Raw genomic sequence first — 288358 nt, forward strand, 5'->3', positions numbered from 1 at the left:
TTTAATTAACGCATTATTTTTTTAATGAGCATCATCCGCATGGAAGCATGTCCTCTGGAATGGTGGCCAAAGTATGAAGGGGCATATTAATGTTTAGCATATCTGGCAGGTAAATACCTTGCAATGCCGGCTACAAAAGTGCTATTCGAATGCCTGTTCTCAATTTCTGGTGAATTGTAAATAAGAAGCATCAGTATAAAGCAGCAGCATCTCCCATAAATGTAAGCAAACTTGTTCAACTTAGTGATTGGCTGAACAAGAAGTAGGACTGAGTGGACTTGTAGGCTCTAAAGTTTTACATTGTTTTGTTTCTGAATGCAGTTATATAACAAAAAATCTACATTTGTAAATTGCATTTTCATGATAAAGAGATTGCATTATGGTACTTGTATGAGATGAACTGAAAAATACAATTCTTTTGTTTATCATTTTTACAGTGCAAATATTTGTAATAAAAAATAGTAACATAAAGAGAGCTCCACTTGTGAGAAATAGTAGCAGACAGAGTCAGTACCCAGGAAATGTGCCAGAAAGGCTGAGGCAGAAACCAGCTCTGCAGGCTGCTGAGGCTCCGGAAGCTTAACACGCCCCAGGAGATCCAGAGCATCAGAAGCTTGGATTCCCCTCACAGCTGTCTAGTGGGTGGACAGCAGGGATAACTAGGACCTGTGATATCTGAGTCTTTTTATATTTTTAATTTTAGAAGCCAATAATACATTATCTGTCTGTATAATTTAGTCAGGTTCTGTCAAATCATACTTTGAATATACCTGGAGATTAAAAATATACTAACACACACAGCATAATGAGTAGCTCTGTACTAATGAGGAAGTGCAGTTACTCAGTTGAATTCACACAGGCAATATGAATCGTTCAGAGAACTATTTTTTATATTTTTGGCATCTGTGTTTGCACAATTATATATAATGATAAGGATAAGGGAAAAAAGGCAGAACTAGCATAGTGTCCAATCCTGCAGAAATATTTTGCTCATGAAGATTTGTCACTTCAGAATAGCCAAAATGGAATTCACAGTTTGTCTTTCCCATTCGTGAATTTCATTGGCTGTGATTTCACAGCACTGTTCACAAACTAGACTGTTCATTGGCAACCTTCACACTCCAGGCAGGGTGGATTAGAGACATCTGGCCAGGTTATTTTTCTTCCCCTAAAATGTCAGTGACTGGAAGATTTTAGTGCCTATTCCAAATCGTAGTTCTCAGTTGAAAAGGTCATTTTCTTATTGGAAGACCTTGATTTCCATCTCTCATGTCACTCCTCCAACTGTATTGATTCCTTTCTTCAAGCCACATATCTTCTCACTCCTAACACTTTGAGAATCACTTAAATTCACTTCAGGAAGCAAATTTTCTCAAGGGAAAGTAAGCATAAATATAGATTCTGAGTTAATACCAAATAACCTTACTCTCCTACAAGAGTTGTTAGGATTGAAAAGGAGAGGAAGCAACCTGACAAACAGAGAAAGATGGATAGATCAGGAGTGGGCTATTGTGGAATGTTATAAAGCTTAATTGTCAGCCTGTACTTGACTCTCTGACAATGGGGGAAGATACAAAACAGCTGGGAAGGAGGATACAGGATTGACGAAACTAGATGTGTCCTTTATGTAGAGAAAGCACACCAACTATAGCGCAACATTTGTTTTATCCTGTGCCTAAAGAAAATCTTCAAATTGTTTTGAAACATCTGTGAAGCATGGCTTGAAAGAGTTAAACATCCTGCAAAATAAATAACCCTCAAAAGACATGTGGGAAGACAATGTTTGTGTTTTTGTATATTTACATATGTCTGAATAGGGTCCACAATGTAATCACCAGTCCCTGTCTATGCTGTATTCTGATAATTCAGTGGTCAAAAGAAGATCCTAGCATTTAAATGAATTGTAAACATGGGATATTTCAGTATTCATCTCTCTTTGAATGTACTGTGAATAGTGGAAGAATAAACAAATGGCCTTATGGTAATTCGTATAGCTAAGTACCAGTGATGGACCTCCTTCAAAGTCATCTTAATTACCTTTTGTTCCCTGAGGAAATTCCAACCTGTCAAAAGACATGAAATTGTATAAAAGATCCTTGGATCCTGATTCTTTCATCTCAGATCTGCTCAGACTTCATCAGGGGAAGTTTGAGTTACAAGACTGAGGTCCCAGTTATGCTGGTGCGCCATGAATATGAGATTTGGACATTGGACTATGAAATATGAACTATTTCTGAAAGAACTCCTTGCAACTACAAAGCTCACTATCTCTGCTGCAAATCTGAACCTCAAGAATTGAACTCATGTCTGTATGTATATTGATCTTTTACCCATACTCCCTCTCTTTTGTTTTGTAATAAATTCTGGTTTAGTTAATAAGAATTGGATGTAGCATATATTTGAGTAAGATCTGAACCATTCATTAACCTGGGAGATAATGTGTCTGATCCTTTGGGATTGGTAGAACCTGTTATTTTATATGATGAAATAAGGTTTACAGAAATTTTCATCATATTTGACGTGGGTGCTGGATGGAGGCCTGAGGCTGGATCACTTTAAGGGAACTGTGTTGTTTGGACTTGTGAGTAACCAGTAAGGTAATAAAAAAGCTATTTTATGCTGGCTTGGTAAATCTAAGTATTGGAATATCCACCAGCTTTTTGGGATTGTCTGCCCCATTCTTTCAGTTCACCCTAACTGAGTGACTACAGTTGGCTCCCCACTAGGATGCCGGTCACAACATCTATGTAGGAGAACTTTGAAAACATTTAAAGTGGGACTGTGCTCTGAAAAGTTACTATGAAAATGGCAATTTGGGCCTCAGTCCACTTTACTTTGAGCTGAAATGTCTGATTTCCAAGTGCTCAGATACTGTGTGGAGGTGGTTCCCATACTGTAGTCCACAGACTACCAATGGTTCATGGCACACATGTAGACTATATGAGGCAGTCTCTTCCCTGTTTTCAGTTGCTAAATTGAATTAAAACAAACATGAAATACTTCCCTCCCTCTTATTCGCTTGCCATGTAAGCAAATGCTAGAGCTGCCACAAGGACGTTATTTGGTCTACAGTGAGAGCAGACATGGTTCATGTAATCACGAAGGGGAGGTTCATGTCTGTAGGGGAATTTCTTCATTAGCATGTGACACAGATAGTGAAAAATTAGATACAAATATTGTATAATCCCAGTGAATTTCACGTAAGGGCCCATTCACCTCTGAAACAATGCATGTGTTTCCCCAATCTATCCTACGTACATTCAGCACATTTACTAAAGCATTAACCTTGGTACAGTTCCAATGAGAGTTTAATCCTTATAACTAACAATAAGCAACCTCTTCTGCCAAACAATTAAGAGCTTTAAGTACATTGTGAGCAGGCTGGCATTTTTTTTTTTCATCAAAATATTTTGTATTTACATTCTTCATCCATTTTTAGACAATTCTTATTTTGAAACCACATGGACTGTTTTCTGATGTGCGAAATCAAAACCTATTCATGCTTCTGTTTTTATAGTCTGAGCTGAAGACGTTATTAATCCTTTGATAAGTACACTTCAAACCAAATTACAACTCCAGTTGAAGCAAATAGGTCTTTTGAGTGACTAAGGTGCGCTGGATTTGTCCAGTAGTGTTTTTATATTGTCAGTTTAAAGATATACTGAAACTTCAAGAGAGAAAATAGTTTTCAGTGTATTCACAATTGCAGAACTGGCACTATCTCAGCTAATCCTTTGGTAGATTTATATGACATCAGCAATTGACCTACCTATGCCCAGTAATGTGAGCATTAATAATAAACCTTATGATTTTTATCTTCATAGATCATAGACTTTAAGGTCAGAAGGGACCATTATGATCGTCTAGTCTGACCTCCTGCACAATGCAGACCACAGAATCTCACTCACCCACTCCTGTATCAACCCCCTATCCTATGTCTGAGCTATTGAAGTCCTCAAATCATGGTGCAAAATTCCTTCCTGACCCCAAATATGGTGATCAGCTAAACCCTGAGCATGTGGGCAAGACTGACCAGTCAGACACTCAGGAAATAATTCTCTATAGTAACTCAGATCGCATACCATCTAATTTCCCATCATAGGCCATTGGGCATATTTACCACTAACAATCAACAATCAATTAATTGCCAAAATTAGGCCATCCCATTATACCACCCCCTCCATAAACTTATCAAGCTTAGTCTTGAAGCCAGATATGTCTTTTGCCCCCACTGCTCCCCTTGGAACGCTGTTCCAGAACTTCACTCCTGTGATGGTTAGAAACCTTTGTCCAATCTCAAGTCTAAACTTCCTGATGGCCAGTTTATATCCATTTGTTCTTGTGTCCACACTGGTACTGATCTTAAATAATTCCTCTCCCTCCCTAGTATTTATCCTTCTGATATATTTTGTAAAGAGCAATCATATCTCCCCTCAGCCTTCTTTTGGTTAGGCTAAACAAGCCAATCTCTTTGAGTCTCCTTTCATAAGACGGGTTTTCCATTCCTCGGATCATCCTAGCAGTCCTTCTCTGTACCTGTCCCAGTTTGAATTCATCCTTCTTAAACATGGGACACCAGAGCTGCACATAGTATTCCAGATGAGGTCTCACCAGTGTCTTGTAAAAACAAGGAGTCCAGTAGCACTTTAAAGACTAACAGATTTATTTGGGCATAAGCTTTCGTGAGTAAAAAAACCTCACTTCATCAGATGCATGGAGTGAAAGTTACCGATGCAGGCATTATATAATGACACATGAAGAGAAGGGAGTACCTCACAATACAGTGTCTTGTATAATGGTACTAACACTTCCTTATCTCTACTGGAAATACCTCGCCTAATGCATTCCAAGATCACATTAGCTTTTTTCACGGTCATATCACATTGGTGGCTCATAGTCATGCTGTGATCAACCAATACTCCAAGGTCCTTCTCCTCCTCTGTTACTTCCAACTGATGCGTCCCTAACTTATAATAAAAATTCTTGTTATTAATCCCTAAATGCATGACCTTGCACTTTTCACTATTAAATTTCATCCTATTACTATTATTCCAGTTTACAAGGTCATTCAGATCTTCCTGTATGATATCCTGGTCCTTGTCTGTATTGGCAATACCTCCCAGCTTTGTGTCATTCGCTAACTTTATTAGCACATTCTCACTTTTTGTGCCAAAGTCAGTAATAAAAAGATTAAATAAGATTGGTCCCAAAACCGAATCCTGAGAAACTCCACTAATAACCTACCTCCAGCTTGACAGTTCACCTTTCACTATGACCCATTGTAGTCTCTCCTTTAACCAGTTCCTTACCCACCTTTCAATTTTCACATTGATCTCCATCTTTTCCAATTTAACTAATAATTCCCCATGTCGAATCGTGTCAAATGCCTTACTGAAATCGAGGTAAATTAGATCCACTGCATTTCCTTTGTCTAAAAAATCTGTTACCTTCTCAAAAAAAGGAGATCAGGTTGGTTTGGCACGATCTACTTTTTGTAAAACCATGTTGTATTTTGTCCCATTTACCATTGACCTCAATGTCATTAACTACTTTCTCCTTCAAAATTTTTCCCAAGACCTTGCATACTACAGATGTCAAACCAACAGGCCTGTAGTTATCCAGACCACATTTTTTCCCTTTCTTAAACATAGGGACTATGTTAGCAATTCTCCAGTCATATGGTACAACCCCTGAGTTTGCAGATTCATTAAAAATTCTTGCTAATGGGCTTGCAATTTCATGTGCCAGTTCCTTTAATATTCTTGGATGAAGATTATCTGGCCCCCCGCTTTAGTCCCATTAAGTTGTTCAAGTTTGGCTTATACCTTGGTGTGGTAATATCTACCTCCATATCCTCATTCCTATTAGTCATCCTGCCACTATCTCTGAGCTCCTCATTAGCCTCATTAAAGGCTGAGGCAAAGTACTTGTTTAGATACTGGGCCATGCTTAGATTATCCTTAACCTCCACTCCATCCTCAGTGTTTAGCAATCCAACTTCTTCTTTCTTGTCTATCAATCAGTCTTGCAGATAATAAGTGTATTCAAATAAATGTCTAACATTTAAAGAAAAATCTTACTATGTTTTCCCCCTAAGTTATTGTCTGCAGCAGTAAGTAGTCTAGATGAAATTAATGTAATGCAGGTGCACAACTGGTTGAAAGACATACTCAAAGAACGGTTATAAATGGTTATCTGTCAGACAGGAAGGATGGCTGTAGTGGATTCCCATAGGGGTCAGTCCTGGGTCCAGTATGATTCAATATTTTCATTAATCCATTGGATAATGGAGTGGAAATTCTGTTTATAAAATTTTCAGATTCAGAAAAAGGAAAAATCAATGAGGAATAACTGTCTAGCTGTAATACTGCTGAAAAGGATCTGGGGGTTATAGTGGATCACAAATTGCATGAGAGTCAATAATGTGATGCATCTGTGAAAAAGGCTAATATCATTTTGGGAGTGTTGTAGCTAAGATATGGGAGGTAATTGTTCCACTCCACTAGGCCTTGGTGAGGTCTCACTTGGAGTATTGTGTCCAGTTCTGGGTGCCACACTTTAGGAAAGATGTGGACAAATCGAAGAGAATCCAGAGGAGAGCAACATACATGATAAAAGGTTTAGAAATGTATCCAATGAGGAAAGGTTTAAAAACTGGGCATGGCTGGTCTTGAGAAAAGAAGACTGAGAAGAGATCTGATAAGTCTTCCAATATATAAAGGACTATTATAAAGAAGGTGGTGATCAACTGTTCCCCAAATGCACTGAAGGTAGGACAAGAAGTAGTGGGCTGAAACTGCAGCAAGGGAGATTTAGGTTAGATATTAGAGAAATTTTTCAACAATTAAGATAATTAAATACTGGACTAGGCTTTGAAAAGAGGTTGTGGAATCCCTATCATTGGAGGTTTTAAAGAAAAAGTTAGACAAACACCTGTCAGAGATGGTGTAGGCATACTTGATCCTGCCTCAATGCTGGGGGCTGGACTAGACAACTATCTGAGATCCCTGCCAGCTTGACATTTCCATGATTCCAAGTACCACAGATTTACAAAACTTGAAAACATAGGCATGGCCCAATAGCTAGATGAATACTTTTCATCTATTTTTTCTATTTTACTGCTTTTCACACCCTTCTCTGACAGAATCAACTCAATTCACAGTTCTTCATCAGTCACTCCAAATACTCTGGGTCTCCGCTCCTCAGGGGAACCTCAAGCCCCCCCCCTCCCCTCATACCCACCTTGCCTCAGTGGCTACTGCCAGGCATCATTTTGCCCCCTTTCCCTGGGGCAGACTGCAGTCTGTAATGGTCACTCATCACTGGCAAGGGGGTTGGACCAGCAGCCTCTGCCTACCCAGGCTGCACCTCTGCAGCCCCAGTACATTCTTAGGCCTTTACCAAGGCCTCAGCATGGGGAGTTGCCAGGCTGGAGCTCCCCAGCTCCTTTTCCCTTCCCCAGAACTGCTCTGCTTCAGGTACCCTTGTGTTACAGGCAGCTAGACCCTTCTCTCTCCAAAGCTAGAGAAAAACTGACCGAGCACCTCCCTGAGCCCTTACAACAGGGCCAGGTCTGGCCTGATTGGGTGTGGCCACAGCTGTGGCTTCTTCCCCAATCAACCTATCTCTCCCCCACCCCCCTGGGAGCAGGGTAACTGCCCCGCTACATACACATAATAATATATATTGTGGTATAGATGAAGGATATCTGAGTCTGTGAAGGCTTAAGATCCCTCCTTCTTTCTCAAGATTATTAGGGTCAATCAGTTATCTCCTGGATCTCATGGTTATCTCTGGGAGCTGCTCTCTTTGCAGCTGAGAGAGGGAGAGAATTCTCCTGTCATCCATCAACACACTCGATCTCATATATGTTCCGGATAAGGAGAGCAATGAATGTCCCAGAGCAACCAAGCCCTGCCTCTTCCTGTCTTCTCTCTTTTCAGAATCCCAGGGTGTGTTTTTCCCCTTCTGGTCAATCAAATATCTCCCCCTGTTGAGATGGGGAAGCTGCCAGTCTACTTATCCTCCTCCTCATGTGAAGTGGTGGGGCCTTATCATCTCCAGCCCCCTTATGCCCCCATCATCAGCGCTGAGCCAATGCACCTAAAGAGGAAGTAAGCCATACCAGGAAAAGGGCTAGCATGGCTTACATCCGTTTGAGAGAAAGGGAGAAGCATGACTCATAGACTCATAGACTCTAGGACTGGAAGGGACCTCGAGAGGTCATCGAGTCCAGTCTCCTGCCCTCATGGCAGGACCAAATACTGTCTAGACCATCCCTAATAGATATTTATCTAACCTACTCTTAAATATCTCCAGAGATGGAGATTCCACAACCTCCCTAGGCAATTTATTCCAGTGTTTAACTACCCTGACAGTTAGGAACTTTTTCCTAATGTCCAACCTAAATCTCCCTTGCTGCAGTTTAAGCCCATTGCTTCTTGTTCTGTCATTGGAGGCTAAGGTGAACAAGTTTTCTCCCTCCTCCTGATGACACCCTTTTAGATACCTGAAAACTGCTATCAGGTCCCCTCTCAGTCTTCTGTTTTCCAGACTAAACAAACCCAATTCCTTCAGCCTTCCTTCATAGGTCATGTTCTCAAGACCTTTAATCATTCTTGTTGCTCTTCTCTGGACCCTCTCCAATTTCTCCACATCTTTCTTGAAATGCGGTGCCCAGAACTGGACACAATACTCCAGTTGAGGCCTAACCAGCGCAGAGTAAAGCGGAAGAATGACTTCTCGTGTCTTGTTTACAACACACCTGTTAATGCATCCCAGAATCACGTTTGCTTTTTTTGCAACAGTATCACACTGTTGACTCATATTAAGCTTGTGGTCTACTATGACCCCTAGATCTCTTTCTGCCATACTCCTTCCTAGAAAGTCTCTTCCCATTCTGTATGTGTGAAACTGATTGTTCCTTCCTAGGTGGAGCACTTTGCATTTATCTTTATTGAACTTCATCCTGTTTACCTCAGACCATTTCTCCATTTTGTCCAGATCATTTTGAATTTTGACCCTGTCCTCCAAAGCAGTTGCAATCTCTCCCAGTTTGGTATCGTCCGCAAACTTAATAAGCGTACTTTCTATGCCAACATCTAAATCATTGATGAAGATATTGAACAGAGCTGGTCCCAAAACAGACCCCTGCGGAACCCCACTTGTTATACCTTTCCAGCAGGACTGGGAGCCATTAACAACTACTCTCTGAGTATGGTTATCCAGCCAGTTATGCACCCACCTTATAGTAGCCCCATCTAAATTGTACTTTCCTAGTTTATCTATAAGAATATCATGCGAGACTGTATCAAATGCCTTACTAAAGTCTAGGTATATCACATCCACCGCTTCTCCCTTATCCACAAGGCTCGTTATCCTATCAAAAAACGCTATCAGATTAGTTTGACACGATTTGTTCTTTACAAATCCATGCTGGCTATTCCCTATCACCTTACCACCTTCCAAGTGTTTGCAGATGATTTCTTTGATTACCTGCTCCATTATCTTCACTGGCACAGAAGTTAAACTAACTGGTCTGTAGTTTCCTGGGTTGTTTTTATTTCCCTTTTTATAGATGGGCACTATATTTGCCCCCTTCCAGTCTTCTGGAATCTCCCCCGTCTCCCATGATTTCCCAAAGATATGAACTGAATTGTAATGCTGGGTCACAGTTTGTTCCCTCACCTGCTCATTCTTTCTCTTATTTTAAGGAAGATTGCAAGGGGCCAGTCTAGCTACAGCATTTTACATCTACAAAGTGCTATGTAAGTATTAACCATGAGTACAGTGACTGTCTTCTATCAGAAGAATGATTAGGTAGCTGTGTCTATATCTCTTCAGCGTTCAGATGATTGCCCATATAACTCTTTTACTATGATTTTGGAACTCTCTTAGCCTTTGAGCTGGCCTACATTGAAAAAATTACATCAGTATAGCTACATCTCTCGGGTGTGAATTTTTCACACCTGACAGGGACGTAATTAAACTGACCTAAACCCTCACCCCACCAGATGTAGACCTAGCTACTGCCTTTTGGGGAGATGGTGTGTCTACACTTAAAACACTAAAGCAGTGTAGTGCAGCAGACATAGCCCCTTCATTTTTCGGTTTTCTTTCACTCTTACAGAGTTTAATCCTGCACTCACTGAAGTGAACTGGACAGTGGCAGTGTCTTTAAAGTGTGCAGGTTCCAGGACTAGGACTGTTTAATTTGATCGATTTAAATCCAATTTTGTGTCACTAATACAATATGCTACAAGGCTTACTTGAGGGTGTAATTCTGATCTGTTTTATTCATATGGAGTCGTGTCATTAAAGGGGACCCGAAAATGGGGAAAAAATTGCAAAAAAATTTTTGATCCTCTCCCAATCTCATTTTTTTTCAAAATGTTTTTTCAATGGAATTTTTTCAGCCAGTTCTTATTATTAGACATGTACATCATAGAAGTCTTGGTAAACATTTTCTCAACATGGGACAGGATGTTATTAATACTGAGTCACAGTTGAAGCAGGTTTCTATCTGATAAGGTCACTTAGATTAAAAAAATGCAGGAGCGTAGTTGATTTACATTTTACAAAAACATTGTGTTGTGAAACAAAACTTGCTACCTTTGTCTTCCAGAAAATTCTATGTGAAGTATTTCAATAGGCTGTGGAGGAGGTGATGAGTCATTTTAGATTAGACAAGACAGCTCAGTATTCAAGAACAAACTGCAGGGAACAATTGTGGGTTGGCCAGAGGGACCGATAACATGAGACAATATGCTTTCATTTTTAATGTCCATGGTGATGTGAAACTTTGTCAGTGTTAGGAGTTTAGACATACTGTGTAGATGTATGAACGTTTTGTGTATACTTAAAAGAGAACTGGATAAATTCATGGAGGTTAAGTCCATTAATGACTATTACCCAGGATGGGTAAGGAATGGTATCTCTAGCCTCTGTTTGTCACAGGGTGGAGAGGGATGGCAGGAGAGAGATCAGCTGATCATTATCTATTAGGTTCACTCCCTCTGGGGCACCTGGCATTGGCCACTGTCGGTAGATAGGATATTGGACTGGATGAACCTTTGGTCTGACCCAATATGGCTGTTCTTATGTTCTTGGTATTTTAAAAGTTTCCAAAATGGTGTTTGCACACAAAATGTGTGTACACAAAATGTGTACAGCTTCAGGGGCTCTTTTGAAAATTTGGCTCTGGATGTCAGATATTATATTGTTATTTTAGCTGCAGTAATTTCATACTTAATAATGGCCGAAATTTCCTTGCTCTCATAGTTTTGCCCCAATGCATACTTCTACAATACTTTTTCTATCCACATGACAAACACCTTTGCTCTCATATTATGATTTGTTCATATTGCCGAGGGAGCAACATTATATCAAACAAACAAAATAGTAAATCAGGCTGGAAACATTGTTAATATTTATTGATAAAATATATGGAACAATTTTACAGAAGAAAAGCAAACATGCAGAATTTAACAGGCTTTTTTTACGATTCCCTCTCTTAAAAGGTGTGCAAAATTTCCACAGTTACTGTTAAGTGGTATAATAAACAGTGGTGCTCTCTTCTTTGGTTTCCTCCCCTGCCACTACCGATGGCCATGTTTTGTTCATATGCCCTGCTTGTACTATTTTCCAAGATACATCTTTTTTAAAGTCTATAGTAAGGCTCTAGTAGAGGTGTGGTAGCTGAGTGGTTGAGGCAGTTGATAACCATCCTGAAGGTGGTGGGTTTGTGTTTCGCTTACTCTCACATTGAAAGGCAGCCTCTAGTTCACCCACCTGCAAAACAGGTATGTGATTCCCAGGGTTAGACAAGTTAAAGATGGTTGGATGTGATATTAGCCACGTCACTCTCTGGTGTACCACTGATGTGCCTTAAACCATGTCAACCTAATGATCCATCTGTGACTTTGACTGAGGTTCTAACTCCTCCCTAAATATATGGTGTTTGGGAAAGAGGGCTTTTGCCATCATCATAAGCACAGTATGGTACCTTTCATCAGCATGTAGTGTTCTTTAGCTGCCTCACACAAAAATTCTGTGGGATAAGATCCCCATCAATAGTAAAATAATAAGTCAAAAAGCTGGAAAATCTCAACTAGTAGTGGAGGAATTTAATGCTATGTGACAGCAACGAAATTTCAGGGCAGATTAAAAGAAATGTATGAGGTCAGTTTTTCAAACACTGATGCTTAAGTTGCATCCATAAAAGAACTGCATGCACTCTCTGTATGTGCAAAGTATGCATTTGCATGTTCAAAATGTCTTGTCTGCATATTTTATGGTGTGCATTAGGAATCAATGTCTAAAATGTTGCCTTTAATTACAAACAAATATTCATGTTCCAAATACTTACTTAGGCAGGGGTAAATACCCCGTTGATGGAATGGAACTATGACAATTTACACCAGCTGATGAACTGTTCACAAGTTTATGAATAAATGAGGACATAATTAAAAATTCTACATAATGCATTATTTTTCTTTGGGTTTACTAAAAACATTATTATTAATCATTTACATTGAGCTGAAAGAGTACATAGTGCTTTAACCTGTGTGATGGACTCATGGCATAAATCCAGCCAATTCTTCACATTTTCAAGTAATGAGAAAATGCACAAGTTGGATAAAATTGGGCCTGGGAGAAATTTTCACGTAAAGTTTCTGATACGGTACATGCATTTGCAAGAGCTGTGTTCTGTTCATATGTGCATCTTTTTGCCTTCGCTTTTAGTTAAAAATAACAAGCAATATAAATACAAAATAGGTTTTGTAGCTAGGATGATCCTGTATGCAGTATTTGATAGAAGATTTGAAAAATTAGGTTGTGCAGAAGCATAAAACTTAAAACATATAGCTCACCTTGGTGCAATTCTTATCCCTGCTCCGGCCTCTGTATGCCAGGCAAAAACACTGGACCAGTGAAACCAGGCCTCCAAAGCCCTGGGTCCATCTGGAAGACCCCCGTTAGTGCAGGCACTGCAGAAGATAGTCATAAGGCTGCCACTGAAGACCTCTTTGTGAGCATTGGTATAGGGTTTGGGATGAGGGCAGGGCCAGCCAGGAGTGCAAGTAGGGTCGTACACTCCAGTACACAGTACTGGCAAGAGATTTTTAGTGAGTATGGGGTATGGGGTACTGGAAAGACTTGGGGAGGCTAACCCCCACCCACTGAAGCAGAACACAGCTAGCCCCCACCTTAAAGGAGCAGAACACAGCTAGGGAGGACGTTCATTCTTTAACATGGGTTTAACAGCACAATACATATGCTAACAAATTTAAACAAAGACTTTGTGCTGTGTATTGTGCTGTTAAGTTGGCCAGGAGTCCTGGGGGGTGCTGGGACAGAAATTGTTTAAACAGTGTTTTTGATTCCTGCTCCAGACTCTGGACTATGGATATCTGCTGTTGGGAGCATTCTAACTAAGGGACTGAGGACTTCAAGGTAATCTGGAGCCTTCATATTTCCTTTGCAGATGCAGTTATGCATTGTATATGGTACAAAGACTATTCTAGCCTCATTGATTGTGATTTCTCCCTTGCAATGGACAAAGATCAGACGTCTGCTGACTTTCTCACATGAGTCAGCAGCCTTTGGTACCTGTGATATAAGCAACGTAGCCCTTGCTTGAGTGGTTTTGTTCTTTCCTCTCCAAATGTCAAAGCCTGTTCCCATTTAACTCAATAGCAAAACTTCTTTTGATTTCAATGGGAACAGGATTTGGCCCCAGGAGATCAGAGAATGTGATTTTGATGAATTGCTTGTCTGTCCAGAGACAGTTCTCATTCATGTTCTGCCAGGCTGATTTTGATTGCCCTGCCTGTATGTCATGCTGAGGAAAATAATAAAACAATTTGGGCTGTAGTTCTATCAAGATGCACATGGCACACACAGTTCTATGCCTCTTTCCCATCAAACCCTGATGGTGCAGCATCTTTGCTTTCCTAGTGCCTGGCGGAGAGCAATACTTGGGCCTTGTCTACACAGCCATTTTACAGCACTGAAACCTTCTCACTTAGGGGGGTGAAAAAAACACCCCTTCAGTGCTATGAAGTGGCAGTGTAGACCGTGCACCAGATGCAGTTGTAAAATTTTAAGTAGGGATGGGGGATGTCGGTGGGACGAGGACAGCGTGGGCGCCCCAGGCTGGGGAGGAATCACATGGAGGGTCATGTGGGGAGGTCACGTGCCCCCACCCTTGTGTCCCTCCCATGAATGCAGTACCAATAAGAAATGATTTCTACTTTGCACCACTGGGGCCAGCAGTAGGTGGAGTGTGTTTAGGGTCAGACCAGAGTGTGCTGCACTCCTGTAATGTTGGGCAGCACTGCAGGCTATGAAGACTTCTAAAACATCCTGGAACAACCCAGTACTACAAAAGGGAAAAGGTGGTTTAAAGCAACCTTAGCATTTCTTCCCTTGGGCTATGAGTTCTGTGCTATATCTCAGAGGTACAACACAGAATTTCACCCTTTAAATCAGCCTATAGAACACGAGAATAAATCATCTCTCACTTATCATAGGTCCCTATCCTGAAAGATGCTCTGTATGGATGCCAATAACTTCAAAGGGACTCTGAAGATGAAGGATTCCTTGTGCACAGGACTGGGGCCCTTAGTCTTCTAAAATTGTATTGACCAAAAGCTTGGTATATACACCAGCCCTGATGTTAAACTTTTGTTTTAACAAAAAAGTCCCAACCCACCAACTGTTAATTATTAGAATCATCTTGCAACTTGCTGCTCCTTAATATGTGAAGCAGAGTATTTTTTTGTAACCTTTTTAGTAGATGCAGAATGTTAGTGAAATGTTTCTGATATTTGCACCACTGGTTTCAATGGGGTTTTCTATGGTTTGTGTAATCAGAGTAATAGTGTTTGTGTGATGGTGTGCGCAAAGGTTCTATGGAGTAGAAATGGTGCATTGCTAATGCAGGTTATGTGATAAGGAAGAATTCCATGGCAGTACTTACTTTACATATTATTATGTTTAAATCATTTCTTTTTTTAAATTGAAAATCTAAGCGAGTGAGAATGAGCAGGAAGAAAGCGCCATGGTACAAACAGAGAAGAAAGGCAACTATATAAAGCCTATTATTGCAAGTATGATGCAAAGTGTGACTAAAATGCGTGGAAATGTTCTGTACCTAGGAAGAGTACTTTTGTACTCTTTCTCTAGGGAAATATACTATATACAGAAACTAACATGGTTGCTGATGCGTATTAGTCAATAACAGCATTGCTCAGAAATTAAATGTTACATTTCATTAAAAATGCTGCTTAACAGATCACCGCAGTTGCAACATGAAGCGCTTAAAAGTCAAGACATGCTATAGTTAAAATTACGTATCTTAGCACTGCCCCATTATATTATAACATATGAATTTTTATACAGCAGTTAATCACAGGTGGGGAAGAAGAATAGCCTTGGGGTTAAAGCACTAGACAGACATTCAAGAGACTGGGGGTTCAGTTCCTGCTCTGCCACAGACTTCCTGTGTGACCATAGGGTAGTCACTCAATCTCTCTGCAAAAATAGGGATAATAGCACTTTCCCCATCTCCCAGGGATGGTATGAGGATAAATACATTAATAATTGGAGGCAGACAGATATATGGCCCTCATCACCATACTAAGTACCTCAGACAGATAACATCATTGCTGTGTGGCCATGTCTATCTACAAAACCTGTATTCCTATAGCATGCAAACTGGACTGTAGACAATGAAGCAGCTGTTTAATATTTATCTTCACTGTGCAATGAGTGGACCATTTCATCATTCAGCTGCTGACCAGTTTCACACTGAATGAAGCAAGAGTTTTTTACATGCCACTTTTTGAATTCTAGTTGCATTTCCATTCAGGTTCTTATATGGTGTCCATCACCACGACAACAGAGCACCTCTGCATCTGAGGGACTTCTGCTCTCAGTTATACCTGTGTACCTTTGGAGTAAATCCATTGACTTTGGTGGAATTACTCTGAATTTCATAAACTCCATGGGACAGCAAAGACACAGTTATTTATAAAGTCTATGTTGAGACTCTGCCACACTTTCTAATGAATTATATCCATTAAAATACTAGACATGGGCAATTCCAGTCAGGCTATGATTGTGCAATCATAATTTTTCTTGCATATGAAAGAAAGTTTACAAACACTTTCAAACTAACTCATACTTGCTATATTAATGAGTCTCAACCCATCCCAGTGACTATCTTATAAACCAAAAAGTAGATACAAGGGACTCCATGATTTATTCCCTGATATCCTCTTTCAAATATGAAGCACCTCCTCAATTTCCAGAGCTCTATTTGCCAACATATATAATTCAACCTATGGTCACTTTTTTAGAAAAATAGACACTCATGTTAAGAAGTAACAGTATACATGACAAAACTATTGTCAAAGAATAGAACAAATATGCCTGACGTTATGTTCTTTGGAAAAACTGCAGTGGTTTTTGCATTTCAGTGAAATTTGTACCAAGGAGATGAAAAAACTTCATTGTCTAAATGCTGGGCTACTTTTGGAAGATGAAGGCATATCCACATATGCTCATTCTGTAGAAGGAAGGTGACCCAGGTGAAAGAAAGAGGCAGCTTTATATTAAAAATGATTAGCATTCTAAATGGGTTTAGAGAAATATAATTTTAGTATCTATGTTTCAGTGTACTATATAACATTTTAAATCTTTGATACAAATAAACATCATTTGTTAAGTGCTTGGTCAGTGAACAAATTTTGCATCAGTTCTTAAACTTGTAAGTAACAAATGAAGTGTGGTTTGTAATACAAAAAGCTTCTCAGTGCTTTTCTAACTGCTCTTTTGATAAATTCTTTGGTTGGGCACTTTTAACCTACTGAATTAAGTAGCTACACAGTAACTGTTCATGGATAGCTCAAGAAGCAACCCCACTGGCTTCTCTAACATACACAGTGAGGGGCAAATTTTCAGGGTGCCTCTAGAAAACACAACACTTACAATATTGCTGGGCACATCAGTTCGTGAGTCCAAATGTACATGTGCTTATCTGAAACAATGTGCAATCAGCTGTGTTAGTAATTATTGTGGGCATAATTTTACAGGCCTGCTAAAAGTCAGATTCTGGTTCAGACACTTGTATGACTTAAGGGATCAATCCTGAATAGTTTTGTTAATAGAAATGTATTTCATGGAATGGCCTCTGTACATCTGTATGAACTACATTAAGAGGGAAGAAAAGCCCTTGGAATTGCAAGTTTCATGCAAACTCTGCAGTTGCCACTTTCCTCTGGATTATCCCTTTGTCAAATATACTTGACTGTATTTGGTGCATGCTCAAGATTTGAAAGCCTGGCTTAGCCAATTGCCAGTCCATTATGAGAAATGACTTTTGAATACTTTGTTCTTTTGAAAATAAGGAACGTGTGGTAAAGAGATTATGACTGCTACTTATAACTTGGTTTCTTGCATAATTTGGGCTGAAGAATTACTTCATTTGATAAAAAATATCAATAGACTATTTTCCCTATGCAAAAGAACCCAGAATTTTAAAAAGGAATTACTCTCCAAAAATGAGTAACAGCTTAAAATACAGTATTTCCTAATATATTACAAAATACTATAGGGTTGTTGTTTTCCCTTTTTAACATCCACCTATATACTTGATTTGTTTGTTATTGTTTTTTCTCTTTTTAAAAAACAACACCTTGATTAGTCCATGATGGAGTTTAGAAAATGTTGTGACTATCACATTTATAACTATATTTATAGCTTTACAGTCATATATTTGAGGCAGACCTGAGAACAGATCATTGTTTAATTGCAACATATTCTCCTTTGGTAGAATTCTTCATTTCTCCATTTTCTTCTTTAGTGGTCTTTTGAAAAATCCAACCTGTATATGGCAGAAAAAAGAGGAAGCAATTCAAATCTGGAATTTTAGAAACATATGAGACAATTTGGCAAAGCTTAAATGTTGTTATTTACTGTTTTAATGCTTACAGATGATACAAATTCACTTATCACTGAAGTACAATGTTGCTTTAATGGATTGGAACAATAATGACATATCTCACACTAACAGACAAACTGAGAGTAAAGTTAATGTACAATGATTGCTGAATCATTGTTATGCTGATGGAAAGTGTCAAAGATTTGTCAAGTCTTCAAAAAAAAAACCTAGAAGACTGTTGAATAAATATTAGTTTACTGTTTAAATTCCAGATTTTCCAGTGGCTATACATACTAATTACTAACATACTGAGTTTTGGCTTTGATAAGACTGCCCACTTGTGGCAAAATATTTAAGTACAGCAGTAAAACAGAGTGTATCTGTCTTTAAATTATAATATGAAATTTGAATTGCTGAAGAATATCAAACCTGAAGTCAATAAAAAAATATTTTTATAATGCTACACTCCTCATTTAATTTTTCAGCTAATAAAAAATATAATGTTATATTTTTCAGTGTTGATGAGGGCAACAGACAGCTAGTTATACAGCGTATTTATTCCACTCAGAATCACCACTTAACAGGCCAGTTTTTGTTAACCTGCAACATGGCACAGACAAAACCTGCTTTTGTGCATGAAAATCTGGTAATTTCATGTCTAAAATTATCTGTGAATTTTAGATGTGTAATTTTGAAGATGCAAAGGTAGTGGAGGCCACTTTTGAAAATTGGCCCCAACATGTCAAGGTATTTGTTAGTTTTCTATTAGTTCTGCTGATTTTGTAAATATGTAAGCGCTGGAGGTATTTTTATCGTTACTTAATTTTAATTCTGCAATGATTAAGAATCAATTAATAGGCACTAATGACACATAATATCTACATTTTGAAATTCACTAGTGATTTTGGTTGCTAAACTCGACACCTTAAAGGGGCCTGGTTTTCAGATAGTGAATGCATAGCACTTTCTGACAATCAGGCCTCTTTAATGGTCTCAAGTCAGGCACCCAAAAATCACTATTCATTTTTGAGTTTATTGCCTAATTCATATTTTTATACATAAATCATAAAAATAAAAGGTTGAGCTCAAAAGAAATATAAGCAAAATGTTGTGCCTACCAAGACTGTATATGCAAATCAAGTGACAGTGTGTGTGCAAATGGCTAGCTAAGAATGTAATCAGTTTACTTATATGTTCAAATGACTGTACATGTGCAGTAGTATATCTGCATGGATGAATGTGTGAAATTATATGCGGATTCTTGGATATGGACCTCAAGACTCCCACTTTAAAAAAAAATGTAATCTAAGGTATACAGTTTTATTGTTAAAAGAGAAACCGGTTATGAATCAGTACCAATACTAAAAAATTACCTGCACCATCTCTCTAAGATACAGCTGTAAAGTACAAAATGGACTGGCAATAGCAAGTGGACTTTATGGAGTTGGACTCTTCTCCCTTTTCATGGCATAGAAATTTTGCTTGGGAAAGTTAGTAACTCTAATCTTAGTTTACTATTTATGGTTACAACAACGGTCTATTTCAAGAGGTATTAGAAATGGCTTTGGATCATTAAAGGTCTTGCAAGGTTTTAAATGCTTATTGTGGGATGCTGAGAAACCTTAATTCCTACTGAGTTGACTTAGAGTGGAGGGCATCCAGCACCTTCAAGAAGTAGACTCATAACTTTTCAGGATCAAACCATACATACCTGGAGTTAATGCATGATATCTGTGAGTAGGTATTTAGGGCCTGACCCTCAGAGATGCTTTGACTTTCCAAATGTTTAAGAAATGTTGAGACTGTATTTCAGCTTAAGCAACCCAAAATTCAAGGAACTCAGGAGAAACCTGGCATGGTTAGCTAAAATTATTTACCATTCTGTATTGTATGCCTTAACTACTTCACTGTGGTGAATCAGTGTTAGTATTCCACAGAGTGGCTCTAAGGTATTTCAGCAAAGCTTTCATTATTTTGATTCTTTGAAGCATGACCAGACTGAACTGGCTTAGAAATGATTTCACAAGATGGAAGAATTTCTTGTTAGCAGGACAAAAGAGCAAATCAGCACTTTTTCTAAGCATAACTGTGTCGGAACCCACTTTTTTTCTGACAAGAACTCTAACTGAATCTAATTTTAATGAAACCTCACTGCTAGAAAACTGGCACATTTTGATTGTACCCAAGTGGTTATAATGGTCTATTTTACTTAGGGAAAAATGAAATTTAATGAAGTATTTATCATGATATTTTACTAATTTAGTGATTTATTATGTTTGTCAAGTTCTAATGGCAAGAACATAGGACTGAGCCCTTAAACATCTATGTAAAAATCTAAACACAAAAACAAATAAATGTGTAGCTTACCTTCCACAGTGCAAATATAAGAAGTGCAAGAATCAAGAGTCCAGCAAAGGCACTCAGTAAAATGACCCATAAAGGGATGATGCCAGGGTGAAGTTCTTTTGAAACTATAACCATGATCTGTGAAAATTATTCAAAAGGTAAATGGTAAAAAAAATATTTTCTCTTGGTAACAAAGTAGCATAACGTGAATCACCTACTGTAGATACTGTAGTATCACTTTCAAAAGAACCCTATAGTTTCATTTTGTGGTAGAATTTAAAGAAAGAGAGAATTTAACTCTCAGTGTGAAAATTGATATTTATGTAAAGTCTCTCAAGATGTGTAAAATTCACACAACGGGCCAGTTTCCTCAAAGACATTACAAGCTTCCTCCAGAAACTCTTCAACATCAACAACCTCCTTCATAATACCATCCCAACCACCCTGGATATCATCTCCCTATATACCAACATCCCTCACCATGATGGCATCACTGTTTGCCTGAAATACCTATAAAATAATGAACACTCAGAAATCCACCCCAAATGCATAGCCAAACTCATTATCACCAACAACTACTTTATATTTAACACCAAACACTTTGTCCAAACTATGGGAACAGCAATGACTAGTAAGATGGCAACCTCTTTATGGGACACCTCATGGAGGAATTTCTGAAAAAATGAACCACAAAAATCAGTGATATACCTGAGATACATCAATGATATTTTGATCCTCTGGACAGATGACCTAAACTTCCTCATAGATTTCGACAAAAACTTCAACCACCACCACCGATCCATCAAACTCTCTCTACAACATTGTCACACCAGCATCAACTTCCTGAAGACCATGATTGGATTCAACAATGGAAGCCTACAGACAACTATATACAAGAAACCCACGGATCACTACATTTACCATCACAGATCCAACAACCACCTCAGACATGACAAGGAATCTGTTATCTACAGCCAGGCACTCAGATACCACAGAATTTGCTCCAAATAGGAAGTCTGGGATACACATTAAACACATTTAAATCTGCCTTCACTAAACAAGGACACGCCACCAAAGAAGTAGATTGTATCAAGGAATGGGCCACCCAAATATCCAGAAGAACCTGCTTCAATATAGGGGAAAAAAACCTCACTGACCGCACTTCTCCAGTTGTTACCTATCACCCCACATCATCTAACAATTATAACCCATACTTGATGGGGACCACATCCTGAAAGAAATCTTTCCCAAACCCTGCCTTCTAGCCTTCAGACAACACACAACCTCCCCACGGACCAGGACATACTAACTGAAAGTGTGACCAGATCCTGCCAGAACAACAGATGGAAAACCTGTGGACATATCTCCACTGCTACAATGATTGGTAGCTCCAGAATAAACCTTTCAAGATCCATGGGTCCCACACATGCCTATCACAACATGTAGTATACCTCAGAGTGCATCAAATGCCCCAGCAACAATTATGTAGGTGAAACCAGATAACTGCTACTCTCTCGAATGAACTCACACAGAAAAATGATAAAAGGCAGAAATATCCTATCATCTCTGGGTGAACACTTTTCTCAGAATGATCACTGTGTATCTGACCTTTCGGTCCTCGTCCTCAAAGAAACTTGGCCAAAACCATCAAAAAATGAGCCTTGGAACTTAAATTTGTAACTTTGCTGGACACTAAAAAATAGACTTAATAGAGACACTGTTTTTATGGCCCTTACAACAATTTGTAACACACCCTACTACTTGCTAACTCTTAATTGCTCACTTCATTTTAAGTGGTCTCCTACAGCATGTGTGAATCCCTTATGCTTAGGGTGACCAGATGTCCTGATTTTATAGGGACAGTCCCAATTTTGGGGGCTTTTTTTTTATATAGGTACCTATTAGCCCCCACCTCCGTCCTGATTTTTCACACTTGCTGTCTCGTCACTCTACTTATGCTTACCAATCTGTCCCACCTTGTATTTAGCTCAGACAGTCTTGTTTTTTCCTCCAAATCTGAGGAAATTCTGAGAAGCTTGAAAGCTTGTCCCTTCCACAAACAGAAATTGGTCCTATTAAAGACATTACCTCACCTACCTGGTCTCTTTCACATCCTGGGACCAATATGGCTACAAAAAACTGCAAAGTACCTTCTAATTAGCAATCGCTGTTTTATTTATCACAATTCTGCTATTAAGTGACTGTAGTATTCTAATGAACTATATTTCCTGAAGTGTGATGGGGTGCACAAACCCCAGACTGAGCAACCAGGGGTTAAGGAATTACTTTGGGCTCAGCCAGCTTCACTCTGCCACACCTGTAGCAAATGTACCAACTGGAGAAGGAACTAAAAGGTAGGAGAGCTGCTAATTTGGGGGCAGACTAGGGAGAAGAGCAGACCTGCTACCAGCAGCTCCGGGGAGATGAGCTGAGGGAAAGGCAGAGTCTCTCCCAAAACAACTGCTCAAAGGCCCCTCCCTGAGGGAAGGGAGAGCCTGCTGCAGAGACATACTGAGAGAGAAACATTGTTCTCTCATATGGACTCTGGACTAGACTGATCCCCTTAATTTTTGTTTGAACTATCCCAACAGGGGAAAGCCTTGGACTGAGCTGGCCCAGGAGGCTGGGCCATACCTAAGGAAGAGGCAGTTGCTCTCACGCTGCCTTACTCCAGATGGCGACCTTGGGACAATTGCAGGGAAATGGCCCAGGGAGGGCTGCCTTAAGCCTCCCCAGCTGTCAGAACACGGATAGCCCTCAAAGGGCCCCGGGTTGGAGCCCAGTGGAGTGGGAGGGACAGGTAATGTGACCAGACAGCAAATGTGAAAAATTGGGACAGGGAGTGGGAGGTAATAGGAGCCTATGTAAGAAAAAAACCCCAAAATTGGGACTGTCCCTATAAAATTGGAACATCTGGTCACCCTAGGGCCAGGGCTCGCCTACCAACAACCTCTCTGCATGTCACTAACCTAACTACTAGGCAGCGCTCCCGTACCAACCAACCCTGAGTGAGGGCTGTCACAAAAAGTTTATAATTCTGGCATAAAATTTCCCTGGATATCAATGGTTGTGATTCTCAGAAAGGATTTTTAGTAATACAGGGAAATATTTATTTTATTTAAGTTTGTGTTAAGCTCCTAAAAAAGAGATGTATTCATTCGTGAGTACTGAAAATGCATGTGGAAAAGCTTCACACTATGGAGTGTCTACAGTACTTGCTCCATGATTCAAAAGAGCATGTTAAGGGCTTAGCTTCATGAAAAAGTTGCAGTGGTTTAACTAAATTTGTGATTTTTAAACCAATTTAGTTAAATCAATATAAAAGTCTGTGTAGAAAATCTTCTCATTCTAAACCAGACTTATTTTGTTTTTCCAGTTTTCTTTGTAATTGGTTTAAGCTGAACTGAAATAATTGTCCACACAGGACCTTTCACCATTTTAAACTTAAATTGGTTTAAAAAACTAATTTAAGTTAAAACAGTGTAACTCTCTTGTGCAGCAAGGCCTTAAAATTTGTAAACTAAATATTTAATTTCAATAACTTCTTATAATTAAAACAAGGTATTTCTGATTCATATGACACTGTAGAGGTAGCTCCGTTTATCTTCAAGAGAAGCCAAACTGCATTTTAGATTATGGTTTAAATTTTAATCTGTGTTTTAAAAGGAATGTATATAGTAAAAGAAAGAAAAAGCTCATGGCTCATCACTGGCATGTAATCAGTTTGTAGTTCTCAAAGCAATATGTACAAGAACTAAATCATTCTGAAGGTCATTCTTTCAGAAATTCTTGAGGGCACTGCACAGTAACATATAGTAAGCTTTTTACCCAGGGTTACCAGTGTAGTTATCTAATACATTATTACACAAACCAGAAATTACCCTAGAAAACAATACAATCAATTTATTTTGTATAGTTTTATGTAATCTATTCTAAGATGTTTTAAAGAGTTAAATAAAAGTTACAAACTTAAAAAGATAGGATAGCAGAGCTGATTATACCAGCTCCCATTAACACGCAATGTACTTTAATAGAAGGTAATCAGGCCATAGGAGCTATTGCAAATGGGGATTGCACAGCCAGGATAGATGTAGCTTTAGGAAATAAAATCTTATTTTCATATAAATATTCTTAGTAATGAAGAGGAGGAAACAGACTTAGAGGAAAATATTGCATATAAGCAGAATTGTTTCTAAAGGACATTTGTTTTTCCAAGACTACCTAGGACAGCTGCTTTTTAAATTATTAATGTTTTTAAAAGATTCATTTTATGTGTCTCATATCCACATGGATAGGGGAAGCACTAATTTACTGCAATGGTTAGCTCCAGATTAGGTACACTTCATATGTAAATTGATAAATAGCATAGTTTTTCCTATCATTCAATATTATTTTAAGCTAGTTCTGACCTTTTTTTTACCCTGAATAGATAGAAAATTATAGACCTCTTCCTCAGAGAAGTGTGGTTCGCTGTGGCAGGTAACATATCAAACATGTCATTAACAGGGTAAATTCTACAATGGGTGTCAGAGAATAGGGTCGCACATACCTCTTGCTTTTGATTGGTTCCTCTCAAAATCAGTGATGAGTTTTCACTCTGAAGTAATGCTCTTACAGTGAAATTTAAACTGTGAATATTTGCCTGGAAGAAAACAGACTCCGCTGTTTATGTTAAATATTTTTAAGACTGAAATTCCAGAGATGAATAACAGCATAGAACTAGGTTCAGTTTGTGAGGTGGTAGGAGAGCAAAATGGATTGATAAATAGAAAAATCGCAGAGAGGAATAGTGGGATGCTACTAAAATAATTAAGTCAAATCTTATTGAACAATTTTATTAATGAATCTAGATAAGTGGGTAAACAGCACATTAATTCTCCACATGATGCTAAAGTTTCAAACAACAGTGAAGACAGAGAAATAATGCACATGGACCTATGGTCTGATCCTGCAACATGCCAGGCACTCTCAGTACTTGTAGGATTGAACCCCAAGTATAGTTAAAATTATGGGAAAGAAACAAAAAAATATGAAATGAAGACTCACATATTTAAAGCCCTGATTCTGCAAAAATTGCACATGTGAATACCTTAAGCATGTAGGTATAACAAATGAGCATCAAGTTCAGTGCATACATAGCATTTGCAGGAGTGGAGCCTAATTCATCTCCAAAAAACAAGGCAAAGCTTAGATATTTAAAGGGAAATGGAGTCTTGAAAAACTGAATTGCTGAAATATGAGTATGCAATGTGAAATGTTAGCTAAAATCTGAATGCTATTTTGGGTCATATACACAGAGGCAGCACATCACATGTAGGTAATAGTTCTTTTCTATATAGCTCTGGTGAAAATGCATTTTTAATTCTAATGTTCTGAGTACCTCAGTAACAGAATATATGTAGGTTAATTTCAAGGGAATTCTTAAAATAGTAAGGAAACAATTTCAAGTACTAGAAGACTGAAGATTAAAAAATATAACTGTCTAAGCATTATATTTGGCTTAATATTGTTTCAAACCCATAGTTATATTGAATGTGGAGAAGCCTTACTTACTTTTATAAAGGTAGGTTTCCATAATCTTAATGAAATGTTCACTTGAGTTATATCAGATGGGGCCAGAGTACAATTAATGGATGCATAGTTGTATGTAGCAGAGTCCTGTTTAAATGTTTATGGACAGGAATTAGTAATTAAACATTTTAATATGACTCTCTAGAATAAAACATCCTATGTATAGACTAGTGATTTGTAATTTGCTATAGTTTAGTTATATGTGCTATTAACACTAAAAGAATATTGATTACTGGAGCTTGGCTAGACAAAAAAAGTTACACAGAAATAACCAAACTTACTTTTTAATTCACAGTTTTTGGCAGATTGATTTTGCAGAAACTTGCAACAATCTTAAAATGGAGGGCCTAATCACTTTCCACCTTACATAGCCATTTACATCCGGGTAAACTGCCTGGCAAATGTAACAGATCAGAATGCCTCATAGACTTTGCATTTATCAACACTGAATTTCATCTGCCAATTTTTTCATCTAGTTTTGCAAGATCCCATTTTAACTCATCGCGGTCTGCCTAGGATTTAACTATCTTGAATAGTTTTGTATCATCTGCAAATTTTGCCGCCTCAATGTTTACCCATTTTTCCTGATCATTTATGAGTATGTTCAACAGTAATGGTCCCAGTACCAACCCCTCAGGGATACCACTACTTATCTCTCTCCATTTTGAAAACCGATAATTTATTCCTACCCTTTGTTTCCCATCTTTTAACCACTTACTGATCCATGAGAGGACTTCCCTCTTATCCCATGATGGCTTACTTTTCAAAAGTCAATTTATATTAAATACATTTTTTTAAAAAAATTATATTTTTTTAGAAATCTAGACCTGTTATGTGGTTTGGCGTAACTTGCATTATCCTTATGTTAAATTTGCATTATCCTAACAAAACATTTACTTTATTTATATCTCTTTTATATAACTCATTGGTCCTGACACACACCACCTGTAAATTCAAACACCCCCCAAATTTCAATTCCTGGGGAAACCACTGGAAGACACTATCATCATCAACTAGTCCGACCTCCTGCACAACGCAGGCCACAGAATCTCACCCACCCCTCCTGTAACAAACCCCTAACCTATGTCTGAGTTATTGAAGTCCTCAAATCATGGTTTAAAGACCTCAAGGTGCAGAGAATCCTCCAGCAAGTGACCCGTGCCTCATGCTGCAGAGGAAGGCAAAAAACCTCCAGGGCCTCTGCCAGTCTGCCCTGGAGGAAATTCCTTCCTGACCCCAAATATGGTGATCAGCTAAACCCTGAGCATGAGGGCAAGGCTCACCAGCCAGCACCCAGGAAAGAATTCTCTGTAGTGACTCAGATTCCACCCCAGCAAACTACTTTGCATAGTTGGAAATGACTAAACAAAGTGGCCAGGAAGTGGAAGTTCAGGCCTTTAAAATATTACTCAATATTTATTTCATTAGACTAGAAGGACAAGGATAAAAGATTTACACTGATGTAAATAGGCATAGTTCCACTGAAATCAACGGAGCTATAATGATTTACACAAGTCGAAGATCTGGTCCAAGGATGTGTAGTTCAGCTTCATGTGCAGCTTTTGCAGCAAGAGCTAATAAAAATTATAGCATGTTACCTTTAAAGGTAACATCTTTAGCTATTAAAATATACTAGATGAAATTATATGGAGCAATGTCTTAACTGTATTTATTAGAAATATTCTACTCAAAACATTCTAGGTAAATACTGCAATGAATGCACAGATTTTAGACAGGCTTACCATAACTGTATCTTTTGTAGGTTCTTTTTTTTTTGCCAGCTCAAACTGCATCCCAGAGTTGAATGGATTTATAGGGTGACTGGTTTGGCAGATGGCATTCTGTTAGAAAAAATATCATCTCTCTTACTGCCCAAAGGTCTAAAACAATAATATTCAAAAGCTCCAGAAATAGGACAGTATTCCTAAGATTTGGCAACTGTAATAACAAGATCATTTTATAGTATACCCATTTCTATACATTTGTTAATAACCAGAGTGTAGAAGAGCAAAATGAAGGTAACAGCATATTATTTATATTACCTTTCTCATTACAAATATGACACAGTCTTTTAATGAGGTAATTTAGGCTACATCTAAACTGCACACCATTGGCGGTGGTAGGTATTGTGCATGTAGCTACATGCTTCAGTAAAAAGCAGGATGCTGCTGAAGCCTTTCAGTGCCCTAACCACTACGCCACACTCTTAACAATAAATGAAATTAATCTTGATATCTTCAAATTATTGTTGAAACACCATTAAATAAAGCTAGGCAGGCATTATTCTGTGAATGGCTACATTTCTAGAAATTCTTTAAGAAGGTTTACATCTTATTCCAAATCCAGGTTATCATTTAGATTGCAAGCAAAGCTAAATTTAAGCACCCATATGTAATCAAATTGAGTCTTTCATTTTCTGACACCAAGCACAAAAAAGGAAGAAAAACATTTAAATTTTAAAATAAAATGAAGGTGAATTCATGTTTATAGTCATAACTTACATCCGAAGATGACAATCCAGTTAGGTAGAGAATGGGGTTTTTGGATGAAGTCAAGATGGGGAATGAAATCTGCAGAGTAAGTTGTGGCACTGGAAAGTGTTCACCTTTTTCAATCTACAAGAAACGAGAACAACTCTGTATTTCCTGCTTTCTAGTTAGCACCTTCCTTATCTTATTGGTGTTTGACTGTGGGTTGTTCCCTCCCCCCACCCAGAATCATAGAATATTAGAGTTGGAAGAGACCTCAGGAGGTCATGTAGTCCAATCCCCTGCTCAAAGCAGGACCAACACCAACTAAATCATCCCAGCTAGGGCTTTGTCAAGCCGGGTCTTAGAAACCTCTAAGGATGGAGATTCCACCACCTCCCTAGGTAACCCATTGCAGTGCTTCACCACCCTCCTAGTGAAAAAGTGTTTCCTAATATCCACCCTAAACCTCCCCCACTGCAACTTGAGACCATTGATCCTTGTTCTGTCATCTGCCACCACTGAGAACAGCTTAGCTACATTCTGTTTGGAATCCCCCTTCAGGTAGTTGAAGGCTGCTATCAAATCCCCCTTCACTCTTCTCTTCTGCAGACTAAATAACCCCAGTTCTCTCAGCCTTTCCTCTTAAGTCATGTGCCTCAGCTCCCTAATCATTTTCATTGCCCTCTGCTGGACTCTCTCCAATTTGTCCACATCCTTTCTGTAGTGGGGAGACCAAAACTGGACACAATACTCCAGGTGTGGCTTCGCCAATAGCGAATAGGGAGGAATAATCACTTCTCTTGATCTGCTGGCAGTGCTCCTACTAATACAGCCCAATATGCCAATGGCCTTCTTGATAACAAGGGCACACTGATGACTCATATCCAGCTTCACATCCACTGTAATCCCCAGGCCTTTTCTGCAGAACTGCTGCTTAGCCAGTTGGTCCTCAGCCTGTAGCTGTGCATGGGATTCTTCCTTCCTAAGTGCAGGACTCTGCACTTGTCCTTGTTGAACCTCATCAGATTTATTTTGGCCCAATCCTCCAATTTGTCTAGGTCACACTGGACTCTATCCCTACCCTCCAGTGTATCTACCTCTCCCCACAGCTTAGTGTCATCTGCGAACTTGCTGAGGGTGCAATTCACAGGGGTGGCTCCAGGCCTCAGCATGCCAAGCGTGTGCTTGGGGCCACAAGCAGCAGGGGGCACTCTGCCGGCACTGCGAGGGCAGCAGGCAGGTTGCCTTCAGAAGCTTGCCTGCGGAGGGTCTGCTGGTCCCGCAGCTTCGGCGGACCTCTCGCAGGCATGCCTGTGGAGGGTCCGCTGGTCCCGTGGCTTTGGAGGACCTCCCTCAGGCATGCCTGTGAAGGGTCCACTGGTCCCGTGGCTTCGAAGGACCTCCCGTAGGCATGCCTGCGGGAGGTCTGCCGAAGCCGCAGGACCAGTGGACCCTCCACAGGCAAGCCACCGAAGGCAGCCTGCCTGCCGTGCTTGGGGCAGCAAAATACCTAGAGCCACCCCTGGCAATTCATCCCATCATCCAGATCATTAATAAAGATGTTGATCAAAACTGGGCCCAGGGCCGACCCCCGGGGCACTCCGCTTGATACCAACTGCCAATTAGACACTGAGCCATTGATCACTACTCATGGAGCCCGACAATCTAGCCAGCTTTCTATCCACCTTATAGTCCATTCATCCAATCCATACTTCTTTAACTTGCTGGCAAGACTACTGTGGGAGACTGTATCAAAAGTTTTGCTAAAGTCAAGATATCTCACATCCACTGCTTTCCCCATATCCACAGAGCCAGTTATCTCATCACAGAAGGCAATCAGGTTGGTGAGGCATGACTTGTCCTTGGTGAATCCATGTTGACTGTTCCTGATCACCTTCCTCTCCTCCACGTGCTTCAAAATGAATTCCTTGAGGACCTGCTCCATGATTTTGCCGGGGACTGAAGTGAGGCTGACCAGTCTGACGTTCCCCAGGTTCTCTTTCTTCCCTTTTTTTAACATGGGCACTATATTAGCCTTTTTCCAATTGTCTGGGACCTCCCTCGATCGTCACGAATTTTCAAAGATAATGATCAATGGCTCCGCAATCACATCAGCCAACTTTCTCAGCACCCTTGGATGCATTAGATCTGAACCCAGGGACTTTTACAGGTCCAGCTTTTCTAAATAATCCTTAGTCTATTCCTTCACCACTGAGGTCTGCTCACCTTCTCCCCATACTGCTGCACTGGGCAACACAGTCTGGGAGCTGACCTTGTCTGTGAAGACTGAGGCAAAAAGAAGCATTGAGTACTTCAGCTTTTTCCACATCATCTGTCACTATGATGCCTCCCTCATTTAGTAAGGGTCCCAAACTTTCCCTGACCATCTTCTTGTTGCTAACGTACTTGTAGAAACCCTTCTTGTTACCCTTCACATCCCTTGCTAGCTGCAACTCCAGTTGTGCCTTGGTCTTCCTGATTACACCCCTGCACGCTCTAGCAATATTTTTATACTACTCCTTAGTCATCTGTCCAAATTTCCACTTCTTGTAAGCTTCCTTTCTGAGTTTTGTCTGTTACAGCTGTCCCCCTGCTGCATTCCTTTTTCCCCTCTCCTTTCTGTTTGTCCTGTGTGGCCGCCCCTCCCGGCCATTGTGATAACTAAAGTCACAGCCCTATTCATAGGAATGGCTTGTACAGACTAACTGGAGCCATTGCTCTGCCTAGGGAGGGGGCTTCTTGCTTCTTTGTTTGGCTCCTTTGTTCAGACCCGGGCTCGGTGTGGGGGGCGCTGCCCAGAAATGCAAGACCTGAAGTGGCAAACTAATTAAGCATCTGAGTCATACCTGTGGTTCAGAACATGCCCAGGCATGCCTATGCTTATCTGCAGCCTTTCCCTGCCTTCTCTCCTCCCCTGTATCAAGAGGAGCCAATCAAAAGTACTGGTGGGAAACTGCCTAAGTTTGCCTTTAAAGCCAGACATTTTCTGATCAGACTTCGGAGAAGGTCCTTGCTTTGCCACCTGGTCTGATCAGCTAGGGGTCTTTGGGGGGCCCTCTCCCCACTCTCATTTGTTTTTGAGCATACCCCCGTTTTTAAACTCCCCTCCCACGAACAACGAATTTGTGCCTGGAGATCTCCTGATTATTGTAAGCGAATCGAGTCCTCTCTCCATCCTCCGATGCTACTGCTGTTCCTGCCTCTGTGCTTGCTGCTGTCCTGGGGATTGGTAAGAACTCCCTCTTGCAGACTCCCCCTGTCCTGGCTGCTGGCCTTGTTTCCCCAGCAGACGACCCAAGCTAACTCCTTGGTCTGTATCTGTAATCTGTTTCTTGCTCCGCAGCACCTTTGCTGCTAAAAATAAGCCTGTGCCGCTGCTAAGCTGTGCCTTCCTGGACTGTATCCTGGGCCGCCGGCTTGCAGCCACCCCACTGCTGCAGCCACCTGCCCTTCCCCCCCGGGGGCTGTACCCTGGGCACACACCACTCTGCCCTCTGGAACTGCTCCCCCTCCCAATCAAAGAATCGGCATAGTGTAAGGTGCACCTGTTAGAATCAGGTTCGTAGTCTAGATAAGTTGTAATTTCATTTTGCATAGCTGTGGTTAAGTTAGGTTTAAAGAATTGTTTGTATTGTGCTCTGTAAGTTAGGTTTAAAAAAGAATTGTTGCATTGTGTTCTGTTACTTGCTAATTTGTGTAGTCTTGGTTAAGTTAGATCATAAATAAGATTTTGCTGTGTTCTGTATAATTGTGGTTAAGTTTGTCTTCCCGCTGCCCTAACCCCGCCTCCCCAAGCTTGCCCGTGTCTCCCCCCGAGCTCCCCAGTCATGCTTTGCAATCTCTCTGCTGTTTAAACTTGCAGCCTGTCTGCTCTCTGTGTCTCCCTGAGTTTAAATCTCCCTCCGCAGCGCCTCTGCCTTTGGTCTCTGCTCCACCACATGCTCCTCTTCCCCCATCCCCCAACCTCATTCCTGTACCACTGCCTTTCTCTCTCCCTCTCTCTTTTAATCCCTTCCCCCACGTGTTCACCCCGCTCCTACTGCTTCCAAACCTCAATTGTATTACTGAAGTCTAGCATAAAACCCCATTGGTTACCCTTTTTCTCTCTGACACACCTCACATTTTACATTTACACCACTGTGACACATTTTTACCTAGAGTTGTTGGTTATTTAACACATTTTACCCATAACTGTTAGTTGGTTATATGCTGCTGTGACACACCCTTTACATAGAAATTGTTAGCTACCTGTTACATTTATACTTCAGTGTTAATTGGTTACCAACTGTATTGTACTCCACTGTATTGTACCCCACTATTGAAACCCCCTATATTATTTACTAAAAGAAACTCCTCCCCAATTGACTACCTTAACAAACCCCATACCCCTCACTATTGATTTTTCCCTGTTTTTGCATTTTCTTAATAAAGTTTATTTTGTACCCCACCAGTGTAGTAGTTGTCCCCCAAGATCCCCTACCTGCTGGCAGGGTCAAGTTTAAGTTCACTGAAGATTTCTTTGTTAAGCCAAGCTGGTCGCTTGCCATATTTGCTATTCTTTCTGCACATTTGGGATGGTTTGTTCCTGTGCCCTCGATAAGGCTTCTTTAAAATACAGCCAGATCTCCTGGACTCATTTCCCCTTCATATTAGCCTCCCAGGGGATCCTGCCCATCAGTTCCCTAAGGGAGTCAGTCTGCTTTTCTGAAATCCAGGGTCCATATTTTGCTACTTTCCTTTCTTCCTTTTGTCAGGATCTTGAACTCAGCCATCTCATGGTCACTACTGCCTAGGTTGCCACCCACTTTTACTTCCCCTAGCAATTCTTCCCTGTTTGTAAGCAGCAGGTCAAGAGGAGCATGGCCCCTAGTTGGTTCCTCCAGCATTTGTACCAGGAAGTTGTTCCCAACACTCTCCAAAAACTTCCTGGATTGTCTGTGCATTGCTGTATTGCTCTCCCAGCAGATGTCAGGGTGATTGAAGTCCCCCATTAGAACCAGGGCCAGTGATCTGGAAACTTCAGTTAGTTGTCCAAAGAAAGCCTCATCTACCTCATCCTTCTGATCCCGTAGTCTATGGCACACACCCACCATGCATCACTCTTGTTGCTTTCATCTCTAACCTTAACCCTTCATAATTATTTAGTCAGCCAATGGTGAAAGGGAGCATGATGTGAGCTCCATTACTTTTATTCCAGCAGCAGACAGGTATTAATTCTTCTCCTGAATTAGTAAATACAGTTTACTGTGTGTCTGATGAATAAATAGGCGGATGCAGAAAGAAAGAAAGAAAGAAAGAAAGAAAGAAAGAAAGAAAGAAAGAAAGAAAGAAAGAAAGAAAGGATTCAGTCCGAGTTTCTATTTTGACATGTTCTACATTTCTTGTCACTCCTTTGTATGGCTCATCTGCTTTCCTTTAGGACTTGTATTACATGAGTTCCTAGTGGGTTTTCTTTCTCTTTTGAACTCCGTGTTCAAGTCCAAAACAATGCTTTAACTAGGGAAGCAGCGGAGGAGCCATTGTTGGGAAAAGGAAATGGCTTCTGGCAGCAGTACTGGCTGGCTCAAAGGAACATTCTTCCCCAAAGACTCTTAGTGCAGCTCTAAAGCAATAACCTTCTTGCAGCTCCACTCCTTCCCTATCTCAGCTCAGTCTGACTTGTTTCTGATATCCCCATGGCTTCTCTTTTTCTCAGTCTCTCTCTCTCTCTCACACACACACGCACACAAATTTCTGCTCCTTCTGAATTGGCACTCTGCAGGAGTGGGTGGGGAGGAGGACTAACACTTACAAGCAGGGTCCCAAGCTAGTAGTAGGGACACTCTAGCAGATCTCTGACTACCCGCTCTGCAGCCCCTCAGCTCCTGCCTTTATTCAGTCAGGTAGTGTTTAGAAATCAGACAATCCCACTTAAAACATTCTCTTAATTTTAACATTAAGACAAAGATTGGAGAATACTGTATCTAAATGTTAATGTTTAAATAGTATGAGTGGGTAACAATGACATAGGTAGGATATAATATAACAGAGGGATAACAATTTCACCTTTATAATTACTGTATAGAAAGTGTTAATCCTTTCCCAAGGCCCATCTATTACAGACAGAAAGTTGCTGATTCAGACTTTTCAAATGGATAGGACTAATATTCAATGCTAGATTTAAAACTGGGAAACAGGGATGTTTTAAGGATAATTAAAATCAGTCCTGCTACAATGTGAGGGATTTATAACCCACTAAATGTCTTTTCCAGCCCAACTATTCTACTTTGCCATCTTCATTTAATTAGAAATGCAAAGTCCTTAGAGCATTGTACTTCCTTTCTTCAAAGCTGGCTGGGGTTTCTGGAAATATCAATTCTCAACAATAAATGCAAACTGTAATGAATTAAGGGCAGCTTCTAGTTTCAATGGCACATGTTTTCCCATTGACCATCTGGAATGGCTCCATGGCCCACAGATCACATTTGAATACTGCTGATATAAAATATTTTGAAAGCAAAAAGCACAAAATGCTGCTGTAGGAGATTTAATATGTTGCATATGTTAATATGTTGCATACTTAGGTAATAGGTTAGCAAAGAACATAAATGCATTCAACCAAGTTCAAAAACATAGAACTAGTCCCTTTAAAATGCCACTGTAGCTCCTGTTACTTACCGTATAGTTTATGTTAACTTCATCCCCAGTGTTCTGAGTTGTATTAATATAAGCAGAAACTGTATCATTTGCTGCAATTATAATATGGCATTCTTTGGGATCTTTGAAATTACTGTGGGTTAAAAAAAATAACAAAACCTTTGTAATCATGCACTCAAAGTTAATTATAAAGATCTTTTTGTTACTTTAAGTTAATCCTCCAGGGCTACTTTTGTTACAGAAGTGTGCTACTATTTCCATTAATGCAGAAGTCATTGGTTTTCTATGAAGTGCTTGTCTTTTTAAATATTATGTACATTACAAATCCCTTGTTTAGTTAAAACTATATCAGAACAATTCATTCATAAAAGAAAGATGGATTCAAGGCCTGATTCTACACTGCCTTGCTCAAGTTGAGTAGTACTTCATGCCAACCCTAGTGCCATGCAAAATGGGCAGAATCCTAGTTAAAAAAATAAGAAAAGAGCAAGGAGGATAAAAACAGATGGGCCAAATTTAGCTCTATTCCATATGGGTAGGACTTATATTCAAAGATAGATTTGACATCCATTTATTAGGAATGATTTAAGTCAATAAAGTAACACAAAGAGCGGGAAATGCTCAGAAGCACAAAAGGGAATTAGGCACTTAACTGCCTTAAATCCCAGTTGGAATGAATTTAGCCTAATCATTTACATATACAAATATACACACAGCACATTGCATATTGATATATGTAGACATACTCTGTACACATATTTCTAAGGATAGAACTCAACTGAATTTCAACTGCTCCTGAGAGCAAAGAATATATCTTTGAGTTAAAAATATATATGTGAACTGATAAAAGGCTTCTGAGAATCTGGAAATTAAGGCTAATTTATGAAATTTTAAAAATAAAATACAATAGCAGGCCAATACAAAATGCTAGTTTTCACTGGGAGGGGAAAACTGTGCTTTTTAATACACCTGACACACCTCTGAATGAACAGCAAAACCTGTTATTGCACTAGTCATCTTATAAATCACATGAAAATAAATAAAAAGTGGCTGCAGTCTGCTACGGACAGTGACTGGTCCATTTCAATAAACCGTTTGCCTTTTATTCACGAGGCCAATGTTTGTCTTTTGTGTACATTATCAAGTACAAGCTAACATAGTCTCTTTAAATGGTTCGCTGTATCCCATACTAGAAAATTATGTGCAGAAAAACATTAATACCTGAAAAATTTTAATCCTATTTCATATTTTACTGGGATTGTAATGTCTCCTCCATTGTCAGTCAGGGTCTCAAGTGGTTCTTCACTATCACTAGAACAGAACAACACACACCACTCTGGTCAGATTATGATATTCCTCAGTATACAATACGTATAGTTGGTGGGGAGGACTCTGAGACTGAAATACCTGCATCTGTGGATATAAAAAACCCCACTGGCCACTTCAAGTTAATTATGGTCTTTTAAAAATAAATTGAAATGGCTCTTTCCAGTAAGTAAAAAGTACATACTGCATTAGGCCAAAGTCAGAATTACACCCTTGTAGAAATGAGAATACAAACTGCTGTAGATTGAAAATAGCTACATTATATTAAGTAGGGGCCATCTTTATCACACAATCCCTGTAATTTCCAATGACAGCATATATTACAGGCAGGTGCAGAACAATTTACCCATGCAGCTATAGCAAGGCACCTCAATTTTGACTGGCTGCAACACCATTGCTATTTGAGGCCTAGGCCTCTCTCCTGGGCAGAGACTGCAAATTGTATTACAATGTACGGTAATTTTGTGATCAGAACAGATGTCTTCTGTGGTTGAGGCTAGCAAATCTAAGTCACTTGTGTCTCACTGGCCTCTATGAATGAATGTCCATTTATTTAATCCACCTCAACTGATAGCCTCAAACCAACCAATAGTTCTGTACATCTCTAAAGCGGGCCATTCTAGACATTCAATATTCTCTTTTGAACAAAAATAAATAAATAAATGAAATCTCTGTCATACCAGCTGGAGTGCAAGCTATACAGTGACTAAAAGGAAAGCTTGAGATATAAAAGCAGTAATTTTGGTAACTAACCTTGTTACATACACCTGAACAGTAGCATTTTCCAGAAGATAAGAAGCATTGAATTGGAATACTATTCTGAAAGAAATCTGGGGGAGAAAACACATTTTAAAAAGATGCTAAGAAAAGGAGAGTAAAACTCAGCTAAATATTAAAAGGTATTCAGATGAAAACTGGCTAAATTCCTAAGTCAAAAATCTTGGAGTCCATACTCAGTTTTTAGTCTCTGTAACTGAATGAGTAGGACTTCAGGTTTTTGCCCAAAATGAAAAGGAAATCCAATAGCAATCAGATTATTACACTGCAGGGCCAATTTTTCAAAACTGGTGACCCAGAATGAAATTGAATATATAATGTGTGTAAAAAAGGTTGTTAAAATAAAATTCCATATTTAAATTCCATTTTGTACATTTAATTTCCTTGATTTAAGAATCCTACATCTGTTGATCCTGAGAGCCTGATACAGCAGCTATCAGGCCTTTGCGGAGGGATCTGTACACAAAGCTTGGTCGTAAAGCTGGAGTGGGCTGTTTCCCTTCCTCATTTAGAAGAGGCTGCTGGGTTTTCATTTGTTCATACTAATGTGATGGCACTTTTAATATATGGCAAAGGTGCCGAGAGTGTTGAAAAAGCATTTTTTAAATCTATTGAATAAATCTAAACAAATAAATAATCCTGAATTTTACAACAATTTACTGATGAGTATAATTAAGGCCAATATAGCCTAACAAGGTTACATGGAAGGTTTTGGAAGCTCTGTTCAAAATGCATCTTTCAGCATCACTAGACAGATTACACTGTAGCAGTTTTGCTTTGGTTTAATGGAAATATAGCATTAGGTAATTATGTGATATAACAAGCTTACAGTTTGTTAATCTTAAGGAGTTTGAATTCAAGCTCTTTATTTCTCATTGGTTTAATTGTGTGCACAACTTTGGTATAAATGATCCAGAGAACATTGTCTGGGCAATTTGAGCATATAAGGAAGTCAGGAAGCGGCCTAGAACAGGAATTTGCTGGGACTGTTTACCAGCCAATTAGATGAATTAATATCTGAATGCAAATGAGAGTACGAAACATCTAGGTTTTCAGATTGAGTGGGAATTGAATGACTCTAGCCACAGACAAACTGGCAATTTCAGTTGGAAAGTAAAATGAGAAGACTCTTAAGCTGTGAATGCGAACACTAAGTAGTGGGTTTTGTCCTGATTTGTCTACATGGTAAGAACAGCTTATCTAGTTGCTACCAGTCAGAGACTGGAATTGGAAAAGTGTGTATGTTGGTGTGTGAGAGAGACTCTAAAGTAATTTATTATATCTGCACAAGATTTGATGTACCCCAAACAAATAAGATATTTTATCCTAGAGCAACTTAAATGCAATTTATTGTCCTTATTTTAAGCTATTTTACAAACATTGAAGTCTCAATTTAAAATGCTGCATTTGGACATTTGATTTAATCATCAAAGAATACATCTGGGCTACCAGAAATTTATTGCTAAAATAAAAATAAATTGGTTACAATTGTTTAATCATTTTTCTTCCAGGTCTCTAGGCACATTTCTTGTGCAAAATGTTGTGGTTATAGAAAATTTTCTTTCATCTAGCTAATTTATATTTTATAAACTCAGCCAGGTCATTCATGGAATATATGAATATAGTTTTCCACACCACAAACAGAGCAATGGGCTACATCATTAATATAGAGGTTATAAGCTGCTCTGTGCTGGAGAACTGCCTTGAACACCATCTCTAGAATTGATGCTTCACTTCTAAGGAGCCAGGACAGAGTTAGTAGGGACCTGGAGCCAGTGTAGCAGTACAAGGAGTGGGATTCACAAGGTACTAGGGGATTAAATTTCAGATTTAGGTACCTAAATCTCTAGTTCAGGCTCCACTGTGATCCACAAAATTCCTGCTGAACTCTTAGTATGTAAAATTAGTGCCTGCATTTCCAGAGTAAAACCTCTCTCTGGGCATGTGCACTACTGCCTCACTAGAAGAATCCAGACACCTATCTCTTGAGTAAGCCCCAGAGCGATCTGTGAACTGGGGAAAGTTTGACGTTTGCCTATCTCGCATGTGAGGTCTGATTCAGTAGGTGTGCTCAAAGGCTGATTATCAGGTTGGATCCCATTTAAAATGGAGAAGACGGTGGTGGTGGTGACAATGTTATAACTTTAAGCTCAGTGGTTAGCAGACTCACCGGGGATGTGGGGGACCCAGATTCAACTCCCCCTCCTGCCTGATGGGGATATTTCAATGTGGAGCGCCTTCAGTCTCTCCCATTGGAGTTTTTTCATTGTGGATAAATTCTTAAAGAAGCATAGGGCCAGAAACAGAGAGAGAATGACTCTGTAGCTTGCTAGCTAAGGCATACACCTGGAAGGTGGGACACCCAAAGCACAGTGCCCTGCTCTTTAATTGAGTGCCATAACCACTGAGCTAAACGTTATAAGGTGGGTGTCACTTTAACCTCCTGTTTTGTGTGGAGTGACGCCCACACCTAACTCATTCTCACAGAAAACAACTTAAGTGGCTACGCTGCCTGATTGCAAGAGAGGGATTTCTGTTTCTGGTTGACTACCAAAGCCAGGTATGTCGCTGCATCCTGAATGAGACAACTATCTCTGTGAGAAGGGCAGGGTTTAGGACACATCTCTCTCACATGGCTTTTGTGAATCACATTCTAAGATACCTATCTATCCCCATTCATTATAGAGAAACCTAGGCTAGGCTTCTTCTGTGAAGAATTGAGGTAAGTATGCAGGGGTGGGGGTGGGGGCACACAAATCATGGCATTTCCTGGATCCTACATGACCATTTCCATAGAGAGACAAGATCTAGACCTTTATTAGAAAGGGGACCTTTTGAGTATTATTTTAGGGAAGCACACTGAAGCTGGGGGCAGGGAGGGAGAGTTCTTTTTTCATTGACATGAGTTGTTTGAGATTTAGATTTTAGATTTATTTACATCTAGAAACCTTAATTGGTGCATAAATACATAACTGATCAGGATGGGCAGATACCATACAGGGCTGCTGACCTCTCCAAAAATATTCCATTAACAGTTTCCTACCTCTTCTCCAGACTTTAGGAAAGGGTATCCCACTTTACAGGTAATATTGTGATTGGATTCACAACTATCTTTCTGTATACCCTAGACAGAAAGAGTCACAGCATTACAAGAGTGATTTCACTTTTATCTGCAACATTTTTTAAAAAGTTTTAATTAAAAATTAAACAGTCCAGAAGTACATCACATATTTTTTGTAATAATTGTCACTTTCCATCATCATCATAATTTAAAATTCAAATTATTAATGGATATGACTTTCTACATTTTTGTTTCATAACATGTCATATATTTTTATCATAATATTGTTATATAAAGTTATATCAGAGTTACTATTATTGTTTATCAGTGAAAATGTACAGAGAACTTCACAAAATGCATAGGGCTCGCGTTTAAAATCTGTGTACATGCAAAAGAATTCTTTTCTCATCCCAAAGCATCTTTACAAATATGGAGAGCAGCACAGTGTCACCATATAGTGATGGGGGACTTCAACTACTCAGGCATCTGTTGGGAAAATAACACAGCAGGGCACAGGGTATCTAACAAGTTCTTGGAATGTATTGGAGACAATTTTTTATTTCAGAAGGTGGAGAAAGCTACTAGGGGACAGGCTGTTCTAGATTTGATTTTGACAAATAGATTTGATTTTCAGCTTGAGTGAAAGTGATCATGAAATGGTGAGTTCACGATTCTAAGGAATGGTAAGAGGGAGAACAGCAAAATAAAGACAATGGATTTCAAGAAGGCAGACTTTAGCAAACTCAGGGATTTGGTAGATAAGATCCTATGGGAAGCTAGTCTAAGGGGAAAAACAACTGAAGACAGTTGGCAGTTTTTCAAAGAGACATTATTAAGGGCACAAGAGCAAACTATCCCACTGCGTAAGAAAGACAGGAAGTATGGAAAGAGACCACTCAAGCTTAACCAGGAGATCTTCAATTATCTAAAAATCAAGAGTCTTACAAAAAGTGGAAGCTAGGTCAAATTACAAAGGATGAATGTAAACAACTAACACAAGTATGTAGGGACAAAATTAGAAAGGTCAAGGCACAAAACAAGATCAAACTAGCTAGTGACATACAGGGTAACAAGAAAACATTCTACAAATACAGTAGAAGCAAGAGAAAGAAAAAGAACTGGGTAGGCCCATTACCCAATGAAGGGGAAAAATAATAACAGAAAATGTGGAAATGGCAGAGGTGCTTAATGACTTCTTTGTTAAGGTTTTCACCAAGAAGGTTGGTGGTGATTGGAAGTCTAACATAGTTACTACTAGTGAAAATGAGGTAGGATCAGAAGAGGCTAAAATAGAGAAAGAACAAGTTAAAAATTGCATAGACAAATTAGATATCTTCAAGTCACCAGGGCCTGATGAAATGCATCCTAGAGTACTCAAGGAGATGACTGAGAAGATATCTGAGCCATTAGTGATTATCTTTGAAAAGTCATGGAAGACTGGAGAGATTCCAGAAGACTGGCACTATATTTACCCTTTTCCTATCTATAAAAAGGGAAATAAGGACAACCTGGGGAATTATAGACCAGTCAGCTAAACTTCTGTACTCGGAAAGATAATGGAGCAAATAGTTAAGCAATCAATTTGAAAACATCTAGAAGATAATAAGGTGACAAGTGACAGTCAGCATGGATTTGTCAAAAACAAATCATGTCAAACCAACGTGATAGCTTTCTTTGACAGGGTAACAAACCTTGACAGGGTAACAAGCCTTGTGGCTAGGGAGGAAGCAGTAGACAAGGTGTATCTTGACTTTAGTAAAGCTTTTGATACTGTCTCACATGACCTTCTCATAAACTAACTAGGGAAATGCAACCTAGATGGAGCTACTATAAAGTGAGTGCAAAACTGGTTGGAAAACCATTCCCAGAGAGTAGTTATCAGTGGTTCACAGTAATGCTGGAAGGATATAATGAGTGAGGTCCCACAGGGATCAGTTTTGGATTCAGTTCTGTTCAATATCTTTATCAATGATTTGGATAATGGCATAGAGATTACACTTATAAAGTTTTCGAATGATACCAAGCTGGGAGGGGTTGCAAGAGCTTTGGAGGATAGGATTAAAATTCAAAATGATCTGGACAAACTGGAGAAATGGTCTGAAGTAAATAAGATGAAATTCAATAAGGACAAATGCAAAGTACTCAACTTAGAAAGGAACAATCAGTTGCATACATACAAAATGGGAAATGACTGCCTAGGAAGGAGTACCGGGGAAAGGGGTCTGGGGGTCATAGTGGACCACAAGCTAAACATGAATCAATGGTGTAATGCTGTTGCAAAAAAACCCCAACCAACCAACCAAAAAAACAAAACCAACCACTTCATTTTGGGATGTATTAGCAGGAGTGTTGTAAGCAAGACACACGAAGTAATTCTTCTACTCTACTCTGTGCTGATTAGGCTTCAAGAGGAATTTTGTGTCCAGTTCTGGGCACCACATATCAGGAAGAATATGGAAAAATTTGAGAGAATCCAGAGAAGAGTGACAAAAATGATTAAAGATATAGAAAACATGACTTATGAGGGAAGATTGAAAAACACTGGGTTTGTTTAGTCTGGAAAAGAGAAGATTGAGAGGGAACATGATAACAGTTTTCAAGTATGTAAAAGGTTGTTACAAGGAAGAGGAATAAAAATTGTTCTTCTTAACCTCTGTAGATAAGACAAGAAGCAATGGACTTAAATTGCAGCAAGGGAGGTTTAGGTTGGACTTTAGGAGAAAACTTCATAACTGTCAAGGTGGTTAAGCATTGGACTAAATTGCCTAGGGAGTTTGTGGAGATTTTTGAGAGCAGGTTAGACAAACACCTGTCAGGAATGGTTTAGACAATACTTAGCCCTGCCATGAGTGCATGGGACTGGACTAGATGACCTCTTGAGGTCCCTTACAGTCCTATGATTCATTCCTGACCATGAGTTGTACCTCCGCGAAGCCCAGCTTGGTCATGTCCCTGCATATGATGTTCCATCACCAAGTCTCTGGTCATCCTCCAGGTCTCACTGACCCGGTTATGTTTTGCATTATTTTCTTTGGCTTTCTATCTACCATTTATCTTGTCCAATGTCCCCACCATCAGAATATTTTTTATTGCAGCCAATCTCATAACAATCTCCAATTTCACATTCTACTCTCCTCCTAACTTCATTTCTTTTATCATCATCCCACTTTATACCTGCCATCTTTCAAAGAACTCTGATCTCTCCTGCCTAAAGCCTTCTGATATTCATTTCATTTAATGCAGCTTCTTCCAGAGTTCTACTATTAATAAACTGGCTTGATAAATTTTCACTTTGGTAGCCAAAGTACATGTTTTAACCTCAGCCTTGATGGAATCATCGACAATGATCAAGCTTCCTAGGTACACACAAGATTTCACTTGTTCTGTGGCTTCACCACTGCTGCATTTCAACACTTCATTTATAGTCCGCTTCATCTTCTTGGCATTTATTGTAAGTCCAAATTGACTACACCAATTTTCCATGGTAATGAAGAGTATCATATTTAAATCAAAGGAGTCTGGCAGTTGTACAATGTCATCTGCATAAGCTAAAGAACTTAATTCTAGATCACACAACGTCACACCCTCCCTCTTATCTACCATTCTTAACATCTAATTTAGGAACATGATAAAAAGTGATAATTATTCCATGCCCTCTTGTCTTACACCTCTCTAACTTGAATCAGATGCTTAATCTTCCACCAGAAGTACAGGAGACTTCATATATAACCTTTTTCACTGCAGTTATCCTAGTTGGAACTCCATATAGATTTTACTGCTTTCCACAGTGCTTCACTCCAAACCAAATTAAATGCCTTTGTGAAGTTGATGAAAACAGCAGACATCTTCAATTCACATTTCCACTTTTTTTTTTCCTATCAACTGTCGGATTGTAAATATCTGACGAATGCAACTTCATCCTAGTCTGAAGCCACAGTTCCTCCTTCCTTACCTACTTCCTCTAAAACTTGTCTTAATCTGCTAACTATTATTTTCCACATTATTTTTCCCTAGTACTGATAATTAGCGTAGACCTTTATAATTATTTAGACTGGCAAGTTCTCCTTTCTTCAGGATTGGCACAACTATTGCCTTTAACAAGTCACCTGGTTCTTCCTAATGCTCTGATAGCACTTGCCCCACTGGTTTTAGCAGATCAGCTGTTATTCTGCTCATTTCTGCAGGTTGCCTGTGTTTAAACTGCTTCACTGCTCTTTCTATTTCTTCTTCTGATGGTAGTTGTGATATTCATTCTGCCTTGCTAGCTGCCCTGTTCAGCTAGCATATCTGTCCAGACTTTCATCTCCTCTTTGGCATTTGTTAGTTCACTGAAGCCTTTCTTACAACTTGCATTGTTGGCTTGATTGTGTTTTTATACAACTTAACTTTTTTGTATATCGTTTTCATATCTTGCTTTGTTGCTGCTTCTGCCAGTTGTTGAGCCTCTTCATTCCAAGACTTTTCTTGTTCAACATTTGTGATTTCCTCACTGCTTTGTGCAATGCTTTTACTTCTTCTTTCCCAGCTGTCTTGGCTTGTTTACACTTCTCCTGTAATGTTCTTGTTTCGTACTCAGAATGCACAAAAATGCATGCACAATGACACCTACTTGCAGACACAATTACCATGACTCCATATAAATCTAGCATTTACTTAGTACACACCAGGAATTGTGCAATCAAGCACTGGATCCAACTGGCCATTTGTATTCACAAATACTTCATTTGTACACATAATGGTGGAAACTGTACACCACTTAGGCATATAATTACATGCACATTTTTAAAAAGCAAGCCCATGATAAAGAGATGAAAAACATTTTAAATTCTTGACATCTAATCAAACAGGTCATCTTGGTAACTTCAGAATTGTTTATCATTAACTTTCTATAGCCCTGAGGTCATCATGTTTATTATTAATATTTGTTTTAACTCATAAGGTGCTCTCTCATACCCCTGACATCAGAATGTCAGCAAAGCACATATTGTTATTCTCTTCTTCCCGTGCATTCCATAAACTCCCTCTTCCCAACTGTTGCTGACGTAGGTGCCCCTTCTTGCTCTTTGACTATGATGACTTGATGCAGAGCCTCCTCCAAGACTGCATTCATGGAAATGATTTCTCCTCTCACTGATATCAATTAATATGGTCCCTTTAAGTCAAAAGAGTTACACTGTCTTCCTGATTTAAGTGAATTTGCTTTGCTGCTGTTGCTGTGTTGATCCCAGGATGTAAGAGAGACAAGGTGGGTGAGGTAATATCTTTTATTGGACCCACTTTGGTTTATGGAAAGGATGAGCTTCCAAACTTCACAGAGCTCTTCCTCAGGTCTGGAGAAGATAACCAGGGTGTCGAGGCTAAAGTTGAGGAACATGAGGAGAAGCTCTGTGAAGCTTGAAAGCTTGCCCCTTTCACCAACAGAAGTTGGTCCAATAAAAGATACTACCTCACCCACCCATCTCTCTGGTGTAAGTGAAGGCAGATTTAGGCCTTATGTATCTTCACTGCTCTGACATCATCTTCAATTGACCAGTACCATTTCTCACCCTTTCCTTAAAGACCATAATGGTGCTTGGTTTGCACTGGCCTAAGAAATTTTAGTCCCATGATAATTCTCAAACCGATGTCCCTAGTTTAGCAGATTAATACAGCAACCGCCTCAAATCTCTCCACCAACCCAGATTGTGATAAATTGAAAAAATCTATACCTCAATTCCAGCAAAAATGATGTTTGGAGAGTACTGTACTAAGACTCTGGTATTATAGGCACTGTCTTTTTTATTCCTGACAGACAGTAACACGTTGAACTTATCATTGCTTGACTTTATGATGAATGGAGAGGAACTGTAAAATAAAATAAAAGAGTTGTGTTAATTATCTTTACTTTCCAAACTGATAAAAAAAAAATTAAAAAATGGAACTTTTTCCATGTTCATACTGTTTTGTCTTTGATTGACAAAACACTAATCACCGGTATTCTATTAGAGCACAGAATCTTTATTGTATTAGTATAGCAGCTATATTAAGTTTCAGTATAGTTACCTGTCTCCAGCTGTTATACTCAGAACCAGATCTGTAATACATTTATTTTTGATTCCACAGTCTTTTGTGAAAGGAATCTGCAACAATAATATTGATAGTTATAGTCACATTTGGTTATAAGTATAATCAAAATCTAAGTATCAGCATTTCAAGTCATTATCATATTTTACATTATAAAACACCTTTTGTATGACTGTCATAGAGACTTTTGTTGGTATTAGTTAATGAAGCCTCCCTCCGCCCTGTGAAATAGTTGGGTGTTATTACCCAGCTGCAGAAGAGGGATATCTATAAATAGTATCAGAGGGTAGCCGTGTTAGTCTGGATCTGTAAAAGCAGCAAAGAATCCTGTGGCACCTTATAGACTAACAGACGTTTTGGAGCATGAGCTTTCGTGGGTGAATATGCATCTGAGGAAGTGGGTATTCACCCACGAAAGCTCATGCTCCAAAACGTCTGTTAGTCTATAAGGTGCCACAGGATTCTTTGCTGCATCTATAAATAGGTGAACAGAAAGGTTAAGTGATTTACCCAAGATCACAGAGTGAGTCAGTGGCAAAACTGTGAATAGTACAAATGAGTCCTGACACATTCCCCTGCTTTAGTTTGTAGATTAGATATAGCTGCCTCCTTTCATTGAGTGTCCTATGTGGACAGGTCACTCACCTTTAAAATTCAGTTAGAGCTTCACAACCTGATTCAAATCCCACTGAATTCAAAGTCCCCACCAATGGAGGTTCATGGAGAATGCATCTCCCAGCCTAGCCCCTCCACCCTCACTGACCAGCCCTAGCCAATTTAAGGACTAAGCCGTCCAGCTCTGGGCCTTGCAGGAGCTGTCTGGAGAGGGATGAATCTCATCTTAAATACTCTAGATATTAGCAATGAACCTTAATGTCTTACATATTCATACACTGCATTCGAGATCTGAACCTTAGAGTTCAGAACATGAGAAGCTAGCATGAAACCTCCAAACTTAATTACCAGCTTGGATCTGATATCACTGCCACCAGCCAGAATTCCAGTGTCTGGCTCACTCTGGTCTCCCCAAAACCTTCCCTGGGGAACCCCCAAGACTCAAATGCCCTGAATCTCACCATAAAGGGAAATAACCCACTTCCCTTCTCCCTCTTCCCCTCCAGGTGTTCCTTCCTTGGGTTCCTGGAGAAATATACAGATTCAAGCTCCGTGAATCTAAACAAAGGGATTCCACCCTCCCTGCTTCAAGTCTTTGAAACACAAGTACCAAGAGATCAAATCTCTCTCCCCCCTCACCCAGAGGGTATGCAAAGTCAGGCTTAGTAAATCTAACACAAAGAGATTTTCCCCCTCCCTTCGTTTCTTAGCCTTAACCAGTGAAAAACACTCAAACAGGTCTTAAAAAGAAAGCTTTATATAAAAAGAAAGAAAAAGACATAAAATGGTCTCTGTATCAAGGTGCCAATATACAGGGTCAATTGCTTAAAGGAAAAAATGAATAAACAGCCTTATCCAAAAAGAATACAATTTAACACATTCCAGCAACTACACACATGTAAATACAAAAAAATATATATAAACCTATTGTCTTACTATCCTTGTACTTACAACTTGGAAACGGAAGATTAGAAAGCCTGGAGATAGAAAGATCACTCTCAGAGCCGAGAGGGTCACTGAACCAAGACAAAGAACAAAGAACTCACACCCAAAACTTCCCTTCACCCAGATTTGAAAAAGTCTTGTTTCCTGATTGGTCCTCTGGTCAGGTGTTTGGTTCCCTGTGTTAACCCTTTACAGGTAAAAGAACATTAACCCTTAGCTATCTGTTTATGACAGGGCAGGTCACTCACCTTTAAAATTCAGTTAGAGCTTCACAACCTGATTCAAATCCCACTGAATTCAAGTCCCCACCAATAGAGGTTTCATGGAGAATGCATCTCCCAGCCTAGCCCCTCCACCCTCACTGACCAGCCCTAGCCAATTTATGGACTAAGCCATCCAGCTCTGGGCCTTGCAGGAGCTGTCTGGAGAGGGGTGAATCTCATCTTAAATACTCTAGATATTAGCAATGAACCTTAATGTCTTACATATTCATACACTGCATTCGGCTGGTCGCTGTCGAGAACGGGACCATTCTCTGGGTCGGAAAAATTGAACTCCAACAAAAACTTTACAGAGTCCTGAAAATCAGGCTTGTCCTAGAAATAAAAGAAATGAAACTGTTATGAAATTTTCCCTTAAAACCATTATTGGTATGGAAGCCGCTAAAAGAGAATAAATATGGAGAACCCCCCAGGTGCAATATTTTTCAGTCATATTCTCACCTGAACCACAGTGTAGGAAAAATATCTGAAAAAGGAACAACTTGGTGTAGTTAGCTAATGAGGACAAACCAGCATGTTTCCAAACAAAAACCTCCAAAATACATGTCCCATGGGAATCTAATAGGTCATCTAGTCCATCCCTTTACCAATGCATGATCATTCAAGATCATCTTAAAAGCATCAACATTTATAGTTACTTTTATTCTTCTCAATGAACCAAAGGCAGCCCTGGAATAGGCAGATATGAGGCCCACTGACATGAATGGAGTGGTCTTTTGTGCCAGGGATGAATTTGTGCCCATTATTCTTACACATATTGCACATTCAAGCAAATCTATGTGTTATGCATCAGATACCAGTAGGGTAATTTTTTCAGCAAGCAGCTGTGGAGTTGCTAGGATCTGGGTGTGCAAAAGGAGTTAGGTACCTAAGTCCCTATGTTAGGTGACTAGGTCCTAGTTCTGGGATCACTGTGATAACACAAAACTCCCAATGACATTGTAGGCATTTAAACTCACCCACCACCTGAGTTTTTGCTGTAAAAGCTCCCAAGACACCTGTGTTTCTACGCATGTGCACTGCTGCCTCCCTGTGAACGTCCAGATGCCTATCTCCCACCTAAGACCTTGCATGATTCACAGACCAGGAGAAGAAAGGTGTTTGGCCCCCTAACTTGCCCAAGAGACTTGATGCAGTAGACGTGCTCACAGGCTGCCTAATGGATTGGGCTCCCATAGGTGAGCTTACACAAAGCAGCTTGAGGGGTGGAGAGGAGGAGGAGCTGCCACCTCTCAAAAGAGTGCTCTAACCATTAGGCTTTGGGATATTCTGGTATAGGGAGCTTTGCTGTCTCTTCTGTTGAATATGTTGCACTGTGGATAAATAATGAAAGTATCATTGAAGCAAGGGGACTGGATGCTGTGTCTCCCACACCCTGGGTGAGCACTCCAAGCATCAGGCTACAGAGACATTTTCATGCTTGTGCTCTCATTCTTTCCCGAGTAAAGAGTCAGTTGGGCCAGTCACTGGACTCAGTGTCACAATGCCTAAATCCTTTTGAGCAGTGAGCGCTAAATGTTTTAAGAATAGGTATCAAATAGTGTAAATCCCTAATGATTCTATAAAACCAATGATCAGAATGGACCTTTCATACTAACTGCTTTACATTTCTTTTTTTATAGTCAAGAGGTCTAGCTCTGGTCATCTCACACATACTCTGTCCCAACCCTAATTATGGAGATTTAGAGTTACATGTGCAAATTACACTTTCATCGCACATTTTCCAGATGACTCTTTTGCCCACATCTAAGTCATCCACCATCCTTTACGTGGCTGATGAATTCAGCCCAATTGTGTTATTCAGCTTTTAAATATAAATAGCAAAGAAATAAAAATTGAGCTAGGAAAATTTAATATATAGTCAAAGAAATATTAATACACCTCTACCCCAATATAACGCGACCCGATATAACATGAATTTGGATATAACGCAGTAAAGCAGTGCTCCGGAGGGTTGGGGAAAGGGCTGCGCACTCCGGCGGATCAAAGCAAGTTCGATATAACATGGTTTCACGTGGTAAGGCTTTTTGGCTCCCGATGACAGCATTATATCGGGGTAGAAGTGTACTATGAAAATGGATTAATAATATGTATACTGGCTATTGACAATGATTGTGACTGTAAGGAGCCTTTTTAATCTATCTTAGCATTAATGCACTAAAAATGCACTTAGAGATAACTGTAGCGTAACAATGAGAAAATATAGCCACTTTATATGATTTACTTGCCAACACGTAGAAGTTATGTTTAATACATTCTGACCCTTTGACAGTGATATTTTTTTGTATCTTCCTTTCTTGACTTTCCATGAACAAGCTTCGAGGTATCTGTCTTTGTGAATCAAGTGTAGCCCAATACTGTATACCTGCAAAGATAATTGAAATAATATGTGGATAGGATTATAAGCAATAGACATCTCCCTACTCTTCTCTCCCAGTTTGTTTTTGTTTTTTGTTTTTTTAAAACTGTAACAACATTTTAACCATTTTAATTTTGTTATAAATTTTGAATACCAAACTTAAAAAATAATCATTTCATAGTTGCACGCTGTTTTTTTTTGGGGGGGAGGAGGGAACCCAAACCAACCTACCAAAACCAAAAAACAAACCAAAACAATAAACAACCCAAAACCAACCCATCAAACCCAAATGCAAATAGAGCAGGTTTTCATGCAAAGATTTGATGACTTGGTGCTGTCTACTTACTGGTTTCATATATTATATCTTCTTTAGACTTTAGTCTGACTTCAAAACAAATTGTGGCATTTATGCATACTGTTTCTTTTTTATCCATATTACAATTTTTCTTTTGGATATTGATTTTGTTGGGTATGAAATTCATGGAAACATTTACTTCAGCTACATCACGAGACCTTAAGAAAACACCAATGGGAAAGAAGACCCTTAAATAATAATGTAAATCTTTTAGCATTTTAAAAACAAAATTGTCAAACTATGCAATACTGTACATTACTGAACATACATGTAATGATATAGGCAGATAATGACATATGCTTTACATACTATTAAGGTATACTATATAATGAGAAAGGAGCAATTACTGGAAAACTATTCAGACCTTCCATAGACATGCACAAAGGATAAGATTTTCAGAAGCAGCTAAGTGACTTAGAAGTCTAAGTCCCATTTTCTAAAGAGATTGTTAGGTACTTAGGAGCCTAAATCTCATTGTAAATCAAAGGCAAACTTTTCTGATGTTTGCAAAATATGTAAAAGCCAGCAAATTAAAATCACACTGAGGCAACATAGAATATATTAGCAGCAAAAAATAAAAGTAGTTCTAAGTCCAACATTCTGGTTGGTAAAGTCTTGGGAGAAGGATTATTTGTTATGATGATTTCTGTCCTTTGTTTTTACAAGATGACACTGATTTGTCTATGGAAACTTTCATTGACTTCAAGGGTTAAATCCAGCCAAGTATAAACAGGCACAACATTCATTGGCTTCAGAAGTTGTATCTGCTTTCACTATTATGACTTAACATATCTAATGTTATAGTACCTAGATGCCTCAGCCAGGTCAGGCCTCCGTTGTACCAGGCATATATAGTAAATGACTGTCCCCATGCTGCCAAGTCTTAAGATTTTGTCATGAGTCTTGTGATATTTGGTGTTTTGCTTAAAGCTCCACTCCTGGAGATCACTGATTAGGTAAGAATCTTAGCTGTCATTTAAAAGAAAAAGTAAGTTTCTAGTCCTTTTCTAGTCCTAGAAAAGCTTGAAAATGTAACCCAAGGGACCTTAATGGTTAAAAACCCAAAATGTAAATAAGATGACCCCATACTTACCATTTTAAAATTTTCTTATGATTGTTAAGAAAATCTGATGATTTTTGGAGCCTGACTCATGCTTTTGAACATTTGGGGTTAACATTGAGTCCCTGCCCCAAAGAGAGACAGTCTAAGGCCCCTGATCCTGCAAAGACTTATATACATGTTTAACTTTACCCAGTGAGAGTTGCTTCATTGTGAAACTGGGGCCTAAAAGACAAGACAATTGAATGAGACAAAGAAGTAGGTTGGAAGGGGGAAGAAGAAGAAAAATGAGGAAACAAAACATAGGATCTGCTTAGAAGAGACTAGCTGTCATTCAGATAGTAATCACAACTCATCACCAATACTGAATTTAGTCTCAGGTGTTCATTTAAATTAGAATCGGATTTTATATGTTTAATTACTATTATTACAGGAAGTGTGGGATTTGTTATTTATTATTTGACCTTGGATGTAATGTATGCTTAAGTTTGCCATTACATATTAAGCCACAGTTAGTTCAGTGAAAATGTAGGTTCTATTTTGTCTACATTCTAAAATAATAGGGTCCTTTTGTTTAGATAAAAAATATTTAAAATTATGTTTACTTTTATAATATAGCAAGTTTCATTTTTTCATTATTCCTCCTCTCAGGGAAACATTAAAAATATTAAGATCCATAGATAATACTAAAATATGAGATGAAACAAGTCCAAACACAGGTGAGATATATTGTTTTCCTGCAATAGTCCACCCTTCAATCTGGAGTGTGCATATTAATTAATTAGCAAAAGTTAAGCACCTATTATTATTTTAATGGACACACACACACACACACACACACACACACACACACACACACACACACACAACTATAATAATTGGGCCAACAAATTTACTCTAATTGTAAGGTCAAATGTAAAAAGTAAGCGTAAGTTTAAAAGATATCACAGTAACCTATAACAAATGTTGAACGGAAAAGGTGCAAAAAGGTGACAGAAAAAATAAATTAGTCTGAGCAAAAAGACCTATCAATATAACTCAAGGAACATGTTAAGATCCTGTCTGGTAAACAAGAAAAGTGTAGAACTGAAAATCAGTAAACCAAAATTGGTGTGCTAGAAACTAGGCCTAATAAATGAACAATACTGAGAGAAGAGGCTAGTCTGCTCATCATTCCCCTTTTGGGGTCTTCAAAAAGCGACTGTGAGGGGAAAAGCTAGCTATTGTGATGCTGGTTGACTGGGAAAGGAGCAAGCTTCACTATCATGGCTGCTACCTGTACTGTCTCCTGGGACCCCAACCTTCTTCATACTAATCCTGACAGCTGTCCTGGCTAGACTAGACTTGAGAGAGGGAACCAGATTACATCATCACCTCCACTGGCTTTGGATTAATCCCAAATACTACCTGGGATGTGAGACTTGTATGTTCTTTCCTTTCCCCACCTTATTTCTTCTCTTTCCTATCCCTCTCCTTTTTTCCATCTGTCTAACAAGAGTCTGGCTTAGTTGGTCAACACTATATACTTTGCAACACTGGTCTAAATCTCTGACATGAAACAGGAAGATAAATGCAATGCCCTAAACTGCCCAATGTTGGTACAAGTTTGCCAGGCCTTGCAGTGACTGACAAGACAATGAGCAGTGCTTATGTCTCTCCACCAGTGAGGCTGCAGGTGAGAGAAGCTGTATTTTCTCTTTGCTATTTTTTTCTCTCTCACTTTTGTGTGTGTGTCCAACTTGTTGTGTCTTCTAGGAAATGGGAAAGGATGGAAAACAACAGCTCCAGTTCCAGCCCATCTCTTTTCCCAAAGAGAACAGTTATTACTATCTATAAAAATTTCAAACACGGTGTGGAAAGGGGTGGGGTACAGGTGGTAATTCCTTCTAAAGACTCTATCCAGGGAACAAGGAATGTTGTTAAAATGAAAACCTTATTTAATGCTTTGCATTTCAAATGCTTTAACTGCTTTTCCTTATTTTTCTGTAACTTTAATAAGTGGTTTGTTTGCCATTGCACGCACTAAGTAGGCTGAGGTCTCTGTATACCAAACCCTGAACCTTGTTTAACTCTGTTTAATGTTGCAAAGTTTCAGGTGAGATTCATGCCTATGACTCTTTAGATCCTTTTATTCTATCTAAATTAATGAAACGCTACAGGGAATAAGGAAAATAGTCAACATGAAAACTTTAGTCTATCAGCAGAGAACAGCCAACAATCTACAGGTGATTTAGGCTTTTCCCCTTTAAACAAATGCTTTTAATATACATACCAGAAGAGGGCAGCACCACCAAGTCCTCCAATGGTGACATCCGTTAGACCATCACCATTTAAATCCATTTCTCCATGTATAGACTGACCAAAAAATTTCACTTTTTCCCCATCTCCACCTGATGGAATACGCTGTGAAAAAGAATTAATCGCTGTATTTAGTATAAAACATCTCATATAAATAAATTAAGGATGCATGAGCTGGGTGTGAATAGGCTTTTTAGAATTTTAACATTGGATTTTCATTATAGACCAGGGGTGGCCAAACTGTGGCTTGTGAGTCACATGCGGCTCTTTTTCCATTAAAGTGCAGCTCACAGAGCCCCCCGTGCACCTTCCCATTGTTCACCTACTAGACTGGGGGGAACGAGGGGTAGAGCTCAGGACCTCTGTCTTACAGTGGGATGGTGGGGTTGGGGCTTCTGGCCAGTGGGGAGCGGAGTCTCAAGGCTTCAGCTCTACAGGGTACACCTGCCAGGGCTCAGGGCTTCAACAAGAGCAGGGCTGAAGCCCCGGCAGGCACCTCCCGCGGAGCTGAAATCCTGAGCCCAGGCAGCTGCACCCTGGCTCTCGAACTTCTGAAGATTGTCTTATGTGACTCAGAGGGTCAGTAAGTTTGGCTGCCCTGTTATAGACCTTCTAAAAGAGTTACCATGGTGATGTGCACTACATACAATATCCAGCTACATCACTGGATCCTTTAGGAATCGTTAAGTGTCTCCTTTATTTAAGTGTCTCTGTATCCATACAGAGCATATTTAGAAGGTTTCTAATGAAAACACAATAGAAGACATGATAAAAATAAGAAAAAGTGTTTTATAACAATAGCTCATAATAGTCATATTTAGTAACATCAGAATGAGTTTAACTGTACTTAGCATTCTCAAAAGGAAACCATCGAGGTTGCTGAGGTCACAATTTGACCCTACTGAAGTTGGTGAAAAAACTCCCATTGACTTCATTGGGGCCTATCAAACTCTGACGGAAGTCAATAGTTACAGTTACAGTTGGACTGAGTGCTATAGTAAAGAAAGTAAGGATTTAATCCAAAGTAAATTGAAAGACTTCCACTCATTTCAATAGGAGTTGGATCAAGCTCTAAAGGAGCAGGGCCACCCGGGGGGGGAGGAAATGGGGCAATTTGCCCCAGGCCCCACAGGGGCCCCTATAAGAATATTGTTATTCTATAGTATTGCAACTTTTTTTTCTGGAACGGGCCCCCAAAATTGCTTTGCCCCAGTCCCCCTCAATCCTCTGGGCAGCCCTGTAAAGGAATAATGACTCCACTCTAATGAAAGGATGTCTGTTAAGACACACTGTTCTTATAACTGTGCTAATCTATATGTTTGACTCTGTAACAGTCCTCACTTGGGGAGTGTAGCCTAGTGGCTGCAACTCCTGACTGCCAAGGGGATTGCAGGGAGGAGAGCCAAGGCTCTCCCACTCTACCAGGCTCCAACCCAGCACCATTTGGTCTACCAGTAATCTGAAATCCCAGGCTGCTTAAAGCTGTCCTCCCTGGGCTTCTTCCTCTCATCCACCCCCCTGGGATCAGCTTAGTCCAAGGCTTTCCCCTGGTGGGGAAACCCAAATCACAATAAGTAAGAGGGGGTTACCAATGTTCAAAGTCCACAGAATACTTCCCTCACTGGTTGTCTCCGGGGTGGGTCCTCCCTTCGCTCAGAGAGGACCCCTTTGAGCAGCTGTGTCAGAGTCTTAGACTTCCCTCTGCTCTACTGGAGCTGTGGGCTGCAGATCTGCCACCCAGCTCACCTCCAGATCTGTCACCTAAATGAGTTAATTCTCTGCCTTTTAATTCCTCCAGCAGATGGAGCATTTGCTGCAGGGGTGGCAGAGCGGGGCTGGCTGAGCCCCAAATAATCCCTTAACCCTTGTAGCCCAGTGTGGGGTTTCTACACTCTATCACAGACTCCTACCTGGGCATATTCTTTCCTTATACTACTGCCAGTGCCATGATATATGTACACAGCTCCTCGGTGATCATCTTCTAAAGGAGCTCCTATTACAATGTCATTAAACCCATCAAGGTTGAGGTCCTTTACTGGAGCAATTGCAGTCCCAAAGCGTGCACCACAAGGTTCATTCTTGTGATTTTTGCAGGAGCTGTGCTTTAACAACGAACAGCAAGTTTGCTTCATAGGTTCAAGGCTCATCTGATATTCAAATGTTGTCTGTGAAAAGGATAAATGTAATGTTTAGGACTGCCATTGACTTTACAGCAAAGCAGGCTTTTAAAAGCAGGTGGACTCAAGACAGATACATTACACAAAGTTAAATTGCTTAACAGAAACCATGTGGTGTTAAAATATTATTCTATATATGATGAAAAGCTGTGGTTCTTAAACTCTGGCTCCCATGCTGACTTTAAGCAGGAAAGGAGAGACGTGCAGTGTAATTGTCTGTCTGTGACAGCTGTCTGAAGTAATGGACCACAGAAAGGCACAGCATCCTAATAGTGTCTGTATGGTACTTTAACTAAACCACTTAACCCCTTATGGTGCTGCAAGTATTCTCTCCAAAAGAAGTTCCCTGAACCGGAAAGATACAGCAAGGTTTATTCTGGATCACAAATTCAGTTGTCCTGAATATTGTAATTCCAGTCTTGGTAAGTATGGGTTGTTTACTAGCCCTGAAATAGTCGCCCCATGCATGTAAGATTGGATTCTTTTGGTCATCAGGGTCCATTGGGGCTGTTCCAGGTTCTAGATGTCCTCAAGCCTCCCTCCCCCGCACCACACACACACCTGAGGGCATAAAGGGCAGAGCATGCCCAACCATCCCTCAGTTCGTTTGTCAATACAGAATGCCAGAAGAGTAGGTCTCTACAGCAGCAGGGAATGAGGGAAGGTTGTGGAATCCATGTGGACAACATATCTCAAAAAGTCACAATTACTGTAAGGGATGTAACCATGCTTTCTTCTTCAAAGGATTGTTCATATGGATTCCACTTGTGATGGCCATCAAGCAGTTTTCTGTTTGTGTAGAAGTAGACACTAGGAATCCTGCAGGACAGTCCTACCAAAGTAGGTATCTGATTTGGAAGCCTGTCTCAAAGAATACCTGTTAATGTGTGGACTGAACTCCATGTTGCCAGCCTTATAAATTTCACAAATAGGGAAATTCTTCAGTCAGATAGCAGAGGCTGCGTGACCTCTAATGGAATAAGCTGTAATGTGGCCAGGTGCAGCTAACCTGGATAACTGTAACATACTCTTATACACTTAGAGACCCATACTGATACTTTCTATGATGATATTGTGAGATCCTTAACCCTAAAAGCAAAGGTCACAAACAGCCTACGCGTGTTCCTGAATGATTTTGTCTTGACAATGCCCTTATTACATCAAGTATAACTTCCCCTAGGGTGAGTTAACCTCATGGAAGAAAACTCGGAGATTAATAAATTGGTTCATATGGAATTCTGAAACAACTCCAGGCAGGAAGCTGTGCCTGAGAATAAAGCGGTCCTTATGAAGCACTGTATAGAAGAACCAACCTATGGACCTGAGTCGCCCCTATCCTTCAAACTGATGTAATGACTACTAAAAAAACAGTCTTCATAGATAGGTGGTAAAGAGAACAGGTTGCTAAGGGCTCAAAGGGAGGAAGCCATCAACCTTATTAATACTATGCTGACGTCCCAAGTGGGATGGAGCTTCTGAACTGTAGAAAAAACATGAAAGAGGCCTGTAAGGAATCTGGTCACTGCAGAGTAAGAAAACACAGCGTGGCCCTAGATAGGAGGGTGATGCAGAGACACTGTTGTTGGATGGATCCCTCTGAAACTAATAGAAAGTCAATTGTTTCAGGGCCAGGAAATAGTCCAGTATTGCTGACATGCGCATTGTTGGGGACCTGGTGATGAGAAGCCCAAATAAAAGACTTCTTCCACTTAGCTTGATAAAAGTCAGTCTAGTTCAGACTTTCCTGCTTTGGAGCAGAATGTTCTGAACTTCCACCGAACACTTTCTTTCAGTGGATGTCGGATAGCCAGTTTCCAGGCTGTCAGGTGTAACAATACCGGATCTGGATGTAGGATCTGATTGTTGTGCTGTGTGACTATGTCCAGCAAAGCAGGCAACATAATCAGTAAGAAAAGAGATGAATTTAAAGTGGATTAGCTAAACCGGATTAAACCCCTGTGTGGACACTTTGATTCAGAATTAAAGCAGCCTGAATTTGATTTAGCTTAAGCTAAAGGCCATTTAACTTCTGATTCAGAGTGTTCACAAAGGGGCTTAATGTGGTTTAACTAATAATCTCCTTCAACCATTAATTTAGATTAATTTCCGTGAGTGTCCCCATGTGGACAAGCCCAGAGTCAAGCAGGAAGTATGTGGCAGAGCAAGGAACTGAACCCATTCTCCCCCGACCCAGGCTAGCACTCTAATCATCCTTCCTCTTTAAGCAGGAAGACCCAACCAGTTCCATCCACACTGCAGTTGTAACTACCTCAGGAAACCCAGGTACAGCAAGGTTTTTTCCTAATATGTTGACAACCTGGTTGAAAATTGAAGTATGAATGAAGGCTGAACTCAGTTTTCACCAAGCTCTACTCACGATGCCTTTCTTAGCCATATAAAATACTACGTTAGATTCCCTGGAACCACTCTGTATTGTGTGCTGGTAATTTAACTAGATTTGTCATTAAAAAAATATTTTTCTTCCTCCTCTTTTTGTAGGCCACTTCCCTCACCTCCTGTCATTTGAGTATCCCCAAGTCAAGGTTTTAGTCAAATTATTTGTTCAAACAAGGCAGGGGTAGGAAACCTATGGCAAGTGTGCCAAAGGTGGCATGCGAGCTGCTTTCCAGCGGCACTCACACTGCCCAGGTCCTGGCCACCGGTCCGGGGGGCTCTGCATTTTATTTTAATTTTAAATGAAGCTTCTTAAACATTTTGAAACCTTATTTACTTTACATACAACAATAGTTTAGTTTAATATTATAGACTTATAGAAAGAAACCTTCTAAAAATGTTAAAATGTATTACTGGCATGCAAAACCTCAAATTAGAGTGAATAAATGAAGACTCGGCACACCATTTCTGAAAGGTTGCTGACTCCTGAAATAAGGGATCCAAAGAAACTAATGAGCATATCCCTTTTCCCCAGCAAATAACTGAATCACTGTTACCTTGTTCAAAGAATACAAATACACTTTTCCTTGTTCCTCTTTTTCAGTTCCCATGTACATAGGAGCTCCAACTAGCAGAATATCTGTAAATGAGTCTTTATTGATGTCAATTGTAGTAATAACACTCCCAAAGTATGACCCAATCTGGAATAAAAACATATGATATATTTATTATAGGCGAGACTGATAGCACTGCCTAATATTATGGAGGCTCAACATTTCCTATTATAAGACCCCGTTTTCAGTTGCATACATCTTTGTGGGACCATTTGGGCTGAAATTTTACAAGTGAGGTTTCTGTCTTAAGCTGAATTTTATGGAAAATTTCAGCTAAAATGGTTCACCAATTTCTGAGAATCCAACTAGAGAAAAATGGTTTTTTGCCCTTTAGAAAAAATGTGGGGACCTTTTCTTTGAACTGCACTAGCACCCCCCTTGCTTTAGGACAGGGAATTGAAATTTGATAGAGGGTGGCCTTTCTGTCAGGGATGTGCCTTTGGCTCTTCCTGTGAAAATCTACCCAAATGTGGACAAGTTATAAGCCTTTGAAAAATATCTGTTTTTAGTTTTAATAGAGAATTAGTTTAGTGCTCCACCCTCCATAACTTCTATGTGTGACCAGACTATTCATACTCCATCCCCACAAATAAAATGAGCATGCTGAAGCCCAGGGATAGGGAGCAAAGCTAGACATTCCCTATAATTGCTGCTTCTGTCGCTGTGGAATGGGTTGTTCTGGAAGTGACAGTGAGGAGCCTCTCTCTCTGGTGCTCTCAGTGACCCTCTCTGCTGGTACCCAGACAACATGGAAGAGGAAGTTTTCTGACACAAATCCAAAGGGCACAAAAGTCAGACTAGGGGGAAAGGAAAGGAGCAGCTTAGAACAAGGAGCATCATGAGGCAGAAGAGAAAAAACTATGACTGGGAGCTGGGGGGAGAGTCTGGTATTTGTTGGGTAAGGAGAGTAGGCCTGGAGGCTGGTGTTGGGGGAGCTGGAAGGGAGGCTGGCACTTCTTGGACAAGGAGACAGGGAGACAGTGAGGAAAACTCTGTATGTGTGTGGGGGGATGGGGAGTGGCACTGGGATCCAGTTGGGACAGGTCAGATGTGGAGATGGGAAGAGAGGGGAGCATGGTGCTGGCTTGACAAAGAGACTGGGAATAGCACGAGAAGCCTGAGGAGTGGAGACTGGGAAGGCAAGGAGAATGAGATGGGATGAGGAACTAGGGGTGGGGGAAGAGTAAAGACTGGGACAGGTGCAGATGGATGGTGAGTCACATCCCTCTTCTGTCATCAAGTATCTATGACACCCATTGGCAGTGTATGTTCTCATCCCCCTCTGGGGCTGCTCTGCATAGAGGATGACAACCTGCTATTGCTATCCTTTACTCCATTAGTCAAGAGGCTGAAATCTGTACAGTGGATCTAAAGGTCCCAACTCAGCTGATGAACAATGTGGATGTCAATATGATGCCATATGATGGAATTTCTGATTTTTTTTTTAAAACCTAGGAAATCCTCTCTCTCCCCCCCTCAAAAAAACATGATTAAAGGCTGTTAATAAGATTGCAATGCCAAGCACTTAGAAGTTAGGAAATGCCAGAATTAGGGTTGCCTGTGCACCCTTAATTTGGCCCCCTTGTGCATTTGTATTTTAATATAGTCTTTAATTACATGACCACATACTAGTTTTTCCAGAGGACTCCTGCCCCATTCAGTGCACCAGATGGATCTGCTCTAAGGAAGGATCAGAGTTGAGTAGTGACCCCTCTCTTATTTGCGGCAGAAGTTGGAAGATGTATAGTGAATGAGGCCGGGGATTACAGGATGAGAAAGGAGTGTCTCATGGTTAAGTGTAAGCGGTATTTTTAGTAAAAGTCATGGACAGTTCACGGGCAATAAACAACAATTCTCGGCCCATGACTTGTACTATAAATACCCCTGACAAAATCCTAGGTGTTCTGGGGGGGCTCCAGGGCGTTGCTGCTGCTCTGGGGGGAGGAGGTGCTCTGGGGTGTCACTGTTGCTCTGGAGCAGCACGGGTGTGTGCTCAGGGCACTGCTGGTGCTCTAGGGCAGGGGTGGGTGACCTGGGCAAAGCTGGTGCTTGGGGGTGGGGTGGCCTGGGAACCGCAGCTGCTCCGAGGAGGCCTGGGCACTGCAGACTACTCAAGCAGCGGCCAGAGTGGCTGGCCCCAAGGCTGCCCAAGCAGTGGCCGGTGTGGCTGGCTCTGGGGCCACCTGAGCAGCTGGCCCTGGGGCTGCTCCAGCAGCAACCAGGGTGGCTGGCCTGAGGCTGCCCGAGCACTGTCTGGTGTGGCTAGCCCTGGGACTGCCTCAGTTGCTCGGGTGGCCCTGGGGTCAGCAGCACCGGCTGCTGCAGAAGTCATGGAGGTCACAGGAAGTCACGGAATCCGTGACTTCCATGACCTTGGTGACAGACTTGCAGCCTTACACTTGGTTAAAGCAGTTGAATGAGGTCCTGGAAAATTGGGGTTTGAGTAACGTACAATAAATAAGATATGGGGCCACACACTGAATGAGAAGAAAACAAAATATTGAATAGCTGTTCATAAAATGAGCGACATCCATCTTGTGCACTGAATGAGGCAGTGTTTCTGTGGAGAAAAAAATGTATGCAATCATGTAATTAAAGACTGTATCACAATGCATATGCACGTAGAGCCTGAATTAAGATTGCACAGATAACCTTAATTTGGATAAGCAGCAAAGAGTCCTGTGGCACCTTATAGACTAACAGACATATTAGAGCATGAGCTTTTGTGGCTGAATACCCACTTCATTGGATGCAACCCACGAAAGCTCATGCTCCAATATGTCTGTTAGTCTATAAGGTACCACAGGACTCTTTGCTGCTTTTACAGATCCAGACTAACACGGCTACCCCTCTGATACTTAATTTGGATAGCTCTTAAATTTTGAGTGTGTAACTTTGCAACTTAAATGTTCTTTTAATGTAGGGTGTTTCTGTGTTTATCTTTCTGTGTGTGTGTGCACATCTAAAAGAAGATTGCACGACAGACCTGAAATTGTGTATCAAAAATACACTTAGACTCTAGCTTTCTACTAAACTAATGTATTACAAGTTTAATCATAATAGAAGTTCATAGTGATGACATGGTATGAAATTTGGATGAGTGTTAAAAAGGTCTCTCTTGCCTTCAATATACAAATATCACAATTCTCAACCACATCCAAGCTGTTCTCAGGCATACTTGACAATGGCAGCAGTGAAGCTGGTTGTGATTCCCTGGTCCCTGGCTGCCCAGTCCTGGTGGCAGTTAAAGCAGCAGGGGGCCTACTTTAACTTTCACCAGTAGTACAGGGTGCTGCAGAATTTGTAGTAGTGGGGAGAATTTAGCTCAATCATACCCCTGTTCTGCCCTGTCATACCTACTCCTCCCCAGGGATAGGAGTAGCAGCTGGTGTAGGAGGTGGCTATGCCACCTCCACTAGCTATACACTGGCTGAGATTCCCTGTACACAGGGAAATCTCCTGGGGAAATATCTGGTTGGTTTAAGTCTATTTTGCATTCCTTAGCAGATAGGAGAATCTTGTGAGCATGTTAACATCTTATACTTCATCAATTTCCCTAAGATGCTTTTCTGATCCATAGTTTTCATTCAAATTACATTGTGAACAGATTTTTTTTACTACATTCCACCTACATTTGAACTGTGAAATATATACTTACTTGGTCTCCATTTAACCGCTGTAGTATTTTTACATCTCCTCCTACTATTTTGTAAATGATAACTTGGCCTGTGTGATTATAACGAGGTTGCCCAGCAATGTATAGCACATCTCCAGGTGTCGACGCTGAATTTACAGTGTATCCTAGGAGAAGTAAAATAATTCAAGGTGTAACATTTACAGACTGCATCAGTGACAATTTCTGTGATTCAAAATCAAAATCTTAAAGCCAATACTGCAAAAACACATACAAGTGTAACTTTGTTTCTTCCGGGGTGTGCTGTTCTGTCCCATCTAGTGGCACCAAGACCACTTAGAGAGAGATATAAAATGAGACTGTTCTACAGCCTTAGCTAACAGCCAGTTGGCTTTTAGCTCACGCTGTAGAGGCTCATGCACTATGCCCTAGAGGTCCCTGGTTCAGTCCTGCCTGCCGATGATTGGAGTCTGTCAGCATTATATCTACACTGCAGCTGAAAGTGAGCCTTCTAGTCCAGGTAGATGGACTCGTGTTACTTTGGCTCAGCTCCCCTGCGTCTGAGCTCAAGTGGTTAGCCTGAGCCTCTGCTGGCACTGCAATGTCCACACTGCTGTTTTTAGCATGTTGGCTTGAGTCAAACTAGCACGAGTCAATCTGCTCAGGCTGGGAACCTTGCTCTTAACTGCAGTCTAGACTGACTCAAAGGGTTTGGATGTTTCCTGGTCTAACACTGACTGCAGAGTTATGGTCATATTGTGTTCTCTAACTCGAGTGGTCATACTCAGATTCTAATATGATAAAATATTATATCTTCCTGGCCACTTGGAAGCCAGGACTGTATTTTGTAGGGAATATCTTTTTGAAAGAGTTTTAGGGGGAACACACAAAATTCATAGGTCAAAGGTTTCAGCAGGATCATGTATCTTACCTAGATAAGCTGCAAGAGGTTCATTTCTTTCTGAAGACTTGTCACGAAATGTATCATTTCTTGGCATTAAAACCATGCTGTTTTTTTGCATGACTACTGTTCCATTCCAGTCATATGCTCCAACTGCTCCAAGCATGATCCAGTCCTTACATACAGAAAAAAAAACATTGCTCTTCACAGGAATCATAATCATCATCTCTGGATTTTCTTTGATAGTCTTTGATTTTTGTTTCACATATACTTGCAATATTTAGCCTTGCATTTCATACATTAGTAGTTCCTCACAATCATAAAGTGAAGTCACTTTTCTTCCCATTTTTATTAACAACTTTGGGCCAAAGGAGTAAAAGCAAAGTAGAACTTATTCCACTGAGGGATGCAGAGCCAGATAGCATAAGCAAGACAGCAAAAGTAGCCAGGGCAAAGCCAGCTGGGAAATGTACTCATTTCATGCCATTCCTGGGTAGCCTCTTAGTACAGTGCTTCTATTGATCTCTAGATGGATTTTAACCCCCTAGGAGTGGGTCTGCTTATCTTTTGTGCCTGCAGGAGTCAATCTGGCCTTCCAGAAAAAGTAAAGGTGTCCCATTTCCAGTCCGCTGAAATAGCAACAAATCCATTCCTGCAATGAGGTTCTGATCTTGGCAGTTCAACCCTTTGGCTACTGAAACCATATACAGTACCAAATGGATCTTAAGTCTTTCTTTGGCTGGTTGTCTGGATAATATCTGTGTGCAAGGGCTAATGATCTCTCTGAATCATAATTACTGTGTTATATTTTATATCCCTCAATGTAAAAGTGGAGAGATCATATTTCTGAAACAGTATTTGTGCAAGGTCAAATTAAACAAAGGCTGTTGCTCAGGTTTTCACCAATGCTAAACTCTAACTGCATTCAAACCTGCAGGGGAGGGAAAGCCTTTTCACATGGGCCAGTTTATCTGATGAACTGGCCAGTTCATTCCCTCTCTCTTTGTATTGTTTTCCTTTGCCTCTTTTTTTTTCTTAGGGTAGAAGTCTTTCCATCCGTTGGGTCTAGTATTTCACTGACATTTTAATTTTGTACATTGTCTAGATCATCACAATGGGCAAATTATTATTTTCTAAAATAAATAAAGAGTTAATGATGTCTGGTTACTATCAGTTTTCAGTATCCTGCACTGATGTTCCATTAATATTTACCACTGAGAATTTATGTATTTGAAATAGTCAATGTATTAAAAATACTATACCTTTAGTAATACAGAACTTATATATTTCAGTATTTTATGGTTAAAACTGTTATTTAATAATATGAAATCCTTCCAAGAGATGGCATAACATCTCTTACTTTTAAAATACAATAACAATTTGCATTTATAGAAAACCATTTGCTGATTTCTTGGTGCTATGTGAGCATTAATTAATTTAGATTCACAAAACACTGTGCAGGAAATATTCATTCTTATAAATATTTTTACATCCATTTTACAAATGACTTGAGTTATTGAGAGCTCCAAAATGTGATACAGCAAACCAGTAACAAAACTGTGCACACAATTCAGGAATTCTAATTCCAGATCCATGCATTAAGCAATAAACAGCTGTTTCCCTTCTAAAAATATTTTTTACATCTAAACAGTCCATTTACCTGGGAATAATGAGCACTGAAGCCAGCTTGAGACATTTCCATTTCAAACGAAGCTGCCAGCTGGTCTGTTGTAGCTATCAAACAGGACATTTTAAGTTTTAAACATGTTATGGATTTCAGTATAAAATAATATAATGAAAATTCTGACCTGATGGGATGAGATGATGCAATTAACTAGACCGTTCACTAAGCACAGTTTACGGTGCATCATTATTTAATGAACATTACAGACTTAACGCCCTGGGTAATTAGTGCTTCTGTTAAGAACAAGAAGCTGTTTCCATTCTAGTGCATTATATCCATTCTAACATATTGTATTATAATTTGTTTTAAAATAATGTTTGGACTGACCTCAGCCCAATGGTAAATATGTTTGGTATATCTGATCAAAACTGGTCCAGCTATTTTTCACTTGAGCTAAGTAAACCGTAAAACCCTCATTTGTGCAACCTTTGTTTTGCTCTCAAATACTCAAAAATAGTAGGAAGCTTTAATGAAAATGTAGCAAAGTTGCCACTCCAGGGCACAACTTATGGCCAGATATAGTAATGCAGCTACATTGCCTCGTTTTCCCCAGTGCCTTCTTTGGCTTACTCTGGCCAGAGGAGTGTTCTGGCCCTCTGGTCAAATCACTTTATAAATCCAACACCTTCCAGGGCCTCTGAGCCTGTTACCAAAATCCAACAAAAAGATTAAAAGTATGGCTGTCAAGTGATTAAAAAAAAATAATTGTGATTAATTGCACTATTAAAAACATTAAGCTTGATTAATCATGCAATTAAATCACTAATTGTGATTAATTGCATGATTAATCATGCTGTTAATAACAGAAAACCATTAATTTTTTTCTGGATGTTTTCTACATTTTCTAATATTTTCATTACAACACAGAATAGGATGTGTACAGTGCTCACTTTATATTTATTTTTATTACAAATATTTGCATTGTAAAAAACAAAAAATAGTATTTTCCAATTCACCTTATACAAATACTGTACTGCAGAATCTCTTTATCATAAAAGTTGAACTTACAAATGGAGAATTATGTACAAAAAATAACTGCATTTAAAAATAAAATAATATAAAACTTTAGAGCCTAGAAGGTCCACTCAGTCCTATTTCTTATACAGCCAATTGCTCAGACAAACAAGTTTGTTTACATTTGCTGGAAATAATGCTTCCTGCTTCTTGTTTACAATGTCATCTGAAAGTGAGAATGGGTGTTTGTAAAGCACTGTTATAGCTAGTGTCACAAGATATTTACATGCCAGATATGCTAAAGATTTATATGTCCCTTCATGTTTCAACCACCACTCCAGAGGACATGCGTCCATGCTGATGACGGGTTCTGCTAGATAACGATCCAAAGCAGAGCGAACCGACACATATTCATTTTCATCATCTGTGTCAGATACCACCATCAGAAGGTTGATTTTCCTTTTTGGTGGTTCAGGTTCTGTAGTTTCCCCATCAGAGCGCTGTGCTTTTAAAACTTCTGAAAGCATGCTTCACACTTCATCTCTCGCAGATTTTGGAAGGCACTTCAGAATCTTAAACCTTGGGTCGAGTGCTATAGCTATCTTTTTAGAAATCTCAGATTGGTACCTTCTTTGCATTTTGTCAAAACTGCAGTGAAAGTGTTCTTAAAATGAACAGTATGTGCTGGGTCATTATCTCAGACTGCTATAACATGAAATATATGGCAGAGAGCGGATAAAACAACAGGAAACATACAATTCTCCCCAAGGAGTTCAGACATAAATTTAATTAATGCATTATTTTTTTAACGAGTGTTGTCAGCATGGAAGCACATCCTCTGGAATGTGGGCTGAAGTATGAAGAGGCATACAAATGTTTAGCATACCTGGCATGTAACTACCTTGCAATGCCAGCAACAAAAGCGCCATGCAAATGCCTGTTCTTACTTTGTAAATAAGAAGTGGGCAGCATTATTTCTTATAAATATAAACAAATTTATTTCTCTTAGCAATTGGCTGAACAAGAAGTAGGTCTGAATGGACTTGTAGGCTCTAAAGTTTAACACTGTTTTGTTTTTGAATGCAATTATGTAACAAAAAATCTACATTTTTAAGTTGCACTTTCACAATACAGAGATTGCACTACAGTACTTGCATGAGGTGAATTGAAAAATGCTATTTCTTTTGTTTATCATTTTTACAGTGCAAATATTTGTAATACAAATAATAATATAAAGTGAGCACTGTACACTTGAATTCTGTGTTGCAACAGAAATCAATATATTTGAAAATACAGAAAAACATCCAAAAATATTTAACACATTTCAATTGGTATCCTATTTAACAATGTGATTAAAACTGCAATTAATCGCAATTAATTTTTTGAGTTTTAACTTTTTGCGATTAATTGACAGCCCTAATGAAAAGCAACCATTTCCTCAGGCCAGCCAGGCTCAGCCACCTGTTCCTCAGTTTCTACCTTTTTCATTACACCTTTTTGCAGGTTCTTGTGTCTCAAACACCACCACTGTCCAGGGTTAGTACACTCCTCCTCATGCTAGCAGTCCTGGTAGGCTGCAGCTCATCAGGGTTGCTGTCTCCAGGCAGGCTCCTTGCCTTCCACAGGACAGACTGTCTGTACCACTTTCCCCATCAGCCTCTAACTGTTGGGCTTCCCCTTTTTAAACTCGCCTTTCAAGCTTAGTGGCCAACTAAGATGTGATAAGGTATGGCTAGTTAAGCCTCAGATTGCCAGTTAACCCCTTCCAGCCAGGGACAGGGTTTAAATGCCCTATCAGAAAGGAATAATTAATGTTAGAGCTATGTGAACCTTCCACACCAAAACCCTAAACTGGGATAAACACAATGGATTTTGAATCCCAATCCCCCTAAAAGATTCACTGAGCTTCAGGTAAGACTTGGCTGACCTGGCTTCAGACAAGGGCTGGGAGCCTTATTCTTTTCCAACAAGCTAGAAGAACACCCCACTCTTTCCTTTAAATGGCTTTGGATAAGAAGCTAATCTGGTGGCCTGGTATGGTGCTGCATCTTTTCAAAAGACTTCAGGAGGCAGTCAACTGGCCTCATCTTAATTTTTGAAGGATTGCTGTCAGTCTAGCTCCTGTTACCTGCAATGTTAGGGGACTGGCAAATGCCTTTGCTTCCTCACTCTGAGCAGCACAGCAAATATCCTCAGTGGAATAGTCTGTCCGGTCCCCCTTTCATCAATGGCAGGATTAGAAAGGCTTCCTGACCCAATGCTATATTCAACTAATATCTTTACCTCATTCCAAGGGTTGATACATCCCAGAGAACAACCCATGGTAACAGAGAAAAAGGGGTTGTAAAACATGAGGTTTGCTTGGCAAGAACCCTCTTTTTGCCTGTAGTCTGAGAACCTTAACTCCAGGCAAACCCCAAAGAATGGGAAACAATCTCCTTTGTAAGAAACCATCACCACATGCATATTAGTCACCAAAGGCATCAGAGTAAGTTCAGCTTGTGAAGTTCAATGCATAAAACACAGGTGTCCATCACTTGAGCAAAAGGAGTAATTTTTTTTTGTCAACAATAAGCTATTAATTGCTGAGGTCAGCCACTAGAGGGAGACAGGATCATGGGCACTAAGTTGATGTATTAAGCTTGCAGACACAGCCCTGTAGATTGCACAAGATCTAAATATTGTACTAAGTCTGAAGAAAATGGGTAATTTTTAAAAGCAGAAAATTCTAATGTTACATATTAGCTGATATTTAATATTTACCATGGGCAGCCTTAAACTCCCCATGCTGGCCCCTCTGCAGCCAGTGGGGCAAAGTGGGATCCTCCTGTTCTAGTGTAGATGACTATATTACAGTTACCACTGTGAATATAGATTAGAGAATGGTGCCCACTCTAATTTTCCATTTGTTTTTTTAAACTGCAAAACAGTCTATAAAAGATGTTTTGTGCAAAAACACTTTGCCAACCTAAAGATTGGGTAAAACAGAAAACTGCTGTTAAAACCACAGTCCAGGCCATGAGACTTAGAGTCATACGAAAAAGATTATGTACAAAAATGCATTTTCTGGAACAGAATTGAATTGTGCAGTGTTTCTTGGCTTTGTTTTTTGCATTCTCTGTTTTTTTTCTTTGTCATATTTTTATAAACAAACAAAACCCGCAAGGAAATACAATGTAAGATTTATGTTAATGGCATGCTGGTTAGACTTAGAATTTAAACACATTAAAGTCAGGCGCTTCAAACATTAAGTTTCATGCTGTGCTGCAGAAGATAACTCAACCATGCTGAGCACATTTAGCAAACCTTTTCTAGCCAGCACCAAAACCAAGAAGCGGTGTTTGACACAGGGAAGCTACCTTCCCCTTCCCTAGCAATATTGAGGCCATGGTTGATGCTACAGCTCTGAGACTGGAATAACTCCAGCTGTATCTTCGGCTCTGTGTGAGGCAATGACTACAGAATTCACAATCCACCTTGTCCAGCCCCCCCACAGACTACACTGCACATTAGTGCACAGGAATTCCCAGTGAACTGGGGTTAGTGCATATTCTGCTGTCTCTGAGCAACTGCACTGCACTGCTTCTGCTGAGTTTGGGGAATTCCCATGCCATGAAAGAGGGGGCAGGATTTTGCCCTTAGTATTTTCAAATTCTGGTTTTATTATTAAACATACTTCCTCCAACCCCACAAGTGTCTCAGTCAATGTTACTGTAGAACCTTGGTCCATACCCTCAGCCCCAAGCAGGGCTGGCTCCAGGCACCAGCTTATCAAGCAGGTGCTTGGGGTGGCAACTCTAGAGCGGGGCGGCACTTTCAGGTATTCAGCAGCAATTTGGCAAAGGGTCCTCACTCCTGCTCAGAGAGAAGGACCTCCCGCTGAATTGCCACAGATAGTGATCGCGGCTTTTTTTTTTTTTTTTGTGCCGCTTGTGGTGGCAAAACCCCTGGAGCCGGCCCTGGCCCCAAGCCCAGCTTCCCTAAAGGAGCAGCGAAAGCTTCTCCGTGTTGCAGATGGCATAGAGCATAGCCAGCTCCACTCCGCCATTATCCACCCATCCCACAGATAGGAAAATGCAGCACAACCAGTGCTCTGTCTTACCCTTAGAGGGTATGATGAAGTCCTTAGGGGACTTCAGCAGGTGATGTAACTCAGAACAGGCCTTGGGTTTCAGCCTCTGGCCAGCGCAGAATCAGTGGGTTGAAAAGAATTTTCAGAGCCACCTTCCTCCCCATCTCTCTAGCTGCACAAAATATAAACCCAGCTCAGATGAGGATTGATTCAATTTTTCAGTTCCTGACTCCTTTAAGTTTAAATTATTAACCTTAATTTTGCCTGAACATCATTTTTGCATACAAGAGAAAGTTTACTTTTCCTGTGTCAAACAGGAGCTTATTTTAAAAGTCTTTTTGTATCACTTTGAAAACATTCAATATCTTGATCCAATGTACATGAAATTAGAAGGTGGGGGTGGGGAGGGAGTGTTGATGGCCCAAGACTGCCCCAGCAGCAGCCAGTGCAGCTGGTCGGGGGCAGCCTGAATGGCACCAGCTGCTGCAGAAGTCCTGGAGGTCCTGGAAAGTCATGAAATCTGTGACTTCCGTGACCTCCGTGACAAACTCACAGCCTTAATTATAATCAATAACTAACCAACATTTAGGAAGTAGTCAGATACTACTGCGTGGAGAGGCACTACAGAAAAATGTTGGTTAGACATTGGTAAAATATTGGTAAAAAATTGGTAAAATATTTCACCCTTTAAATCAAAATGCACTCCTTTCCCAATAGTTTCCAAAACTCATCTTGTACCAGCAAACACCAGTGAAATGTAAAATGAGACCTGGAGAAATTTAGAGATCTATTGAGTCTTATATTGTATTTAATACTTCAAACTACAGGTAAAGTTTCAGAGAAAGAAATCTAGGAGGAAGAGATTTGGTACTATTGGTGTGTTATCACAATGGTGCTTAATATAGTGACCTTCTTTACTTATTCCAACTACTGTCTCCATCTACTCAATCTCAGAGCATAGCATTTCACATCATCTACCCTTACTGGTATGTACTGCAAGACAGTTGTATGACCAGCATGCTAAAAAATGAACATATGTATTGTACTTTACCCAATAAAATACATCCCCAAGAGTAGGGATTCATTTTACTGGGATTATTTACTTCAGTCATAATGCAAGGGTACATTAAAATTTAAAGAAATTTCATACCTTCTAGGGCAAATATTCTCTCTCCAAGTGCTTCAACAATACTAAGAAGAGCTAATTCATCTGAGACATTGAAGAAATGCTTTTCAGTAGGTTCACTTGCAATTGATTTTATTTCCTCCACAAATTTCTCTGTGCTTAAATTTCCTCTGCTGTAGCTACCAAGAATCTAAGGCAATAAAAAAATGTCAAGAATATATTTCACACATATTTTAAAGACACATTTTAGGCAGATTGTCAGTACATACCAGGAAATAGTACCTTAGCTTAATTCAATCCACTTAACACTAGCCCTAGAGTGCCAGAAAAGCACTTTTGGTAATGTGAGATCATGAATATTAACTTTAAAGTTTGTCTAGAAGTTGACACAAACTCTCGTGTTCCCTTCAAAACAAACAAACAAACAAACAAACAAACAAACAAAAAACAAATTCGCACAAACGTCAAATTTAAGGGAATATATATATATATATTTTTTTCCCTTAAATTTGACGTTTGTATATATATATGTGTGTGTGTGTGTGTATCCAGAAACCTCCATAGAAGTGTGAATTTAGAGTGGGGGTTTCAAAAGGCTCAACTGTGTTCCCACTGCTATCTTCAAGGAGTACACATTTAGTTAGGGTGACCAGACATCTCATTTTTAAAGGGACAGTCCCATATTTAAGACCTCCTGGCAGGGGCGGCTCTAGGCATTTTGTCACCCCAAGCACGGCAGGCAGGCTGCCTTCGGTGGCTTGCCTGCGGAGGGTCTGCTGAAGCCCGCCTGAGGGAGGTCCACCGAAGCCGCAGGACCAGTGGACCCTCCACAGGCAAGCCGCCGAAGGCAGCCTGCCTACCGCCCTCGCGGCGACCGGCAGAGTGCCCCCCGTGGCATGCCGCCCCAAGCACACGCTTGCTGTGCTGATGCCTGGAGCTGCCCCTGCCTCCTGCAGGTGTTCTGACTTTTTCTTAAAAACAGGCAAATTGTTCCATATTTTATGTCTCCCCCCATCAGTACTTGTGGGTCCTGCTGCTGGCTGGAGAGTGTAGGCAGGTGCCACGTGGCGGCTAGTTACATGCTGCCTCTGCTGCCCACCCATCAGCCCTTTATGTGCTCCTCCTCAAACTGTCCTCTCTCTGCTTTGCCTCTTCATCCCTTCAAGCCCCACTACTCCTCCATATCCCCCCCCCCCCCCACATCTCAGCTGTGCAGAGAACCAGCCCTTGGTCGGAGTGCTCAGCTCACCAACAGCCTGGCAGGCAGGCTTCTTCCTTCCCCCACTGCCTCTGGCTGGGCCGGCACCCCAGAAAAGCCCCAAATCCTCTGGCCTGGGGCGCTGGCCTGGAGGAGCCAAGCCCTGCATGTGCCAAAGCCCTGCCCAGCGGTGGCACAGGGAAGCCTCTCCGCCCGACAGCTAAGTGCTGGAGTGGGGGGGGGGAGAGGGAGTGATTTCCAGCCTGTTTGTGCCCCAACCCTGCAGGCTCCACAGCAGCTCCCCCACCACCCCTGGGCAGGGGCTTAGCACCCTCTTCACCTGCCCTCCCCCTGCCCTGGGTCCTGTCCTGTGCCTAGGGAGCATGAGGCTGCTTCCTGCCCTAGGCACCGGGTTCGCTGAAGCCCCTGCAGTCGCAGGGCCCTGGTGCACAAGGCATTCTTAGGTTTAACCCCTTCCTGCCTGCACTGGGTTATGTCAGTGGCCAGCGGCAGCCTGGAGGTGTTAGACACTGTGCAGGAAGGAAAGGACAAGCTGTTTCCAGCCACGGGGGAGTGTGTGTGTGGGGAGGAGAGATGAGCTCTGCAAAGACAGAGGCCAGTTCATCTCTTCCTCTCGCCCCTCCCCTGTGGCTGGAAGCAGCTCCCGTTCCTTCCCTTCCCTCCTGCACGGTGCCAGAAAACTGCTGTTGGCCACATTCTGGTGTGAACCCTGGCAGAAATCTGGGTATGGGGGGCATGAGATCCTGTGCCCCTCCCTCCCACACGTTACCTCGGGAAGACACAGAGCCAGGTAGCAGGAGAGACGGGTCTGCCCTGGGGGCGCAGCCAGACATTATAACTGCTGTTACCCTCATCCTTCCCTATATCCTACAACATTTCTAAATCACCCATCGAGTTACATCGTAATTTAGGCCACAACCCTACATGGGATGCACAATTTTAGTGAGGTCCTGTACGGGTGTAAGGGTCCACCAGCTCATATCACATTGTGGTATCAGGGCCATAGATTGTATGCCCTTTGGGGCAGGAGTACTCTCTTCTATTTAAGTGTCATGAAAAGTTACGGAATTATAAAAATAAACAACAATAAGGGGCACCTCTATGTAGTGCTAATGACTAGACTCTACAGAATGGTACTGTTCCCTGCTCTGTTGCCAGCTTTGTGAGGTCATTGTTAATTATGTAACCTCTCCAGGGGCGGCTTCAGGTACCAGCACGCCAAGCACGTGCCTGGGGCGGCAAGCCATGGGGGGTGCTCTGCTGGTCGCTGCAAGGGTGGCAGGCAGGTTGCCTTCAATGGCATGCCTGAAGAGGGTCTGCTGGTTCCGCAGCTTCGGCAGACTTCCCGCAGGCGGGCAGCTGAATCCGTGGGACCAGGGACCTCCTGCGGGCAAGCTGCAGAGGGGAGCCTGCCTGCTATGCTTGGGGAGGCAAAATACCTAGAGCCGCCCCTGAACCTCTCCCTGCCTCAGTTTACTCAACTGCAAAATGGAGACTTCCTTAATTCACAGGGATGTTGAGAAGGTTAATAAACTGAACTTTGTAAAGCACTCTTAAATTCTTGGATAAAATTTTCCTCGTGGATTACAGTATTATTTACTACTAGCGATGGGTCAGAAACTTATCTCCAGGTCCTAATTCCTCTGGCTTTTGGGGAAGTACGGATCCAGAGACCTGAATTTTGCTAGAGCCCATCAATAACTATTTCAGCTCCACATGGGATTTTTAATTTGATGAACTCTTGCTAAATGAAGGAAACCACCACCAAAACTTCATGTGTTACCATCTGCCACTATTAAAACACTGGCAGCCTAAAATCAAATATTGTTTTCTTCTTAAAAACCTGTGATTTGTGCCTTTTAGTCACACTGATGTTTAATATTTGAACAATTAGCAGTGAGCTGCTTGGCCTTGCAGGAAGGGTATTTCCTGATAGCATTGTTCATGAGTGGGGGTAGCAGGGAAATGGATTCTTGGATCTGGCAGTTATCTGCTCTGTCTACAAAACCTGGAAGCAATACAACTGTGGTGTTCCTGTTAGGAGCAGTAAAGAGAAATGTGATCCTGAAGAGGGATTAAAAATAAACCAAGTACTTTTAAACAATCAACTAGTTAAATATAATTAAACTAATTCTAGTGTATAGTTATAGTAGATAATTCACACACAAAAATATTTAAGGACGACATGTTTCTTTGCATAGGTTATTTTCACATAGGAAATAAAATCTCAGATTTCATCTGCATTCCCCCCTCTATGAGACAGCAGCTTCGGTATCCTAACTGCATAGATCAATGAGGAATAAAATGATTACAAACCTGATAGAGTCTCTTAAGAAGTTGCTGGATGATTCAGACTAACCCACTCAATTCGCTTTTGCTCTTAACAAATAGATTTTACATGCTTCCTCTCCTACACACACACACACACACACACACACACACACACACACACACACACACACACACACACACACACACACGGATTGATTGGCGTTTTCTGATGTGTTATAAAATTGGAAAGATATATTTTATGTTCTTTAAGTTTCTTTTATTTCCCCCTCTCTCTCGAGCAATTATAGCTCCATAAAGATGCTGTGAAATAAACTTTTTAACAGGCATTACAATTTAAAAGATGAAATATTTCCCTGTATTATTTCACTTACGGCAATAGAAAATCTCTGAATGTTTTCATGTTCACAGTCCTCAATCACGTTTGCTAATTTGTAGTTGTCATGCGATTCCCCATCAGTCACAATAACCATTACTTTCTTTACTCCTCTTCGTGCACCACGAGCCTCAGTGAATGCCTCTTGCCTTTAGGCAACATGCATAGAATATAGAAAAGCAAATCACCACTCTGATTTCACAGAATTTTTAAAAAATGGATCAGAAACTAAACTACTTGTTAGCAACGAATAAGCAGAGGGGAGGCATAAATGCTTAATCTGATCAAATGTTAATATAAACGCCAATTATTATTATAACATTCTTTAGCCAAAGATTTTTACAAATTAATTAATTATTCATTAATTAATGTTTCATGGTGTAATAAAACCATAGGGACAGCACAGTCATCAACTAAACTCATCTATAGGGGTGCTTGGAAAATGGAGTTCAGGACTTCCTGTTCCAAAACCACAGGTTTCTCCGGCTAGTATCAAAGGAGGATATCTAATAAATGCACTGTCCCTTGTTTGCAGCCACAGATTCTTGAAATAGGCGAGAAGGTCACCCAACTATCTAGTAATTACTTGCCAATACTTGGGTCAGGTAATCAGAATGAGATTAATAGTCACACCAGTAGCACAACATGGCTGTCTGAAGATGGGCAATGAATTGTTTGATAAGAATATAGCAATTTTGCTATGACAGAAAAACAAATATCAGACAGAAAGGAGAAGAGAAGAAAGAAGAACATAATGGATGGAATTTTCAAAAGTTCTCAGCACTGGCCTAATTCTGATCCTATTGTATATAATGTATTTTGTTATGGCAGCATTGCTGTATTCTTCTGAGAAACTGCATAATCCATCTCCAGCCAGCTATGTTGTGCCTCTATTGTTATTGTAAATCTGTTTCTAATTACCTGACCCAGACCTGTTGGGCGACCTTCCTACCCACTGTAAGGTATTTGTATCTGAAAATAATATATAACATGTTCACCAGCTATTCTTCTTTGAAGTATGTAGCAGTATACATTGTCTTCAATGAGAACAAAGCTAGATCAATGTTGAACACTTTTGAAAATCTCACCCCTACATTATTTTCTCCTTCTTTTAGATGTACTCTGAACTCTGTCTCTTTCAGTTACCTCACAGCCTAGCCTGATGGATTCACAGTGCTGTTCAAACAGCTGTCCACATCAGTTGTATGAGAGTCTGATTTTGCATTTATTGTCTATCCAGCAGAAGCCAGAATTCATGTATTGCAGGTAAGGGAGGATTCCTAAAGTAGCAGTATTCATAAAAAAGGACTTTAATTCTCCCTGCGTGCTCAGTGCTTGAGAGCCAGTACTTTCAGAAGCTTCTGATGCTCAGCATCCAATGGAATCACAGGCCTTGGCTACACTGGCACTTTACAGCACTGCAACTTTCACACTCAGGGGTGTGAAAAAAACTCACCCCGAGCGCTGCAAGATACAGCGCTGTAAAGCCTCAGTGTAAACAATGCTGCAGCGCTGGGAGCGCGGCTCCCAGCGCTGCAAGCTACACCTGTAAGGGATGTGGTTTACGTGCAGCACTGGGAGAGCTCTCTCCCAGCGCTGGCGCTCCGACCACACTCACACTTCAAAGCGCTGCCGCGGCAGCACTTTGAAATTTCAAGTGTAGCCATACCCACAGATTCTTCTAAGTTTGGCTCTGAGGGTATGGCTACACATACAGTTGTACAGCGCTGGGAGTTACAGCTGTCTTCGTACAGCTGTGTAGGGAAAGCACTGCAGTGTGGCCACACTGACAGCTACCAGTGCTTCAGTGTGGCCACATTTGCAGCATTTGCAGCGCTGTTGGGAGTGGTGCATTGTGGGCAGCTATCCCAGCTTTCAAGTGGCTGCAACGTGCTTTTCAAAACAGGGGGGGTGAGGGGGAACGTGGGGGAGAGAGAGAGAGAGTGGATTTTTGGATCTGTCAGCTCCCTGCCTTGCAAGTTCTAAGAACTGGAACATACACATCACCAACCTGCAATCAATTTAAAAGTTTCGAGCCCTTCCCCCACCCCTTTCTTATTCACTAAATGCAAATTATGCACTCCTAAATAGCCTTCAGACCACATAAGCAGCTGCTCAACACGGACTCCCCCCTCCCCCTCTGCTGTGTGACTTCTCTTCAAGCAAACAGCTGTGAACCTTCCAAAGCAATTCCCCTGCCTGCTTCCGCTCGATCGAGCAAACAGGAGCTGTGTTTGTTTTTTAGATAAGTAGCTCGGGGGAGCTTGGAGTTCAGCCATTCTTCCGGTTTGTTGTGAGCAGGCATTCTGGGATACCTCCTAATACCCTGGAGGCCAATACCAGCGCTTTTGGTGGCCACACTTGATGAGCAGCGCTGCATCACCAGCACTGCAATCGTTACACCCCAAGCAGGCCAGGTGTACAGCCAGCGCTGCAGCCAGGGAGTTGCAGCACTGGATGTGCCTTGCAGGTGTGGACAGTTACTAAGTTGCAGCGCTGTAAACCCACCACCAATGCTGCAACTCTCCAGTGTAGCCAAGCCCTGAGAGAATGGCTCTTACAGCTTTCTACTACAGGATTTGTTTTACTGAAGAGTACCACAGTACTGAGCAGAGCAACAGAAGCAGAAACATCAGTAACAAATCCCTCTACCACTCAGCTTTAGAAGTACCCTTGACTGTTGCTATGATCATTAAACCTTCCCTTCAGTGAGGTTGCTTCCTCCTTCCCCCTCTCCCATTTGAACACTTTGATCCTGACTGAAATAGGATGTTAAGGTCTGAGGAGAAGATGAGGTCTGAATAAACTACAGAAGAGAACAAAATAATATAATAAATTGCATTGCCAAGGGGCTTTTTGGTAGATTGTGATGTTAAATACAAGAATAGAAAAATTAAAGCAGATAGCGTCGCTCTGGGAGCAATATAAACAGACTAGTTAGATAGGTAGATCTGTGCCATGTCTGCAAGTAGAGAGGGAGATAAAAAGATAGACAGACAATGAATACTAAGTATCAGTCTTCAACTCCCATTTTTTCACCCAAATTCCCTCCACACTTAACAAAAATAATATATAAAAAACAAAGTTTATATAGGAAAAAATAAAAAGAACATTTACCACAGCATGGGAAAAAATAAAAATATAAATCTTTCATATACACAAAGTTGCATAGGTTAAACAAGCATAAGGATAGCAAAGAATCCTGTGGCACTTTATAGACTAACAGACGTTTTGGAGCATGAGCTTCCATGGGTGAATACCCACTTCTTCAGATGCATGTCAGATGCAGCGCTGCTCATGCTGCCCACTTCTACAGATCCAGACTAACACGGCTACCCCTCTGATACTTGACAAGCATAAGGATGTGTTAAATAGAGCAGAATAAAATTTTTAGCTAAAACAATTTTTCAATAAATAATGCAGCTCTGGCGACATCACACTATTTTGTGAATTCATGTGAACTTTGCTGACTTGTTCATTTGGAAAAAACAAAATTCTGGAAAAATCAAAATGTTTCGTTTTGACATTTTTGAAATGAAATGTTTTAATTTTTCAGTTTCAAATGCATTTTTGTTTCTAAATTACTTTTAATTTTATTTTAAAAATTCAAAAACCTTTAAAAATGGTCAGCATCAAAACAAAATATTTTCATTTTGTCAAAATTATTTTTTTAAAATTTCCTATTTACTGAACAAAAATTGTTTTTGGTTCTACTCTAAATTTACTCATTTAAATTAAATCTACTACTAAAAAACTCCATTATTCATATAGCTTTAGTATTAAGCCTAAATAGAGAAAAAGCTAGAAATGATCATCATACCAGAAGTAAACAGAACAAACGCATTCTAATAAATATGAAATTTCTCCATCTTTCCGTCCTTCCAAAATTAGGCAAAACCCAAAGCAGCCAGCTAATGAGCAGATGAATGGAAAAAGGGGAGATGCATAAAAGGAACTTTGAACACTTATTTTACTATAGATACAAAGGTAAATTTTCAGCACTATAAAGTATATACTTCAGATGTGAAACTTCTAGACTCCTTGGAAATTGCAGGTTCAAATCCTGGTAGATTCAATTCATCCCTATGTCCTTTTGAGAAAGTTAAATTAACACTACAATTAACCCTGTAATTTACTGTATGGAGGTATTTTAGACAAGACTTTAAAAAACAAATTAACCCGTTCTGCATGGTTATGAAAGATCCCTCCGCACTTTGCTTAAGATTAGGGGGTTGTTCAGTGGATCTTCTCTGTGCTGGTTCACTGCTCCCCTCTACCCAAGAGATGGCTGCAGTTGTGAGGGACTGCAGGAGAACTGTTGTAAAGGCAGGACAAAATCAGGACTTTTTGTCCATCCCTCCTTCTAAAACTTTGCTAGTTCAAATACAATGGAACCCAGATGCAAACTACCCTGGATTTTGAAAATTTTGCAAAATTTTGCAAAATCAAATTCTGTACAAACCAAATCTACAAACACATCTGATTGTATTCATCTCCACCATAACTTATCCTTACTTTATCAAATGGTATGCACTTACCTTGCTGTATCTATTCCAAGGGCTGTCATAGTTTGTGCTCCACCTCTTTGCTTTATCGCCTTGGCTGCAATCAGTACATCATCTGTTGTCATGTAAGTATTGAGATTAAATTCATGGACTACTTCTTGCCCATATTGAACAATTCCAACCTGAAACAAACAAATTTGGTTAAAAAAAATCCCTCAATAATGAACATGTTTGTGATCATCAGTCTCTCTCAATGGGTTAAATACATGTCTGTGCTGAAGGCCAGGGCAATGGGTATGCACAACACAAGCCCTGGGTAGATCTGTGTGAGTAACTGTTTGGCAGACAAAAAAAATCAGGAAAAAAATTCATTTCAGGTCAACTCAAAATGAAAAATTTTCAAAATTTCCAATAAAACAAAAAAGGAAAAATAATTATTCAGGCCTAATGAAATGTTTCATCCAACTCCAAATTAAACATTTGATTTACATTTTTGATGTTTTAAAACCTTTTTTTACAAATAAAATTGAATCTTTTTTAGAGAATAATTTTGAATAAAAAATTTGAAACATTTCATTTAGAAAATGTCAAAACAAAACATTTAGACTTTTTCAGATTTTTTTTTGTTTCAGCCAAAACAATTCAGTGAATTTAATGCATATTCATGAGATGTTTAGGTTGATCTGAAGATCCTTTTTTCTGCAAAAAAAAATTCATCCAAAAAATTTCATTCAGCTTTAGTCCTGGCATGAATTTCTCCTAAGATAAATACATAGTTTGCGTGTGAGTAGATCTGGTTGGAAAACAACTATTGTGTTTCATAAAACATACTGAGGTTTCAAAATTTGGTTTTAGAATCTTTCACAAAAGGGGAGGAGGGGGTAGTAGGAGCAAGACCCACCCCAGTATAGCTAATAGCCTGGTGGTTAGGCCATTTGCCCAGGTGTTCAGAGACCCAGATTCAAGTCTGAAGTGAAATAGAAAAACTTTGGTTTGAATCCAGAGCCAGGCCAGTGTCTTAATTACCACATTACAGAGAGTCTCCCTCTCACCAGTTTTGTTTAAAAAACAATTGTCTAGCTTCAGGTGCACTTTCACAACTGCCTATGGAGTAAGAGGACATATTTCACATCCAATACATTTTAAAATACATTTCAGTTATATCCAATATAATATCTATACTAAAATTAGAAGTATCACTGATGTTTCCAGGCCCCAGTAGGAGATGAAAATCACAGTGATCTTTGCTTTCTGATTTAAGGGACAGCAGGGAGGGTAGTCCAGGCTCAGGCCATTCTCCCAGCAGGAGGTAAACCAAACCAATAGTTTCTTTATGATTGACATGTGCCAGAGGGGGTTGCTACTCTGAAACCTTGAATAAAATGGTGGCTACTGGAAAGAAGGGAAACCCAGGAAGACCTCAGCTGGACAAGTCTGTGTGACTTGACACACTGAATTACAGCCAATCTGCAAATGCCTGAGGGAACACACTGCAAAAACAGAATGTAGAATAAAAAAAAGATAAGCAGTATTCCTAAATATTAATTAATTTCCCTCATTCATCTCAGTCTCTTTTAATGTTTTGGTAGGTTCTTGACTGTTTTTCTGGGAAAAATCCACACAATATTCCATTAGCATATTTCAATTTTATGTTAAGCTTTACGATTTATTGGTGTTATTTAGGGTAATGCACTATTATGTGACATTTATATTTCATCCATCTATTATTAAAAGCGCTGTAACATTTAGGTATTGAGGATCAATAAGACCTCTATAATGTTTATACAGTCATATTACTTTATAGGTGGCTTGGTGTGTGTTTTAGACTTGCTTTATAGATGTGTTTCTGAGACAATTTTATAACATTTTCCTCAGCTTCTGAAAAGTTTTTGTTTACTAGCATTCAGACTGATGATGCTAGTATGGGATAAATATCCTATACTGTGATAAAATAAACACTGACACTGTAATAGTCTCATTAACCCCATGGTCCTGCTAGGGGTATGATTATAAAGGGGTATGATTATAAAGGGATATGACAAAAACAGAAAATCCTAACATCATCTTTAACTACTGCATCTCAGATTTGCTTGCTTTTTCTAAAGGAAGAATATACATAAGTTCACCCCATTAAGATAAGTTGCACCCTTTTAAAATTGCCTCTAAAAATGTGCCCTTCTAATCCCATAATGAGGAATATCCTGGGGCTGTGTGTCCCTGTGGATTCACAAGAGACTGAGGCACACATGGCATTTACTGAGGCACACATGGCATTTAGGAGACGTGAGGCTAAAACTGTATCCCTTGTCAAAGATTAAATTCTGAACCCCTTGTCTCCAGTGCACCGAATTTTGTGGCATGTGTTTTAACCGCAGTTGAAGAAGAAATGTGCCCAGTCAAAGGAAGTTGGCTTTCAGTGATTTCTTTTTCCTAGGGTATGTCTACACTACGAAATTAGGTCGATTTTTTAGAATTTGATTTTATACATTCTATTGCGTATGTCCACACTAAGTGCATTAAGTCAGTGGAGTGCGTCCTCATTACCGTGGCTAGCATTGACTTACAGAGTGGTGCACTGTGGGTAGCTATCCCACGGTTCCCGCAATCTCTGCTGCCCATTGGAATTATGGGTTAACCTCCCAATGCCTGATGGGACATTGTCGTGGGTGGTTTTGGGTACATGTCGTCAGGCCTCCTTCCCTCCCTCCTTCCATTAAAGCAACAGCAGACAATTGTTTCATGCTTTTTTCCAGGGTTCCGTCCTCTGGACCTGCTCAGCCTGCTGCCTGCCTGGATGATCGGAACCCCCAGCAGGAGTGGGCTGAGTGGGGCTGGTCTAGGGCTCTGTCCACTAGCTCCTGCCTGCCGGGGTCCCACTCAGCCATGCTCAGCTGGCAGACCTCAGCAAGGTCTGTCATAAACAGATAGTTAAGGGTTAATGTCTCTTTTACCTGTAAAGGGTTAACAAACAGGGAACCAAAAACACCTGACCAGAGGACCAATCAGAAAACAAGATACTTTCAAATTTCGGTGGAGGGAAGCCTTTGTTTGTGTTTTTTGAGTTTTGATTTGTTCTCTCTGGGTCCTGAAAGGGACTAGACGTGCAACCAGGTTTCTTGCCAATCTCCCTGCTATAGTCTCTTATATATTCAGAATAGTGAGTATTAAGTAGGAAAGGCAGTTATAGTCTTTTGATTGTTTTCTGTATTTGCAAATGTGTAGTTTTCTGGAAGTATTTTAAATTGTATTTTGCTGGGGGGAGGCTTCTCTCTAGTGTCTATAAGCTGAAAGACCCTGTAACTTTTACCATCTAAATTACAGAGACAACTTTTACTTTTTTTCTTTCTTTTTATTAAAAGTTTTGCTTTTTAAGACCTGTTTGATTTTTTCCCCGTGTTGAGGCTCAAGAGAATTGAGTCTGTACTTACTGGGAAAGTGGTGGGAGACAGGGAGAAAGAAGGGAGGGGGAAAAGGGGGAATCCCTTTGTTTAGATTCCCGGAGCTTGAATCTGTCTATCTTTCCAGGGTAACCCAGGGAGGGGAAGCCTGGGAGAGGCAACGGTGAGGGAAAGGGTTTACTTTCCTTGTGTTAAGATCCAGAGGGTCTGGGTCTTGGGGGTCCCCGGGCAAGGTTTTGGGGTGACCAGAGTGTACCAGGCACTGGAATTCCTGGTTGGTGGCAGCGTATCAGATCTAAGCAGGTAATTAAGCTTAGAGGAATTCATGCTGGTACCCAATTTTTTGGACTCTAAGGTTCAGACTGGGGAAATATACCATGACAAGGTTGATCGGGGTGCCTGGACAGACATGGTTATCCTCCTCTTAGAGGACCCAATGGGATTGAATCCAGGTCACTCTCTTCTTTAAGTTTCATCTAATGGCGATTCAGTCCTACCTGAAATATCATGCCAGCTGGAGGCTTCTGTCTCAGGCTGCTCTCCCAGCCGGCATTACCATGCAGTTGCACCTACCCCAGCCTGCCCCTTGCTCCCATGGCTCATGAAGCTGGACAGTAGTAGGGAGCAGTTCAACTTGTGGAATGACAAATCCAGAATGAAGGTTGCAGTCTATGGGCCACATTAAGATTATTTCAGAGTCCTAAATAGCATTTAGTCCCTATAAAAAACTTCATGAAAAATTTCCCCTGCCCCTAACAAAAATGTTAATTTATCAGAGCAGCTGAAAGGGTAAGGAATCCAGGACTATAATTTAGAGAAAGCTTCCATATTATTTAACTCATAATTGATATAATTCAAAGTAAAATTTCACAGTGCGGTCTGTTCTAAGACTAAAAATACAGGAGGGGAGTCAGAAAAAGGAACAGTGACCTGTTTCCACCTGGTTTTGAACCAGGGACGTTTTCCATGTTAGGTGAACGTGGTTATATACGGAGCTTTTGTGTGTTAGGTGAACATGATAAGTTATAACCACTACGCTGCGGGCTTCTCTTTTTTTGCCACAGACTTTCCAAATGCACTGGAATGTATTCTCTAGCTACAGAAGCTACCTAATGCAATGTCTATATCTACGGTCTTTCTGCTCACAAAGCGGTCATGCCCCCGCCCAAGGCTGACACAGTGTGGAGTGCATGTGACACAGTGTCCTGGCTCAGTCAGGATCACTAGCGAGGCATGGTGCTTTTGGCATTAAGCAAACACAGCAATTCTTTCCTGGCCTCTGCCACTGAATGCCTCCATGCATTACGCTGTGTCCTATCAGCGCATGAGCTTGGAAAACATGTCATTGCGAGTGTGTTTTTTTCAACTTCTAATCTGCAATAACCTCAGGGATGGAGATGATACAAGGAGCGTAGAAATATTCTGGGGGGACTGCATGGTCACCTGTGCTGCTGAGTTCGCTATGCTGGCTTTGTCGTGTGGATGAGTGCAGGGTTAAATCAATCTAACACTGCTAAATTTGACCTGAACTCATAGTGTAGATTTAAAACCATTAAACCCATGATGGAGCTTCATCCCTCTTATCTTTGATTTCATGTAGTAGCAGCCAATAAATTGGTACATGGAAATTAGTGCTATTCAATCATGATCTGGCTCTTGCACATAAAATAATTTCAGGTACTGTGAATATTTTAACAAGAGGCTCTCAAAACTTTACCTGTCTCACCTGTGATAAACTCAAAAAGTCACATCCCTGTTCCCTGCTTGGTTGTATTTTCATTGCTTTAGCAGCACAAAGGGGACAGAGGCTTGTTTCAGCAATCAGCTGTGGATTCCCTTGTGTTTTAAGGAATCCCTGAGTGGCAAAAAGCTGGTCTAGTCAGCTCCATGCCATCTGCTCTTGGTCCTTCTAGTGCAGGGGATAGGCCAAGAGCATGCTGGGGCCATGAATTAGTATAGGCAGAGCAAGCTGCACTCCAGCAAACCTAGACTGATGGAATGATTCCCAGGAGACCATTACTACCTGCACAAATAAGATCACAGCATTCAAGCATATTGGCCCCTGGCTGCTCTCGGGATCAGGGAAGCTGAAAGGAAGCTGGCTGCCACATATATCACCCCACCCCAGGAATGTCCCATGTATGTGTATGTGCTTGCTTTTGCAGAGAAGAGGGGCAACAGACTAAGGAATTTATTCATTTGTTTTCCCTTTTTAAAGAAAATCATGCCCATAACTATGGAATGAAACAACACCTCTTGAGAAATGTATACTAAGAGCATTTGCTGAAACTGTTTATACTTTGTTTCTGAAAATCACACTGTGTGTGTTGATAGTATAGCACAGCATTCAGCTTGTAAAAATATGAAGGAGGAAGATGTGATGACCTTTTGGGAGTTCAGAGGAATCCTGTCCTGGGAGAATTTTTGAAAAAAACGGTCATCTGGTACAATCTAGTCCAAGGTGTCAAGGATACATCATCTCTGGCAGGGATAATTTACTGTTTTTCAATAAAATTGTTACAGTCTTTGGCAAAGTGACAGAATCAGTTTCACCTTTTAAAATGAGACATACATCTCTATTGTAATAGGAATGGAAGGTTGGGCTTTTGGGGGCCTTTATATTGGGCACACAGCTGACTGATGTAACCTTGCCTTAGTGGGATCATGATCCTGTCCAAACTCCCATACCTCATCAGACTACTAATCCCGATCTCACTTGTAATATGAGTCTTGATTTGCTTGGTTTACATATGTGAACTAGGATCCTATTAGTTAGGGGCCAGTATTTCTGTGTTGCCAGAGAAAAACTAACATTTTTCTTTCTAGCTTTACTGACCACAGCTTATTGAACATGTTTTTTGACTCATGACTTATTGAATATGTCTTTGCCCTCTTCCCTTACATTCCACACTTTTATTTTCCATGAGGGAATGGTTCTGTAATTGTCCCAAGTTCCTGTGCAAAAGTGCTGTGAGACTATTCAAGGAAAAGTTCTATGTTCTGACCATTCTATTTTAAGATAAAACTTTTTTGAGGCAATATATATTATTGTTCCTTCTATTAATAAATACATTCCCTTGTTGGAAGTATGTAAGTTAGCTGTCCTAATAAATATACATGGAAACAATTGTATTCCTAAAAAAACAAACAGTAAAATTTAAAGCAATGAAATGCCAGGACATTCCTCACTGGGATGTGGAGGAGGGAGAGAAAGAAAATAATTGGTTTTAGCCAACTTATTTGAGATGAGATTAAAAACTGAAAAAGCGTGAAAAGCAAAACCAGATGGTCCATTTTTAAGTATATAGAACCAGCTGAACTTTCCTCAGAAATGACAAAGTCTGATTTATTCTATGCCATTTTATTTGGTCTATCTTGCCCCTAACGAGTCAAACACAATGATCTTTAAGCATCACTAAATCTTCCCTTCTTACAAAAGCTTCTTAATGCCACAATAATTTTTATAAATATAATGCCCTTTCTGTCCTTTGGAAATAAATGTGATCATTAAGATACCATGGGGCATGTTTTATTAGTCCATTGATTCAGCCTGGGGGGGGGGCATCATGAGGCACAAATCACTTGCCTATATTCCCCAAACTGTGAATTAACGCAGTAATAAAATAGGCCTGAAAGTCTTTTAAAATCATTGTAATATGGCTCCAAAGTTTTAATGAAACTTTTTTTTTCTGTTCGGCATAGGCTTGTGCCATAGGAAATAGTTCAGACAGGAGAGAAAAAAAGAACTTGTATGAAAAAGGCAGTAATGCTTTTTTCCTTCATTCATGATCCCCATTTTAACTATCTCTTTGCTTTGCAGCTTCTCATCCCATTCCACATTTTAATTGTTTCTTTCTTCCTGTTTCTCTTTCTCATCCTATTTTCTCCATGACCCTTTCCCCCCTTCTCTCCTCCCCCTATTCCTTCAGTTCTCTCCCCACCATTCAGAAAAAGCAACCATACTTGGCCCAGCCACTTGAGCAGCTCTGCTGATCGCATGACCAGCAATAGCAATGTCACCTTTCAATTTGAGTTTTGGGCACCGCCTCTCATGATTGCTTCTCAAGTGGCCAAACTTCAAAGGAGAATGCCACATTTCTCCTTCATTTCAGCTTCTGTTCTCATCAGCCATGACCAAGACAATTGGGCTGCTTTGAACTGAGGCAGCTGGGCTACTTTTGAGCTGAACTCTTACATCTGATGCTGAAGAGGGAAACATACATTACATGTCTGATGTACAAGTACAACTTAAAAGCAGGCCAGTTGCCTGAGAAACTGTGCTGAGCACTCTACTCAGTTAGGGAAAAAGAGGGGAAGGAGGAAGTTCTTGTGGGAAAAACATATATAGCAAACTTTGGCTCTTTGTACCTGAATGTTTTAGCTATTGCTTTAAAATATCATTCTAAAATAGAGAATGGAGGACTTTTTCTTTCCTTCCCCTTTTACTCAATTTCTTTCTTAGTTATAATGAGAAGATGAAACACATCTAGCCATAACTGTGATGACCATTTTTTCATGGAGGAGATAAACCAAAAAGCCCCAAGCAGACAATCAGAACATGGTTTTGTAAAATGAATAGCCAAAGCCATATTATAAATTCGTTCTAAACCACAGTGTACAGCAGGGACCCAATTCTCCTTTCACTTGTGGAACACTGGCTTGAAATCATTGTAACTCCATGGATTTCAAAGTGCTCAGAAATTATAGTGATGGAGACAGTTGTACAAATCCAATCAAATAGAATTTAAAGCAGTGTGAGTGAGACTAAAATAAGGCCTACCCTGTTTAAAATAGAGATAAGAGGGGCAGGGGGGCCCCAGCTACACTCCTTGGCCACAGGCAGCGAGAGAAAAGGAGGAGAGATCCTGGCCACTCTAGGGAGAGGTGGAGGAGAAGTCCTGACCAGTCAGAGTCTCTCCAGTGGGAAGTGAGGGGAGAGGTCCCAGCTGGTCCCAGTCTCTTCAGTGGGAGGGGAGAGGAAGCAGGGAGAAATCCTGGTGGTACTGGTCTCTCTAGGAGAGTGGAGAGGCTGGGAGGGGGTGGGGGGAAGTCCCAGACTATCAGGGTCTCCCCAGTGAGAGGGGAGGGGTGGGATCTCAACTGGTCATGGCCTCTCTGATGGGCAATTTAGTAATCTGGAATTAAAATTTCCCATGCTCTCACAGCCTTCCTTGTAGCTCAGTAGTGGGGATGTTGATCTGATGGCAGAGGAAAGACAACTTCTGGTATCCTGAGAAGAGGAAGGAAGAGCAGGACAGGCTTGGCTCTCCCTGTACCCAGAATACACATGGAGATGGTGCCTTGATGGGAAAGAGGGCAGAGGCTGTTTTCCTGCTGCCATTGGCTAAGATTGGGGAATAGAGGGGAGGAGAGAGTTGATTGTCTCTCATACCCTTATTCTACCTGTATGTGAAGGCCGGAGGGCATGAGGCAGTAGCCATTCTCCTGTGGTTGCTGCTCGCCTGCCTCACCCTGTAATAGAGGTATTGTTTGAACAGTATTTCCAAGAAGCTGTGGGTCTGAGCAGGAAGTAACTTTTTCTTCGTGGCAAATCTGACAAAGTGAGGATAAAATAATTATTTGAATTTGACTCCTCATTGTAATAAACTCACTTTATTCTGCATGGACTCTCCTCTAACTTTATTTTCTGTAAACCATATTTTTCTGCAAACAAGAATAATACTTCAGCATCACTTTACCTGTGTTTGCTGAGGACCTATGTCCATTTGTTTCAGAAGACGGTTTAAAAATTCTGTGACACTCTCCCATGGGTAAATACTGTTAGAACCATCAAGAACTATGACAATATCCAGTTGGGTCTTACATTCTGCAACATAAATTGCCAGATGAGAATTGTCACAAACAAGTGTCAAATACATAATCATTGCACCAATAACTGTAGACATCACATTTAAGCCTGACTTTTAAAAATACAGGTCTAAAACAAACTGGTGTTCAGCAATATTTGCCTTGTCATTTTAGCCCCAGAATTTTACATGTGTGAATAGTCCCATTAACATTAGTAGAACATTGCATACAAAAAGTTAAGCATGTGTTTGTTTACAGGATTGGGATCCTTATTAAGGTAAACCCTTAATTTTCCAATTTCCTACTTTCCTACTCTAGTTCTTCCATTTAAACATATTCTAAGGCCATGTCTACATCTAAAATTTTGCAGCGCTGGTTGTTACAGCTGTATTAGTACAGCTGTATAGGGCCAGCGCTGCAGAGTGGCCACACTTACAGCAACCAGCGCTGCAAGTGGTGTTAGATGTGGCCACACTGCAGCGCTGTTGGGCGGCTTCAAGGGGGGTTCGGGGAACGCGAGAGCAAACCGGGAAAGGAGACCAGCTTCGCCGCGGTTTGCTCTCGCGTTCCCCGAACCCCCCTGCAAACCGCAGGGAAGGAGACCTGCTTGCTCGGGGGTTCGGGGAACGAGAGAGCAAACCGGGAAAGGAGACCAGCTTTGCCGCGGTTTGCTCTCACGTTCCCCGAACCACCCTGCAAACCGCAGGGAAGGAGACCTGCTTGCTCGGGGGTTCGGGGAACGAGAGAGCAAACCGGGAAAGGAGACCAGCTTCGCCGCGGTTTGCTCTCACGTTCCCCGAACCCCCCTGCAAACCGCAGGGAAGGAGACCTGCTTGCTCGGGGGTTCGGGGAACGCGAGAGCAAACCGGGAAAGGAGACCAGCTTCGCCGCGGTTTGCTCTCGCGTTCCCCGAACCGCCCTGCAAACCGCAGGGAAGGAGACCTGCTTGCTCGGGGGTTCGGGGAACGAGAGAGCAAACCGGGAAAGGAGACCAGCTTCGCCCCTGTTTGCTCTCGCGTTCCCCGAACCACCCTGCAAACCGCAGGGAAGGAGACCTGCTTGCTCGGGGGTTCGGGGAACGAGAGAGCAAACCGGGAAAGGAGACCAGCTTCGCCGCGGTTTGCTCTCGCGTTCCCGGAACCACCCAGCAAACCTCAGGGAAGGAGACCTGCTTGCTCGGGGTTCAGGGAACGCGAGAGCAAGCCGGGGAAGGAGACCTGCTTGATTACCAGAGGCTTCCTCAGGTATGCTGGGATACCTGCTTATTCCACGGAGGTCAAGAAAAGCGCTGGTAAGTGTCTATACTTGATTACCAGCGCTGGATCACCAGCGCTGGATCCTCTACACCCGAGACAAAACGGGAGTACGGCCAGCGCTGCAAACAGGGAGTTGCAGCGCTGGTGGTGCCCTGCAGATGTGTACACCTCCTAAGTTGCAGCGCTGTAACTCCCTCACCAGCGCTGCAACTTTCTGATGTAGACAAGCCCTTAATATACATCTTACCAGACTGGGCTTGTTAGATGTCTCAGTAACTTGCTTTCATTATTTAAATAAACTCTTCTGATCATAAGGAAAAGCATCAGGACTATTTTTAGCAATTATGTTTGGACATTACATAGCATTCTAGAGATTGTTTACACTGCATATTTATTCCAAAAGTAGCAAGAAGTTAGCTTATATACTGACAATGAAAACATTTACTTAACTTGGTAATGCTGGTAGCTTGGAAAAATATTTTATGCTTTTTGGTATGCCTGTGTGTAGACATTTGTCTTGTTCAGTGCTTCATGCTTTCAAACACATGAGAACATTACTGTGGTATGCATACCTTGTACAGATGGTGCAATGGCATTTACAACTTCAAATGTGGAACTGACGTTAGAACAGATGCCAGTTGTGTAATGCAAATGTCCACATTGGTAAGCGTAGAGTGGCCCACAAGCCTTTAAGAAATAGAAAGCGTTAAAAGTTAGATAATGAAGCTTTTGGGATATGTATAATTCCCTGTCAAACTTAGGAATGTATTTATTTTCTTACCAGAAAGCCTCCTTTTGGGTTAGTCACTAAAGTTGTTCCAAGAGTCATGTTCTCTTTTACTTCCACAACATTAGGAACTGAAGTGTCAGCTATAAATAGATCAAAATGTTAAGTATTTTGAAATGGAAAAGATGTTAAATTATATGTCCGCTAGTATAAAGCTTCTAAACATAAAACACAGCTTGTTTTTGGTTCTATCAAGTATTTTAGCACTCCTCCTCCCTCTGGAACAGTGATTTGGAGTATAATGAACAAGTAAAAATGCAAATACTGGCTTTCATCCCAGAATTTTGTCTGGGTCACTGTCTCAAGTAGTTTTCCTGAACCACAAAAGAACGTAGAAATAGCAGAGCGATGAAAGCAGGAGATTACTGTTCACACAATTCTGCCAGTTATAACAAATAAACATTACATCTTGTATTGAAGTCTGCTGTTATATAAGTTATAGATTTTTACATCGAAATAAATCACTGATATGCAAGTGGTTTCAGTGAAGATTAAAACTAAATAATAAATCTGGTAAAACTCAGCTTTACAGTAACTCTTTTCCTGTCTATATCAAGGATCTCCCAATGCCAGCCACAGTTATGGCGGCAATCCAGGTTTACTCTACTTGACATATTAATTGTTTCATCCCTATTCTGGTGAGACCGCTTCTAGCCAGTGATAATCTCATCTAAAGTTCATTGAAGTAATTGGAAAGACTCTCATTGGCTTCAGTGGGGTTTGGATCAGATACTGAAAAGCTAATCCATGACAATTTGGCCCTTGGTCTCTCTGTAGGGACTGCCAGACAGAGTCAATTAGTGCCAGTTGCACTGGTATTTATGTAACATAGCCATGGTTCACCATCAAATGGACTGAAATCACCAAGATATTTCATGCAGACATAGTGCACTAAAGAGACTTCAGAATACTATTGTTATTAATATTCAAATATGCAACTTGATCTGAAAGACTTCCTATTTCATTATCATGAGTTATTTTATCCCCCAGAATGTAAGCATTTAGCTACACAAATTTAGCTATCTTTTTTTGTAAACAATTGTAATACAAAAATTTAGCCATCAACTTGCTAAGATGTCACCTCTATGGGAGCTCCACATACAGGATAAGGATAGTCCTCTGCCACCCCTATTTTATTTCATACCTGGTAGGTTCAGTTTTGTGCAAGGTGATTTGCCTTTCCCTACAGGGCATTTGTAGACATCTCCTGTTCTCTTCTTGGGTTGGCCAACTAATGGAGAACCAATAAGTACCCTGAAAATGAAATAAGTTACATGCATTTTCTCCTCAAAGCATACATTTCTTCCTTTTGTTCCATTAGTGGACATGAAAGTCAGTATTGAGTATAATGCACCTTTATAAAACTTATTGGGAAGCCCATCTGCAGCAAGCTCTGCACAAGTGAGCAGGGTGGAGAGACAGCTGGAAAAAATGGTATCATATTTTTAGTTCAGAGACAAAGAAACATAACCATGTTATCTTCTGCTCCTTTAGAGAAACACAGAAAAGGAAAGAGGTGTGTGAGTGTATGTGTTCATGGATGTGTGGAGGAAAATATAACGCCAAAGGAAAACAAGGACATTTTGGGGGACAAAAGATTTGAACAAGTATCTCCATTTGTCTTTTTTAAAACATCTTCTCTCTCCTCCTCTTTTTTTTTTTTTTTTTTTTTTTTACATTTTAGCTTAAATTACAATTTATGAATGGTCTACAGCAAGGATCGGCAACCTTTGGCACATGGCTTGTCAGGGAAATGCGCTGGTGGGCTGGGATGGTTTGTTTACCTGCAGTGTCCACAGATTTGGCCAACTGCAGCTCCCACTGGCCGCGGTTCACCGTTCTAGGCCAATGGGGGCTGCAGGAAGTGGCGGGGACTGCGATCAGCCGAACCTGCGGAAGTTGCAGGTAAACAAACCGTTCTGGCCTGTCAGCCCATTTCCCTGATGGCCCTCATGCTAAAGGTTGCTGATCCCTGGTCTATGGAATGATAGATATTTACAGGCTTCCAAGGGAAGAATTTGGCCTTAAGTAATTTAAAGAAATAGCGTAAAAGATATGGGTCTTCCCTTTCAGTATTCATATCAAATAATGGCTATGTAGAGATTGTGGGTTAAATCTAACATTTTTAGGATTCTTACAAACTGTTGGGCTTTTTCAGAGTTTGATATAATCATAAACTCTGGATTTATAGTTTTGTAACCTTTCACATCCTATATCTTATAAGCATTTGGAATTAAATATTCACCCTTAGATCCACAATAGGAGTCTTTAGTGAAAATGAGAGCTTCTGATCTCCAGAGATGAAGAGACTGCTTAAATAGTTTTATCAGCAGTTTTATCTTCATAAACTTCATACACTGACTAGGGACCTCAAACAAAATTAGAGGTGCATATTTCTGGACAATAAAATTACTGTGGTATAGTTTTCAGAAATCACTTTTCTGATCTTGAGACATCTACCTTTAACCATAAGAAAGAGCTCAGCAGCTTGGGATAAGCTATATGAACTATAATAGGTAAAAGCTAGTGTATGGATTAAAAAAGCCTCCCCCCCAAATAAACAAACAAAACAAAAAAAACCAACAGAAAATTTGGCACAGAGGATATGTTCACAGCAATTTACAAGTGCAGTTCCAGTACATTATCCCTAAAGCAAACAAAAGTTGGCATGACTCAATGGGATCTGCGCAGATTGTTTTAACTAATAACTTTTCTTGCAAAATAAATGCTCTGAGTACATATTGGATGAGGGTGATATTTTCCTTCACGCTATTTCTTCATATGCCACATTACATGTATTTTCTACAACCAATCTTCTTCAGAAGCAGAAACTATGAGGTGATAAAGTTGAGGATGCTTGACATCTCACAGGTGGTGATCACAACCCAGCAGGATCCTGCCCAGAATTCTTCTTTTCTCATTAATTTTTGTTTAATATACCCTGAAATAGGAACTATAAGCACTTCAATAAATGGTTTGAAGAAAGGCTGTCTTGTTGAATTAGGGTTTCTGCAGGTGATTCTTTGGTTTCCTGACACAAAGATAGATTTACAGGAGACTCAGAGTGCTAAACATCTTTAACTCTGCAGTAACTCTGCAGTTTCCACACTTTTATATTATCATAAAACCTTGTGAATCTAGTTTTAAGCAGTGTATGGATCTCCTGTTCTGTATAACATGCTGATGCCATACCACGGACTATTTAAATGCTTAAAGACATACAGCCTCTCAACACACCTACTTTGAACTAGCAATGAATTGAACATCTGTCTCCAGTGGTGCTGCAACAATTTGTATAGTGGAGGTGCTGAGAGGCATTGAACCAAACTGTAAACCCTGAATATGATGGAAACCACGTCAAGCCAGTGCATGTGGCAGCACCTATGTCTAGTTCCAGCACCTATGTCTGTCTCTGAATTTGAACTTTGGGGATGTTTGAATCCAGGGGGTTGTTTTGGGCTTATGTCTTCTTTTAGCCACTGGAAGTTTATCATCTGTGGTTTGTATTTTCTAATTTTGAAAGAGCCTGTTACATCTCCAAGGAGTTGACTTAGCAAAATCCCTATTTCTGGGATGTGTAGGGTATCCTAAAGTCCAGGTCAAGGAAGGACTGCATAGGCCTGGCATTTACCTTAATGTATATTTAAAGAACCCACAAGCCAGAAAATCATGAAGTAGTATTTTAAAAGTGGCATCTGCAATTTCATTATTTTCAGTACTTTCTAGTGATTCTGTAATAGCGAGTGTGAGACAGTAATATTGTACATGGCGTCATCAACAACCTGTGGCTATGTTGTTACATTTGCACGTAAGATTAGTGAAAGCACTACATACTGATGGCCTGATCTAGCAAAATATATATATAGCCAGATGGGCCTCAAACCTGTAGATTGTCCTCGGCTGTTTTCCTCTCTTGTTCAGCAGAAATATTAGACTGCTGCAGAAACCCATTTCAAAAATAGGGAAACCTACACAGAATGGTGAATGCTACAGAGCTATGCTTCAGTATTCCCAATTCTTGGGTCATTCGACCCCCAATTCAATCCTCTACCCAACCAGTGACCAGTGTGGGAACAGGAATAATTCTCAAACGTGCAGCTGCTGAGAGGATTAACTCCCTCTCCACTGGACAAGTAATGGGACAGGGATACTCTTATTCTGAATTCCACTCTCAGTGCAGAGGAGATGGTCCCCTCTCAGATTTGAGCTTTCTCATAGCATTGCCATCTCAGTGGAACATCTAGCATGGCATCATTCTGAAGAAGCAAAGACAGCAACAAATCTGGCTGAATAAACCTTTTATTTCAGAATGTAGCAGCAATGAGCAGAGGGTCCAAAACACCAAACAGCAATATAATATCAAAGAAGACATTTTTAGCCCAAATAAAAGGGTATTGTATTATTTGATATTTTGATCCAAAAGTTTTCCTGCAGGTTGGCATAACCAATGGAGACAATCACTGACAGAACTCATTAAGGACAACTGTACAAAGCAAGGAAATATTTACCATGACTAAAGAAGCCCTTACTTACTGAAATTATGGAACAGAATACAGTTCCAATGTGTGCTATTCCTGTTATTAAATAGTTTACAATTAGGATATTATGCTATTTAGAAAAACAAACTCACCATTTTCCTTCCTCATTTTCATACTGTTGAACTGTGTACCCAAACATGTCCTCCACAGAGCCATTGAACGTCATTGCATTTTTGACATCAACATTGAAAGATGCACAGAGGTGAAGCAGAGCTGTTAAAAAAAAATTCAGTGTAACATGCAATATTATGTAACTATGTATACAATCAAGACCATGAGTAAAGTGACCATTGTGATTTTGATTAAAAGTGATTTTACTGAGGTTGCTGTTGGAGGCAGCCATTCTGCTCAAAATGGCATTTTTTACAGCAGAAATAAATATTAAGCAACTAAATTAAGTTTTAATCTTGGTTAATATTAATTTCATAATTTTCCTTTGTAAAAATTAATCATTAATTTTTAAACAAAAATATATGAGGATTCTGTTTCAGCAATAGCTGAATTGAATGGCTTATTGCAATTAGAGTCTGGCTTGTTCCTTGTGATAGAGTGCTGGGCAATAGTGGCTGTACCTGCACTCTGATCACTGGATTATCAGTTAAACTGCCCCAGAGTAAACTTGAGGGGCAAAGCTGTGTATAACTGATAGACTGAGGATGGGCTGGAGGATGGGCTAATTAACCCAGTAAGTAGAAAGGCACAAGAAGAAAGTGGTTAGGTGGGAAGAGACATTGGTAGAGTTTTTGGAGTCAGAAGAGGTCTCTTGTAGGGAAGATGCCTTCTCCCCTCCTTGGCTGAGTGAGCTAAGGATAGGGTGACAATATGTCCAGTTTTAGCTGGGACAGTCTTTTTTAAGACCTGTCCCAGCTGTCTCAATTTTTTTGGCAAAATTGGGCATTTGTCCCATTTGCTCTTGCCAAATGATCATCAGGTGTGTGGGATTGACACACTTAGAAACTACTATCAACAAGAGGAGGTTGTGATGGCTCAGTCATATCAGGGAGGATGGGAAGAGGCCATATCCCCAAGAATATTTTGTACAGGGAGATTCAAGACTACACTAGAAAGTGTGGTCACCCTTTATGGCGGTACCATTATGTGTACAAAAATGACGTGAAGTCATTCAACATCAATGTAGACAGCTGGAAGGAGTTCACAGAAGCCCATTCAATCTGGAGGGAACATCTGGCACTCGGTGCAGCTTAAGATGAAGTGGTTTTGATCCAGAGGATGGAAGAAAAACAAAAAAGAAGAAAGCAGCATACTGTAATCTTGGATTCCAGCTCGGACAACACATAGATCTGTGAAACTTGTAACAAGCAGTGTCACTCTTCAATTGGGCTTCTCGGCCATAAGTGGATTCATTAGCCATCTCACTAGACCTTTTACATGTACACTCTGATCCAGTGAATTGGTGGTTGCCAATATATATCCTTGCTCTAGGAAAATTCATTTCTTCTAAAGGAGATAAAGAAAGCACTAGGATATAAATGCCTATTTTCAACTATTTTATACTATTTATTTTTAAAAAATCCCTAAACTGTTTGGACCCATTTCTTCTCTCATCTCCTATCTCACAAGACATTTCTGGCCCAGCAGATAATTTCAATTCATTCCCCTTTCATTTCAATTAATTTTGGAATATAGAACAACTCCCAAGCTTTTACACAGGAAAATAATGTACAAGTGACTGAAAGGGACACAAACTGCTGCTGAAATGATCTCAGTTATCACAACAGATTATGAGGAGATGGTTCCTCACATACGCAGGTGAAATATTATTATAGATTTTACTTATTGTTAGGGTATGGGTGAGGATGCTGATTCTCCAAAGTGTCATTCCAATTGGCCAGTTTGGGCATTTTAATGATATCACACCTGTCCACCAACTTCCAACGGGGTACACCAATGAAACACTCAGAGAAAGTCCCTACATACCTATTATGTTAAATGGATGGGAAAATATTGTGTGGAGACATAATGATAATAAAGGACTTTGGAGGGACAGGGAAAAGTATTGTGAGGATAACAGAAACCAAGCTAGCATTAAGGTTGGAGTGACTGCCTAGGCATAAGATTGAAAGGTTGGATGCAAAGCCTTCTCTGCCAAGGGCTTGAAACAGAAATGTTTCCCCCCGATTCACCAGAGAAGATCTATGGTATTCCTCAGGCAGGGCTGGCTCCAGGGTTTTTGCCGCCCCAAGCAGCCAAAAAAAAAATTAAAAAGCAGCGATCGTGATCTGCGACACTACCGCTGCCGCTTCAGTCTTCGGTGGCAATTCGGTGGCCGCTCCTTCCCGCCAAGAGGGACTGAGGGACCCACCACAGAATTGCCGCCGAAGAGCTGGACCTGCCGCCCCCTTCCATGTGCTTCCCCAAGCACTAGCTTGCTACGCTGGTGCCTGGAGCCAGTGCTGTCCTCAGGGGAAAGCTCAAAACCTTTCTTCCTTTATAGTTTGTGTTGTTTGTTGATTGATTGCTTATTTACTGTATGTTGGAGTGGATTCCTTCCCCATTCCCTTTCACATTCACACACAGTTATACATTACTGTACCATTTGTCTGTTGTGGGACCATTGTGTCTAAAAATTAGACTTCATTATGTAAAGTTCTTCATCTGCATGTAAATTAGTATCAAAGAGGATCTTAGCTTACAGTCATTTTCATGGGTCTCACCTATCTGCAGTTCTAATGTAAAATATGAAGTCACAAAAGTCACAAAAATTGCCCTCATTAAGCTCAGGAATTGCCAATTTGAATGAAACCTGTTTTCAATATATGTCATAATGTATGCATGAAGGATGATGTGAAGAGTTTTCAGCCAAGTTAAATTTCAGAATGCTGGACTGAAGAAAATGGTTTTCTTGTAATAGTACAATTGTGTTGTCTGGAGTGACTGCAAATATAAACATGCTTTTTTATTTGGAATATTTCATTTATGGGATGAAAAAGTAATTTCTCATACAAGTACTTGTTCTTATCATGAAAGTATTTGTCTGCATTTTTGTGAGCACTGCCAGAATGCTAACCATTAGCCTCTTATGGATTGTCTCTTTGCCACACACACAACTTCATCCTGTTTTGTTATGTCAATGCCACCCAATGATGGAGAATGACTATTCAGATTGACTTCTCCTAGTTTAATTATAAAAGTTTATCAATTCTTAAACATGTGGCATGTTTTCAAACATGAGTGTGTAAAAAAATTTAAGCAGACAGAGCTGGTGGTCCACATAATGCTAGTGTGAAATACTGCAATCAGGACCATAAATGAGAAATTATATGTTATCTAGCTCCCTTTTGTGTTTTGGCATTTTGACCTTACTGATGAATATGTATATGAAAAATGGCCAGGTTGTCAAGATATTAGGTTTACAGATCAAAGCCAATACCTTATTGCAAAACTAGGAGAAGTGACCTATCTAATGACCAAACAAGGATGACCATTCATTCATACTTTCAGAATCCCCACACTGTATACAAGGCAGAATTTAGAGGTCAGATTCTGTTCTTGTTGACAACGGTGTAAATCTAGAGTAACAGTGAAAGTTGCTCTAAATTTCAATACTGTAAATGTTGCCCTAGGACTAAAAGGCTCTCTTCCTGCTCCTGTCAATGCCAAAACTCCCACTGACCTCTGTGGTGTGAGATCAGATATTAAGTGTGTAAGAGTAACCTAATGTGAAGGAATCAAGAAAAAGGTAAACGATCAAGAACTATTTACGTGCTAGTACAACTATTTTAGTAAACAATTATGCACTTCAACTTAGTTTCATTGCAAAAAGTATTTGATGATTTTAAATATTTATTGAAGTTAAACAACTATGTATAAAAACACATATCTATATGTAACAGTTGTTATAAATCAGTAAATTGTCTAAATAACCAATGGTCATTTAGATACAACTAACTTACCAAGCCTAAAATGAAGTGATGTGTGAACTTTATCATATTTACCCTTGAATATTCAATACTTATTTGCCTTTCCGAAATTCTTAACTTTTGTGGTGTTGAACAAGAAATACAAACAAACTCACAAATATCCTTTTTTGTGGTATTTTTGGCTCTAGCTGGGCAGAAAATAGCCTAAGAATTGCTTTTCTTGTGGCATTTTAACTCTGCAACTTCCAGACAGTATGAAACAGTGCAGAAGTGTGCCCGCCCCCTCCAAAAAAAAGTCAACTTTTAAACCTCAGAGAAGACTCATTATGGCTTTGAGTTGAGGGCTGAGCATAGTTTTATGGTAGGATATTCTGAAGAGAAAAGGACAGGGATTACTGGAAAAAAAAAAGACTACTTAGCACATGTCCCTCTCATTAAAATATTAAGGACCAGACTGTGTTACACATATTGATGCTAAGTAGTTCCTGTGACGTTGCACTTTATATGATTTTATAAAAATATGCTAATAAGTATAAATATAATGTAATTGAAATATGCTTTATGCATATTTCATGCATAAGACAAAAGGTCTTTTGTAAGATATTATTTCAAAGCTTATAATCTACCGAGTGTGGTTATTCTATTTAATTAAAGGTATTACTCTTGTATCCAGAAACTAGAAATATAAAATATAACTTTGAGGGCCTATTGTAATTATGCAAAGTGTGGGCCATTAATGGTGGTTTGGAATCTTGATGGCTTCCATTAACCAGAACAATTAACTGTAAATGGCTCTGTTTTACTTGTAAGTCTTTCTGTATACCTGTGTGCTCGCAAGTGGGTAACAAATTCTTACAGTGACATACAATTATGTCACCTGAACCGAAATTCATCTTTAACCTGGTGCTTTTTCATTGAGAAGGAAGGGGTGGGAACCCAGAGAGGGACAAAGAATTTCTACCTTATGCAAAAAATATATAAGTGGGTGGAACAGAACAAAAGGGGCAGCCATTATAAAAAATTCCCTAGCTACCACCTAAGCTAAAACAAGGGCTGTACCAGGGGAAAGGATTGTGCCCAGACTAGAAAGGCATTCAGTCTGTAAAAAAAACAATGATTAAAACATTTTTGAGGGTGAGATTTTATCTGTATTTAGTTTTATTACTGTATTAGGCTTAGATTTGCATGTTATGTTTTATTTTATTTTACTTGGTAATTCACTTTGTTTTGTTTGTCACTATTTGGAACCACTTAAATTCTACTTTTCGTATTTAATAAAATCACTTTTTATTTATTAATTTACCCAAAGTCTGTATTAATACCGGGGGGGGGGGGGGACACAAACAGCTGTGCATATCTCTCTATCAGTGTTGTAGAGGGTGAACAATAAGCTTTATACAGGGTAAAATAGATTTATTTGGGGTTTAAACCCCATTGGAAGTTGGGTATCTGAGTGTTAAAAACAGAAACACTTCTGTAAACTGTTTTCAGTTTAAGTCTAAAACTGTTAGGGGATGTGTTTCAAAACTAGGTCTGGGTTTGCAGCAGACTAGCGGGTCTGGCTCAAACCAGACAGAGTGCTAAAGTCCCAAGCTGAAAGGGCAGGGAAAGCAGAGGCATAAGTAGTCTTGGCACATCAGCTGGCAGCCCCAAGGAGATTTCTCTGATCCAACCCGTCACAATTCCTTACACAAGAAGTTCCATAGAATGGTTGTGGAATCTGCTTCTTAAAGTTCAAGAGCTTTGTGATAGATATAAATATGTTACTTGTTATAAAAATGACTTGTTAAATCTCAAATATTTTAAAATAATCAACTGATACAATGAATTTTTGACATTATCTTACTATAAGATGAAAGGGGAATCCGGTATACTGCTAAGAATAAGACTGGGATTCAGACTGCCCACTTTTCAACTTTGTTTAACTAGTTTGCTGCTGACTCAGTCTATGGCCTTGCATAAATGACCTAACATCTCATGCCTCAGTTAACCCACATGTAAAATGTGGACACCTCACAGGAGTGTTGTAAAGTTTAATTCATGGATGCTTGTATAGTGCTCCTTGGAAGAAAGATGCTTCTATATAAATTAAAGCACAACTATAATAATTCCTTTCCCACAGATAATAATAATAGAAATAATAATAGTAATTATTATTTATTTTACTGGAATTAGTAATGTAGGAGACATAGGCCCTCTTTATTCCCTGTGTAACATTTAATTTCAACAGTTTACAACAGAGATGAGAGTTGCTCTCCTGTATAAGACTGAGAAATTTAGTGCCCCGCTAATATAGAATTGTTCCTGATAGCATCTTTTGCCATGCTTTGTTTCAATTATCTTCATGGATTAGGCTTCCACCATTATCCTTGAAAGATTATTACAGAGTTTTATAATCGTTAACCACGTGGGGTTAGGGTCCAATTCATTTCAATTAACAAAACAAAGAGGAAAATAAAAGTTGTCTAGCTTCACAATACTGTAGACAATGTTCCTTGTTAAAACAGAATTTTTTGTGATGAATTGGGTCTTTAGAAACTTACTAGAAGAAATCTGAATAGAGTTTTGATACCAGATTGTCCAAATGGAGAATACATTCACATCAGCTATATTTTTATTGTACAGAAAATTAAAGGAAATACATACCTGAGCCTTCTTACAAGTTCAAACTGTGTTCTAATGCAGTTCAGAAAGCTGTAATACTAAACTTCAGCATACAGTCAGTGAAGGGAACCTAGACACCCTAACACTCTCCGTAATTAGTAAAAGTAAGATTATTAAAGATGGTTGGGAATTTTTCAACAAAGCATTTTTTTCGTCAGAAAATACAGATTTATCAAAACTGAAACTATTCATGGGAAAGGAGTGGTTTTAATGAATTTCTCATTTTGAAAAAAATTGGGATAGTTTCAAAATTGACAAGATCTGTTCATTCTCCTTTTCTCACTCAGCTTTTTTCCTCCTCATTTCCTATTACTTCAGTGACCAGGACATGGGCAGTCATGCCTAGTAGTCAGAGCAGGAGCCATGCCTAGTGGTCAGAGACAACAGTTAAAACCAAAGACAGCGTCAGATGCCCATCCAAGGGCCACAGCCAGAGACAAAGTCAGGGCTAAGGTGGAGAAGTAGGGACCTGGAGTAGGACAGGACAGTAGGAACTGGGAATACATGGAAGTCTGGGTTAGGATGGAGGACAGGAACCAGGAGTCAGGTAAGCAGGAGGGCTCCATAGTAATAGCCAGCAGGGGATTCCTTTACCTGCTCAGACAACTTTCGGGTTTATATAGCACTCCTCAGCCAATCAGGGGGCTGGATATTTGCCTCAATCAGTAGTGGGGCCCCCTGCAAGCTGACCCTTCCCAGTTTACTCAGGTGAGCTGTTGGATAACAATTGTGGCCTGAGCACTGCCTGGGACTCCATGGACCTGGGCATAAAGCCAGTGATCCCTCAGAATTACCCTCTGTGCTTGCCTCCTAGTCATTAATGAAAATATTGACGAGTACTGAAGCGAGGAGAAACTCCGGAGAGACCCCATTAGTTATGTCTCCCAACTTTGACAGCAAACCATTGGTAATTACTCTGAGTATGGTCTTTCAGCCAGTTTTGCACCTACTTTTTAGTAATTTCATCTAGACAACATTTCCATGGTTTGCTTATGAGAATGTCATGTAAGACTGTGTCAAAAGCCTTACTAAAAATCAAGATGTCCCTCCCATCCCAGTAACCCTGTCAAAGAAGAAAATTAGATTGGCTTGGCACCATTTGTTTTTCCAAATCCATGTTGGTTATAACTACAATTATGTCACAGAATCCATGACTGCTATTGACCTCCATGACATTTTCTGCCCTGGGGTTGAAACTCCCCGCCAGCCCCACTCCCGCAGCTCTCAGCTCCTTCCCTGGTAGGGGGACCCCAGGGACCTGGCAGGGTGCTGGTGGACCCTGCAGCTACTCAGCCACGGGGCAGGAGGGTCTGGAAGACCCCTCAGCTGCCTAGCCATGGCAGCAGGATTCCCCGCAGCTGCACAGCCATGGTGGGCAGTGGAAGGACCCCGGCAGCTCCCCAGCCCTGACCATGGCTGGAGGACCCTGCAGCTCTCAGCTGCCCTGAGGGTGAGGGGACCCTGCAGCAGCCCATGGGTTCTCAAATACTGCAGTGGTGGGGGACCAGGGAGCCCCAGCAGCAGCAGGTGCTGAACCCACCTTCTCCTTTTGCCAGGGATATTTTTAGTGACAGGTCATGGGCTTCCATGAATTTTTGTTTATTAGCCATGACCTGTTCCATGACTTTTACTAAAAATACCCATGATAAAAACTTAGCCTTACTTATAACTCTATTATTCTCTAGGTGCTTACTGGAACAAATTATTAAAGAATTGTCTTGTATCTTTGAAGATATCAAAGTTAGGCCAACTGGTATATAATTCTTCAGGTCCTCTTTGATCTCCTTTTTAAAGATAGGTATTATGTCTCCCGTCTTCAATCCTCTGGGACCTCACCCGTCCTCCAGGAGTTCTCTAACACAATTACTAATGGTTACAAGATTGCTCCAATTAGTTTCATAAGTACCCTCGGATGAATTTCATCAGAGTCAGCCAATTTGAATACATCTAACTTATTCAAACATCGCTTAACCCGTTCTTTCCCAATTTGACTTGTGTTCCTTCCCACTTATTGTTAATATTAATTGAATTAAGTATCTGGTCAGTCTTGTTCTTTCTTGCCACTTCCCTATTTGGGGTAGGTGACTTTTATAGCCTTCTTCTGAAACATGAATGTATGCCAGATTATCATACAGATTGGACTTTCTGAGATCTGCTGATATCCAATCCATGAACCAAGTCTTTGATCTGCCTATTCGTTGTCTTCCATCTACAATCGCTGCAAGAGCCATCCCACCAAGATAGCTCTCAGGTCACCGCTGAATATGCCCATACCAGTTTAGCATAGCCTCCCTCAATTTTCTCCAATTGAGGCAACCCGCATTAGACTGCTTACAACTTCATTTTGTTTCCTATCACAGAGTATTCAATCATTTGACCATCTCAACGTCTTTGCTTCCACGTTGAAGAGTGTACTGATTTCCTTTCCTGTGGCTGATCAAGTCTGTTTATTAGGATGGGTTGAATTACATTTTTATACACGCTAGTTTTTAACTTTATTGGCATCTTTTTGTCCCAGAGAACTGGCTCTCACCATTTGCACCAGGCAACTTTAGTTTGATGCTAGGCACCAATCCTGAGGGCACAGTGATCAGCAACCATTAATCTAGGTATTTAAAGTATTTCATTCTTTTAAGCTCTCTGTCTTTGATAGTGTTTATGGAGAGTCCTCCTCCCTCAGTTATCTTAGCCTTGTTCTTACCTACATTTCACTCTAAGTCCATTGTTAACTGTCTCATCACAATTTACCCTTTTAGTGAAGTCTGATACAAAATAGGCAGTAAACATGTCAGCTTTTTTGATGTCATCTATTATTAGCTCTTCTTCCATGCTAAGTAGAGGACCTGCACTTTCCTTCATCTTTCTCTTGCTCCCAATGCATTTATAGTACCTCTTTGTATTACCCTTCATGTCCCTTAGTAGATATAACTCATTTTATGCCTTTCCCTCTCTGATTTTGTCCCTGTATGCTTATTCTATTCTTTTATAATTATCCTAAGCAATTTGTCCATGTCTCGCTTTTGTAGGATTTCTTTTTGCTTTTCAAGTCATTAAACAGCATCTGATGGAATCATATTGGCCTCCTCCTCTTCTTCCTGTCTCTCCTTTGTATCAGGATAATTTGCAGTTGTGCCTTTAATATTTTCTTTTTGAAAAACTGCCAGCTTTCCTGAACAACCTTTTTTCCTTAAATTTTCTTCCCAAGGGACCTTACCTACCAGTTCTCTGAGTCTGTTAAAGTCTACATTTTGAAGTCCATTGTCCTTATTCTGCTGCTTTCAATCCTTCTTTTCCTTATAATTATGAAAACCATCATAATAATTTAATGTTAGTGCCACTCTGTGTGCATGTCCTCTGGGCACATTATCGTCTGCTGAAGTACGGTTGAAAAATGCCCAGATTTTCCCAGAATAGGCTGATGCAAACACAGGCAGAATGATAGTATACAATTGGACACATAGCTGTGCTGTGGAAGGAAAAAGAAATCACCACAAATCACCCAGAAGAGATGCCCTTGGTTACTGATTTAAGCAGCAAAAGGCAGGAAAAAAATTAAAGGTCAGATCTGAAATCTGTCCTATAGGGTACATCTACCTTGCAATTAAACACCCATGACTGGCCCATGTCAGCTGACTCAGGCTTGCAGAACTCGGGCAGTGGGGCTGTTTATGATGAGATTGCCTATAATGGGATGTGGCCCATCTTGTGACTGCTAGGAGCAAATATTTCCAATAGCTGGAGATGGGACACTAGATGGAGAAGGCTCTGAGTCACTAGAGTGAATTTTTTCCAGGTGTCTGGCTGGTGGTTGCCACTGACATGGTCAGGTTCTAACTGATCACCATAGTTGGGGTAGGGAAGGAATTTTCCCCTGGGTCAGATTGGCAGAGAAACTGGGACTTTTTGCCTTCCTCTGCTGCATGGAGCACAGGTCACTTGTTGGTTTGAGCTAGAGTAAATGGTATAACATGAAGTCTTTAACTCAGTAACTCAGCCAGAAGTTATGGGTCTATTACAGGAGTGGCTGGGTGAGGTTCTGTGGCCTGTAATATGCTGGAGGTCAGACTAGATGATCATGATAATCCCTTCTGGCCTTAAAGTCTATAAAGCTATGGTTCTAACTGTGCTGTAGGTGTTCAGGGTCAGGCCAGAACCCACCTCTGGAACCCTGCGAGTGGGGAGGATACCAGAGCCTGGGCGCCAGCCTGAGCCTGAATGTCCACACCACAATTAAACAGCCCCGCAGCCCAAACCCTGCAACCCCAAGTCAGCCGTGGAGCACAAGAGGGATTGTCCCTTACATCTAACAGGCTGCATATTGGCTTCATGTTCATCTTCCTCCCCAACAGCTTGTGGAAAGATCAAATTCATACTTATTTGTATTCAATTCTGGCCCCCAAACACCAAACCTATATGCATATTAGTCTTTGCGCACAATGCTACAAAGGTGCTTAAGGTTTGACACTTTGTAAAAAGAAGCTGAAAACTAAAAGGGTTGAATGCAATGAAAAAGAACAAAACAGACTGAAACACCTCTTAGCCCACGTCCAGACTAAACCGCGGCATCGGCGGGTTAAAATCGATTGCTCGGGGATCGATATATCGCGTCTAGTCTGGACGCGATGTATCGATCCCCGAGCGCGCTTACATCGATTCCAGAACTCCATCAACCCGAACGGAGTTCCGGAATCGACACGGAGAGCCGTGGACATCGATGCCGCGCCATCCAGACTGGTGAGTACCTCGATTTTAGAAATTCGACTTCAGCTACGTTATTCCCATAGCTGAAGTTGCGCATCTAAAATCGATTTTAATACCTAGTCTGGACGTGGCCTTAGAAAGCTAAATATATACAACTGAAAAACCTTAGGAAGCTACAAAAAAGCAGCTAGGAAAATCCAACATCTATCTAACCATGATTCTGGGGAATTTAAGATGAAGATTAACATGTTGTACAGAGGATACAAGTTCAATCAGGAACCTTATGCAGGAAAAAAATACTGCTATAACATTTTGTGCAACACATAACGCATCAAATACCATTATAAGGATATTTGAATACCTGAGAACTTATCAACATATTTTATAAGATGCACTCTTTTATAATTAAGTGATACTAGGATGGGTGTCCCATTTTGTGAGGCAATAATCGAGTTCTTGAATGCCTTGTGCATTAGTTTATCCTGATAGGGAACCAAATTATTGCCTTGCAAAAGTCTGCCTATTCCATTAGTGCTTTTATGGTCCATATGAAAATAGGAAATAAATAGGATAAAAAAGAAATTTCCAAGGTATTGACAAATTACTGAAGAGAGTTATTTAGAAATGGCAATAATGGACAGTTGACTGAGAGTGTTTATTTGGGCTTCACTGCTATGATTGAAGTAAAAAAGAAGTCAAAGAAAACCACCAATTTGAACTTACAAAGCACCTTTCATTTGAGGACATGAAGCAACTCTGAAACTGAGGTCCAAAGCTCTTCACAAAAGTAGATGTTGTTATCCTCACTTTATAGACGTAGAAAATGAGTCACAGTCAGAAGTTGCTTAACCAAGTGAGTTGGTGAAAAGCAGAGCTAAGCATAGAAACAAGAAGGGCCTCTCAGTACTTGGATCCTATCACTAGACCTCACTCACAGACAGGGGCGGCTCCAGACCCCAGCATGCCAAGCATGAGCTTGGGGTGGCATGCCGCAGGGGTTGCTCTGCCAGTTGCCAGGAGGGCGGCAGGCAGGCCACCTCCTGTGGCATGCCTGCGGGAGGTCCACCGGAGCCACGGGACCGGCGACCGGCAGAGTGCCTCCTGCGGCATGCCGCTCTGCTTGGGGTGGCGAAATGTCTAGAGCCACCCCTGCTCACAGAAATGCTAATAATTAGCTGGTGTCTCAAGAACACGGAAGTAGACTCCTCCATTGTGTAAGATAAGTGTGAGAAGCTTCACACTTTAACTTTTGCCTGGGTTGTGATAGTGTCACCACTGAATTGTACGATCTTGGTCTATTATTTATCAGACTAGTATTCTTCTTAGTGAAAAATATGACTAGTCACAAATATTCCACATGGAAGAAAATATCCATCTGTAGTACGATGATCTTCTGTGAACTTAGGCGACACAGTGCTGTAGCCTACCAGCAGAAGTCTGAGACAGTTATGCTGGGAGTTCACATTATATTTAATTCCAGCTGGCAAAATATCAGTGTCTGTATTTCTGATAAAGCTTTATAAAAAGTTTTCAACTTTTTAAACCTTTCAGTACAGTTTAAATCAGGCTTTTTATTCCTCTGGACTACAAAAGAACCTTTGTATAATATTGCCTCCAACTAGTATTCCTTAATCTTTAACCTTTGAGGAGCAAAAGACTGACTTTCTGGATAGACTCCAGTCCACTGAAAAATGACTTTCCATTATTAAAAGTAGACAATTGTCCAATAAAATAAGGTAAAGAAATATATATCTTGCAAGTTGCTCCAAATTCAGTAGTCATGACTTATTCAACCCCAATAAAATGCTTTGTACAAACCAGAAAATAAAAGCTTCCTTTACTGGCTTGCACAAAATGATTTGTATTGGAACATAGTTTTGTAATGTGGTATCAAGCCTGGAAATGTATTGAATCAAAGCTTTGTAATCTGTCCATGAATGAATAAGACTGTATAATAGGGAAAACTTTTCTAAGTACAACAGAGTTTTAGAAAATGTCACCTACTAAATTGTACGACCATCTGAATAAGCCCATTGAATTCAGAAATCTGGAAACCGGCATTTGTATGTATGCAGCTCTTAACAATTTGCACATTTCCCCTTATGCAAGAGGTTCCCAGAGTGCTTTACCAATGTGAGGTTGTTAAGCGTTATTATACTCTTTTAAATATATGTAAACTGAGGCATAGAGAGGCTGAGTGATATGCTGAAGGCCACACAGCAAATTCTAGAAAACTCTTCAACTCATCCATTCAATGATCTCCCATCCATCTCCTCATATATCCCACCCCCACTGAGTACCATTGGCTCTACTCCACTCTCTAGAAACAGCTCTCACTCCAGTTTGGACTCTCAGGTCCACTCCCTTCTGAACCTCTCACTTTCTCCCTTAGTTACTGGCATATCATTTTCTATCTTATCCCTAAACCAGGCTCCAACTTCTGTCCCCTGACCTTTTAGTTGGACAAATGATGACACATATTTATTTTATATAGGCCTACAAAGCATTTCATTAGAATATCTTTAAAAATTATTAGGCTATAATTTGTTATGAAGAAATATTGAAACCTTTAAAAAAACCAGTAGTGTGATGGTACAGAAAATTATTTCATGCAAAAGGTTAAGTTTAAGTGAACACTATATGCTTTGCATTTTGCAGCATTTTCTAATCTAGCACTTTCTGTCAGCTATGTTGTCTCTAGAAATAAACACATACACTACCCTTTTATCAAGCCCTAGGCATTTATTACTTCTTCCATGGTACTTTTTCACCAAATGCTCCTACTTGTAAGATGGCTTCTTATCTCAAATTAAAAACACATACCTTTACACATCTCTACACAATATCCTAATATTACCCTAAATACAAAGACAGATGTAGACCACAAGCTTAATATGAGTCAACAGTGTGATACTGTTGCAAAAAAAGCAAACATGATTCTGGGATGCATTAACAGGTGTGTTGTAAACAAGACACGAGAAGTCATTCTTTCCGCTTTACTCTGCGCTGGTTAGGCCTCAACTGGAGTATTGTGTCCAGTTCTGGGCACCGCATTTCAAGAAAGATGTGGAGAAATTGGAGAGGGTCCAGAGAAGAGCAACAAGAATGATTAAAGGTCTTGAGAACATGACCTATGAAGGAAGGCTGAAGGAATTGGGTTTGTTTAGTCTGGAAAAGAGAAGACTGAGAGGGGATCTGATAGCAGTTTTCAGGTATCTAAAAGGGTGTCATCAGGAGGAGGGAGAAAACTTGTTCACCTTAGCCTCCAATGATAGAACAAGAAGCAATGGGCTTAAACTGCAGCAAGGAAGATTTAGGTTGGACATTAGGGTAGTTAAACACTGGAATAAATTGCCTAGGGAGGTTGTGGAATCTCCATCTCTGGAGATATTTAAGAGTAGGTTAGATAAATGTCTGTTAGGGATGGTCTAGACAGTATTTGGTCCTGCCATGAGGGCAGGGGACTGGACTCGATGACCTCTCGAGGTCCCTTCCAGTCCTAGAGTCTATGAGTCTATGAGTCTGATAAGAGCCTGAGAATTTCTTTGAAGTACTACAAGTAGCATTTGAGTAGCCAGTCTTATTTTTTCCTACCATGCTTCAATGTTTGTATGTATTATTAATCACATACAGTGATTTCATTTTAAATAATATTCTTTTAAGAATAGATTTCTAAAATATGAACTAGAACAGGAGGAAGCAAAGAAATATTTTTAGCTCTTACATTAGCATTGCAGTTTTTTGTTATCACACTGAGCTCCCAGAAATATTGTAGTTCATTTTCTGTTATCCATCCGCTCACATCAGTCCTCTCTAAACAAAGGTTTTTTCAACATTGTTCTACTGCTTAATGCTGAAGAGTTTAGCTGGTATCTTGCTATACCTGGCAGATGTAAGTTAGTGAGGCAAAATCATTCATTACCTTCTTAAATTTACCACCAGGGTTAAATCTGCTATAACAGCAGTTCTCAAACTTTAGCAACCTGAGGCCCCCCATCTTGATTTAATTTTTTTTCACAGACTCCCAAGCCGCCTGCTCAGCCCCTCCACACTCTACTCCTTCCCCCAAGGCCCCACCTTTTCCTACCTTCGCTCCATCCCTGCCCCTCCTCTTCCCTGCCTCTTGCCACTCCCTCCCCCAAGCACGCCCCATCCCCACTCCTTCCCCTCCCTCCATAGCAGCAGGAGGCGCTGGGAGGGAGGGGGAGGAGTTGAGGGAGGGAGGTGGGTGAGTTGATCAGTGGGGCCACGGACTCCCTGGAGTACCCTTGTGGACCCCCAAGGGTTACCCCAGTTTGAGAAATGCTGTGCTATAATATCCTTGATTAGAATCACTCTGCTGCTTTCTGTTGTCAGTAATCAACCAGTTAAGAAGATATGTCTTAGTATTGGAGAAGTTCTACAATATTGAAGTCAAAGATCATAACACAAATATGTGCAATCTTTTAGGAATACATCAGCAGGTCTACTCCTGTGCATATATGTTGGCAGAAGTGGGGCCTTAAACAATGTATGCGGTGCCTATTCTTCACCCAGTGAAGGATTTGTTTCTGTAATTAAATCACAAGCATATAAGTGACTGATAATCTCTCTCCCCACCCAACTCCATGATGCATGGCTTAATTCCCAACATACAGTAAAAAATCCCTATTTTACTTGTAAGTACAGGATCAAGCCCTAGAAGAATCTAAATTGTAACCTCGCTGAAGCTATGATTATCAAGATGGTCACTCTTTCAGGTGAGACAGAGCAGTTTTCCATCCATCAGTATTCAGACACACATTGAAAAGCTCATAATCCCTATATCTGTGCATTTTAGGTTTCTTGTTGAAAATGTTATTTTGCATACATGTTATTTTTCTTTGTCAGCTGTTTTGCTTAGCATATTATCTTCTAAAAATGCAATAAAAATACTCTAACAATATTGCAGGAAAAATTGCTAGAGACAGCAGTCAACTTAATGTAGTGATGAGGCTGGATGCATTGGGACTGTGCTGTGAGCTATCAAAAAATTCCATCCCATTTTAATTTACCAGGAATATGAAGCTATGGCACTAACTGCTCTATATCAGTCAGTGCTATTGCACTCTACAATTATTCATAGTGACAAAGTGACACCCTGGAACCCTCATATTCACTACTGTCATATAATTATGATATGTTTTGTACAAAGTATGCTTTGTGAGGTATCATTTTAAAAGTCTTGACCTGTTGAACATTAAGATCCTGATGGATTTTACGTATTGTCATTGTATGTGAAGTTATGAAGTACTGCTATATGTGCTATTAAAATATGTTGCAAGGTGGGGAGACACCTACAGCCAGACTTTCTGTAAGGACAAAGGAGCACTGGCCAGATTGGCATTAATGGCCCATCCACTATCCCAGAGGCTCCTTAGAGAAAGCACATATGCAGTGGAGACTGTCTGACCAATGGGGACTGCCTGACCCATCACAGCAAGAATCTTTCTAGCTTCTGGAAGAAGGTAACTCAGGTATGTCCCTGCCTGTGGATGGCTGTGTAAGTGGAGCATCACAGTGTGAGGCATAGCCCAGGCTGGTGGGTTTGGAGAGCTCAGTGGTCCCATGGTCCAGGATGCACCCTGGGGACCCCGTTACACTCATTTCTAGAGTGGAAAATGAAAATATAACAACTCTCTTCCTGCATTCTATGAAATATAAGCATTGGAGCCCAGTTAAAACTGAGGGCTACCTAAAAAATATTGTTGGCATCTCACTAGAAATGCCCAAGAACCATTTTTGCCCTCTTGACTTGTTCATATCCAGTCTAGGCTACACCATTATTTATCTTCCCAAACAGCTTTCCAGTGGATTTCTCCCTCTCTGAGAAGATCTCCACAAAGCTTGGCTGGCTAGAGGCAGATAAAGTAGAAGTAATTTGAGGAATGGAACTTCAGCATAAACCTTTTCTGAAAATAGCTATTTTTCTCACTTCTTTGATCCTCAATAGCCACAAACCCTTGTGTCTGCCATGCCATGTGCTGAATACATAGACATTCAGGCCTCATTCTGACTCAGTACAGGCTGAAGGAAAAGACAAAATCCTCCAAAAGGAATAGCAACCATCCTTATGTGATCCTTCCAAGCCCAGCTAGCCCAGGGAGCAAAGGAATGAATTAGTCTCAACTCCAGGTCAGTTGCACATCCTACTGCAACTAGCTTTTAGAACTGACCTTGAAACAGAATGTTTAAGGACAGACTTGTAATTTGCTATGATACAGCAAAAATATATGCAGTCATGCAGGTATCCTGAACGCCTCAGTAGTCTTATGTAGGATATGTATTGTGCATCTTAAGGCTCTACAGGGGTTAAATATTAATATCTCAGTGATATGAAAAACTTATCAATATAAGGCTCAATATTGTGCCATGGAATCATTAAGAACAGGGATCGGGACTTCAGGCATCTAACTTCTGTTACAACGTGACATTAATTTCGCTTATGGCATATATGCTGTATAATTAGGTAATAGACAACCCAATTGTAATGCAAACATGAAAGTGGGCAAAGAAAAAGTTTCAGAGTCAAATGGGAAAGTAGCCTCCACTCTTGGAATTTCTTAGCACAAAAGCCCTATTCATGTTTTTTGCAGGAAAAATAAATGGGTAACTCTAATAATACATTAAGTTTTTCATTTGGAAGATAGTACAATTTTCAGTCACTGTTTATATTCCTGATCCAAAGTCCATTAAAGTCAAAGAGAACCTTTGTGTTGACTTTAATGGCCATTGCAGTGGGTCCCATGTAAAAATATTAAAATGATCTTCAATTCTTTTTTATTCATAATATTTAGTTCATCAGGACTTGAGAAACCTCTATAATTTTAGCAAAATAAACAAACAAATAAAAAAAGCCAACTAACGCTCAAAAGTGCTAAAATGGAAGTTGAGCATAGGTTTTTGGGCTAAATTTGGGCTTGATAAAAAGAAGGCCCAGTAAAATATGAGTGAAGTGAGATGATTTAGAGGCAAATTAGAGATGTTAGGACATAACACCAGCTCATATTGTAAGATGTTATAAATATGTTTTGGTGTTAACAAATGTTTTTAGGGAAATCAGGCCTCATCAACCTATTAGAATTCTTTGAGGGGGTCAACAAAACATCTGGATAATGGTGATCCAGTGGAGATGTGTACTTGGTCTTTCAGAAAACCTTTGAAAAGTTTCCTTACCAAAGGCTCTTAAGCAAGTAAGCAATCATAGGATAAGATGGAAGGTCCTCTCATGGATCAGTAACTGGCTAAAAGATAGGAAATAAAGTGTAGGAATAAATGGTCAGTTTTCACAGTGGAAAGAGTAAATAGCAGGTTCCCCCAAGGATCTGTACTGGGACCTGTGCTGTTCAACATATTCATAAATTATCTGGAAAAAGGGGTAAACAGTGAGATGGCAAAGTTTTCAATCAAAACAAAATTACTCAAGATAGTTAAATCCAAAGCAAATTCCAAAGAATTACAAAGAGATCTCACAAAATGTTGCAGGTGACTGCAACAAAATAAGAGATGATATTCAGTGTTGATATATGCAAAAAAATGCACGTTGGAAAACATAATCCCAACCATGCATACAAAACCATGGGGTCTAAATTAGCTGTTATCATTCAAGAAAGAGATCTGGGAGTCATTGTGGATAGTTCTCTGAAAACACCTGCTTGATGTGCAGTGGCAGTCAAAAAGGCTAACAATGTCATTAGGAAAGGGTTGGATCAATGGTTCTCATACTTTTATACTGGTGACCCCTTTCACATACCAAGCCTCTGAGTGTGATCCTCCTTATAAGTGAAAAACACTTTTTAATATATTTAACACCATTATAAATGCTGAAGGCAAACTGGGGTTTGGGGTGAAGGCTGACAGCTCACAACCCCCCCATGTAATAACCTTGTGACCCCCTGAGGGGTCCCGACCCCCAATTTGAGAACCCCTGGTTAGATAACAAGACAGAAAATATCATAATGCCAGAACTGGAAAAAGTACAGAGAAGGGCAACAAAAATGATTAGGCTTATGGAACAGTTTTTATATGAGGAGAGATTAAAAGACTGGGACTGTTCAGTTTAGAAAAGGGATGACTAAGGGGAGATGTGATAGAGGTCTACAAAATTATGAATGGTGTGGGGAAAGTGAATAAGGAAGTATTATTTACCCCTTCACATAACACAAGAACCGGGGTGGCCCAATTAAATTAACAGGCAGCAGGTTTTAAAAAAAACAATGGATGTGGGCGGTGGGTGAACCCCTGGCTTGGGGAGGCTAGCCCTCCAACTCCACCCCTTCCGCCCGAGTCTGTGCCCAGCAGAACCCAGCCCCCACTGTGGCCACTCTCCCAGGTTAGCGCCACCAGTGCCCCCGGCCCCGCAGCACAGGGCAGTGCGGCCGCAGCCTCCCCAGGCTGCACTCCTGGGCCTGACCCCCGTCTGGCCAGCCCCTTCCAGCCCCAAACAGGCGGCATGGCCAGTGTGCCGCCAGCCCCAGTGCTGGGCAGGTGGCACAGCTGGAAAGGTCCCAGCAGTGGGCAGGCAGCGTGGCCCCAGCGCCAGCAGGACGGGTGGCGTGGCATGGCCCCAGGGATGCACTGCAGCTCCCAGCCTGCCTGCCCAAGCCTCTGGCACAAATGGAACAGCAGGCAGGATGGGGTCTGGGGTGAGGCATGGGAAGAGACACATCAGGCTGTTTGGGAAGGCAAAGCCTTTCCGTGCCTACGATACCTGCCGCTCATGCCAGTGGAAGTACTTCACACAATGAACTATTAGCCTGTGTAACTCTTTGCCAGGGCATCTTGTGAAGCCCAAATGTATAACTGTATTAAAAAAAATAATTAGACAAGTTCATGGAGAATAGGTCCATCAATTGCTATTATCCAAGATGATCAGGGATGCAACCCCATGCTCTGGGTGTCTCTAAGCCTTGGACGGCCAGATGCTGGAACTGGACGACAAGGGAGGAATCACTGGATAATTGTCCTGTTCTGTTTTTCCCTCTGAAGCATCTGATATTGGCCACTGTCAGAAGACTAGATGGACTATTGGTTTGATCCTATATGTTATGTTTTTAGACACAATGTGAATGTCTTGGACGTATCTTGCTATTAGTAGTAGTTATTGGAAAGATACTTACCTAGATGTTCATTAGATGATGTTATATGTTAAATAGCCAATGAGACAGAAGAAAATATGTAATTATGGTAGTGGAAATCAAATCTAGATTAACATGAAAGCATCACTGTAAGTGTTGCTATCTTCCATTGCTTTTAATGTGCTAATTCTTCACAGAAATCAACTTGCTAAGTAATATTGTTTGAGACGTTATTTTTTTTTAAATCTTAACATATAACTAGCAGTCACAGCTGCAAGAAGCATAGAGATTTTTAGTGATTACTATAAGCAGTATAGGAAAAGAAAGCAATATTCAATTAGTTCCATTGTTGTAATTTTGCCAGGGAGGAGCCCCAGCTCTTTAAGAAATAGAGCCTGTACTTCTTGTAAATGGAAGTCAAATGGAAGCGTCTCCGCATCCCCAATTATCCAGATGCTAAATTCCAACATCGAATAGTCTGTTCTGCTCTGTCAAAACACTGCATGTCTTTAGAAGGAACATGTTTAAATGTGTCATCTTTTGGTAGTAATTAGGTTGATATGTTGAGTTAGTCATAGACAGATATAGAAGTGTATTAGTGACAGATGTTTTCATATATCAGGTTCTGTATGAAGAATGATTTACACTATAATGTTTCTGAATTATATTATTTCATTCATTGAGACATATCTGTTTTGAGATATATATTTTTAAATTGACGGACAACTGTCAAATCAATTGAGGCACGCCAAACTTGCTACTACCCTCTCTCACATTTTGTATAAGCACATTCAATTCTATTATGGTCTGCAACAGATAAAATAAAGACTGTAACAAACTCACTGTACTGTATATTAGTACCTGTTAGTTAGTTATCTTCATTTTGCTTATAAGAGGAATATTATCCATGTTATATATAGGTGTCAGGTGAAAGATAACCTCCTGTGAATGGATTCACTAATTGGGCTAGGATTTAAGTCCCCCATGGAGCCCCCGAGAACTTAATTTATCAGTTGGACCTCTTAGTTAGCTGAAGTAAGTGCAAAAAAATTATATATATATATAAATAAAATGATGCAGTGGCTATATCTGAAAATTCTCTTTTGTGTGCTTTATTTGGAGTGCATTATACTCAATAGACATGTACCTGCTATTGCCATTGCAGACTGCAGTTCATCAGCTGAACTAGTTCAAAAAATATCTTAGGTGAAAAAAATCATTAACACTTTAGGAAGGTGTTCAGACTAAAAATACCATTCATTTTAGAATTAAAATGATGAGGTTTTTAGATTTTTATGTAAAAATGAATTATTTCTCCAAAGAGCTAAAATAATTTCAAGAGATTTTCAATTTGAAGCAGTGAATGTGCATCTTCAGTTGTATGTATAATATATGGCTTCCATAACGTCTATGCCCACAGACTGCATGGAAGTGGAGGATCTGGCCAGCAGCAGAAGCTTTAAGCACCTTTTGTGTTGTAGCAGGGAAGTTTGATGCTCTGTAGTTATTTAAGGACCTTTTATCTGCAAGCTAGCTGACAGTCTTGAAAATTTAATTTAATTTAAACTCTGGCTTTTTTACTATAAAAGTTGCTTCACTGTCTAATAAAAAACAAAGGGTAGACTGGCACCAGCCATGCAGAGGATTTATTTAAGCTGATTTTTTTTTCCAAGTTTAAAACCTTAATTTTGATGTTTTGATTATGAGGACAAGAGAAATCTAGTTTTCACAATTAGTTCTAAAAAGCAGAGCTTTTATACATGGATAATTGCTGCTGTTACTTTACGTTTCCCACTCATGGTACACTTAAGACTTCAGCGAGTACAAGAAAGTTAGTATCTTAGCAGAACATCTAGGTCAGCCTTGCAAAGGTAACTTGAATATTTTCTAGTTAGGAAAAAACTTGCATTTTATTCACTATTTTAGACACTGCTTGTCCTGAGTGAGCAGAATGTTGCCAGGCTCATGCAGATTACTCCATTTTTGGCAATGCTCATCAATGGTCTCGTCTTCAGAAGCCAATAGGAGCTATAAGTGCTCGACACCTTTTTTTTAAAAAGCTATAATTGTCTGAGAGAAGAATTGAGTGCTACCAACATGTACAGGGAAATGAACTCTTGTAAATAAACACTTTCACTTTATAGTTTTATCATATTCTCTTACATCAATAGGCTCTCAACTTTATAGCTCCAGCAGTACAAAGGGGCTGGAAACTGGCCAGTTACCCTTTCCTTCCAGGCTCAGCTTACAGGGTATGCCAGAAGCTATATTGTATTTCAGCTAGTCTTAGCTAGCTGACAGCTCCTTGGAGGATGTTAACAGCTGCCATTGTTTAAGGCAGACCCCAGGCTGTTCTAAACTATGCTGCGGTGAATGGAGAAGAAATACAAAAATCAGGAAGTTGTGTTTGCTCCTTTGTGACCCTACCCTTGCTGCACTGCACAGAGACTAGGTGTAGAAGAGAATGTGGATCTTAGTTTTGTCAAGTTTAGGAAAGTATAGTTAAGAACCTATTTATCTGGTGTATTTAAGGTATTTTCTTACATATTGCAACATTTCCAATTTAATTTAACATTCTAGAACTCCTACTTGGTAGGGGGAAGGGAAGGATAGCACAAGCTATGAGCTTCCACATCCAGCACTTATAATTCCTGGGAAAGCAGAGCAACCAAGTTCAAGTTCCCTCACAAATGTTTCTATGTTTGTAAAACACTTAAAAATCTTCTGGTGAAAAGTCCTGTAAAAGGGCCAATAATTACATAATGATCATTGAGTTACTTTAAACAAGATGGCTTGATCTGTAATAGTGGTTGGCTAATTAATAAGAACGGAAATAATTGTTTACTTTACCGTACTGATTATCATAACCAGTAGAACTGGATTCAGAGGGCCCATGTTCCATAGAGCAGAAACTATTTATTGTAATTCAAAACAATCCATTTAAACCCACACATTCCTGGAATATGCATCATTCTTTAGAAATCACAGTGGCTACACAGTTTAATTTTAACAAAGCAATTCCATAGTGCCCAAGGTATTAAATTATTAGGTCAACTAGGTATATGTCAACTGTTGCTTTTAACCTTAACACTAAATACTGACCCTGGTCTACACTAGGAATTTACAGTTACCTCTCTCAGGGGTGTGAAAAATCCACACCCTGGAGAGATATAGCTATAGCAGACTAACACCCTGGTGAAGAGAGTGGTAGGTCCATGGAATTCTGTGTGGGGGCTTCAGCTGGCCTCTGGAGGATTGGGGGTGTGAGTGTCTGGGCTGGGGAGGGCCCCATGGCTTGACTATTGGGGGGGGGGAGAATGTGAGTGTCTGGCCTTGGGGGGGAGGGGGCAGAAAAACAAGAACTGGGCTGTCGTAGGGTTTCTTTAACTCCCTACTCCTAGGGGAATTTTTGTCTCTCTGTATTGTTGCTGAATATTTGCTGACAAGTATTTTGAAATTATTACCAAAATAATTGAAACTGGAGGGATTATACTGTGTTATGAGAAATAACATATGCAGAATTTTGTAGCATTTTAAAATATTGTGCACAGATATTTTTTTTTTGTGCAGAATTTTTAATTTTTTGGCACAGAATTCCCTCAGAAGTACTCTCAAGGAGGTGGATTACCTACACCAATGCATTTTAAGTGCAGACATACCTTTGGTGGCATAAGTTCAATCACTTCAGTGCCTGTAGGGAATCTAAAACAGGAGACTGCAGGTACTAGAGATGGAAATATTAATTCTCACAACAGATGCAGAATAAGTAGCAGAAGTATAAGCATCTTCACACAACTCTCCTAGTGTGCCTCATTCCTAGTCCAGAAGACCAGCTATAGGGGTAAAAAATGGTCCCTGTCCATTCAATGCCCTTATTGGGGTCCTAGTGTGATGTAAACAAATGCCCACTAAGAACTAAATTGAGATGACAAATTTATTTCATATAAGGCAACTCAACCTCCAAAATAATCATGGCTAGGGCCCTACCAAATTCACAGCCATGAAAAACATGTCACAGACCATGAAATCTGGTCTTTTGTGTGCTTTTACCCTATACTATACATATTTCATGGGAGAGACCAGAGTTTCTTAATTTGGGGGTCCTGACTCAAAAAGGAGATACAGGAGGGTCACAGTATTGTCACCTTTACTTCTGCGCTGCCTTCAGAGCTGGGTGGCCAGAGAGTGGCAGCTGTTGGCTGGTTGCCCAGCTCTGAAGGCAACGCTCCACCAGCAGCAGTGCAGAAGTAAAGGTGGCAATACCATACCAGACCATCCTTACTTCTGTGCTGCTGCAGGTGGTGGCTCTGCCATCAGAGCTGGGTTCCTGGCCAGTAGCCGCTGCTCTCCAGCTGCCCAGCTCTGAACGCAGCACCTCTGCTAGCAGCAGCGCAGAAGTAAGGGTAGCTGTCTGTGCTGCAGTGTTGAAGGTTCATGTTTCAAACCCGGTTGAACATGCATTATGGGGAGGTTGTAACAATTATACCTAAATGGATTTTTACTTTTGCATACAAAAGGAAATTACATATAAAAATCTGTGTTAAAAGATCTTCCCCATAATAACCTTGTGACACCCCTCATGCAACTCCTTTTTGGATCAGGACCCCTACAATTACACCACCATGAAATTTCAGATTTAAATAGATGAAATCATGAAATTTACAATTTTATGGTATGCTATGACCTGAAATTGACCAAAATGGACTGTCTATTTGGTAGAGCCCCAGTTATGGCTGTCAGTCACTATGCTCCTGAACTGAATTTTTCCTTATGTTCTAGAAGTGAAAGACTCCATATGTTCTAAATTATATATTCTAACTGTTAAAGGTTATCTATCTAGGTTGCAAAGTCAAACACTCTAAAGTTAGGAAATGCCAGATTTACAGTTGTCTGTGCAATATTCAACCTGTGCACTGAATGAAATAGGTATTCTGTGACAAAAAATAGTATGTGATGTAGTTAAAGACTATCATAATAAATACGCAGAAGGGAGATGGATGCTTCAGAATGCTTGAAAAAATAATATTCTTTTAATACAGATTTTGTATGTAATTTCCTAGTTTTGGTATGCAAAACTTAAAACAATTTATGTACAACTGTAACAACCTCCCCATAATGAATAATCATCAGGGTTTGAAACATGAACCTTCAACCTACAGCACAGACATCTACCAGTTAAACTACAGGACTAACCACGTTAGCTGGCAGCAGCCTGTTATCCAAGACAGAGGATGGGAACTATGTGCTATGTCCAAAAGGTAGCTGACTTGCTCTTCCCCCCTGCCCTCCCCACACCTTAGTTCCACATGGGACGGAAAGTCCCACTTCCTATCTCACAAGAGGTAAAGGGCTGCTGGCTCCATATAATACGGGAGCCCAGCTTGGATTTCGCTATCTTGGGAGTTTGAGGAACTCCTGCTCCATATGATACTCCTTCCTATGCCCTTCTCCTCCTGCCAAAAGCGGCTGTGGCAGCTCACAGGTGTTTTCAGCAGTATTGCCCACTAATATGATAGTGTTAGCCTGGTCTGGAGCTAACACTATCATATTTTGATTTTGGCAGGCTGCCAAATTTTTCCTCAGGCACACAAAAAAGTAAAAGGAAATAGTGTTTAATACCTTACAAATCAAGTCTTTTCTACATACAAAAGTTGAACATTTGGGGTCTGCAGAAATACATATTAAAAAAAGACAAACTTCCCCCTAAACATTTTTTTGGCTGGCAAAATAGAAGTGCCAGCTTTCTGAAGGTTAATGCTCACTGAAAGACTTAATTAAATTTGTCTTTCATGTGAAGACATTACATATTCTTGCAGCAATATATATTTTGTTTGCTTTGAAGTTCTTCCAGTAAAAAGTCAGTTGAACATTTTTCCAGCACACAAACTTTAAGTATTTCTATATTGTATGAGTAATTATTCGAGCTTTATGGCAACAGCTATATTTTGTGTAGAATTTCCAAAATGAATGACAAAAAATCAGGGGCCAATACTTGTTCAGAACTAAATTTGACAGTTGGGATCAGCCAGAAACTGGCAGTTCTAAGGAGATCAACTCAGGCAGTACTAGGGAGATCAACCACCTTCTACAGTCCTCAGCTGCAATGAGGAAGGGCAATAATTTTTGAACAATGGCACAATGAGGAAAGAATTTAATATTTTTCTCAACATTATGTTTAACATTCGGAGACTACAAAACAACTTGACTTCATGATATTTCTAATTCAGCCAGTTGAAAGAGTGCACACTCCTGGTTACCTTTGTGTTTATAAAAGGAATGAAAATCTCTTAGTTCATGTAATACAAGTGGCCATTATCTTAAAATCAAAGCCATTGCACACCAAATAAGTCAAAAACAAAAAATCTGGCAGCATTAAACATTATTCACTGAGCAATTCTTTATGCAAGTGTCAGACTAGGAGCTCTCCAGCCTGTGTTTATTCCTTCCATTGCTCGGAAAACAAAAGTCTCAACATGGAGCTTGAATTTAGAACCTAATATAGTACTTGGAAGACCTAACATGATTGGAATTTTCTTTACTTCAGTCCTCACTGAATAAAGATTTCCTTAAGCAGGATTTCCATGTTAACAGTTCTATAGGTTTTAATAAAGTTACTTTTCTACACAAAATTTGAATGTGACAATTTTCTTCAACAAGCTGCGGAAGTAGTCAGAGAATTACAGGTGCTGTGGAACCAATTATACTGAAGTTATTCCCTCTCAGAGAAACCTAAATTGCACACCTCAAAATATTCACTTTATTACACAATAAAATGTTTCACTGTCTTTAGAGATCTTTATATAAAAATGATCTTCCAAATTCATGTTTGTTTGAATCTACCTTAAAAGTATGAAAGCTGTGTATTTCTAAAAATTTGGTTGTTTTGAAAATTACTTTCAGAGATCTTGTGTATAAGGAATAGTCCACACTTTGCAGAGGACAGACTGGGGATAAGATGAACAGTAGTCTAAACCTTTTTGCTATTTGATATATTTTTCCTTCTCAAAATGAGGTAACTTGTGCCATTTCTGTTTAAGAAAGCATAATTAGAAATATTAAAACTTTAGTTATGTAAACAGTGGTCTAGCTGAGCTAATTCAAAAGTGAATATTAAAAGCCTACATGCATTTGCTCACTTTTTATAAGTAGGTTACATTTTCATTATGTATAGTTCAAAGTAACAGAACAAAATGTCAAATATATGCTAAATAACAAATTATGAAGAAAAAAATCATATGTCCATCTATATTTTCAACAGTTAAAAATAAGTGGAGTTGGTACTATTCTGTTTGCTCCAAACCTAGGACTTAAGTTTTTTTTGGAGGGTGTCAGACCCAAGAATACAACAATAAAATATAATCCTTAATATCATTACATGGTCTCTAATTAATCAGTGTTGCTGTAACAAAAGGAACTGACAAAACAAGTTTTACATTTCAAGGCTCACTATCATGAATCCCTGAGTCCACTACCACTGTGTCTAGATTTAGTGTCTACCTTTTAAATGGATGTTTCAGATTAGAGGGTTCAGACTGAGGCTCAAGAGTTGCAAGTGGCTCTTTAATATGTGTTGCAAAGAGCTGCAGGAGATGCATTAAAACACAGTGTGATTTAATTATTAACCATTCTTAGTTATTAACCAATCAGGATGCTTTTACTATGTTATTAACCAATTGTAGTTGATAAAATACTTACTCATTTTGCTGTAAGTGTGTGTGTGGTATGTGTATTTTTTATATATATATGAAAATATAAATTATATAATTAATTTATATGGCTCTTTTGGGTAATGTTGATTGCTAATTTGGCTCCTGAACCACTGAGGTCTGAGTAATACTGCTCTATAAATGTGTTTTAAGTTTAGTATAATAACCTTTATATGCCTATAATTAATAGCATTTTATTTGAATGGCCTAAATGAGGGAAAAAAACTGCTCAAAGCTAAATAAAAAGATAAATGATTGTCTGTGTTAATCATGTTCTTCTCTAAAACAAAGCAAATAAAATAAGATATATAATCAAGTGGATTTATTTTTTAGTTGCTGATCATATTATATTTTTATGATAAATTTCATAATGAAAATCCCGGAACACTTACATGTTGAGATCAGCAGTGGTTCTTCCCAAGTGAATTAATCAGTCCAGGAACAGGGGTTGCTGGATCAAAACAAACAGGACTACTGACAGGCTTAATGTTAAGCATAGGCCAGGTCATAACATGCCAATCCTACAAGCAGGCATGCTAGAGCCAACTCCTCTATGTTAAGTCCTATATACTTCAGAAGTGTCACAGCTGATCCGGGGAAATGAGTGATCAATAAAGTAACCACAGCATAAACCGTATTATACAGAGTTAATATAAGTCTATACTTCTCATTCTTCTTTCAGAAAGGCAATACTGAGGTCCTCTTTGTGACTGCTGAAAACCCAAAGGCATATATTTAAGGGTGAGGGCCTCCATGTTGGGCCAATCCTAGCACAGGGATCTCTACTTCCATTGCAGTTTTGGCTAGAAAAGGTACTCATGTCCTGTCCTAAGTTGTAGTGTAATACTGCTGTGTTGTTTAACACTTGCTGACTTCTAGTGGTGGATGAAGTATCTCTGTATATGGTTTATATAAGTTTAAAGCCTTAACTTTGCAAGTACATGTGCCAATATGGAAAGAACTCTTCATCAAATACCTCTAACTACAAAAGGAATCAGCTTCAATGGAACTCTATCAAGTGTAGGGGGTCTGCATTACTGTGTCTGCTTGGAGGATGATTCCATACACTTCTTCCTGAAACCTGATGCATTTTTCTACATGTTCCTTTGTATCGTTAATGGGTTTGATTACACTGCAAAAGTGTTTATGACCAAATTTACAGGTGTCTTGTTTTCTGGAAGTATGCATTTCTTCCAGTAAACTAGTGGCACTGCAATAACAGTTAAAAGAAAAATCTATATTTTTATAAATTTCATTCATTGCAGAACTCCAATTTTAAACTTAAACAGAAATATTGTAGAGAAACAAAACCACTATAAAGTGTTACTGAACTGCAAAAATAAGTTCTCACACTTCTGAGAATTATATCCTTCCAAAAAACTGATATATTGGTTATTTATTTGTACTGTATTTGACAATACAGTACGTCACACTTAGAGGCACATAGTATAGAAGTGTAGAATTGCAGTATTTTTACTTTGTACCTTTCATGTACTACAAAAGGCTAAAAAAATTTAGTACCCCTTAATTTTTTTTTTTAAATGAACTCATTTTTTCATGCATGACACAAAGAACCAGCAAGCCCTTCTGTCCCACAATCTAGGATACCATAATTCAACCAATTATACCAATGCAAAGATATTTTAAGCTATCCATGCCAAATACAAGCTCAGTGCTGCAGTCTGGTCTTAATTATAAATAGTGTTATCCTGAAAATTATTGCAATATTTAATAACAACCACTGATGTTTGCTTACCAACATACAGGTCTAATACAGCAAACTCAAGAGAGAAAATACTTATGCAGTATTTAGACACAGTGAAACCATTCAGTGCTATAAAACTAACGTGTCAGATGTAAGACTATTTATTGCAGCTTGGTTCTGCCATGTGCTGAGTATCTGTCAAATCACATTGACTTTAATGTAAGCTGAGGACATTCCAACCCTTGCTAGCGGCTCAGGATCTTGCCAGATAAACTACAGCCTTTCAACAAGAATGCCCCCCCCTCCTTTTTTTTTTTTTTTTTTTTTTAAGTGAAACCGTGCTTAATAGTTAGAGAAAATTTCAGTGATTACTTGTAATTCCTCAAACAGATAAACATTCAATAGGAGTTGAAGGCCTTGCATGATTGGGCTCTAAGGCCAGGATCTCTATAATCAGATTTCCAAAGTGGACCACTGCAACTCACTGCAAAGTTAATTCAAGTTATAACTCAAGGGCTGCCCCAACTTGAGTTTTAACAGTATTTAAAGAACAAAAACAAAAAAACCTAAATTTGCGGCCATGCCTTGCCTGACATGCCTGATTTATATGTAAAAATTACACTATTACTCTTGACACTACCATCACCGCCCTACCCCGCCCCAAACACCACCTTAATTGTGTTTCAGATTCTGAAGATTCCCCCTCCTCATCCCCCCTACTCTCCCCCAGCTAAATTTTTTTTCAAAACTATAAACTCCAGGAAATATTGGATTACCATTTGATCACCTCAGTTCTGAGCACCTTTAATAAATATGGATAAATAGATTAAATAAAATTGGGAAATAACTAAGTTAACTTTTTCTAAACATCATTACCTTCAAAAAGGCCAAAATCCTGCCTCTAATTAGATCTTCTATTGCCAAGAGAAACTGTACTGTACATACCTGTTTTTAAAAACATCTACATGAGAATACCAGATTATGAGACTGTAATGCAAGCCATTCATCTATTGCCAAAAGGATTTCTAGGGAAACTATGGACTTAATTCTGCAAACCTTACTCATGCAAGTAAGGGCTTGCAGCATCAGGCCCAAATTATCCTAATGCTGATTCATTAGAAAACAGTTAATTAAAGCTGGAACATCTGAATTATAGTATATAGATCAGCATGTAGTACAACTTTCTGAAGCTCACATGACAGGGATCTGAGGTACTGCATTTAAAGAAACGTTAAAAGCATGGCACATACAGCTTCACACCTTGGCCTCCAGTTGCCATCATGTCTAAAGGGGTACTGTCAATTCAGGGTCTTTTTTTAAAGATAGAACATTTTTTTAAAGATAGAACATTATTAAATATTGCTAAATTCAGCCAAATTGCTGGACTCATGACGAAGACAGATCCACATCTGGTATTCTTCCTATTACAATCTACTCCTTTTTACATCAGTAAGGTATAACCTCTGGGTTCCTGACCAAGTTGTCAACATAGCCATTCAGATGGGCAAGCCTTGGACAGCTCATTGAAAAGTATCAGTATACTTTATAATATGATACCTAACATGTTGCTTTCCATACTTTGCAGTACAGTTTGCAAGCACATAATTTAAAGCAGAAAAATGTGACATTTTAGTGTTTTTTCCCCCTTAATTTATTATCCTTTTTTGTATATTCACCAAAAAGGCAAAGAAACTCATCTTCTTTAAAATACCTAATCAGCAGCTTTCAGGAACCAAATCAGAGACTTTTATATGTTTGTTATGCTCTTGGAGATCCAGAGTGTAGTTTGTACAAACAATGGTCAACCCCAACCTATAGTATACCCATCATCATCATTACCACAGCAAGTGCAAATACATATGGCTATCCAGTAGAGCATGTTGAACAAAACCAAACACCTTCAAAAATATTGTTCTCAAAAAGTTAAATTGCATGCCATGGCACATCTGCTTGCAGTATTTGGAAAGAAGTGCCGTGACTATCATTTTAGTCTTACTATGCTATGAGGGAAGGGTGGAGTGAGCCATTGTCATCAATCCTCTTCAGAACTGGATTCCTCCTCTTGGTCAGAGAGCTCAGCAACAGGGAAACGCAGGATAGCTGCTACCCCTGTCAGCTGGCCGAGCTGCTCCCCAGACACATGAAGGCTGGAGAATATGCGCACTGTGCCCATGTTCTCCCGCACACTATCTACCAGCCGCACATATCGGCTGCGATAAGCCACATCCTGGTGCCTGAAGAGCTCATCACTGATCAACAGGGTATCAATGGCCATGGCCTCATTGGCTTTTTCCACATGTTTGAGGCCATAAAAAGCCCGGTCAGGCTCATGTTGCAGCATCTTGTAGAAGTCATCCAAGGCTTTGACCTCACCAGCTGCTTTTGTGTCAGAGAGACGGCTGGCCACAGCTGGGTCACAAAGAGCTTCCTTCAGCGCATACTTATGTCCGGAGGAGGAGTGGACCTACAATAATAAATGTTATAGATAGAAGAAAAAATGGATCATTTAGTCCATGCTGATTATTTAGTCTTATATGTTTCACTTGTGAACTGAAATTTTCCATCATCAGTCTTTTTCTCAAGGTGATTTTTTTTTCATAAATATTGAACAAAATCCCTTCAGCTATCTTTAAATTTAGCAAGGACAGAAAAAAATGTTTCTATCATTCAAGATTTGCTTTAAATATGCTGGGATTTAGAGCACTGGCCTAGAGCAAAATACATCTGAAACTAGATATCAGAGTAATCCTCAATAGGAACTAGTGCTTTTGCTACATTTAAAATCTGTTTTTTCTTATTTTTTTTCCATTCGCCTTTAAAAAATACCCAGATGAAAAATAATCAGTAAATGAAACCTTAAGGTCATGCAGACAACCAAACCAAGAGAAACAAATATTAAAGTTTTCAACAGCAATGTTAACTCAGTCCTGCCAGTTACAGGTATGTTTTTGCTTGCTTTTTTTACAGCAGCATTAAATCTGTCATTAAACACTCATGATTAGGGCCCTACCAAATTCACAGCCTTGAAAAATGCGTCATGGACTGTGAAATCTGGACTCCCACCGTGAATACTGGTATTTTGTGTGCTTTTACCTTACACTACACAGATTTCACAGGGGAGACCAGCGTTTCTCAAATTGGGGGTCCTGGCCCAAAAGAGAGTTGCAAGGCTATTGCGGGGGGGGGGGGCATAGTATTGCCACCCTTACTTCTGTGCTACCTTCAGAGTTGGGTGGCTGGAGAGTGGGAGCTGGTGGCTGGGCACCCAGCTCTGAAGGCAGCGCAGAAATAAGGATGGCATACCAAAACCATACCATGCTACCCTTACTTCTGTGCTGCTGCCTTCAGAGCTGGATGGCCAGAGAGTGGCAGCTGCTGACTGAGGTCCCAGCTCTGCAGGCAGCAGTGCAGAAATAAGGGTGGCAATATCATACCGTGCCATCCTTACTTCTGCTCTGCTGCTGGCGGCAGCTCTGACTTCAGAGCTGAGCTCCCGGACAGCAGCTGCTGCTCTCCAGCTGCCAAGCTCTGAAGGCAGTACCACCACCAGCGGCACTGCAGAAGTTAAGTAGTAGTACTGCAACCTCCCCTACAATAACTTTGCAACACTCCCCCAACTCCTTTTTGGTTCAGGACCCCTACAATTAGAATGCTGTGAAATATCAGATTTAAATACCTGAAATAATGAAACTTATTATTTTTAAAATCCTATGACCGTGAAATTGACCAAAATGGACCATGACTTTGGTAGGGCCTGACACAACAGAACTGAGTTGACATTCATGTAATTTCCCAACTGTTGTTGTTTCTGCCATCTTAATGAGCCACTATCAAGTTTTTGGTTTTTTGTTTGTTTGTTATATTTTTCCGGGGGGAGGGGGGGATGCATTTAATTACCTACTGCTTTACCTAGTCTAGATTTAAATGTCCCAAATGAAAGGACACCTACATTCCTTACTAGCCAATCATTTAAGACCCCATCAAAAATACATTTCTCTTGATGTTCAGCCTAAGTTTTCTGTGTGTTAATGTCACTTTACTTATAACACCTTTTTGTCACATTGTATAACTCTTCACTCTTTTTGGATTTCCTGATTTAAGGACTTATCTACTTTACCTGAAGGAATTTTGACCGATTCTCTAGCAGCAGCTTGTTGTCAGTCTTGACTGCCTGCTGGAACATGTAGTCACAGAACTGTTCTCTTACGAACCCCGGGCTGGCCACCAGAACACATTTCACAATCTCAAAGTTGATATGACGCTGGATTGCCTGCACCACCTGCTCATAGAATCTCTCCAGCGCTCGGTCATGTTGACTGCAATTACCCTTTCGTTTTCTGGGGATGTTCACTTCAATCTTGGCCCGGGTCAGTGTCATGCTGGGAGTAACAAGACAGATATGAGCCAGACCCTCCTGCATGACCACTGCTGCCACATCAGCGCTCCAGCTTGGGTCGCATGCCTGCTCAATGCGCTCCAACACCACACTGTCCCACTGCTTCTTGGCTAGCGTGAACTGGCGATTGGGCTCCAGCTCAATGGTGTGGTAGGCTCCCATCTTGACGTACTCATTCTCCTGGATGTTGGTCCCCTTGACCCGCAGCTGGCAGGCCTGCGAGTCGAAGTCGATGGTCTCCACGCAGAGGGTGAGGGTGGTGCGGATGCGGTTGCTGCCCACGCTGCCCGTGGAGGACTCGGTCTGCACCTTGCGGATGGTGGATGCCCGCAGGCTGTCGCCCACCTGCAGCAGATTGTAGGTGTGCCATATGTCCTCGGCATCCTCGGGGATCAGGGTCACCTGCCCCGCGTTATCCTTCTCGATGTCCTTCCTCACCAGCTTCATCCTGCCGCTGCCCGGAAAACGGGATAGCACGGCACCCCGCACGCGGGGCAGGCGCTGGCTCCTCAGCCCACACCCGGGGACTCACACGGCCTGGGGACCCTGCGTCCTCTCGGCGAGAAGGGGACGGGGGCAGAAGCCTCTCGGAGGGGACACGTGGGACGGGGCCGGCCGGCTCTAGGCCCTGGCAGAGGTGCTGCCTGGTGCCGGACCCCCTCACGCTAACGGGCTGATCGCTCCACTGAACCTCGCTGATCCGAGCGGCGCTTGACGACACTCCACAGTCAGTCAGCAGCGACGGCGACACTGAGACGCGCCTGCGCACTGGCTGAGGACAGGATAAGGCACAGTAGAGAGCCGCCCGGCGACAGCATCGGCCCCCTCGCGTACGCGCCAGCTAGGCAGCTCCTTCCCACAGCGCATGCGTACACGGCCGACCCGGAGGGGAGACGTTGAGATTACTTCCGGCGCACTTACATAAACTGGCTCAGGGAGCCGGCGGCGAACCCTACACGCATGCGCGCAGAAATGCTGGCGTCGCCGACGCTGTTTGCACTCTTCCCCCGCCTTTTTAGCGCATGCGCGGAATGTTCCCGGGCCACTGGGAGATTGCTCGGGGCCAGGGCTGGGGTAGACGTTCGGGGCTGGGTTTGGCTGCCAGCGAGGCAGGGGCGGTGGTCGCGGCACAGACAGGAGTGTGGTCAGGGTGGTGCACGTGGCCCTAGCACCGCTGTTCTGAGGGGGTTGCGCTTGGCCGCTACGGGGCGCCTGACCCAGCACCTTCCCCCTGCCTGTGCTCCCAGCCCACTGTGCCCCCAGCGTAGCCGCCGCCCTGCAGCCTCCTACCCCTGAGCAGTGCTGGCCCCGCGGGCCGTGTGAGGGCTGCGATACCTGATGGAGGGAGCATCTCTCGCCCTGCTAGAGAGCTGGCCTGCCCGGGTGCACCGCCTTGCTCTGTTCCACTTCCCTTTGGCACAAAGCTAGAGTAACGGCTTGGTCAGTCGGGACCACAAGCGTGGCCACTGGCTGGCACTTCCATTTGATAGTGATTAGTAATAATAGCTACGTTTTATACAGCGCTTACCATCAATAGCTCTGAAAGCACTTTACAAAGGAGGTTAGTCTCAATACCCCTATTTCACAGATGGGGAAACAGGTGCAGAGAAGTGATTTGCCCAAAGTTATTCAGTAGTTCAGCAGCAGAGAACCCAAGGCTCCTGAGTGCAGTTCTTGGGCTCCCACAAGCTGCCAATATTACAGTCCCCACAACAAGCCAAATTTGAAGACTAAGGTAAATATGAAGCTAGATTTATGGCTTGTGTTATACAGGCAGTCAGATGACATGATCACACTGGTCCCTTGTGGCCTCGAAATCTATGAGAGAAAGATTAAACTATGTCTTGGGAAATGTTAAAAAGCAACATTGTGCCTGCTAGAGCAGTAGTTTTCAATCTTTTTGCATATGTGAACCCCATAAACTTTTCAAATGGAGATGGGATCCCTTTGGGAATCTTAAACATAGTCTGCAGACTTCCGCAGCAGTTGAAAGCTGTTTTGCTGGAGGAAGCAAGATAAACTATATTAAGTGCAGATCATTCACATAAGAACTCTGTGAATAAAATATCAGGGTTGGCAGAAGTTAGTTTTTATTTTCTAGCTGTCTTGGTTCTCCTGCCATGTATACAGTGCTGCATTATGCATATATATATATACTGAACAAGTTGCAGAATTGGGGTGTTTTTTAAACAGTAGTAGTGGAAAAAATAGCCAACAGGGTTTCTGCTATGGAAAATAATGTCTCAGTCTCTTAGAATGCATCATTAAAGTAGTAGATAAAGAAAAACCACTTGACAATTTATTTAGATGTATCAAAAGACTTTTAACAAGATCCCTCAGAAATGGCTATTAGAGAAGCTAAGTTGTGGTGAAGTAATGTCATCTATAAAAAACTGGCTAGAAGACAAAAAGGATTAAAAGGTCAATTTTCATCATAGCAAAAAGTGAATAGTCGGGTGCCTCAAGGTTCTGTACTAGGTCCAGTGTTGTTTACTATATTGAGAGCCTAGAAAAGGTAGGGTGACTAGTGAGGTGGCAATATTTGCAAATGACGCAAAATTATTTAGGATAGATCAGGACCAGAGGGGACTATGAGGAACTTCATAGAGACCTCAACACGGTAGATGAATGGGCAACATGATGGCAAATGGGAGTTTTAATGTTGACAAATCAAAGTCATACAAGTGCAGGAGACAATGTAACCTGCTGCAGCCTTAGAAGGTTCAAACTTAAATGTATCAACTCAGAAAAGGATGCTGTGTATCACTGTAGACATCTGCTCAATGTGTAGCTGCAGTCAAAAATGCAAATGATGTTAAGTTGCATAAGAAATGGGGAGGGAGAGGGAGAACAATAGAGAAAGTATTTAAATCCCTTTATATACATCAATGGTGCAGAGAAGAGTGATGAGAATGACTAAGAGGCATGGAAAAACTCGTGAAGAGAATTTGAAATGAATGGAATTATTGAATTTAGAACTGAGATAAATCAGAGGAGACATGCTAGAAGTATATAAAATAATGAACAGTGCTTCATTTCTCCCTATCTCCTAACACGAAAGCAAGGGAACATCTAATGAAATAAAAAAGTGGCAAATTCAGAACTGATAAGAAGAAATATTTTTTCACACAACACATAATTAGACTGAAACTCTCTGCTCTTGAAAGTCATTGAGGTCAAGTATCAGAGGGGTAGCTGTGTTAGTCTAGATCACTGAGGCCAAGAATTTAGCAGGATTCAAAAAGGGATTGGATGTTTATACAGATCAGAATCTCCAGAGTTATCATAAGGAATAGCAAAAATTCTGAGAGGTTTGTTAAACCTCATGCTTCAAGGTTTAAGCCAATCTCTATTAGAGCTCAGGATGAGACCGAATGGGAGGCAAATTATCCCAGATCTGCTGCTGTGAAGCATCTAGTGCTGGCTGTTATTGGAGAAAAATACTGGACTAGATAGACCTCATTTCTGATTTGGTATTACAATTCCTAAGTTCCTAAGACTGAGTCCTAAGTATCACACAAAGGCAAAGGATACAATTTAATGGGGTTTATGAATAAGAGGCCTAACGTTCCATTCTGTAAACACTTACATACGTGCTTAACTGTTAGCATGTTTAATCCCATGGAAATTAATGGCACTACTCACAGGTGTAAAGTTAAGCACAGAATAATGGTTAGGATTGGGTCTTATATTTGTTCATTCTTTTCAATTACAAAACTGTACAATCTAGATGGGGGTTGTGTTCAGTTTTTCTTTAGGAGTTTCCTCCCACCTTTTTTAATATTTATGAGATATCCATTTTCTTGAACCTGGAGGAGAGTTTCTCATTTCCCTTGCATTGCAGGTTGGATATTGCTTCTCTTTTTCACTTTTAAAAATCCTTCTATATTTTAGCATAAGACCTTGTGGGGGCTCTAAATACTTCAGCTAGTCAATTATTTATCCAACATATTGGAATAGGGAATATTTTCAGAGATTCATTATGCTTATTTTTGTGACACATTTTTCAGACATTGCTTTTGGCAGCTTGTGACAAATCAGGTTCCCGCCTCTGAAGCTGCAGAGGCTCCTGTGCCGTTGGCTTGGTGTGGTTCCACTGTGGCAGAGAAAGGGGGTGTGCACCCTTTGCATGGTTCTGAGCCCTGCTTGACATGAGGCCTCTGAGCAGCATTCCACAGAGTATATGATGGGGCAAGGCATCTGTGTCCTTCCACCGCTCACCTCCAGAACTAGGTGAAAGCCCTGCAGAGGTCACCTCAATCACTGGGAGTTGAGGACCATGCAAAAAAGTGCTTTTTAAAAATCAAGTTAGGCAACTTGAGTTAATTAACACAATTTGAAACACCCCTAAGCACTTAGTTTAACATCTTTTCAATTGTAATAGCTGGTTGTTTTGAAACCTAAAGAGGCTCCACAACTGTGCTGTGGTTGGCGGAAGAAAATTTCTTCCTTCTCTAACACTGTGCATCTTCTCAGCACATGGCCAGTTACACAGGCTGAGTGCTGGATTTTCCTCTTTGTGCTGCTTAAGATATACACAATTTCAAATGCAAGACTCATGCTGTTCTCAAGTGAAAATTAGCTATAAGTAGCGCTTAACTAACAAGTGTAAAAGGATTTTATACTTTCTTCTTGCTGCATAAATGTAAGTCTTCCCTTTTATTTGACAGCTCAACTATATGCATTATTATACATTTTTAAATTAGAGATCTTTTCTTTACTCTTTGAGCCCAGTCCTGTAATCTTTACTCAGACCAGCAGTTCCACTGATGTCAATGGAACTGCTGCATCTTAAAGGACAGGAGAAGGCCGAATATCTCTAAATAATAGATGAATACTCAGTTCATGCAAGTTTTGACCTGTTCTGTGTCTCAAAACTAAACATTGCTAAACTAAAGATTGCCATGTTTCATAGTGACTACAAGAGAGATTGCAACTCAACACATATACAGTAATCCACTTCTGTTGTGCAGTGGAGAGAAGCAGACATTTCTAGGGATACTTGATTCTTTTTTCAAGCAAAAAACTGAAAACTTTATACAAATTAGGAACAATGATCCATAACTACATTTATAGCGACCTTAAACTATAATGCCATCTACAATTAAAGAGACATTGTCAACAAATGTCACATTTCTATCTGAAAATTTTGTGCCTATTCTTAAAATAATCATCTCAGGTTACTATAACTGAAAGAAATATTTTGCTATGTATTTCCAATGTATTTATTTTTTGTATTTGACAACTGTTATCAAATTCACTGTTGTCCCATAGAGATCCCAATCCTGCAGATAGTTAAGCATTTGAGTAACTTTTTTATTTGAGTAATCCCATTAAAGTCTATAGGCCAGATCCTCACCTGGTTTAAATTTTGAAGACCTATGACAGTTTACATAACCGAGGATCTGGTCTCTTGCAACTACTTGCTTGTGTAAAATTAAGCACAAGCATAATGCCTGTAGAATTGAACTCAGTCATTTAAACAGTTTCCCTGTTATTTGTGTAGGTCTTTTTTGTGGCTGACATGGGAGAGAACGATATATATATATTTTAAAATAGGAAATTGTGATTGTAAAACCACATAAACTGGCAGGAAGACTAACACACACCTCCTACTGTATTTTCTACTGCATGCATCTGATGAAATGGGCTTTAGCCCACGGAAGCTTTGCTCAAATAAATTTGTTAGTCTCTAAGGTGCCACAAGTACTCCTCATTCTTTTTGTTGATACAGACTAACACAGCTATCACTCTGAGAGTTGAGAGTGTCTCTTTTAGCAGAATTTCAATTTTAAATAAAGCAATTGTCAACTTTCTGACTTCCCAACATATCAAATTATTTTGCCTGTTGTAGTAAGAGGAGGTCCTGAGATATAAACCTTGGTATCAGAGGCCTGGTATGAGGCCTAAGACCTGAACTAAAGTAATGGTCAAGACTTTGCTAACATAAAGTAAAGTTAAGCTGTGAGCCAGAGGCAGGCCCTGCTCACAGAAGCTGACAAGGAAAGGGCTGATGCTGCGAAAAGAGACATACCTAAAAGGTATTGAACACCAGATATCAGAACATTCGCATACTTGTACACTCCACACAGATAGCAAGGAACAGGCTGACCCATCTCAATGACATAGCCAAAAGGGGAATATGATGGATAGAGTTGTTCTGTTCAAACCAACACATACAAGGTGAGAGGCGGCACCTAGCTATGTAGAGGGGTTGTACCTTGCTACGTAGAGGGGTTGCACCTCAATACGTCAGGAGTGATATGTAACTTGTTTGTACCTGTATATAAGAATGCATCCTTGGGGCAGTGTCTTTGTCCAGCCTAGGGGGCAGTGGAAAGTCCCGCCACTGACTGAGCTGAGTCCATTGCCAGGGAGCACATATTCGTAGTATGTCCTGTAGAGTAAAATCTAGAGGGAACTATCATTGTGCTTCGTTTGACAATAAACCTGGCCGAAATGCCTTTGTACCTTACTAGAATATGTGGTCACTGGGGGTTCTCTCGGGGTCTGCTGTGTCAGCTATCTGCGCAGAGCTGGGGCAGCACACAGAGAACACACGTACACAGCTGATTGATATCAACATTGAACGTAGCAGAGCACCACACCGGTAGCATCTGACAACACCTGTTTCTGCAGCATAGGGTGGCAATTTAAAACAGAAGTTGCAGTATTAAGATAAAAAAAGTTAACGAGAGGTGCAAAAGTCAGGAGTTCTGCTTAAACTCTGAAGTTACAATGTGACAATTGAACTTCATGTCAATCATAGAATAGAATATCAGGGTTAAAAAGGGACCTGAGGAGGTTGTCTAGTCCAACTTGCTGCTCAAAGACGGATTTTTGCCCCAGATCACTAAATGGCCCCCTCAAGGACTGGGCTCACAACCCTGGGTTTAGTAGGCTAATGCTCAAACCACTGAGCTATATGTGATAAGCAAGTGCTTGAACACACAGATCAATACAGCCTAGTTAATTAAGAGCTTCTGTAAGCAATAAATTGCTTCTTATAATAGTTTTGTATAAAAATATACTACAAGTAGGGTATTGCACCCATGGTCTGATCCTGCACCCATTGAGCTTAAGAATGTGTTGTTCATTTTAATGGGCAAGAGTTAGAACCGCTGGAGAGAGAAATATTATCTCAGTAAGTTTGAGGAATACCTAGCTGAGTTGCATCGCACTAGAAACCTGGTCCTGGTCCCAATGAGACATTGAGACTTCAGTAAGGCAGGACCTATGAGCAAGAAGACTTCAGCTAAGTACCCATTACTATGCATCAGATTTTTTCATGAATCAATTTTATTTTCAAAAATTTCAGAAAATTCAAAAGTACCAAGAGCTCAATCAAAAATGTGTAGGATTATATGTTGTCTTCCATTCATTCTCAGAGAAAGAAAGAGAGATTTGTAGGTGTAGGACCTATGAGATCTTGTTACGCTCACTCCCCCACCCCTACCTTATCTAGCTTTCTGTTTTGTTTTCCTAGATAATTTAAAGAGTTCTATTTTCTTTTTAAATGGAGCAGTTCAGTACTTGATTTTCAAGCTCGCTGAGCAGTACAAAAAAATAAAATAAAAAAAGATAAAGGTGCATATACTTTGTGTTAACATGATTTTCTAAAGTTTCCTCTTTATGATTAGATAATATCTTGTTTGCAGTTGGGTCACCCAAATTTCCTTTTAGTCAAAGCAAAGTTGCACCATCAACTTGTTTTTCATTGCTTATCTTAAATCAGAACTTGTATGAAGAGTAGCTGGCTAAAGCAGACTCCAGGCAAAACTGAGGTGACACTGGTAGGAAGAAGGGTTGTGACCAGTATATCTTGGTCTTGTGAACTTGCAACAGTCTAGAACAAGACAGAAGGGCCTGAATGGGAAAGAGGTCTCTGAATGCAAAAAGCTATGAGGAGAGCAGCTGAGAAATGATAGCGAAATTGTTATGGACAAGAGGAAAAGAACAGAGAAGAGGTAGTGAAAGGGTAAGAAAAGAAGGGATGGGATAGTTTTGTTATATAACCTTCTCTCAAACTGTGTTTTTAGCATGTCTAGTTAGATTGTAAACTCTCCTGGGTAGGAACTGTCTGCTACTCTGTGTTTTCACTTCTGCTCTGTGTAGCCCATTCTTGGTTGGTCCTTAGGAACTACCATAATAAACATGGTTAATAAATAATAATAATACATTAATGTTCCCGTGAACAGAGAGAGCTCCAGTAGAGAGAAGGCTCAGGGGCTATGTAGAAGCAGATTGAGAGTGAGTGAGGATGAAATTTGAGGAAGCCTCGTTTTGATATTAAAATAATCTCTGTGTATGTGATGTTGTTATAATTGTCAGATAAAAGTTAGGCAATTAAAGTTAAGATAATCGCACTATTAATTTGTCCATGTTGCACATATACGGAAGAACCTTAACTTTTGCAGTTCTTGACTTAATTTAAATTTGCACTTTTCTTGCTGAATCATCTGTAGCCAATACAAGTTTTATCTGTTCAATTCCAGATGGAAAAGGAGTCCAGAAATAAGTGTTTAAAACTGCTGCAGCTGCGTATCCCCCCTCCACAAAGAAACACCACCATCACTTGCACAAAACCAAGTACAGTATAAGGATTTTGGAAAGGATCATGTAATAATAGTTTAGGAGATAATTATAATAATGTGATATACATTTGCAAAGCGCTACCTGTCAACTGCCTGATAAACCTAGATTACTACTCTTGTTCAGGTTTCTACATGAATCTCGCTTCAGAACAATCCCAAAGTGAAGAAAAGAGTTACAAAATACTTTCAACAATATAAATGATCTTTTCGTTTCCCCCACTCCCTGTCACTCTCCATTTGGATGATTTATATAAAGCTTATTTCTTCGTGCATATTGGTTAATTTCAGACTTTATCAGCTCAATTGTTTTGCCTTGCTCACACTGTAAGAAAACTGTATCCCAGAGAGACAAATCCCACAGTTGTGTGAATGTTTGCACTTCCTCAACTCATTTCCATTTCCTTGAATTTTCTCTCCCTAAATACAAACGCTTTAGCCACAACTCCCCCAACATATCAGAAATTGTTGTCCACACAGTACTTGAATTGCCCCCCCCCCCACTTTTGTGCAAAACAAAAGAAATCCCCAACAACATTAAGTCCTTAAATGGAAATACTACATGCTTAATGGGCTGAGCTATCGTCCCTGAAACATTTTTTTGCCTTCCTCAGTGTGACCAGTTAACATTGCCCTTTGCAGTCAACCATATCAGAAACCAAGAAAAAAGTTCACACTCATCAATGTTGTTCCTGCATAACCCACCCTTCGCCTAGCAGCTTCTACTTGTATTGTTGTCTCCCATCCCTCCTGCTTTTTGAGTATTTTCCTGAGATATTAGGGGGTAAAGGAGACTGACGCCCAGCGAGATAAAGTTTCTTAAAAACCCAGCTCTCTTAAACCGGGGCACTCTGAGCGGAGTGAGGTTTCTAGGGATGATGGATGCAGAGATTTGAAGCGACTCTGGTGCCCTATCCTGAGAGATTCATCCTCCCGAAGAAGGGAGCCGCCCTGCAGAGGAGCGAGACTTGGCAGATCTGGGTCTTCAGAGAAGAGGGAAAGAGAGGGAGTTCTCTCACCTGTCAGAATCCCGCATTGGACAGCGACACCTGGGCTTCTGCTACGGAGGGGCTGGGAGCCCATGGCTGCAGTGGCAAGGATAGCTCGTGAAGGAGGACAGGGCCGGGGGGCAGCAGAGCAGATCCCCTGGGCTAGCTCGGTCGTTCACACGGTGCCTGTTAGGGGGAAGAGCTCAATGCGCTGCAACTGCCTCTGGTCCTCTCTGCATCTGCAAGAGCAGCAGCCGGGCTAGGCATTTCCTGTTTGTTGTTTCAGTCCCTTCAAGTTTTCTCTTCACATCAAGATGAGTTTGCCCCCCACCCACCCACACACACACCCGCCCCCCTAACCCCAGACGGTCTCTGGGTCTTTGAAACCCCTGCGTGCCAGGATCCCAGAGCTGAGAGACATGTACAAATAAAGTCAGATCTCAGTGTTTAGGCTAAAGTCTGCAGGGAGCAAAGCAAACCTTAAAGGGACAAATGCACGTTTATAATTCCTGGGTGTCTCCTACCGGCCAACCCCCACCCAGGATGGGAGTGGGAGGGCAGTAGGAGAGAGCTGGATGTCCGGCTCCGGATTACAACTGGCCTGTCATTGTTCTCGTGCCCCTTCCTCCCCTCAGCATATGAAACAAATCAAGAGATGAAGAGAAGTGCGTTAAATCCAGATTACAAGACACTTCCAGTCTGAGGGTGGCTTTTGTTGGGCTAGTTTTATTTCACTTACATCACTCTTTAAAAATGTGTATGTGTTGTACCACAGTCCTAAAGCCAATCACTTGCTTGTAGGAGAAAATTGGGGAATTTTTCCCCTCCTCCACCAAACTAAATTTTCAACGGCTTCCCAGACAGAGGATGCATGTATTTCCTCCATGCTCTCTTCTGTATTTGCATGTGCTTTGCATTATCATTAAAGCTCAAGACAAAAATTACCTCTGCCCACAACTTCCAAACTCTTTTTGTGGTCCCTTCCCTTCTTCCTCAGGAATTTCACAAATTAATCACTGAATAAACCCTATGAATAATGCTAAACTAAGTTCAGGGTGAGCAGTGACTATGTTCAGAATATTTTAAACTCACTGCAAATGTGCCTGGCAATATTTATTCTTTTCTAATGTTCCAGAGATGTGTCCAGTTTGTGTTATATTCCTTTCAGAACAATTGATCTGAGATTCATCTTTGAACATACTACCAAGTTATTGTATTACTCTGCAAAACAAAGGAAACTGAGATGGTGCATTGCTGCACTATGGAAAGAAAATAGAGTTCAAAACACAATCTGAAGTACTTAGACATTGTGGGCCATTACTGAATTCTCCTCCCCTTTTTGAGCTGGAGCCAGGAGTTCAGTGAATTTTTTTCAGTTCCTCAGACGCTAATAAAATAAGGCAACTAATGACCATTAGCCATAGTTAAAATGTGTTTTCTATTTCTGCCTTAAGTGTTATGAGAACACCTGAACATACTTCCTCTTTGTTAAGTCTGTGGAAATACAGATTTTCAGACGATTGAATAGATTTAGAGCTTAATTTATCAATGTGGGTCTGATCCTGTGAAAATGTGTGCACGTGCTTAGCTTTGCACATTGAGTAGTCCTGTTTACTTCAATGCGACTACTCTCAGTTCATAAAGTTTAGCAAGTATATAAATCTTTGCAGGATCTGGACCTTAGATACTGTTGGTGCCCATTTAAGATGCCAAATATAACTTTCTCCAGATATAAAAGTTATGCATAAAATTAAACCAAACCAATGCTAATCTCGAGCAATAAAAAGACAGAGTTTATGCAAAAGTTATGATAAGTTAGTATTTTTTCTTTTCCGCAAGACAAATATTTACCTTTTAAAGATTTTTTTTTATTGCCTTCTTATCTTTACACATAAACAAAGTAACTGTGGGGAGTATCTCTCGTTTTTATAGTATATCAAAATATTTATTTCCATTGTATAACTAACAGTTCGAGGCACAATTTGAAAGAAAGAAAGAAAGAAAGAAAGAAAGAAAGAAAGAAAGAAAGAAGCCATTTCAAATATTTCTGTACTACATCTGTGGTCTTCTGTACACATGTGGAAAATATACATACTGGCTGGGAGTAAGATTAATTCTTTGGGATTAGAAATAACCCTGATGATAAGGTTATTCATAATTGCCTATGAATTATTATCATCAGTATTTATTTGTATTGTGGTAGCATCTAAAGTATCTCATAAGGGCTACTGTCAGTGATAGCAAAAAGAACGAGGAGTACTTGTGGCACCTTAGAGACTTAACACATTTATTTAAGCATAAACTTCCATGGGCTAAAACCCACTTCATCGGATGCATGTAGTGGAAAATACAGTAGGAAAATTATATATATACACACAGAGAATGTGAAAAAATGTGTGTTGCCATACCAACTATAACGAGTGTAATCAATTAAGGTGGACCATTGTTAGCAGGAGGAAAAAAAAACTTGTAGTGATAATCAGATCTGAGTAACAGTAGGGGGAATAGCTCTACTTTTTGTAATGACCCATCCACTCCCAGTGTTTATTCAAGCCCAATTTAATGATGTCTAGTTTGCAAATTAATTCCAATTCAGCAGTTTCTCATTGGAGACTGTTTTTTTAATTTTTTTGTTGTATTATTGCCACTTTTATGTTTGTAATTGAGCGTCCAGGGAGGTTGAAGTGTTCGCCAACTGGTTTTTTAATGTTATAATTCTTGACGTTAGATTTGTGTCCATTTATTCTTTTGCCTAGAGACTGTCCTGTTTGGCCAATGTACATGGCAGAGGGGCATTGCTGGCACATGATGGCATATATCACATTGGTAGATGTACAGGTGAACAAGCCTCTGATACTGTCGCTGATGTGAATAGCTCCTATGATAGTGTCCCCTGAATAGATATGTGGACAGAGTTGGCAACGGGCTTGTTGCAGAGATAGGTTCTGGGTTAGTGTTTTTGTTGTGTGGTGTGTGGTTGCTGATGAGTATTTGCTTCAGGTTGGGAAGCTGTCTGTCAGCGAGGACTGGCCTATCTCCCAAGATCTGTGACAGTGAGGGATCATCCTTCATGATAGGTTGCAGATCCTTGATGATACGCTGGAGAGGTTTTAGTTGAGGGCTGAAATGAAGAAACAAATTGACACAGCCAGAAGAGTACCCAGAAGTCATCTACTACAGGACAGGCCCAACAAAGATAGTAACAGAACGCCACTAGCTGTCACCTCCAGCCCCTATGAGGACAACAAAAGGATCCAACACCCAGAAGCACCTTAAGGCTGCCCTTCCTGGGCCACTTCCTACCATCCCTCTATTGTCCCTATTCACAGTCTGTACAGGAAAGTGTGAAGGGGTTCAGTTCACCACATAGGGGCTCTTCATGGCCAGACAGGGAAGGGTAATTTTCTTCCTTTGGAAGGGGCAGCTGCCTTCTCTCATGCCCTGGCCCTCCAGCCAGGTTAGTTCCAAATCTCTCCTCTTCAGGGATAGCCTATAAACAAAAGAAGGAGAATTAATACAAATAAACTGAGTCCACATGACAGAGAGGAGGGAAATGCCTCCCTCAGTCTCAGGGTATTCCTGAAGCAGGTCCTCCCTTCCCTCAGAGAAGGATCTTTAGGCAGTTGTTGTAGGGAGAGATCCTGCCTTCCCTCAGTTCTTCTCTCAGGTGCTGCAAGTTGCAGGTCTGGTCTTTTCCCTGTTGTGTCCCCAAGTGAGCTGTTCTGCTCCCTTTTGACTCTGCCTTCAGCCTGTGCATCTCTTGCAGGTGTCGTGGGGCTGAACAGGCTGAGCCCAGAGCAGCTCCCTAACCCCTTGTTGCTCAATGTGGGGTTTGTGTACTCATGACAGCTAGGTAATTTTTTATATCAGAACACCACCCTATTGAATACTGACAGGTTCAGTAGATCAGAGTAGCACAGAAAAAAACTCTTATATATTGTGTTGGCTGGAAAAGAAAAGTAAAAACTAATTTAAAAATAAATGTCAAGATCTTGGAAATTCTTTGACCCTCTTGTAAAATGTCACAAAAATATGCTTAGCTAGGTCAGCCCTACAGGTCACGTAGCACTTGCATATTACAGCAATTTCAATCACCTATTGGAGCCCAAGATTGTAACTCATTTGTGTGTATATGTTTACCTACTTCAACCTTGTAAATAACTCATTTCTTTTTCCTAGTTAATAAATATTTAGATAGTTTATTATAGGATTGGTTCCAAGTATTGTCTTTGGTGTGAGATCTGAGGTACAATTGATTAGGGGTAAGTGAATATTGTTGTGAGTTTTGTTGTAAGGGACCATCTATCATAAAGGCAAGCTTGCCTGGGTGGCAAGACAGACCTGATTTCCCAAGGGTACTGTCTGTGATTCCATGTTAAGTGCTTGAGGAGTTCACACTTGATACTTGGTTGGTGAAATCTAATTATAGAACACATATCAAATTTAGTGTTTGTGCCCTGGTTTGTAACAATCTTCTCTGAGGCTGGCACTCACAGTTGTGAGCCACTCCAGACAGCCTGACACATGGATCTTAATAGTATTATTTTGTTTTCTAGCTTGTGATAGTTTAATTAGTTAATGTTTGTAAAACATCTTAAAAGTGGAAAATACTATACAAGTGCTTCATATTCAAATTTCTTCTTATTATTTTTGATATCACAAAAACTGAACAGCCAGGATTTATTGTTCTCTTCAGTTTATCTTCCTGGCTTGGAATATGAGTTTATATATCAATTGACCTAGAATACTCTTGAGCCAAATTCATCCGTAGTCTGTATCTCTATTGAAATCAAAGGAATAGATCCATACTCCTTATCAGATTCAAAATACTTTCCAACCACTACTATATGATTTTTCTCTCCCACATTTTCCCAAGACACAGTTTTGTTTTCTTCAGCTTTCAACCTGAGTGTGTAGTCTTTACTGTAATTATTACTTCAGCTCTTTCTGGAAAGATAACATGATCTGAAAAATCTAATCAAGCCTTCATTTCTATTGCTGACTTTTTTGTATTCATGGTTATCTTAAAGCAGAAAGGGATGAATGTATGACATAGTTTCTTTTTATATAATGCCTAGTAGGATTTTCACATAAAATAGGATGAAAGGATTCTTACATATGCTGCTTCTATTTATTTGTGCATTGAGTCCCCTTTTTTCATTGTTTTCTGTACTATTCTATTTCTACTAAGTCAACTACTTTTTTAGAGTCAACAGCCGACACTGAAAACCTGATTCACTGTTTCATGTTGCTCATGAGACACTGTTTTAATTCTCTGAAGTACTATAGCATTGCTTTTAACTCAGGCTATGTTTTTTTTGAACTCCATGACATTATACTGGACCCAAGCACGAGTAAAATGTCTCTTTTTGCAATGTAACATATTGAGTGATGTAACAATAGAGCGCGAGCTTGTTTGCAGTGTTGTTGTAGCTGTGTTGGTCCTAGGATATGAGAGAGACAAGGTAAGTGAGGTGATATCTTTTATTGGATCAATTTGTGTTGGTGGAGGGTACAAGCTTTTGAAACCCTTTATGCACAACAATCTAACTCCCAATTGGTCATTTCATTTCAAGTGATCACCTCCAACTGGTGTTACCCTTTCTGCTTAACAGTTAGTCGCAACTTGTGTTTAGCTTAGGCCTGGTCTACACTATGCGTTTCAACCGATTTTAGCAGCGTTAAACCGATTTAACGCTGTACCTGTCCACACAACGAGGTCCTTTATATCGATATAAAGGGGTCTTTAAATCGGTTTCTGGAGGAGTAGCGCTAAAATCGGTATTACCATATCGGATTAGGGTTAGTGTGTCCGCAAATCAACGGTATTGGCCTCCGGGCGGTATCCCACAGTGCACCATTGTGACCACTCTGGACAGCAATCTCAACTCTGATTCACTGGCCAGGTAGACAGGAAAAGCCCCGCGAACTTTTGAATTTCGTTTCCTGTTTGGCCAGCTTGGAGCTCTGATCAGCACAGGTGACCACGCAGAGCTCATCAGCACAGGTAACAATGTAGTCTCCTGAGAATCGAAAAAGAGCTCCAGCATGGACCACACGGGAGGTACTGGATCTGATCGCTATATGGGGAGAGGATTCTGTGCTAACAGAACTCCGTTCCAAAAGATGAAATGAAAAAGTATTTGAAAAAATTTCCAAGGCCATGATGGAGAAAGGCCACACCAGGGACTCAGTGCAGTACAGAGTGAAAGTTAAGGAGCTCAGACAAGCCTACCAGAAAACCAAAGAAGCAAACGGAAGGTCCGGGTCAGGGCCAAAAACATGCCGCTTCTATGCTGAGCTGCATGCAATTCTAAGGGGGTCCGCCACCAGTTCCTCACCCCTGTCCATGGATTCCGAGGTGGGGTTGGTAATCTCAGCCAAGCCTGAGGATTCTGTGGATGGGGAAGATGAGGAGGAGGAAGAGGAGGACGAGCTTGCAGAGAGCACAGAGCACTCCATTAGCCCCAACAGCCAGGAGCTATTTCTCACCCAGACGGAATTACCCTCCCAGCCCTCCCAAGCCACTAGCCCAGACAGTGAAGCCATGGAAGCGACTTCAGGTGAGTGTACCTTTGTAAATATAAAACATGGTTTAAAAGCAAATGTTTTTTAATGATTGATTTGCCCTGAGGCCTTGGGATGCATTCGCGGCCAGTACATCTGAGGAAGTGGGTATTCACCCACGAAAGCTCATGCTCCAAAACGTCTGTTAGTCTATAAGGTGCCACAGGATTCTTTGCGACCAGTACAGTTATTGGAAAAGTTTGTTAACATGTCTGGGATGGAGCACTTCTGGAGGTACTCCAAAAGCCTTTGCAGAAGATTTCTGGGCAAGGCAGCCTTATTCCGTCCACCATGGTAGGACACTTTACCACGCCATGCATGTAGCAAGTAATCGGGTATCATTGCATGACAAAGCATAGCTGCGTATGGTCCCAGTAATTGCTGGCAATCAAGAAACATCCGTTCTTTATCTTGCTGTGTTATCCTCAGGAGACTGATATAGTTCATGGTAACCTGGTTGAAATTCAGGAATTTAAGTAAGGGGACAGAGATGGCCATTCTTACTGGGTTGTTTGCCTGTTGCTTAAAAGAAATCTTTCCTTGCAGGTAGCCAAGCGGGGGGTGGGGGGATAGCGCTGAGCTTTTTCGTGTTTGGCTATCAGGGATCTTCCCTGCTACCAGCCACAAGGTGTGGGGGGGCAAAGGGAGTTGATTAGCAGTGATCTTCCATGATACCAGCCATGGGGTGGGGGAAGGGGTAAAGCAATCATCCCACAGAATTGGAGGTGGGGGGTGGCTTCTGCTGCTACATGTTAACAGGAAAGAAGCATCACTGAATGGGATTTGCTTGGTATTTGGGAAAGGAGGGCACTGTGTATATGAAGGCTGCAGAAGCCGAAAGACAATGGCTTACCATGGCCGCATGCAAGCTGAATTCTGATGCCCAGGCCTGCGTCTGTGAGATCTGTAACACCAGAGCCGCAGGCACTCAATATTAAGATGCAAAATGCGACCTTGTAGTGAAATCACATGTGCTATGTAAGGTGAATAGTGTTGTTCACTGTGAAAGAGTATAAGCATTGTTCTGTAAAATGTATCTTTTAAAATACTTCTCTCCCTTTTTTCCCTCCCTCATGCAGCTGCACATTCTTCAAGTCTCCCTACTCCATCCCAAAGGCTATCTCAGATAAGGCGGAGGAAAAAGAAGACGCGAGATGAAGTGTTCTCGGAAATCATGGAAGTGACCCACAATGAAAGAGCTCATCTGATGAGTGGAAGGACGTGGTATCAAGTTACAGGAAAGATGCCAGTGAACGTGAGGACAGGAGGGACCAACGTGAGGATAGAAGGGACTCTCGAGATGAGAGGTGGCGGCAGGAAGATCAGAAGTGTAGGCAGGAAGATCAGTGGTGGCAGGATGCAACGCTGGGGCTGCTGCATGATCAAACTGATATCCTCTGACGTCTGGTGGAGCTTCAGGAAGAGCAGCGGGGTCACAGAGTGCCGCTGCAGCCCCTGTGTAACCACCCTCACCACTCACCATGTTCCATGTCTTCCTCACCCAGAAGTGTAAGAACGTGTGGGGGAAGGCTTCGTGCACCCACCCATTCCACCCCCGTGGACAGCCCAACCAAAAGGCTGTCATTACTTTGAAATATTTTTAGTGGCCTTTTCCTTCCCTCCTATCCTCCTCCCAAACCACACCCGGGGTACCTTGTCATTTCTCTCCCTCTTTTTATAGTGACTTTTTAATAAAGAATACATGACTTTCAAAATGATAGTGACTTTATTTCCTTAAGCAAGCTGTTATTGAAGGGGGAGGGTGGGTTGCTTACAAGGAATGAATCAATCAAGGGGGGGGGGGTTCATCAAGGGGAAACAAACAAGAGTTTTTTACCCTGGCCCGTGATGAAACTCATTTTCAAAACTTCTCTGATGCGCACCGCTTCCTAGTGTGCTCTTTTAATTGCTGTGGTGTCTGGCTGCGCGTAATCAGCGGCCAGGTGATTTGCCTCAGCCTCCCACCCCGCCATAAAGGTCTTCTCCTTACTCTCACAGAGATTGTGGAGCACGCAGCAAGCAGAAACAACAGTGGGGACATTGGATTGGCTGAGGTCTGATCGAGTCAGTAATGTGCGCCAGAATGCCTTTAAATGGCCAAATGCACATTCTACCACCATTCTGCACTTGCTCAGCCTGTAGTTGAACAGCTCCTGACCACTGTCCAGGTTGCCTGTGTATGGCTTCATGAGCCATGGCATCAAGGGGTAGGCTGGGTCCCCCAGGATAACTACAGGCATTTCAACATCCCCAACTGTTATTTTGTGGTCTGGGAAGTAATTCCCTTGCTGCAGCTGTTTAAACAGAGTAGTGTTCCTGAAGACGCGAGCGTCATGAACCCTTCCTGGCCATCCCTCGTGGATGTTGATGAAACGTCCCTTGTGATCCACCAGTGCTTGCAGCACCATTGAAAAGTACCCCTTGCGGATTACGTACTGGGTGCACTGGTGCTCCGGTGCCAAGATAGGGATATGGGTTCCATCTATCGCCCCCCCACAGTTAGGGAATCCCATTGCAGCAAAGCCATCCACTATGACCTGCACGTTTGCCAGAGTCACAACCTTTTGTAGCAACAGCTTAATGATTGCTTTGGCTACTTGCATCACAGCAGCCCCCACAGTAGATTTTCCCACTCCAAATTGACTCCCAACTGACCGGTAGCTGTCTGTCGTTGCAAGCTTCCAGAGCACTATGGCCACGCACTTCTCAACTGTGAGGGCTGCTCTCATCTTGGTATTCTGGCGTTTCAGAGCAGGTGAAAACAAGTCACAAAGTTCCATGAAAGTGCTCTTACGCATGCGAAAGTTTCGCAGCCACTGGGAATCGTCCCACACCTGCAAAACTATGTGGTCCCACCAGTCTGTGCTTGTTTCCCAGGTCCAAAATCGGCGTTCAGTGGCTAGAACCTGCCCCATTACCAGCAGGATCTCCAAAGCGCAGGGGCCCGCCATTTGAGAGAATTCTGTGTCTATGTCCTCATCACTCTCGTCGCCGCGCTGCTGTAGCCGCCTCCTCCTCCTCGCCTAGCTTTGCAGGTCCCGGTTCAGCATAGACTGCACGAGAATGCGTGAGGTGTTTACAATGTCCACGACTGCGGTATTGATCTGAGCAGGGTCCATGCTTGCCATGCTATGGCGTCTGCACAGTTCACCCAGGAAATAAGGGCGCGAAACGGTTGTCTGCTGCTTTCAGGGAGGGAGGGGTGAGGCTGTACCCAGAACCACCCGCGACAATGATTTTTGCCCCATCAGGCACTGGGATCTCAACCCAGAATTCCAAGGGGCAGGGGAGACTGCGGGAACTATGGGATAGCTACGGGATAGCTTCCCACAGTGCAACACTCCGATAATCGATGCTAGCCTCAGTACATGGACGCACACTGCCAAATTATTGTGTTTTGTGTGGCCGCGTGCACTCGACTTTATACAATCTGTTTTACAAAACCGGTTTATGTAAAATCGGAATAATCCCGCGGTGTAGACGTACCCTTAGACACACTGCTTCCTTCCTCAGAGTTGAAGAAGAGCTTTGTCTAGCTCAAAAGCTTATGCCTTCCACCAGTAGAAGTTGGTCCGATAAAAGATATCACTACACCTACCTAGTCTATCTAAAGATAAGATCAGAAACCCTCAGTTTTATTTGGCTACTCATTCATAACATGAGATTAAAATGTTGATCTTTGACACAAGTGGTGCTGCTTCTGTACTCTGTGAAGCCTAATCCTGCACCAGTAAAATCAATGCAGTTTTGCCATTGACGTCAATGGAAGACTTTATGACTAAGAAGTTGGAAAAAAAAAAGAAAGTGGGGGGATACATACAACATACAGCCTAAAGCAAGCCTCCTGGGTGCATTTCTGGGACCATTGTATACAATCTAGAAAAATAAATTTATATAAATTGAGACCAGAAATCTGAGACAATGAATTAATTTTTTATTACTTGTAGGTTTAAAAGCGTCATTCTAGCTGTATATCCCTTTGCAACATTTTAGCCATTATAGTCTCTCTTGTAAATAGCTACTTAAGCATGTTTTAAAACAAAGATTAGTTATTACTCAGACACTTTCCAATCTTTCATAAAAGTATTTAGAAAACTAATACTTAGCACTGAGAGAGCACTGCGGATTTTAAGAGCTTAAAGAAGCATTATCTAATTCATGACAATAATTCATGACACCCTTTAATGGTGTCTTCAGGGTTGTTACATTCTGATGTGGTTTCTTTGCATTCACAATAGCACACTATAGTTACTTATAGCTATTTGTATGTGGGAAATGGTGACCGTGAGGGTACAATAATCCTGTTTCTGAAGAGAACTTTTTCTCACTCCTTCTCTCCCAAAACATTCAAAAGCATTAACCCACACTGTAGTGCTGGCAGATCAGGTGCCAGCGCATGCCAAGGCCCCTAAGCCTCAATGAACATTGACCAATGCACAACCAGAGGACACTCTGGCTAAACTGTGTGTTAGTATCGTTAAAATAGATATTTGAGTTATAAAAATGTTTAGTTTTTAGATTTTATGGGAAGCTTGTAGAATGGGTATATATTAATCTTACAGTAAATCCTTGCTTAACAGTGTAGTTATGTTCCTGAAAAATTCTATTTTAAGCAAAATGATGTTAAGCAAATCCAATTTCCCCATAAGAATTAATGTAAATTGGGGGGTTAGGTTCCAGGGAATTTTTTTTCATCAGACAAAAGACTAATACACACACACACACACACACACACACACACACACACACACACACACACACACACACAATTTAATACTGTATGCAGCAATGATGATTGTGAAGCTTGGTTGAGGGACGAGGGTGGAATATTTCCAAGGGAATGCCTTACTGCTAAATGATGAACTAGCACTCGGTTGAGCCCTCAAGGGTTAACACATTGTTGTTAATGTAGCCTCACACTCTACAAGGCAGCAGGAAGGAAGAGAGAAGACACAGCATGGCAGAGAGTGTGGGGTGTGTGTGTGTGTGAGAGATAGAGACACACACTGTGTGAGAGAGATGTGCATTGCCCCTTTAAGTACACTGGCCCCACACTAAGTACACCGACTATTTAAGTAGATCAGCAAGTTAAGACAGCAGCTGCTGCCAGCAAGCTCCCTCTGTCCTGAGTCTTGTTGTGTCCCCCTCCCACCTTCTGTTGATATGAGGTACAGGGGCAGGGGGCAGGAGCAGAGGGAAGGGGCACCCTGACATTAGCACCCCTCTCCCCTTCTCCACCCCACACAGCAAGCAGGAAGCTCCTAGGAGCAGCTCCAAGGCAGAGGGCAGGAGCAGAACATAGCAGTAGAGGGAGGGAGCGCTGAATTGCCCGGTAATTGATATCTGCTGCGAGGCTGTCGCACAGGGAACTTAGGGGAGCTTATAGCGGGGCTGCTGGTCCACCCGGTTCCAAGTCCCCACCAGCTAGCTCCAACAGGCTGCTCTTTCTGCAAACAGTGGACAAAGCAGGCAGCTGACAAACAATGTTATAAAGGAGCATTGCACAACTTTAAATGAGCATGTTCTCTAATTGGTCAGTAACGAAACAACATTAACCAGGATAATGTTAAGTGAGGAGTTACAGTACTGTACTGTACTTAACATCTTTACTCCATGTTATAAGATAATATTTAAGTGTTTGCTCTAAAATTGTAAATCCCCACAGTCAGGAGAAAAGCATTACCAAGTGTGAAATGCTATTTTTCCACAAGAGGTTACGTCGTCTCCAACAAAAGAAGGTTCATAGTGCAATGTTGTATTTTTTGTTTTTTAGGTGCACCATCAGGAGAGATTGCAGCAATGTGAACTGTTCCATATTGCACATATATAATATTTTATGGCATCAATTTAAAAAGAAAAACCTTACTTCACTGTAGAAGCCTTAGCTTTTGAATTTATTAATTTATATGAAGTGTTCCTTCCTAGGACTAAATTATGGCTTTGCCACAAACCTTCAGTGAGGGGGAATGCCTTGTTACTCCTTACTGGGGATTTGAGGGAAATCCTCTCCATTGACTTCAATGGAGCTATGACAATTTACACCAGCTGCAGATCTTCTCCACAGAGTCACAATCTATCTCCAATTCCCTTCCTTATCTGGGGGAGAGGAAGGATGAATCTTCTCTGACCCTACGTCTTGTGCAGATTAATTCTCCCAATGTATCACTTTGTAGTTTTGTTGGCCACAACATTTAGGGGAAGAGGCCATGACTCTGCTCATTCCCCACCCGTCTGATAACCCTTCACTGGATGGTATCTGCAGTCAGACCTTAGTTAACAATGCTGTCAATGATGTAGGACCCAGACTAGGATCTAGTTGAATCTTCCATAGTTGTGTTGATTCTGAAGAGCTAACAGAAGTAAACTTGGAACTTACATATGTGAAGTATGTAGCTATGACAGAATGCACAGGGAAGGAGAGATAGATTGATGATTTCGATAGTGCCAGTTATTTCATATATCAGAGGGGTAGCCGTGTTAGTCTGGATCTGTAAAAGCAGCAAAGAGTCCTGTGGCACCTTATATACTAACAGACGTATTGGAGCATGAGCTTTCATGGGTGAATACTCACTTTGTCAGATGCATTTTAGAGTCAATTTTATGGTGGCACATTCTTAAACACAGCAGTCGTGCTATCTGGAGTGGCTCATGATTGTGAGTGCCAATCTCAGGGCAGACTGTTAAAAAGCAGGGCAGAAACTCTAAACTGGTTGCATGTTCTATAATTAGATTTCACTAACCCAGTAACAAATGTGAACTCCTAAAGCCTTATAACAGTATTAACACGGTGTCACAGACAGCCTCTTGAGTATTCCAGTCTATCTTACCACCCAGGTAAGTTGGACTATGATAGATGGTCACTTTACACCCCCCCAAAAAAAATCACAATAATATTCAGGTTTCAGAGTGGTAACCATGTTATTCTGTATCAGCAAAAACAACAAGGAGTCCTTGGGGCACCTTAGAGACTGACAAATTTATTTCTTGGGCTAGAACCCACTTCATCTGATGCATGGAGTGGAAAATACAGTAGCAGGTGTATATATATATATACATACACACCTAGTACATGAAAAGATGGGAATTGCCTTACCAAGTAAGAGGTCAATCTAACGAGACAATTCAATTAACAGTAGAATACCAAGGGATGAAAAAATCACTTTTGTAGTGGTAATGAGGGTGGCCCATTTCAGACAAGCTGACAAGAAGGTGTGAGTAACAGCAGGGGAAAATTAGTATGGTAAAATTAGGTTTTGTAATGACCCATCCATTCCCAGTCTTTATTCAGACCTAATTTGATGGTGTCCAGTTTGCAAATTAATTCTAGTTCTGCAGTTTCACCTTGGAGTCTTTTTTTTGAAGTTTTTGTTGTTGAATAATTACCACTTTTAAGTCTGTTATTGAGTGACCAGGGAGGTTGAAGTGTTCTCCTACTGGTTTTTGAATGTTGTAATTCCTGATGTCAGATTTGTGTCCATTTATTCTTTTGAGTAGAGACTGTCCAGTTTGGCAAATGTACATGGCAAAGGGGCATTGCTGGCACATGATGACATATATAACACTGGTAGATGTGCAGGTGAATGAACCCCTGATGGTGTGACTGATATGGTTAGGTCCTATGGTGCTGTCCGTTGAATAGATATGCAGACAGAGTTGGCAACAGGGTTTGTTGCAGGGTTTGGTTCCTGGGTTAGTGTTTTTGTTGTGTGGTGTGTACTTGCTGGTGAGTATTTACTTCAGGTTGGGAGTCTGTAAGCGAGGACTGGCCTGTCTCCCAAGGTCTGTGAGAGTAAGGGATCATCCTTCAGGATAGGTTGTAGATCCTTGCTCATATGCTGGAGAGGTTTTAGTTAGTCGTCACCTACAGCCCTCAACTAAATAAAGACTGGGAGTGGATGGGTCATTCCAAAACCTAATTTCCCCATAATAATCTCCCCCTACTGTTATTTACACCTTCTTGTCAACTGTCTGAAATGGGCCACCCTCATTACCACTACAAAAGTGGTTTTTCCTCCCTTGGTATTCTACTGTTAATTGAATTGTCTCATTAGACTGACCTCTTACTTGGTAAGGCAATGTACCCCCCCCCCCACACACACGCTACTGTATTTTCCACTCCATGCATCTGGTGAAGTGGGTTCTAGCCCATGAAAGCTTATGCCAAAATTAATTTATTAGTCTCTAAGGTAAAGGACCAATGACTTACCCATGGTCACTTGTGTGCAGATCTCAAACTGAAGACAATGCCTGTAGCCAATCCTGTAATAAACTATTTAAAGGTTTATTAACTAAGAAAACAAGAAAGTTATTTACAAAGTTAAAACAGGAAATGTACCCATGCAAATGAGTTACAGCCTTAGATTTAAAGTAGTAACATAAGCTTCTATAATAAGCAGCTTTATGTAGTAAGAGGAGGCCCTGAGATATAAACCTTGGTATCAGAGGCCTGGTATGAGGCCTAAGACCTGAACTAAAGTAATGGTCAAGACTTTGCTAACATAAAGCAAAGTTAATCTGTGAACCAGAGGCAGGCCCTGCTCACAGAAGCTGGCAAGGAAAGGGCTGATGCTGCAAGAAGAGACATACCTAAAAGGTACTGAACACCAGATATCAGAACATTTGCATACTTGTACACTCCACACATATAACAAAGAACAGGCTGACCCATCCCAATGACATGGCCCAAAGGGGAATATGATGGATAGAGTTGTTTTGTTCATACCAACATGTTCAAGGTGAGAGGCGGCACCTTACTACGTAGAGGGGTTGTACCTTGCTACGTAGAAGGGTTGCACCTCAATACGTCAGGAGTGATGTGTAACTTGTTTGTACCTGTGTATAAGAATGCATCCCTGGGGCAGTGTCTTTGTCCAGCCTAGGGGGCAGTGGAAAGTCCTGCCACTGACTGAGCTGAATCTATTGCCAGGGAGCACATATGTACTGGCTAGATGCACCATAGCAGCACCTTGGACTTCGTTTGCCAGGGAGCTGGAGACTGTGCTTCTCTTCGACAATAAACCTGGCCGACGTGCCTTCATACCTTACTAGAGTCTGTGGTCATTGGGGGTTCTCTTGGGGTCTGCTGTGTCAGTTATCTGCGCAGAGCTGGGGCAGCACACAGAGGGAACACACGCTCGCAGCCGATTGATATCAACATTGAACAAAGCAGAGCACCACACTGGTAGCATCTGACAACACTCTATACATCTTTAGGGCTGACCCATGCTAAGCAGTGTGACAAAGTTGCATTTTATCACCCCTTTGTTTCTGCATTTTGATAGACTATAAGAGCAACAACAAAGGGAGACACAGGAATTATGTGCAGTAGAGAAGAACTTGACCTTGTAGATGATATTGTTTTGTTAGACACAAATGATGATGCCATAAAAAAGACCACTATCAATATCAAACGTGAGGTCACCAAAGTAGAATTAGAAATCAGACTAAGGAAAACAAGTCAAGATCATCAAAAGAGGAGTCAGCAGTGGTGGTGCATATGTGATTGATAAAGAAAAGTATAGCAAGATTAATTAATCTTTATATCTTGAAAGCACAATCAGTATTGAGGGCCAACTCCATAAGGAGATGAAAGCAAGAATTGGAAAGGCAAGTGGACCTTTTTCAAGATTATCAAATATATGAAAAAATAGGGAAATACATACAAGAATGAAGATAAAGTTATGCAGTGTTCTTCTGATATCCACATTGTTATAAGCTTCGGAAACTTGGCAAATGCTAGAAGCTCACAACTGGAAACTCGACACATTCCATCAGAGATGCTTGTGGAGACCACCTGCCTTTTGCTGATGAGTAACAAAGAACTATCCAACAGACTGTAGAGGCAATGATCTGCAAGAAAAGGCTGGTTTGGGCATGTTGAGCAGTTGTTAAAAAATTATATTCATAAACAAGTCCTTGACTGGATGCAACTTGGTGGAAGATGGAACGGATGGTGGGACAACAGATAACATAAGAAAACCATTGAAAAATATGTTGCTGTGATGGATACAATCTACAATGGAACAAGATATGTGGCATTACACAGATGGAGGTGAAAAAACTGGGTTGTCCCATGTGTCACAAGGCACGAGAGCAGCTAATACTCTAAAAGTATAATAGAAAACTTTTATTTCCTTAATTTGAATTGTGTCCAACACATTATTGAGTTCCAGTAGAGCAGAGAATTGCTAGGTGATGCCTCAACTTCCCTAGAGCCTGCTGCTACAAAGAAGAGTTGGGGAACAAAAGAAAGGGGATGGTTAGAGTTGGAGAGATCATGGAATCACAGAAATTTAGGGTTGGAAGTGACTTTGAGAGATCATCAAGTCCAGCCCCCTCCACTACAGCAGGACCAAGTCACCCTAGACAATCCTTGACAGGTGTTTGTCCAATCTGTTCTTTAAAATCTCTAATGATGGGGATTCCACAGAGTCCCTTGGAAGATTGTTCCAGATCTTAACTATCCTTCTAATTAGAAATTTTTTTCCTAATATCTAACCTAAATTTGCTTGCTGAAAATTAAGCCCATTACTTCTTGCCCTATCTTCAGAGGACATGGACAATTGATCATTGTCCTTTTTATAAGAACCCTATCATATCTGAAGACTTATCAGTTTTCTTTTTCTCAAGACTCAACATACCTACTTTTGTATCCTTTCCTGGTAGGTCAAGTTTTCAAACCATTTATCCTGTTTGTTGTTCTCCTCTGGATTCTCTCCAATTTATCCACCTCTTTGCTAAAGTGTGACACCCAGAACTGTATACAGTTCTCCAGCTCATGCCCCACCAGCGCCAAACAGAACAAAACAATTACCTCACATGTCTTACAATCCAGAATATTAGCCTTTTTCACAACTCCCGCACATTTTTGACTCATATTCAGTTTGTGATCCACTATAACCTTCAGGTCTTTTCAGCAGTACGACCACCTTGCCAGTTATTCCCTACTTTGTAGTTGTGCATTTGACTTTTCTTTCCTAAGTGTAGTACTTTGGAGGACATCAGAATTTAAAATTACCTTGACAAATTGGAGATTTAGTCTGAAATCAACAAGACAAAATTCAATAAAGACAAGTGCAAAGTGCTTGCAATTCCTCCCACAGTGGAGCCATCTGCAAATTTGATAAACATATTTTCAACTTCATTTTCCAAGTCAATGAAAATATTGACTTGTACCAGTCCTGGAACTGACTCCTGAAGGACCCTACTAGATATATTCCCCAAGTGAACCATCGATAACAATTCTTTGGCTATGTCTATATTTATGGCAGTATATACAATACAGACACTGCATGCCCAGCTAGCATGGGAATAAACCAGAGGTGGGAAAACTACAGCCAGCAGGACTTTCCTGCCTGGCTTCTGAGCTTCTGGCCCAGAAGGCTAGCCCCCTAGCCCATCCCCTGCTATTCCCCTGCCCACGAAGCCTCAGTTCATCCCACTTCCAGTGCAATGCTCTGGGCTGTGAGCTCCTGGGGCGGCGCAGCTGCAGAGCTGGGGCCTGACCTGGTGCTCTGTGCTGTGCAATGTGTGGCTGTCTCCAGTCGGTGTGGCTGTCTCCAGGCAGCGCGTTAAGGGAGCAGGGAGCTGGGGGGTTGGGTAGAGGGCAGGGGAGTTCAGGGTGGTGGTCAGGGGGCAGGGGTGTGGATAGGGGTCAGGTCGGTCAGAGGGCGGGCAACAGAGGGGTTGAATGGGGTGGGGGTCTGGGGGGCAGTCAGGAAGGAGGGGGGGTTGAATGGGGCAGTGGGGGGCATTCAGGGGCAGAGGTTTCAAGGGCAGTCAGGGGACAGGGAGATGGGGTGGTTGGATGGGGCAGAGGTCTCTAGGGGGCAGGCAAGAATGAGAGGAGGGGTTGGATGGGGTGGCAGGTGGAAGTCGAGGGTGGGGGTTCCAGGGTGGTCAGGGGACAGGAAGCGGGTGGGGGTGGATGGCACAGGGGTTTCGGGGGGGGGCCATCAGGGGGCAAGAAGCGATGGTAGGGGCATGGATAGGGGGCAGGGGCCAGGCCATGCCTGGCTGTTTGGGGAAGCACAGCCTCCCCTAACCGGCTCTCCATACAATTTCTGAAACCCGATGCAGCCCTGAGAGGCCAAAAAGTTTGCCAACCCTTGGTATAAACAGCAGTGTAGATTGTAAGGCACTGTTTAGATTAGTAGAGTACAGACACACCAGGACCTTTATGGTATATATCCTATTGGCTTTCTACTCAAGTAGTGCCTCCTATGTCTACATTGCTATTTTTATTTTTAGCAGTGTAGTGTCCTGTTGCCTCCCCGCTGCTGGAACCTCTTTTGCTGCAGTGAAAAGTGTCTGGCAATGGGGAGGCAGCAGGGAAACTGAAGTGCAAGCTTCCAACAGCCAACTTGAATACACATAACTTATCTAAATATTCTTTAACCTGTTCTGTATGTATTTTGGCTTGCATTACTTTCTCAGTATTAATAATTTGTCCCAGTACATTTCCAGGTATTGAAGTTATGTTGATTGGTCTATAGTTCCCCAGGTCATCTTTGTTTCCCTTTTAAAAGAAAAGTACTATGTGTGTCCTTCTTCAGGCCTCTGGGACTTCACCCATCCTTCATGAGTTCTTAAAGATGTCAAGATATGATGTACTCAAGCCCATTTTTAAAACCCTGCTCTGTCCTCTGCCCACAATATTTGTGTGCCAAGACCTTCAGTGCTCTCAGTCAGGCCTATTTTTCAACCTGTACCCATAGAGCTTTGGAAACCAGGCACCATCCCATTGGTACAGGCAAGTATGTGTCTCTAAGCACCAGAATGCAGAAAACTGGTTGCTTTGAAAATGTGACTACACATATAAAACTACCAACCCGCAAACTATCTAAAAAGACATGTTTGATACTATTATCAGAGCTATGGCAGTCAAAACTATTTTCTTTGTTGAATGATTAAATATCAGTTGTTATGGTCTATAATGAAGCTCCTAAGACTTACTATACATGATAAAGAGATAGAAATTATATTATTGTTTGATTGGAATTGAATTAGACAATTTCCTTGTAGGTATTACAGTGGGAGTGGATCGTGGGAAGAATTTCAAGGAGGAAAGGGTAGTGGTTTTATGGAACAATTTGGCAATGATCTTCCATACATAAGGGGCGGTATGGAGGAAAACATGACATAGTATAATATGGCAGGAGAGACAGGGTTAAAATACAATCCTGAATACATTCCAGAAGATTACCAGTGTGTTTATAATGAATGCAACCTAATTTCCTGTTAGCAAACAGTATTCTCTCCATTCCCCAATATAAACAGTACTGCTGGGTACCCATTAAACAAGCCAAGACCAAAAACATCAACTTAACCCACATTAATGTTAGGTTCTATTTTTTTTCAGAATTCTGAATATAAAAAATCTTAAAGGTATTGCTGAAATAGAGTACCAGAAGTGTACATCCCTGATAAAGATTTTGGCCCCGGTTCTCTGGTTCAACTCAAAGCAGAATTTAACCCATTGGAGCTGACCACTTGGGGATTCCCCTTATGTAAAGTGGCATAGACCCACCACAGCTGCTCTAATTTATGCCAGGGGACTGGTCCAGCACCAGCTTTGCAGTCTCCCTCCTGATCTGCACTGAGGATTGCATCTGGACATAGCATGTTGTACTTAGCTGGGGGTAAGGAGCACAGAGACTCCCCCTACCCTTCCCCGTGCACAGCACCCCATGGAAGCGCCAGGCACAAAAGCTACCCTAGTGCTTAGGAAAACACAGGGTCTACTCCCTCCTGAAATCTTGCAGGGATGCAAGTTGCCTCAAAGTAGAAGGGAGGGCCATGGTGGAGTCAGGGCCATGCTTTATACCCCTGTTGGTACTGGCCCACAGAACTGGTCATCCTGGGGAAGGAAGCTGCACCATCCAAAGTGATGGGGAAAGGATGAAGCTCATGAGGCATTAAAAGCATGTTGCCTTTTTATATAATAGGCCACAATGTTCAAAAGGGAATAGTAATTTTTGAGTGCCTAATTTTTTTGGTTTTCATCTTGAGATACCTTTAAGGGGCCTGATTTTCAGAGGGTGGATGAATGCTCAGCATTTTCTGAAAAGCAATACCCTTCATAGTGTCTCTGATGGGGCATTTAACAATTGAGTTACTGAACACTTTTAAAAACCTTGGCCTAAATATCACTAACAGGGATCCTTCTTACTCACTACCCATTTACTAGTATGACGTCAAAGAGTGCAGTTTTAATTTTGCCAGAAATTTTGAATGAGAATACTGATCAATGATGATGCTGCTGCAAGGAAAGAATGAATATTCTTATATAAAGGAGAGAAATAGATATTCTATAAGTTGGTGGTTCCCAAGTGGTTATTAGTGGACTACTGGTGGTCCATGCAGAGCTGGCTGGTACCATGGCATTGACTTTCCTTCTTGGTTGCAGTTGAGGGAAGCAGAACAGATGAGAGTGGGAAATGAAATGTAGAGCAAAGTAGACAGTGGGGTTAAACCCTTACCCTACTGAAGACAAAACTCCCAATAACTTCAAGAGGGCCAGAATTTCAACATGTGTTCCATAAAGAACTAAATATGTTGTACTAAAGACAGCTAAGAATACTTAGTTTTCTTATGATTGCTTTTCTGTGTGAGCAGTTGCTTAGTTGTCACAAGGATATTATGTAATTTTGAGTAGGAGGGGAAGTGGTGTACAAGAAAATCTTCTACACTGGATAAGTGTGAGAATCCTTGCTCAGAGCACTGTTGACAGGGGAGGGGCTGGTGGTGGTGGTAAGGAATGAAGTATTTCCAAGAAAGAATAAGCATTTAGCTTTCAGAATTAGAGATGAGTCAGAACTGAAATGTCCATTATGGGAAGGCTTGGAATGATTCAATTTTTATCGGTAACTGTTGGCAAACAATATCATATACACACAAACTGACAAAAAATATTTCCATTGATAATAAAAAAAATTTACAGTTAGGCAAAGGAAAAAAATGCTGCTTGAGAACTAGAGTTTGATTTAAGCATATTTACTTTGTATATTTTGACATATGATTCTCACATTTTGTGTTTGAAGATTAAATGTTTAATTTTTGAATATCAATGTCTACTGTCATTAAATAATTGTTGTTTGACCTGCCCTTATTTCCCAAAACTGAAAATTTAAATGGATAAAAACAGAAAAAAAATATTAAAACCAAACATTGATGTAATCCATAAACATTATTTTAAAAAATATTGAATTAGCCAAACCTAATTATGTGTAAGTATTTATGGTTCTTTCCCCAAATTCTTGCACATAGGTAGATAGGTTGATCCAGCAATTACTATACTCATAATTCTTTGTGCCAACATTTAATACACATCCTTGTTCTTGTCTATGTCCACAGTAACTAGGATCCAATAGATTCAGTTTGTTGGTTGCAGTTTTGGTTCTCCTGTGATTACCCTCCAGGGGAATGTGACAATACTGTATAGTACAGGACTCACTCTCTGCTGCTCAGTTGAAGAATATTGTGCCCCCGTTAGATTAAGCTCTGTCTGCACTAGAGTGGTAGAAGCACAGCTTAATCATACCAACAGAATTCTCATAGGCGCCCTGAAGCCAACAAAACGTGTATGTTTACAGTCCTAGCCAACATCCCTCCACCTAACATCCGGCATCAGAATGCAGCCAACAAACTAATCAAAGTACAGAAAATACCACACTGGAGCGTTCAGGGATATATGCCACTGACTGTATAGCAGAAATCCTGTCGGGACAGTACTGCATGCTTTCTATGCAGTTGATAACATCTTCAGCTCACTTTGGTGGACAGAATGGGAAAGAGAGCCTCTGCCACTAACAGGAACTCCCACATCACCACCAGGCCAGATGAGCAACTACCTGGCTTTGGGCTCCCATGTCGCCTCTAGGTTCAGGTGTGGCATGGTTCACTGTGCCATGACCGACTGGGCATCCAGGACAGTCCACTGTGCAACTGTGGTGTTGTGGAGAGTGCGGCGCACATGCTGGATAGTTACTTCTTGTATTGGGCTCCACAGAGGCCTTCCCAAGCTGAACACTGTCTCAGAGACCATTGACTGACTTCAGATTATTTAGTTGGGTTTTTTTAGCCTTATCTTGCTTGTCTTGCTCAAATGAGATCACTAGATATAGGGTTCAAAACTGTCAACTTTGAATTTTACAACTCATCAATAGCTGCCTGTTCCACTTACCACAGGGATGGCACCTTCTCCTGGCTGCTCTGGGAATTAGCTTGTGAAGTAGGTGCCCCTTCTGCAGTAGCACACCATCTCTCTGTCTTGTCTGCAGTCCCTCTCACACTCCAGGAACTGCTGCTGCCTCTTTGTGATTTGGCCCACAGCCAGGTCACATAATGGTTTCTCCTTCTTGGCTTGGGAAGTCTCTTCCAACAAATAGACTCAGGCAGTCTTCCTAGTCACTGTCTCATAGTGCCACTCCCTCAGTTGCTGACAGGGGAAGTTGGGCCCACTCTCTACTTTGGGTTCTGGCTCAGGGACCCTCTAGCCAGCAGTCAAGGTCTGTTCCCTCTTAGACATTACTGCCTTTCCTTGATTCCTATCCTACCTTCCTGGTTTCCCCTACTCTGGGATTGCCAGTCCAAACACACCTCCCTGCAACTGCAGACTTTCCCAACAGCCCTCTCTGCTTCCAATTTCCTGTATTTATAAATCCAGCCCAGCTCGTTCCTCCCCAACTGGGCTTTCTCCCTTAGTAAGGGGATTGCTTAGCCACCTGATTCCTTTCAGCTGTGGCCTGTTGGGTTAATTAGCCCTTTCTTAATCAGCCTTAACCCTTTCAGGGCAATTGTGGGGTGGACACCTCATCACACAGTCACAACTTTTGGAGGGTCTCTATATGCCCTCACACACAAAGAAAGGCAGTGTTATCCAATCCTAAAGAAAAATGTGGAAGGTTGGGTTCAGTGATGCTGCAGCTCGTTGGTAGTGGTTACTGCTTCAAGTATGGCAGCCCTTTCTCTGAGTATCTTTCTAAGATATCTATGCCTCATTTGCTCATAACAAAAGAGGCTGACAAGTGGAGTCTGCACATTAATAAACTACCCCTTCTGACTACCTCAGACAAAGCAGCCTCAGATGAAAAGGCAGTGTAAGAAGCACTCTCTGTAGGCTTTCCTGTTATGATTCACACAGCTTCCAAGAGTCTCAGAAGTCTTCAAGGAAGAGTAAGGGCCCCCTCTGTTTTCCAGACTCCAGTTCTAGAAGTCTGAAACACAGTAAGTTACCAGGGTGGAAGTTGGGGGAAAACTCATCAACTAGGATTCTGCCTGCGGCGGCGAAGACAAAAACCATTGGCTGAGGGAAGTATTTCTGGCTATGCTGACGTTAAGATTGCATATAGCCAAATGTCATATTTCATCAGGTCACAACAACTTGACTATGCACAGAAGCAACAAGATCATGAGTCTCCACAGGGAGCAAGAGCTGCTACTCCTAAGAGCTGTACTTACTAAAGGATGTCTCAACAAGATTGGCTCAGCAGTACAATAATCATTCATGAGAGTGAAGCCTAAAAACATTGATCGAGTAGTATCTTATCCAGTGATGAGCTTTCTGGAAGTGGACTTTTGTGTCAGTGGATAATGCCAGTTGCCAGTGTTCTTCTAATGGAAAGATGTGAGTAGTAGCCATAAAGCCATCTCTTCACTCCTGCTCTCTACAACGGCCCTAGCGAAAAAAGAGAATATGTTTGAATGATAGTGGTAGCCCTATTTGGCCAAGATTCTGGTTTACAATGATAGAGCTATTCCTTTTCTTTTTTTTTTTTTAAGCTTTGAATTTTCTATTTAACTTTTTTTCTTTTAGGGTTCAAAACATGTAAAAAAATTTTGCTTAAAGTTACAGATCTGTATTTTCAACTTTAACTCAACTGTAACAAAGTTTTTATCTTGGAGTTAACTTTTAACCTTTTGTTGAGTTACAGATGCAAAGAAAAACTCTTTCATTCACAACATCCAATTGTATCTCCTGTATCAGTTTACTGAAATTGTGTGGGGAAATTTAGAAACCAACCAACAGCAACCAATCTATATATTTTAGGTTACTAAACAGATTGGCTTACTAGTAGTAAGTGGGCAGAGTCATAGCTGTGTTGTATCTCAGGATACTAGAGAGACAAGATAGGTAAGATAAAAATTGGTCCAATAAAAGATACTGTCTCACCCACCTTATCTCTCTAATGGTAAGTAGGTATTTTGATTCAAGTTCACATTTTAGTAAATAGATGTAAATATGTTTAAAAATCTCCAGAAGACATCTGTTTCCTGTTCATTATACACATTTCATAGCAAGCTTTTCTGAAGGCAAAAATGACACGCTGTAAACCTAAATCTATCTAATTTTATTTCTAAGGTGTAGTGCTGAAATGAAACTCACTACATGATATAACAATATCCTGTTTTTGTTTTTAATCTTCTTTTCATAAAAGTTTCTCTTTGATACCAGGACAATAAATTATACGAGGAACAATTTAATATTGAAATATATAGTACATAAACTTGAATCAAGATAATATATTTTTCGATATATATAGGGGCATTTTTTATTCTAACATCATTTCACCATTCTCTTTATTGATTTGACAGAGCTGTAACACTTATAGATGTATGGTATGCAGTACCTCTTGTTACAAACACAAATAAAATGTGTTTCTCTTTCATTAGCTACTTGAAGAGTCCACCTACTAGTTTTTGGTGATGATATTTATATCATGCTTGCAAAGAAACTATAATATATGCTTAGAGATAAGATCAAAAATAAGTTCATAATCTCATGTTTTCGTTTGCATAAAATATTCCTCAGTTCCAGCCCCCTTACCTAACTATTTCTGCAGCACCCACATCAACTTGGTCTCTGTGCAGTGGAACTGTACTTGTTCTACTGTCTCTGGGATCCTCCAAAGCTCCAGAGATGACATCATGAGATCAAGAAAGCAGGGACATTTTTCATATTATTTATCATATTCATTATCAGGTTTATATCCTATCAAACAGGTCAGTGTTGGAACAGGTGGTACAATAAATAGTTGATGAGATTATATAACCAGCTTGATGAAAAAATATTTTACATCTTCGGCTATGATATCTTTCATGTGATCTCAAATTCTAATATGTGTCCACAACAGACACACTTGCCCTAGGGAAAGAAAATATAGACAGATAGCCATATGCCCCAATGATGTCAGCATTTTTCTAAGGAGAATCACAACAGACATAGAAATGTTGCAACAAAGCAAACTCCTTGTAAACATAGGTTTCCGGAAGTTATGTGCACAAAAGGCAACCACTCCTTTTCCTGAAGTCTGGGACATGCTGGCTTTTGATGAAACTGATCATGCTGTTTGAGACTACAATGTAGGATATAACTGAAACTGGAGCTCTTTATCCTACTGCTGGCAATTACTAGGATTTTAGTTATCTTTAATAAATGGAATACCAGTATTTAACATTTTTTAAAGAAAAAAGTGCTGAGAATTTTTATTAACAAGATGAGGTGGTTTTGCAGGAAGCACAGTGCAGGTTAATGCTTCATACAGGATGTCATGTATTCCAGTTTAAGGTAATTTGTTTTCTCAAATGAACCATAGATAAAACTATCTTTGTTGCACATGTTCTTCATTTCCATTGTATAGAGCCTTTCAAAAAAGTTGAAATATAACAGCTGGTTTCCAAAATTATATTCATGCAGTGTTTCCCTCAAGAGATAAAATCAATCAAGTGAAAATGTTCTCGTTATGGCTTATACTGCGATTAGATAACATTCATCTTCTATCTTATTCCCCCAAAATGACAATTTAACTAAAAAAATCCATATTTTATTGAATGGCTACATAATTCCTTACACTGTAAGGGATAATTATCTGTTAAAAAGCATTATTTGACTGCTATAAAATCTCATGAATCTTACCTGAGATTTTATCTGACACAGTAGTATTTAATGACAAAAAATAAATTCCTTTAGACAACCAAATGGAACAAAAATGTTAGAATGACTTAAGGAACTCTAAATGGACACAAAATCCTAAACCAGACCACACATAAATTAGATTAAGCCATTGGTGAAATTCAAAGCCAGTACAAAGTGCATCTCTGGGACTTCCATGACATCTTGCACGGGATTTAAGAGGCAAAGAGGGTCTCACAAGGTCTCTTCTTCCTTACTGCAATATTTCTATCTCCATAGTTAATTCTGCTTTGTAGTGATTCCAGAAATTGAATTATGGGCAATCTTATGCCCACTGAAATCAATAGGAGTTTTGCCATCAACATCAGTAGGATAAGAATTAATCTTACATGATTTTTGTTTATTGCTGGCTTATCCCTCTTCCCCCACACCCCCATACACACTTTGTAGCTCTTCACACTATTTACGTCTCAGGGCTTGTTTCAAGATTACTTGGAAATTGTTCAAGGTTCTTTCTCTGTGATAGCATTGGGTATTTTTCTTTTTGTTCAAGTCAACTAATTTGTAAGTGAAAGTAACTAAACAATAGATGACCTCAAATAGAGTTAACACAAAATGAACCGCACAGTGAACCACCCATCCCAAATAAATAATGTAGCCAGTGCCTGAAAGGAAACCGCACTTGCTGCAAGTAGTTGAAAAATGGGTTGTGTGTGCAATGGCAATATTTAGCATAAACATTCTGGGTAAAAGTGGTTTTCACCTTTTCCTTGGAGCTTGAACTCACAGCCAGGCGAAAAGTGAGACATTCCATTGCCTGTCTTTCAACAGGGCGCTGCAGTTATTTATTGAATGAAGAGAAGGAGCTTTTAGTTACTGTGAAGTATCAGAATGATGTTATATTTCTTGAAATTTTTCCAATAACTGTGGCTTTGGTCATACGGGCTGAGGAGGACATTCTGCTGCCGGGACAGTCTGAGAGCTGTTTAAGCAGATAACCAGCCAATCCCAATTCCTGGCTAGAATCACAGTGTAGTTTGTTTGTTTCTTAACACATCTTTTAGAGCCCTTTGCATCTCAGGAATTTTTAATACTATTTTTTATTTTCTTTCAGATTCTCACTAGCTTTGGCTTCATTTTTTTCTGATATTGACATAATCAAATCTCAGCCTTGTCCAGTCTCAGACTGACTGATGGATAATATGGCACTAAGGATATATATCCTGTTTTGTAATTGGTGTGTCTCTAACATATGGCAGGCTTATCCTTACAGCTGCTCTAGTTTTTGGTCTTGGAAGGAAATAAAGCTAGAGCCATGCAATCCTTGTCTGCATAGAAGGGGGTTGAGTGCTACCTCTAACCACTGTTCTTCCCAACTTACTGTACAACTCTGTGGAAAGCCCTCCATGGAAAGGAGATCTGTGGGAGGGCAGAGACTTGGACAATAGGTGTGCCATGTGCATTGTTTCACCAGAAAACTACTGAGAGCTCCACTATGAATTTGTTACCGTTGGATTGTGTGGAATCCCCTGACACCTCTTAGAGTTGCTTCTTAAAGCAAAAGCCCTGCCAATATAGCTCCATCACCATTGTGCTGACAGAGGGATGGGGAAAGCCATAGAGTATCAGGAGTCACTGGGGAGACATAGGGCTGCCACATGGAATACTCTGGTCTCTGATGGATTCTCAGAAATCAGGATGGATGAAAGGGGAAGTGCAAGTTCCATGGAGGTGAGTGGGTACTGTGACTGGAACCTGGTGGAGTTTCCTGTCCTCTTTCTGTGTGGCTTGTTTTTCCTCTGCAGAAGGAAAGAATCTGGACCCTATAATCCTTACTCAGGCAAAACTATTGACTTCAAACTGAGTAAGGACTTTGGGATTGGTTCCATTTACAATAAGTAACCTCTTTCAGTAAATTATGGTTTTATATTCACTATAACAGTCTCAGCCTATTTTTTATCAAATTTTAAGAGGTTGCATAACCCACTGGTTGATATGTCCCTCTCTGGGCCTAAACCATAGAGGATGCAGTCATGTCACAGCTGTTAGCTTGAGATAGCCTGGTGTTTTAGTTCAAGCTGTAGACACTCATGCTGTTAGGTCTGGAGGTCCCAAATATTAGCCATCAGTCACACTTGCAGTTGGTATTCCTTGCAAGTCTGATGGCAAGAGCGGGTAGATTTGATACAACTATAGCTTCTGATTACCTGCAGTGGTCTTTGGAACACAACAGGGAGTTCAAATGACTTGTCAGAGCTATTGCAAAACAAAACTTAAAGATCCCATTTCAAACATACTTTTCAGCCCTTGGATATTTTGGGGATGAGAGAGAGAAGCTTAGAGACAAAAAAATGTCTACTTCATGTTTAATACTCACTCAGTTTTTTTGTGAGAAAAGAATGAAGAAGTTATTTCTCAGGTAGTAGGAGCTTCTTCACATTGCACCAGCAATGTCACAACGTCCTTATCTGGAGGTCCAACAGTTATCAGTTTCCTTGTTCATGTATGTGCATGGCCAATCTTCTGACACTCAGGTGATCAGTAAGCAGCAATAACTGATTGTTTTGCTTTTCAGTTGCAAATGGAGAGACTGTGCAAAGCAGATTTATGGTGAAGCATTTTAGTAATCATCATCAGTCTTTCCGAATATAGTTGAAAACATGGGACACATGCACAAAAACACCTGAAACAGCACATAAACTTTGGACATGAAAAGAGCTTTTTAGTTGGAGAGTTGCAATATGCAATTCTCAGGTCTACCATTCCAAGTTGATAACACTATGTCTAGTTTTTTTTTTTTATGGAAATTTAATTTTAGATGTCAATAGGAAACAAGGTAGTACAGTTCAGGGTAATAATTGCAGTTCTGGAGTGGTTAAAGTCTTTTGACTTTTAGCTTTGCACTATCTATGTATTGCCTCATAATGTCACATTGCACAATTAACAATTACCTTAGGTTTGCAACTGAAATCACCAGTGTTCATCATACAACATAAGCAATACTTTTAAGGCAAACAAGAACAGGGTGATACAATGTATCTGTTAGTGTTAAGAGAAGTGAGCAAATTACAGATCTTGATGAGAAGCAAAACAGTGTCGCTTGTCCTAATTTTCATTCATAATAGCAAGAATATCTCTCCCACATATTGTGATAATCTTACAAAAACTATGACTAAGGTCAAAATGCCTAACAACCTGCTCAGAAAACTGGCCTTAATAACATGGGGTGCCAATGACCTAATGTTACGATTTTTACCCTTGGCACTCTGTTATTCAGCAGGAGAGTATTGCGCTCTAGTATGGGCTCGCTCGTCTCAAACAAAGATGATTGATGTACAGCTTAATTCCAACATGCATATTATTTCAAGCACACTTAAATCTACTCCTCTACCATGGTTACCAGTTCTCTGCAATATTGCTCCACCCAGTGTTCGCATAGAGGAAAGTGTAGCAAAGGTCATGATGAAACTGCATGATATGCCACATCTACTATTAATTAAAGAGTTGTTTAATCCATCATCTGGTTGTCTGCTCTCACATTGCCCATTGTGGATAAGTTTACTGTGAAGGATTTACAGAACATGTGACGAGCTTCTTGGTCCGCAGAGGAAGTGACAAATAATTATCTCTTCTTGGACCTCACTCAGTGTCAACCCGGATTTGATTTACTGCAAAGGCAATGGAGCTTTCTGAAATGCTTTCATACCGGACATGGAATTTGTGTTGCAGTGGAATTTTGGTGGCATTTTAGAGACAGTCCACTATGTTAATGTGAGCAGTCACAAAACATGACACATATTGTTGAGGATGGTAAAATTACTCAATTTCCGGAGGTCTTTGTGCCTTGAACATTGTTGATAACAATGCTGTGGTTTGGCTTGACTGGTTTGCATCTGCCAAGCAAGAGTTTTAATGTCAAATCCAGTTTGTTTTGTAATAAACAGAATTTTGTACTGCTATAGTGACCTTTTAAAATATTTTCTGTTTTGGCTGGATGGTTGTTCTACCACTCTCTGACTGCTCAGAGAGGAAAGTGAGGGGAATAGGAAAGGCCAATCAAATTATGGAACCTTTAAAAGACCAGTGTAGTAGGCTACCCCAGAGTCTTTCAATGAACAAGGAGGGATTAAAAATCTCATTTTTATGATAATCCATGTAACTAAAATAGAAAAGAACATAAGAGGAACGCATTATCATAATGTTACAAAGTTAATCCTTCCTGATTCTAATCCCACAACCCAATGTTTTTTCTAAGAGTATTTTTCAAAAGTTTGTGCCACTTGTGGAAAGGGAGTAGGTCAGAGAACCCCTGAGACAGCACTCAGATAATATGATAACTGGTACTCCACAAATATGATAAAATTAGATAGGAGTTTCCCACCGCTATGTGGGTTTTTCTGCACTTTTAAAGACGCTAGATCCTAGAGTCCAATCCTGTAGTACTTACGTGGGTGAAATGCCATTGGAAGGTTCTGTAAAAATATGATAGACAGCCCTTCAGAGCTGGACTCCTGTTGGTATGTGATTATTATAAAGAATTCTTATGGCATCTGTTTAAGTTAAAATTCCATTAAATCCCTGTGTTTTTGTGTTCTCATAACTCTCCAAAAATATTCAAAATTTAGGGTATACATTTACATGATTTTTCTCTGGCTAAAGGCAATTTGTATTTGGAAAATTTGAGCAAAATCCCAGCAGCCATTTTTAATTTTTTTCTTTTTTTTGAATTTGGGTGAGAAAAATCCTTTTCCTGTTTTTCAAAAGTTGTAACCATAGCCTTTTAGACAGAATCTTAGCTAAAAGAGCTGAGTTTTGAAACAAAACTTGACATGAAAACAGGCCTTTTTCAGGGTGTGAAGAGGTTCATGTACCAGAGCATGCTCTTTCTGGCCACACATTGCATAGCAGCTGCCTGGGGCCCTCTGTCAATGGTCACTCTGTTGATGCGGTGGTCTCTCTTCCCATAACTTGGCCCTCCGGCCAAGTGACAATTTAATCCACCTCCTCCAGGGTTCTCTCTCTCCATGGCAGTCCAAATCCCAGAGCCTGATGCACTTCAGTGGGTGCTTCATGTCTTCCTGGTTTGCCTTCTTCGAGTAAGGCTAGGATCTCAGGACTTATTCTACCCCCTGGGCTTCCTCCTTATGCCCTCTCTATTCCTAGAGAGTGACTGCAGACTCTCTTCCCCAGCTGTCCATTCTGCTCTCAACTTCTTGGCTTCCTAATCACCGCCCAGCCCCTCCTCAACTGGGCTTCATCTTCAAGGAAGCCCCACCTTTTTTCTCACAAGTGCTTCCAGGTATGTTAATTGGCCACTTAGGCCCACCTTAACCCATTCAAGACCTGTGTGGGGTACATGATCCATCACAGAGAAATAACACTTTTGTTTGATTTTGGGGGCGGGGGAGCGCAAAAACCAAAAACCTTGTATTTGATTTAACAAATACCCAAGCATTGTGTGGATATTCACAGATTAAAATGACCATTAAAATGTCAGGCTTCCTGAAATTTGGCTGAAACATACATGACTGCACAGATAGATATGTTTGCACGTATTTATTCACAGAACAAAAATTCCACTGGCTCCAGATTTTCTTTCTTTTACAGGTTTCCCCTTAAAAAACGTATGACATTAAAAAATTCTAAACCAAATCAAACCAAAAACACATTATTGCAATGCTAAGGTTATGAGATCAAGTATTCAAGAGTCAGGATATTCAAAGTTAGAATTACTCCAGCAATGTTAATTTAACCACACAGCACATATAGTATGTAATAGTTTCTCTTTCTCTTGTTAAGGATTCAGTTCTGCAACCTTTCCTCATGTAATCCTTGCTTGAGCAAACAGTCCCATTACAGTCAGAGTTTAAGGCCAGAAAGGATCACCAAATCACCTTTCTGAGTAGTATATCACCGGCCACCAAAACCACCCACACATTAAACCCAATAACTGTAATTAGACCAAAGTATTACAGCCCATGAGAAACTAGAATGTTTTACACTGCAGGCAGAGAATAGAAGGGACTGAGGTGCACCAGTGCCCAAGGCCCCCACAGTGACAAGGAAATCATTAAACAAGAAATATACCCAGATAATCCTGGCAAGTGAGCTGTACCCACACACTGCAGAAGAAGGCAAAAATCCCTCAGAACCACTGCCAGTCTGACCTGAGGGAGAACTTCCTTCCTGACCCCACATATGGAGATCAGTTAGGTCCTGAACATGTGAGCAATAACCAGCCAGCCAAGCATCTGAGAGAGAAAATGTTTGGGGAAACCTCAGAGCCCTGGTCCACCCTGTCCAATCTCCCTTCTCCAGCTCCAGCTATCCTTAATGCTTCAAAGGAAGGAGAGAAAAAAAACCCCATACAAGAGAATACATTGTGGGGGGAAAAGGAAATCCCTTCCTCACCACTGCAGCTGACCAACTGAAACCATGAAGCATGAGCTTTTAGGAACATAAAATGTAAACCGGAATTGAGCCCCAAGGTTGTTAAGCCCTGCCCACATCATCACAATCGCACTCGTAAATTTGTCCAGCTCTCTCTTGAAACTAATTAAGTTGTTTGTCCCCACAACTCCTGCTGGGAAGCTTGTTCCAGAATCTCACCCCTTTAATGTATCAGAGGGGTAGCCGTGTTAGTCTGGATCTGTAAAAACAGCAAAGAATCCTGTGGCACCTTATAGACTAACAGACGTTTTGGAGCATGAGCTTTCGTGGGTGAATGCTATGCTCCAAAACGTCTGTTAGTCTATAAGGTGCCACAGGATTCTTTGCTGCTTTTACCCCTCTAATGGCTAGACCTTTTCTTCTAATTTCCAGCCTGAATTTGTTCATGATGCATTTATATCCATTTGTTCCTGTCGCAATATTATCTTCAATGCTTAAATAGCTCTTCACCATCTCTGGTATTTGCTCCCTAATGACAGAGAGAATCATATTCGCCCTCAGACTTCTTTTTGCTAAACTAAAGCCAAGCTCTTCCAGTCTACTCACAAAAGACAGGCCCTCCATTCTCCTGATCATTCTAGTAGCTCTTCTCTGTAACTGTTGTAGTCTGAATCCATCTTCTTGAACATGGGTGACTGGAATTGTACACAGTATTTCAGAAACTGTCTTACCAGTGCCTTGTACAATAGCATTAATATGTCTCTCTCTCTACTGGAAATGTCTCGCCTGATACAATCTAAGATTGTATTTTCCTTTTTCACAGCCATATCACATTGAAGCCACTAGTAGGCTCAAATGAGTACAAATTACTCACATGAGTAAGGATCAGGAGTGGCGCCAGGGTTTTTGAAACCCTGGGCGCAGAGCTGGCTCTAGCCATTTCCTCGCCCCAAGCACAGCAGCACACCGCGGGGGGGGCGCTCTGCCGCTCGCTGGTCCCGTAGCTCCGGTGGACCTGCCGCAGGCATGCCTGCGGATGCTCCACTGGAGCCGCGGGACCAGCGGTCTCTCTGCAGGCATGCCTGTGGGAGGTCCACCGGAGCAGCCTGCTGCCCTCCCAAATCCTGGGGCCTTGGCGATCGCCTAGGTCACCTAAATTGAAGCGCCGGCCCTGGTAAGGATTTCAGGACTGAACACCAGTTGTAAACCTTAATACATTATTTTGTTCTGAATCTATTCCACAAAGTATATAGGATATACAGCGATGGCTGTGTTAAGGTTCTTGGAACAACCTTATCTTCTAGAATTTCCTGACTTCTGACTGTGCTTTCTCACTTCCTTAGGGCTGTATTGACACTACTTTTTTGTATTTATTATAACAGTTTTTATTTATTGCCTCTTTCATTCCAAAGAAACAGTTGTTTACAAATGATGTGCAGGTAGGAATCAGTTTGCCATTGACATGCAGCCACATATGGGGTTAAGGACTGCAGCCAGACCAGGAAGTTTTTGGCTGAGGATGCCAGGACAAGCCTTAACAACACGCTCCACACAGAGCAGGCACGACAATGGATATGAAGACGTTAGCCAAAAGATTCTCACACTGGGTGTGTCATGGAACAATTACCCACTCTGAATCTTAGCGTCCAAAGATGGGGTACCAGCATGAATTCCTCTAAGCTCAATTACCAGCTTAGAACCTGTAGCGTTGCCACCAACCAGGAATTCCAGTGCCTGGTACACTCTGGTCCCCACAAAACCTTGCCCGGGGACCCCCAAGACCCAGACCGTCTGGATCTTAACACAAGGAAAGTAAACCCTTTCCCTCATTGTTGCCTCTCCCAGGCTTCCCCTCCCTGGGTTATCCTGGAAGATCACTGTGTGATTCAAACTCCTTGAATCACAAAACAGAGAGGACAATTCACCTTCCTCCCTCCTTCTCTTTCCCCCTCCCAGACTCTTCCTGAGAGAAAGTAATCCTGGCACAGAGAGAAATCAGCCTCTCTCTCCCTCTTCCCTCCTTTCTCCCCACCAATTCCCTGGTGAATCCAGACCCAGTCCCCTGGGGTCTCACCAGAATAAAAAAAAATTAGGTTATTATACAAGAAAAGCTTTTAATTAAAGAAAGAAAAAATAGTAAAAATTATCTTTGTAAATTTAAAAAAAAATGGAATAGGTACAGGGTCTTTCAGCTATAGACACTGGGAACACCCTCCCAGCCTAAGTATACAAGTACAAATTAAAATCTTTTCAGCAAAATACCAATTTGAACTCCTTTCAGCCAAATACACATTTGAACTTCTTCCAACCAAATACACATTTGCAAATAAAGAAAACAACCATAAGCCTAACTCGCTTTATCTACCTATTACTCACTAGTCTGAACTTTTAAGAGCCTGTATTGGAGAGATTGGAGAGAAACCTGGTTGCACGTCTGATCCCTCTGAGCCCCCAGAGTGAACAACAACCAAAACTAACAGCACAGCACAGCACAAAAACTTCCCTCCCTCAAGATTTGAAAGTATCCTGTCCTCTGATTGGTCCTCTGGTCAGGTGACAGCCAGGCTTACTGAACTTGTTAACCCTTTACAGTCAAAGAGATATAAAGTACTTCTGTGCTATTAACTTTTCTTATCTGTTTATGACAGGGTGAATTTAATTCATATGTATATGGTGCATAGGTGCTGTATTGGTCCTTTCCACAGAAATGAATTTCAGCTACGGAAAATGTGCATGGAACTGCTTCTGAAGGATGAAGGGCTCACACAGTCTTACCAGAGCCGAAATGCTGGATATGTGGCAGAGATCTGTGAAAAACACTCACCTTTCTTTGCTAATCAGAAAAGAATCAGCTTGCTGGAGCTCTCAGTATGCAGTAAACTTACCATGCAGGATGCCTGACTATTTCTCTTTGTTTATTCTAAGTGCAATTCACTTGTTAGTTATTATGAGTGGTTTACATCATTGGTAATGGCATTTGCTGCTTTAAACACTCAGTTTTGTTTTTGGCAGACTAGTTGTGGAAAAACCATAGCATCAGCAGCTGGAGTGATGAAAGCTCTAGTTGAGTGTTATGAAGTGAGCTGCAAGGGCAAGCAGTATCTTGTTTGGTGAAGAGCACATACATTTAAACTAGAAAATATGGAAAATTTGTATTTGCTGCCTAGCACTGGGGAGTAACTGAAAAAGTTTTGGGAACAAAATTCAGAGTTTCCCCCCGTATCCCATAGGATTCCAAAACTTTTCAGAATCAAATACGCAGCTCTAGATATCTCTGGTATAAACCAAAGGGTGATTGAAATCAGAGGCAACCTGTAGGATTTTGGTATCAGGATAAAGCTCCCGGAGTTCAGAAACAGATGGAGCTGAGAGCTAGGAAGAGTCTGATCCACTGGTTTGGCCAATCTCTAATAGAAAATACATATCAAATGTTACTAGAACTGTACTTTTAACTAAACATTGACCCGGAATGTCACGGAGACACAGCTCTGAGCAGAGGATGGTGTGTAGATGCCCCATGGGGAACTCTAGGAGGCACTGTGCCTCAGTAGGGCATATTGCTCCCTATAAGTCCCCTGCTGAGCATGGCTGATGTTCCATGTGTTAGGAAATGCAGCACAGGGTGCTGGGCTGCCTTGTGGCCAGACCTACAGAGAGAGGCGTAGTAAGAAAGAGACTTGTGCTCTCTCTGCACCCTTCTCCACTACATCAGAGCCAACTGCACTCTGGTCCTTTGTTTTTAAAACTAAAGTAACTAAAGGACAAAATCATTGAGCTCTTACTCACTTGCATAGTGACATTAATGCCAGAGGCAATAAGGAAGGAAGGAAGGAAAGGAAGAAGGAAGGACTGCAGCATCAGAAAATGTTGCACTTTTGTGAAACTATATAACATTTAAAGGTGTTTTAAAATGTAGTATGACATTTGTATACAATGATATAACAACTTAAAATATAGCTACTAAAATGTCACCTATGAAGGAGCTCAAGCATTAAATGGAGACAATTATTTGGCTATTTATTATTGTGAGGGTTGGAGTACTGCCTATTAATGTTCCCAGTGCTTTTTAAACATATTTGAAGACTTGGGACCAGATGTTCAGATGCTGTCAATCAACATAGCCCTATTGACATCAATGGAGTTATATTGATTGACATTAGCTGAGGATCTGCCCCTCTGGCTCTGCCTCAAAGAGGTCATGATTCATCTAACGACAAACTTCTATCCATTTCTATTATGTATTTCAGTATAATTTCCAATAAGAACAAACATTATGGGCTGATCCAAAGTTCATGAAAGTCAAAGGAGTCTGCCCATTGAACTCAGTGAGATCAAACCTTGGGAGATTATTGTTTTAGGAGAGGAGTAACATTGTAAGTATGGGCACATGCTGAGTTGTTCTCACTCTTATTTTAGTTGCTAGCTGGAGAGCTACCTTTTATGTACAAAGATATTACATTAGTCAGTTCCCATCAGTTTAACACAAGCCTGCTTTGTTTTACCCTTTTAATCTCAATTTTAAAAACTAGAACATTCTAATCCTACTCTCTGGGTAGCTTGAGTTAGCAAAGTAAGAACAAATAAGAAGCTGAAATATTTCTTAAAACTGCAACATTTTTATTTCAGTCTGTTACCACTAATAATTTATTGGTAATATTATCCAGTTTGTCACTTTATAAGAAGAGTGCCTTTTTCAGAACCTCTCACACATCAAGAAAAATTCTTATGAATACATTTTTTCCAACAACCCCCAATCTCAATTACTAATCCTATAGAATAATACTTAGCATGTATATAGCATGTTTAATCTACAAATTTTTACAAATAGAGCTGGTTGAAATCTTTTGTCTGGAACTTTTTTTCACTGAAAAATGGAGATTCAGGTTGACAAAAATGTTTTGTGAATTTGTATCCGTGTCACTGAATTGTTTTGGTCGAAAAAACATTCTGAAAAAATTGAAATGTTTTGTTTAAAAATATTGAAATGAAACATTTCAATTTTTCTATTTGAAACCACTTTTCATTTAAAAATTTACTTCAATTTTATTTAAAAATTGTTAAAGAGCTCAAAAGACAAACACAATTTTTTTTAAGGCCAGAGAACCAAAAAAGAAAAAAGCCCTACTTACAAATATTGAGAGCCTATTCCTATAACTTGAGCCTCATCTGAGTAAGGCCTATAAGATCAGTGCATAGGCAGGTCATTCATTTGGTTTTAACCAGGAAGTCCTGTTTTTGTATGGTTTGTACTCTGTCCAGTTTTGATATTAAACTGGACGTGGTTTTCTCTGATATCATGCATGGAGGATGCCATTTTGAAGAGTGCACCATGTGTGCAAAGTCACAGTGGCAAAGCAGAGCAACATGCTCTTCAAAATGTGTGCTGTCTCTGTGCTGTCAGACCTCGTATGCAGCATCCCCGTGGTGGGAACATGCAGGCAGAGGCAGACCCTTGCCATTGCTGGAAGTACAAGAATGTCCAGTATTCTAGGAATGTGTCAGACCCTAGTTAATCATATAATAATAATACCATCTGTCATCATGCCTTACTGGGTCACAGCTGAGAATGCCAGGTTCAGGACAAATTGCTGAAAAATAGGGCAGACTCACCCCAGACTGAAGGTTATTTTATCATTAGATATACTATGCCATGAACAAAAGTAAACTTCTGTCTCACCACATTGGTTAACAAGAAGTCATTCCAGCCCTAGTTTCACCACTCAGACACTAGACTTTATGATGAGTAGTTACTGAAAACCAGTTTAATCAAACAAAGGGTTCTTCTGATCTCAAGAGATCAGTCACATAGCCAGGACCGGCGCTAGAGGTTTGAGCACCCTAGGCAGACGGCAATTTCGCCGCCCCGCACGCTGGTCCCGCAGCTCCAGTAGTACTGCTGCAGTGGTGCCTGCGGAGGGTCTGGTGCTCCACGGCTCCAGTGGAGCTGCCGCAGTCGTGCCTGCGGGATGTCCACCGGAGCTGTGCGAGGAGCCGACCGTCCACAGGCACCACTACGGCAGCTCCACCGGAGCCGCGGAGCACCGGTCCCTCTGCAGGCACCACTGCGGCAGCTCCACCGGAGCCGCCTGCCGCCCCCTCAGGCAAAACGGTGCCCACCATTTATTCTGGCGGCCTAGGCGATTGCCTAGGCTGCCTAAATGGTAGCGCTGGCCCTGCATGTAGCCAGGTGAATAAGTAACTCAAATCTTACCCAATAATCATGCTGCTGCCAGTCCCTTAGCAACTAAAATCTAAAGGTTTATTAATAAAAGAAGAGAGTTATAAATGATTACTAGATCATTTACATACAATAATGGTAAGGTTCTTATATCAGATTTGTAGCCTTTTAAAGTCTCTGGTAACTTCTAAAAGATTAGAAGGTCCTTAGTCCACAGCCAATATTCTCCTTTTAGTTGTAAGTCCACAGTCCAGAGAATCAGAGCAGGAAAGAGGCAAAATGGAGTCATTCCATGAGTCTTTTATGCCCTTTGCCATGTGCCTGGAAATTTTCTGTTTCAAACAAAGCTCACAGCCCAGTCTGTGGAAAGTTACTGTCACGAGATGGATTCCAGGGTTACATGAGCATGTCCTTGCATGGCTTGAGGACTCACAGGTCATTGTCCCCTCGGAGACTGAGGGATCTTCAGGAAGAGCCATCTGGGCAGAATGAGTTTCTTCTATGGTCCATTGTGACAGCTAAGTATCTTTGATAGGCCATCAACACAAAGCTGTTTAGCCTGGGTGCAAATCTTATCTGATGGGCGTTGCCTAGGAATACAGCACATATATAAGATACCAGTGCATAGCCAATATTCTTAAGTTCAGATAATGATACATGCATATAAACAGGATAATCATATTTAGCAAATCATGACTTTTCCATTGACATCTTACATGATATATTTCTTGTAAGATTTGTTGCAATTGTATAACAGTGGCAATATCATGGATATAATATTTCATATTTCAATAATACAGCATCACACTACCAACACTTATTGAACACTTTGAATTGGTAAATCTCAAAGTGCTTTACAAAGGAGGGCAGTATCATTATGCCCATAGTCAATTTTTCATGCCTGCTTATTAAGGACCATGGGAGCAATACTGCTCTTATTACTCAGGCAAGACTCTCATGGGCTACAATGGGAATCATCCTTAAGGAAGAACTGAAGGACAGGCCCCACTTAACCTGAGGGTACATCTACACTACAGGATAAATTCGAATTAGCTTAAACCGATTTTATAAAACAGATATTATAAAGTCGATTGTGCGTGTCCGCACTAGGCACATTAATTCGGTGGTGTGCGTCCATGGTCCGAGGCTAGCATCGATTTCTGGAGCGGTGCACTGTGGGTAGCTACTGTAAAAGAATGAGGCCAATAAAGTCGATTTGCGTCCACACTAACCCTAAAGCAATATAGTAATATCGATTTTAGCGTTACTCCTCTCGTTTTGTAGGATTACAGAAATCGATTTAAAGAGCCCTTTAAATCGATATAAAGAGCAGTGTAGTGTGGACGGGTGTAGCGTTAAATCGATTTAACGCTGTTAAAATCAGTTTAACAGCGTAGTGTGGACCAGGCCTGATTCTGCCCCCTTTAGTGTCCAGTCTTGCAGTGGGAGATTTAACTGATTTCAATGGCAGCCAGAATGGGCCCCTGTACCAATGGAAATTAGGAGTAACTGCACTGATGTCAGTGGAATTAAAACAGCATCAAAGGAACCAGCGTGAAAAGAGACTACGGGTGAAATTCTAGCTAAGATTTATTTAGAACACTACTGTTCTTTAAACAAGAAATAGGATGGGAGCTGAGGTTTGTATTCAATAACAGTTCGTGAACTGCTGGAAATGTTACACTTTTCATAAATGTTTGCCTGGCTTTTGTCAGATGGAAAGTTCAGGGCAAGGAGTTCATATTAGGAATGGCAAATATTACTACCATGCTCCAGGGTTGAAAATTATATCTATATACACTAACAGTTATATATACATGGAGATATTTACCCAGATTCGCTGAAGCTGGTTCCGCAAGATGTGAATTACACTGCTCTGCAACAGCCTGCCCACATGAATCAAGAGGGAATTCACTCCGAGGGGAAATAGACTGCACAGCCTCCTACCAGATTTCTTGTTGAAGGAGAGGAGCTTAGGACCAGATCTTTGGTTTCTGACCTGACAGCACAAAGGGCAGCTTAGGATTCCCCACAAGGCAGGGGAATCTTGGGTGGTGTACAGCCAGTGAACCTATCCCTATGCCACCGGAGTGCTCCCCTCCATGTCAGGGTAATGCCAGATTGCACAGTCATGGCCTTCATCTGAGTCCCTGTGAGACTGATGCTGTTGGTGTAACTTTGATGACATATTTGAAATAAACAATAATCCTGAATATATAGAAAGTTAACATGCTGAAGATAATGGGAAGAGAAAACGTATAAGGTGGTCTTAGGCTTGTCATCAATCTATGTAATAAGACTCTGTGTCTCTGTGTCTCTCTGAAGTCTAGAATGTCTGTTGAGTCAGAGTGAAGCAAAAGAAACAGCCATAAGCATGGTTCAGGGCTCTTTTTGTTCAGAATATCACTAGGTTCAATCATCATTGGGTTTTGTGATCTGTTACCATGCAATCTTTAAGTTCTCTGCCATTTTAACTTTACAAATTATACCCGTGTGGTATATAGTTAGAGTAAGGCTTCTATCTATGCCATACCAAGACTCCCATGACCATTGTGATAGAAGAGGTAACTAAACCAATCACTAACCTTACTTTACAGCTAATTTCATACAACAATATAATTGGTGTATGAGGGAGACAGCACACATGAAGGATTACTTGGCCCAGCTGCCACCCCCAGGTGCTCAATGGCCTTACAAATCCACACAAATCTTCCAGCACAACCCTCCTACAAACAAATTAACACAACCAGCATATGCATTAACCCCAAGTATATAATCCCCTTGCAACAGCACACACCCTCATTTGCTACCTGCATCAGTCCACACAACTCTTTCAGCACAACACAAGCCACATCCACAATAACCAAACATTGCTTGGAAGCCTAGAACACCTGTTAAGTCAGTGTGCAGTGATGGAAACAACTACAAATATGGCTGAGATGTCTTTTTGTTTGGACTATCACCAGGTTCAGTCATCACTGGGATTCCCCATCTCTTACTATCCAATATTTAAGTTCTCAGCCATTTTTGGCTTTTTTACACACAAGACTTTACGAACTATACCCATGCTACAGCAAGGACTTTCAGTTACTAGTGGGATAGTAATGCCCACTTTTAGTGCATAAGAGTATTTTGGAAATGCAACTCCATCACTGTCTTCAAGAAATATTTGATTCCATCTATTAATGATAAAATCAGACATTTTTTACTTAAGAGGACAAAGCCATTCAAGTATAAAACTTTATTAATCTGCATCTAAAAAGAGGAGAAGATGAATAGCAAGGCCTTTTTAAACTAGTATGGGAACAAGATAAAAGGAGAAGAAATCAGATAATGAACTGTTAAAATATAACTAGAACAGGGCTTTAAAGCTATAAGGCTACACTAAATGTTGTATAAATTAACCAGATCCAGAATTAGACCAGCCAGTCAGCGGCTGGAGATGTGAAACGGTGAGAGTTAAGATGCAAATGTATAATGTGGGACTGCCTGGTTATCAAATAGATTGAAATTATACTGCTTTAAAATCTATAATAAACTGCAGTATCTTAGTCCCATTTTGACTCCTGCTAAATGTCTTCACAAATCTCCAAAGTTGAACAAATTAATATTTCAAAATAGATCTTACTAGTACTGATCAGAGCAGGGATTAACAACAATACCATCACCCACAATGCACACAACAGAAAACTGAAACCACAGTGCAATGCACTTAATTCTAACCTGCCAGTGCTACATTATTTAATGAGTTATTGACAGCTATTATTCTACAATTAAAGAGCTGGATCTTCAGCTGGCCTAAATCCTTGAAGTGCCATTGAGGCCAATGGAAATACTGTGATCTACACTAGCTGAGGGTCTGAGCCATTGATAGCATCACCACATACCATACACAAGACAAAAAAAGAAAGCAAAGTTGAATATGACTTTCAAAAAGTCAGATCCATTATGTAGTACACACTGCTAAAAACAAAATAAACACACACACAAAAACCTAACCAGAAACAAATGTTATTGAAATGTAGATAGATACACAAGACACATGTACATTCACAGGCTATAACGATAGAATAAAAACATATGTTCATTGTTTGCAAACAGCAAAGTGGATTGGGCTGGGAGAAGTAAAAGTGAGGGGAGGAAGGCAATAATGAGGGAGGGGACTAGACTGAAGAAGGTCTCAGGGGTTGTCATTAAAAGATTTATATGGGGGCCCAATACTGAAGTGCCAAGGAGTAAAAAGCTCTCTGCTGCCATCTGTTGGTGAATGGGGGAAGAATGGCCATAGAGCTGTTTCATTTGCATGACTATGTACTCAGAACTCCAGAAGGACAGATGCTCCAAAGGGAAAGGAGCTCTGTGCCCCCACCCTGTGGTGAACAGGATAAGTATGGTTACAGAGAGCGCTTCAATTGCATGACCTTTCTTCCAAGAATTCCTCCAGGGACACTCTGGACACCACCATAGTACGCAAACTCAGAACTGGCTGGTTATTGAAACTGAATGAGGGGGAAAAGGACTCCTCTCTCACGGTATGAAGTGTCTCTCCAGAAGCAAGGACTCTGCTCAAAAGTAGGATGACCAGACAGCAAGTATGAAAAATTGGTACAGGGGTGGGTGGCAATAGGTGTCTATATAAGAAAAAGCCCCCAAAATCGGGACATCTGGTCACCCTACTCAAGAGTCCTACGTGTCACCGTTTCACTTCTTCTGAGGATCCTGTGCTGTTGAGAGGCCTTGGTGAAGAGCTGACGCAGACTAAGCATTTCAGGATAAGAGACATGACGCAGAAGTGGCTTCTCAACAGGTGCAGCGCAGAGATGCCTGTTTGCTGAAGCCACAGAGGACAGCAGCAGAGCTGTGTGGCCTTTGGTGAGGCCTCTCTTACAGCCACTAAATAAAGCTGAAATCTCTCGGTGGTGGAGTAGATCCTCAGGACAGGATCAGGCAGCACTTCCTAAGGCACTGGATACAGGCCTGCCTGAGTGCACCTCAGGACTCTGGGACTATACTACCTACTGATACCAAACCATGAGTGAGGGATTGAGAACGTGATGTGGTAAAGGGAGATATTTGCCAATTGGACATTCACACTCGTGTGTGGAGAGCCAAGCTAGTGAGTTACTGTCAAAATTGGCATAGGGGGTGTATTTCACTTTTCATTTATTTACATATATTTTTGCTGTATTCCCTTTGCCCCGTTGCCTTCTCCCTATTTCATGCACAGACTCCCTGCTTGTGAGTAGAGACATATCACCTATTAAGAGCACCCAGGATAGGTAGTTCATGATCCCAGAAATTCTGGGTGGGGCTCGAGTCAATGAGGTTTGTTAGTTTTAAGAGCGGACCCTAACTATTTGAACCTGGCCCTTGTTGCTGCCAACAATACCTGACACAGGTACATTTGCCAACAGGCACTACACAGTGGTATCTGTGATTATACTGATTATACTCCAAATTCAGTTCAGTATAAAATGAGACTCAAATTGAAAAAAGGGTTACTGGGGGATCAGGAAATAAGTCAGGCTGAGAGATCCTGCTGGTGGATACAGAAGAATGTTGGGGGAGGAATGATCTATTCATTTCCTCTTAAGATTATTCCCTCTCTTGTTCCTCTCTGCTTCTAAAACATTTGGAAAGAGAGACACTGGTGGTCACTGTGAGATAACCATTGGCAAATGTTATTGTTTTAATGGCTTTTACTGTGACTTGGTACTGCAAACTGATATCCTGTTCTTGACAATGTTCTGTAATATTAGAGGTGAATGATCTTCAGGATGGATTATTTTAACATTGAAGTATGCATCTACAGTTAGCGAAAGACAGCTGGAATCAGCTGGGTTCTTTGTTCACTCGTCAGCTTGGAATTTGTCCTTCTAAGAAGGACTCTTTATTTTTGTCTCTCCAGATTCTCGCCTTGAAATGCAGTCAAGAAATCTAATGAATTGCTGCTAAGGTCAAAGTTTATCTCTATTTAATTACAGCACATTCCCTTAATGGAGAAGTGCAAGCAAAAAACAAAATAAAAGTGTGAAATACTTTGTGTTCCATTCAAGTCTTCTGAGTACTTTATCCACCCTTAAGTATATACAATTTTCACTGGAAATTTCAGAGCAGTGTGAAGGAATGAAGCCTCAATGGGATTCATGCAGATAAAATTTTACACGACACTTAAAGAACAGAAGAGACAAAACAAAACATTTATGTATTTAAGTGCAATATGCAGAAATACTCTATATTCCATTTAAAACAATGTATATGTTTTGCTGATCAGTAATGGTGGTGGGTTAATAGGACTCATTAGACAAATATAGAAGTGTGTCATATTTATATATTTCTCCCTTGTGAAAAATTGAATTAAGAATAGTTATCCTTGCCAGTTTACATACTTCTGGTTTTCTTTTTGAGACTACAGGCTCTACTGTGCAATAGCAACCCTTGCCTTTGTTGTGCCAACAGCAGAGCTATTTATATTTTATGACAGCTTCCTGTGTTAGGAGAAAAATTCAGCCTCTTGTCTGTGCTTGCACAAAGCCCAGCCTGTAGCAGAACCAGTATGGCTGGGCTGTACTTAAGAGGCAGGAGCTGGAGATCCCTATGTATTGTGGTTGTAAAGTACACAGTCAACATGTTTTTGTCCTAAAAAATGCTTATTTGAAACAAACATCTTGTGTGAAAGAGTTGGATTCAATGAACTTTATTTTACTAGAAATTCTTTTAAAAGTTTTAAATTATTGAAATGTATATTTCAACATTTTTTAAACGAAAAACTTCAGTTTTTCATGTTCAAATGACTTTTTGTTTAGAAATTTAAGGACAGTATAAAAATTAAATCTAAAGAAAATATTTAAAAGTTATTGAAATGAAATGTTTCAATTGACCTGAACAGATTTTTTTTTTTTAATTTTCAATTCACAAATATTTTTGAGATTTTGATTTTTCTTCTCAATTTGGGATGGGAAGATTTTTCAGAATCTTACAAATTTTCATGGGATAGGAAAACTGGTTCCCACTCTTATTATGGAATCCAATTCTATGGAGGTTACCTCTGCATTTCCATACTGATGTGTTTTGGGGAAGGCTGAAAGAGGAGCAAGGGGAGGCAGGCTGATCCATTGCTATACTGAGTTCAAACAGGAGCTGCTGCACATTTGGATCTGCAAGAATAGTCACCTTGTATGTGGGAAGGGTTGCCTTATGCAATCCATCTGCCAACTTCTCTTTCAGATTTGCACACAAGAGGTTCTGGAGAACTCCCCCCACCACAAGGCATATTTCTTCCTACCTGCGATAAGACAGATAAAAGCAATACAGGATCATTTGTACAATTATATAGGAAAGTAGGCCTAAATTATTCTTTCCCCACTGTACTGGCTCTGTGTGGTTCCTCACTGTCAGCGCAGAGGGAGATCACTCCGCCAAGCTACGCCACCTAGTGGCTGATAGCCAACCAGCAGGGGATGGTATGTGTCAGTAAAGAGTCTAGGTCTCTGGCCCCTAGGGGCATGGCAATTAGCAGTCTAGAGACCAATCCCCTGGCTGGGCCAGACAGAAAACATAGTCAGGCTCAAGCACTCTTGGCAGGGCTGAGCAGTAGCAGTCTTGAGCCCAGCTCTCTGGCTCAGTCAGACAGCAAACAAACACAGGACATCCGGTCTCAGGTGGCTAGGCTCTCACCCCAGTGATGGGGTTGGCAGCAGTGGATAGGAGGACCCAGGCCCACCCTACTCCACCAGGTTTCAGCCCAGATCCCTATCTGTGGTGAGTGGTCCCACAACTGGGTCAGTGGGGATCCTCCCCATGCTGACTGTGGTTTCAGCAACACAACCAGACTAATGTCTGGTTTCCCTGGGCTACTTCCTACCCCTACTTGTTTGTAAGGCTCTGTTGCTTACAAGTCCTCAGGCTCCTCAGAAACCAGTAGTCCCAGAAGTTTCTTGGGGTACTTGGCTGATGGCAGCCTCAGAAGCTCTCTTCTCTTGGGGTCCTCCTCCAGGAGCAGAGGTTGGCACAGATTGGTCCCTGATGGAGGGGCAAGCAGCATGACAGAGGTGTCTGACTCCTTCCCTGGTGATGGCCCAACTGAGCTGGAGGCCCCACCTCTTATACTTCCTGTTCCACCCCTCCGCTTATAGCATGAGGAGCAGGTCCGGCCTGGCTCCACCCACCAGAGGGAGGGGAGTGGTTCCTCCCTGTCAACTCAGGAGGCAACTTCGCCTTACGGCACACACCAACGGTGATCCTTCCAGGCTAAGGTGTAGGCATAATGGAAACAAAGCTTGGAGAAGTTTACATAGATGCTATCTGTACTCTACCTGTTCTTCTGGGGACAGAGGACTCAGGCCTTGATCTGGTACTTTTCACAAGCACTAAACTCATTGTAAATTCCACATGTCTTTTGATATTGTCTTTGTACACTGCCCAAATACCTAGCAACAGTTGCTGTGGACCATTGCAATTAACTGTGCAATTTCACTGTACTTGAGCACTCCTGTGACCACTCACAGTGCTAACAGGTGATTATTCTCTCACACATCCTTTGCTTCTGAACACAGTTTAGTTCTTGGAGCAGCCTTCAGGAAAAAAAACCTCATGTGTAGGGTGACCATATTTCCCAAAGGGAAAACAGGACATTGTGTGGGGCTAGCCCAAATCTCCCCCCGCTCTCAACACTTCTCCCCTGCCCACCGTGTGAGGCTGGTTTGAGCCACTTGAGTCCCCATTCCTACTCAGGGCTGGCCTGAGCCCCCCTCCCTGCATGTTGCTGGTCTAAGCCACTCAAAAGTGGGCATTTGGACCAACTTCTGTTGGCGAAAGAGATAAGCTTTCGAGCTTAATTCTATGACAAACTAAAGCCCCTTATCCAAAATCTCAAATCTGTGCATACACACACAGCACTTAGACTTTGCTCACTCACTATTCAGGCCTAATTTTCAGATTACCCTAGGCATCCACATATGTCTTTGAAAACAGATCCCATTTCCTACATACAGAAGAGTGCTCAGATACAGCATAACACTACATGTGTGTATGCAAAGATTATTTGAAAATGTAGGCCTAAATCATGTACATTTAAAGTAAGTTTTAATATAGTATGAGAAAACTACCCATAAAATAGTCAGACTGATTCTCCTCTCCTCTACAATGGCTTTATATCAGTGAATTTTCATTGACATCAAAAGGTTACTCCTCATTTGCGCCAAGGGACATAAGGGGAACATAATAATGTAAGAATGGCCATACTGGGTCAGACCAATGGTCCATCTAGTCCAGTACCATGTCTTCTGACAGTGACCATGCCAGATGCTTCAGAGAGAATGAGCAGAACCGGTAATCATCAAGTGATCCATCTCCTGTTGCTCATTCCCAGTTTCTGGCAATCAGAGGTTAGGGACACTTCAGAGCATGGTTTTTCATCCCTGCCCATCCTGGCTAATAGCCATTGATGGACCTATGCCCCATGAATTTATCTATGATAGTTTATTTTTGAAATCTGTTATAGTCTTGGTCTTCACAACCTCCTCTGGCAAAGAGTTCCACAGGTTGACTGTGCATTAGATGAAGAAATACTTCCTTTTGTTTGTTTTAAACCTGCTGCCTATTAATTTCATTTGGTGACCCCTAGTTCTTGGGTTATGAGAACGACTAAATAACACTTCCTTATTTACTTGCTGCACATCAGTCATGATTTTATAGACCTCTATTATATTCCCCCCCCTCACCTTAGGTGTCTCTTTTCCAACCTGAAAAGTCCCAATCTTATTAATAGCTCCTAATATGGAAGCTGCTCCATACCTCTAATCATTTTTGTTGCCCTTTTCTGAACCTTATAAAATTACAATTTATCTTTTTTGAAATGAAGTGACCAGATCTGCACTCCGTATTCAAGATGTGGGCATACCATGAATTTATATAGAGGCAATATGATAGTTTCTGTCTTATTATATATCCTTTTCCTAATGATTCCCAAAATTCTTTTAGCCATAGGGGAGAATCAGATCCTGTATATCTCCTTTTGTTTCTATCTTTCACACTGTACTTATAAACCCCACATCTTTACACATGTAGCTGCTAGTTTAGGTCATAGGCAGTGTCTAGCTATTCAAATCTGAAAGGCCTGGGAGTGATAGCTAGCAGTCAGATTTTCAGGCAGCGTAAGAGAGTCTTATTTTAACTCCTTTTCATTTATATTCTGTGCACAGAAATAATATATTCAGTAATCAAGTGCACCAGTTCTTTTCGGAAATGTCAACCTAGTAAATGACAGATCTGGCTCAATTGTTTATTGGTCTTTCAACTTTAAATGGCTGTCTAATTGACTTCCAGTTGGCAACTTGCACTGGAACAGGGAACAAAATAAAGGACATTCTAACCCTAGCAGGGCTGTGGGCATTTGTATTAACCACTCTCCATTTCAATATGTAGTATATATACATGACTTAGCACAGTGAACTTACTGTTAAAGTTCTTAAAGCAGGCCTTGCTCAAGCAAATGCCCCACTGATTTCAAAAAGATATTTTTCTTAAGTAAAGTCTGTAGGATCTAGCTCTAAATGAAAGAGCTGGGGCCGTTCACATGGAACTTTAGTATTAAGGGTGAGTTATGGTGTCATATATTTGTGAATCTCAGCCCAGGTTTCCTAATGGTTCACAAACCTCAGCAGTCGATGATATTCTCCTACCCTCTATAAAGAAATCCTCTCAGGGAATAAATATTACATTAGTCCAAGGTCAGGGACTTATACTGAATCCTGGGCCAGCTCAGAAGAATTACCACTAGTTAGAGAACAGCGATCGGTTTAAGGTTCAATGTCTTGTAAATTCTATGTAGTAGAAACAAAACATACACTACACATCAGGGGATTCTCAGACTTCTGGGGTTGCATAGCATTCATTTGCAGCCCTTGAATATTCCAAGACAGCAGACATAGGAAGACAAACCAGTGCTCCACATGGTCCGGTATCCTCCTTCCAACAGTAGCCAGTACCAATTGTTTCAGAGGAAGGCATAAGAACTTTGAACTAGGCAGCTACTAAATAATCTTCTCATCCTCCACCATCTTGACTACCACTTTAGCATTTTCCACTTCAGTTCTGATAGTGTCTGTTATCTCATTAAGAGCTGGAGTTAGTCAGTTATGCTTTACATTTGAAAGCCAGAATGTCAAGCATTCAATATATATGAAGCACTGGTTTTTAACTCTAGTTTTTCTTGAGATAGTAGTGACTAAATCATGTTAGAATTTAAATGGTGGGGAAAACAGGATGAGAATCAGATTCTTGTCTTTTTAAAAGGTTCACAATCATGGGATCTACCCCTAGGAATTCTTTAGTTAAAAAGTATAAATATTTTCAGAACCAGAAAAACTTTCTAGACACTGCTGTTGGACCAATGATCAGAAAGGAAAATAATGAATATTTTTGGAGAGTAGAGGACATTTCCCCTCAGGTAAAATGCTGAGGTCTAGCTAAAATGCATTAGCTGGGCCATATGGAGGCAGATACTGTAACTGGATTTAAATGGTTTTACTGGGTTAATGTCAGATGCAAACGTCAAAGAAAATGTATGAGGTTTGGTTTGCTGCCAGCACTTGATTAGAACCTGCAGGATTCAGTTTGTGTGGCCCACATAAACTGCAGTGTTTGTACAGTCCTAACACTCATGTACAGGCCATGCCTTCATACATCACACAATGCAAATTAACTTGTCCAGTAACATGACAGGTAACATTTCTGCTTACGACAAGCTGGCATGCCAGTTCATGATAGCTCAGAAAATAATTTGATATCTTCACTGTAAATGCATTGGAAAAGAAATATGGATTGGATTTTTCCACAGGTGTTAAGGTGATTTTCTTTTTTAAGAATAGAATGACAGTTTGGAAAAAAACCCTCCCATATCTTGCCATTTCTTGGTTCTAGTTTCACTGTCCACCATTTTACCCTGAACAAAAACATGTTAACTATATATGTATATATATTTGCTTTTCTGTACACTTCTCCTATATATATGTTCAATGGGGAAGTATACAGAAAAGAAAATAATTAAAACATGTAACAAGAATAAAGGTGTCTGTTCCTTTAAAGACATTTTAGCCTCAGTGCCTCTGTGAAATATTTAATGTTTGATTACCATTTCTCTCTCAAAAAACAAACAACCCTCAACACAGTCATTGTTTCCTTGTATTGGCTATAAAATTTTGTTACATTTAATTTTTTAGATAAACTCTGTTATTAGTAACTGCAATGTTACCATGCTGGCCAATCAAATATTTGATTGTTCTTCTTACTTACATTATAGATTGCCAATGGTCCCTAGAAAGGACACAGTTTTGTATAGTTTGCAGAGGATTTTTGAAACAGATTAGTCTACGTTTCCATAAAGTTAAATAATCAAAGAGGAACCCTGCTTCCCAAGCTGGGTGAAATAATAATTTATGCAGTTTTTGACTGTATCAGTAATGTTAAAAAAAAGAGCAAGAGAGAAAAAAAACTATTCCAAACATCAAACACTAATTACAGTAGAAGACAAGCACCTGAATTTCTGCAACAAAGGGAGAATAGTATTGCCAATAGCGTTACAGATGGCCATTCAGAATTCCAGCTGTCGGCCTTCCAGAATATAATCACAGGGTATATTTAAGTTCTTCAGCAATTGCAACTCTACAAAAAAGCTAGTATTCTGACAGCCATCAAGATGAAGGAATGACAGGTAAAAAACACATATGAATATAAATTGCATTCTTCCTGAGGGTGCTTTTTGTATAAGAAATGACTGAATTCATTTTCAAATGAGCTTTTTATTATTTCCTTGTACAATCCTAGAATGCACTTGGTAACAAAAAGTAATTGTTTCACAAGCTATTATGAACATTTTGCCTCAGAACTACCTATAGGGTAAGAAGAGGGGAACTTCTCATTCAGATCGTCATGTAACAGTTGGGCATTATGAAAATATGACGCCAGTTTATGGCATTTAGTCACCAGCACATATTGGGTGCAATGCAGAACTGCTCCGCCTCAGCACAGTGGGAGTGATTGTGCCTTTGGTTGGTACAGTCTGTTCCCTGCACCATACCCAAGTAGTTCCAAGGACTGATCATGAGGAGTAGAGAAGCTATGAATCTGCTTCCATCCTTCCCCTTTTGGGGTACTTCGTGCCCTGAGAGTGCCAGGAGAGCACCATTGTACTAGGTACTGTACAAATGAGAGTGTCCCAAAGAGCTTAGTTAGGAAAGAGTGCTCAAAAGCAGTCAGAACTATCCCCAAATTTGGACAGAGCTGGCCAAGTTTATGGCTTTGTTAGAGCAGGGGGATGCTCTAATGCCATATATCACTCTACCAGTAGGGCTGCAATGGAGACTGAAGTTGACCTCCCTGATAAATACCCTGAGGGAGGGCAGACAACACTACATTGCAGAGTGGGAGGCCACATACCATCTCTTGGGGGCACAACAGGCCGCGTCCACATAGGAAGGTGTATTTTACCCCTCCCTGCACCAGGAAAGATGCAATTAATCCCTGGGCTCAAATTCTGTCACTCAATTATTTGAGCAAGTTCATTTCTCATATCCAGCTGTTAGTTACCAGATCTCAAATGGGCCTGTTTGGTATTTATACTTTCTCCTGGGAGAGAAGGGAAAAAATAGCCTGCAAACTTCCCACCCTTTGAAAGCCCAAAATATTAGCAGTTACAGGGCATATTGGCTGACCTCCCCAGATGAGGATGTGCTTCTGACTGGCTTGGCTATTTTCTCACTAGAGATGTCACTATGTGTGCACATGCAATATCAGTGCAGAAAACTTTAGGTGCTTCCTGCTAATGAGCCTAAACAAAAGTACATACCGCATTACAGCAAGTTTCCTTCCAAACTCCAACTGGCAAATAAAGATTTCACATCAGTCTATACCGTTCTGATTGTGTGTCACTGCTGTACTTCACAAGTGCTTTTAGTTCATAAACTAAAACACATGTTTTATTGCAGCAATGGATCAAAGATGATCCCCCTGTGACAGCAACATGGATAACCATTGCAAGCACAATAAAATGATTACTTCAAAATATGAGTGCACAAGAAAAACTGCTCTTTGTAACCCATCCTATATACTATGTGACTGAGCTGTTAGCTGCATGAAGTGCAGCCATTCTCCATGAAGTGTAGGCACTCCGGTACCATGGCAATGAATGTGGTTTAAAAACATAGATAGATTTTGTTCTGATATTAGAACTAATGGAACTCTGCCTTCCCTGAGAACACAACTCTCTTTGGAGACAAATGAGCTAATGATAAGGGTTGGGATCTAGCTGAATGAGACTGTACCATGAAAAGAGAAATAAAAGCATGACAATAAAACTGAAATTAATATGAAAGAAAAATGTGTCTCTCAGCCATATATACTGTATGACTTGGGCATTACAAAGTTATTGAGGAAAAGGGGGAGGGATGAAAGAAATAGAAGTGTTTCCCTTCTTTGTCTTTTGCCAGAACAGAAGAACTTTGTTTTACTTAGTAAAGTAACAAGAAAAGAAAGCTCTAAAAGCTGAGTGGAGTAGCTGAACTTATTTATTGGCTACACATGGGGAAACTGACTCATCTAGTACTAACTTTGGGCTAGGAATGGTTAGGACAGCATACCTGTGCAGAAACATAAGGGAGGGATGATAAGGACGTCCCTTACACCTGTGTGTGACATATCCAGATCTTGAATCCAGGTACACAGGAGAAAGGGGGCACATATCATGCAGCAGGTGGGCCAGGAATGAATGGGGATGGGACTGAGTGAAACTTTGGTTTCATTTCCCCTACTTGCTGATCAGCACAGCTGAGCTAGCACATTGGGTGCTATAATTTGTAGCTAATATAGGCCAGTTGTAAGTTACCATTTCCCAGGCACAAGAGGAAGAGGAATTGTGACTTGGAGGTGTGAGGATGTTCAGCTTACACACTAGCCTTTGATGGAGGCTGTCCTTAATGTCACAAGCTAGCCCTTAGAACCAAAATCTGTGGGTGCTGAGTGTCTCCCAAAGGGACAAGCACCCTCAGCTGTAACTGAAACTAACAAGAATTGACAGGTTTCAGAGTGGTAGCCACGTTAGTCTGTATCAGCAAAAACAACGAGGAGTCCTTGTAGTACCTTAGAGACTAACAAATTTATCTGGGCATAAGCTTTTGTGGGCTAAAACCCACTTCATTAGATTCATGAAGTGGAAAATACAGTAGCAGGTATGTATACATAGTACATGAAAAGATGGGAATTGCCTAATTTCCCCCTATTGCTACTCACACCTTCTTGTCAACTGTTTGAAATAGGCCACCCTCATTACCACTATAAAAGTGATTTTTCGTCCCTTGGTATCCTACTGTTAATTGAATTGTCTTATTAGACTGACTCTCCACTTGGTAAGGCAACTCCCATCTTTTCATGTACTATGTATATATACCTGCTACTGTGTTTTCCACTCCATGCATCTGATGAAGTGGGTTCTAGCCCATGAAAGCTTACAACAAGAATTGAGAGTGTTCAGCACCTCAGTGAATCAAACCATTAAAGGCACCAGTGGGGTCTGAACATCTTATTGGAGCGCTGTTTTCTATAAATGGGCAATCTGCACCTTGTATTACACACACAGAAAAGATAAGAGTACTATTGTGCGCGAAATGTTCTAACAGGCCAAAATGAACAAACAGCAAACAAGTCCCACTCACAGATCCATTTGATTAACTTTGTGCTGTTTTTACAGATGGTTTAATTAAAAAAAAAAAAGACATAGGCCTGGGCACCCTTCCTGTGGAATAACCTGTGGTGGGGGCTAGAGGGGAAGGAAAACTCTGCAAAGATCTATCTCCTCCTGGAGATTTCTTCTCAATCATTCAACACAGGGTGGGATTTGTCCTCTTGTGAACTGGCCACAGGATCAGTCTGAAGTAATGTAGATACTGGCTTCAGGGCTGACTTCAAATCCTGGGGGAAACAGCTGGAGACCAGAAACATCTGCTCAAAGGATCTTTGCCTCCAGGCCATGGAAATGTCTGAGCCACCTCTGCACATGAGAGAGGGAGATCCACAGACAGAGGATGGGTGAATGATCAGGTGCAGAATCTTTAATACTATAAATAAATGTATTGCTAGAGAGTCTCCTTATATTCATTAACAGATTACATTACGTCAAAGCACACACACACACACACACAAAAGAAAGGAAAATAAAAATTGTTTCTTCTGGTTAGAAGATCTATGGAAACTGTAAGAATGTTGCCAGTTCAAACACTTCTTAAGGAGATTTTTCTGAGGAACTGTGTGATTCAATTCAAACAAAGCTGCTTGCAGAAACAGATCTGGCTGCTAATACTGAAAAACCAGAAAAACCAGCACTTAAGCCTCCTAGGCTTTAGTGGGACTTCAATAACTTTATATTACTGGCCTTCTGTACGGGTAGAATTTTAAAGCTAAATTGAGTGTCAAGCATCCAGAATCAAGTATCAGAGGGGTAGCCGTGTTAGTCTGGATCTGTAAAAGTAGCAAAGAGTCCTGTGGCATCTTATAGACTAACAGACGTATTGGAGCATGAGCTTTCATGGCGGAAATTTCCACTACATGCATCTGACAAAGTGGGTATTCACCCACGAAAGCTCATGCTCCAATACGTCTGTTAGTCTATAAAATGCCACAGGATTCTTCGCTGCTTTTAAGCGTCCAGAATGTTTACTTTGTGGCTAACAGAATTATTTGGTTGGGAAACACTATAGTAATTTGAGAGTGTCCCAACCACAATGAGTTGGGCACCTCAATCTGCAAGAAAAAATAGACTGTGAGAGATCAAAAGAAAAGAATAAAAAGATTCCTAAAAACAGATAGTAGATAATCCCTTCCTTTTAGTAGAACTTTCTTCCCTTTCACTAGTGATCTATACTGTTTTGTTGCTCTGTGGCTGTCTGCTGAATAGTCTATTCATAACATCAAGACTACATGAAGAAAGAACATCCAGCAATTATGAGTGAGCTAGAGACTGGAAGCCTGCAATTAGTTATGGTGAGCTGCCCATAACACCAATGACAAACCCAGTCATGCTTGCAGTGGATGCTTCTGTCTTTTTGATATGTACTGTAAACTCAGATTCCTCCAAGATGCTGCGTAGCCTTTGCATCTGTTGATTTAAAATGACTGCAACTCCAGGAATGCTCAGCACTTTGCAGAAGGCATGTGGCTTAGGAGGAAGAACACATGAAGTGACAATGGAGTATCTAAATCATTACCTACTCTCTGACTTCTTTAACAAATGGTTGCCTCTGAGGAAAGGAAACAAGAGGCTTTGGAGTTTGATAAGAGGAGAATATCAGGCCTCCTGAGTTCTCATCTGCTGCTAGAATGGCACAGTGGTCAATATGTAACTCGTTCATAGCATCTTAGGAGCAGTGAGTTGTGCTAATTATAAGTCATTACGCATGTACAAGTATGATGTCTGGCTAAAGTGGTGGGCATATATAAAATATACAATACAAAAATTTCATGAAATTCAGGAGCTTCCAATATAGGTGGGGCAGTGTGTGTTGTATGTGTGTGTGTGTGTGTGTGTGTGTGTGTGAATAGCTTAAGTAATAATAAAACCTAGATCTTATATAGTGCTTTTCATCAGTAGATCTCAAAGTGCCTTACAAAATGTTTAATGCATGTATGCTCACAACACCCCTGTGAGGTAGGGAAGTGCTATTACTCCCATTTTATAGATGGGAACTGAGGCACAGATTGGCTAAATGATTTGTTCAGTTCACACAGGAAGCCTGTGGTGGAACAGGGAATTGAACGTAGGTTGCCTATGGCCTTGCTAAGGTCCCTAACCCCTGGACCAGCCTTCTTCCCTTTCTTGAGAGGGTTTTGTATTATTTTCATGTACTTTTCATGAAATTCAGGTGGTCATCAGTTTAATTTTGGGGGATAGCTGAATTAAATGGGAGGACATTGTAACAAATAAGAGACGGATGAGAGCTGCACAGGTAGAGTTTATACTAGTGAATGGGAGAGGAAAAGACAGACATATGGGGGTAATTTGTACAAAACCCCAACACAGTAAGGATAAAGTGACAAAAGTAAGCAAATGGTTGACAGAAAGAAAACAATATTAAGTAGTCAAGCTGACAGATAGGCCTAGAAAGAAAAAGGGAATGTTGAGGGGGAAACAATCAGAAAATTGGGAGAGACCTTGACATGTATTAAGAGAATCAATCATGGGCAATGTTTAAGGTGTCTGTCTTAACAAATAGAATATTGAATATATAGGAACTGAAATTACATGAACTGAATACAGAAGGTATTCCAGCATCTAGGCTTTGGCTAGCAAAAAAGACACCACTGGTGCACAGATAAAATAGCAAGGGAAAGAAATGGTTTTAAATAGAAAAGTGAGGAAGAAAGTTTGGAATGAACTGAGATAAGGAACATTAAAGAAGATACAAGCAAGATCACATCAATATGACTAAAAATAAAAACAACAATAAGAAGGGGATTAAATTGACATTGGTGTTCATTGTAGTTTGGAATAAAACGGAAATGAGATAACTCAGATCAAAGAGATGTGTAGATGATGAATTACTAGCAGTGTTTGATATCTGCTGCCAGGATATAAACTATTACACTCAAATGTGCTAAATCACATCCCATTTTGGGATGGGCATAGGTGAAGAGGGAATTATTCCAAACAACTAATGCATTTAGTGCCTGATCATGCATTTCTGAGAATGGACCTACCATATAGAGTAGCATGGAGTGGTGGCCAGAGCTTCCTTTGTTTCCCCAGATTCAACAGAGATTAGACAATCACCTGTCAGGAATGATCTTGTGGTCTTTCTAACCCTACATTTCTATGATTGTATGTCTGGCTTCCTCACCCAGAAATGATCATATTTAATGGTGGGGTTTTCAAGGGCTATGTTTATACTATGTTTTCAATCCCATGACAGAGAGTCTCAGAACACAGGTCTAGAGACTCGGACTTGAGGAGCTCATGCTGCGGCAGCATTGCAGACATTGTGGCTGGGGTTGGAGCTCGGACTCTGAAGCTCTCTCTCTTCCCCAGGCTTCAAAGTCTGAGCCACAATGTCTATCCTGAAGTTTTTAGTATTGTAGTGTGAGTCTGTAGTGGGGTGGTCACCTGCTCCTGCCCTGAAGGGCTTGAAATCAGCCCTGGGAGAGGGCTGAGACTGTGAGAGGGCTGCTGCTAGGAAAGCAGCAATCCTAGGCTGATTGGGGAAAGCACCCTCAGCTGGGGGTCATGCTCCAATTAGGCCAAAGCTGGCTTAATAAGGGCCCAGCTGACCCTTATAAGAGGGTAGTGGGCCAGAAGCACACATAGAGTCTCTCTCTACCTTCAGAGAAAGGGGGACCTGACTGATGGGAAGCTCAGGGTACCCAGAGTGAGGCAGGGCTGGGGAAAGGCCAGAGGGGCTGGGAAGCTCCAGACTGGCAACTCCCCAGGCTGAAGGGCCTTGTCCAAGGCCGCATAGAGGCACTGGGTTGCAGAGAGAGTCAGCAGGTCCAGACCCAACCTTGCCTATGATGAGTGGCTGACACTGCAGTCTGATTCAGGGTGTGGGGGCTAGTTGGTGACTGGCAGTAGGCTGTGACTGAGGTGAGGTGGGAATAGGGAGTGGGGGTTCCCTGGGGAGGGGAGACCCTGAGACTGAAGGATGTATGGTCAAGGGGCAGCATCTCAGATAAAGGGGCCCCAGAGTCCAGGGACAGACATGGGGGCCAAGTGGCAGCGGGATACCAGCCTGCAGAGGGCACTCCAAGGCTGGGAGAGCTAATTCCCGAGATGACCAGCAGGAGGCACCACAGGGGTGAGGCCTGCATGGCTACAGAGCCCCACAAGCCCCAGGTTTTAAAATGCAGTGCAGATGTACCTAACGAGGCCTAAGAGAGCTAGGCACCCAGTTCCCACTAATGCTGTGTCCCTTAATTCCTCCTTCAGGAATCCCAGCTTAATTTACTAAAAGGTTTGTACTTCAGATGGAAGGGTCTTTAAAAGTACACAACCAGTATTAATATTCAAAACGCATTTCTTAAGAAGTTAAGGAAGACTCAAGTGCAACTGCTTTAAAACACACTTCTGTAGTGTCTATCATCATCTGTTCAATGAAGCCCTGTTCTTTTCCACTGATTTAATAAGGACAAAGAGCTCTCTTCTCCCACTCTCTGTTGTCTAATGTTATAACCAAGCAGGAAACACAGAATCATTAGGTCTTATCTCAGAAGTCTATCCAGTTCTATTTTGGGACGGACTAGCTGTTTCTGGGTCCAAGTGGGAAACCAGCTGTGGTCACTCAGTTAGGGTGAACAGCAAAGAATGGGGCAGACAATCCCTGAAAAGCTGGTGGATATTCCAGTACTTAGAGTCACCAAACTGGCACAAACAGCTTCTTTATTACCTCACTGATTACTCACAAGTCCAAACAACACAGTTCCTTTAAAGTGATCCAGCCTCGCGCTCCCATCCAGGTATCCACGTCAAATATGATGAAAATTTCTGTAAATCTTATTTCATCATATAAAAGAGCATGTTCTACCAATCCCAAAGGATCGGACACATTACCTCCCAGGTTAATGAATGTTTCAAATCTTATCCAAATATATGCTACAGCCAATTCTTATTAACTAAAATAAAATCTATTAAAAAACAAGAGAGAGAGAGTATGGCTAAAAGATGATATACATACAGACATGAGTTCAATTCACTGAGGTTCAGATTCACAGCAGAGATGGTGAGTTTTGTAATTGCAAAGAGTTCCTTTAGAATTCAGTTCATAGGTTATAGTCCAATGTCCAAATATCATATTCAGGGTATACCAGCATAACTGGAAACTTAGTCTTTTGACTCAAACTTCCTTTGATGAAGTCTAAGCAGATCTGAGATGACAGAATCAGGACCCAAGGATCTTTTATACAATTTCAGGTCTTTTGACAAGTTGGAATTCCTCAGGGAACAAAAGGTAATTAGGATAACATTGAAGGAGTCCATCACTGATACTTAATTATACAAAGTAACCTAAGGCCATTTGCTTGTTCCTCCACCATTCACAGTGAATTTCAAAGAGAGATGAATACTGAGGTATCCAATGTTTACAATTCATTTACATGATAGGATGCTCTTTTGACCTTTTAATTATCAGAATAAGCATAGACAGGGACTGTTGCTTTCATCATCAGCCCTACTCATACATATGTAAATACGCAAAACCACAAACATTATTTCCCCATATGTTTTTTGAGGGTTATTTATTTTGCAGGATGTTTACCTCTTTCTAGCCATGTGTCACACTCCCAACATGAAACTGATGTGGAAGGGGGAAATTAGAACTCCTGGATATACCTTAAGTATCTTCCAATATTGATACGAGCTATGTTGATGCTGAATTCTTTGTAACACCAAATTATTGACCCATGCTTTGGCCCCAGCCAAAAACTTAGTCCATACTTTGTGAAACACTTTAGTGATTCCAGGGTTTGGTCTACGTGTTAACTTAACATAGCCATTAATGTTCTTCAGAGAATACTTACTCTGGCATTCAGCCATGAAAGCTGTGAGGTGCTGTACCTCAGTTCCCTTTTATGCAAAGCAGTTCAAGCTTATAGTGGTTTTTCTGCTGTGTACAGTTTCAAGATTAGATTGAGGGCTTGTCTACATCAGAAAGTTGCAGCGCTGGTGAGGGAGTTACAGCGCTGCAACTTTGAAGGTGTACACATCTGCAGGGCACCACCAGCGCTGCAACTCCCTGTTTGCAGCGCTGGCCGTACTCCCGTTTTGTCTCGGGTGTAGAGGATCCAGCGCTGGTGATCCAGCGCTGGTAATCCAATGTAGACAGTTACCAGCGCTTTTCTTGACCTCCGTGGAAGGAGGAAGCCTCTGGTAATCAAGCTGGTTTCCTTTCCCGGTTTGCTCTCTCGGTCCCGGAGCCACCCAGCAAACCGCAGGGAAGGAGACCTGCTTGCTCGGGGTTCCGGGACCGAGAGAGCAAACCGGGAAAGGAGACCAGCTTCGCCGCGGTTTGCTCTCTCGGTCCCGGAGCCACCCAGCAAACCGCAGGGAAGGAGACCTGGTTGCTCGGGGTTCCGGGACCGAGAGAGCAAACCGGGAAAGGAAACCAGCTTCGCCGCGGTTTGCTCTCTCGGTCCCGGAACCCCGAGCAAGCAGGTCTCCTTCCCTGCGGTTTGCTGGGTGGCTCCGGGACCGAGAGAGCAAACCGCGGCGTTCCCGGTTTGCTCTCTCGGTCCCGGAACCCCGAGCAAGCAGGTCTCCTTCCCTGCGGTTTGCTGGCTGGCTCCGGGACCGAGAGAGCAAACCGCGGCGTTCCCGGTTTGCTCTCTAGGTCCCGGAACCCCGAGCAAGCAGGTCTCCTTCCCTGCGGTTTGCTGGCTGGCTCCGGGACCGAGAGAGCAAACCGCGGCGTTCCCGGTTTGCTCTCTCGGTCCCGGAACCCCGAGCAAGCAGTTCTCCTTCCCTGCGGTTTGCTGGCTGGCTCCGGGACCGAGAGAGCAAACCGCGGGGAAGCTGGTTTCCTTTCCCGGTTTGCTCTCTCGTCCCGGAACCCCCCTTGAAGCCGCCCAACAGCGCTGCAGTGTGGCCACATCTAACACCACTTGCAGCGCTGGTTGCTGTAAGTGTGGCCACTCTGCAGCGCTGGCCCTATACAGCTGTACTAATACAGCTGTAACAACCAACGCTGCAAAAACTCTGAAATATCAGTAGCACCAGGCCTTTTAACATAGTGTGTGTTGTCATGTAATGAAAAAGTATAATCATGAAGGCTTTTACAACATAATGAGTTCTTATGTATTACTCCCAACATGTTCAAGGGTTTTTCCAAAAAACAAAACAAAACAAAACCAAAAAAACCCCCACACAACCCTGCACATTGTACATTTTTACAGTTTTTGGTATCAGCAACAAGTTAGTTACAATCATTAGCAATAGTATCAGTTTTATCTCAACTGTACATTTACAGTTATTTTTGTCATGCCAAGCCTTTGGTTTAGACAAATCATTCTTTAGGTCAGCTTGTTCAATATCCCTTTTGAATCTTGGTAGCTTTTCCTTGACCTCAGGGTCTTCCTTAACATAGACTTTCAGTTTAACCACTTCCTTGGGGTTTTGGTACTTTAGGGTTAACCTGTGGATTTTATTTGCAAGGATTAATCCTTCCCTTCCTCCCTGTCCAGTAGGGTCAAAATCTGAACTCTTTTCTGTAACGGAATCCATTGGCTGGCTGGTTGTGCCCTCCTTGCTAATGGCTATGGGCAAGTCTTTCTCCCCCACAGTCAGTCAGGTAATTTGCATCAACACTAGCTTGTTTACTAGTTTTCAAATCCTCAAGCTTTACCAGTTCCAAGGCTGGACTCTGTCTTAAAGAGAACATCAATTTTCATTAGCATGTTGGTCTCAAGGTTTGTTTGTCCTTTCATTACCAACCTCTGCTTCCACATGGAATCAAATGTCAAGTCCACTAAGAGACTACAAGTCATATTCAAAATATCTAGAGATGAGAGTTTACCTTCCATCCCTTGTATTCTTGAGAGATTAACTGCACACCTGTTGTCCTGTTCTGCAAATTCAGTTGTCCTGTCTTGTCTCTGAACCAGAGATACAGACTGTTTACTCAAAGAATCAACATGGAGACAGTCCTGTTCCAATACCTTTGTCTCCCCAACAAGCTGGTTAAGCTTATACGGCTGTTTAAACTCCCTAATATTTTTTATTCCATCTGAAATCTCCTCAAAGCTATCCACATTGGGTCTTTCTGAAGCAAAGCCAGTGAATTTATACATATTTGAAAGACTAACACACTTTCCTCAGAAGAGAGACTGTTTACTATCAACAATGGCCTATTAAGAGTCAATGGAAACAATTCCTTCTTGCAGACTTCAAAGACTTTACCCAGAAATTCCTTTCCTTCTGCAACATCATGCACTGCAACAGGTTCTTTCTGAGCTTTATTTATGTCCAGAACCAAATTTGGCACAACAAACAAACCATCAAACTCCTGAGTTTCACATACATCCAGAATCACCTCTGGCCCATCAGAAGAATTTTCACAACCCCCCCTTTCAGGTAAACTGCTAGACTTCATAGTCACAAGATTAGAAGCATTTTCTTTCTTGTTACAAGTTTCCATACTGTCAGTAGTAACATAGTCAAATTACTTTCATGCTTTTCTTGTGCCCTGGCTATGATATCACCCTGATCAGACCAGGTTGTCATATCTTTACCCAGCAACACACCAGCAATAGGCAAAATAGAAGCACCAGAACCTTTTGGTCTTTGGGAGCTATTTATGACATCAGCTGGATGCAACATAGTTGCAATCTCATCACCCTATCAGACACAAATTTAGAACCACTTCTTTCCTGGGCTTTATTTGTATCCAGAACCAACTTTGGGTCAACTGATTAATTTTCAACCGTCATAGGCTGATAGGCTTCTTCTGACTGCTTTACAGACAGAGAACTAGAGACAAACTTTTTCTCAGCAGGCATGCTGCTATTTAAAACAGACAAACAATTTTTCTTTGTCCCAGCACCCCTGGCTCATTTCAGACACATACCTGGACATGAGACAGCTTCCTTACCAGGCAAGTTGCCATGCTCAACAGATAAACTGCTATTCTCCACAAATAGTGTCTCATCACACCGAGCTACTTTAAGCACATCACTTTTACCTGGTTCAGGCTAACTTTTCCAACTTTTACTAGCTAACATTCCATCACCCAAAAAATGTACCCTTTTCTTCCTCAATTAGGGCTTTAACCTGATCACCAACTTTATTTTGCTCTAGAGAAACTTATCAAATGCCAGATTCACTTCTGAGATACCAGACCGACAATTAGGAATTTTTTCCACATATGCACTGCTTCTTTGCACAAATAAGCAGCTATCTTCCTCATACAAACATTTGGAGAAACCCTCCGTAGGCAAATCCTTGCCCCTAGTAGACACAGGTTCAGGATTATTTCTTTCCCATGACTAGTTTATGTCATCAGCTTCACAGAACAAAGTTTTAATATCATCCCCAATCAAGATCCTTAGGCAATGACTTCCTTACACCAGCTAAAACTTCATGTTTAACACCATTCCATTCAAGATGGATTTTGGCTAAAGGCACACTTACAGTAAACTCACAGTACTTACACTCTGATTTGGTAAATAACCTTCCTGTTTGACAAAATCTGTTTTAACAAGAGTGATGTTAGATGCTGTAATTTGCCCTAAACAGCGTTTACTGTTGACTTTTACATTCTGTGCACAAGTTATGGGGTTACCTTCACCCGAGCTCACAGTAAAAGTATTTACATAAAAGGTGGCAGTGTTGGGGTAAATTTGGTTACACACAGACAACTACTTAGACCTGGTCTACATTACGCGTTTAAACCAAATTTAGCAGCGTTAAACCGATTTAACTGTGCACCTGTCCACACAAGGAGGCCCTTAATATCGATATAAAGGGCTCTTTAAACCAGTTTCTGTACTCCTCCCTGACTAGAGGAGTAGCGCTGAAATCGGTATTGTCATGTTAGATTAGGGTTAGCGTGGCCGCAAATTGACGGTATTGGCCTCCTGGCGGTTTCCCACAGTGGACCATTGCTTTCCAGAGCGGTCACAATCTGAACTCGGATGCACTGGCCAGGTAGACAGGAAAAGCTCCGTGAACTTTTGAATTTCATTTCCTGTTTGGCCAGTGTGGAGAGCTCACTAGCACAGGTGACCACGCAGAGCTCATCAGCACAGGTAGCAATGCAGTCTCCTGAGAATCGAAAAAGAGCTCCAGCATGGACCGCACGGGAGATACTGGATCTGATCGCTATATGGGGAGAGGATTCCGTGCTAACAGAACTCCATTCCAAAAGACAAAATGAAAAAATATTTGAAAAAATTTCCAAGGCCATGATGGAGAAAGACCACACCAGGGACTCAGTGCAGTGCTGTGTGAAAGTTAAGGAGCCCAGACAAGCCTACCAGAAAACCAAAGCAGCAAACAGAAGGTCCGGGGCAGGCCTGAAAACATGCTGCTTCTACGCTGAGCTGCATGCAATTCTAGGGGGGTCCGCCACCAGTCCCCCACCCCTGTCCGTGGATTGGTGGGGGTGGTAATCTCAGCTATGCCTGAGGATTCTGCAGACAGGGAAGATGAGGAGGAGGAAGAGGAGGACAAGCTTGCAGAGAGCATACAGCACTCCATTCTCCCCAACAGCCAGGAGCTTTTTCTCACCCAGATGGAATTACCCTCCCAGCCCTCCCAAGCCACTAGCTCAGACAATGAAGCCATTGAAGCGACCTCTGGTGAGTGTACCTTTGTAAATATAAAACATGGTTTAAAAGCAAACGTTTTTTAATGATTAATTTGCTCTGAGGCCTTGGGATGCATTCGCGGCCAGTACAGTTATTGGAAAAGTTTGTTAACATGTCTGGGGATGGAACAGAAATCCTCCAGGGACATCTCCATGAAGCTCTCCTGGAGGTACTCCAAAAGCCTTTGTGGAAGATTTCTGAGCAGGGCATCCTTATTCCGTTCTCCATGGTAGGACACTTGACCACACCATGCATGTAGCAAGTAATCTGGTATCATTGCATGACAAAGCCTAGCTGCGTATGGTCCAGGTGATTGCTGGCATTCAAGTAACATCCGTTCTTTATCTTGCTGTATTATCCTCAGGAGAGTGATATCGTTCATGGTAATCTGGCTGAAATTCAGGAATTTAATTAAGGGGACAGAGATGGCCATTCTTACTGGGCTGTTTGTCTGTTGCTTAAAAGAAATCCTTCCTTGCAGGTAGCCAAGCAGGGGGAGATAAAGGTGGGGAATGGCGCTGAGCTTTTTCGCATTTGGCTAGCAGGGATCTTCCCTGCTACCAGCCAAGCGGTGAGGGGGGTAGGGGGTGTTTAGCAGTGATCTTCCATGATACCAGCCACGCAGTGGGGGGAGGGGTAAAGCGATTATCCCAGAGAATTGGAATGGGGGGGTGGTTTCTGCTGCTGCATGTTAACAGGAAAGAAGCAGCACTGAACGGGATTTGCTTGGTATTTGGGAAAGGAGGGCACTGTGTATATGAAGACTGCAGAAGCTGAAAGACAATGGCTTATCATGGACGCATGCAAGCTGAAATTTGATGCCCGGACCTGCGTCTGTGAGATCTCTAACACCAGAGCCGCAGGCACTTAATATTAAGATGCAAAATGCGACCTTGTAGTGAAATCACATGTGCTATGTAAGGTGAATAGTGTTGTTCACCGTGAAAGAGTATAAGCATTGTTCTGTAAAATGTATCTTTTTAAATACTTCTCCACCTTTTTTCCCTCTCTCATGCAGCTGCAAATTTTTCAAGCCTCCCTACTCCATCCTGAAGGCTATCTTAGATAAGGCGGTGGAAAAAAAAGACGCGAGACGAAATGTTCTCGGAAATCATGGAAGTGACCCACAATGAAAGAGCTCATTTGAATGAGTGGAAGGATGTGGTATCAAATTACAGGAAAGATGCCAGTGAACGTGAGGAGAGGAGGGACCAATGTGAGGATAGGAGGGACGCTTGAGAGAAGAGGTGGCGGAAGGAAGATCAGAAGTGTAGGCAGGAAGATCAGCAGTGGCGGGATGCAACTCTGGGGCTGCTGCATGATCAAACTGATATGCTCCAGCATCTGGTGGAGCTTCAGGAACAGCGGCAGGGTCACAGAGTGCCACTGCAGCCCCTGTGTAACCACCCTCACCCCTCACCATGTTCCATATCCTCCTCACCCAGACGTGTAAGAATGCGTGAGGGAAGGCTTCGTGCACCCGCCCACTCCACCGCCGTGGACAGCCCAACCAAAAGGCTGTCATTACTTTGAAAATTTTTAGGGGCCTTTTCCTTCCCTCCTATCCTCCTCCCAAATCACATCCAGGCTATTTTGTCAGTTCTCTCCCTCTTTTTATAATGAATTAATAAAGAATACATGATTTTTAAACAATAGTGATTTTATTTCCTTAAGCAAGCTGTAATCTAAGTGGGAGTGTGGGTTGCTTACAGACAATGAGTCAATCAAGGTGAGGGGTTCATCAAGGGGAAACAAACACAGCAGTCAGACTTTACCCTGGCCCGTGATAAAATTCGTTTTCAAAGCTTCTCTGATGCGCATTGCTTCCCGGTGTGCTCTTCTAATCGCCCTGGTGTCTGACTGCGCGTAATCAGCAGCCAGGTGATTTGCCTCAGCCTCCCACCCTGCCATAAAGGTCTCCCCCTTAGTCTCACAGAGATTGCGGAGCACACAGCAAGCAGCAATAACAATGGGAACATTGGTTTGGCTGAGGTCTGATCGAGTCAGTAATGTGCGCCAGCGCGCCTTTAAATGGCCAAATGCACATTCTACCACCATTCTGCACTTGCTCAGCCTGTCGTTGAATAACTCCTGACTACTGTCCAGGCTACCTGTGTATGGCTTCATGAGCCATGGCATCAAGGGGTAGGCTGGGTCCCCCAGGATAACTACAGGCATTTCAATATCCCTAACTGTTATTTTCTGGTCTGGGAAGTAATTCCCTTGCTGCAGCCGTTTAAACAGAGTAGTGTTCCTGAAGACATGAGCATCATGAACCCTTCCTGGCCATCCCACGTGGATGTTGGTGAAATGTCCCTTGTGATCCACCAGCGCTTGCAGCACTATTGAAAGGTACCCCTTCCGGTTTATGTACTGGGTGCCCTGGTGCTCCGGTGCCAAGATAGGGATATGGGTTCCATCTATCGCCCCACCATAGTTAGAAAATCCCATTGCAGCAAAGCCATCCACTATGACCTGCATGTTTCCCAGAGTCATAACCTTTTGTAGCAGCAGCTTAATGATTGCTTCGGCTACTTGCAGGGCGGGGGAGACTGCGGGAACTATGGGATAGCTACGGGATAGCTACCCACAGTGCAACACTCCGGAAATCGATGCTAGCCTCGGTACATGGACGCACATCGCCAAATTATTGTGCTTTGTGTGGCCGCGTGCACTCGACTTTATACAATCTGTTTTACAAAACCAGTTTATGTAAAATCAGAATAATCCTGTAGTGTAGACACCCTTAGAGTCAAACAACATATCAGCATTGTCACAAACTGGATAGATTGTCTCCCTATCTTTGTTGAGAGGAACTGTTTTTTCAGGACGATACAGTTCCTGTTGTTCCTTTATTCTCTTGAGTTGGAGCTTAAGTCTGTCCACTTTTGCCTTACCTTCTAATTCCTGCAATCGAATATACGCTATTTTTTTATTCATGTTCAAAACACAGACATTATCTTTCAGCAGCTTCTTCTTCAACTATTTTTTGCTTTTGTTCAAGTTCTAGCTGCTGGTTTCTCATGGCAAGCATTTTCGCTGGGTCTAGTTCCTTATCACTGGCATTTAACAGATTTTTCAGTTCCTGCTCTGGGGCCTTTTGCTTAAAATACAACCTCTCTGTATGCACAATTCTTCCAGGCTTTTTATCTCAGGATCTTGATCATGGGTCACTCACTGTAACTGATTTTTAACCCTTAAACTCTCCAATGTCAAAATTAAATTTTGACAAGCATGTGGTTCTGATCCAAAAACCCAATTAACTTGTGGTAATGTGTATCCAAGCACAAATACGCCACTGTTACTGGGGTCCTAGTGGGAAGCCAGCTGTGGTCATTCAATTAGGGTGAACTGCAAAGAATGGGGCAGACAATCCCTGAAAAGCTGGTGGATATTCCAGTACAGAAGGTATAGCTACACTTGCAGCTATACAGTGCTGGGATTAAACCTTTCTTCGTACAGCTGAGTAGGGAAAGCGCTGCAGTCTGTCCACACTGACAGCTACCAGCGCACTGTTGTGGCCACATTTGCAGCATCTGCACCGGCACTGGGAGCGGTGCATTATGGGCAGCTATCCCAGTGTTCAAGTGGCTGCAACATGCTTTTCAAAAGGGGTGGGATGGAGTGGAGTGTGACAGGAAGCGTGGAGGAGAGAGAGAGAGTTGATTTTTGGAGCTGACACTGTCAGCAGCTGCCTTGCAAGTTCCAACCCCTTTCCCCACCCCTCTCTCATTCACTGAAAGCAAATAGCCCTCTTTGTTTTTTTCCTCACAGACCAGGTAAGCAGCCGCTCCAAAATGGACCCCTCCCCCCGCCTGCTGCACTGCTTCTCTCTTCAAGCCCCTTCCTTCCCCAAGCAAACACTAGCTGTGGGCGTTCCAAAGGGAGCTCCCTGCTTCTGCTCGAGCAAACAGGAGCTGTGTTTGTTTTTTTGATAAGCAGCTTCGGGAGCCCCGACTTTACAAAAAAAGAAACAGAGGAATCACAACAAAACAAAGAGTGTAATCTTTACTTAAAAGCATTATGGGAAACTTCCGGAGGTCAGTTATAGCGTAGTAAGATTATTCACTGTTTACACTGGCACCCCAGTGCTGCAGCAGCAGCGCTATACTCTTTATTCCTCTTGTAGAGGTGGAGCACAAACAGCGCTGTAGCCAGGGAGATACAGAGCTGTATGTGCCTTGCCAATGTGGACGGGGAGTGAGTTACAGCACTGTAAAGCCACCACGAGCGCTGCAACTATCAAGTGTAGCCAAGGTCTTAGTCACCGAACCGATACAAACGCTTCTTTATTACCTCACTGGTTACTTGCTAGTCCAAACAACACAGTTCCTTTAAAGTTATCCAGCCTCACGCTCCCATCCAGGTACCCACATCAAATATGAAGAAAATTTCTGTAAATCTTATTTCATCATATAAAAGAGCAGGTTCTACCAATCCCAAAGCATCGGACACATTACCTCGCAGGTTAATGAATGTTTCAGATCTTACCCAAATATATGCTACAGCCAATTCTTATTAACTAAACTAAAATCTACTCAGAATCAAAAGAGAGAGAGTATGGTTAAAATATTATATACATACAGACATGAGTTAAATTCACTGTTGCAAACAGTTCCTTTAGAATTCAGTTAATAGGTTATAGTCCAATGTCCAAATCTCATATTCAGGGTGTACCAGCATAACTGGAACCTCAGTCTTTTGACTCAAACTTCCTTTAATGAAGTCTAAGCAGATCTGAGATGACAGAATCAGGATCCAAGGATCTTTTATACAATTTCATGTCTTTTGACAAGTTGGAATTTTCTCAGGGAACAAAAGGTAGTTAGGATGACTTTGAAGGAGTCCATCACTAGTATTTAGTTATATATATATATATATATATATATATATATATATATATATATATATATAGATAGATAGATAGTAAGGCCATTTGCTTGTTCCTCCACCATTCACAGTGAATTTCAAAAAGAGAAGAATACTGAGATATCCAATGTTTACAATTCATTTATATGATAGGATGTTCTTCTGATCTCTCAATTTTCAGAATACAGCATAGACAGGGACTGTTGATTACATTGTCTACTCTACTCATACATATGTAAATTCACAAAACCACAAACATTATCTCTCCTCATGACTTTTGAGAATTTATTTTCCATGATGTTTACCACTTTCTAGCCATGCCTGACACTAGTGAAACTGGTGGATTTAATTTAATCAGTCTAGACTTCCATTATTAGAATCATGTATGATTATGATAAGGCATTTTTGTGTTATCTGCATTTTAACTAATATGCTGAGGGTTTCTTCAATTTGGAACTGAAAAAAGTTACTTCTTAAGAATAAGATGGCTATCACTGGAACATCTGGTTTTATATTAAATTACATGACAGGAACAGTTTTTTTAAATTACATGACAATGAATAGCATAGTATAAAACAAAAGTACTATCATATAGTATTGCACATGATCCTGAAGAATTCAGGGTAAGGTGATAGGTTTTAATGCAACAATATTATAACTCTGAAAACTAGGCTGAAAACTTTGTTTGGAATTCAGAAGATGTATAAGCAACTCCAATAGGTTTGGGAGACAGCAGCACAAAAATCTGATAATCACAATAAACCTATACTAATAAACAAAAAGCAATATGCAAATATATATAAAAGTGAAAAAATCATGAGAGAAATTCCATCCTCAGATATAGGAGCTTGCCTCTGAGGTAATGAGAAATTCTGTGCATATGTCCATCAGAAGAATTTTGGCTAGAACATCTGAAGCAGGATATTCTGCACTATCCTGAAGTCCTTATTCATGCAAAACTCCCAATAAAGGGAATTTTACCTGAGTGAAGATTAATGGTTCAATCTAACTCCAGTAGAAATCAATTTAAAGTTTCCCATTGACTTTAATGAAAGTTAGATAAGGGTGTGAAAAAGGATTTCTGGAGGTAGATCCCTAATATCTTTATCAATTTAAAACAATCTTTGCTGCTATAACTTACCTTTTCCAGCACTGCCAGAAGTGACAGTTTCAGTAGATAACATGATATAGCAGCATTATAGAAGAATTCCAGGCTCAACTAAAGAAACAAGACAACCTGAATTAACAAATCAAACCAGGACAAAGCAAACAAAACAATCTGAAAGAAACTCTAAAACAAAGTGGAAGCAAATCATGAAATGCTTAACAACCACCAAAATTAGCCTCAGATCATGTCTTAGTAGAGACCAAGGGAAGTAAATTCCTATCTATCTAGGTAAGACATTTGTGGGCCTGATCCTGTGAAGTGCTAAACACCACAGTAGTATCTGTTGATCTCACCATTACCAATCCCCTGAATTATGCTTTACTTTTTGTTTTACCACTTTATGGGTAAGGAAGTCTGTCCCGTATTTGGAAGTTTTCAAAACAGTTGAGCCCATTTCTATAGACCGCACCAAATAAATGAGATACTAGATTTCATAGTTGAAACACATTAGAAACAATCATAAATCTTGCAACAATACTTTATATACAGTGACTTGTCTCACTAAACGTGGGCATGCCAACCACTGCTTTTAAGTTGAACCACAATTGACAGAGGATGGGAAACCATTTTAACCTAAGTGCACAGTGCTTTATATCGGTCCTTACTTTTACACAACACAGTGGTCACTACTGAAATCATTACAATTTTACAGGTATTCCTTACATGAAGTTGTGACCCTAAAAGCACCCCAGTACCAGATGGCAAAAGGCTCCTGGGTATGTAACAGTAAATCTCAGCTGGCCTGACTGGCTCAATACACCTGACACCCTGTTGTCATGATCATCATTAGAAGACATCTTGTAATATATCACTTGAAAACTAATAACACACTGGTCATAAATATCACTGGGAAATGTATGTAACAATGCTGCATGTGAAATTATGGAAACTCTGATATTATGTTTTTGAGTCTTTTAACAGACTTGGGGGTAAAACAGTTGACTGTATCATAATCTGTATCTAAAAGGTATTGTGTAAAGTATCATATGCAAACTGGTAACAAGCTGGTTCCAAAAATCTTTGTGTGATGTATGTACAGTGTGTGTACAAAGAGTTATAAATTCATGCTGGAAATATTTTCTTAAAAGGTGTTTGGCAGGTACTTAATAAACCCCAGTCAGCCTTAGACAAAAGAACTTGTATTTTATTTGCCTGACCAGCTTGATTGCAGAGGACAATGAAAATTGTTGTTTACATGTTAAGTAAACAAAGTCACCAAGTTAATAAGTGGGGGAGATGACTGCTTAATGATCACTACAGGAGATGGAGTCTGTACCCCCAGGAAGCCTTCTGGGCTCTTGAAACACAGATAATGAAGTTTGCAGTAATATAAGCGGGGGAGCAGCAAAGAGACATCTGAGTCATCCACCATCTGGGAGAACAAAGAAGCCAGTGCTTTGTATCTATGAAAGAGAGTCCCCCTGCTAAATTACTTGGGCAATGCTGATAACCTGGTGTGAGTAAGAAACTGTGTTAGGCAAAGCTTTACCTTGCTAGAATTAAATTGTAGACATCAGAAAACATGTTGTTTTTGTTTTGTTTGTAACCCTTTCATATCTCTTTCACTCTTGTTTGAAATCACTTGAAATCATAGACTATTAGGGTTGGAAGGGACCTCAGGAGGTCATCTAGTCCAACCCCCTGCTCCAAGCGGGACCAATCCCCAGATTTTTACCCCAGTTCCCTTAATGGCCCCCTCAGGAATTGAACTCACAACCCTGGGTTTAGTAGGCCAATGCTCAAACCCCTGAGCTATCCCTCCCCCCCAAATCTGTGTTCTTTGTTAATAAACTTAGTTTGCAGCAAAGCCAAGAATATCTCAGGGCTGTGCATTAAGGTGGAGTGACCATCGCAGTTGAGCTAACAAGCTGTTGTGTGTACTGGCTCTTTGGAGGCAGTGAACTTAGTGGTACCTCTAAGAGGGACTGAACACTTTCGGGGAAAAGTTTCGGAGAGACTCAGGACCAAAGTGTTGTTGGGGATCATAAATAGCTAGAGAATATATATATGTATATATATATATACACACACACACACACACACACACACACACACATATAGACTGTAGTTATCCCTAAAGATGGTTGTTTTCAAACCTGAAACATGAAAGAAATCAACAGCACATACAGGAAAATGCTGCAGAGTCTGCCATCTACATCAATTAGTTCAATTGTAGATAATAATTATAGGACACAGAGGCAAGAGCTGATTTAAAAAACAATGTAAAGTTTAATAGTTTGTAGTTGTTCAATAACATATTGTGTGTATCATTGATATAAAGTTCCTCCTTTACCTTGGTGGGTCCTGTGCTTATTGGCGGATTTGCTCACCTCAGTGATCTTCCCCTCTGGCGGAACCCACAGTCTGGGTCAACTCCTTCTGTGTCTGATCAGGAGTTGTGAGGTTTGTGGGGAACCCAGGCCCGCCCTCTACTCCATGTTCCAGCCCAGGGCCCCATGGATTGCAGCTGTCTATAGTGCCTCCTGTAACAGCTGCATGACAGCTACAACTCCCTGGGCTACTTCCCCATGGCCTCCTCCAAACACCTTCTTTATCCTCACCACAGGACCTTCCTCCTCGTGTCTGATAGTGCTTGTTTGTCTGATAATTCCTCAATCCTCCAGTAGCACACCCTCTCAGTCTCAGCTCCTTGTGCCTCTTGCTCCCAGCTCCTCACACGCGCTTTCTCTCCTCTGGCTCCTCCCCGGCTGACTGGAGTGAGCTCCTTTTTAAACCCAGGTGCCCTGATTAGCCTGCCTTGATTGGCTGCAGGTGTTCTAATCAATGTAGCTATCTCCACTGCCTTCTAGAAAGATCTTAATTGGCCCCAGGTGTCTTGATTAACCTGGAGCAACTGCCATTTGGTTACCATGGTCCTAGGGATTTGTTTAGCCTGGGCTAACATATCTGTTCCTCAGTACTTTACTGTAGCCATCTGGCCTTGCCCCATCACTATAAATATATATATTCCTCTTTCCTTTCTATCATACTCCTCTATCCCGCTATAATGCGTCTTGATATAACATGGGTTTGTGTATAGCACAGTAGCAGCGGGGCTCCGGCGGTGCTTTAAATGTTCCAGGGCTCTGGCTGCTGCGGGGAGCCTTGGGCCCTTTAAATCACCACTGGAGCCCTGCCACCACTACCCCGGGGCTGCAGCAGCAGGGCTTGCTGGCGATTTAAAGGGCCTGGGGCTCCGGCTGCTGTGGGGAGCCCTGAGCCCTTCAAATCACCACTGGATCCCTGCCGCCCCTACCCCGGGGCTGTGGCAGCTGGGCTCCACCGGCGATTTAAAGGGCCTGGGGCTCCCCACAGCAGCTGAAGCCCGGAGCTTTTTAAATCACCGCTGGAGCCCTGCCGCCCCTACCCAGATATAACGGGGTTTCAGCTATAACGCGGTAGGGATTTTTGGCTCCCCACGACTGTTATAGTTGGGTAGAGATGTACATGTGAGATCTCAGCTATCTAGTCATCATAGTGTTGCCTGGAGAGAAGAGTGTTCTCAAAAATCTAAATTTGATGAGACTTCCTTTTTCTCTATGAACCATTGTGAGTGCTACAGCAACAGAAATGCTTTTGTTGACAAAGCCAATATTTTCAAAAGCAACTAGTGAGTTTGAGTGCCTAACGGAGACTCTGTAAAGATGCCTGATTTGCAGTAGACAGCTGTTCAGTTCTTTCTGAGCACCAGATCCCTCAAAGTTATCGCAATTTGATCAACTAAAATTAAAGCAGTCTGGATTTTTTTTAATGCAGAATATACCATTTCTAAAGAAAACCTTTACGTAAGGCCCCAATCCTGAAATAAAATCCACATGGATTTGCATAAACTTCTAGTGTACTTGTAGCAGGAATCTGCACAGGTAAAAGATCCACACACATAGATTTCATTGCAGGATTGGAGTCTAAACATGGAAAAATCCAAAATCTTATAAAAGATATACAAAAGAATTCAGTATGGTGTAAATTTTCCCACATGTGGCCAGTGATACATCATTATAGCTGTCTGCCTAATAGCATCACACAACCTAGTTAGCAATTCTTCTCCCTTGATATAATAAATAGCGCAAAAATTATGGAGTGAGATCGCTTTGATTTATGAAAGTCTTAAAGCAGCAATATGTACCTGTTCATTTGGTATAGGCAACAACAACAGATGCTAGAAAGACTTGGGTAGACTTTACTTCAGTTTGTTTTTTTACTGGAACATTACAAAAACAGAAAAAATATTTTATTATTTGAAACTTAGAACTAGGATAAATACAGTATGAAATTCTCTTTTGGGGCTGAATTCAAAGCTCTCTGAAGTTAATGGGAGTCTTCCTATTTGACTTCTATAGGCACTGGGTTGGGTCTTTAATAATCTCAAAACATTTTGGATAGATTCTTTCAAAATCAAATCAGTTTGATTATGTTGACTCACTTGGTGCATTAACATAACGTTGCTCCCCTTCTAAACATACATTATTTGCAATGCCTGTTCTGAGCTATGCATGTATAAATTACGTCTTTTTATCCTCTTTTCAGTTATTCATCTCCAAGGCCTAACAAAGCTCTCTTGCTTCAGGACCCTAACTCCTTAGTCTGTAATTTTTTCTTGACTTAATAATAGTTTCTTTCTACTTATCCTTGTAATACCACATTCGTGTGTGTAAACATTTGTAGAAGACGGAAGTAATTTTATTTTAATATTTTGCATGGAGAATTATGTAGTATTGGCATAAATGGTGAGGGGAAGGAGGTTATGTTTTTACTCTTCTCTTCTTTAAAGTAGGGTGCAATGTAGCAGTGTGTGATTAGCAGTAATTTTTTGTGCTTAGCATGTGAATTGAATCATAAGTCATTTCCCCATTTCCTAGACTGGTTTGTATAACACTTCAACACTTTTCCTCTCTTCCCCCACCCTTGCAATAAAATAAATCTTCCAAACTTTTTCTGTTTCATGGCCCTCCTACTGAATGTTGACACTTGAAAATATTTAATTTTGGTTAGAAGAACTGATGAACTTCATAAGTACAATAAGTGGGAAGACAAAGCTTTTCAAATGCTGAATGTGAAGTGTTTAAAAACACAGTAGGGTTTGCACAGCACTCCAATCAGTATAAAAATGGTTCAGCTACTAAACGGGATAAAAGACTTGAGTGTAATCCAGATTTTACCTAGCTCCCATATTTCACTTCAAATGTTAATGTCAGTTTTTTTGTATACTTATAGTTGCAAAGAAGCCATGCTGTTCTGATATATATATATATATTTGTGTGCGTTTGTATTTGTGACATTGTTATGTATCAAAAGTCTCTAATTTCCATTAGCAATTCCTAAACTCAATCTCTCCAAAGCTTTTGGTCCCTCTAAATGCCTAATTTGTGCCTCCATATATATTTGATCAAAAGCAATTCATATGTACAAAATGAGCCACACTGGATAACCGTAATTTAACCATGTGAAAACGAAGGGGGAAATTTTCAGATGATTAGCTTCCCTTTTCCTTTATGTGAGTTGTAGTCAAAGCATGTAAATTCACATTTAAATATGCTTAAATCTCTATTTGGTTGACCTGTTATTTTCTATATGTAACTTTTTGATCAGATGTGTAGGATTCCTTACACAGGAAGAAAAACATAAGTTTTGAAAACTATATTTTAAGCTACTTCTTTGTTAGTAAATTTGTATACAGTGAACAATGTTTTAATTAGAATTACTGTGGTAAAAAATGTCTGTTGATGTTCTTTTAGCTAATTTCACTTGTGGTTTGCAATTACCGTCCCTGGACCTTGTTCTACTTCTCTGTCTCTTGTATCGTATCAAGACACAATGCAGAGTTATTCTGTTTTGCTTTTATTAAATGGAAGTTAACACCTCCACAAGGATCACACGAGACAGCTGGTTGAGCCCCAAAAGGATAGATAATATGTAATTAGGAATAACTGCCATTCCCATTTCCTACAGCTTATAGACAAGTTATCCAACACAGATTGGTACCAGATTGCCCGCTGGCAACTCGGGCAGGTTCCAAATGTTGGAACAATTATTAAAGCCGATTTGTGAGTCAAATTTATTTCTTCTGTAGAATCAAATTATACGATTTCAACAGAGCTGCAAAAAAAACCCTGTGCTTTAGACACAAGGATGGGAATTCCAGAAGTGCTCTGCTTGGCCTACCCCTGCTTCTACTGAAGTCAGTGGGAGTTCCACCCTTAGCTTCAAAGGGAACAAACACCAAGTCCACAAAGGTATTCAGGATTCTAACTTCCAGTGATTTCAAAGGAAGACCTCAACCCCAAAAGGTAAAAGGAAGTTCGATATAAAGAGAAAATTAAAATGGAAAAAGATACTGAAGTTTAATGAAAAAACAAAAATTACACCCTTTTTATTGTGGAATTAGGAATATCTGCACATGTAATCACCAATAAAACTAGTACTTCACTCCATGACAGAACAAAATTGAATTCACATTGTAATCAGCTCCCATACTTTAAACTATTAAAAAAAAATCTAATGAGAGAAATGTTATTATATTTCATGGGTTATAAAATATAACTTTTAAGCATTCCATATGATGTGACTGTATTACATATTATGCAGTTTTTCCCGCCAGTGTACTTTCAAACACAGCTAAATGTTAGCATTTATGTCATGAAAGAATGTCTGGAGGGTTGTTTTTTTAAAATGAGTTTGTTTTATCTGTCCAGACTTTTGTTACAGTACTAGATGCAGCTCAAGTTAAAGTTCTTCTGCTACCTTGTGGTTGTAATTTTAAAATACCATATATTCTGCAGAATGTACAGAATTATTGGATGTGTATTTTTATTTGTGGCAATTTCAAGTCAGTTAAACAAAGGTTTTATGCCATCCTGCCCAAACCTACATCAGAAGATAAATCCAATAGGCTCCTTTGGTTCAGATTCATTTTCATTCATCTGCCCACTATTTTAAGTCCTAATCTTCTTTTCCTCTACGTTGTTCAGAAGATTGGTTATGTGCTTTCTAAACTTTCACTTCTAAGCTGGGGTTTCATTCCACTTCAGGCTGCAGTGATCAAAAGCTATTCCAATTTGATGACTGTTGGGTTGTCCTAGTATTTAGTGATTTTAGTCCCATTCCTAATGGATGAGTGTTCACATCACAGAATCTACCATGACAAGTACCCTTGTTAGAGATTCCAGCAGGGAAAGTAGGGACTGAATAGATACAGCTACTGAACTATCTTCTCATCCTTAGAGGCGGTGCCCCAGCTCAGCTTTGAGGCATATTGACAGAGAACATATGAAAAGCTTGCATTGTTGCCCTCTGTGTTGTACCTGTTCTGGTGGTGACAGACTCTGAACAGAACATTAGAGTTCTGAGGCTGCCAGTCAGGGCTCATTTCACAAACATGAAATTTACTTAACACCTTTCAAAAAGACAAAAGCAATATAGAAACAGTAAACAAAAATATCCCACATCACCGCTCTTCTCTGTATATGAATCTGTTTATAAAGTCATTACTTTGTCCTCCTTCAAATCCTTCTTCAAGAGACACCACTGCCATGAAGCCTATGGAAAACCATCAACCTATTACGGATAGGTACAAGGTCAGTATGGACTTCTGATGTCTATCTTAGCTATACAAGTATTAAATAATAACAACAAAGTGGATACTTCATGGATAGTTCTGGTTATAGGATTTCTTTAGGATTTCCTGAGCCATCATTATATTCGGATCTATATATCTATTCTGAGTTATTCTGTTCTCTAAATTGTATATAACTGTACTGTCATCACCCAAGGTCTCAAATCTGGGTCTTCAGGGTTTATAGGAGCAGTCCCACTCTAGCCCTCCATCTGGCAGCCTGCTGGTCTTTGTTTACCTGAGATCCATGAAGCCCAGCCCCAGTTTGAAGCTTCACCCTTGCAGTACTATTGGCAGAGTTGCAGAGCAGCTGATTGGCCTGCAGACCCTACGTAAGCCAGCAGCAGGAACAGGAAACTATCTGAACAACTGGGCACTACTCTGTTCTGGACTGTGTGCCTTGTACTTTCTGGTCCCACAGCTTGATTTCCTGGCATCCCAACCCAGTGCTACTCTTGGCATCTGATTTGTGGTTCTGATCTCCATTTTGTCTCCTGACTCTGAGTTCCCGGTATTCTGCCCTGGCCTGACCCTAGCTCCTGATTTATAGTTCTGCATTCCAGTGTGTCTTCTGCCTCTGACCTCTTGTTATTGACTCCTGTCTTGTGCTTGCAAACTCTAGCTTTGACTGCTAGGTCTGGCTGCCCACAACCTGGTTGTGACAAGTACATTAATAAAAGGTAGAGTAACAAATAAAGGTATCCAAATCCTCTACTGTAATTGGGCCAGATTTTGATCTTGGTTACAACAGCAAAGTCAATTGAGTTATGTTAGGTTTACAGTGGTGCAAATTAGACCTGAGTCTGACCTATTAGTTTAGTCTAGTTATTTGTAGGAGGAAGTACTCAAGCCCACATCCTCAAAGATACATAGGTGTTTCTCTGCTCAGTGATACAATCCCTAACCCCGTAGACACTCTGCCACATAATGGACTCCTCAGCCCTGAACTAGGCATGCAGACTCCTCATACAATGCATAGGAGAGTTAGGAACCCAAGGAATTCTTAGAAGACAGCAAGTTGAGTAGACAACCACCTAAGCTACTCAAGAGAGAAATTCTGAGGTGGGGTGCGGGGAGTGTCATAGTATAATTCCCAAATCTGGACCTTAACGTCCAGGATATGGGTACTAGCATAAAGTCCTCTTAATTAATAAAGCTTAATTACCAGCTTAGATTCTGTAGTGCTGCCACCAATCAGGAATTTCTAGGGCCTGATACCCTCTGGTCCCCCCAAAACCTTCCCAGGGGACCCCAAGACCCAGATTCCTTGAGTCTCACAACAAAGGGAAATAAACCATTCCCTCCCACCTCTTTCCCTCCTCCCAGATCTTTCCTGCCTGGGTACACTAGGAGATACCATGATTCAGTTCCTTGAAACACAACACAGAGAGATCAAGTTTCTCTCTCCCATTCTCCCAGAGGCAATACAGATTCAAGTTCCGTGAATCTAACACAAAGAGGAAATTTATCTTTCCCTCCCTGCTTCCCCCTCACCAGAGGTAATACAGATTCAAGCTGCGTGAATCTAACATAAAAAGGAAATTTATCCTTCCCTTCTCCCCACCAATTCCCTGGTATATACAGACTCAATTCCCTAGAACCTCAACTGGGAAAAAAAATCAAACAGGTCTTCAAAAGCAAAACTTTTAATAAAAAAGAAAGAAAAAAGTAAAAGGTTTATCTCTGCACTTTAGATGGTAAAAAGTTACAGGGTCTTTCAACTTATAAACAATAGAAATAAACTTTCTCCAGCAGAAACACAATTTAAGCTACTTCCAGCAAGTACATATATGCAAATGGAAAAAAAAAACCAAATTAAAAGACTATGACCACCTTTTCTTACTTACAATTCTGAATAGATAAGAGACTGTAGCAGGGAGATTGGCAGAAACCTGGTTGCACCTCTAGCCCCATCCAGGATCCAGAGAGAACAAAGCCAAACCCAAACCCCACAAACAAAGGCTTCCCTCCACACGAGATTTGAAAGTATCTTGTCTTCTGATTGGTCCTCTGGTCAGGTGTTTGGGTCCCTGTTTGTTAACCCTTTACAGGTAAAAGAGACATTAACCCTTAACTATCTGTTTATGACACGCCCCTCAAATCGCAAACAGTGGGGAACCTCACTGGCAGTGATTTCTTCCTATAACTTTAGAATAAACAGATTAATACAACACATGTACCTTTACATATACTACTAAGTATGTAAACTACAAGACTTTCTACATTTTAAGGACAAATTTCAACCAGTGGATTCTGGGAAACTTTCACGAGAGAGTGCATCAGCTACTTTGTTAGAAGCTCCTGAAATGCGTTGAATTTCAAAATCAAAATCTTGGAGAGCGAAACTCCATCGAAGCAGTTTTTTGTTGTTTCCCTTGGCAATATGAAGCCACTTTAGCGCAGCATGGTTGGTTTGTAGGTGGAACCGCCGTCCCCAAATATATGGGCGTAGCTTTTCCAGGGCATACGCAATGGCGTAGCATTCCTTTTCACTGACTGACCAGTGACTTTCCCTCTCAGACAGTTTCTTGCTGAAAAACACAACAGGATGGAAGTTGTGATCCGGTCTTTCCTGCATGAGAACTGCTCCTATACCACGCTCAGATGCATCTGTGGTTACTAGGAATGGCTTGTCAAAGGCTGGGGCCCTTAACACAGGGTCCAACATGAGCGTTGCCTTTAAGCTGGCTAAAGGCCTTTTGACACTCATTAGTCCACTTGACCACAGTCGGTTGGGTCTTTTTGGTCAGGTTGGTCAGTGGGGCAGCGATTTGGCTGTAGTGTGGTACAAATCGCCTGTAATACCTGGCCAAGCCTAAGAAGGATTGGACCTGTTTTTTGGATTTTGGGACAGGCCACTTTTGGATAGCATCCACCTTCGCCTGTAGGGGGTTTATGGTTCCTCGACTCACCTGGTGTCCCAGGTAAGTTACTCTGTTTTGGCCTATTTGACACTTTTTGGCCTTAACAGTTAGTCTGGCCTGCCTGATGCGCTCAAAGACTTTTTCCAGGTGTTCTAGGTGTTCGGGCCAGGAGTCAGAAAAAATGGCCACATCATCGAGGTAGGCAACTGCATATTCGCCCAGTCCTGCTAGTAGACCATCCACTAGCCTCTGGAAGGTGGCGGGTGCATTTCGCAGCCCGAACGGAAGCACATTAAATTCATACATCCCTGTATGGGTGATGAATGCTGACCTTTCCTTGGCAGGTTCGTCTAGTGGTACTTGCCAGTACCCCTTGGTTAAGTCTATTGTAGATATGAATTGGGCACGTCCAAACTTTTCCAATAGCTCATGGGTGCGTGGCATTGGATAGTTGTCTGGACGAGTTACCACATTTAGCTTACAGTAGTCCACGCAAAAGCATATTTCCCCATCTGGTTTGGGTACCAGAACCACTGGAGATGCCCATGCACTGGTAGATGGGCGGATTATACCCATCTGTAGCATGTTCTGGATCTCCCATTCTATAGCAGCTTGGGCATGAGGAGACACCCGGTAGGGTGGTGTTCTAATTGGGTGAGCATTACCTGTGTCAATGGAGTGGTATCCCGTTCAATCCGTCCTGGGGTGGCTGAGAACAATGGGGTGAAGCTAGTGCACACAGCTCCTTGATTTGTTGCCGCTGCAGATGTTCTGAGGTGGTTGAGAGGTTCACCTCTTCCACGCCACCGTCTTTTTTCTCTTTGTAGTAGACACCATCAGGCCATTCAGCGTCATCTCCTCCCTGGACTGTAAACTGACAAACCTGTAAGTCTCTGGAATAAAAGGGCTTGAGAGAATTAACATGATACACTCTGGGCTTTAGGGAGTAATTGGGAAATGCTATGAGGTAGTTAACAGCTCCCAGGCGCTCTTGGACCGTGAATGGCCCTTCCCATGATGCTTCCATCTTATGGGCCTGTTGCACCTTCAAGACTATAACCTGGTCTCCTACCTTGAAGGAACGCTCTCTGGTATGTTTGTCATACCAGGCCTTTTGCTCTTCCTGAGTATCCTTTAGGTTTTCTTTAGCAAGGGCTAAAGAGTGTCGGAGGGTGCTTTATAGGTTGCTTACAAAGTCCAGAATATTAGTCCCTGGAGAAGGCGTAAACCCCTCCCATTGCTGCTTCACCAACTGTAATGGCCCCTTAACCTAGTGACCATACACAAGTTCAAACGGTGAAAACCCTAAACTGGGATGTGGTACAGCCCTGTAGGCAAAAAGCAACCGCTGCAACACTAGGTCCCAGTCATTGGAGTCTTCATTGACGAATTTACGTATCATGGCCCCCAAAGTTCCATTAAACCTTTCCACCAGGCCATTGGTTTGATGGTGGTACGAGGTGGCAAACAAGTGGTTCACTCCATGCATTTCCCACAGTTTTTTCATGGTCCCTGCCAGGAAATTAGATCCTGAATCTGTAAGGATGTCGGAGGGCCAACCTACCCTGGCAAAAACGTCAGTTAAGGCCTGGCACACAGCATTAGCTCTGGTATTGCCTAGAGCTACTGCTTCCGGCCGTCGGGTAGCAAAGTCCACGAAAGTCAGTACGTACTGCTTTCCTCTGGGTGTCTTTTTTGGGAAAGGACCCAGAATATCCACAGCTACTCGCTGAAATGGGACCTCAATTATGGGAAGTGGCTGGAGAGGAGCCTTGACCTGGTCTTGGGGTTTTCCTACTCTTTGGCACACCTCACAAGACCGGACATACTTGGCAACATCCTTGCCCATCCCCTCCCAGTGGAAGGACTTCCCCAACCAGTCCTAGGTTCTGTTCACCCCAGAATGGCCACTGGGATGATCATGGGCTAAGCTTAAGAGCTTTTTCCTGTACTTAGTTGGAACCACCAACTGTTTTTGTGGATGCCAGTCTTCTTTTGTGGATGTCCAGAGTCTCCTTGTATAAAAGTCCTTGTTCTACAACAAACCGGGATCGATTAGAAGAGCTGAGAGGTGGTGGGGTGCTCCGTGCCGCTGCCGAAGCTTTCTGAAGGCTGTCATCTGCTTCCTGCTCAGTCTGGAACTGTTCCCTTGAGGCTGGAGACACTAGTTCTTCCTTAGACTGTGGACTTGGGCTTGGTCCCTCTGGAAGCGATGTAGGTGATGGGGTTGTTTCCGTTGCTGGTGAACCGCTCTCCACTGGTGCACTGGGGATATTTCAGGCTCTGGCTGAGCCTCTTGGGTGTGGTTGTCTGCTGCTTCTGCCAGTTCAGGCTCGCTAGCGCCCTCTGGCATCGGTGTTGAAGATGGATTTGCAGGCGCTGGTGTCAGTGCTGGCAACGGTTCTGGTGCTGGTTGCTTTTCCAGTTCCTGGTCTGGGACTGGAAGCACTGTGGTTGTTTCCATTGTTGGCATGGGATCCGAGTCCACTACCTCTGTCTGGGTCTCTTGTAACACAGACGGGACCTCAGTGGACGGCTCAGGAACAGGAATGGGTCTGGAAGCTTGCCTGGTTTGGCTACGTGTAACCATTCTCACTCTCTTGGCCCGCTTCACCTGGTTGGCCAAATCTTCCCCCAGTAGCATGGGGATGGAATAATTGTCATAGACTGCAAAAGTCCATATTCCTGACCAGCCTTTGTACTGGACAGGTAGTTCAGCTGTAGGCAAGTCTACAGCTTGTGACATGAAGGGGTAAATTGTCACTTGGGCCTTTGGGTTGATGAATTTGGGGTCTACGAAGGATTGGTGGATAGCTGACACTTGTGCCCCCATGTATCTCCATGCAGTAACCTTCTTTCTGCCCACTCTCAAAGTTTCCCTTCGCGCCAAGGGTATTTGAGAGGTATCTGGGCCTGGGGATCTTTGGTGTGATGGTGGTGTAATGAACTGCACTCGGTTGGGGTTCTTTGGGCAGTTGGCCTTTATATGTCCCAGTTCATTACACTTAAAGCATCTTCCAGCTGACTGGTCACTGGGTTGAGATGGGTTACTGGAGACTGGTGAGGTGGAAGAATAGGGCCTCTGTGGCTTTCCTTGGGTTGTCGGTGGGGTCTTGTGCTGCCCTCGGTTATAGGGTTTATTGTCGGTGTGCCCCCTGGGGTATTCGTTCCCCTTGACAGTAGCTTTTTTCTTTTCTGCCACTTCCATCCATTTGGCTCCAATCTCCCCCGCCTCGATTACTGTTTTGGGCTTTCCATCTAGGATGGACCTTTCTATTTCCTCAGGAACACCATCTAAGAACTGCTCCATTTGTATCAGGAGGTGCAGCTTGTCCAGATTGTTAACCTTTGTTCCTTATATCCAGGCCTCATAATTCTTTGCAATGTGGTAGGCATGTCGGGGGAATGACACATCTGGTTTCCATTTTAGGGCTCTGAACTGCCGACGGGCATGTTCAGGTGTTATCCCCATTCTGTATCTGGCCTTGGTTTGAAAAAGTTATAATTGTTCATTTTCTCCTTAGGTATTTGAGCTGCCACCTGTGCTAAGGGTCCACTGAGCAGTGGCCTCTATTCTACCATGTACTGGTCTTCAGAGATGCTGTACCCAAGGAAGGCTCTTTCAGAATTTTCTAAGAAGGCCTCAATGTCATCACCTGCCTTGTAGGTGGGAAATTTCTTGTGCTGCGGAACAATTATTGGCGAAGGGTTGTTAGGATTGGCTGGGTTCTGTTGCTTAGCCTTTTCAAATTCCAGGGCCTGTCGGTGGGTTTCCCTCAGGAGTTCCAACTCTCTCCTGTGGGCAGCTTCTTTTTCTCTTTCCGTTAGCTCCATCTCTTTTTGTTTTATTTCTAGTTCTTGTATTTTTTTTCCATATCTTGCTTGTGCTCTGCGTCTTTCATTTGTTTCTCCGCCTCCACTTTTGCCCTGGAAGTCATGTTTCCTGCTTTTTTTTGTGTTGGGGTGCCCTCTGCTGGTTTACTGTCTGAATTACTGTTCCTCTGCTGCCTGCTCTGTTGCTAAGCAACAGAGTGTTTCTAACAAGCCTTCCCCAATAAAACTAGAACAAAAGAAAACCTTTCATTTGCATGTGTGTTCTGCTGGTGTAGTTGACTCACAGCTGGAGTTCTATTGTCTAACAAAAGACCCCTGTTAAACTTAATGGCCCTTGCCTGAGGCCATATATATGCACAGCTAGAACGAAGCAAGGAAAAAAAATTCTCTGGCTGCAGTTTAAAAAAAATAAACCCCTTCCCTCTGCTTATAACCAGCTAGAAGAAACGCAAATTAATAATCTTACTGGCTTTTGGATTCTTATCTATCCCACTTAGCTGCCAACTATGTCATAGTATAATTCCCAAATCTGGACCTTAGTGTCCAGGATATGGGTACTAGCATAAAGTCCTCTAAGCTTAATTACCAGCTTAGATTCTGTAGCGCTGCCACCAATCAGGAATTTCTAGGGCCTGATACCCTCTGGTCCCCCCAAAACCTTCCCAGGGGACCCCAAGACCCAGATTCCTTGAGTCTCACAACAAAGGGAAATAAACCATTCCCTCCTACCTCTTTCCCTCCTCCCAGATCTTTCCTGCCTGGGTACACTAGGAGATACCGTTATTCAGTTCCTTGAAACACAACACAGACAGATCAAGTTTCTCTCTCCCATTCTCCCAGAGGCAATACAGATTCAAGCTGCATGAATCTAACACAAAGAGGAAATTTATCCTTCCCTTCTCCCCATCAATTCCCAGGTATATACAGACTCAATTCCTTAGAGCCTCAACTGGGAAAAAAAATCAAACAGGTCTTCAAAAGCAAAACTTTTAATAAAAAAGAAAGAAAAAAGTAAAAGGTTTATCTCTGCACTTTAGATGGTAAAAAGTTACAGGGTCTTTCAACTTATAAACAATAGAAATAAACTTTCTCCAGCAGAAACACAATTTAAGCTACTTCCAGCAAGTACATATATGCAAATGGAAAAAAAAACCAAATTAAAAGACTATGACCTCCTTTTCTTACTTACAGTTCTGAATAGATAAGAGACTGTAGCAGGGAGATTGGCAGAAACCTGGTTGCACCTCTAGCCCCGTCCAGGACCCAGAGAGAACAAAGCCAAACCCAAACCCCACAAACAAAGGCTTCCCTCCACACGAGATTTGAAAGTATCTTGTCTTCTGATTGGTCCTCTGGTCAGGTGTTTGGGTCCCTGTTTGTTAACCCTTTACAGGTAAAAGAGACATTAACCCTTAAATATCTGTTTATGACAGGGAGGGGAGGGGCTCAAGTTCCTAAGCAACTGACCTGGTGCACTCCTCCATTTGGGATCCTTAGCCACAAACCTGATGTGCCATGATTACTTCTGTCCATGCTTTCCCTGCCAGCTCAGGACTCCAGCACTCTGTCTTGCTGAGCCAGACACTCCTGTTTGCTTCAACACAGACCCAGGGTCTGAATTACTTGCCCCAAAGCTGTAGGTTTACCTGAAAGCAGTTAAAAGAAGAAGTGTTCCTGTCTTTAACACTTAGATGCTCAACTCCCAACGGGGTCTAAACCCAAATAAATCCATTTTACCCTGTATAAAGCTTATACAGGGTAAACTCATAAATTGTTAAGCCTCTATAACACTGATAGAAATATGCACAGTTGTTTCCTCCCCCAGGTATTAATACGTACTCTGAGTTAATTAATAGGTAAAAAGTGATTTTATTAAATACAGAAAGTAGAATTTAAGTGGTTCCAAGTAGTAATAGAAAGAACAAAGTAAGTCACCAAGCAAAATAAAATAAAATGCACAAATCTATCTCTAATCAAACTGAATACAGATAATTTCACCCTCAGAGAAGCTTCAGTAAGTTTTTCCTCATATTGGACACCTACCAGGCCTGGGCACAATTCTTTCCACTGGTACAGCTCTTGTTCCAGCTCAGGTAGTAGCTAGGGGAATCTTCATGATAGTTCCTCTCTCCTTCTTAGTTCTGTTCCACCCATTTATATATCTTTTGCGTAAGGCAGGAATCCTTTGTCCCTCTCTGGGTTTCCACCCCCTCCTTCTCAATGGAAAGACACCAGGTTAGATAGATTCCAGTTCATATGACATGATCACATGTCACTGCAAGACTTCATTGCCCCCCTGCCAGTACACACAGATACAGGAAGACTTACAGGTAAGACACACCCATCTGCAGACAATTGTCCTGGTTAATGGGAGTCATCAAGATTCCAAACCACCATTAATGGCCCATACTTTGCACAATTGCAATAGGCCCTCAGAGTTATATTTCATATTTCTAGTTTCAGATACAAGAGTGATACATTTATACAAATAGGATGAACACACTCAGTAGATTATAAGATTTGTAATGCTACTTTACAAGAAAACTTTTCCATGAAGCATATTCCAGTTACATTATATTCACTCATTCGCATATTTTTATAAAATTATATCGACTGAAAATCACAGTATGAGAGTTCTTTTACTTGAATTTTATTAGTTCAAAAAATTTAGTTAGTGAACCAGATCTTAGAGGTGCTGAATCCTCTGAACTTCTCAAGATCAGTCACTATGGCCAGATCTTCAGCTCATATAATATCACTGAGCTAATTAAAAATTAATAGAACAGTTGGTCAGATTCTAATCTCAGTTTCACCAGAGTATATCTAGTGACCTCTCTCCTGTAATCAAGATCGGACTCTGCCCCAATTCAGTTTAAAGAGTTTTATTTGCTGTCATACCTTTGACTTTAGTGGAGCTATGCCCATTTAAACCAGCTGAACATCTGCCCCAATATTTATCTCTCACCCAGTGGGAGTAGTCTGAATCAATTATAATCAGTTTTCAAATATAAACATACTAACTCAGTGTTCTAGTTGCTAATACTAACTTTCAGGTCAAAACCTGTAGGGAGATGAGTTGACAATAATTTATCAGCACTGATACTGATGATGATCATGTTAAAAGTATACAATGTGTATTTAAACTCCTTAATTGTTTATCATATTCCAAATAGGACAGAGAAGCCATTCCTTAAAAACCTGCACCAAATCGGATTAGTTAGATGAACTATGCTAGTGAGGTTCCTTGGTATGCAGAGCATGTCCTCTTGGGGTCTGATGTAGTTGCTTCCCTCCCAAGTGCTCATGAGGGCGAGGCTGGAAGCTGCTCTGCTCCAAACTGGGGTAGAACTTCCTATCTTCTTTTCCTTCCACTAGCATGCCTCTTCCCAAACCCACTTTTATGAGGATGCCAGTGGAACATCATAAACTGATAATGCATTACTGAGACCCTGTCCTTTTTCTCACGCCCTTGCTTTGTTATTGGGTTACAGTAGTTTTTGAAGGCCTCACTCAATATTGTACTAGACACTACATGTACAAATAGCAAGAATTCCAGCCCCAAGTTGTTAAAATTTTATATAGACGAGATAGTCAGACAGTAGGAGAAAGGAAATACTATTATTATCCCTGTCTTACAGAGGAGGGAGGGAGACATTAAGTGACTTGCCCAAGCTCCTGTGCCAGGGCCAGGAATTGCACTCATATCTGAGTCCCAGTTAAGTGCTTTGTTCACCCTCTTGTTCTCTCTCTTATTTTTAGTGTAAGGCTAGTGTGATAGGAATTGTTTTCTCTATACTGTCCTGATCCTGCATTAGATCCTGCAGCATCTACTAATGAGCAGTCTGGTTTCAAAATAAACCCGTCATTATAAATAGTAACTATATGCAGAAACGAGGTAACAAAACTTCCTACTACTCTATGTAGATGCAGCCTTTGACTACCCTGACCTGGGTTTCTTTGTTTCTGCTTCCCAGCAGGAAACGTCTCAAAGGAAACCAAAGGCACCTTACTACTTCCTGGAGAACTTACTCTGTAGACTATCTTCCCTTTTTTAGATTCCTTTTCAATTTTCTGAACTAAAGTAACGAACTATAACAAATATATAAACTGACTTAACAATCTTTCAGGTTGCTTTAACACGTTAATATGCCTTGATCAGTTCCTTAGAGTGTTCAGCAATCTTCCCAATCTGCTGTATTACAAAACCCCCTTTAGGCAAGTCCTTCTTTGTAAAAGACTGCTCAGATTTATGGTCAAAAACAGGATCAATCTGTGAATTATTTTTGACATGTGACTTTTTTCAGCCATGTTCTCAGGAATCTTGAGCAGATGCTTATAATTCCTTTGTAAAATTTTGCCTTCATCAGTGATCACTGTAGCTTTGAGCCGCCAGTGTCCACTTTTCCAAAGTCTCAAGAGCCTTTGTTTTTTAACAACAGGAAAGGTCTTGTTCCTATATTGTTATATCTTTGTCTGATTGTACATTCCCTGTCTTTTTTCCCTCACTATAACTGACTTCTCAGCCAGTCTTTTTTTGTTGCGTGTGGTAATTGGGTACTTTACATAGAGCAGTTCAGCAAGTGACTTTCACGCTATAGTACTGTAGCTCTATAATCAAGTAGTGCTAAATTCCTGCTGGGAATCTCTGTACTTCTGATATGTTCCACACATGGGTGCTGGAACAATTTTTTTGTGGGAGGTGCTGAGACGCATTGAACCAATCTGTAAACCCTGTATATAATGGAATCCACTTCAAGCCAAGGGGTGCAGCAGCACCCCCAGCACTCCTAGTTCCAGGGTCTATGGTTCCACACCCGCTCATCAATTATTTTATGTCACTATTAATCTGTGGCCAGATCTGGTCATTCCCCGGTGCCCTTCATGTATTTGTCCAATAATTTTCCTTCTCATCACTGTGGAAACCTTGAACTGTGCCCCCTTCAAGAGCCCTCCTGAGATCATTGAAATCTCCTTTTTATAGTGGGAATAGGTCTGTGGGTAGGGTTGATTTTTCTCCTCCATTATGTATAGCTGATATCACTAATTGTAGTGTTTGTTCTTGAGCTGTTTGTCTACAATTCATTCCATATGCCTGGATATACAGCACATGATGCTTTTATCATGTTCACATGTATGTTTACTGCTTGTTCCACATCATCAGGCTGTACATTGTCCAATGTTGCTATGCTCTTGAAAGCATGTCTGCCATTACTAAGTGACATCCAGGTTGGAATTCAGGGTCATGTCATACATTTGTATTTTCAAATGTAGTCATATCTTTGATAGTACTTCTCCAAGTCCCATCCACAGACACTGTTACATATCTTTCGATTTCTATTATTACATTTACCTGTGCCCCAGGCAGTGTCTATCTTGTTTGTCACATAGGTGCCATTTGTGCACATTTTAATTAGCCCATCTTTTGAGTTTTCAGCCTCCTCCACTACTGTGCTTATAAATAGTTCTTTCTCTTTCTCTTAGCTTGACAAATTTTTATCTGTACACACTACATGCGCTGTACTGCATTATGCTGGGGTTTATTACAATTTCTATATTTCCCGGAATGCTGGACATTTCCTATATTTATGCTGTTTGCCACATCGGTGGCATTAGTTCCTGCTTTCTGTTTCTATACTTGGCCATTTTAATTTCTGTGAACTCTTCGCTTGGTGGTTTAGCTATGGTCAGTACTTTTCTCTTGGCCTTTTATTTGTGTTTCAGTTTGTTCTGCTGCTTGGCATATACAGTTGCCCTTTCTAACATCAAATCCATCTCCATTAGTAACTGTTCACAAACATTTTTATTGTTACATCCCAGGATAATATGGTCTTTTAATATTCCATATTTATAGAACTGACTTTTTAGTTTTTAAATCTGTGGCAAACTCCTCTATTGTTTCTCCTTCATTCTGTGTTCTCATGCTGAACATATCTCTCACAAATAAGATTTTTTCCTAGGGACATAGTGATCCTCAAACATTTTTCATTATTTCTGCAAAGCTCTCCTCCCACTCTCTATGGAATGTGCTGTGTACATCTAGGAGTTCTGTGCATGCTGAAGTTAAGAGAAGAGCAATCTTTTGGTCATCCTCCAGTTTATTTGCCCTTGTGGCTTCCATATGCAGCTCAAACTACTGTTTGAGCCATTTACAGTCATGTTAAGCAAAAAACATATTAAGAAAAATGGAAGACTTGTTGTGATAGGCATAATCTATATGAGGGCTGAAGGAACAATCGATCAAGATGATCAAGCATTTCCCCTGAATCTCAGGGGTGGGAGAGTTACTTGCAGTTGTATAGGCTCTGTAATAGCCATTTCAATGTTACCTCTCAAAAGGTTTTCCAGCACATTGTGTCTTCCACTCCTCGTGCTATGTAACATCTTTATGACAAGCAGACTAGTTTCAATGTAACCCTTTATTAGAAACAGGAACTATACACAGAAATGAGATAACAAAACTTCCTGTGTAGCTGCAGCCTGTGAGTGCCCTGGCCTAGGCTTCCTCCCTCCCCCACTCCCTCCTCCCCCAAGCAGGAAGTGTCTCAGAGGCAACCAAAATCTACCTGAAGAATGTACAGGAGATGTGGCATCTCTATACTTTTTGAAGACTTACTGTATAGCACAGACCCTTGTGTCCATGGGAAGTGCGGTGAAATGAATGGGCTCTGATTGTGGAATTATATTTGTACAGTACCTAGCACAATGGAATCCCATTCTATTTAAGATCTTAAATACAATTAATTGTGATTTCTGTAAGAAGGAAACATGGGTCAGAATTGGCCTGATATTTGAAAATGCACTTTCTTCTACATTAATCAAAATCATATTGCTTTTTGTATATTAGCCAATAAGTGTATATATAAAGCAGGCAAAACAGCAGAACATAAACTTTACCCAATTTGAAAATTGTGGTTTGGCTTGAATTATATATACTACAATTTCACAATGTGTTGGCAAATCTAATGTAGTAGAATTTGTGGGTATAATAATAAACTCTTATTCATTTGTCACTTCAGTATAGTACTGTCATTGTGAAACACTGTGGGGGTTAGCAGGTCTTTTTTTCCAGGCAGATTATAATTTTAATACCTAGTTCTTATATAGCACTTTACAGTCAATCTCAAGCAATAGGATCCATCAAGCGATTTAGGCATTGCAACACAGAGCATCATGGTGCCTAAAAGTTAGAAAATCCTAGAAAATCATAGGAACAACACTGTGATCCACAAAGCCAAGTTAGGTGTGTATGAATAGGGAGAGTAGGCACGTTAGAATGCAATCTTCAAAAGCCAGCACAGTTGGCAGAAAGCAGGCTGAGCTACCCAATAAGAGATACCAATAAGAGTGGTGTGTCCTAAGCCATGGCCATCTTGTGGAGCTAGGTGCCTCCCTGCAGCTTGGATTGGGTGCCTGTTTCTGCTTAGAGAGCCTCAAACAGGCACCCCTCTCCTGGCGTCAGGCACCTAAGGCATTTCTTTGCTCCATACAAAATGGCTGCAGGAGAAGGACTTGCTGTAAGGACACAGGGCCTAGAATGTGGGTTTGCAGAGCCTGGGATGACTGATGTTCCCACAGTGCCACTAGGAGGCCATGCAGAGCCATGGCCAGGGAGCACATTGGGGCAAATAGATACTGCAGGAAGTACTACCCAGGGGAGCCAGAGTGACAGTACACTGCAGCCCTCTGACTGGCCAACCACCCTATTTAACCCTGGAGGATGCTCTAGAAAATTGTCTGGGCAACAACACAGACTTCAGGCCTGCTGTGACACGTCTTCTGATCTCTAACCCCAGCCTGACTTGGACCCCTACTCTTGATTATTGAACCCAGCCCTAGTGATTCCTCCAACCATTGCTCATGGACTACGGTCCCTGATGTGTGGCTTCAACCCAGCTGTGACCTCTAGGCTAGATTACCTACACTCTGGGCCCTTACAGGCACCACCCACTTTATAACTTTTAGACGAGTAATTAGAGCACTCCCTTGGAATGGAGGATACCCAGGTTCAACTCCCTCCTCTCTACAAGATGGGGAGAAAGTGGTGGAGACCCCTGTTTAAATCTTCAGAAGAGAACTCTACCCACTGAGCTAAGGGCTATTCTGATGTGGGGCTCCCTCAGTCTCTCCTGTTGAAACTGTGCCCCAGTGGATAAATAATGGAAGAGTGACTAGGGTAGGGAGACTGGAACCTGGGTCTCCCACATGGATGACACTGGACCACAGAATTATTCTCTCTCTGGCCTAAAGACTGTTCTACTGTGGATTAATACTTAAATAAATAGTTATTGGGTTAGAGAGACGGTGGTGGCAGGGAATGACTCTGTAGCCTGGTGGTTAGAGAGAGACTGAGCAGGGGGAGAGCTCCACCCCATAAGAATATCCCATAGCTTAGTACTTAGAGTACTTACATTGGTTGTGGGAAACCCCTCTTCTAATCCTGTCTTCCCTTCCAATTGGGAAATGAAAACTTACTAGTGAAGTCGCTTGCCTAAAGCTACTCAGCAAACAGATATTAGAATGGGGGTGCGCCTTCTCCCAGTCCTATACTCCTTCCTCTAGAGTCTAGACTCTAGTTCTGACTGCCTCTTAGGCTATGACTGCACTGGAGAGTTTACAGCCGAGCAACTATGCTAGAGAGTTTACAGCAGTGTAGCTGCAGCTATACCAATGTAAGCTTTCTGGTGTAGCCACTCTAAGCTGACAGAAAAGAGCTCTCCCATCAACTTAATTAATCCACCCCTAATGAGCAGCAGCATCTACGTCAGTGGGAGAAGCTGTCCTGCCAACATACCGCTGTGCATACCGGTGCTTAGGTCAGTGTAACTTATGTTGCTTGGGTGGGGGGAAGGGTGGCTTATTCACATCCCTGTGCGATGTAAGTTATACCCACATAAATGGTAGTGTAGACGTAGCCCTAGGTTAACAGCATTTCTCCCTATAAAAATGCTCTTCAAGCTCTTTTGAAAGTCTCTTCTACAAAAAGCCCTGCAACTCACAAAAAAGTAGATCAACTCAAAGTGCTGCTGTTTTGTGGAAAGCTTTTTATTTTATTTCATTTTAAACTTCCTATTAAGCAAGCACTTTCTTCTAAGTCTGTCACTTCACCGTCTGTATAAAAACAGCAGCTTTGTTTTTCTGGAATACACCTGCTCCTTGACTATTGACTGAGGTCATTTCCATACTCCTGAGTGCATTAGGATTTTTCACTAGAAGTCACTGTAGTGATGAGGACATCAGGGCCTCTGTCGGTCAGGATCCAGTTATGATCCTTCAAGTTCTTATGACTGTACAGGGGAGAATGATGAGGGAGGGCTATGGGCTGAAGGTATAAACAGGCCCTTCACTGAGATAGCAGTGAAGCAACACCAGTAAAGCCTAGCAGTGTACAAGCCCATACCCAGGCTTCCTGGTGCACTTGGGCTGCTAGCCTGTTCTTCCATGGCTTTACTGCTATTGGTACCCAAGCTAGCATGTGTTTAATGTGCTGCAATCACAGATCTGATTGCCGTGTAGATCTAAGTGGCAATCAGACAGGAGGAATGTCTTTGACAATGCACAGGGAATCACAAGACTGGCTTGTACAACAAATTACAAGCCTATACTGATGCTGAGTAGCACTCACTTTAAGTAGTCCCAGTGAATTAGACTACACATGTGAGTAAGAGTGACAGAATTCAGTCCTGGAGAGTTTGGCTTAATAATAATGTAAATCCATTTTGTTTTCTATGTGTAAACGCCATCCTCTACCGTCAAACCTTGGCGACAAGATTTTGCTTACTGAGCCTCTGACTTCCCCTACCACTGAAACAGATGATAAATATGCTCTAAAAAGTACTACACAAGATTTGAGTGATTTCATTATTGGAACCTAGAAGTAATAACTCCATATACAAAAAAGAACCTGTACTTTAAATGGAGCAGCAGAGCCATGACTCGGAGAATGTTTGCAACACTGAAGCAGTGCAGGCTGTTACAGATTTGAGTAAACCTTGGAAGTAATTTTTCCATAGACCACTGAAGTTTTTTTAAAATCTTCAGTGGATTTTTGTGACTCTGAAATATATTATTTAAAAGCCAAGTAACAGATAGCCACCTAATAGCAGCTCTTCTATTAGAGCAGTAGCTCAGCTGAGCCTATAGGGGTTAACGACCATCTTACTAACTACAACTGAATTGTCAGCGTATCACAGGACTGTCTCTGGTTGTTATATTTCATGGAGGGATGCAGCTGAAAAATAGACATGAGAAAATGCCCAATGAACTAAATTCATACTAAGATTTTAATAAAGTTCAGAAAAAGTAAATGAATAAGGAAGAACAAGGATTGCAAATGAGATTACACAAGGCTTTCATTTTCCAGATGCTCTTGTGAATGAAAGGTCAGATGAACAACTTAGGTTTGATTAATGATGTAAAGTAGAAAAACAGTTTGAACACAACAAAACTTCAGAAGAGAAGCATATTGCCTAGGAGCTTAATTTTTGTTGTGCAATTTTCAAATTTGCTGTGTTTTCATAAACAAGCAAGACCAGTTCTAGATTTGGTATAAGTGGGTGCAGTTCCCGCAAATCTTGAGTAAATTCAGAAAGGCTATACATTGTGACGGAAGTTGTGTTAAGTGTAAGCTACTTAGAAAACAGAGGAAATTTGCTTGCAAAATTAATATAACCCTCACACCAAAGTTAGGGAGTATCAGGGGAATGGGGTAGCACATGAAGCAACAAACAGGCATTTGTGGATTACAGTTGTTTTGTACAAACACTGAAGACTTTATGTACAAATGGCACCACTTTACACACATCCTGGCCTAGTTATGCTTAGGGGGGTGGATCCTCAGATGGAGTAAATTATGACAATTTACATTAGGTGGGAATCTGTGCTAATATGTCCCTTTATATCACTGAGTTTGGCTGGCAGTATGAGGTGTTTTGAAATGGCAAAACAAACAAACAAAAAACCTGCACACCATTTAGCCTGATTTAGGGCACTGACCAAATCACACCCTCTTTGCGGCCATTAGTCCAATTACTAGCCAAGTGTTTCTTTTTACAGCTGGATCCTCACTGACAGAATGAGTTATTTAATATTAGTAATATCAATGTGGCCAAATTATTGGAATCAGGTCTATTGTTTACTCTTTAACACCTTTATAAAGATAAACTGTAGGTGCAAGATTATTCAGAGAGGCAATAGGTAGTAGACACTCTTGGAGTAGAATGAGACAGTAAGAATACAAATCTTAAATTACAGTATTTCAAAATACTCAGGATGCATATGCTGGGTGAAAATCACATAGGCTAATAGTTGTGGAATGTATATGATTTTGTAACTAGATAAATTCATGGAGGATAGGTCCAACAATGGCTATTAGCCAGGATGGGCAGGGATAGTGTCCCTAGCCTCTGTTTACCAGAAGCTGGGAATGAGCAACAGGAGATGGATCACTTGATGATTACCTGTTCTGTTCATTACCTCTGGGACACCTGGCATTGGCCCTGTCAGTAGACAGGATACTGGCCTAGATGGACCTTTGGTCTGACCCAGTATGGCCATTCTTATGTTTATGTTTATATGTTTTAGGGATGCTTTATTATACAAGTGGTTTTTGTGGAATTAATGTTAGAGTCAATTTTTTTTCTTAATTATTCCTCTACATCTCATCAACGTAAAAGAGCAAAACCACTGGTCTACAATTTTTGAGAAGTCATCTGCGTCAGAGATAAAATGTGATATTTATTATGTATTTTGATGTGCTGAATTCAAATATAGCAATTAAAACAACTGATTGGCTACTGTTTCTAAGATATTTAAGTTTTTACATTTTATGTCTATGTATATTGTGTAGATAGTAGAGTTTTAATCATAAATTGTAAACCTAGGTCTTTTCATGTGTTTATGGTTGCTTTACATGATAATATTTCACCTGTCGTGTTTATGGAACACTTTAAAAATCAGCAAAAGGGTTATATAAATAAAATTTATTATGAAACAAAAGGCAAAAAACTATTATGTACATAGTTTAGTCCTATTCAGTATCTACTTGGCGCTTCTTGGCTTGTCTCTTGTATTCATTAAATGGGGCATCTCTTGTCACTGTCCAGCAATAGTCTGCAAGCATTGATTGGCTCCATTTGCCCTGATAGCCTGCCAGAAGATTCCACTGCTGTAGTCTGGAGCCCAACAGCTCTGCCTTACTCTTGGGTAGTTCCAAATCCCTGACAAGGTCATTCAGTTCACCTTGTGTTATGAGGTGTGGTTCAGAGAAGGAGGATGGGAGAAAAGGTGGGTCCTGTGACATTGATGGTTCAGGACCAGAAGTTTCATCCTCTTCCTCTTCCTCGTCTGACTCAAGTGAGAATGATTCTGGTGCATCAGGAACCAGCAGTCCTTCTCCGTTGGGTACTGGGTGTATAGCTGATGGAATGTTTGGATAATGCACAGTCCACTTTTTCTTCTTTGAGACACCTTTCCCAACCGGAGGCACCATGCAGAAGTAACAATTGCTGGTATGATCTGTTGGCTCTCTCCAAATCATTGGCACTGCAAAAGGCATAGATTTCCCTTTCCTGTTCAACCACTGGCGAAGATTTGTTGCACAAGTGTTGCAGCATATGTGTGGGGCCAACCTCTTGTCCTGATCTCCAATTTTGCAGCCAAAATAAAAGTGATAGGCTTTCTTAACCATAGTGGTTATACTGCGCTTTTGGGATGCAAAAGTCACTTCACCACAAACATAGCAGAAGTTATCTGCACTGTTCACACAAGTACGAGGCATCTCTGCTCACTTTGGCTAAACAGAAATGTGTCCCTTTGCAAAATTAAACACTGACAAATAAGAGAGCACGACACGATATGATTTCTAGAGCTGATATAGGGCAATTTTTTCAGCAGAGTGATGTAAGCTTTGTTATGACTGCATCATCCATGACTTCTAGGAATAACATGATGCAATTCATATCATGTATGACGCAATACCAGCTTCAGATTGCATCATTCATTGTTTTGCAAGTACTGTCCAAACCCAGTCATAGATTTATTCATAGATCCAGTCAAAGATGTATTTTAGTCATTTCTGGTTTAAATTGAGATCCCTTCCCTTTATAACTCACTTATCCTCCGCCATTCCCAAGTCAAGGGTCGTATATACTGACCCAATAGCATATCTTGAAAACTAGAGCCAATCAACAATTTTAAGCATCATTTTCGTTCTCAGTGACCCAGAATTAGTAAAGTTGGACTACATTTATTTCAGAATCATTTTGGCTGTAGAGCAGTGAACTTAGCAAAGGAAGTTACTCTTTCAACATAGGAATTGCAACTGAACAGGACAAAGGTGGAAAGTATAAATATATATTTACAGGCTGTTAATCCAAAAACAAAATCAAGAACTTGGCAAGTTTTGCCTCTTTCATGCAAACTCCAAACTCAGTGACTAAGTTTTGCCAAAACAAAACCCAAACTGACTTTCCCCAACTTATGTACCTGAACAATGGTTATATATTTAACTGTTCCTTTATACAAAGTCATTTTTGCATGGCCTAGTGACAGCTCTATTTTATTTTTGGCTCTGATTACTTCAATTAAATATGTAGTCTGTCACTAGGACTGGCTAATGCTCTGAGACATCTACGGGGCCCTCTTGTGTGTAAAGTGAGCCTATATGTTACTAATGACTTGCTTTTAAGTGATAGGCCTTAGCCATAAAGTTCAAACCAAGATCTAAACTTTCCAATGTGGAGAGGATTTTCATTCTAACGATACTGAACTTTTGTTTGGTAATCTTCAGTCCTGTGTGATTGTACAGGCTGGAGTAATCCAGCCTTGTACATCCATCATAAAAATGTAGAGGCTTAGGCCAAAACAAAAACTTGCCTTCTCTTTACCATGATGATTGGAAAGGGAAAAAATCAAACAAAAAAATCCAAAACCAAAAAATGTTCCAGGTGAATGATGGTGGGAAGTTTTCAAGTCTGCAATTCATCAGTGCTTTGGCTCCACACTTTAAAAAGTGGAAGGAGCTCAAGCTTAGAAATCAGGCCAGGGGATCTAACTCTACTGTAGCATGGCTTTTATAGCAACTGCCTGTAGTGACTATTACAATTGAGATTGCAAAACAGTTTTCACTATAGACCCCTATTTTCACTTGCTTGTTCCATTCCCAAACATTTACATTGAGGGCTGAAGTTTTCTATTCTATGGTCTTCATTCAACAATGAGTTTCCTCTGGAAAAATCTGAACTCTTTAGGGGAGAGTGAAAAGAATACCACTTTTCCCATTGCCCAGATACTAGCAGGGACCAAGAGTGTTTTTTTTTCCCCCATGATTGACTTGACATTTTCTGGTGGATGTAGGCCTGCATTGCTCGAGCCTTTATCACTTTGATGTCAGGATACTGTAATGCACTCTGAATGGAGCTACTAACTGTGGATGTTTGGCAATAGAGCAAGGAAGAGACAGCCAGAAAACAAACCCACTGCAGAAGCTAAAGAAGTACCTTAAGCAGGGGTTGCTGCATTGGGAAAGGAGTAAATGGGTCCCAGCTGGGGCCACCCCATTCCCAGAACTGTGCATTGGAGGACTCCTCTTCCCCTCAGCCACATGAGCTTTGGGAAAGAAACTGCAGGGAGGAGCTAGTCAGAGACTGAAGATGGCAGAGCAGTTGAAGCAGCAATTTAAGCAGGGAATGACAGACACTGATAATATTTTTCTCCAGTTTTGACTGACTTTTTCTGCCCTGGTTGCTCCAACTTTATCCAGCCTCCTTCCTCAATCTTCACTTGCCCCTTATACTATTCTTTCCAAATGCTTTTCTCCGTGCATCGTCGCTTCCTACATTTGTCATTCCGTTTATCTAACACCTCCTAACTAACCCCTCCAAAAGATTGAACTAACATGCTATGTACCATCACCTTGTTCACTTTGCTTGTATGTTCTATATCTTTCCACTATTGTATGTCCACTCTATTTAAATTCTAAGCTTTTTGGACAGGAATTATCTACTATATTGTACAGTGTATAGTATAATGGGGGCCCCAATTTTGTTTGTTACTTAGGCACCACCATAACGAACAAGATTAACAACATTGTTCAGTTGAACAATGTGGCCACCGACTACTTCTGAGGAGCCTCAGATAAAAAGCACATGACAGAGTTCCAGACACTTCACTGGCTGTAATGTGTGACTGGATGGAATTCAAGGTGTTGGTTTTAACCTATAGTATAAACCCCTCAGTGGTTTGGAATCTAGTTAACAGGAGAAATGGCTTTTCTTTCCATACCACAGGTGTGATCTTTTGGAGTCCTCTGAGTCTAAATGGGAGAGGATGGCTGGCAAAGAATTCTTGGTAAAGGTCCATCAGCTTTGGAACTTGCTCGCATCCATTGTACATCAGAGCCTAGATTCATGAACTGTCTGAGAACACCTTTCTTTGTGGGCATTTGGGAAGGGACGAGACTTTTATAAAGACTTTCAATAGATAGATTCTGGTTAGGGCTAAAATAAAGCAAATAAAACTTCTCTTTTCTTCACAGGGGTGATTTGGAGAGTCAGAACATGTCTCCACTGCAACAAAAAAAAAATCATGTTCTTAATGTGGATTAGCTAGCCCACATAGTGAACTCAGGTTAATATGGCAGTGAAGGCACAGCAAATCAACTTTCAACTTGTGATATCAACTCAAGTTAAGCCTATAGGAGAGCTTGGAGTTGAACTCAAGCAGCTTACCCAAGCTAAAAGCCAAGTTGCCCTATCTTTACTGACATTTTAATCTATGTTATCTAGTGCAGCTTAGCTAAAAACATACTCTTTCCCCCTTTCTCAGTGTAGACATACCCTTAGATAATTTGTAAGTGCTTTGATATCTCTGGATCCAAGGCACAACCACAGTTTTTGGCCCAGATTGATTCTCAGCTACATCCAATATCTGCTATTTGAAGAGAAAATCAATGTCCATGAGATAATTTCTCTGAAGATGTGGGCCACATCACAAAAGATGGCAAAAATCTCTATTCTAGGTGATCAAGGAAGAGAAAAACAGAACTATTGTCAAATTCATGTTCTACTAAGAGCACTATTTCCTCCCAATGGAAAAAACAAAAAGAACTGAGGTATCAAGATAAAGCAACATAGAAACAACTCTTCGGCATCTTTTATGCACATGATTCCACAACTGGTAAGCTATGGGCAGGGGATAGAAATCCATTCTGTGATACAAATCCTCACTTCTGCAGTATTGCACAGGTGTAAACTGAATGCAAAATTTGGCCCAATATCAAATTTAACCCATATGCAGTAGTTATTTTATCACTGCACCTAGCAGGAAAACTTCATTTTAGTGCGCTAGAATTCACATAGCACTCAAAGGTTTGAAACCCCCTGCTTTATTTAGCAATTTAATTTAATTTCTACTCTTAGCATAAGGAGTTAATAACACAATTCAGCAAGCTGAAAGCCTTTTGGAATTCTGTAGTAGTAGGAACCAGTGGTGTGCTAATTTAGTGATTGTACATATCCCAGGTTGGTATCGGGATCTTAGCAGTAGCTCTAGTAGTAAGTCATGCATATAGATGTTGAAGATACGACCTCAGGAGCTGCTTCAGATTGTGAAGACTACTCTATTCTGTTACAGAGATAGCATACTTTGTACCTCTATAGTCAACAATTATTATGTTCACTATCTTAAGTAAATTCTCAAAGATATATAAAGTTTGGAGCTAGTGAAAAAATTTCCAGAAGATCTTTCTTGTTATTGTTGGAAAAATGCCTTTGGGAAACATGTCAGCTTTGACAATTTCATTGTGAAAAGTGTGTTTATTAGGCTTGGAACATTCCCACCCTCTTGGAAGGTTGAAGCTTTCCAACCTTATCAGAATGGAACATTTTGAATGACTTGATTCTGGAAGTTTGAAATTTATAGTATAAATAAGATAAAATTTCACATGTCAATTAATGGTTTTTTGGTTTAGTTTGCCAAAAGTTTTGTTTTGTGGGAAATTTCAAAGTTCTTTGGTTTTGTCTTGATTCGGAAAGAATATAATTTTTGAAATGTCTACATTTCAGGCAGAATAGAAATTATAAGCTTTGACCAGCTCTTCTGATCATCCACAATCACACAAGCTGCCATTACTTATCAAATATATTTATTTAGAAGTGTCAAGGAACTGCCTTTACCCTTTAACATGCAAGGAACTGGTATGTATCATTTACACATAGAATTTCATCAATTTGACAGATTTCTCATGAGCTACTGTAGTTAGATCATACTGGCAGAGCAGTTTGGGGAAGATCAAATTGTCATTATCCATCCTGTATCTGTTCTCTGGACAAACTGAAGACCTGTTTTTCTAGTATATAAGACAGAAGGTGATGAGTAATTCTGAGTGCCATAAAGAGGCCTCGTTTTCAGAAAGTGCTGAGCACCCACACTCTCAACATCAGGCCCCCTTATAAGCCGTCAGTCACACAAACTACTATTACTGATCAAATATATTTGTTTAAGTGACAAGGGACTGTCAGCACTTCCCACGAATTGGCTTTGCACATATAGTTAAAACAAGTAATTCCATTATTTAAATATTCCAGGTTACAATATCAAGTGGCTTCCAATTAAGTTTCTTCTAGTAGGTCAAACACTCTCGCAAACACAAATAATTCACAATTATTACTACTTATTAGTTTTGTCAAGAACACCAATCAAGAATCAGGACCCCATTTCTCTAGGTCTTGTAGTGAGAGACAGTAAGAAGATAGCCCCTTCCCTATAAGAAGGAACAGGTCAACCAGACAAAAATACTTGGCAAGCATCTATCTATATCATTTATATATCATTTATCCATAACCATGGTGTCAAGGCACCTTATAAGTTAAGACGTCAGATCTCAGTAAGAGATACTAACCATACCAGGAAACCAAGATGAGATCAGCTGGGAAGACCTAGGTAAAGAGGAGTATTGCAGCTTTGTTCTCTTCCTCAGAGACCAATAAAATAACAGATCCAAAGGTCATAAACTGAATATTTAAAATGGACTTTCATTTCCCCCTCCAAACTGCTACATTACTGTTACAGAAATTCCATGCCTGATGGGTAAGGCTATAATAAAAAAATATGGGAGAAACAGAGTTCAGCATCTTTCCTACCGCCCACCCTTAGCAAGGTAAGATTCAAAATCAGTTATGACATCTGAAGGAGCAAGTCCATTATGTTAGGTCTGGCTTTATGGCATTTATTGAAAATGTGCTTTTTCTGCATGAGCCACAAGATGGGAGTGTTGACTTTTGAAGTTGTGCTGCAATATTTATCCCTCAAGTGCTATACCAGTGAAAGGACTCTGAGAAAGTGTTTTGTTCCCTCTGGAACAAGTTCCCTGCTCCATAAATGAAATTGGAGTTATTTTTAATAAAACCTAGTATATCCTGAATTAATGAAATAATGCAAAGTCAGTCCATTTCCTACTGTCAGCCTATGGTGCAAATGATCCTTAAATGAAGTTAATCCTATTAAGTGTCAGATTTCTCCTATAAAATTCTGGCCCAATTTTTATTCAGTTTTGATTTGACACCTTTTCAGATAATGGCTTCCCCTTAGCACTCTCATTTGTCTGTAAGAATAAGTGGAGTAACAGCTCAAACCACTTGACAGTATATTTTCAGGTCAGTACATGCAATGTGGGTGGAAAGCAGCTTATTTTCTAAAATGCCTAGATCTGGGTAATTTGAGAAGTAATACATTTCTAAGGTGATTAAATTTACAATTCTCAAAAATTTTGGGAAAAATGACAAATGTGACATTACAAACAGCATATTCTTCATTAAGGAGTATTGGAGAAAGGTCACTGGGCTTCAGAATAAAGTCTCACTGGAAACAATACATATAGAAACATCACCCCATTTCACAAAACTTACAGAACTGCAACATGGATGAGCCTAAAACAAAACCACAGATCCTAAAATCGCTGACGGCTGGGGAAGTTTACATCACAGTCTTGGATTTGAATGCTTTCAAACACTGGAAAAAGGGGGTGTCTGGATTCAAACTCTGTGACACAAACATGTCTCTAGGTTCCAAATGTATCATCCCATTCTATCACCAAAATATGTTTCAGGCTGTCCATTGCTTTTCTGATTTATGTATTTTTTCCCTTTGAAGAATCTTTCCCCCCAGGTGCAGAGAGAGGGAAATATTTGCAAAGAAGAACATCCATAAATTCTGTCACCAGTCAATGGGATTTGTGTATGTACAGAACCACCTGTAGGAAACTTTAAAAAATTGCACAGAATAAGCAGACACATTTATCTCAAAATAACCGGTGCTAGCAAAATAGGAAATGACTTTTGGCTTAACAGACTACATCTGAATATTAGGGCAAAACATGAGCATTCAAACAAAATCACTGGATTGAGTCAATGGAATAATTTAATAAATTAGGATTGGCTACTGCAGTGATTCTCAACTTTTCCAGACTCAGGACCCCTGTCAGGAGTCTGATTTGCCTTGGGTACCCCAAATTTCATGAGGAGTCTGGTGGCACCTTAAAGACTAACAGATTTATTTGGGCATAATGCATCTGAAGAAGTGGGTTTTTTACCTATGAAAGTTTATGCCCAAATACATCTGTTAGTCTTTTAAGGTGCCACCAGACTTCTCATTGCTTCTGTGGATACAGACTAACCTGGCTACCCGTCTGATACTTGGTATCAAATTTCACCTCACTTGTCTCTGGCTTTGGCTTCAGCCCTGTGTGGTGGGGCTCAGGCTTTGTTTTCTGCCCTGGGTCCCAACAAGTATAATACTGGTCCTGGCAACCCCATTAAAATGAATGTGCCCACAGTTTGAGAACTGCTGATATAGTATATAGAACTGTATAAACAAGTAAATTGTTTGTATGAAATTTTAGTTTGTACTGCATTTGCTAGTGCTTTTTCTGTAGCCTGCTGTAAAACTAGGCAAATATCTAGATGAGCTGATGTACCCCGTGGAAGATGTCGGCATGCCCCCAAGGGTACACATACCTCTGGTTGAGAACCAGTTGGCTAGTGCCTGTCAGGGTTGGCTACAGCTTGGAAAAGTACCCGTAAAAGCTACTATGAGGGTATGTCTACACTATGGGATTATTCCAATTTTACATAAACCGGTTTTGTAAAACAGATTGTATAAAGTCGAGTGCATGCGGCCACACTAAGCACATTAATTCGGCGGTGTGCGTCCATGTACCAAGGCTAGCATCGATTTCTGGAGCGTTGCACTGTGGGTAGCTATCCCATAGCTATCCCATAGTTCCCACAGTCTCCCTTGCCTATTGGAATTCTGGGTTGAGATCCCAATGCAAAAACAGTGTCGTGGGTGATTCTGGGCAAACGTCGTCACTCAATCCAACGGCAGACAATCATTTCGCACCCTTTCTCCCTGGATTGCCCTGGCAGACGCCATAGCATGGCTACCATGGAGCCCATTTTGCCTTTTGTCACTGTCGCCGTATGTGTACTGGATGCTGCTGAGGGAAGTGGTACTGCAGTGCTACACAGCAGCATTCATTTGCCTTTGCAAGGTAGCAGAGACGGTTACCATCCCTATTGCACTGTCTGTCATGCCATTGTAAATTGGCGATGAGATGACGGTTATCGGTCATGCTGTACCATCTGCTGCTGTCATGGGTGCTCCTGGCTGGCCTCGCTGAGGTCAGCCGGGGGCGCAAGGACAAAAATGGGAATGACTTCTCAGGTCATTCCCTTCTTTATGTTTTGTCTAAAAATAGAGTCAGTCCTGCCTGGAATATGGGGCAAGAGTATTAGAGAACCAGAGAGCACAGCCGTTCCATGTCAGAGCCCCAAAGATCCCACAGAAATGATGCTTCCCTCCTCCCCCAACACTCCTGGGCTACCATGGCAGTGTCCCCCCATTTGTGTGATGAAGTAATAAAGAATGCAGGAATAAGAAACACTGACTTTTTAGTGAGATAAAATGAGGGGGAGGCAGCCTCCAGCTGCTATGATAGTCCAGGCAGGACATTAAAGGGTGGGGAGCGGGAGAGGAGCCCAGCCTCCCGCTGCTATGATAGTCCAGGCAGTACAGAATCTTTTCTTTAGACATGAAAGGAGGGGGCGCTCATGGAGCTCAGCCTCCAATTGCTATGATGAGGACGGTTACCAGCCGTTCTGTACCATCTGCCGGGAATGACCGGGAGTCATTCCCATTTTTACCCAGGCATCCCCAGCCAACCTCACCGAGGCCAGCCAGGATCACTCACGGGCTGATGATGACAATGGATAGCAGTCATATTGTACCGTCTGCCACCGGGAAGGTGATGCTGGTGTTCAGCGCTGCAGCACCCCATCTACCAGCAGCATGCAGTAGACATGGGGTGACATTGAAAAAAGGTGAGAAACATTTTTTTCCCTTTTCTTTTTTTTTGGGGGAAGGGTGTAAATTGACGACATATACCCTGAAACACCAGGTAAAATGTTTTTGCCCTTCAGGCATTGGGAGCTCAGCCAAGAATGCAAATACTTTTCGGAGACTGCGGGGACTGTGGGATAGCTGGAGTCCTCAGTCCCCCCTCACTTCCTCCATGAGCGTCCATTTGATTCTTTGGCTTTCCGTTATGCTTGTCACACAGCACTATGCTGTGGCCTCTGTCTATCATAGCCTGGAGATTTTTTCAAATGCTTTGTCATTTCGTCTTCTGTAACGGAGCTCTGATAGAACAGATTTGTCTGCCCATACAGCGATCAGATCCAGTATCTCCCGTATGGTCCATGCTGGAGCTCTTTTTGGATTTGGGACTGCATCGCCACCCTTGCTGATCAGAGCTCCAGGCTGGACAAACAGGAAATGAAATTCAAAAGTTTGTGCGGCTTTTCCTGTCTACCTGGCCAGTGCATCCGAGTTCAGATTGCTTTCCAGATCAGTCACAATGGTGCACTGTGGGATACCGCCTGGAGGCCAATACCGTCGATTTGCAGCCACACTAACCCTAATCCGACATGGCAATACCGATATCAGCGCTACTCCTCTCGTTGGGGAGGAGTACAGAAATCAGTTTAAAGAGCTCTTTATATCAATATAAAAGACCTCATTGTGTGGACGGGTGCAGGGTTAAATCAGTTTAACACTGCTAAATTTGGTTTAAAAGCGTAGTGTAGACCAGGCCTCATTTACAAATGGCTGGGTTTTCAAAGGAGTTCAGCTCCCATTTCGGCACATAAATGAAGCGACCACATTTTCAAAAAGCACTCAGCACCCAACACTTCACCTTGAGAAAACCATGCCCATTCACACTCAGGGTATGTCTACGCTGCAGTTTGAGGTGTGATTGCAACTTGGACAGGCATATGTATGTTATCTTTAATCTAGCTAGAGCAGCTAAAAGTAGCAGCAGCACAAACTGGCGATGCAAGTATATACTCAGGATTCTGGGTAAGCTTGTACATTTTGTGCTGAAGCCACATTCTTGCTGTTATTTTTAGCCATACTAGCTAGGTTAAAGCTTCATAAGACCAACCATATTGTGTCAGACCAATGGTCTGTCTAGCCCAGCATCCTTTCTTCTGGCAATGGCTGGAGCCAGATGATTTAGAGGGAATGAACAGAATAGGGCAATTGTTGAGTGATCCATCCCACTCCCAGCTTCTAGCAATCAGAGGTTTAGAGACACCCAGAGCATGGGGTTGTGTCCTTGACTATCTTGACTAATAGCCATTGATAGAACTATCCCCCATGACCTTTTCTAATTCTTTTTTGAACCCAGATTATACTTTTGGCCTTTACAACATCCCCTGCCAACGAGTTGCACAGGTTGAGTGCATGTTGTGTGAAGTAGTACTTCCTGAAACCTGCTGCCTATTATTGTCATTCGGTGACCCCTGGTTCTTGTGTTATGTGAAGAGGTAAATAATACTTCCTTATTCACTTTCTGCCCACCACTCATGTTTTTATAGATTATCATAGCCTCCCTTAGTTGTCTCTTTTCTAAGATGAATAGACCAATCTTTTTAATCTCACATTTTATGGCAGCTGTTCCATACTCTTAATAATTTTGGTTACCCTTTTTTGTACTTTTTCCAATTCTAATATACTGTTTTTTGAGATGGAACAACGAGAACTGCATGCCATATTCAAGATCTGGGTGTATCATGGATTTATGTGGTGGCATTATGATATTTTCTGTCTTATCATGCATTTCCTTATGGTTCCTAACATTGTTAGCTTTTCTGACCGCTGTTCCACATTGAGCAGATGTTTTCAGAGAACTATCTATGATGACTCCAGGATCTTTCTTGAATTTAACAGCTAATTTAGACTCCATTATTTTGTATGCATAGTTGGGATTATGCATTCCAATGTGTATTACTTTGCTTTTATCAATCTTCAATTTTATTTTGCAGTCAGTTTTGGTCTAAAATATTGTGAACAATTTGTACTGTCTGCAAACTTTGCCACCTCACTGTTTACCCCCGTTTCTTGGTCATTTATTAATATTTTGTCCAGCACAAGTCCTAGTACAGATACTTGGGGGACTCCGCTGTTTACCTTTCTCCACTGTGAAAACTGACCATTTATTCCTACCCTTTGTTTCCTGTCTTTTAACCAGTTACTGATCCATGAGAGGAGCTTCCCTCTCATCCCATGACCGCTTACTTTTCTTAGGAGCCTTTGGTAAGACTAATAGATTTGTAAGGTCATACGAGACCATCGTGATCATCTAGTCTGACCTCTGGCACATTGCAGGCCATAGAACCTTACCCACCCACTCCTGTAACAGACACCTAATCTCTGACAGAGTTACTGAAGTCCTCAATTCATGGTTTAAAGACTTCAAGTTACAGGAATGGTACCTGGTACCAAGGTACTTTGTGAAAGGCTCTCTGAAAGTTCAAATACACTATATCAACTGGATCACCCTTGTCCACATGCTTGTTTACCCTCTCAAAGAATTTTAGTACATTGGTGAGGCATGATTTCCCTTGACAAAAGCCATGCTGACTTTTCCAACAAATCATGTTCACTTATGTGTCTGATAATTCTGTTCTTTCCTATAGTGTCAACCAATGTGCCTTGTTCTCAAGCCTGTAATTGCCATTTAATTTATTAATTTGTTCCAAAACTTCCTCTACTGACCTCAACCTGGAATAGTTCCTCAGATCTGTCACCTGAAAAGAACAGTTGAGGTGTGGGAATCTCCCTTACATCCACTGCAGTGAAGACCGACACAAAGAATTTATTTAGCTTCTCTGCAAAAGCCTCGTCTTCCTTCAGTGCTCCTTTAGCACTTCGATCATCCAGCGGCCCCACTGTTTGTTTAGCTATCAGATATCCTGCTTCTGATGTACTTAAATTTTTTGATAGTTTTAGTGTCTTTTGCTAATTACACTTTAAATTCTTTTTTGGCCTGCCTAATTATACTTTTACACTTGACATGCCAGAGTTTATGCTCATTTCTGTTTTCCTCACTACAATTTGATTTCCATTTAAAAAACAATATTTCTTTTTGTCTCTAATCTCTTCACTTACTCTGTGTAGGCATGGGTGCCCTGTTTTGGTCCTCTTACTGTTTTTTTTTTAAGGGGGCATATATTTAGTTTAAGCATCTATTATACTGTTTTAAAGAAGTTTTTATGTGGTTTGCAAGCATTTCACTCTTGTAACTGATTCTTTTAATTTACATTTTACTAGCCTCGTCACTTTTGTATAGTTCCCTTTTTTAATGTTAAATGCTACTGTAGTGGGCTTCTTTGGTATTTCCCCCCTACAGGGATGTTAAATTGAATTACATTATGGTCACTATTAATGAGTGGTTCAGCTATATTCTCTGCTTGGGCCAGATTCTGTGCTACATTTAGGACTAAATCAAGAATTGCCTCTCCCCTGGTGGTTTCCAGGGGTAGCTGCTCCAAGCAGCAGTTATTAATGGTGTCTAGAAATTTTCTCTCTTCATCACGCCCTAAGGTGATATGTTCCCACTCAATACAGGGATAGCTGAAAGCCCCCATTGTTATTGGATTTTCTGTTTTTGTAGCCTCTCTAATCTCCCTGATAATTTCACAGTCACCATCACCATTCTGGTCAGATAGTCAATAGTATATTTGTACTGCAATTTGCTTATTATTCAAGCATGGAATATTTATCCAGGGAGATTCTATGATATTTAATTCATTTAAGTTTTTTAATATGTTTGATTATGTTTTCTTCCATATATAGTGCCACACCCCCATCAGTGTGACCCACTCTGTCATTCCTACATATTTTGTACACTGGTTTTACTGTGTATAATTGATTATCATCAAGTTTGTTATGCCTATTATATCAATATTCTCATTTAATAGCAGGCACTCATGTTCACTCATCTTAATATTTAGATTTCTTGCACGAGTCTGCCAACCTGAGCAGGAATTCCACCTCTTACTGTAGCATAGACACATCCTAAATTGTAATTTTATTTTTTTAAAAAAGGTTCTATTTCACTTTCTCCCTCCTCCTCACCCCCCATGAAAGGCTATTGAACTAATGATGCATTTAAATTAGTTTTGAATGTGGCCATGGTAAGGAAGCAGAATCTCCTTTTTAACTAAAACCAATAAACTGTTTAATTAGATATTCCAGATATAATCAATAAAGACCTTCTTTTCAGTTATGATCACCAGCTTGAGCTAACAAGATGGATATAAACAGCTGGAAATTACTGAAGTTAGAAGAGGGCTGAGGGCTGGCTAATTGAAAACTTGGTTTTATTTTTCCATCCACACTTTGAGGTATGCTAAAATTAACCACCTTTGGGCTCCCATCTTTTCTGAGCAGAGCAGTATTTACAGTCTTGTGAATACAATATCATCCTAAGTGGGCACTTTGACAGATAAATTGAAGAGGTAAGATTCTGGCCAACAGTGGGGTTTGGGTTCATACTGCAGCTAGCACAAGCTATATTGCAATGCTCTGATGCCATCATGTATTCCCCTATGTTTCAAACCACCAAAGTTGCCCCTTTCTATTTCACCCATCTGAAGGAGAACTGTTCATTTCTCTTCAACTTGATGCAAGCAGTAGCAGGACTGCACTGGCCCACAAGAAGCAAAAGAAAGACAAGAGTTTTGTGGCAAGCAGTAAAGGGACTGAATGCAGCAAATTCATTTGTGCTTTCCCTGCACTCCTGGGCTTCCAGTGAAACTTGAAACTAGGACAACTTGTTTTCCCCTCATTGTGATCCTACTGGTAACCTGATATTGTTGGCTTTCTAATGATAACAAAGAACAGACATAGTCACAGGACATGAGTCTGAAGAAATATAGGCCTCAGAAAGACACAGTATTACTTTTAAAGAAATGAAAATAAATCTCAATAACATCAGTTTACCCTCAAAATTGAGAGAGAAAGAAAAAAGCAGCTTCCAGCATTGCTGTGGCAACGGCACTCTCTGGTCCTTCAGCAGTTTCAGCAAAAAGTGATTTTTCTGCAGCTGTTTATGAGCTGCCAGGCTCTCTTTAAAATGCAGTTTTATGCTGAAAATGGCACCTTATGAGATATATCTGCTCCCTGCACATATCCAGAGTTGGATTTGCTCATTTTAATGACAAAGTAAAAATTTTATAACCTTTTATTTTCTCCAGTACAGCTAGCTGAGATTCTTTTCCTCCTTGGCCATCAACTGAAGTATTTACTAAGTTACAATCAGTTACTTCTGTGCAAATCCAGTCACAACATCAAGGTAGGCCAGGTGTAACTGGAGGAATATTTTGAAGACAACAGAGTTTGTGAAAGGGCATACAGGTTATTCAGGGCTCCTGGAGGAGATGCTGAAGCCCTGCCATAACCTGCCCCAGTTATGCCCCTGAAAAAAGACTCTATTGAACCATCCTGTTAATTTTCCAAGTGGAGGAGAGGATTGCTAGCTAGGACTCAGAGCCAGTTCAGGATGATAATGCAGGCTAATATTTGATCAGGTACTGGGTTACTCCCATGAACAGGGAAATCTTGGGGAATAAAAAGAGCTATTCTGTTTTCTTAGTTTGTCTTGATTTGGGAACTGTAAAGCTACATGAAAGGAATGCAGCCAGAGACCTTTGCCAAGTTTGTAGCATGACCCATTTTTGACCCAAGCAACTAATCAAAGATGGAGGCCTTGTAAGTTGTTCCAACTGGGAGTAGAAACTGATGATGGCATCTGGTATTCTTTTTGATGCAGTCTTGTTTATTTACAAGGAATGTACAAAGTCCTGCTTCTCAAAACACAAGGTGATCCAAGAACAAAAACAGTTTCTTTGCTTACAGGTGCAAACATCTTTCAGCCAGCAAGAAACCCCAAAGCTTTTTTTTTGCATCTTCCAGTACCATATCATACTTACAGGCTCCTGCTTGGCTTTCTTGCTGTGTCTCTGTCCTTTGTTGCCCTCTTCACTTCCAAGTATGTCTCTTTCCACATAGACAGATACCTGGTCACAACAATACCCAGTGGAACCCTCCACCCAGGTATGCTAGTTTCTGGGCAGAATGTGTTAAGCCTTGTTTTTAGATGTGACCCCTTAGCTGTCTCATACATTTAACACAAAGGATTCATTCACTCATCAGTTCAATGAGGCTTTAAAAATTCAACTTCTAATAAGGTTTAACCAGCTCATAACAATATCACATTTATGAAACCAGAAGGTTTTTGATGTGGAAAGGAAAATAATGAGATACAGATAGCATAATATAGTTAAATGTGAAGGCCACCACTCTATTTAAAGACTATTACTTAACTGAGGGAACAACCCCAAACTACTTAGCAGGCTTGTTTCAGTGTGGGTCTCAGTGAGCACTAATAGCTCTATTTACTATAAACCTGAGAGTGATTATGAAAACCATACTCCCTCTACACCCTCAGGCCCAGATGTCAGGGTCCCAACCTGCTCCTTTCTTCCATGCCAACACAGGAGAGATGAGATGAAGCAGACACAGAGGCATGCCTAATTACCATGCAAGGCAATGCCCAGCACTAACACCCAAGCAACCTCAGTTGGACCTTTTCTAAACCAAAGTCATAACAGTTATAACTTAAACCCCAAAACCAGATGCCCTGGATACTGAGTGGAAGTGAAAAAACCCACAGCAGTTTGCCTTAAGGGTAAAATCCCTTCCAGATCTCAAAACCAATGATCAGTGCAGCACTGAGCCTGCGAAGAGGTCCAGCAACATTGGAAAATGTAAGGTTGAGCACTGTATTTGAATTTACCTACTTGTTTATTTATCTAATCCTAGCTTTAACTATTTTTCAATATAGTGGATTTTCTTTTTAGAATCGTGGTAGAGTATGTTAGCGCAACAGTAGGGAGGTCTGAGAGGTGATAATAGTTTGCAACAGTTCCTACAGGCATTTGAGTTGGTCATGTTGTCATAAACAGATAGCTAAGGGTTAATGTTCTTTTACCTGTAAAGGGGTAACACCAGTAACCTGAAACACCTGACCAGAGGACCAATCAGGAAACAAGACTTTTTCAAATCTGGGTGGAGGGAAGTTTGTGTGTGAGTTCTTTGTCTTATGTCTGACCCTCTCGGCTCTGAGAGTGATCTTTCTGTCTCCTGGCTTTCTAATCTCTGTTTCCAAGTTGTAAGTACAAGAATAGTAAGACAATAATAGGTTTATATTGTTTTCTTTTGTATTTACATGTGTGTAGTTGCTGGAATGTTTAAATTGTATTCTTTTTTGGATAAGGCTGTTTATTCATGTTTTTCTTTTAAGCAAATGACCCTGTATTTGTCACCTTAATAAAGAGAGACCGTTTTTATGTATTTTTCTTTCTTTTATAAAGCTTTCTTTTTAAGACCTGTTGGAGTTTTTCTTTAGTGGGGACTCCAGGGAATTGAGTCTGCAGCTCACCAGGGAATTGGTGGGAGGAAGAAGTCAGGGGGGAAATCTCTTTGTGTTAGATTTACTAAGCCTGACTTTGCATACCCTCTGGGTAAGGGGGAAGGGAGATTAGCTATCTCGGTACTTGTGTTTTCCAGGTCTGGAAACAGGGAGGGTGGAATCTCTTTGTTTAGATTCACGGAGCTTGCTTCTGTATATCTCTCCAGGAACCCAGGGAGGGAACACCTGGAGGGAAGGAGGGGGAAGGGAACCCTTTGTTGTGAGACTCAAGGAATCTGAGTCTTGGGGTCCCACAGGGAAGGTTTTGGGGAGACCACAGTGCGCCAGGCACTGTATAGATTCCTGGCTGGTGGCAGTTTTATCAGGTCCAAGCTGGTAACTAAGCTTGGAGGTTTGCATGCTAACACCCATATTTTGGATGCTAAGGTCCAGATCTGGGAAAAATGTTATGACACATGTACAGCAGTTATCTGCAAGTGGCAAAAAAGTCTGATTCTTTTGAGACCTATTATGAACTGTAAAAATTCAGATACAGTCTTAATTCACTAAAATCATTGGGTGAACAAAGTGATTTCATACCCATTGTGTAAGCTCACAAAATGCTGATTATTGGAACTAAAACTAGCCAGCTAATATTGTGCAGAAGTTGTGCAGGGCAACCACTGCACTAGTGGAATAGCATTCCAACTTGTTTCAAGAGAGAGCAGATGCATGTTGGGCAGGGGAGGGGCTATGCAGAGGACATATTCAGTTGGCATGGCATGGTTCCTCAGCTTTCCATGATGTCCCACAGGGTGTGTGGATGGAAGAGAACATGTAAGGATCGGTGCTGTGGGATCCACTGTTATGACAGGGGTAGTAATTCTCTTAAGAATTTGCTGCAGAGCCACACTCCACTGATCTGCCTAAAACCTGGCCTGGCTACTTGTACTGGGATATGGATTTGAGCTTTAATCCATCTACCTACCTCTAATACCAGAGAAGGTGAATACGTATATACATCCCGCGCCACCAGTATTTCAGGCAAGCTTCTATATTTCAGATAACAAAAATCCAGTTCTTTCAGGAAGTAAGAGCACACACTTTCTACAGCTCCTAAAAAGGTACAGGATCTGTTTGCTGTACAACCACTGAGCTGCAATGATAAAATTTCTTAGAAGAGAAAAATTAAATCAATTCTCTTCCGTTGCTGAGGTAAAGTTGGTCAATAGCTGATACTCCAAAGCATCTCCAGCAACAATTTATGAGATTTATTCAGTTTATGTGAAAAAGCACTCCACAATCATCAGTACACAGCGATGGCCCAACAGGGTGTTGCTAACTGAATATCATTTAATAAAAGTTTTTCAAGTGCTCAGCATGCTTTCATCAGAGGGTGATTTTTGTTTTTATCCTTGTTTTGTATGAACATTAGGAGGTAATCAAGAAGTTGTAAAAGTTGATGATTTATGAAGCTTTTTAAGTGGTGGGTGCAATTCCAAGCTAGAGATGTTGCTTATATTGATCAAATTGTTGGTAAAAGCATGATAAGACTATTGACTAAAAGTGCTATTAAAATGGGTTTTTATGGCACCCTGCTAAAGAGATACAGTATTATATGTGGTTCAGTTTAATAGTAGGCTTAGTCAACATGGAGAGTGTTTATAAACAGCTGATAGGGGCCTTAACTTCATCAAAAGTTCTACAACCTTTTGTCAAAGCCTCAGTGACTTAATATATTGTGTGGTATGTTCAGAAGCAAGAATGGAGGCACATTTAATCTTTCTCAGCAGCTACAGAAACACTCCCATATCTACTCCCACATTTCTCAGACTACCCACCGGATTCTTGTCCTTCACACTCTTCCCTTTTCCTGTGACTTTTGGATATTTTTTTGGTCCCTCTCTCTTTAATATATTTATTCTGATCTACTATTCTGATTTCTTGGCTCTCTTCTTATTCTATTGGTTTCTTTTTCAGCAACATCTCCTGCCCCTCTCTGAGGCTTCACTCTTGGTCCCCTTTACCTCAGTTCTCACTTTGAAACCAAAGGAGAAGATGAGGTTGCAATTGCACCTTTTAAGTAGAATCACCTGTTTTCATCTCTCTGTCCAGTCTTCTTTCTGAAGTCCCAGAACTGAGCTTCTCTTTCACTATCTACTGTCTCCCTTCTTTACCACCAGTAACTACATGATTCTTCTTGTGCCCCAGGCTTCTCTCAGTTTTGAAGACAGGTTCAATGCTTGACTCTCCTCCCTCCTCCTCTCCCCCAGATATCTAGTGTTTTGGTAAGTCCTCACTGCAAAGAAAGTTCTTGGGAGCATTTGGTCTCTTACACTGAATACTGTTATTTTCTCCTCTAGTTATTGATATACATCCAATTCAAAGTTCTACATCCTCATCATTACTGCTCTTTCAATTTGCTAGTTATTGGTGAAGAGAGAGAAAATTCACATAGTACACACAGTGCTCTAGTGCACATACCTTGGACTTCCAAAATGAAACTAATTATTGCCTCCTGCTTTGGGCAACTCCCTTCTTTTGGCATGAAAGTTCTCTTTGGAGGGGAACTTTCCCTTAACAACATAACAGGATTTTTCAGATAGAAGAATTTTGAGTCACCATAGTTTTGGGATCCAGTTTCCATGACTCATTTATATCATCCCAAAATCTGATGTGTGATATATCAGTACTTTGAGAACACACATAGAATGTTATCATGATTTGCATACCCAAATAGGGTATTGATCTGAGACTTTTCCCTGGAAGTCTGGTTACTACTAGAGCTACTGACCCTCTGGACTTCTTTCCTGCAGTCTTTCTCCCTGTCTGGCTCATTATATCCAATCTACCTCCACCTGCCTGAGGGTTTGCTCTTCTTCAGACCTGCCCCAGGAGTTTCCTTCTCCCTTTTTCCTTCAGGGAGAATCACAGGAAACAACTAACCTCCACTCTGCAGCTGTCCTCTGTCAGCCCTTTACAGAAATCACCAAACTCTTCCCCAGCTGAATGTGATAATTGAATTGAGTCATCTGATCCCCACCTAAACAGGATCAGCTCTTCCAGAAGCTGATCCTTCACAGGCAAGGCTGAGCCCAACTCCTGATAAAGGTCCAGCCAACCTCTTACTATGCCACAACAGGGAGAGTCTGAGTAATGTCTTCCCCCCTCAAAGTCTTTTCTTTCACTCAGATCAGAATGAATACATCCTTTGCTATATGTTAGGCAAGGAAAGCCAGCACAAACCTCTACTAGATGTATGTGCAGAGCACTTTGATATTCTGTCAGCCAGATCCTCAGCTGGTGTAAATCAGAACCACTCTACTGAAGTCAATGGAGCTATACTGATTTATAACAGCTGAGGATTTGGCCCTGTATGTGTTGGGAGGGGAGCTGTAAGAAGGGAAAAATTTCACTATAATATTAGAAAATGCAAGTACAACTGTTGTGTGTACCACTTGCACTAACATAACTCCAAGCTGTGCTGTTAATGTATCCAATTGTCATGTCTCTTGTGCATCAGTCTAAACACTGCTCCTTGGAAAAATCACTGCCTTCTGGCTAAGCTAAAGAATTATACAGCCTTGATGGCAAACAGAGCCTTTTAACTAGAGATGTGCAGCCATGAAGCTATTTATGTATAGGGAAAAGTGACCCACTTCTCCTAGGAACATGACCCAATTTAATCCACTGGAAAAAAACTGAGTGGCTATTTGACCTACATTTTTTGAAGTAAGAGGTGTGTGGCAAACAGGAAACTGTCCAGAAGCAGCAACACTTATAGTTCACTGGTTCCATAGGTGAATTTGGATTTTGCCTCTTTTAATAGGCAGAGATTAGAAATGTGCCAAATACCTGCAGTACCTCCACAATGCTTCATTCCACCCTGCTGGAATGTCTTTCCCGTAACTGCTGTCTCTGAGATGCCATTACATCCCAACACCAACTCATATCTCATACTTGACCGTACCACTTACAGAAAAGACTGTATATTTCCAGGACAATGCCTACAGTCAAGGCATAGCAGTTGCTGATAAACTATTTACCTTATCTAGCATTCACTGAACACTCCCAAGGTTCTGAGGAGTTTAATCTGGAGAACAAGAAGGTACGTCTCATAGTACAATCTAACTAAAATCTAAGGCCAAAGCACCATTCCTTATTAGAAGTGGGTTAGAGGTATAATGTTCAGATCTGGGTTAGTTTGAGTTAAAGGCTGAGCAAGAGCAAAGGTATGGGTCCAATTCAGCCATCTTGAATGGTGGGTATCTCAAATGACCTGGTATTTTGAAGAAATTCTTGCCATCCTATGCTAGATAAGAACCAGATCTTAAGGATCACTACAAAGCCAAAAGAGACCTAACTTGGATGTTCAGGCTTGGCCCCATCTCTTGTGCTATCTATCCCATATCTAGCTACAGGCCTGATCCTTTTATTCTAGAGCAGGCAAAACTCTCACTTAAATGAACGGGTGCTTCTGCAAGGACATAGATTGGAATGTAACAATGAAAAGTCATTCCAGATACTTTCTTCACATGCATCCGATGAAGTAGGTATTCACCCACAAAAGCACATGCTCCAAAACGTCTGTTAGTCTATAAGGTGCCACAGGATTCTTTGCTGCTTTTACAGATCCAGACTAACATGGCTACCCCTCTGATACTTTCTTCATTGTGAATAGCAAATGCTGCCTTTTTAAAGGGATATGTAAGAGAGGATAGTAATGTACAAATCTTTCATGAGATTTGTGTCAGAAGCATTTGTGAGCCACTTTGAAAATTCCCTAAGTGACACTTTTTCTTCAATTAAGTTTAGAGCTGGGGGTGGAGGGGTGGGGAAGATGCCAGCTTCACAGCCCTGGAGAAGCTAAGCCTCTATCTGCAGAACAGTTATTGTTATTGCCTGTGTTTTATAAGGTCTCCCATGCTGTCTTGCCAGTGACGTTCTGCAGACACCACTGCCAGCTAAGGATGAGAGAGCAGTGCAGTCTTCATGCCCATTCAGTCCTAATACAGCTGATTGAATGATCTATTTGTGGAAAGCAATTCCAAGGAGATTGCAATTTCCCTACTCGCATTGAGTAGTGCCTTACTTCATGAGTAGAATTGAAAAGGAGGCACTGTTCAACATGAATCAGGATATCATAAGAGATGCCTCACCCTGTCTGGAGTTTGCTTCTACATTACACACTGAGAATAACTGCAGCTACATAAGAGACACACAAGGTGGGTGAGGTATCATCTGTTGGACCAAACTTCTGTTAATGAGAGAGACAAGCTCTGTGTAAGATTGTAAGCTTCTCTGCCTCACCAACAGAAGAAGTTGGTCAACAAAAGATATTATCTTACCCACCTTGTCTCTCTAATATCCGGAGACCGAGAGCTATCACACCACTGCAAGCAAACGTCTCATTATAGTCATGTATCAAGTAAGATTCCTGAGGTTCCAGAAGGCCCTTTAAATCGCTCCCATCTGGCTGCAATGAAACTGGTTGCAAAGTCTCTCAAACAAACAAGAACATACTCCTTTCTTCCCCCTGCTCACCTTCAGCATTTCTGCAGGGGTGGAAGTTTTCAAAGACCCTCCAGTTTCTTCCAGTCTCTCTCTCCATAATGAATGAAGAGAAAGATTAGATGCTGCCCTCTGCTACAGAACTTGCTTGGCTGGCTGAGAGAGAGGGAAACTTTGCTTCACTCTGTGCTACAAAGCTACTGATCCCAGGCCCTAAAAAGAACAGTTGTGAGTTTGTCAGAAGTTTTTCCAGATTTCTCTCCCCACCCCCTGCAACTGTTACCCCAGGACCACTTCCATTTTCTCTTAGCATCCGACTCATTCGGCCCCATAACTCCTGGAACAAGACTTCCCTCTGATACTTGTTTTGCACTACTAGCCCAGTTCTAATTCTGAACTGTTCTGCTGAGACGAGGTTGTTTTTTGTGCCAGTTTTGGTGGTGGCTTTGGAGATATAGATCCTTAGTCTCCAGGAACCACGCTAATGTCATCAACTCTTTTCCACACAGGGAAAACACCCAACAGATGGTGATTACTTTAGTCAGTTTTTACTTGCACCTCTAGCGAATTCAAGCAAGTGATCTGCAGATGAAGGGCTAACCTTCCTGGGATATCCAGGCCCTTCCCGCTCTAGAGAGACATCTTAAAAAGAAGAAAAGTTAAGATCTGCAAGCCCTCCACTCTTATGTGCTGTCCTTGTTCTAAGTGTGGTGCAAAACACAACAGTTGTCACAATGACAGATTTACAGTCCTGATTATACATAACTTTCAGTCATCAAGAGTGTTGAATATGAACCTTTCACAACAGAATCATCTTATTTACAGGAACAATGTCAGAAAGCACTTGGCTCACTTTTAAACCTAATCAAGGATTTAGTATTAGAAATCGAAGCTAATTAATTTAAGATAAGAGCACTGCCAGTTGTTATATAACAGAAAATAATGGAGATTGGTGGCTGAAATTAGTGGAACATTGGATTATTTGGGCTGAGCAGTTTTCATTGTTAAAGTAATACAGTAAGATGAATAATTTAGTCAAATACAACTGCTAAAATTCTGTATTTGGAATTTCCAGAGATTATTATTCCAAGAAAGACAGACTTTTACCCATGGAAAGTTTCTTTGTTAACACAGGATCAACAGAAGCATTGAATAGGCAAAAGTGGGCCCAGAGGTATTTGAGGTATCCAAAACTCTATTCTAGGTCTGAGTTGGCCCTTCCTGGAATTTCCATCCACTGCAGCATTTATACTCTACCTGTAAAAGGGTAATGCTTTATCACCTATGAGACCAGCATTAATTCTACTTCACAGTTTCTTTCTAAAGGTGCTAACTAGAAACTGTGAAGTAGAATTAATACTGCTTTCACCCTCTCCCTAGAGAGACTGTATAGCTTGTGTTGCAAGCAAGCCACACAGTTCAAATATTAGTAATATTCATTTGCAACAAGACTTTCTTGAAATATTCCTGCACACTTTGAGGGGCTTTTCTGTCTCACTTCGCTCCATACCTCATGTGGCCCTTTCAGTTCTAAATGCCTGGTTAAATCTGAAGCCAGTTGCAGCTGTTTCGTTGCCTATGGGAAATGAGCTTGTGACTCAAGTCTAGTTCCTGCTGAACAGATGCCTGGGGAACAAGAAGACACTATCAAAATTGGCAACTTTGTTGGTAATTCTTAGTACTGAACAGGCACAGAAGTGAACTATCTCATTGCCCCTGGAAGTGTTCCCTTGAGTCTATATGTTGAAGGGATAGTGCCATTGCCTGTTCTGCAGTGTCTGGAGAAACAGAAAGTTTTAGTTCCCACATCTGTCAATTCAACATTTTAAGAATGCTGTCCTCACAGTGGAAGGCTTTATGAAACCCTGGAGGTAGGTCCCGAAAACAATTCCCATGAATCTGAGTCTCCCAGTTCCCTTTGGGCTATCAAACTCTGGCAGCATGACTCCAAGCTCCACCTTTCGCCTGCCCCCTCTAAGGTGACAGAATCCCATACGTGTGGTTCTCATGCACAGGGATTATAATGTCAGTCTTTTTCTTCTTGAAGACCACAGTCCAATAAACAATTAGGTATATGCTTAACACTATGCAGACACATCATCTCATCGAACATCATGCAATTATTCACGAGCATAAAGTTAAGCACATGCATAAGTATTTGCAGTATTTCCTTTGTCTAATTCTTTTGCTTTTGCTACCAGTTTCTTTACATTTGGGTGCTGCTGCTGCTTTGCAATTTTCATTTCAGCTAATACCACCCCCCTTTTGATATTTTTTTAAACAAAGCTTAGATGTCAGAAGTAAATTGTTACACTAAAATAGTTAGCCCTTCTGGCTTTGGCCCTACCGCTCACTGCAGTTTACAGTATGCTTGGAATTTTTACCATGGAAGCATAAAGGCCTTCTGTATATTCCTATAAAGGCATTTCTGCCCCATGCTGAAAATTTCACTTAAATGCACTTGAAGCAATGCTGACTGACTCCATTGCTAACATGTAAGGAAAGCTGAATGTTCCAGCCTGTCACAGGATCCACTCACTGCAGGTGGCATCTTCTCCTGGTCACTCTGGGGAATAGTTCTCTTCTAGGTCTGATGCCTTTCCTTAAGGGTATTTCCCTCCCATTGTCCTCTTTCTTGTACTGGGGCCCCTCTCTCGCTCTGCGTGCTGCAGCCTCCTCTTCGTGACTTGGCCCTCTGGCCAGGTCACTATCCATGTTTCTCGGTTCTCAGGTACCAAAGTCTCTCCTAATAAATGGGTTCAGACAATCTTCTCATTCACTTCCCAGACAGTGCCACTTCCTCAGCAGCTGATAGGGGAACATGGGCCCACTCTCTACTCTGGGTTCCAGCTCAAGGCCTTCTAATCAGCAGCCAAGATCTGCACTCCTATTCCTTGCTGCTTTTCCCCGGAGCCTTCTCCTTCATCTGGCCTCCATTAACCCCCTCAGGGCAAGTGTGGGATGGACACCTCATCACCCAGCCATTCACTTCACAACATTTTTTTTTTTAAAGAAGAATTAATGATGTTTGGGAGCTGCTGCTTGAATTCAAACTGGAGTTAATTCATGGAAATTCTATGTCAATCTGTGCTGTGTATGAGGTCAGACAAGATAATGGTGCCTTTTGGCTTTATACTCTATAAAATGCATTTGCATTAGAAGTAGTCTATACATTCAGAAAGGTTCTAGTATTAATATATGACAGATCATATGTTAGGGTTTGATCCAAAGCCTACTGAAGCCAACAGGAGTCTTTCCATTGACTTGGATCAGACTCTCACTGATTACTGAAAAACCCACAAACTCAAACTGTGATTGAAAACTTTTAGTTTTCATCTCCAGAAATGTTGGATGTATATTACATACTATTAAATGTTATTAGAGACAATCCACATGTGCAAAAGGAAACATTCTGTTCCAAATTTAAATATATAGGACACACTGCATCAGGGCTAGAAGAACTAACACCCTTTCAGCTGAATAATGTAAATGCATAAGCAGGTATACAAGAAAGCTTACATAAGAACCTCTTGCCTCAATTCTGAATGTAGTGGGGAGATTATGATGACAAATCCTTCACACATAGTCCATGATCATCCATAGTGGTGGGTGAACCTCTGAGTTCAATTTGGTTGAGAGGTACACCCAAGAGCTTAACATCAGTTTGAAAATAGTGGGGCAGAAATGCTGCAAGTTTTAAAAATCTGGTTGTAGTCAGATATAGGTAAAAATAATCTCTCTGAAGCTATTTCTAGTTACAAGTGATTTTATAGGGCAAATATTTTTCACCACTAGCTGCTCTCTTGAACATGAAGTTTATTTAAAATTAAAGTTAATCTCTACATTTTTCATAATCATGTGTCCACAATTAGCTAAATTTTCATGAATCTTTACATATAGTTACTTATAACTAAACACACTTAAAAGTAGGAGACTTATTTTACATAATTACAATACATATGGTAATTAGCCAAGAGGTATTAGTTACTAGAGATTGAGGTTCACTTTGTATGATTTTTATAATAAAATCCCTCTTGTTTTTATTAATAGCTGAATTCCTCTCAAAGTCCTGCATTAAAGAGTACATTTAAATGAAGCTTTTATATGCAAGGCATATAAACATATCTTTTTGATGAAGGGAAAATTTGATTTATGCACACAGTAAGTGCTTCTGGAATAGAGTTTTGTAGATTTAAGTTGCTTCAACTCTTGTACCTTTGAATAAAGAGTTACAAAGATGTAATTCATCCCTAGACTAACCAGACATGGCAATTTGGAACAAAATAAAACAAGAAACAACTTCCCCCCACCCACCATACATCAACACTCCACACTCAAGAGCTGCGCCCATCAACTCCTTCTAGACCAGTGAGTCTGCTCACAGCTTCATTAGGAAGTATGTTTCTTTAACAGCACTGATTTCCCATTGACATCTGTGTGTCTGGTATTTGGCCAAATCCTGACCCCGGCACAGAGCCCGGGAATGTGATGTTTTTCCCATAATAGCTAGGATTGAGATGGAATGAGATCCCCATCCCAAGGCTGTCAGTCTGCAGCAGAGGTGCTCTATCAGCTTCACTAGCTTCAGCAGCTCTATCCACCCCGTAGCAGTCATCTTATCTACTCTGTATTAGCTGTTGCTGCACCCAGCTGACTCCATTGATGTATTCTCAATTAATCATGGTATGCCTGACACCAAAATTTGACCCTCATACTTGGAAAAGTCTTTATATCTTGCACCTTCTTACACACTAATAGATTGTTTTTCTTACTAAAATCCATTTTAATCTAATTTACCAATCTGTGGATCACTGTAAACCACCATTACTGTAAACCAACTCTGAATTAGGTCCACTTTTGGTAATTCTTTGCTTTCCATACTCGATAAAGTATAGTATAGTGTAGTAGTGTGCGTGGTAGGTATAAACAGAGGTAAAATTCTCTTACTTTTGTTAGCAAAGAATCCTGTGGCACCTTATAGACTAACAGACGTTTTGGAGCATGAGCTTTCGTGGGTGAATACCCACTTCCTCAGATGTATTCACCCACGAAAGCTCATGCTCCAAAACGTCTGTTAGTCTATAAGGTGCCACAGGATTCTTTGCTGCTTTTACAGATCCAGACTAACACGGCTACCCTCTGATACTTTACTTTTGTTATTTCTTTTGTACTGGATTTTTGCAAAGTTAAAAATTAATGACAAATGCGACCATCTACCAATCATGACAAAATAAAGCCAAAAAGAAAAAATATTGTAGTTTTTAAGGAATATAGAACAAAATAAATTATACTTAGTTATACGTTACAAATACCTTATCTATGCATTACCCAGCAGCACCCACTTATTCCGATAACAAATACCTTATTTTTTGAAAGAATCTCCCAAATTTGGCTTGCATTCCACAGTTCAAGTAAATAAGTAAAGCTTGCCAAATTTTTCCATATAAATCCTATAATCTCATGTGTTTTCATAAGTATTGGAAAAATAAGACTTTTTACAGTTATTATGGTGTGCCTGCAAAGGGTTGGCTTCTGAACTCTTTTGGAAAAGCAAATATTACAAGGTGTAAGTACATGAAAGTATATTATCTAGGAAACATCAAAGAGGATTTGGGGTGGGGGAAGTTCATGTTTTATTTTAGGTTAATAAAATTTGGTCTCACCATTAAAAATAAGCTTTCACCTGTTGTTAACTTTCTTCTTGGTTACAATTGCCATTGTTTGAATGAAGAAGAAAAAGAGGCTGTTAGAAACTGTTTACATAGTCCAAGAGACAGGAAGGAGACACATATGTCTTTGATCAGAGCACAGTTCTAAGCACAAAAACATCTCCTTGAATTCTGTAAATTCTAACAATGGGCTGCTAATGGGATTTTATTTTTTACTGATTTTATTTATTGTTTTTATAGTTCCATAGAAATTATGAGCATCATTTTCAACAGGTAAAAACATATACATTAGAAACTAAGGACTGGATTCTACTAACACTTATGCATCAGAGCAGTTTTATTTATCTGAATAATCCCATGACTGGTGCCTTAAGCCGCTATTGCCATAACTGTCATTAGCAAACTTTTGATAATAAAATGATACACAAGAAGCAGTACAAAAGTAACCAACAAAACAAAGTAAGACCAAAGCAAAGTTTTGTATTCTAAATGTAAGAAGCAAGCCCATACTTTCAGTCTGAATTACTTATAGATGAAGGAGCTTTTTCTTATACAGGCACTTATTACTCCCCACCTCCTGTCCTGGATTTTTCATTCTTGCTAACTGGTCACCCTAGAGTTAAGTAGGAGTGTGCTTAATACCTAACTGAGGTACTGGGTCAGTGTTGTTTGCCCCACAGGGGCACCTAGCATTGGCCACTGTCAGAAGACAGAATACTGGGCAAGATTGACTTTTGGTCTGACCCAGTATGGCCATATGTTCTTATGTTTGTCATAACTTGCAGCAGTATGGTTTCCAGCATGGTTAAGAGAATAAAATGAAGATACCAGAGGTAACTGGGATTTTGGTGATGGGCCTTGGGCTCATGCAATAAGGTGAAACATTGTGGCCCTCAGAGGCTGAGGTCTCCATCTTGCTGCACCTGTTTCCTGCCTCATGGCAGTATGGGGAGGGTGCTAAGGCTAAGAGAGAGATGAGTCCGGGGGGCTAGCTAAAGAGAGCCGCCCTTTGGTATAGGCTATATGTGAAGGAGCCCTGTAACCCTGACACTAGTTATGGGTTATATACTAAGGAGCCCGGTAACCGCAGCACTGGAACCAATTAAATGCCTGGTGGGTGGGTAGCACTCCTCCCCTGAGTTAAAGTTTAATAAAAGTTGCAGCCTGCTGCTTAATTCCATGCATGTATCTGTCCTCATTTTGATGCTATGTCCACATCAATGATGCCTAGATGGAATAGCACTCAGATCTGCTATGGAGACTCCTCTAATTCAGAGTTATAGATTTTAAGGCCAGAAGGGACCATTATGAACATTTAGTCTGACCTCCTGCATAACACAAGTTTTATGATTTCATGCAGTAATTCCTACATCAAACCTATAATATGTTCCTAGGCATTTGTATAACATCTTTAATAGTCCATTAAGCATGAACCAAATCCTGACGTCTTTATTTAGGAACAGAAAATAGGATGAAAGTCAATGGAAGTTGAGGGCACCTTGAAGACTCATACTTTAGTCCTTATTTTGTTCCATTGAAATAAATGTCAGTTTTGCCTGAATAAGGGTTGTATTAAAAATGAGTAAGGAATCTATTCAGGGAAGCAGTGACTCTGAAAAAGATTTAGGGGTCCTGGTGCATAATTAGCTGAACACGATCTCCCAATGTGATGCTGTGGCCAAAAAGGCTAATGTGATCTTAGGATGCATAAACAGGGGAATCTGGAATAGGAGCAGAGGGTTATTTTATCTCTATAGCATGGGTGTGACCACTGCTGGAATACTGTGTCCACTGCTGTTGTTCACAATTCAAGAAAGATGTTGATATATTGGAGAAGGTTCAGAGAAGAGCCACAAGAATGATTAAAGGATTAGAAAACATGCCTTGTAGTGATAGACGCAGTGAGCTCAATCTGTTTCCCTTAACTAAGAGAAAGTTAAGGAGCAACGATAAGTACATCCCATGGGGAACAAATATTTGATAATGGGCTTTTCACTCTAACAGAAAAAGGTATAAAATGCTCCACTGCCTGAAAGTTGAAGCTACACAAATTCAGAATGAAAATAAGGCGTAAATTTTTAACAGTGAGGGTAATTAGCCATTGAAATAGTTTACCAAGAGTTGTGGTAGATTTTCTGTCACTGGCAATTTTTAAATGAAGATTGTATCTATATATACTTAGATACACTCTAGGAATTATTTGGGGGAAGTTCTATGGCCTGTATTATACTGGAGGTCAGTCTAGATCAGTGTTTCTCAGATCTCACTGATCTGATCAGGACCCAAATTATCAATCAGTGATACCCAAAAGAGCCATAGTAGTTTGAATTCATTGTTTCATTTACTATTTAGATATACATATTATTCTCAGCAAAATGGCTGACCAAATATTATTATTTTTATCAGTTACAATTGGTTAATAACATAGTAAAATAATCCTGATTGGTTAATAACTTAGACAGGTTAATAATTAAATCATACAGTGTATAAATACCATGTGCTGCAAGGAGACACAGGAAACATTAAAGAGCCACTTGCGGCTCCCGAACCTCAGTTTGAGTGTCACTGGTCTAGATGATCACAACAATCCATTCTGGCCTTGGAATGAATCATCTATCTATCCTCTAATTTCTACATCACCAGTGGCATCTTAGTGCTATTTACAGCACAGCTATTTGCTGTCAGGTCTCTTTTACTAGTCCAAGTCTCATTTTTGTTTTGGTGCTTAAAAGATATTACAAGATACACATTGCTGCCTGCTTGCAATAAGAATTGGCTCATCACTCAGGCGACTGCTCTGTTTTGAAATTGTCAACGTTCTTACTTGTCCTGCTCCTATCACTGGCTTTTTCAAAGACTGGTTTAGCTGAAAGTTATTCACACACTTAAACAGAAACATTCACACTAAAAAATTCACTCTTCTCTGTTTTTTCATTTCCCATTTCCCCAGTTGTTGTTGGTTTTTTTATCCTGGGGAGTAAGGGGGACTTTTTTGCATACAGCTTTCCTAGGAAGGCAGATGAACAGCTGTTTTCCTAGCTGACAACAGTGCTGCTGGCGAAGAGTGAGTACATGTATTGTGACTACCCCGGGGACAGTCCAGACAGCAGTTTCAGAAGTAGCATTTTCATTCCTTACTCTCTTTCACTTTTTCTGTCTCTTTATCTCTGTCACACACATCTATCTTCTCTTAAGAACAGCTGTGCTCATCATATACTACCCTGTACATAACATGGTACTGTACTTTCAAATCTTAGAAGGTGACAAGACTTGAACAACTGTAAGATTGTAATGGCAAAGAAAATTACACTGTAAATTCTTCAGGGACGGTATTGTGTAACTCCTGTGTGTTTGTACATTGCCCAGCATACTAGGGCCTGAATCTGACTGGCACTTCTGAGTGCCACATTACTATAAATATTATATAAATAACAATAATAGTTAATAAAACATTATAAACCAATATAGTTGTCACTTGGTTATTACTCCTGCTAATTTGAAATATTTTCTAAAATGTAGAATAGTATTTGCTCATATAATTTATGTAGGAATGTTGGAATATGTTCCACTATATTACAGATTAACTAACATAGACTGTTCATGATAATACCTTTATTTATCTAGCCTGCTACTTTAAAGTAACACGCAGACACACACACACACACATACAAAAAGTCATGAATATGTTGGTTATTTTTAGACAACAGCTCTACGGCACTGTTTTCTCAGCAGAGAAGTATATTACCAAACACCGGTGAAAACAGATCCTAGTAAGAAATCAACAGCCTTGGGAATGGGTTTTTAATATGTTGGTGGTGGAAATTCCAATATTATTAGTCTTACATGTAAATAGACGAGCATAAACACAGGAGGCCACGTGCTCCAACTTTTCCTTTTTGTTATAACTATGCTTCAAACCTTTGCCATGCACAGTATTTAAATATTTTGCAGTTTCATGCAATTTAGCCTGAGAGTCAATGACAAGGTATAATAATACTTAGCTTTCATAGAGTTCTTTCCACCAACAGATCTCAAAGTGCATTACAAATTTTAACCTCACAATAGTCTGATGGGCTAGGGAAAGGTTATAATCCCCAATTCTAGGGATGGGGAACTGAGGTACTGGGAACATAAGTGATAACTCCAAGATCAAACAGGAAGTCTAGGGTAGAGTAAAGAGTTGAATCCAGTCCTTCCCAGGCTTAAGCTAGTGTCCTAGCCAATGGAGCATCCTTTCACCAGATTGTCAGCTGGTGTCAATCAGCACTCTTCTACTGAAGTCAGTGACCCTATACTGATTTACACCTTTGAAATATTTGGCTCACAAAATATACATTTACTTGGTCTCCCCTTTTTTCTGTACTAACAACATTAGAACAAACCAAGATAAGTTGAAAAATCTAAGTTTCACCAGTTATATTGTTTAATGCTTTTGCACATCACTCAACAGGGAAAGTGAAACCAAACTGGCTCATTTACCTTTCAGGTTATAGTTGCTTTCTTTTGTTTCTCAATCGTTAACACAATGCTGTTGTGGTTAGCTGTCCAATGCTACAAGACAATAAATTTTAAACTTTTTTGCATTACTTCTTCTCAATATCATGGGACTTTTTCAGTTCATACTAGATTTTATAGCACCCCCTATAACTTTCAAATTGTAGCCTTAACTACATTAACATATCCTTTTAATAATCCACTAATAATGAAAAGATTATTTAGAAATATCCTGACAAGCTGACCAGGGTTGTGTTGCCCATGCCAGAGAAACATATAAGGGGAAGATGGGTTTAAGTCAAAATCATCTTCTCAATCCTTGGGTAGCAATGGCAAAAATTACCCACATGAATTCTGGGAATGAGGAAAGATTTGATTCACGGCACCATTACCTCCTAGTCTATTACTGTTTGCCCTGATGAAATGAAAACGTAGATGTATTCGAGTCACGAAGGTGTGAGTTGAAACTGAATTCTACCCAAATTCCAAGAGAATTGTCAGTTTTCCAGTTGTCTTGAGATTGACACTCACCACAGCAGCTTGCAGATGTATATGATTTTTCCCAAGAGTGACCAGCCTGGCAGAAGATCCACTGTCGAGTGTGTTGGGTGTAGAGGATAAGAAAGTATATAGGCTGAGGACTTTGTGTCTCTGAAAATGGGAGAGTACGTGGTTTTACAAAAGCTTAGTGATCTATAAAGATACAGCCTGTGCAGCTTTCTCACTCCTGGGGCTCCTTAGCTTGAGACTGGCAGAACTCTTGGCTCTTAAGGTTTTTGATTGTTTAGAACAGCAGTGGTACCATAGAACACAACCCAGGTCCCCTTCTGGCCATTGTGCATCACCACGGCTAGAGTATAAATGCACACTCTAAAGGACTCAGTCATTTCCTTCAACTGTGTGGGAAGTGAAGCTCCCAGAAGGACAGGTCTATTCCTGATGACCAACATATAGGCCCCATGGATATCCTCAATGCTTAATTTATGCCAGGGCATGTCGGGGCTGAGTCCTGCCACTTCTAGGTCTGGCAGTTAGTAGTCCCAGCACCTCTGAACATGCTGCTTCAGTTATAAAAGTAAAAAAAAAATTGCTTGAGCCCCGGCACTTCTTTCATTGCAAATTAAGTATTGGATATACTTCATAATACAGGTGTATCCATGAGTGTGTAGTTTCACTGTAATTGCCCTATGGTTCTAATTTAAGATACCTATATTGTGCCCAATTCACATATCCATAATCATAAGTTAAACACTAAATTATTAATAATTACTTTTTTGGTCTCCTAATTAATACATATATTTTTGAATTCTGGCACATTAAATGGAAGTTAAACTAATTACTCTCAAGTTATACTTTCTGATATATGTACTTATCAGAGACTCCTACAGTCAGAGGCTTAAATGTATGGCTGAATTGCTGTATTTTGAAGCAAACCCTTATTCTGGTGTAATTCCTGTTTGAGCTGTGTACTTACATCTGCAATTGGACTCTAATATCCTATTCTTCTGCACTGGAAATGGAGTACTTTACTGCCATTTCACTCCATTCTGGTGTAATTACATATACTTTTTAGGAAAATAGTTCCATTTAGTCCATATTTACATGGCTCTGCATATATAAAGAAAAAATACATAACACAAGAAGGCCAGAAGTATGTCAGAGCTTATGTAACTCCCTTGGAATAAAACAAGTGGATGAGACTTTTGAACATGTTAGTTTTTATCTATATTCAACCATATAATGTACTGAACTATGCTGGCTGAGAAACAGTATGTGGGAACTACTAGGAACATACATTGTAAATACAGTTTCCAGAAATCTTCACATTTTAGCTACACTATAATTAATGTACCTCACCACAAAGTGTAGTTGATTAAGTCTTAAAAAAAAACAAAACAAAAAAACAGAGTGCAAGAAAAGAAAGGGAAAAAAAAACAATTTAGAAAAAGGTAATCTGCAAATAAGGGAGGCAGAGATGTGAGCTAGGGTACGTCTTCACTACTGGCCGTATCGGCAGGTAGCAATTGATTTCTCGGGGATTGATATATCGCGTCTCATCTAGATGCGATATATTGATCCCCGAACGAGCTCCTGTTGACTCCAGAACTCCACCACCGCGAACGGTGGTAGCGGAGTCGACGGGGGAGCTGCGGACTTTGATCCCGCGCCGTGATGATGGTAGGTAACTCGATCTAAGATACTTCGACTTCAGCTACACTATTCATGTAGCTGAAGTTGCGTATCTTAGATCGATTTCCCCCCCTAGTGTAGACCAGCCCAGAGAAACCTTCAGTATGATACTTTCAGAGAAGCAGAATCACAAGGCAAATTATTTTCCCTTCTGTTCTTGCTTTGGTAATCCCTGCAGACAGGCCATGTGAAGGAATCTTTAGCTTGCTGAACTGCTAAATGGACCACAGTCTAGCTGAATACATATACACCCCAGGACCTTCTCCACCCTTTTGCCACTTGCTGACACATTGCCTTCCTTCCAGCACTTCCCCTTACTCTCTCCAGGGGCCTGTCAACCAGCTCTCTGCAGACTATAGAGATAAATCCATACTGGCACAGAAGAAGAGTGTGGGGCTTCTAGAATGAGAATTGGATAACCTTAATGTCTCTTTCCCTTTCTATGCACCTCCCCTGATGTACAAGAAAACCATCCTCTATGTGCCTGAATTGTTCCTCTCATCTATCCCAGTAGGATAAATTTGATCCCACCCCAAAAGATGAAAACACAGAAAAAGTGGAAGAGGAAATAGTCCATATAGTATAAATAAGTTGGTGATGAATAAAAAATGAACAAATAAACGTAAACAAGAAAATATAGGAATAAGGAAAAGTGGGGGAAAATGGTAACAAGAAAGATAAACTATGGTAAAATGGAAAACTAAAATTAAAGAACACCATTGCATCTATCTATATATATATGGAATTAAACAAAAGGAGCAGAGAGGAAAAAAAGACAAAATTTAGATTTTAAAACTGATTCTCCAGCATTTTATCCACATGCAAATATATTTTTCCTCTCAATCTAAGTATACTTTGAAATCTAAAACTTTGCTAATAAATTTAACATCTTTATTCAAACTATATGGTTCACCTTGCATTGGGAAGAGGTGAATTTTAAATCAAGTAGTGTATTGTAAAAGATTCTCATTTGTTTAATGTGTTTTTATCTCTTATGATCATATCATCCCAGATTCAATTAGCTCAATGGTGACTCCTGGGTTTTCTTCAGATTTACTGCAATAGGTTTCTCTTTCTCTGGCATATCTGATATGCCGAGGAGTTACCTTATGTCATTTCACTCAGAGAGAAATGGCAATGCTAATTACCTGGGGAGGAAATCTTTGTCTGCTGCTTTATTAGTAATGTGACTCCACTTCATCTTACAGGTGTTTTTCACTGTGGGGTTAGAATCCATCTCAATCTGATAAGGTATCCTTAATCAGAGGAAATTAGTCCTGTACTCACAGAAAGGATAAGGTGCCATATGTCTTGACTTTTCACAGCGATTGGTAAACCCCAAGAGGCCAAGTACATGGCATATTTAATTCTGAAGAAAACAAAGTCTTTATGAAGCAGTTACAGTTTTCTAATAAACAGGTCATTAGTATCAAGGTAATAGCCTTCTTGCTTAACATAAGGGGAAAATTGCATAAGACTGCAAACAAATAATTCTATAAATGTGGGGATTCTTGATTTTATTTATTTATTTTGGTGTGTGGCTATGCAATCATTCGTAAAAGTGTTAAATTCAGAAATCACTATACATTAGGGAAAATGAGTTGAAAACCCTTTCCCCCTCCTGCCACAGCCCTGAACTGACGATAAACTTTTTCTATTAGCTCACCATTAAAATACTTCTATTTTCCAACACTTTTAGGAGCTCTAAGGAACAGTAACCAGAGTAGCACTGGCTCCACCTCTATGGAAGTTGCTGTGATTGCTGTTTGTGTTTGAAATCATTTGAAAAAGTTGTTGTTTGTGTTGCCTGAAGAGAACTGCTTCACCTGCCTTGTAGTCAAGTGACCAATATGTATAAGGTGCAACTCTGCCCTCCACTAGACAGAATGCATGATGTGCTCAAGTGTTTGTGATCAACCTACTAATAATCCTCTAGAGACTGGCTCAAGAAGACAGTAGAAGTCTTGCTAGTACAATAGCTAACAGAAATTCTTCTTTGCTCAGGTGGTATTGGCCATGTTTCTGGAGCCAAAAATTTCAAGCTATATTTACCGATGTGTGAAACCTGTCATGAACCTGAAACCTTATAGGTTTTATTTACCTTTCGGCTTGTGATAGCTGGTGCTTGAGTGGAATTTATGAAACTGCCCAGGTGTGTCAGACAGAGCTTTAATGGAAGCTTTTGGATCCTCCCAGGAGTCACCTCAGTTTAATGAATCATAGAGATTTCGAAGGAAAGTATCCAAAACTGACTGGGAAGCTTTGCTAAAATGCAGGCCAATGCCTCCTAGTAAGTTTCACACAAACCAGTCCACCCTCATATTCATCGTGGTTTGGGATTTATCCTCAAACCTTGCACTCCACTAGTTTTCTCTTCAATGCCACACATGTACAGTCCTGTGGACGTACTCTCTGTATGTGTACAATTAGTACGCACAAGTGCACATTTCTTTATTCGCATTTTTAATTTATAAAATATACCCCTTATAATGTTTTTGGGCACAGGTAACAAAGTTAACATGTATGACATCTGAAAAACAAAACATTCACACGCTCTTTTTGCCCAAGATAAACCAATCTACCACACAGTCAAAAGTCTAAGAAAGAAATGGATTTTTCACCATACCTTGAAGATTAATACAGTTGGGCTCTTGGAAGCAAATATCAGATGTCACTGCCCCCTAGCAGCTGATTTATAGAAGATAGAATCATTGTTACTACTGATAGCTGGAGTAAAATATTCATAATGCTCAGTATTGCTTAGCTGATACATTATATATACAGCCATGGACTTGTTACAGGAAGCAGTTTCAGTTTTAAAACCGAGGATTTTTCCAAAACACAATTTGTTTTATCCTTTAGAGTAGCTACAAAATGCCACTACAATTTAACCTAACCTAACAACAACATATAAAGAAATAGGAAATAAATGGTATTTTATTATGGAATAAATAGCCCTATTCATTTTACCTTTCCACAACAGCACATAACAGCACATTCTGGAAAAATGAATACAATTCAATTTTTTAAAATTGCAAACGCCAGAAATATTTGTCCTTTTAAAATTCCAGTGGAGCATGGCCACTCTGAAATGTGCTGTAAATGTAACTTTAAAAAAAAGTTAAATCGATTCTGCATAAAGCAATTATTCAAGCTGTCAGCAGGAGTAACATTTACTAACACAGGAAAGCATAAAAAGGCTAATGTGCTCATGGAAAATATAGAGTAAGCTATGTGTAAATTAAGACACACCTCGTAGCAGCCCTACATGCTCATGTTTGCCATGGTAGGTGCTCAAATTCAGAGCACATTGCTCAGAAGCTGTTGGAAAATAGAGTAGTTAGCTATCTGGGCAGGGGTGCTGGAAAAATTTGTATAGTGGGGGTACTGAAAGCCACTGAACCAAACTGTAAACACTGTATGTAATGGAAACAACTTCAAGCCAGGGAGTGCAACAGCACTCCTAGTTCCAGCACCTAAGCATCTATCAGGAAAGTAGTTATCTGAGAGGACCATAGTTTATGTACCATTTGACCTGCCTTTATTCCCAGAAAACCTGTTTACCTTCTTTAGGAAATAGAGCTCTATGTATTTTTATTCTATATACTTTAATTGACTTTAAGAACAATATTTCCCACATGGAGATTCATTAAGAAAAAGTTGATGTACTGTACTTTCTAACTGGTTCTATTTAAAGACACACCCACGGTTCAATTTAAAGCTTCTTAGGCTAGTAAAATCACATTCTAATGCCTCTTTCATCAGGTTGTGCCCTAAATATTCCAAGACTCATACCTTAGATATGTTCCCTGCCTTTGAAGGGCTTAATCAAAAGACATTAGGGTCAACATTTTCAACCTTGGGTGCCTTAAGTTAGGCACCTAAATAAGTGGTCTGATTTTCAGAGGTGCTGAGCCTCTGGAATGTCTCAGGAAAACAGGCAGATTGTTGAGATGCTTGTATCTGAATTTAGGCAACTTTAGGTACCCAAGTTTGAAACTGTTGGACTTCTTTTATAAAGGAGATGGGCTTGTGCACTAGGGCTGAGGTCCAGATCTGAACTTTCCTTGTTTGCAGTGTTCTGATCTGTGCTTTTTCTTTCAGTTCATTATATATCTAAGGTGGTAGTTGTAAAGTTTGGATCTAGCTTGCAGCTAGGATTGTGGTTCAGTCCCATCACTGTTTTCCTTGATTCCTGGCACTACATGGGTTACATGTGATTCAGATGTCTCTTTACAGTGTTCTTACCCCTTCAACTCACCCACTGATGCACATTCCTGAAGAACCTATCACCTTCCAATGGTCTTGCGCAGTGGCAGATAATATGTCCCAGGGACACCGTCCGAGCATGTTTCAGATGTTCAGTGATATGCAGGCAAGGTGAAAAGGCGACTTTTCTGAGACTGCTGAACAGCAAGCCTTCTGCTGAACAGTGCTAGCTTTGAACAGTATTGCAAACTGAAAAAAAAATGACAGGTTGGCATTAGTAACTTTGAGCAGGTAACGGCAACCTCTTAACCCATTGATGAGAGATCAGCTCCTTGCTGGAAGAATAAAACAATGAATGTACAGCAACTTTTCAGTTAGGATCAGGTCTCGGTACTTTTGCTGTTAAGAAAGGCTGGTATTGAAGATTTATGTGTTGAAATGGTTGGATTTGTGGAGGAGCTAATTGTTAATCAGCATGCAGGCACCTGCAGATTCTTCTCTTTGAAACTCTACAAACTTCCAATCTGTGGAAGCGTATATGTATGCATATGTAAATATATATAATAATTTTTTTCCTGAATAGAGTTATGAGATGTCAACTTTACCATGTACCTTTGTTCTAGAAGATAGAGGCACAGTTAATTATTTACTGTAGAATTCCAGTCTGAAAAGTACAGTACATCTCAAGCCAAGGATGTAACAAGTTGCAGTGGGAGGTCTGCCTCCTTAAACAGCCATCACACCACATTTTGTGAGTGGAAATGTTAGGAACACTGACAGTATTACTAAATTCCAAAAGTCACTTAACATAGTAAGAACAGCTGCAATAGCCAGGCCATCACACAGAGCCCAGCATGTTGCTCTGTGCTCAACCCCTGTGGCACATTATTGGATGAACTTTCTCTGACTGTGAGCAATTTTTGCACTTTGGAACATAACTGATGTAAGCTAGGGCTTGTGTCATTGATTTGAACTTAATCTGTGTGTTGCATCTTTATTGTATTGCCATGATTCATTTAAAAGCAAACGTTTTTGAGCATGGCTGGCTGGCTTTCATGATAGGGTAGGCAGCGAGGAAGGGAAAACACTTTAATGCAGCTTTTTTGGCTTATGTCTTGAAGGGAAAATGGCTAAAAACATTAGTCTCCCTGCTATTCAGAGTTTCTACTCTTTTAAGTGTGGGGGCTGGTTTCATGATCCCATCTACTGTTTTGTGTCCAGCATTTAGTTGGTACATTATGTTCCATGTCTCTTTCCATTAGCTGAGACCTATATGATGTCAACTGAGAAAAGCAGTAGCTGTACATTATAAAATCATTGCAGTGGTGTGACAATGGGCATGGTATAGGGGCTTTTTACTTTGTTCTATTGTACATTTTGCCATTGTATTTCATGCCTGAAGCTCAGCTGCAGTGAAAGAAAAAGGCTTATCTATAGATCAGCTGGGGTTTTAAAATTTTTCTTTGAAATGTTTCATAAGGGAGTACTTGATAGATAGTAAACTCTGACATTCTTTTCAGTTTATCAAATGTAGGACAAAAAAAAACCTGTAAGGGACCCAATCACAGCTCCGATACTTTACTTCAGAAAAAACCTTACAAATGTCAAAATAATCTACTGTTAAATGAGAAGTCTTCTGTAACTTTCATGTCACCTGCACATCCACCAATGTAATATACGCCATCATATGCCAGCAATGCCCCTCTGCTATGTACATCGGCCAAACTGGACAGTCTCTACGGAAAAGGATAAATGGACACAAATCAGACATTAGGAATGGCAATATACAAAAACCTGTAGGAGAGCACTTCAACCTCCCTGGCCACACTATAGCAGACCTTAAGGTGGCCATCCTGCAGCAAAAAAACTTCAGGACCAGACTTCAAAGAGAAACTGCTGAGCTTCAGTTCATCTGCAAATTTGACACCATCAGCTCAGGATTGAACAAAGACTGTGAATGGCTTGCCAATTACAGAACCAGTTTCTCCTCTCTTGGTTTTCACACCTCAACTGCTAGAACAGGGCCTCATCCTCCCTGATTGAACTGACCTCGTTATCTCTAGCTTGCTTGCTAGCACACATATATATACCTACCCCTGGATATTTCCATTACATGCATCTGAGGAAGTGGGTATTCACCCACGAAAGCTCATGCTCCAAAACGTCTGTTAGTCTATAAGGTGCCACAGGATTCTTTGCTGCTTTTTCATGTCACCGAGGGTAACATACAGTTAAAGAAAGTCAGTCATCTCATATTTCTGAGGATGCAGGCAGGTTTGGGTTTAGAATGAGGAGCTGGTGTCTGGCTATTTGGGAGTGGGGAACAATAGGAAGTCCTACCTGTGCTCTGGTAAAAAAGAGAGTGTCCAAGTGATAAGTGGATTGTATTTTGACAGGGCATTTATAAACACCAGGATCAAAACACAACAGCAAATAAAGTTCATGTCCTGTTTGGTTTATATCCCTAACATTTAACACTGATATTTTGTATGCAATAAGGGCTTGTCTACATGCTGCATTAGTCTGTTCCTGAAAAGTGTAATTTTTAGTCCGCATTATCATGTCACGTACTAACTAACTTATATGGACCCTGCTGCTGTGCACTAAAAGTTCCCTAGAGCACGTTAATTTACTACTGTTTGAAATAATAATATGCAAAGGGGAACACTTAGTGCACACCAGCAGAGTCCACATGGCCAGTCAGTGCAGACTAAAATAGTTCTCTGATGGCAACTAAAGCATAAAGTAGATAAGCTATAAAATGGTAATCAGTCAAGTGGCTTCTACTTTTGAGAATCCCTGGTAATGTATGTACAAGCCAAGAGTGAAAATAATAGTGTGGGCAAAACCTTCAAGTCTGCCTGCCTAAGCTGCACTGACATTTGTAAGTGTCCCTACGGTGTATGGAAACTCATTTTTGAATACTCAGAAAGGCTCTGCATGCGCAAAACAGGTAGTTACACATATGACGCTTATCGAAGCAAATGTGAGGTCTTCATATGCAACCAAGCAAATGTGTTGGCTAAAACACACCTCGCCTCCTCCCAATTTAAGCTGGTATCTATTAGACACTAAAATATAAAAAGAAATATGGATTATCATGTCATTTAAAGTATCATCAGGGTTTAAGTATCAGAGGGGTAGCCGTGTTAGTCTGGATCTGTAAAAGCAGCAAAGAATCCTGTGGCACCTTATAGACTAACAGACGTTTTGGAGCATGAGCTTTCGTGGGTGAATATCCACTTCCTCAGATGCATAATCAGGGTTTGAATTCTTATAAAAACTCCAGAGGGGTTGAAAATATTTACCAGATTTCTGCTCCGGACAGCTCCTGCTGAATTCAAGCTCTGAGTGTCATTGAGAAGCACCAATAACAATTAATGCTTTCCATGCTGATTTATCTCAGACTATTTTATGAAGTGTATTATAGGAGGAAAGCACAGCAACAATGTCTGTAGTTGGGCTTACATGAGGATTTCCATTCTCAATCATTTTCTCTTCCAGGATGATATTTGGCAGGTTTATTCTTATAAAGAATCTGGGACATTTCCTCTGCATTGTATTCAAACACATGCTATAGTACATATATATTTCTTTAAAAACTGGGAAGACTGACAAATACTATATAACAAAGCCTGCTAAACCTTCTGCATCACTTTTAGTACTGAAATTTTATTTAATATTGTATGCTAGTATATTGAATTCTTTGTGAAATAGTATCAGATCATAAAATGAACATGAAATCAAAGGTCCAGAGCTTCCTGATGTCAATCAGTCCATCACCATTTGAGCTCTGCTGATTTAAACCAGCTGAAGACATAGCCATAAAGCCTATGCTCTAGAAGGCATGGTTAAGATTGTCTGTGTAGCACTAACATTGCCATTTCCTGATTGTTTGTGACTTTAATGTACCTTTAATGTAGTGCATATTTATGGAATATATAATAGTAATGGAATGCATTAGAATATTAAAACATTACTTTCACATAATATATACATTACAGTTCTACCCTATATTATAAACAATATATCGTTCAAATGATCTTGTTATCCTCTCACAATCTGCTTGGGAGAATACTCATGATCAGAAGAGATCCTTTTAGTACCCGACCTTTCTTACTGCCTGTTTGTAATATTTCTTGTTTTACTTGGTGGAAGGAGGTAGAATTCCTGGCCTGCTTCAAATGGAATATATAATCCAAATATATTTCTTCCCTGGAGTTTGGTTTTATTGATAACTCATTGCATTAATATAACATAATCCTAAACCTAAATTTTCTCTCCATGCTTGGCTGTTCCTAGTGTTGTATGTTCCTAGGGTTTCCCTGCAGGGCCTCTTCAGTCCAAGCCCCTAATTTCTTCTACTCAGGAGAGACTCTACCCTTCTTATATCCTGATTGGAGCGCATGGGAATCATTGTGAGATAGCAGTAATTATATTGTATCTTTATATAGGTCTCTAGCCCCAGTCTTAAAGTAGCTCATCAGAGGAGCCTTATTCCTGTGCAAGGTCCTAAAAACTCTCACCTCATGATGTTAAATAATCCAGAAGCAGACAATAAGGGATCTGAGTATAAAAAAGAGAGACAAAGGTCTACTTTTCTTTTTAAAACTGGAGCCGAATGTGAAAATGTGAAATACAGACTAAGAATGAACAATAGTAGAACCTAATCTCTGAGGAGGCAGAAAACGACTGAATTTCTGATGTGACAGCATATTAAAGAGTTAAATCTGGAATAGATTGTGATTGTTGCAAAGAAAGGGCTCCCACAGCATTAACTCAAACTTCATTGGAAGGGGTTATGCGTTTGTCCATGCCTATTTTTTTATCTTGTGTCTTTAGTAAGAAGCCATTCTTAACTGTACAGTATTTGTAAAAGTAGTGGACAAATGAAGATTTAAGAACAGTTAGCTGTCTAGTTGCTATGGAAACCAACAGTAATAGACACTGATTGCTGAACACAGTAAAGTAGAAACAGAATGTACCATTTTAAAAAGGGTATCTCTAGAAAACATAAAAGTAAATTAGCCACCGGAAATAACCAATTTATGTAAAGTTTATTGTCCATGTAAAATGCTTTCTATGCATAAAGCATGTTTTATGGGTGGCAAGGTGTTAAAAGGACACTTTCACCTTTTTGAAGAAGGTTTATAAATAATGTATCTCTTCAGTTGAGCTTATGTGTGCACACGTGTATATCCATTGTACAGTAGCAAACAGATAGTGTCCTTTATTCCAGATGCTGATAATAGCCTACAATTTCATCTACATTGGGCACAGTGAAATGGTATGAATATTTTGTTAAATCACAGAGAACTGACAAAATCATGTTAATTGTTGCATAGGGTACTGGATCAATCAGTTACAGTGGTAATGCTAGTATGAAATACATAGATTACTTATTTACTCATAGGCACCAACAAATGATACTTTTAAAGCCCTACAAATTATGATTCTCCAGTATCACAGTGCAGTAAACTTCCGTCTCTTAACAGCTGGCACACTCAGAATGTCACTACATATTCAGAAAAACAAAACTTGAGTTTGTTGCTTTTTTCTTTCTGTTGTATCCCTCCACAGAAATAAGAGAATTTGGGAGGACTCAAATAAGGATGATTCATCTAGTGATCCAGATGATGTTATTTTAAAAGATGGTTTACATTTTAAACTAGATAAGACTTAACTCTAGGATCTGTGCATAATGGACCAACATGTATTTTAAATTTTTTTGCAAGAGACAGTTGTCCCTTAAATTGGATCTAGTGAGTCACTTACCCTCAGATCCTCAAAGGTACTTAGGCTCCTAACTCCCATTGAAATCAGTGGAAATACGGTGCCTTAATACCTTTGAGAACCTGGGCCCAACTGGACATTAGAGAGTTCTCTACACACCCTGGTGAATTTGAGTCTTTCTGGAGTTCTTTGCAAATATTAACTAATTAATTAGCAGCTAATGTATTTATTATTCTTATATTTTAATAATTAATTAATTAAAAGATATTACCTCATTCACCTTGTCTTTCTCATATGCTAGGACAACATCACTGCCAACAACTAATGACTTGTCAGAACACTAACTGTATAGGTATGAAGCATAATAGCTCCATGTCAGGGAAACTAAGACAGAAAGATTAGGGCAGATTTTTCAAACTTGGCACTGAAGTTAGGCCCTTCATGGTAACATTTTCAAAAAGAGCTCAGCTCCTATTTGGGCACCAAAATAAAGAGCCTGTGTTTCAATAGAGCTTGTCATTTTGGGTGAAAAACAGTTTTGAAAAATCAGATTCTTATTTAGGTGTCTAAAATGGAGCAAAGCACTTCTGAAAATCTATTCCCACTTTCATATATAGAAACCTCAGTAAGTGACCTGATGGCAGAGGTATTAAGCTTCACTCACTTCAGTGGACTTCCATGACTGAGAGCAGAAGGTGGTCCTGTGCTCAGTTTCCTAGACTGCTTATGACAATGCATGCATGTGGTTTAGCTGGCAACTGCGGTGTCTTTACGCATGCAGTCCTGGCTCTTTACAAAGCCTCACTAAAATCAATGGAGTATTTGTCAAGAAAAGGTGAAAGCAGCCAGAACTAATAAATAAAAAATAGTCAGTGAAAAGCAGCTCATCGAAAGCCAAATGGGCTGGATGCCATCTAGTCTGAGGGAAGGTAGAAGCCAAGGACAAGAACTTCCATAAGAGAACTCCAGTGTCTCAATATGAGGGAGACAAACTTACCTATCCTTTAATAGCAGCCAGGCTTAATTAATAAGAAGTAACTATCTTCAGGATAGATCCATGCTAACAGCCCTGACTTACGCTAGCAAAAATCGCTAAATATGCACAGTGATCCCAAATTAGGAAAACAATATCCCATCTGCTCTCTGGCTGCCCTGATCACACAGCTCTCCCCAACCCTAGGGATGCGCACCTTCTTTCCTTCCTCCTTTCTGTGTAATTCACACACGGTGTTTGGATCTGAATGGGACCTGGCACATGGTCTTGTTTCCACCGAGTTTTCTTAAATACCCAGAGCTTATTGATCCTGTTTGGAATGGAATACAAAGGGCAGCCTTGGCATCAGTATTATGACTAGGATGGGTCAGCGCATTTTTGTTTGCAAACCTGCTTGAACACTGGGGCTCAAAATGAAGAACACAAATCAAGGCCTTTGAAGTTCGTGATTCACTTAGGCCTGGCAAAATGCCAGTTCCTAGCTGCTGCTAACAGCAGCAGCAGCAGTTCTGAGCTAGTAATGCATAAATAACAGAAGTAGGGGGAAGGAGAAAGAACATCATTTTTGCCATTAGAGGAGAGAAATAAGAGTAGGGTGACCATATATTCCATTTTAGCCAAGAGAGTCCCTTTTTTAAGCCCTATTCCAATTGTCCTGACTTTTTTTGGCAAAAGTGGGCATTTGGCAAATGCCCACTTTTGTCAAAAAAGTCAGATGCGGAGGGCAAGCGGTGATGCCAGCCCCATGCAGGGCGGGAAGGCAGGGCATGGGCAGGGAGCAGGCAGGGCTTCAGCAAGCAGCAATGCCAGCCTCACGTGGGGGAGAAGGGCTTAGATGAGTGGCTCAGGCCAGCCCCACACAGGGGAGGCAAGGGCTAGCCTGAGGTAGAGTCCCATTTTCCCTTTAGGAAATATGGTTACCTTAAATAAGAGGATCTCTTACCTTGTCCCACTGCAGAGAGGAGGAATAGCCTCCATCAGCTTCCTCAGCCCCTTCATTGTTCCAGGAGGTTTGAGAATGAAGATGGCAGCCGCTCTTAGCCCCTAGACTTCATCTTTTCCCCAGCCAACCTTGGGCTACCCACCCTTACCTGTCATATCTCTTGGGGATGCAAAATGCCCCTCCATTTTCTGATTATGACTGGAAAGAAGCTCATTGCCCCACTCTAAGGAAGGCTGTTCTAGGGTTGGTGGCTTGCTGGTCTACCCTGTGGCAGCTGGTAGACAGGAAAACACTCCTCCCACTCCACTGCGCTGTACCATTTGGTGCCATGGGCCACCGGTGCCCGTGTTGCACTAGACTACAAGAGAATCCACCAAAATGCTGGGAGAACCTTGTCCAGACTTCTTAGGCTCGGGGAAAGCCCATTTCTAAGCAGGACCTGGTGTTCTCATACCTTGGTGCTCTATCACTGCCTCATAGCATTCAAAGAGTCAATGTATGTTTTCTAGTCTCACTACTGTCTGACAGTGTCAAGGGTTTGTGGGGAGCTGGCTTGAGAGTGTATTCAGGTGCCAGGCAGTAACATACAACTTCCTTTTGGAAAGCAGTGAAGCATGCTGAAGAAGGTGTTGCCCTAGTACCCCGAAAAGGAAGGCTGGGTCAGAAACCCTTCACTCAGCTGTTAGCACTCACCTTCCCCACCCCACATCTCCTAAGAAGACTCATAAGGTCAGAATGTTTACAATCTTAGCTTTTAAAGTTTCTGACATACAACAACATTTTTTCTGGTTTCTATTGTTTTCACAGTTTTACAGTCAGTTGTAATTAATTCTCATCCATGCCCAATCACATGCTAGAAGATTGCTTTTTAATTTGAAAAAAATATGTGCTCCTGGTAGTTGATAAATCTGCTGGAAGCACCACGTGACAGTAATAGTTTCACTCCACATAACAAAACATTATCCACAAGGTTTAATTTTATTATTGCCATTAGTTTCTGCAAAGAATGCCTAATAAGAAAGGTCAAGGTATCGTCAAAGCATAGACAGATTTTTGCTGAATGACATAAAACTGTCAGAGATGCTGAGCTTTGATGTTCCATTAAGTGATCAATGTAGATTACTGACTTTTGGCTAAATGCTGCTCAACTGTATAAGGTCAATATTTGTTAGTTCATTGGTAGAATAATTAATCAATCAATACAGGATGCCTGAAGACAGGAAAAATTATTGCCAAGCCTGTATTTCTGGCTTTGGTATCTAAAATTATTTCACAACATCTTTAGAGCATTATTAACTCCTCTGTGCAGAATTTAGTTGTGGCCATTACATTTCTCGTGGAAGGAGGAAAAAAAATACCCAAGTGAAGAGCACTACTTGTAACCTTGAGCTCACTGGAAAGAAAAGCCTCTAACAAGCAAAGTGCATCATCATTAGTTCTTCCCTTTCACATCATCACACTCAGCTTGGAAAATAATTACATGCAATTTTTCTATTTTACAGTTGGGCCACATGACACAATGTTCTTTCTGCAGAGTTGTTCTGCCATTTGTCTCATTTTGTCTTTTATTGTAGTCTATAGCATCTACAGTAACCTCTCAAACACCTCAGTTGTTAGATATGATACAGCACCGAGCACAGTGAGACTCTGAACCTTGTTTGGACCACTTGCAATACAAATAAATAACAGCAACAATCATAATAATAATAACAATAATAATAACAGCAACATAATAATGGCTTGCATTTCGGTAGCTGTAGCGAGGCGGTGTGGCTCCCCTCCCCCCTCAGGGAGGGTCGAGCTCCGTCAGTCATCCATGGGGACGGGGCCGCTGGGCGGAAGTCCCGCCCCTCAAAGGGTCAGGCGGCAGCCTGGAAGAATAAAAGCCGGGCCCCAGCCTTCAGTTGCGGCTTGGCCACCGGCAGGAGCAGACGTGCCCGCTGCCGCTCGTGACTGGGAGGCTGCCCAAGCCAGAGGTCGAGATGAGGAGCTGCCAGAGCTGCCTCGCCCCTACTACGACGAGGGGCCGCTAGAACTGCCTTGCCCCTACTACGACGAGGGGCCACCAGATCAGGCGTGGCCCGAATTCCCCGAAACCCTACCGGACCTGCCGCCCAGCCCGGATTGGGAGGAACCGATGGTCCTGGATGTCTCCGGAACAGAGGCCCCTAGGAATAGAGGGGGAGTTAGGAAGTAGCCCGGGGGCAGCTGACTCCAGTCAGGCTGCAGAGCTACCGTTGCCCATGTCAGTGTGTTGCGGTCAGGACCCCACTGACCACCAGTAGTGGTGACAACCACTACCAGGGTCCCGGGCTGGAACGCAGAGGAGTGGGTGGGCCTGCGTTCCCCCTGCCACCCGTAACCGGGTGGAAGATTCCCTCTCTTCCCAGTCGGAGAGGCATGTAACTGTTTAAACTGTGTTTGGTGCCCCGCCCGAACCAAGGGCTGGGCCCCCTTTGACTTTGCTGCTGCTCTGCCCTGCTCCAAAGGGCCAGGGCTGTTTAAACTGTGTTTGGTGCCCTGCACGAACCAAGGGCTGGGCCCCCTCTGACTTTGCACTGCTCTGCCCTGCTCCAAAGGGCCAGGGCTGTTTAAACTGTGTTTGGTGCCCCGCCCGAACCAAGGGCTGGGCCCCCTCTGACTTTGTCACTGCTCTGACCTGCCGAAAGGCCAGAGCAGACTGTAATTGCAGGGAAGACATCGAGGCCGGTGTGGCTCCCCTCCCCCTCAGGGAGGGTCGAGCCCCGGTGGAACCCATCTACAGTAGCCATCTGCTGCATTTTTTGAGTATAAGAGAACTTGGCATGAAACTTTGCAGTCCCAGTAGTACTTCTCTAATGCACCATAGGTTCCTTCAACTGACATGAAAGAAATTTGCATGATTCCAATATAGTATTCAAAGTTAAGGCTAATACTCCATCCTTCGCTTCAAATATCCTAGTTGCTCTGAGACCATGAAAATTAAAAGAAAGAAGTCCTTCAAAACAGGCTATAAAATGGGCATTTGCTCGAATTACCAAGTAAAATAAAATAAAATAAAACATGCAAATCTAAGCCTAATACAGTAATAAAACTAAATACAGATAAAATCTCACCTTAAAAATGTTTTAATAAATTTTTTAAAATAATTTTTTATTTTATTTTTTAAAATAAATTTCTAAATAAGTATTTAGATGTTTTTAAAAAAGCATCCCTGGGAGGTAGGGAAGTGCTATCTCAATTTTACACGCAGGAACTGAAGCACAGAGAAACTAAATGTCTCACAGGAAATATGTGGCAGAGCAGGAATTTAAACCAATGTCTCCTCAATGCTAGGCTAGTGCCCTAATCACCGGACTTCCTGCTTTCTGTCAGGGAAGACAAGCCTCTTATTACTTTACTAAAATTATTTTGTGAGCTCTTTGATGCCATGTTAGCTGCACAAAGTGCATTGCAGTTATCTTGAGACAAGAAGGTGCTGGTAAGATAAGGAATTATAGACCTTTATTAATTATTTAATTTTCTCAGTAACAATAAAATTCTAATTTTGTAAAACTTTTTGGTTATGATATTTCCTCACGTGTCTCATGATGAGACACAGACTCCATAGAGACTACGCTGAAAAGACCAAATTCTCAGCCGGTGTAAATCACTGTAGCTATAGCTAAGCTAATTTACTAGCTCAGGATCTGTATTTTATTGTGCTACAATGTGGCTTGTAATATTTTACTTCAGCATTATTTATACAGTATCCATTTGTGGCTCAAGTACATGAAAAATCCATTAATATTCAGTGTACAAAAATATTTGTATCTGTCTGGATTTAAAATTAGCTGATCCCAGATTTAAAATAATCTGGTTACCACAAGAGTAGAGTCAATGTTTTGTGGTAGGAGTCTAAGGTATTCTAAAGGCAGCACCATAACTGTGCCTTAAATTGGCCAAATATTTTAATGTATTAACATGTATTTGTTATTCTTGTTTAGGGGAATTTTTTTGAATTGTATTAATTATTGTTTTAATGAGAACAGATATATTTTATGTATTCTTTGTATGGCTAAAAAAATAAACAAGTTATGTGTATATATATATATATTATAATCCTCCTCCCCAAAAGTAAAAGAGCCAGTGGAATGTTATGTATTGATCAATTGCAGCATATTTTCATTTTTGGGAAAGAATCAGATTTTTGAGTCTATAACTGGAAGTTTCACAGGGACAATAACGATTATAATTTCCATTTATTATGTATTTGAACAGTGCTATTAATATACATAGTGAGGAACAAAGTGAGAACTGTACTCAGCAAGTAGCATGGGCCCTGCCCTCAATGACCTAGCTTTTTTCTCTGTGTGTTTTTTTTTAATGTTCTATGAAAGCAGCTTCTAGCCCAAGATCTCAAAGTAAAATTGTTCAAAAAATGAAAGCAAAGTGTGCTGTCACACCCTCTCCAGCTGGGGATAAACTGCACCATGCTAACACCGGACTTTCAGTTTCTGAATACTGCCAAATAATAGTTTCCCA

The 288358-nt window shown here is 40.8% G+C and overlaps 2 protein-coding genes and 1 long non-coding RNA gene across 4 annotated transcripts; 1 reads left to right on the plus strand and 2 right to left on the minus strand.

The window, feature by feature from the left end:
* Positions 1–11405: 11405 nt before the first annotated feature.
* Positions 11406–139923, minus strand: ITGA1 (integrin subunit alpha 1). Of its 2 annotated transcripts, XR_004000857.1 has the most exons (31): positions 139602–139923; positions 95936–96056; positions 92450–92559; positions 91300–91388; positions 91091–91205; positions 89154–89281; positions 80090–80238; positions 75550–75700; positions 71692–71857; positions 65492–65565; positions 63862–64006; positions 62955–63097; positions 59240–59383; positions 56022–56276; positions 54086–54216; positions 50745–50911; positions 50268–50404; positions 48244–48354; positions 46178–46254; positions 45844–45979; positions 40118–40198; positions 37051–37127; positions 36193–36282; positions 34993–35104; positions 28366–28479; positions 27607–27705; positions 25847–25951; positions 24843–24935; positions 20315–20431; positions 17794–17890; positions 11406–11790 (listed from the first exon to the last, which is right to left on the minus strand). XR_004000857.1 is itself a non-coding variant. In XM_030565945.1 (30 exons), exons 1-30 carry the CDS (start codon positions 139663–139665, stop codon positions 17846–17848), a joined length of 3546 nt encoding a protein of 1181 aa, XP_030421805.1. In that variant the 5' UTR covers positions 139666–139923; the 3' UTR covers positions 11406–17845. The 2 variants fall into 2 exon arrangements, 1 of the variants encoding a protein (XP_030421805.1); XM_030565945.1 differs by having other exon boundaries at positions 11406–17890.
* Positions 125881–130975, minus strand: PELO (pelota mRNA surveillance and ribosome rescue factor). The gene is made up of 2 exons (XM_030565946.1): positions 129713–130975; positions 125881–128059 (listed from the first exon to the last, which is right to left on the minus strand). Exons 1-2 carry the CDS (start codon positions 130436–130438, stop codon positions 127628–127630), a joined length of 1158 nt encoding a protein of 385 aa, XP_030421806.1. The 5' UTR covers positions 130439–130975; the 3' UTR covers positions 125881–127627.
* LOC115653144 lies at positions 137765–138855 on the plus strand. The gene is made up of 2 exons (XR_004000858.1): positions 137765–137969; positions 138487–138855. It is a non-coding gene; the product is annotated as an uncharacterized LOC115653144 (long non-coding RNA).
* Positions 139924–288358: the final 148435 nt, after the last annotated feature.

The sequence above is a fragment of the Gopherus evgoodei genome, chromosome 6 (genome assembly GCF_007399415.2).
Source record: "Gopherus evgoodei ecotype Sinaloan lineage chromosome 6, rGopEvg1_v1.p, whole genome shotgun sequence".
NCBI lineage: Eukaryota > Metazoa > Chordata > Testudines > Testudinidae > Gopherus > Gopherus evgoodei.

What these genes read in the sequence shown, in the direction of transcription:
- PELO (XM_030565946.1), bottom strand. Translation starts at nt 130,438, where the DNA reads ATGAAGCTGGTGAGGAAGGACATCGAGAAGGATAACGCGGGGCAGGTG. An exon ending in ATCGGTCAAAATTCCTTCAG is followed by an intron (nt 128,060 to 129,712) that starts GTAAAGTAGATA and finishes TTATTATTGTAG; the next exon opens with GTCCACTCCTCCTCCGGACA.
- ITGA1 (XM_030565945.1), bottom strand. Translation starts at nt 139,665, where the DNA reads ATGGGCTCCCAGCCCCTCCGTAGCAGAAGCCCAGGTGTCGCTGTCCAA. An exon ending in AGTATAACAGCTGGAGACAG is followed by an intron (nt 45,980 to 46,177) that starts GTAACTATACTG and finishes TTTATTTTACAG; the next exon opens with TTCCTCTCCATTCATCATAA. An exon ending in ATAGGATTAAAATTTTTCAG is followed by an intron (nt 35,105 to 36,192) that starts GTATTAATGTTT and finishes TTTAACCCACAG; the next exon opens with TAATTTCAAAGATCCCAAAG.